This window comes from Haliotis cracherodii, unplaced genomic scaffold (assembly GCF_022045235.1).
Source record: "Haliotis cracherodii isolate W230 unplaced genomic scaffold, xgHalCrac1.p SCAF_10, whole genome shotgun sequence".
Classification (NCBI taxonomy): Eukaryota; Metazoa; Mollusca; class Gastropoda; order Lepetellida; family Haliotidae; genus Haliotis; species Haliotis cracherodii.
Genome location: NW_027266265.1, coordinates 53978680 through 54267037, shown reverse-complemented (window position 1 = coordinate 54267037; position 288358 = coordinate 53978680). Strand labels below are relative to the sequence as shown.

Sequence of the window (288358 nt, the reverse complement as noted above, 5' to 3'; positions counted from 1 at the left end):
ATGTTGTTTGGTGCGGCGTAAAACAGCATCCATTCACACATAAAGTCATCCATTCATTCGTGTATAGAAATCAAGGTCACCCGATCGTGTCAAGAATTAACTTATTTTCTCCCATTCGTTTTTTTTTTATGTCGTCCGATTACATCTGTCTACATCTTCCCGAGGCAAGGGAATTAACTGGTGATAGCTCGCTATAGGATGCTCGCCTGTCTACCATGACCGTTATCGGGTATGCGAGGTATCCGTTTCAAATACAGGGAAAACAAAAGACGCACTTGCATGTAGCACTATCAAAAATTCCTCTACAATACCGTAATAACCGATTGTCCCACATATACTCATGTGTTAATAACGGAACGCTTGTTGCAGACGACAGCTTACAGATGCGTTAGATATACTTTCTTTATATGAATTGAAGTGAAATGACAGCCGTCACATGATATCGGGCACCAGTAGGTATGTGTTTTGTCAAACAAATGCTTCTGCTGGTCTCGTTTTATTTCATCAGCATATGCGTCATTGAAGCACTTGGTAGGCATGAATAAATCTAGATCTACAATGTATCAACAGTTGTCTGAATGTCATTCGAATATCTATACATACATATGGCACATGTTTCCAAGATGGCGACATATGAGAAGGAAGTGTGTTTCTGTTCCAGTGCGCATGTCGCCCCTGCAACAAAAAGCCTTCACCTTCTACAGGAAGAACTGCATGTCAATAGAGGTCGTGAAGGACGATGAGCTACAGAAAGTTAACTTCCGGGTCAAGAACAAGGTGAAGGACGAAACCATGACACACAGAAGACAACACTAAATCATGCAATTCATGATATAATAGGATGTTTGTTTTTACATATATCACCAGGTCAATATCGTGGCCGTGACCGTGTTTATCGGTTACGTAAGTAGGTCCCGAATGGGAAATCGAACTCTGTTCTTCTGCGGGATAAGCAACCGCTTTAACTCACCGTCCAATAGTTTTTATCTCCCCTCTTTCTCTAAATGGTTTTTTATTATGCACAATATGTTTAATCTTACACCACACAACAATACAAAGGCAAGGATAACCCTGTGTCGCCGAAGACCCGGGTTCGATTCCCGATATTGGTACAATATGTGAAGCCCATTTCTGGTGTCCCCGCCGTGATATTGCTGGAATATTGCTAAACGCGGCGTAAAACCACACTCACTCACTCACTTTTTACCACTATCTTTAATGACCGCCTCCGTGGTCTAGCGGATATAGTGTTTGCGCGGAAGGTCAGTGGTTTGATCCCTGGCCGTTAAAGGATTATACTTGTTGTTACCCTGCCTGGCGATCGGAATTAGGGGCTAAAACAAAGTCTGGTCGGCATGGTAGGGTATCCATGTTAAATCTACTCATCTTTGCTTTATTAATCAAATAATCCAATAAATCCAAACTTAATTTCATTTCTCCGACAGAGGGTACTAAGAGAAGAAATTAAGGAGAAACTCAAATGGAGCGTGGACAGATCGTCACCTAGCAACAAGATTAGGGACCTGATGGCGTGGAGTAAGGACATCATGAAGGACATTGCATACCAGCAGCGGATCTTGAGCAACTTCCTCGCTCTCTGCATCACCAAAGGATGGTACGTCAAAGCACATATATCTATTAAGAGTTTTAAAGAAAGCATTGATGTCTCAAGTGTTGTCTAACATGCAATTTTTAGAAACGACGTAATCATTTAGGTGATAAACCTACTAAAGCGCTCGGTTCCAAAGTAAAATAAGAGTTATCTACCATACAGTGGGATAACATCAAATTTCAAAACACAGTAGGTTTTTCTCCGAAACATATCCGTTAAGAGTTTGAAAAGAAAGCATCGATGGAGTATTGTCTCAAGTGCTGTCCAACATGCAGCTTTTAGAAACAACGTAACTATTCATATACTAGTATATGTTATGGAAGCGAAATTTATCCAGCTACATGCAAGTGTAACTGAATACTCGTGTGTGTGTTTTTATTCTATCGTGAAACTAAGAGAGCGGGTTAATGGATGTTAAATATTATGAGGAACAAAACGTTTTGGAGTATATGCTTTCTCCTTCATGCGGTGAATTAATGCCAGGAGAGCGTATATACGTACATGTAAAAAGAACCAATAGTTGTAAGATAACAAAAGGTGGAACTTTAACAAGGAACCAGTTAATTAGCGCTGATTGTTGATTGGCAATAGACAAATTGAAACCAGGACTTAAATTAGCGCTGATTGGTAATATACGTGGGACAAATTGAAGGCGGGGTTACTTAGCGCTGATTGGTAAAAGCAATGGACAAATGAAATACCCCTCAATACCAGCATAACGCCTCTCTATTTCCCCTGTGTTTTGTGCCAGTATAACGCCTTCCCTTGAGTTTTGTACCAGCATAACGCCCTCTATTTCCCCCAATTCAGGCTGATCTGGAATCCCTCAATACCAGCATAACGCCTCTCTATTTCCCCTGTGTTTTGTGCCAGTATAACACCTTCCCTTGAGTTTTGTATTTCAACAATTCAGGCTGATCTGGAACCACGCTGTGACGTTGCTGAGTTTTGGCATCAACATGTTGATGTTGGCCACGTGGAAGGCCAAGGGGTCGATGGAGACGCCGAACATCTTCCCTCCAAACGCCACGGGAATACCGCCGCTCCTTGTAGAGTAAGGACATTCTCTCATGTTAGTCAGGATATAAAACAAGGACTGGTTGGTTCGGAGTCAGGATAATGTTTCTCTGCGTGGGGTGTCCATGTTAAATTGCGGGCTATCACTATAAAACCGGCATCCGTTCGGACTAGTACAGGAGGACACACACACACACACACACAAACAAACAAACAAACACACACACACACACACACACACACACACACACACACACACACACACACACACACAGAAACACACGGCCATTTTATGAATAAGAAGGTAAGAGTATTGCCTTGTTTACCTGCCACCTCCTGGTGGAGTAACAACATTGACTTGATTATATGTCCATATGAATAATAAGTTATAAATTCATCACCTCCTGAACACCATAAACAGTATCAATAGATTTCATAAGCATGAATACACAATGCGTTTTAGAAAATGGTCATATGTAACAAATATTATATTTGGGATAACACTTTCTTAGTCAAGTACAGATTCTATTTCTTATTTGGGTCGAATCCTTGATTGGAGCCCACACTGCCATCAGCATGTTCTTCCACTGCCCGGTGCACTTAATGACCCTGTGGGTATGTCTAATGTCGGGGATGCTGCAATGTCTGTTTCAGCCCCGTGCCCGCCATCATCAACCTCGGTGCGGACACATACGACGTGGTGCTAAAGAGTATGGGCTTCACGCACAACGTCCTCTGCCTCCTCGTGCTCATCAGCTACTTCGTGTGCAACCACCCGCGGCTGCCAAACCCTAAGACCATGTTCCTAAGCCTCAAGCAAGTTCCTCTTCAAATTATTGGTGTAGCTTGGATTGCTCAGGGCCCTGTTCCGCTAAAAACATCTTAGCGCTAAATCAATACAAGTCCCATGCTTTAACATAGATGTGCAAGCGTCGTAGCCCTCAGATTGCTTTGGGAAGGTGTTAGGCTTTCTTCCCGAAAGCGATCACAGTTCTACGACTGTCGTAGTTCCCATGCTTTGAAATATGCAGGAATAGGCTGTTTTTGTTGTAACGCTACTTTCAGTTTGTTACAATTTGTCACATGTAAATGGAATTTAGTTTACACGTTTATTCAGGAACTATCTGGTTCCACAAAATAGAGGTATCATTGTCGAACAGCTCAGACTGCTTTGTAGAAGGTTCAGGGCCCACTCGCATCAAAGCGATCTCAGCGCTAAGATCGTTTTGTGGAAGTGGGCCCAGGTGATTTGGAATGTGCCCATATGCTCTAAATTTGTTTGAATTTATATTTCTTAACATTGAGTATTCCCTTTCAAAAAAATATTATACCGAGTCTCTTATTTAAAAAGTGGAATGTTAACGAAATACCATCACAGTTGATACAATATCGATTTGTTATTGCGCTATACATATTTATTTTGATTGTCCTGACGATTAAGATTTCATGTTAAGAAGAGCAGCATGTGTTATAATCAGTGCCACGTTTTAGGAGCGCGGTGAAGAAGAAGAAGGACGATGAAGAAGAGGATGGGAAGAAGAAGCAGCACGAGTCCAAGCTAGATGCCCGCTTCTTCAGTTTCACCACCTTCTACTACCTGGTGAGTTTCCCGTGAAGACCCGGGTTAGATTAGGTGTTCAGCAACCCATGCTTGCCGTAAGAGGTGACAAGGCTTGTAAGAGGAGCATCGGGATCAGGACATCTTCCCGAGGCAAGAGAGTTAACTGACTTATAAGTCCAGTTTCCACCCTCGCCGAACTTGGCTGGAATTACTGGGCTCGATCGTAGTGCCACCAGTGGCTATTACCAGTTATTTCCCTTCTAAGCCTCCCCTATGGACCAATCAGATTCCACCTCTCGTATCACTTGCGTTTGCTTCACACAAAATGGTGGCGCCCAGTCAGGACGATCTGATCGATAATCAAGATCTGTATTGTGATAAACGGGTCTCACATCACGAAATGCATCAAATCACGTGAGCACCGTGATTAAAAACATGAAAAGATTTGGAAAATAACTGCTGACAACCGAAATCTGCAGGACAGTCTCCGAACCGGATTTCGATTTCGGTGCGCGATTTTGATTGGACTGTGCTTAGACTCGTTAGTCCAGCCAAAATGTAACTCCATAATACCAGCCTAGTTCGGCAAGGGTGGAAACTGGACTTTTATAGTCAGTTAATTCTCATGCCTCGGGAAGAGGGGACCAGGGAGTCAGGCTCGCTGACTTGGTTGGAGCATGTCAACGTATCCCAATTGAGTAGATCGATGTGCATGTGGTCAGTCAGTGTATTGTCTGGTCCAGACTCGATTATTTACAGACCGCCGTCATATAACTGGAATATTGCTGTGTGCGGCGTTAATCAACAAATAAGCCTGGTGCATATGAATCTGCAGACATCAAATGACAATGACCACGACTTTCTACTACGCGCATGCGTGGTGAATTCTTCCTGTATTGAACAACCAGTAGGGAGTTTAAACACCAGGCATTGGAAGTTAGATTTGAATAGGAGCGAGGTGTTGATTCAAGTGATACCTTAGACTATATACCGCCATGATTTGAAAACAGAAACTGAAACAGACAGAAGACAGGGATATAGTTTTGTCCTAACTCTGCTTCTATAAGACAGTCCACCTCACATTTCTTCTATAAGACGGTCCTCATCACTCTGCTTCTATAAGACGGTCCTCCTAACACTGCTTCTATAAGACGGTCCTCCTAACACTGCTTCTTTAAGACGGGCCTCCTCACTCTGCTTCTATAAGACGGCCCTCCTCCCTCTGCTTGTATAAGAAAGTCCTCCACACTCTGCTTCTATAAGACGGTCCTCCTAACACTGCTTCTATAAGACGGTCCTCCTAACACTGCTTCTATAAGACGGTCCACCTCACATTGCTTCTATAAGACGACCCTCCTCACTCTGCTTCTATAAGACGGTCCTCCTAACACTGCTTCTATAAGACGGTCCTCCTAACACTGCTTCTATAAGACGGTCCACCTCACATTGCTTCTATAAGACGGCCCTCCTCACTCTGCTTCTATAAGACGGCCCTCCTCACTCTGCTTCTATAAGACGGTCCTCGTCACTTTGCTTCTATAAGACGGTCCTCCTCAGTCTGTTTCTATAAGACGGCCCTCCTCACACTGAATCCCGGTTCGCCCCGATTATGTTTCTAGGTTTGTCAGCACCATACCCGTGCTCGTGGGTTTCACCGAAGTGGTAAACGTCTGAGACCTGCATCACTTCGGGCTTTCCTCCCACATTAAGATGACACGCCGTGATATAACTTGAATAATGTTAAAAGCGGCGTTAAATCCAAATCACTCACACACCTTCTGAACCACTACATTGTGTTCTACAGGCATTCTTGGCGTTGTCGATAGGAGGGACGTTCTCAAACGGCTACTGCTTCGCCTTCCATCTCCTCAACATCGTCAACAACAACCAGCTGCTGAGCGGAGTCATCAAGGCAGTCACTCATCCAGGTATGCTGAGGCTGTATTGAGACCCACCATTGGATATTCTGACCTACAGCTGCAAAAGAAAACCACCTTTTTTTCTTAATCAAATCAATGAGCCTGAATATATTTTTCACAAAGACGTTACACAACAATGTGGTCTAAAGAATATTTAATATTTTCCAAGCATGTTCTGGGACAACTTATTTTTTTTCCAAAAATCTTCCTAGTCAATCTACAGTCTCTCTGCAGTCACTCACCCTGTAACATACCTAGTCAGCTTTCAGAAGAATTAATACGGAGATAAGTTGATTTCCCTTGAAATGGTGGAATTGATGCATGCAGCTTCTGCTAAGTGTGAAATACTTTTCACACAAACCCTATACTTAGGTGGTGAGAAATATAAGATTACTTTGCTGCCTGTATTTACCTATTTTTAAGCTTTTTAATTGATAAAACTTTGTCACCATCTCCACCTCTCTTATCACCAACTGCAATCTGCGCTGCTTTTTTTAGCGGTAAGCCTTTCGAACACGGTTCAAAACGAGGCTATAGTGGCGATGGGTCCAAGGTATTTATCACAACGTAACGGAGATATAATGCCCTGGATAATCGAGGATAATGTTGATCCAGCTGGTAATTTTGTAGATGTTCTCACTAACTGTCTGTTTTAGCCAAGTCCCTGGTGTGGGTGGCGATCCTGGGTCTGGTGGTGTTTTACCTGTATGGTATAATTGGCTTCGCGCTGATGAGGAGTATGTTCAACCCGGACAGCAACCTATATTGTGACACGCTATGGCAATGTACCATCACCGTCATCCGATACGGCTTGATAGGAGATCTCTTCGAGGTAGGTACCCTGACTGGATGAGCTCAGACATACATGGGGCCGGATGGGTTGTAGGACATGAAACTCGCTGTACAGAGTAACTTCCCTTAACCGCACCAGGATGATGCCGACTGTAATCCTAGGTCGGCCAGCTCCTACTCGTGCTCCCGGGTTTCACTGAAACCTCAATACAAGCAGTTCCACTTTGGGATTACTTCTCACAGTTAGCTGACACTCATTTATAAATAACTTGTAATATTTTTCAAAACTTTCTTAGGGCGGTTGAGAAGCCTAGAGGTTAAAGCGTTAGCTCGTCACGCCGGGTGACCCGGGTTTGATTCCCCTACAATGCGTGAAGCCCATTTATGGTGTCTCCCGCTGTGATAATGCTGGAATATTGCTAAAAGCGGCGTAAAACCACACTCAAAACACTAAAAACATTATTGGCTTCTGGTACGTATTTAAGGAACAAGGAGGCATTGTTGAGAACAAAACTGGGAAGCTAATCATTTCTGCCCCAAATTATCATGTATATGAATATAAGACAATACTGATTATTGTCAAGATTACTCTGGGTGTACACTTGTATTCTGTTCAGTGTTAAATGTGTTATTCAGCGGGTAATGTTCTGTTTGGTTTTCTAGGTGCTCATCCCACACGATAACGAGAAGACATTCCAAAAATTCGGCTTTGTCGTCATCTACCACGTCTCCTTCTTCATCTTCATCACCACCATTGGTCTCAACATCATCTTCGGTATCATCGTGGACACCTTCTCAGAGCTCAGAGATCTCAAGGTATCCGCACACATTTGTTTGTCATGATCAGCTTTGGGTTATATATGACTTCCAGGGGCCCGGCTGGTCGAGTTGTCTCCCTTAGGTGTGCCTTACACATGATCGTGGGTTCGAATCCGATGTTTCTATGTCAGTTAGTAAAATACCCATGCCATTGGGTTTCACCAAATCGGTAAAGGCCTGAGACCTCGAGACCTGCATCACTTCCTCCCTCGATGATATTACTGAAATACAATTCAAACCAATAAATAAGCTCTGATGCACTACTGAAATGGCAGACATTCAGACAAACATACATCAGTGGAAGAAATTAACAGTTTTAGTCCACTAGTCCTTATCATGATAACAAGCAGAAAAAGCCTTATAAAGGGCAAATTTCTACTAGTCCTTGTGATACCTTAACCATTGGGCAGTTTGGCAAGGACTACAGGACCAGTGTCAATTTCTAACGCTGTACATACAGACAGACAGAGAGACAGACAGACAATGTATTCGGTGTAAGGCTACTAGTCCATAATAAAATCATACAAGAGTGTACCTGCATTAGCATATTACAATATTTAGCTCTGAACACTGTATACATACAAGCTTAAATTATGAACAATTTTAAGCTTCTCTGACTGCATTGAGGTTCTAAAAGCGTGATGTGCCGAAGGTAACTTGTGTGTCTACTGCAGTGTGTGCATGCATAAAGCAGGTGCAGGACGGTTATAATGAAACATTCGTTTGATGTGAATTTAGACATGACGTTTTGAATATTGAATGGATAAGCAACGGAATAGTTCCAGTGGTAGCCGTAGCCAAGAGGTTAAGGCGCTTGCTGGTTACGATAGAAACCTAGTTCGATTCTCCATGTTTACTAAAACGCTCAACTTGGTCACATGTATTGTGTATTGACTGTGCACGTCATGTACTGTGTTTTGACTATTCACTTCACATAGATGATGTATTGTGTATTGACAGTGGACTGCCGAGTCAGACATGCGCGATACCTGCTTCATCTGCAGCCGGAACAGCTACGACTTCGAGCATCATGGGAAGGTATGGCTGTAATTGACGCATAGAGGTTCTTTCAATTGCTCTGTTCATATTACGCATCTCTCATCAATCTACCTCTGGGTCAGACATCGAGTAGCATTCATTCAATCTCTAAAAACAATTAGGTTGATATTTTAATGAGTAGACAAATATAAAAATATAAATGTTCCACAAGCTGCGGAATTGCTGTGTAAGGGAAGTAACTCCTCCGCGCCCCAATCAATAGATGACGATTAACCACAAGAAAATGACCACGTTTTGTTGAGCCTAAATTATAGTGGTGAGGTGAAATTAGGTTTAACGTCACGTCCAAGATTATTGCACATATATAATGCTAAGCGCCAGACAGGGTAACAGCGAGTACCATCTTTTAACGTCTTTTGGTATGACGCGGCCGGGAATAGAACCCCAGACCTTCCGCTCTCCGGGCGGACGCTTTATCACAAGACCACGGAGGCGGTGCCTAAATTATAAGTTATGTCGATTATAATCAGCTGGCAGTTATAAACCTTCGTTCCTCTATATAACATGTGATTTATAACCAATTCCCTTTTTGGTCGATTCAAATTCAAAATAGCAGCAAGTTTCATTTTGTTTTCACAATATGCCACGTGGTTACATGGTTCTTGAGTTTGTTTTCAATTTTGAAATGGTCATAGTCTTAAGTACGTGTGAGAACAGTAGCTTAACATATTCATAACTTGTTTCGAGAATAAATATATTTATAGTGAATGTTGTATCAGAGACTGACATCCATGAGGGACTCGGCGTGTTCGTTTCTGGGCACACCCAGCATGGTGGTCCTCCGTCCTTGAACTTGACTTTCTGCAACACAGTCACAAAACTGTCTTACATATCACAACTTGTTTTGTGCACTCCCAGGGATTTGAGCACCATGTCCGCCAAGAACACAACATGTGGGCATACATCTTCTTCTTCATCCACCTGAACGGCACCAAGGTGAACGACTACACTGCCATGGAGATGTACGTCTATAAACTGGTAGGTGCCCCGCTTGAACTTCAAAGCTCAATACTGTGTTTTATGAAGATCAAAGTTGCCTGGAGATTTAACCTCGGTAAATTGAATTTGGAACCGAACGCGCAGTTGTATCAATCAGGGATGGTTAGTGTGATTTGACAAATCAGAATTGCGTCTTTTCCAAATCATGATAGAATGTGAAATAAGAACAGCCTGAACATTACACTAGTATGGCAGTTACGATCACCTAAGCACTACGAATGTCGTACGTCTATATTAAGGTATGGGAGTTACGATCACCTTAGGGCTAAGGTCGCTTTGTGGAACGGGGCCCTGGGTCTGTCACATCAGCAAGCACATGATTTCCAATTAACGTCACTAACATTTCTATAATCGAAACCTTAAGCCCAGATGGGCGTCCCAAGGCAGACAAAGTCCTTTGCATTCTTGTCGACTAAAATGGGAGCTGGATGTATACACAAAAACGCACAAGAATTATTATAATGGTGTCATTTTCCACCAACAATGTACATTTCGCTTATTTCCTAGAACAGACTCACCCCTCTCCCACTACATGGTAATATGCAACCCTGCTTCCTCTGTCTATGGGGTGTGGGGTAGCCTAGGGGTTTAAGCGTTGGTTCGTCACGCCAAAGATCCGGGTTCGATTCCCAGTATGGGTTCAATGTGCGAAGCCAATTTTCCGGTGTCACCTGGCGTGAACTACTGCTAAAAGCGTTGTAAAACCATACTCACTCACTCACTCACCCCTCTTTCTGCAGCTGGGTAAGGAGAACTTCGACTTCTTCCCACTGGACCGCGCCCTGTCACTGGCCTCCATGGGTAAGGACTCCACGGAGACCAAGCTGGACGACCTCCTGTACCAAGTCACCTCCATAGTGGAAAAACAGAGGACGGAGGTAAGGGAGATCACTCTTCACATGGAGATATCAGTTTCAAATGACTCACGCCTGTTACATAATTTCAACATTTTCATCGTTAACAGGTGATGTTTCATTTAGTTTTGGTACACGTGTTGTATGGAATGGTAAATAATTTTCTTTTTCTCTTGTTATTTTCTGTGTTTACAATATCTCTCCTACTATTCAGAAGATGTACTCCGCAAAAAAAGTTAAGGACCACCCAATTGTTTCCCATTACTATAGTTAATCTGTCATCGCATAATCGATTAACTGTAGTAATAAAAATAATCGGGTGGTTCTTAACTTTTTTTAGTAGTGTATTACCATTTGTATTTTGTAATGCGTATGTCGCTCCCAATACATACAGCTTCCGTAGATATAATGGTCAGCCCCCATGGGTTATATATTCAGCACACGATATGTGCTATGCTAGTAGGTTGCATATTCAAGGTATTCTGTATATCAAGGTGTCATTTTAAAATTTTAGATATTAAATATGTTTTTATTATCCGTTTTATGTAACATCCATGGTTTCTGTCTTTCCAAGGAACTGGAAAAGAAGAGACGCGAAGAGAAAATGCGTCAAAAGATCTGGGAGCAGAAACACCGTCTGGGATCATTCCGCCGTCGAGCCCGTCTCCCTGGCCCCACAGAACCAGACCCGCTGATGCAGATCTCCCCCGCCGCCGCCACCGCGCAGCTGACTGACGACAGCCGGATGATGCAGCTTAGCCCACTGCCCGGGCTTGGGCCTCTACACCGCCGACCTAGCATCTCCGAGCATGGCCACGGGTCCGAACTCCAGCTGCGAAGAGCTAGCATCACTGACCATTCGGATCTTCTGAGAAGACCAAGTATCTCCGATCATTCGGATTTTCCAATACGGAGACCCAGCATCTCGGATCATTCGGATATGTACCGGAGGCCAAGCATTTCTGATCATGCAGCATTTATCAGTGGTCACCGCCACCGCCACCATGACCGCCACAGGACGATGAGAAGTGTTAGTCCGCTCCGGCATGAAGCAGACCCGAGGTTCTTCCGAGGGCCAAGTCCATCTCGGTTTGACTCGGAGGAGCCGTATGTGAGGAATTTGAGTCCAGTCCGATATGACGCGGGGACAAGAAGCCCATCTCGGTCCAGACAGGGTAGCGAAACCGATTTGATGGGCCTGAGCCCAGTGCATACACGTCGTGAAGCACCTTCTCGGGATCTTGGGATGCAAGCGATGAGTATGCTGAGTCCTAAATGGATAGACAGCAGGTCTACAAGTCCACGTGGGGCAACTGTTTTCTTCCCTGAAACCGAGTCGCTGCACAGTTTGAGAGAGGGTGCTGAACGCTCCATGCCAGAGCAGTACTCAGACACTCTCGAGGGTCCAGTGTATGGTCTGGACCAGGAAGCGCCCACTAGGGAACGAGAAGGAGACGCCGACAGCACCGCTAGCGGCGACTACGGCAGATATGAGACAAGAATATAAACATTACTGCAAGCGTTTCTCAGGGGTCAATGCTAGCTAATGAACTGTTGCTTACGAAAATGTTATTCATGTATTTAAATGACAATGTCACGTCGTAGTGTAAGGAATAGGTCCATGATATGTCACATCTGTGTCGGAGTCGCTCTGGAACTGACACAAGCCGAAGTCCTTTCAAAGAAACGGTACACAACTGCGGCACAGCGTAGCGCAAGGTGCGCTATACGATGTGGTAATACAAGCCTGTGGTGTGTATCAGCCGAAAGGCGCAACACTAACTTGCAATACCCTTTGTGTTAAACGTGTGCCCAAGCAGATGTACAAGTTGTATACCGGATACAACTATCCCTGTGTAGTGGTACGTCAAGGTTAGATGACCTCTTGCTGAATACAAGCCAAACAGGGAGATATCTGTAACAAGGGCGTATTGGTTTGTATTTAACTCGATAAATGCAAACCTTTGTTTCCATGACGACAATGCTTGCATCCCTATCATCTGTATCAGTGGTACGGAGGAGGATAATCATTTCCCACTATAACAACAATGATAATACCAATACAACTCATTTAGCGCCAGACAATGCCGGCGTGCTTAAGGCACATGACATACTGAACTAAAAAAGTTATTTTAATATACCGTACCCATTTAAAGAAACGCAGTCTTCACTACAAAATAATATTAAAAAATTAATATGTATTATACCTAACTTTTGTGTTCCGTATATTATTACAAGATCAGCGTGTTCAAAATTGCATGTTCAACTCTCTGAGAGTATCTTGGACAATAACGTAGTGTGTAGTTTATAGTAATTTAATTATCCCCCCCCCCCCCCCCCCCCCCCCCCCTTGTTGGTTGTAGTCCCATACGTGTATTCTACTAAATCAGAATAACGTCCGTGTCACTGGTAGCAGTCTTACCCAATTATGAAGCCACACCAACACACAGAGTAAGGATGAGTATAGAGCTTCCATTTTCCCCATACCGGGTATTTCCGAAAGATTTCTGTACCTGAAGCCAATAATACTATACAAGTTGACCCGTGTATACCTTGATCATTCCACGATGTTTGACATGCGCAATGTGTGGTATCTGCCGGAACTTCCTGCGTGACGTCACTTCCTGTTGCTTGAATACCTATGAATAGCGCGAAATACCATCATTCTTTTATTGCTCCCTTGTTAATGATCTCATTATGTTTCGTGTTTCATTTTAACATTGTATTTCCCATAATTTGTGTAAATACTTGTAATGTAAATATTACTGCACATAATTCATGCATTCATCGCAGCCAAACAAATGCCAACATTTCTAGCACATTAGGTCAAAACAAATATAATTCTTGTTTGTCGGAATTGCCTCCTATTGTTTAGCTAAGAAGATCATTTTTTTGGTGCCAGCCGTCTCTATAGTGACTTAACCATATTCACAAAAAATGTGGCATATTACTGTACGTATCTACAAATCTATTTTCATCTCTAACCAATAAGTTAAATAACTTCATCATAATATAATATAATATCGTCATTTCATTTCATAATGAAATATAAGGAAGTCGCGATCGATTCCTGAAAAGGCACTTCAAGTTTTGGGAATAAACAAATATAACAAAATAACTGAACATATATCTGACGAACAAGGGGTTATTTTGTTGTCGCTTAAGTGTGTTTGAATCACCGATGTCAAAATAATTGTCAGGTGATGTGACACCAACATCCGACGCCAGAAAGTAAAAAAGAGTTTTGTACTATAAACAGTACGTTGTTTGATCCATGATGTTTATGATGACGTCATTGAGTTGCAGCATAACGAATAACATATCCCTCCACTCCATCTTTTATTCAAACATTGACCTATGTACTACCGAAGCACACACCCACTTATCATGGCTCACATGTCACTACAGAGTGATGGCCCTTAGCCATGGAAGGATCCGCTGGTCATGGGTAGCCCAGATTCGGATTTTGATCCTTGGTCGGTTTCCACAAGAGGTTAAACGTCTTCGACTCGGGTGGCTATCAGCGTGCCTCCATATTTAGCTGACGAGCCGTTAAAGCTTAGAGACTAAAGGAAGCATTAGACAGCGTATAGCTCCGTCCCCTTCCGTAAAACAGTAGTGAGTATCTAGTCTGATTTTGTAGCAGTGTGATCGGTTTTTAGGACCATAGACAGTGTCAACTCGAATAGCGTCTCGTTGCCACTCTTACGGTTGTGTTTTATTAAAATAGTCACAGTAAAAGTTTATATTATCTGATGACTTCGTTCTTTTACATGTTCCCATTTTTTAATTGTCATTTTGCACTAGGATATATTTCTCTGAAATCCATGCGAGCATGAATTTGTTTATGTAATAATTTGTACATATAATAGAGACGTTTTCAGAGATACTTTTGAAGTCGCCTATTTTTTTCCTTTTTATCAAACATCGTCCCAACCCTTTTCCCTCCCTGTGTGGATAGCTAGTCAATGAAATGACATGGTCGACTTTGGATGATGCGACTGTTGATACAGTAGATGCCATTTCATCACCCAGGAGTCTGGTACTCCTCACCAACCTTGCCTCTGCCCGAACACCGACAACCTTCTTTCAGTCCGGAACAAGCCGATGGTGGGTTACGGAAAGGAACGAGTGCATTCGTGACCAACTCGTGTTTTTCCGGGACAAGCCGAATAGTGACTCGTGCCCCTCTCATGGCCATTTTGCGACCTGGGTTCCGTCTAAGCGGAAACGGGACAAACAATTTGTCAAATCGTTGCGTAATGGTTCACACATTTTCCCCATATATTATATATATTTCAGATGCAATTTAAAGCACATCGGGATTGAACACATTTAACTCTGTCTTTGGTATATTTTTAGATGCAAGACATTCTGACATTTATTTCTGAGGGATTCTTTGACGAAGAACTTGAAATCATACGCTCATTCTGATAGATTTGTCGTATTTTCGCACATAACATTCATCGATAGGGGGACGAGTCTTCTTGCAGGTGATGGAAAGGGGCGAGTGGTGACGAATGGAACGAGTGGTGACAAATGGCGGAATGTTTACGTTATCCAATGGATGACTCGGCTCGTCCCGGAATTGTCCCGAGTAACAGACAGCTCTGGGAGGTCTTGGAGTAGTTTGTAGTGATGTTTTGCTAGGATGTAGATGTCGAATTCCTTGGTTTGTGTTAGTGAGTTCTCTAATTGACAGTCACAGACTCGGGACATTGGAGATTTCACAGTTTTCGTTGTTTGTTTGTTTGTTTGTTTGTTTGTTTGTTGTTTAACGCCGCACTCAGCAATATTCCAGCTATATGACGGCGGTCTGTAAATAATCGAGTCTGGACCAGACAATCCAGTGATTGATAACATGAGCATCGATCCACGCAGTTGGGATCGATGAGATGTATCAACCAAGTCAGCGAGCCTGACCACCCGATCCCGTTAGTCGCCTTTTACGACAAGCATAGTCACCTTTTACGGCAAGCATGGGTTGCTGAAGACCTATTCTACCCCGGAATCTTCACGGGTAGTTTTCGTTGTATATTGTTTTGTATTTAACTCGATAAAATGCAAACCTTTGTTTCCATGACGACAATGCTACAGTACTTGCATCCATATTTCAATAAAGGCATTTTCCTAAGCTGAAAAACATTTTTAGTCAGAAGTTAAGCTAAGGATATTTATGAAGAAAAATATTCTAAGAATATTATTCGTTCATGCGCGATGACATTGCTACTTCAAACCCGTTGACATTTTTATGTAAGGCCATCTTGGGGTTTATCCATGTGGGTATGCATTTGACCTATATACACATGATCTATATACGCTTTTCTGGACAAGCATAAGTTCACGTGGCATATTTTCTCCGGTCACATTTGGTCTACACGGCCGACTAAAACAATCGTACGCATACATGTATATGTTAGTCCGGTATCAGTTCATTTGACATATTCATGTATATGTTAATCTGATATACCCCAAATATGTACATCTGTGTATACTACTGATCCAGTATAAGCACATTTGATATACATGTAAGACGATCTGACGTACGTATGTATAAGTTCCGGTATAAGCCCATGTGGTAAAATATGTGCGCATGTGTCAGACTAGCGTATACATGTATACGTTTCCTAATCTATTCATGTATTTAAACCAGTCTGACAATTACATGTATATGTGATTCCTTAAAACTGATGGCTGTGTTGGTTTACATTAATCATGTCTTACCTATACATGTATATATGACTTAATATATTATGTCTTAATTGTACAAGTCATGTATATACTCCAATATAAGCCCGTCTGCCGTATACTTGATTAAATGGTTACAGTATATGCCAACCCGTCTGGCGTATACTTGAATAATCGCCGTCTCACGTACACATGTATACGTCACTGGTATAAGCCCATCCGACGTATACGTGAATCCTTTACTCAAGTATAAGCCTACCTGAAGCCAGGACTGTCTGTCGTTGTACACTCTTACTGCTGGCCATGGAGTTGTCACTAACGCCCGTGTTGATGTAGATGGGGTTTAGCGGGTAGGTTTGTGTATGAACCGTGCACATGATCTGCATGCGCGCACATCTTTCACGTGATCACCACGCGCACTATGTAAACATCACATTTGTACATCTTGATATTGTCTAATAAATCTTTATTACATCTTCTGATAAGGTCTGTTGTTGCTAGAGTAATGAAGAAGGGCGTCATTATCCAATAGGTACACAAAGTGTATCTACGGTGGGAATAGAACCCCGGACTTTCTGAGAATTCGAACACACTATCCACAAACCAACTCTGACAAAGTGGGTACTTCCTGATCCAATTAACCGATCGCCACATGTCAATCAAACAACATTACTGACCAATCCGAAAGCGACAGTCTGCCATTTTGTCGGACAAGTTCGAAGTTCGAGTTCGAACCTTTATGAACGTGCTTGATTCCATTCAAGTCATTAATATGACGTTTACACGATTTACGGATTTTCCATTGGACGGGAGGTCGGTTACATGACCGCGAAACTGACGTTATAAAGAGTAAGAACGACACATTTTGACGTTCTTACGTTTTTCATGAGGCGTAAACACTGACAGACTACCGACACATCTCTTGGGAAACCCCTGGGAATTTCCCAGCATGAATACATACAGAAGCGTTGTTTCTGGTCATTTGGAACATTTAATCAGGAACTTAGACTAACACAAGTCCCTAAGACAATAATTATTAGTTTATATCATAATTTCTTGATTACATAAATATTAAGAACACGTTGTCCTAAAAAGAGACTGGCGTCCTTAGACTGTCTACTTATCTGCACTTGCCTATTATAAGGATATAATTACTATACACCAATGGATTCACCATTCAGTACAGCCTTGGAGTAAGGCTATCTGGCGTTTTGGCATAGATTGTGAGAGATCGACCCGTTCACGAATATCCTCGCAGCGACCCATCGTTGTGACCAGAACGTAGACATGCACATCGACTCGATCCGTGTCTAGACTGACAGTGACAGGCGCAGACAGCCTATAAATGTACACCAGTATCACATTGACACATCTTTATAATAACCTTTCCGTGGTGACTAACACTTGTAATCATTAACAACTTCGGAAATCTCTCATGTCACGCTTATTGTGTAGGCGATTTTGACGTCCTGTGCTTGAATGTATTACGACGCGCTGTCACTGTGACTGCCTTGCTGAGGTAATTTTTACCAGACGGTTCTCATCTAATGATGACACTATTTAAATATATCTGTCGAGACCCACTGTAGAACAAACTCAGACTTCTAACCTCGTCTCTGATCACTGACACCTCAGATTTTCTTTATGCTGTATAATCCAAACCCTGCCAGTATTAAACCCAATCTACCCGCACCCTGCCATTCTTACACCCAATTTACCCGCACCCTGCCCGTATTAAACCCAATTTACCCGCACCCTGCCCGTATTAAACCCAATTTACCCACACACTGCCAGTATTAAACCCAATTTACCCGCACCCTGCCAGTATTAAACCCAATTTACCCGCACCCTGCAAGTATTAAACCCAATTTACCCGCACCCTGCCCGTATTAAACCCAATTTACCCGCACCCTGCCCGTATTAAACCCAATTTACCCACACACTGCAAGTATTAAACCCAATTTACCCGCACCCTGCCCGTATTAAACCCAATTTACCCGCACCCTGCCCGTATTAAACCCAATTTACCCGCACCCTGCCCGTATTAAACCCAATTTACCCGTACACTGCCAGTATTAAACCCAATTTACCCGCACCCTGCCCGTATTTAACCCAATTTACCCGCACCCTGCCCGTATTAAACCCAATTTACCCGCACACTGCCAGTATTAAACCCAATTTACCCGCACACTGTCTGTATTAAACCCAATTTACCCGCCTCCTGCCCGTATTAAACCCAATTTACCCGCACCCTGCCCGTATTAAACCCAATTTACCCGCACCCTGCCCGTATTAAACCCAATTTACCCACACACTGCAAGTATTAAACCCAATTTACCCGCACCCTGCCCGTATTAAACCCAATTTACCCACACACTGCCAGTATTAAACCCAATTTACCCGCACCCTGCCAGTATTAAACCCAATTTACCCGCACCCTGCAAGTATTAAACCCAATTTACCCGCACCCTGCCCGTATTAAACCCAATTTACCCGCACCCTGCCCGTATTAAACCCAATTTACCCACACACTGCAAGTATTAAACTCAATTTACCCGCACCCTGCCCGTATTAAACCCAATTTACCCGCACCCTGCCCGTATTAAACCCAATTTACCCGCACCCTGCCCGTATTAAACCCAATTTACCCGTACACTGCCAGTATTAAACCCAATTTACCCGCACCCTGCCCGTATTTAACCCAATTTACCCGCACCCTGCCCGTATTAAACCCAATTTACCCGCACACTGCCAGTATTAAACCCAATTTACCCGCACACTGTCTGTATTAAACCCAATTTACCCGCCTCCTGCCCGTATTAAACCCAATTTACCCGCACCCTGCCCGTATTAAACCCAATTTACCCGCACCCTGCCCGTATTAAACCCAATTTACCCGCACCCTGCCCGTATTAAACCCAATTTACCCGCACCCTGCCCGTATTAAACCCAATTTACCCGCACCCTGCCCGTATTAAACCCAATTTACCCGTACACTGCCAGTATTAAACCCAATTTACCCGCACCCTGCCCGTATTTAACCCAATTTACCCGCACCCTGCCCGTATTAAACCCAATTTACCCGCACACTGCCAGTATTAAACCCAATTTACCCGCACACTGTCTGTATTAAACCCAATTTACCCGCCTCCTGCCCGTATTAAACCCAATTTACCCGCACACTGCCAGTATTAAACCCAATTTACCCGCACCCTGCCAGTATTAAACCCAATTTACCAGCACCCTGCCCATATTAAACCCAATTTACCCGCACACTGCCAGTATTAAACCCAATTTACCCGCACCCTGCCAGTATTAAACCCAATTTACCCGCACCCTGCAAGTATTAAACCCAATTTACCCGCACCCTGCCCGTATTAAACCCAATTTACCCGCACACTGCCAGTATTAAACCCAATTTACCCGCACCCTGCCCGTATTAAACCCAATTTACCCGCACCCTGCAAGTATTAAACCCAATTTACCCGCACCCTGCCCGTATTAATTCCAATTTACCCGCACACTGCCAGTATTAAACCCAATTTACCCGCACCCTGCCCGTATTTAACCCAATTTACCCGCACCCTGCCCGTATTAAACCCAATTTACCCGCACACTGCCAGTATTAAACCCAATTTACCCGCACACTGTCTGTATTAAACCCAATTTACCCGCCTTCTGCCCGTATTAAACCCAATTTACCCGCACACTGCCAGTATTAAACCCAATTTACCCGCACACTGCCAGTATTAAACCCAATTTACCCGCACCCTGCCCATATTAAACCCAATTTACCCGCACACTGCCAGTATTAAACCCAATTTACCCGCACACTGCCAGTATTACCACCCAATTTACCCGCACCCTGCCAGTATTAAACCCAATTTACCCGCGCACTGCCATTATTACCACCCAATCTACCCACACGCTGCCAGTATCACCACCCAATTTACCCGCACCCTGCCAGTATTATCATCCACACACTGCCAGTATTACCACCCAATTTACCTGCACACTGCCAGTATTGCCACCTAATTTACCTGCACACTGCCAGTAATAAACCTTATTTACCCGCACACTGCCAGTATTACCCCCCAATTTACCCGCACACTGCCAGTATTACCCCCCAATTTACCCGCACCCTGCCAGTATTATCATCCACACACTGCCAGTATTACCACCCAATTTACCCGCACACTGCCAGTATTGCCACCCAATTTACCCGCACACTGCCAGTATTGCCACCCAATTTACCTGCACACTGCCAGTATTGCCACCCAATTTACCTGCACACTGCCAGTATTACCGTCCAATTTACCTGCACACTGCCAGTATTACCGTCCAATTAACCAACACACTGCCAGTATTACCACCTAATTGTCAAGGCTGTCAACATACACTTCTTCTTTTTTTCAGATTCGCCCTGATTATGTTTCTACGTCTACCAGCACCTCCCTGTGATAAACTAAATCATATTCCGCACAGAGATCGCGATATCGTTTAGTATAAACCGGAAGCTTTAAAACGCAGAAAATGGGTTTTTACTTTGTGGACATCCCAGGTCTGGTCGTATCCCACTTTTAGTCGCTAAACCTGTGATCGTGGTTTCATGAACGTTATTAACATCTAAGACCTGCCTCACTTCGGGCTTTCCTCCCACATCAAACTGACACGCCGTGATGTAACTGGAATACTGTTAAACTCACTCACTCACTCACTCACTCACTCACTCATTGGTTTTAGATTTATTCCCAAGCATGAGTGAGTGAGTGAGTGAGTTTGGTTTAACGCCGCTTTTAACAGTATTCCAGTTATATCGCGGCGTGTCAGCTTAATGTGGGAGGAAAGCCCGAAGTGATGCAGGTCTCAGGCGTTTACCACTTCGGTGAAACCCATAAGTACGGGTATGGTGCTGACAAACCTAGAAACATAATCTGGGCGAACCGGAATTAGAAACCCACAATCATAGATTTCTGGCGTGCCCAAGGGACGCAACTCTGCACAGCGAATCGCGGCGCCTTAGACGACTGGGCCACCATTGCCCCCTCCCAAGCATGATGTCATCAAGCGTCATCACAGTAGATGTTTGCAGGTAAAACAGACATTCTCCGTTTGGTTTGAAGGGGTTTGGGTATGTTGTATTAACACTTTCTAAGATACACAATGTGCATCTTGCACATTAATATATTACCTGATTGTGGGAAGCTAAAGAAACGTAGTTGACATGACTTTGAACAGAAAGAACAATAATAAATTCTTACGGGAATAGTCTCCAATGTTTGTCCTCTTCATGCTGTAGGTAAATTGAAGATGGTTAACAATATTGGTCAGAGGTTGTCACACGTGAAGTTTGTTTATCAAATGATGCTGTTCGGACTGAAAATGCATTCACCAAAATGTCACTGGTTTTCCTCCTGCAAATGTGGAACTGCTAGTATTAAACACCCTGAACTGTACTTCGAAGTATTTTCTAGAGAGAAAAATAATCACGGCAGTGATATATATACATCAGAGTGGCTGTAGAAGTACAGAAGTAGATGTTTGTCAGTTCTACACATGCATCTTTAAATAACAACCTGATAAAGAAGAAGCGTTATAAAAGGATTGTGTTGCCGGTAACTAAGGGAAAGAACTCTGTGATGTCTATGTACAACTGGTTGTGTTACGCATGATGTTACCGCTGTATGATTATCATCTGAAAATACCACAAGTAAATAGTTTTAAAAATTTAACATCTTCCATTCAAAGACTTATGAAGATACCCTTAACATAATTTGGAAGTCATTTCCCCGGAAAGAACGAATGGCCCTCTTTTTCTAAGCAATATGTGCTACCAGGCCAAATTTGCACATTATTCTTGTGATATCTCTGGTAAATTGTTTTGTTTTCCATATCCCGTTGTCTGTATATTCTCCAGCCGCCCGATGATTAAATCTATTTTTTTCATATATTTCTTCAATATCCATCGCACTGTTGTATTTGTGGTCGTGTTAAAAGATTTTTTATCATTTTTTTGTTATAAACACGGTCGAATATATTGACAATCGGCAGCATACAACGAACAGCTGATAAGATAAAACTGAAGATGTCGGAAAGAACCATTAACCTGTATCTTGCAAGAATAAAGTGCTGGGAAATTTTTGTTTAATTCTTATTGATTGTATATTCACGTGAGAGGGGCTTGTCTGAACAGATTCTTGTATTTGTACCTCACAATATTGAATGCCTCTAAATGGAAACATTTACACAAAGGATTTAAGACAGTATACCTCAATATTGAAGACATATCTTCAAGGGAATGTTTCTTTCACAGGTGATGACATGGAGTTGGATGTGAGCATGAATATGTCTTGGGCATGTAAAATATCAGATAATCTGCCTGAACCTAAACCTTTTTTAATTGTATTTTTGCGACTGACCGCCGATTCACGAGGGCGAGGAATATCAGAGAGATACTATTCAATAGCGATGCCCTATTGGTATTATCCGTTTGACCCACTGGCCCCAAGATGAAACTTGATCTTCATAGCCCTTGGGTCAATGTGTACGATACACGATCCAATGTAAATAATCACCGTCAATATAAAGTGACAAACGGGCTTTCATAGCTGAGAGAGTCCCACCCATCGACCTGATCGCTGTCTGGTACGGATGAAATAAATAACAGTGTACTTCAAACACCATTTTATGTAGGGGAGCGAGGATGGGCGCCGGATTTCGCTGTGGGGAGTTAAGCCCCTTTGTCGTGCCAGGATCCGCTGATGGTGTGTACAAATCCCAGATTCGTATCTGCGTCACACTGGCTTCCTTCCAACATTCATTTGACCCGCTGTGATCAAACTGAAAAACTGTTCGCAGCTTGGAAATCGATGCAGTGAATATACGGGGCTCGACGCCGTGGAGAGATTACAACATCAAGTGGATCAGGCAAATCAGTTGTTGTTATCCAGTCTTTGATAGGCGTTTAGAAGTTAGATACATGACTACATGACACCTTCATGGCAACTTCATTCATTCTATGTCACGACGTGTCAGAGCTACTTCTTGCTTCTTCACCAGGTGAATGCTTTATAAGTGCATAGAGATGACATAGTACATACATATATATAAACATATATATATATACTATGTCTGAAACTGATATCAATAAAGAAGATGTTGGACTAACGTGGACTTTATTATTTCATTATATGTATAGTTTTGAAAACCACGAATATCTGGACTCTCTCTCTCTCTCTCTCTCTCTCTCTCTCTCTCTGTGTGTGTGTGCGTGCGTGCGTGCATGCGTGCGTGCGTGTGTGTGTGTGAATGCGCGTGCGTGCGTGCGTGCGTGCGTGCGTGCGTGTGTGTGTGTGTGTGTGTGTTATATGGACATCTTGATTGTCTTGTTGCTTATGTTACAATAGCCAGCAACTTGTGTGTGTCTGTGTGCTATGGACATCTTGATTGTCTTGGTGCTTATGTTACAATAGCCAGCACATTGTCATCACTATACCTCCAGTGTACTTAATTAAATATTTTCCTATTACATGTAATCCCATTGGCTTCGTCATTGTATTGTTATCTGTATACATTCATCACACTTTGTGTTGTGTCATGTCATGATTGGATTTGTGTATATATAAGCATTCACCTGATGAAGGAGCAGGAAGTAGCTCTGAAACGTGACAAAGACTAAAGGTTGCCATCCATACAAAAGTGCCATTGATTCAGTGGCTGGTGTGAGAATAGAGCCACATCGATTGGTGAAGACGTAACTTAAAATGAAGACGATCATTTATTGTGATCTGTTTCATCTACAGCTAATGTGATCACCTGATCCCCACTCTAGCGATCATAATTGTTTGGTCACTATCGGGACTCCTAGTGCGGGGTTATCAACAGGGGCACAGTTACCGTTATCTGGGACTCTGGTAGCACGTGCATTGTGATATGCGGTATGCTCTTAGAAAACTCGTGAAGTCTGCGTCACGTGCCCTTGGATATTTAAGCCACAAGTACTTCTCGTGCGGAGATATGCACTATGACGTATTTACTAAGCTGTACGACAACATTGTTCAACCAGTCTTGATGGTTCTGGAATATGGGGGATATGTAAATATGTAAATATCCACAGGTATATAGTGTGCAACATAGAGCATGTCGTATTTTCCTTGGAGTACAACGTAATACATGTAATCTCGCTGTGCGGGGCGACATGGGATGGACTGACCCACAGTTGAAACTTTACTTAGAAACAGCTCCTCTGTGGTGCAGGCTTGAACGTCTTCCCGTACAGAGTCTTACATATAAGATACACAAATGGTCCTTACAGTGTGGTAATTCATGTAATAAAAGAGTTCAACGAATTTTTGATAAATATGGACTTTTAGATATTTTAAGATGTAATGAAAAGATGTAATGAAAAGAGTGAAAGGTGGGTTTAAAACATTTAAAACAGATTTTTATACAGAGCCTTATGTTCTCCTTCCCCGTTATAAAAGGTCGGTTTTACCATCTTTAAGATGCGGTTCAATGAAGCTCGAGATTGAATTGGGACGTTATTCTAATCCTCCTGTGCCAATTAACCAACGTTTTTGTAAATATTGCCCTGGATGTGTAGAAGATGAAAATCACTTTCTCCTTCACTGCTCACCTTCCACAAGTATTTAACCCCACAAATGGCAACTTAGATAATAATATTGAGCTTGTATATATTTTAAATGATTATAATATTGTTTCAACACTAGGTAGTATGTGCTACAAAATGGCTGTCCGAAGAAAATCTCACTACCAATAACACCAGATATATTTATTTTGCTTTTTATATGTTTTAAGTCAATTTGTTTTACTATGTATTATGTATTATAACCCACATCGTGGGTGGCAGTGATTCTTTATAGTGTACTTTTATAATAATGTATGTGCCTACAACCTGTATCTCCAATGAGACAAAAATAAACAATTTGTCATTGTCATTGTGTCACTAACGGGATTGGGTGGTCAGGCTCGCTGACTTGGTTGATGCATATCATCGTATCTCAATTGCGTGGGTCGGTGACCATGATGTCAATCACTGAATTGCCTGGTCCAGATTCGATTATTTACAGATTGTCTTCATATAGCTGGAATATTGCTGAGTGCGGCGTTAAACAACAAACAAACAACACAAAGCTGACACGCAGTGACAAAAGTAGCCCTGAACCAAACCACTTTGTTGTGGGTAACCCAACCGTCGTCAGTGCTACCATAAAACGGCTTGTCTGAGTGTCATACAATGCGTTTGACCTGTCACGCTGTTTAACCGAGGTGTTGACACATTCAACTATGTTGTTTGTTCACACCCCATTAACACTTCACATTCACCAGGTCACGCTTTGGTACCGAGGCTTTGGGAGCTGCATGAATGTACTATAACATTGTCAATAGAAGGTCCCATACACTCAACTTCCTTTGTCACCCCTATCGATGAATGAGAAATGCGAAACTACGAGAAAAACAATCAGAATGCGCATATGACTTAAAGTACCTCGGTCAAAGAATTCCCCAGGAATTTTTTTTTATTTGACATACGTCTTGCATTTAAAAATATACCAATGACAGTTAAATGTGTTCAATAATACTGTTTAATACTGTTAATCCCGATGTGTTTTCAATAGCATCTGGAATATACATGATACATGGGGGAAATACACGTGAATCATTACGCAACGAGTTGACTGTTCTTTTAGCTATGCCCGTTTGCGCTTAGACGGAACCCAGCCCAAAAACAGCAATGAGAGGGTCCCGGAATAACACGAGTTGATTACGAATGCCCTGAACTTCACCGAAGTGGGGACGTCAGGGTAGCCTTGTTGGTAAAGCGTTCGCTCGCCACGCAGGTCGATCGGATATTATACTGGGTACAATGCGTGAGGCCCATTTCTAGTGTCCACGCCGTGATATTGCCGAGATGTGTCTAAAACTGTCTGAATACCAGCTCACTCACTCACTCCACGCTGCATCTTGCACGTGAGTGAGGTTTAAGTCACGGCGTGTCTGCTTCATGGTGGAGGAGTCAGTGGGTGAGTGAGTATGGTTTTACGCCGCTTTTAGAAATATTCAAGCAATATCACCGCGGGGAGACCCCAGAAATGGGCTCCACACATTGTTCCCATGATTGGAATCGAACCCGGTCTTCGACGTGACGATTGAACGCTTTAACCACTAGGCTATCCCCCGCTCTGTCATATAGGAGGGAGGCTCCCCAAACCAGTGATTGATAGTATGAGCATCGCTCACTTCGGTACTAAATCATACTGTGAGTTGGTCTTAACAAGAAATAAACCACAGTATTAGATATTTGTACTTACTTTTACATATACACAGGTACTGGCATATCATAATCTAACTTGGTATCGGTAATAACATTTTTAAGGCAGGCGGCGTTAGGGTAGCATATAGGGTCACAGCCTTCGCTGGGTCACCTGGGTTCGATTCCCCATATAGGTAGTGGGTTCGCCTTGTTTTATTATATCTAGGCTCCCAATGTACTATGAACTTTATTCTTGATGCCCCTCGCCGTGATATTGCTGGAACAGCTTAAGGGCAGAGCCAATGCATACTCACTCGCCGATGTCGTAGTTTCGAGTTTGCGAAATAGCTGCATGTCATTTTTTAGATTACAGTGAAGTGACACTTAAGAAATTTAAGACTCGACTATACAACATCGCATTTGTTGTTGAACAAGCTGTACAAGCTGCCAACGAGTACACTAACCTGCTTACTCACGACACACACTTACGTAGCTTCTAGATGTAAACAAGTCGGGTTCCAAGGTCGGATATGACCGCCTCCGTGGTCTAGTGGTAGAGCGTCCGCCCGGAGAGCGGAAGGTCCGGCGTTCGATCCCCGGCCGCGTCATACCAAAAGACGTTAAAAGATAGTACTTGTTGTTATCCTGTCTGGCGCTCGGCATTAAGGGGATAAAACAAGGACTGGTCGGCTCAGAGTCAGTATACTTTGTCTGAGTGGGACATTCATGTTAAACTGCGGCATGATATCTCAGTGAGCTAGCACTATAAATCGGCATCAGTCCGGACTAGTACAAGCAGCCACACAAACACACACATGTACATGCACGTCGCTATATAAGTGTAATAATCTTGGACTCGACGTTAAACCCCATTTCATCTCACCTCACCAAGGTCGGATGTAACGCCATCATTTTATATGACGTAAAATACTGTTCAAGGCGGAGATAAACCCAACTCACTGTATGGCTGTATTATATGCTACTCAAAAGAAGTTAAGGATCAGCCGATTCTTTCATATTGGTAAAGTTAATCTGTCATGGCATGAGAGATTAACTATTGTAATATGAAAGAATCAGGTGATCCCTAACTTTTTTTGAGTAGTATAGTTTACATCTATTTCTCCCATATGGGATGTCGAGAGCGAGTCCGTGCTTAATATTTAGCCATCATCAACCAAGGGTGTATGTTTTCTTTATCGCCGCTGTGAACAGAATGTTACGACATAAACATCCGGGCAAAAGAAATTATACACCCATGTTTGGTGGTGGCTAAACATGAATATGGTTATTCAGTGGTGATGCATTTGAATAAAAAGGTATCAAAGGCGATATTATATGCTTCATATCAAGAGAGTGTTTCAAGAGGTTTGTCAGTACCATACCCGTGCTCGTGGGTTTCACCGAAGTGGTAAACGTCAGAGACCTGCATCACTTCTGGCTTTCCTCCCACATTAAGCTGACACGCCGCGATATAACTGGAATACTGTTAAAAGGGGCGTTAAACCCAACTCACTCACTCACTCAAGTGATGACTTGGAGATTCTCAAAATCCTAGATCAGCTTCTGATATGTTATCTGTTGAACAGTCAGCAGGTCTGATGTAATTCAATTACAGTTTGCTGTGGGCATATATTTATTTTCAAGAAACATCCGTGGTCAGACGTCCGTTTTATAGTTGTTACCTCCGGTTACAATAGGCAATGCGTTATAGTATCTGTCATTATCACATGCATAGTTGGCGCGACAACTTTGACCTCGAGTCAGATGAAAGACAAGGGTCCCTTCCCCACACACTTACCCAGGGGTCATACTGTGACACTACCCCGAGGGCCCGGGACCAGGACTCGTCTGTCGATGAGTTCCACGATGACAAGTGTCTGTCCAAGTCCGTCACCTGACCTCGGTTGCAGGTGACTCGTAGATATATCTTACGGTAAAACTGACAAAAGGATTGACCACTGGAGTAGATGTCCTGTAGATTTATCCTTGATATCGTTGACCAGTGGACTGACCCTGGACAGACTTTGCCCGTAGGTACATCCGGTTCACTTTTGACCATTTGGCCGCAGTGACACCGTAGGCACATCCGGGTTACTTTTGTTCAGTGGATAAGCTCTCGGTACATTCAGCCGATAGAGTATGCTTCATATACTTCAGTGTGAAAGACTGAGTTTTCTGAAGTTGAGAAAAGTGATATTTTCATTGCAGTGAACATAACACTTGATATTTTACTGGAGTGAATATAACACTTTGACGGAACTATTGTCATACAAGAGTTACTTCCCCTCAAATTGTCTCCTTTAGCGGAAATGTCAAGCCCGTACACAAACAGTTGACGCCCTTTTTACGTTAGTTCCACATTGACAAAGCAAAATAATGACAGATTGGCTTTACATGTGGAGAGTCGAACCAAGGTCTTCGGCGTGACGAGCAAACCACTGGGCTACCCCACCGCCCCCGCGTCATCACTGCCCAGAGGATTAACCCTGGAAACAGTGAGAGCATAACGGACCCCTATATTCAGACATATTTCATTTGACCAGTGGGTCAACCCTTGGGCCAGGCGACAATAAATTTACCCAACTTACCATTGGCCAGTGTGTTCAAACCTAAGCCCCTCAACCTAGTGGATGACAACATGAGCAACTATCGACAAACAGATACAGACAGACAGACACGAACACAAATACACACACAAATACACACACACAAACACACAGGCAGACAGAGAGACGTCACACAAACACACACAGGCACACACAGACAGACGATATACAAACACACAGGCAGACAGGCAGACAGACAGACGACACACCAACAAACACAAACAGAAACACACACACACACAAACAGACACAAGCACACAGACACACACAAACAAACACACACACACAAACAAACACACACACGGAGAAGACAGATGACACACCAACAAACACAAACAGAAAGACAAACACACAAACAGTCACAAGCATAAAGACACACACACAAACAAACAGACACACACAAACACACAGGCAGACAGAGAGACGACACACAATCACAGGCACACACAGACAGGCGATACACAAATACACAGACAGACAGGCAGAGAGACAGACGACACACCAACAAACAGAAACACACACACACACACACACACACACACACACACACACACCCTCCACGTACAGCTGCAGTGTTGTACCCCCTGTACAGCTGCAAATATGCGTCCCCCTATACAGCTGCAGAGGTGTGTCCCCCTGTACAGCTGAAGAGGTGTGTCCCCCTGTACAGCTGAAGAGGTGTGTCCCCCTGTACAGCTGCAGAGGTGTGTCCCCCTGTACAGCTGCAGAGGTGTGTCCCCCTGTACAGCTGAAGAGGTGTGTCCCCCTGTACAGCTGCAGAGGTGTGTCCCCCTGTACAGCTGCAGAGGTGTGTCCCTCTGTACAGCTGCAGAGGTGTGTCCCACTGTACAGCTGAAGAGGTGTGTCTCCCTGTACAGCTGCAGAGGTGTGTCCCCCTGTACAGCTGCAGAGGTGTGTCCCTCTGTACAGCTGCAGAGGTGTGTCCCCCTGTCTCAACTCTCAGCGTGCATACATGTCTCCATACCGAAGCCACGTTACGATACGTATCCAGTGTTAGACTGACACAAGCACACAGACACACACACAAACAAACAGACACACACACATACAGGCACACAGACAAACGAAACACAAACACAAAGACAGACAGACGAAACACAAACACACACACACACATGTAGCCCTGAAACGTCGTTACAAAGAATATAGAAGTTGCTTTCAAGTGTCATGTATTCACGTCATTCTAAGTGCCTTTTTCAGGCGGGGGCGGGGGCGGGGGTGGGGTAGCCTAGGGGTTAAAGCGTTCGCCCGTCACGCCGAGGACCAAGGTTCGATTCCCCCACATGTGTACAATACATGTATGTGAAGCCCATTTCTGATGTCCCGGCCGTGATATTGCTGGAATAGCGCTAAAAGCGGCGTAAAACCATACTCATTCACTCACTCACTCACTCTAAGGCCCCATCATAGACTTGAAACCTAGTCTGTCTGGAATCTCCACAGAGGGCACAGATAACTAATGTGGAACAGTCAAGCATTCGCAGCTGTATTCTGATTCGATGTGAGTGTGTTAGTGATTGATTTCTCACACCTGTGAGTAGCTACATGATTAATTACAGTTTGATTACATCCGTTAGTCGTTAAAAATCCTTAAACATGCATTTCCTATGACAGGCATTTGTTCTTTTCTTCTATTACATCGTGTGTTCGAAGTAAACAAGCACAGATATAACCACGCTGACTATGCTAAAGGAACATTAACGTCTTAGCCCGTCGTAATGGTTGAACATCTGGGTTTCTCAAGGCCGTTCGGTTTGAATATGGCCAGGCTTTGCCATTGTGAATCAGACAGGTGATTTTATTAGAGTTATGTCGTAACGTTACCGCAGCTCACATTCTGAAGGACATGCATTCAACCAATACATAAAAGACTTGACAATGACAACGCCTTAAGTGAAAACATGTCCACGTTGTCAACAACGGGTTTAAAATAATATGACGTCGGTGTCTGGGAGCGACAACGAGCGAGTACATGTGATCTCACTATCTGATCATGTGTGTGTGCGTGCGTGCGTGCGTGCGTTTGTGTATGTGCGTACGTGCGTGCGTGCGTGCATGTGTGTGTGTGTGTGTGTGTGTGTGTGTGTGTGTGTGTGTGTGTGTGTGTGTGTGTGTGTGTGTGTGTGTGTGTGTGTGTGTGTGTGTGTGTGTGTGTGTGTGTGCCCACCCCACCTTTATTTCTAAATCCTGAACCCGCCTCTGAATATATGATGACCGTCATTCAGCGCTTCGAGTTCGTTAAAAGGAAAACTTGCGAATCTGGAAGAGTTGAATTAGCACAGTACACCCGGAATAACGGGGTGTCACTGTATACCCATGCGTAGTATGTTGACTCTCCACGTCTCAGTGACCGCCTCCGTGGTCTAGTGGTAGAGCGTCCGCCCGGAGAGCGGAAGGTCCGGGGTTCGATCCCCGACCGCGTCATACCAAAAGACGTTAAAAGATGGTATACTTGTTGTTACCCTGTCTGGCGCTCGGCAATAAGGGGCTAAAACAAGGACTGGTCGGCTCGGAGTCAGTATACTGTGTCTGAGTGGGGTATTCATGTTAAACTGCGGCATGGTATCTCAGTGAGCTAGCACTATAAATCGGCATCAGTCCGGACTAGTACAAGCAGCCACACAAACACATACACGTACATGCACGTCGCTATATAAGTGCAATAATCTTGGACGCGACGTTAAAACCCAATTTCACCTCACCTCACCACGTCTCAGTGCACAAGTACCGAACTCGCACACTTGTAGGGCTGTTATCGACAGGCTCCACTGAAGCGTGTCGATACGTCGTTATCAGATATGCTCAACTTTACTCACAATATGCACCTCTTTAGCCTCCTCGAATTACCGAATTTGAAAACTTGAGCTAACGGATCTGTTCATATCAGGAACATCTAGTCATTGTGAACATTTTTGACTGAAAGCACATCCATTCCAAAAAGCAGCCTTCACCTTGACTCCGTGACCTACTTCACTCCACCTTTCTATATGGGCGGAAGGTAGTCGTGTTCAGGTATGTAAAGAATTCTTAAGAGACAAAGAGTGGTCTAATAATATAGAGGTGTACAACGAGTCCGTGCAGCCTTCCATCAGCAACGATCCGAGCCCACACCAAACACCACAGTAGTTGTGTACTTCTGTATGGAACCCCCTCAGGATTCTGGAACCACTCAGGATTCTGGAACCAAGATGGCGGCACATCCTCTGTGACGTCACTTCCGGTCACGTGACCTGCGCAGTGCATGATGGGACTCTGCGCGTGCGCCTCCAAGATGGCGTCGCTTCCGTTTCCGGTGGCGTGCGCCTCCAAGAGGGCGTCGCTTCCGTGTCCGGTGGCGTGCGCCTCCAAGAGGGCGTCGCTTCCGTGTCCGGAGGCGCGCGCCTCCAAGAGGGCGTCGCTTCCGTGTCCGGAGGCGCGCGCCTCCAAGAGGGTGGCGCTTCCGTGTCCGGTGGCGCGCGCCTCCAGGGGTGGCGGTGGTGGAGGGAGGGAGGGAGGGAGGGTGGTGGTGGTGGTGGTGGTGGTGGGAGGGAGGGAGGAGGTGGGAAGGGGAGTCGGGTTCTTTGTTTTGTGGGTGTGTGGCGATTTCATGTGGAGATGATAGCTCACTGAGACGAGCTTATCATACACAGTCGACGACTCTGCCACTTTGTTGCTAGGTTGACGTCATATCGGCGAAGGATCTTGCAACAACATTTCACAAATCATGTCATCGGGTATGGTGATGTGTTTGTCAACTTTGAGGTGTAAGGTTTCGTTCCACAAGGCGACCGTGTATTGTAGCCACTATGAAAGCCGTTCGTCCAAGTTAAAAGTCGGTGAATGGCGAATTTAAAGGTGCTAAAGGTGTTGGCTGAATTCTAAAGGTGAAATGACAGGCACAGACATGAACGTGATGTAAGTATATGCCTACGTACTGTCATTCGTGTCTCCATGCAAACAGGGTGCCACGCGTGACGACAAAAAGACGTTGACGTTGATCCATGGGGTGATTATTACTATGAATTATACCGAGGAGTTGGCTCTCGTGTAGGTTGACATGTGTACTGTCACGCGTGTCTTCATGTACACGTCATGTACTTCGTGTTGCCATGCAAACGCGGTGACACGCGTGACTACAAACACATGTTTATCCTTAGGTTGATGACGTTTTCATTCGTTCATTTATGCCGAGGTGCTGGCACTCGTGTAGGTTGGCATGCGTACTGTCACGCGTGTCTTCATGTACGCGTACTGTCATTCGTGTCTCCATGCAAGCATGGTGCCACGCGTGACGACAAACACACGTTTATCCATAGGGTGATGACGTTGTCACTCGATCGTTCATTTATACCGAGGTGCTAGCACTCGTGTATGTAGACATGCGTACTCTCACGCGTGTCTCCATGCACACGTGATGTACCTCATGTCTTCAAACACACATGGTGTACTACGTCTCTCCATGTAATCGTGATGTACTTCATGTCTTCATGCAGAACGTAGTGTCATGTGTATGTCTTCAAACAGACGTTGATCCACAGGATTATGACGTTGTCACTCGTTTATTTATACCGAGGATCGAGTTGGCTCTCGTGTAGGTCTCCATACGTTCTGTCACGTGTGTCTCCATGCAAACGTCATGAACTTCCTGTTACCATGCAAACGTGGTGTCTCGCGTGACTACAAACATACGTTTATCCTTAGGATGATGACGTTGCCAATCGTTCATCCATGCCGAGGAGTTGGCACTCGTGTATGTCTACATATCTGTTACCATTTGTGTTTCCATGCAAACGTCATGTACTACGTGTTTCCATGCAAACGTGGTGCCATGCGTGACTACAAACAGACGTTTATCCATAGGATTATTATTTATACCGAGGAGTTGGCACTTGTGTATGTTTGCATGTGTACTGTCACGCGTGTCTGCAAACAGACGTGGTGTACTTCGTGTCTTCAAACACACATACTGTACTACGTTACCTCCATGTAAACGTGATGTACTTTATGTCTTCATGCAAAACGTAGTGTCATGTGTGTGTCTTCAAACAGACGTTGATCCATAGGATTATGACGTTGTCACTCGTTTATTTATACCGAGGAGTTGGCTCTCGTGTAGGTCTACATACGTACTGTCACGTGTGTCTCCATGCAAACGTCATGTACTTCATGTTACCATGCAAACGTGGTGCCATGCGTGACTACAAACAGACGTTTATCCATAGGATTATTATTTATACCGAGGAGTTGGCACTTGTGTATGTTTGCATGTGTACTGTCACGCGTGTCTGCATACATACTGTACTACGTGCCTCCATGCAAACGTGATGTACCAAGTCTCTCCATGTAAACGTGGTGCCACGCGTGTCTTCAAACATTTATCCATAGGATGATGACGTTGTCACTCGCTCATCCCTGCTGAGGAGTTGGTACTCGTGTATGTCTACATATGTACTGTCACGCGTGTCTCCATTAAACGTAATGTACGTACTTCGTGTCTCCATGCAAACTTGGTGTCATGCGTGTCTCCATGCAAAACGTTGTGCCACGCGTGACTACAAACACGTTACTAGAAGTGTAGATCGATACACATGCGTGACGTTTGCTAACGTGATGTACTTCGTGTCGCGATGGGAAAGTAGCGTCACGCGAGTCTCCATGCAAACGTGGTGTCAACCATGTCTTCAAACAGACGTTAGTGATCGATAGACATACGTGGTGTTTGATTCCTGTCTCCAGGCAAACGTGATGCCACTCGTGTACACCACCATACATACATACATATTTATTTTATTTTATTTTGAGACGTACCATGGTGGTGTCACGCATAGACGTGTACCTCCTAGAGGACTGGGGAGGGTGTGGGTTCTTTGTTTCGAGTTGTTGTTTGGGTTGACAAAGCAAAGGATGAAAAGCGTTCTTTTGGGTGAGATGGGTGGCCCTGAAAAGGGCCGTTGGAAACAGACTGGAAACAAGCTGGACAAGGATTGTCTCCTTGATTACATTTCTTTCCTTGATCTCGATACTAGATAATAATACGGACCACCCCAACAGTCGGGTACGTCAATTCCGTGTTGAATAGTTCGTTGTAATGCTGCCATAGCCTCAGACTTGGTCTTAAACCAGTGTGGGCTCTGCGATAGGATCGTCTCCGATTCACCCCGTGGGTAGGCCACTATTGTCCACGAATAGACTTTCCTCCTTCGTTGGCATTGTTGACTGTTGGTCTGACACGTCAGACAGTTGCATCGAGGCGACATGGTTGATCTCTCCAGTGCTCGGACTGTGACGGTGTGCGTGGCTTCGCTCTTGTTTTGTAGGAGAGGCACTGAAACCCTGCTTCCTGATTGGTCGAAAACGCAGCATGCTGATTGGTTCGTTCCGGCGCCTGGTCTCGGATCTTTTTTTCCAAACCGGAAATACCCTTGTGATGGATGTACAGTCAGTTTGTCTTACAGTGGTGTACATTCAGTCTTACAGGGTTGCATGGTCAATATTACATGGGGTGTACACTCTGCCTTACAGGGGTGTACACTCAGTCTTACAGTGGTGTACACTCAGTCTTACATGGGTAGACAGTCAATCTTACAGGGGTGTACAGTCACTCTAAAGGGTTGTACAGTTAGTCTTACAGGGTTGTACAATCAGTCTTACAGGGTTGTACAGTCAATATTACAGTGGTGTACATTCAGTCTTACAGGGTTGTACACTTAGCCTGACAGGGTTGTGCACTCAGTCTTACAGGGTTGTACAGTCAGTCTTACGGGGTTGCATGGTCAATATTACATGGGGTGAACAGTCAGTCTTAAGGGTTGTACAGTCAATCTAAAGGAGTTGTACAGTCAGCCTTACTGTGGTGTACAGTTAGTCTTACAGTGATGTACACTCAGCCTTAAAGGGTGTACAGTCAGTCTTACAGGGTTGTAAAGTCAATCTTACAGTGGTGTACACTTAGTCTTACAGGGATGTACACTCAGTCTTACAGGGTTGTACAGTCAATCTTACAGTGGTGTACAGTCAGTCTTACAGGGTTGTACACTTAGCCTGACAGTGGTGTACAGTCACTCTTACAGAGTTGTACAGTCAGTTTTACGGGGTTGTACGGCCAGTCTTACGGTGTTGTAAAATCATTCTTAAGGAAAGTACAGTCAGTCTTACAGAGTTTTACAGTCTGTCTTACAGGGCTGTACAGTCAATCTTAAGAACTTGTATAGTCAGTGTTACAGTGGTGTACAATCAGTGTTACAGTGGTGTACATTTAGTCTTACAGGGTTGTACACTCAGTCTTGCACATGAGTGTACATTCAGTCTTACAGAGTTGTGCAGTGAGTCTTAAGGGGTGTACAGTCAGTTGATGTAAGTTAATTCAATCGTACAAGGTTACCGACAGTAATACCCGAGCGTACTGTCAGTCGTACATCAGTGATCAATCAGTTTTATAATTATGTTGAAATCAATATGGATGTACAGTCAGCCTTACATGGGTGTACAGTCAGCCTTACAGGGATGTACAGTCAGTCTAACATGAGTGTACAGTCAGTCTTGCAGAGTTGCACAGACAGTCTTGCATGGGTGTACAGTCAGTCTTACATGGATGTACAGTCAACCTTGTATGGTGTAAGTCAGTCTTAAGGGGTGTACAGTCAGTCTTACAGAGTTGTACAGTCAGCCATAAGGGATATACGTCTGTCTTACAGGGGTGTACAGTCAGTCTTACAGGGGTGTACACTCAGTCTTACCGACGTTCCGATTGGTCGGGTGAAAGGTCGTTCTGACGTGGCCGTAACTGGGATGTCCAGAGAGTTTTACCAATCAGTAGCGAAAACTAAGATTTGATTTAATGAGAGAGGGGTGCCCTCATTCGACATTGCCATACGTACTTCCTAACTGATAGTATACCAATCGGAACGTCGGTAAGACTGAGTGTACACCCCTGTAAGACTGACTGTACACCCCTGTAAGACAGACGTATATCCCTTATGGCTGACTGTACAACTCTGTAAGACTGACTGTACACCCCTTAAGACTGACTTACACCATACAAGGTTGACTGTACATCCATGTAAGACTGACTGTACACCCATGCAAGACTGTCTGTGCAACTCTGCAAGACTGACTGTACACTCATGTTAGACTGACTGTACATCCCTGTAAGGCTGACTGTACACCCATGTAAGGCTGACTGTACATCCATATTGATTTCAACATAATTATAAAACTGATTGATCACTGATGTACGACTGACAGTACGCTCGGGTATTACTGTCGGTAACCTTGTACGATTGAATTAACTTACATCAACTGACTGTACACCCCTTAAGACTCACTGCACAACTCTGTAAGACTGAATGTACACTCATGTGCAAGACTGAGTGTACAACCCTGTAAGACTAAATGTACACCACTGTAACACTGATTGTACACCACTGTAACACTGACTATACAAGTTCTTAAGATTGACTGTACAGCCCTGTAAGACAGACTGTAAAACTCTGTAAGACTGACTGTACTTTCCTTAAGAATGATTTTACAACACCGTAAGACTGGCCGTACAACCCCGTAAAACTGACTGTACAACTCTGTAAGAGTGACTGTACACCACTGTCAGGCTAAGTGTACAACCCTGTAAGACTGACTGTACACCACTGTAAGATTGACTGTACAACCCTGTAAGACTGAGTGTACATCCCTGTAAGACTAAGTGTACACCACTGTAAGATTGACTTTACAACCCTGTAAGACTGACTGTACACCCTTTAAGGCTGAGTGTACATCACTGTAAGACTAACTGTACACCACAGTAAGGCTGACTGTACAACTCCTTTAGATTGACTGTACAACCCTTAAGACTGACTGTTCACCCCATGTAATATTGACCATGCAACCCCGTAAGACTGACTGTACAACCCTGTAAGACTGAGTGCACAACCCTGTCAGGCTAAGTGTACAACCCTGTAAGACTGAATGTACACCACTGTAATATTGACTGTACAACCCTGTAAGACTGATTGTACAACCCTGTAAGACTAACTGTACAACCCTTTAGAGTGACTGTACACCCCTGTAAGATTGACTGTCTACCCATGTAAGACTGAGTGTACACCACTGTAAGACTGAGTGTACACCCCTGTAAGGCAGAGTGTACACCCCATGTAATATTGACCATGCAACCCTGTAAGACTGAATGTACACCACTGTAAGACAAACTGACTGTACATCCATCACAAGGGTATTTCCGGTTTGGAAAAAAAGATCCGAGACCAGGCGCCGGAACGAACCAATCAGCATGCTGCGTTTTCGACCAATCAGGAAGCAGGGTTTCAGTGCCTCTCCTACAAAACAAGAGCGAAGCCACGCACACCGTCACAGTCCGAGCACTGGAGAGATCAACCATGTCGCCTCGATGCAACTGTCTGACGTGTCAGACCAACAGTCAACAATGCCAACGAAGGAGGAAAGTCTATTCGTGGACAATAGTGGCCTACCCACGGGGTGAATCGGAGACGATCCTATCGCAGAGCCCACACTGGTTTAAGACCAAGTCTGAGGCTATGGCAGCATTACAACGAACTATTCAACACGGAATTGACGTACCCGACTGTTGGGGTGGTCCGTATTATTATCTAGTATCGAGATCAAGGAAAGAAATGTAATCAAGGAGACAATCCTTGTCCAGCTTGTTTCCAGTCTGTTTCCAACGGCCCTTTTCAGGGCCACCCATCTCACCCAAAAGAACGCTTTTCATCCTTTGCTTTGTCAACCCAAACAACAACTCGAAACAAAGAACCCACACCCTCCCCAGTCCTCTAGGAGGTACACGTCTATGCGTGACACCACCATGGTACGTCTCAAAATAAAATAAAATAAATATGTATGTATGTATGGTGGTGTACACGAGTGGCATCACGTTTGCCTGGAGACAGGAATCAAACACCACGTATGTCTATCGATCACTAACGTCTGTTTGAAGACATGGTTGACACCACGTTTGCATGGAGACTCGCGTGACGCTACTTTCCCATCGCGACACGAAGTACATCACGTTAGCAAACGTCACGCATGTGTATCGATCTACACTTCTAGTAACGTGTTTGTAGTCACGCGTGGCACAACGTTTTGCATGGAGACACGCATGACACCAAGTTTGCATGGAGACACGAAGTACGTACATTACGTTTAATGGAGACACGCGTGACAGTACATATGTAGACATACACGAGTACCAACTCCTCAGCAGGGATGAGCGAGTGACAACGTCATCATCCTATGGATAAATGTTTGAAGACACGCGTGGCACCACGTTTACATGGAGAGACTTGGTACATCACGTTTGCATGGAGGCACGTAGTACAGTATGTATGCAGACACGCGTGACAGTACACATGCAAACATACACAAGTGCCAACTCCTCGGTATAAATAATAATCCTATGGATAAACGTCTGTTTGTAGTCACGCATGGCACCACGTTTGCATGGTAACATGAAGTACATGACGTTTGCATGGAGACACACGTGACAGTACGTATGTAGACCTACACGAGAGCCAACTCCTCGGTATAAATAAACGAGTGACAACGTCATAATCCTATGGATCAACGTCTGTTTGAAGACACACACATGACACTACGTTTTGCATGAAGACATAAAGTACATCACGTTTACATGGAGGTAACGTAGTACAGTATGTGTGTTTGAAGACACGAAGTACACCACGTCTGTTTGCAGACACGCGTGACAGTACACATGCAAACATACACAAGTGCCAACTCCTCGGTATAAATAATAATCCTATGGATAAACGTCTGTTTGTAGTCACGCATGGCACCACGTTTGCATGGAAACACGTAGTACATGACGTTTGCATGGAAACACAAATGGTAACAGATATGTAGACATACACGAGTGCCAACTCCTCGGCATGGATGAACGATTGGCAACGTCATCATCCTAAGGATAAACGTATGTTTGTAGTCACGCGAGACACCACGTTTGCATGGTAACAGGAAGTTCATGACGTTTGCATGGAGACACACGTGACAGAACGTATGGAGACCTACACGAGAGCCAACTCGATCCTCGGTATAAATAAACGAGTGACAACGTCATAATCCTGTGGATCAACGTCTGTTTGAAGACATACACATGACACTACGTTCTGCATGAAGACATGAAGTACATCACGTTTACATGGAGAGACGTAGTACACCATGTGTGTTTGAAGACATGAAGTACATCACGTGTGCATGGAGACACGCGTGAGAGTACGCATGTCTACATACACGAGTGCTAGCACCTCGGTATAAATGAACGATCGAGTGACAACGTCATCACCCTATGGATAAACGTGTGTTTGTCGTCACGCGTGGCACCATGCTTGCATGGAGACACGAATGACAGTACGCGTACATGAAGACACGCGTGACAGTACGCATGCCAACCTACACGAGTGCCAGCACCTCGGCATAAATGAACGAATGAAAACGTCATCAACCTAAGGATAAACATGTGTTTGTAGTCACGCGTGTCACCGCGTTTGCATGGCAACACGAAGTACATGACGTGTACATGAAGACACGCGTGACAGTACACATGTCAACCTACACGAGAGCCAACTCCTCGGTATAATTCATAGTAATAATCACCCCATGGATCAACGTCAACGTCTTTTTGTCGTCACGCGTGGCACCCTGTTTGCATGGAGACACGAATGACAGTACGTAGGCATATACTTACATCACGTTCATGTCTGTGCCTGTCATTTCACCTTTAGAATTCAGCCAACACCTTTAGCACCTTTAAATTCGCCATTCACCGACTTTTAACTTGGACGAACGGCTTTCATAGTGGCTACAATACACGGTCGCCTTGTGGAACGAAACCTTACACCTCAAAGTTGACAAACACATCACCATACCCGATGACATGATTTGTGAAATGTTGTTGCAAGATCCTTCGCCGATTTGACGTCAACCTAGCAACAAAGTGGCAGAGTCGTCGACTGTGTATGATAAGCTCGTCTCAGTGAGCTATCATCTCCACATGAAATCGCCACACACCCACAAAACAAAACAAAACAAAGAACCCGACTCCCCTTCCCACCTCCTCCCTCCCTTCACCACCACCACCACCACCACCACCACCCTCCCTCCCTCCCTCCACCACCGCCACCCCTGGAGGCGCGCGCCACCGGACACGGAAGCGCCACCCTCTTGGAGGCGCGCGCCTCCGGACACGGAAGCGACGCCCTCTTGGAGGCGCGCGCCTCCGGACACGGAAGCGACGCCCTCTTGGAGGCGCACGCCACCGGACACGGAAGCGACGCCCTCTTGGAGGCGCACGCCACCGGAAACGGAAGCGACGCCATCTTGGAGGCGCACGCGCAGAGTCCCATCATGCACTGCGCAGGTCACGTGACCGGAAGTGACGTCACAGAGGATGTGCCGCCATCTTGGTTCCAGAATCCTGAGTGGTTCCAGAATCCTGAGGGGGTTCCATACAGAAGTACACAACTACTCACCACTACAGTAAAATACGTTTATAACAAACACGCTTATAACGAAATGACGGCTATGACGAACTTTTTTTTTTTGCCCCGGCCAGTTGCTGTTTATTTGCTGTACATATGCTTATAACGAACTACGGTTATAACGAACAAAAATAAGTAGTCTATTGGAGTTCGTTATAACAGTAGTTAATTGTATTATAATATCATTTGAGTGAGTGATTGGGTATAGCTTTACGCCGCTTTTAGCAATATTCCAGCTATATCACGGCGGGGAACACCAGAAATGGGCTTCACACATTGTACCCGTGTGGGGAATCGAACCCGGGTCTTCAGTGAAAGGAGCGAACACTTGAACCACCCGGCTCACTCACCGCTATTTCATTTGGACATCGACATGATAAATACATGTATTTGCTTGTTTATTCAAGATAAATCAGCTATTTATCAATAATGCAATTGGATGACAATAATCTTTTAAAATGAGGGGGCACGGTCGACCCAGTCGTCTAAGGCACCGCGATTGGCTGTGCAGAGTTGTGTCCCTTGGGCACGCCAGAAACCTATGATATTGGGTTCGAATCCCGGTTCGCCCCGATTATGTTTCTAAGTTTGTCAGCACCATACCCTTGCTCGTGGGTTTCACCGAAGTGGTAAACGTCTGAGACCTGCATCACTTCGGGCTTTCCTCCCACATTAAGCTGATATTCCAGTGATATAACTGGAATACTGTTAAAAGCGGCGTTAAACCCAACTCACTCACTCACTTTTAAAATGAAAAGATCACCTTGCATAGACATTTTGTAAAGTATGCACTTTTGATAACAATGTGTGCATTATGTATCTAGCCTGTCTCACAGTCCCTGAAACATAATATTTTCCCTTTCGCCCAGTCCTTACTGTTATGCTATAGCCCTAGGACTCCTTTTCACTTCCCATTTAGTTGTTTGACTCTATCAAGATTATATATTTTCAGAGACTAAGCGTTATCCTAGCATATCTCATGATACCCCGGGTGGGGGTGACAAATGAGAATAAGTCTAATGCTTGATGTTTACCGTTACATTGCCTGTTTGTTGTTTAACACCGCACTCAGCAATATTCCAGCTACATGACAGTGGTCTGAAAAATAGTCGAGTCTGAAATAGACAATCCTGTGATTGATATCATGAGCATCGATACACGCAATTGGGATCGATGACATGGATCAACCAAGTCAGCGAGCCTGACCACCCGATCCCGTTAATCGCCTAGGCCTCTTACGACAAGCATGGGTTGCTGAAGACCTATTCTAACCAGGATCTTCACGGGATGATGCATGTCATCGTATCCCAATTGAGTAGATTGATGCTCATGATGACAGTCACTTGTTTGTCTGATCCAGACTAGATTATTTACAGACCGTCGTCATATAGCTGAAATATTGCTGAGTGCGGCGATAAAAAACAAACAAACAAACATATCGTATTCGTGGGGCCGAGACCCAAAGTATCTTTTAAAAAACAAGACGCATCAAAAAGGTATTTATACGCTGTGAAACGTCAGAAATAAATTATGGGATCCTTCCTTGTGTAGGCAAGGTTGTTCAACCATCCGACTGCACCACACCGACCCATTCATTATAAAATGTTTATTTGTGGCGATTGGGTTAAAGAAGACCAATCAAAATCCGGTGACGTCATAAGACAGAAGCAACATCAAAATTTTAGTGTCCGTATCCTGCAGTTTCTGCCGTTATCGCCTGCGTGTCCGGGAGATATGATGGCGTCATCCCCAATGTCACCTCGGGGAAATACCTAGGCCGTTCGGTAACGCCACACGGAAATGGCTCCTCGTGCAGATAGAAATAAATCCGATTCCAATCACGACAAATCTCAATACATTACCGTTATCTAGTCTTATTGAGGTGTCCATTACACGTAATATGTGGATGCGGTATCTAATTGGGAGTTGTTTGTTTTCACTTTGGAGTGTGCTTTGCATTTATTTATTTTAAATAACGTTGTTTTAATGGGATTGAATCATCTCGACTTTCCATTGCTTTCAATACTGTTTGTATCATGAACCAAATTTGCAACAAATTGGATTCGTCATAACCGTGTGAATATCTCATCTGTTATATACGGCATTTGACTAATACTTATCAGATCCAAATTGATTGTCGGGACATCGAATACCCAGTAACTCTAAGAATTCTGAAAGCACAAAATTTATCTCCTTCCGCGAACATCCTCGTTATTTACATACAGCAAAGTTATTTCACCTTGGGCGTCGTTCTCGCTCGCTGATTCTCTGACGTCACCGGCGAGATTATCCAGTCAAATATATCGTAACACTGATATCTGTTGAGTCATCATACTGTCCTAAGATTTCCAGTCGGTGAAACCTGCGGCAATTAAGTCAGTTCGTGACTTACATGGTGCCACGAAGTGCCAATATCCATTACCAACATGCCACGCGTAGTGTGTACGTCACAGAGATAAAGATGTATAAGCTGCTATCAATATTAGGCTGGTGGTTTCATTTGAAGTTCTATGAAAACGCGGGACTGTGGTACGTTTCTTGGGAAATGGCAGAGGAACTGGTACAACTCACAGCGATCATATAACATTGTCAACATTTTAAACATTTCTTAATACAAATACGTGAAACAAATATAAATGGCTTTATAAAATATCAATATTTGGGATTTTAATTAGCTATTTCATTGCAATTAGATGGAAAAATATATCTCGCTTATATTCGTACACCGACAAACAAATAAACACTGGAATCCACATCTAGATCCATATCCAACATGTACCAAATGTTATATTTAGGATAACACTTTCTTAGAAAAGTACAAATTCGGGTACTGTTGGGGGACCCAGCCGAAGTTAACTGGTCGCAGCCGACCTAATTGGCAGTCTATGCATCCTGTCAAAGTGTTGATTTAGCTATCGGCTTTGCCTTACTGTTTAGCTAATCAGCTTGTATATTTGTTCTGATTTAATCAGTGTAAATTTGGTTTGTGATTCATTGTCATCTCTGCTTACAACTAGCTGGTAATAATAAACCTGTGAGCCTATTACCACGTTTTCATTATTATTTTATTCTTATTTAATGGCATTGGGGCACGGCTCAATGATAGTGATATACGGCATAGAGACGGAAGATTTCCATCATATAGTTTGATTTAAAAGAGATTTCCTATGATTATGGAATGGAAAGGGTTTTATATAACGGCGAGGCAAACTCCGTTGAAAATATTCAAACCCGTACATTGTGTGTAATTTAAAGTATACGCGAGTGTGGGAATGTGGTGGTGATAGGGGGGGTACATTTCCTCTGGTGGAAATAGTTCCGGGGATTGTGTAAGAGAGTAATCAAGCAACTTGGTTACAGGAGGGAGCATTTATCTTTGACATGTTAAACCAGTGGCCACTAGTTGCACACACACACACACACACACACACACACACACACACACACACACACCCTCCACGTACAGCTGCAGTGTTGTACCCCCTGTACAGCTGCAAATATGCGTCCCCCTATACAGCTGCAGAGGTGTGTCCCCCTGTACAGCTGAAGAGGTGTGTCCCCCTGTACAGCTGAAGAGGTGTGTCCCCCTGTACAGCTGCAGAGGTGTGTCCCCCTGTACAGCTGCAGAGGTGTGTCCCCCTGTACAGCTGCAGAGGTGTGTCCCCCTGTACAGCTGCAGAGGTGTGTCCCTCTGTACAGCTGCAAAGGTGTGTCCCACTGTACAGCTGAAGAGGTGTGTCTCCCTGTACAGCTGCAGAGGTGTGTCCCCCTGTACAGCTGCAGAGGTGTGTCCCTCTGTACAGCTGCAGAGGTGTGTCCCCCTGTCTCAACTCTCAGCGTGCATACATGTCTCCATACCGAAGCCACGTTACGATACGTATCCAGTGTTAGAAATTGGCTTGCACTAGTCCTGTAGTCCTCGCCAAACTGCCCAATAGTTAAGGTATCATCAGAACTAGTAGAAATTTGCCATTTTTAAGGGTTTTGTTATATGCTATCATTATAAGGACTAGCGGACTAAAAATGTTAGTTTATACCGCTGTATCTCGATACTGCATATTCAATATTTTGTGCGGGAAGATGCCGAAAGACGACCAAGAAAGTTATGAGGAATTTAAAAGAATAGTTTGTGGTTGCTTATTGATATCGGTGAGATCTACAAGGACAACCGATATGGTATAAATGTGAATCGCCAAACTAAATGTATCGGGTATCGTATCGCAAAAGGTTTGCCGACGATACACCGGTGTACCGCTGAATCACGACATCACTCAATCTCATTGAAATCTGATATAAGTTCTCGCTGCCGCTTAACTTAGATCTGATTTTAATGAGATTGGACATCACTACATGTCATGTATCTCACAAAGCACCATATCAATTATTTACAGGCTGCCTTCTTAAACATGGAGTATTACTGTTTAAAAAATTCATATCTCACCATTCAATGCGCCAAAGACCCATGAAGATCGGGGGAAGAATATGTCTTCAGCAACCCATGCTTGCTGTAAAAGGCGACTTTACTTGTAATAACGTCGCATCGGCATTATTTCAGCCATATAGCGACAAGAGGCGACTAACGGGATCGGGTGGTCAGGCTCGGTGACTTGGTTGATGCATGTTATCGTATCTCAATTGCGTCGATCGATGCCCATGATGTCAATCACTGGATTGTCTGGTCCAGACTCGATTATTTACAGACCACCGTCATATAGCTTGAATATTGCTGAGTTCGGCGTTAAACAACAAACAAACAAACAATGCGCGAAATCTCAATATTAACCACATATCCCACTGTGCAATGAAGTGAGTGAGTAAGTATGGTTTTACGCCGCCTTTAGCAATATTCCAGCAATATCACGGCGGGGGACACCAGAAATCGGGAATCGAACCCGGGTCTTCGGCGTGACGAGCGAACGCTTTAACCACTAGGCTACCCGACCGCCCCACTGTGCAATCAAGGGTTGGCCATGAGTCGTTGTTTGAACTCAAATTAGTCCAGTGAAACACCAACATCAATGTCACATTTTAAATCTAACACCACATTTATGTAAGTATGGCAATTCGGACCATTGTTGTTCCTTCACCGTGACACATTACAGAATCATTTTATCCCAAAATCAATTTGCGTTGTAAATGAGAATTATGACCCGTACAGATAACCTTAGATCTTTCTAGCCAATCGCTGAAACGTTCTATATTTAGATCTTGAGCTTCACGAAAAGAAAACAGCATCGGACAGTTACTGCGTGGACCAGAAACGGGGAACGATCTTTACAACACACCGTAAGTAAATTACGTTTAACTATGTCATGTTTTTCTGCAACACTGTTTTACTGTCATGTATCGATATGCAGGTCGTTATAACGTTATATTTTCCAGCATGTACTATGAACACTTTCATCAGAATAAGTCCACAGGCAGAGGACATCGCGTAGTATTATTACTGGTATCGGAAGCAGGGGAAATATTCGTCTAGGAAGCATACCGGCTTCAAACTATCTGAATGTTGTCATTGTTGGGGTGAAGGTACAAAGGTTTGCTTTGACTGTTTGGACAAGCCTTGTCATTGTGTTGGGGGGCTTTGATGTCTTTAAACTGTCGCCGAATCACCTGCTTCCGTTATAGCTTACTGTCAATATGGTAAATGGTTAATTATTCGTGCCGGATTCATATAGTTAATGCTACATTCCTGTCAATAAATCACGAAACGACGAATGTCGTTAATTTCCTATCATAAGAACTACGCTGTTTACAGAAAAAAAAAGATAAATAAGTGAAATAGTATCTTGAGTTATTTGTCTCGGGTGTCGTAATTATTTTAATCACTGTGAGTATGTTCATCTTATATTACTCGTTATCTCTGTGTGTGTGTGGTTCTCACTTGCACTGACAACGGAGGAGCCCATACCACACATGGCCACAATACCCTGAAGCATCCCCTCTCTGCAGCATGTTAATATGACACTTGTCCAGGTCCATACACCTGGTGCTATAAATTAGAAAATAATGTAGGACCTTATATGTCAGGTAAATTTGCTTGTTGCTGGTATTAACAGCTATGTCACTCAGCAATATTTCAGCTAATTGACAGGTGATTATATAGCCTAATTATGCATCATGGTCCATAGGGTTAATTACTGTCACACTATATCAGTGTATGAACATAAATATTCATGGCAAATATCGAAAACATGCATATTCCAGACGTTTGAATTAACGTAAGATTTATTAAAAATAGACATTTTATTAACAACAAAAATGTATTATATATGTTATGTGATATTGGGCCATATTTTCATAAAAACACACCAGAATCAAATCCTGCTCATCTCAATATAGAAACATGCACTTAACCAAGGCTGACCACCCGGTCCATTATCGCACCTGTTGAGGCCCGCGTATGTTGCTGGGACTAATTCGAACCCAGATCTCCACGGGTTATTGTCTTCTGACTCAGTGCAATGTGATATGAATCACGCTGTTATGTTGCTGATGTGATAGATATAGGTAAAGTGTGTTTTTCATAACTATATTCTTGTCATCGCGTACCCGAGGCCGTGGATTATTACACATAATATCAGTCAATGGACTGGTCCAGATTGCTTTATTTACAAGCAGCCATCATATGGCTGGAATATTGTTGAGTGTGGCGTTAAACAACAAATATAAATAAACAAGGCAGTGTTTTGGTGATGCTAATAGACACAGAAGTGTTGAACATTTGCACAGATGCATTTGTGACAAGTCGGAGCCCTTCTTCATGTTTAGATAAATCCCAGTATTTTGACAAGTTGCACAAAGTACACATGTACCCATTCCTGGGGGTAACATTAGTGGTCCCGTGACAGATGACAGCGTTACTCAAGCAAGGACTACTCCCGGGCAGGTTGCCTCAGGCCACTGTCATTACTTGCTTATTCATATTTCTTCTCCATATAAAACTTGTTTCGAGCAATTCAACACATACATTAGTACCATGTCAAGGGCGGTCGGGTAGCCTAGTAGTTAAAGTTCCCTCTTCACGCCGAAGACCCGGGTTCGATTCCCGACATTGTTTCAATGTGTGAAGCCCATTTCTGGTGTCCCCCCGCCGTGATATTGCTGGAATATTGCTAAAAGCAGCGTAAAACCATATTCATTCATTCATTTGGTAACTAATATATTTTCACCCATCTATTCATCATACTGTTGGGTTTTTCCCAAAATTAGTGAACATTTTAAGATTTAAAAAAAATGAAATAATGTTTTAAATGTATATAACTATTCTAAATGTATAGGCTTGACTCAGAAAGTAAATTAGCTCGTAATTGTGTTTCAAAAATTAGCTCCTTTGTACGCATGTTGAAAAAGCTTCATTGGGTATTTACGTGTGCTGTTTTTACACATTTGAGTTTTTCATTTAATGCATGCGTTTCTGTACACAAGTTAATTGAAAGTAATTGGGTTTTGAATATTTTGGGGGTTTTTTTTACGCAAATACACTGCTTATCTGTAGCTCTGTTTTGGTTTCAAATCCTAGCCTAATAAGTTTATTGTGATGATTGAAGCCCTTTCATATGTCTTAATAATGCACAGTCAGTCTGTCAAGTATATGGACATATTTGTAAATTGCTTAAGTCAGTCACATTTTCACATTGCCTAATGTTACTCATTGACTGTAATATATATACATCATCTAAATCCCCTCACATTCCAAAGTTTAGCTATAATTAACATCCAGGCAGGAGATGTGTAATTGTCTGACATTACACCATAGAGATATAATGGAAATGTCCTTGTTATTCTCAAAGAGGTTGAGTCAGCTGAGTGTACAGGCTGCCAACTTCATCTGTGTTATTAGATGTAGGAAGCCACACATCACACTCATTGATACATAACGTGACCCGGTGAGTTATGACATTTATACCCCGGCCCATTAGCAATGACCTTGTGGTACCATGAATAATGACCAGTAGTGGACAGAGGAGGGATGATTGTGTCTGACCGTGGACATACCTGGTCAACAGGTATATCATGAGGTGATGTGTCACAGTGTGACAGATCATCAGGGGATGCTGACATATCCAGGATAAGCTGAAGCTACCGGGGTCAGCCAGCCTCATGTGACAGTGCCATCCATCTTCTACACAAGGAGGAGTCTTATGTATGCCACTGGTGACCTTGAACTTGCCATGTGTTTATCAAGCAAGACAGTATTTACTTTGTAATGGATAATGAATTAGGGTATGTTGGAAGGGAAATGTGGTTCTATTAATGGATCTATGGATCATCATAACATGCCTTCATTTTTCTACGAAAATAAAATTGTTGAGTGAGTGTGATTGGTTAGTTGTACTACGCAAGACTACCCCACCATCCACAGATTATATGGGTTAATATTTGACATTTTGAAAATAATATCCTGAACTTTTTGTCTCACTGGACTACCATTAGGAAGTGTGAGTAGTAGGAGGCTTGAGTGTTTGCTCGTCATACAAAGAGCTAGGTTCATCGCTCAAATCAAAACAAGGGGTGGTGGGGTAGCATAGTGGTGAAAGCGTTCGCTCTTCATGGCGAAGTCACAGGTTTGATTCCCTGCACCGTACTATAGTCTGGAAGGTAATTTAAGGTACCGACGTTTACCTGTGACGAACAGGTCTGGTTTTTGATGAAATATAGTGATAGCTAAATAGACAGATTTTTTATTCATGCACCGATTGTCTTTAAATGTAATATCCAGTTATGTATGACTGTTTAATAATCTCATAACAACTTTGACTTGAGAAGGTCCGATAGTTTTTCAGATATTATAGTAAATGTCGGTACCTTAAATTACCTTCCAGACTATATATGGGTACACATGAAGTCCATTTTTTGTGTCCCCGGGTCAGGATATTGCTGGACTATTGCTTAAAGCAGTGTAAAATCACACTCACTCACTCACATGAAGGGGCAGTAGGGTAGCCTTGTGCTTTAAGTGTTCCCTCGTCATGCCGAAGACCCGGGTTCGATTCCCCACATGGGTACAATATGTGAAGCCCATTTATGGTGTCCCTCCCCCCACACCTTGATATTGTGGGAATGTTGCTAAGAGTGGCATAAAGCAATACTCCCACTAGAGCAGTGTATGAATTAATTTCAGCAGTGGCATCTCCCATGTTACTATTGCTGGAATGCTGCTAATATTGGCATAGGACTTCACACACTCAAAATTCATCTCATTGTTCCTCCTTCATACCGGCACAGAAATATTTTTTAGTCTGGTCTAATATTATGAAATGTAAATGTAAACAATGTCTATAGGCATTCTGTTTCTTTATGTGCATGCTGAACTTGAAGCTTAATGTATTGTGGTATGTATACCTTATGTAGCTATCCCACATGATTGTCTAAATCAGCTGTTTGGTAACAGTTGGGTTAACCTAAATATGTAAAGTACTGTAACCATAGTAACAGAGAAAAATATGATGTTAATGTTTTCTTAACATGCTTAGGGTTGTTTGATTTAGGAGCTGCCATGGTTGTCATGTTGCAAAGTCACAGGATGTTTAGCAGGTTCATGTGAGGCAGATTTGGCCATAGGGAATAAAGCCTTTTCAAACAGATCGAAAGCATATAGGTGCTGCAAAATATGTTTGACTGTTACTTGTAGTAGTAGACTTTGCACTCCTGTAAGCAGGGAGCAAGGGTGACGCTCTGGTCATTAAGATATACTATATGCTCATCAAGATATACTATATGCTCATTAAGATATGATATGTGTTCATTAAGATATACTATATGCTCATTCAAATATGCAATATGCTTATTAAGACATACTATATGCTCATCAAGATATACTATATGCTCATTAAGATATGATATCTGCTCATTAAGATATACTATATGCACCTTAAGATATACTATATGCTCATTAAGATATACTGTATGCTCATTAGAATATGCCATATGCTCATTAAGATATGCTACATGCTCTAATTACTTTAGATCCTGGAATGAATCAATGATCATGTCGACAGTGGTCATGATTGATGGATGAAATAACAGTCACCCATAAATGCTCTTGATGCCCGTAGGTACAATGAATATAATTGTGTGTCCCTTGGGACACAGTACTTTTTTTCTGCTTCGATTCTCTACATTTGTGCATCACATGGAACCCAAGTATATACAAGTCGGGACACAGGTGGCCAAGTTGTCATTTAGATTCACATTTTGAATTTGTTAACTTTTGTTTCAAGATCTTGATCAGAAATTCAAAATACAGATGAAACAGGCATGCAAAATATTGGGATATGTATTGCAGTACATGAGTCATTATTGCAATAAATTCCAATACGAAGGTCAGGCCAATGGCATCACCAGCTACAAACAAGCCATGAGTCTACATGAGAATAGACGTTTGTGTGTCATAAAACCATGAGCTATGAATCCAGTTGATCTTGATTCATCATAATCATAAATATTGTATGAACTATTTGCCAGTGTACTTATTGGAAAAGTGTCCCATTAACCCAGTCATAGCAACCACTGTCCCATGAAACATGGATGTCAACAGATTATCTTACCTTGTAGCCATGCTCATACATCTTGTATACTTTAAGACGTAGTTCATTCATATCTGTATCTTATTGACTATTTTCATTTACTGTTTGTTAGCAATATATTTACTATCAAGATTACCATCAAAGTCATTCTTTATTGGGGGGCACAGGTGGCCCAGTCGTCTTAGGCGCCACGATTCGCTGTGCAGAGTTGCGTCCCTTGGGCATGCCAGAAACCTATGATTGTGGGTTCGAATCCCAATTTGCCCAAATTATGTTTCTAGGTTTGTCAGCACCATACCAGTGCTCGTGGGTTTCACCGAAGTGGTAAACGTCTGAGACCTGCATCATTTCGGGCTTTCCTCCCACATTAAGCTGACACGCCGCGATATAACTGGAATACTGTTAAAAGCGGCGTTAAACCCAACTCACTCACTCACTCATTCTTTATTGTTAGGGGGATTAGTGATGATGTTTTGCATGTCATTTGCCTTTGGCTTAAATGTTACCATGGTTACATCTTGGCCTTGGTCCAGAGAGTTGACAGCAGATCAGGTCATGTCCTCATGTCCAAAATAATTTTGAAAACATTTTGAAGGAGGCAATTTTTAATTATTTTTTATAGACAAACTATTAAGGCATTGGTGTACATTTGGTGTCAACTAACAAACTTAAGGCCAGGCTACATTTACGGAGTATTTTATCAAGTAAAGAAATGCCACAACTGCAACTATAAAGAACAAGAAAATATGTTAAGAGATTGGAGGCTCCAGATTACAGTCAATCAGGAAACCCGAAAAACAACATATTTTTCTTGCTGGTTCCTTGTCACCTGGGCTGTGACAGGTTGTAGTTCAAACATGGGCCATGGCTATCATAGCCAGCTACTGGTCATTTGAATTTCTTGGAAGTTTGGCAATGATATGTTCTGCTTGTGTAACCTCATTCCCTGGACTGGTGTATGAATAAGGTGAGAACATAACATTGACGAAAGATCATCTCGGTAAGTGCCTTTAGCAGCACACAAAAATCTCCAGAGTTGCTGCCATAGAACACACACCCTGGCGCCAGGCACTTGCTTTTTTTAGATTGAAGGAATGGACCGGAAATAAGCTGTTGTCCAAATACGTTTTGGTTTTTTTAATTGGTTTTTCTATCTGTTTCTCAAACATCTGGGTACAAAATTTAAAGATACCGGTATTTTGACAGCAAGAAGAAACATGAGTGAAGTGTATGTAACACAGGAAGCTGAATGTTTTTGCCACAAGCCTATGAAGATAGATATGACAGGTCTTTAAACGGAAGGAAGGGGTCACCCTTCACATAAATAAGGCATTTTGCTTCTAGCAGGATGTCCATTAATGTATGTCCAGCAGGATGTATGCGAAAAGATGAGTTCCTGAAGAGTATCTACTAACTTGTCAGTGTGTCTGGTTTGTTGTTATTTGTTATTGTTGTTGTATAATTTCTGTGTAATTTGGGAAGATGACCTATAGTTGCTTCAGTTGTACTTGTTAAAATGTAACAATGCACATTCTGAATGGCTAATGAATGTCTGGCAACAAAAATAGGGTCATGTCGTCATAATTGTTTAATGTCTTCAGCTTCAGCTGGTATTTGAAATGATATGTCTTTGTAACAAACTTTATGTTTTATTGGCACGGGTGGTCCAGTCGTCTAAGGCGGCGTGATTCGCTGTGCAGAGTTGCATCCCTTGGCCACGCCAGAAACCTATGATTGTGGGTTCAAATCCCGGTTCGCCCTGATTATGTTTCTAGGTTTGTCAGCACCATACCCGTGCTTGTGGGTTTCACCATGTGGTAAACGTCTAAGACCTGCATCACTTCGAGCTTTCCTCCCACATTAAACTGACACGCCGTGATATAACTGGAATACTGTTAAAAGCAGCGTTAAACCCAACTCACTCACTCACTTATGTTTTATTGATTTTTGCTGACATGATTGATTAAGCTTTTTCTAGATTACAATCGACGTTAAACAGTGTTGAACTCACAATAGTCAGTTGTAAAGTGATGCCAGTCGTGGCAAATAATGATTCATCCAGTCAATGCCTATTCTCTCTGAACTAATCGTGCAGCTAATGGATTACTAATTTTGTGATAAAAAACATAATCAGAAGGACAGGAAATACACATATTATGATACATTATGTTATGTTAGTGAAATGCTTTTAGCACTTCTCTGTTGACATATCAAATTTGGCCTGTTCATAGCACCTACTGACATCCATGATGTGTAGCTCCAGTTTACATCTCTCTCCAGCAACAGAATAAAGGTGTCAGATCAAATCCACCTGAAGCATACATAGCAGGATCTGGAGGGGAAGTCCAGGCGGTCCGGACCCACCCTTTTGAAAACCATATGTTATATGTTGTAGGCAGTAACATGATCTGAGAGATGCTTTTGATATTTTGGTCCCCAGTCTTTTTAAAATGCTGCATCTGCCCTTGGCATTGTTAGGAAGTGTCAGACCACTGTCATCCAAAGAGTCACTAACCTGATCCCTTATAACGCACTTCCTGTCCACAGCCCATGGCGGACATAATGGCAGAGCAGCCATCTTGAATAATGTTAAAATATATAATTACACCTGCCAGAAGAGCTTTATGATCTATATTTTCCCTTCAAAATGAGGATCATATTTATAATGTATATATACCACTCAAAAGAAGTTAAATAACACCTGATTCTTTCATTTTACTATAGTCAATCTGTTTCATGGCATGACAGATTAACTACTGTAATATGAAAGAAATGTGTATTCTTTAACTTTTTATCCCCCAGGTTTGAAAAACATGCTATATACATGATATAGATCAGTCTTGAGGTGAAATGGTGCCTTTGGATAATTTGGGATTTTTCATGACGACAAGATGGACGTATACTGAAAATGTGGGTTGTGTTCATTTCCGGATCAGAACTCCACAGCCATTGCATTTTTCTAGATGAAACTTGCTATACAGATCATTCTTGTGGTGGACTGGTGCATTTTGATGATTTGGCCTTATGACAAATACTGAAGAGCATTGGGGTGCGGGGTGGGGATCTCCTGATGGCTCTTGTTTTGAGTAGTATATATAGGGGCTGTGATTCAAGCATTTGCTTGTCACGTCGAAAACACTGGTTTCATTCCCTATGAGAGTACAATATGTGAAGCCTGTTTCTTGTGTCCCCCGCCATGATATTGCTGGAATATTGTAAGCGGCCTAAAACTATACTCACTCACTTCTTGTGTCTCCCACCGTGATATCGCTGAAACATTGCTAAAAGCGGCGTAAACCCATACTCACTCACTCGCTCACATACATGTAAGAACCTCACAAAGGGCGATAACTGAATTAGCTCTCAAATATTACCTGACCATGCTGTGTTTCCATGGCAATGCATATGGAGCATTGTGAACAAGTTTTGGGTACTGTGTGGATTATTTGGACGACCTTCGCAGGCAGTTGGGAAAAAATAGTTAATTTGTTAAAAAAAGTGGGATTTTTTAAGTTCTAATGTTCTTTAAAATTTAATTCAGAGGGATTTTAACGTTGTCTTGTAACATTGCATACAATGCAATAATGTAAAACTAAGGATTTAAAGCCTCTTATACAGGTCACCTCCACAAAACCACAACATAATATTAACATGTCATAATTGGACAAGGGGCAGTTGGGTAGCATTGTGGTTAAAGCGTTCGCTCTTCATGCCGAAGACCCGGGTTCGATTTCCGACATGGGTGCAATGTATGAAGCCCATTTCTGGTGTCCCCCGCCGTGATATTGCTGGTATATTGCTAAAAGCGGCATAAAACCATACTCACTCACACACAAATAATTGGACAAACATGAATTTTGAAATATTTTGATTCAAGTTCAGGAATATTTGCAGACCTGGGCCACATATCATCCCCTGAGGGATAAGCCCTGTGATGACCTTGTTCGAGATGACATATTTGTGCTAGCATTTACATATTTTTTACTAGGTGGCTGTGTATTGATCAACCTACTTTCTCGTCCTGGTGCTATGCAGCATTTCACTTACATATTTGTTCAGTATCGTTGACAATCGATTGACAAGTTATTGGAGTCAGCTTGCACTGGTATCTGATTGTTTACATGAACATCTAAATAATTGAGTACTTCGCAGGCCTCAAAATTGCAACTAAAAGTGTCACCAGTGCGACCTAAATCTCAATCTACTGTCTAAAATTCAGAGGTAGCCAAACCTTAAAAATATCTTGTCAACTAAATTCTATTGCTACACATATGTAGACACAAAAATAAACATAAAATGAACGTAATAAGGAGGATTCCAGAAAGTTTTTTTAGCTATTGAGGATTTAAAAGTTAGCAACACATTTACCTTGGGTTTTGACAGTTTTCTTTTTGTAACCAGTATATTTTCACTCCTTGGTCTGTTGGTTATTTTTACACCAAAGGACGTGTTTTTTTTAATAATTCTGCTTAAATGCTGTTTCAGGTGACTTCTACTTTGTATCTGTTCGTGTGCTGCCCCAAGTGTGTAACTGGGCACTTAAACTCACAACAGCGATATAATGTCCCATTAACAATCAGCAAGACGTAGGTCACGGCAGTAGACTAGAGTTTATGTATGTGTGAGGCCTGCATTCAATCAGCGAATATAGATCTGTAAAGAAATATAAAGTATGCAAGTTGAAAAGAATACATTGGGTGAATTACAGAGAGTTGTTATACTAAAGTTCACTATGGTTAGTGCGAACTCAAGGGGACCACGGGGGCACAGGTGGCCCAGTCATCTAAGGTGCCGCGATTCGCTGTGCAGAGTTGCGTCTCCTGGACACGCCAGAAACCTATGATTGTGGGTTCGAATCCCGGTTCGCCCCGATTATGTTTCCAGGTTTGTCAGCACCATACCCGTGCTCGTGGGTTTCACCGAAGTGGTAAACGTCAGAGACCTGCATCACTTCGAGGTTTCCTCCTACATTAAGCTGACACGCCGTGATATTACTGGAATACTGTTAAAAGCGGCGTTAAACCCAACTCACTCAATCACTCACTCACTCAAGGGGACCACTGATTTAAGTTATTGTAACCATAGTTCATTGTAAGCGTAAGCACTGTCAGACATCTTGGATCAAGTCACGAGACCTCATGTTACTCGATAAATAACAAAAGTGTGCACTGTATATATATTATGTTTATTTATCTCATCAATAAAATAAAAGACATAACATAAGTAAATACCGTAATGGACGTAATAAGCGCCCAGGGCGCTCTCAAAATTAGAAATAGGGGGCTCTTATTAGAATATTATTTTGGTGAAAAAGACAGAGTTGAAAGATAGATTTCGTGGTTTATGCTGACAGCTTCAAATGTTTATGTACGAGAGATACATTTTTCCAGAATTTAAATGCCACTAATTAAGGGTGCATATAACACACGGGTACGTATTATACGCGAATAAATATGTGTTGTGTACATTGATCAATTGGAAGGGTTGCTAATTGGTATTGTTCACCAGCCAATATATTAGCAAATACCGCCGTGGGCACTTATTGGAGCTGGGTGCTTATTACGTTGAATGCGGTACATGTTTTAAATGTATTATTGATATAGTGTCATTGCAATGCGGACATAAGGGTCACTTACTGTCAGGAAATCTGTGATGTTGCTTTGAACATTGGTTGAAACTTTATGAATGACCAAGTGTTGTCATCAATGGTTTCAAACAGTTTTGAATGTTACTATTGTTAATTGAGGACAAGGTGTCAGTACTTAATCCAGTTAATCACTTGCCTTCAATTGTTTATTGTCGTTTTGAACAGCCAGGAGATATTTTGATAGGCCGATGGGTGACAATTGAGCAGCTCTGAGATAAACAGTTTGTTATGAACATAAACATTGTCGTTGACTGAGTACACATGGGACAAAAAAATAAGTCCGCTATATCTGTTATTTTGTTTTAAGCGTTTTTGTTATATCATCAGTTTGATACAATGAAATATACAGCAAATAACTGTCATCAAACAAACAGTTCCTTATATCCGTCACTTAGTTATAAGCGTGTTCATTATAAACGTAGTTTACTGTATTGAGTGTTTGAAATTTTTCATGCATATTTGTATGCAAATAACAAAATTGATTGATTAATGGTGATATATTATGTGGATTTTATGCCAATGTCCAGCTGATCGGGAGGTCTGGATTAGATTCATGTGTTTCCAAATAGCACATTTGGTTTAAAAACATTCATCTGAGATGTCAGCAAGCTAAAACTGTCTCAGATGATGCTTTTCTTAAGATGCTATGAAATCCCTGAAACCTCAAAACTGACACAACAAAAAGAAAAGCGTTAAATTTTAGGAGCATCAGCACTGTCCCAGGTAGCTTCGTGTTAGAAGAGGGATTGAGGAGGGCACTGACTAAACAACACATGCAATACAAATGTTTTGAGAATGTCTGCCAGAATAAAACATCTCATGTCAACCTATGCTGGCTGGGCGGGGTTTAGTGTTAAAACACAACCTTCCCAATGCAAGGTGAGACTAAACAAGAGTGTCCTGCCAGGTGCTTGTGTTTCCTGCCAGTTTTACCTGTCTAAGAGTACCGTATTCGACCTAATAAGCACCCAGGGCGCTCTCAAAATTAGGAATGGGGGGCTCGTATTAGAATATTATTTTGGTGAAAACAACAGAGTTGAAAGATAAATTTCGTGGTTTATGCTGACCGCCTGAAATGTTTATGTACGACAGATATATTTTTCCAGAATTAAATTCCCATACTAGCCAATATATTAGCAAATATCGCCATGGGCACTTATTAGAGAGGGGCGCTTATTATGTCGAATACAGTATTCATTATTACACAAACCTTGAAACTCTCATTATTTGCGTTCTGATTGTTCGCTGGTCATTCTGAGCTCTTTATGGTGGGGAGTGACCTTGCCAGGGAGAAGATTGCATCGCCTGAAAGAAAGCCTGCTTCTACATACAACAATGATGTTGGAAGTATGTATGCCAGTATACTATGGTCATGTTGGTACGAGATGAAAATGGCCTTGCTGTTAATGTTTCAGTGTTGTTAATGTTCCATCATGGCTAATTGATATTATAATTAACAGAACAAGTGACTTCTTGTTTGTTGTTTCTTTCCGTCCAACTATTTAGTTCGATAATGTTATCTGTTCAGGAATACATTCTAAAAAAATTCCTTTTTTGTGACTTGCTTTGACTAAAAATGGTTTGAAAAAACTGTGAAGCCAAAATTTCTCTTTGCTAAAACCTCTGGATTACATTCATGAAAAGAAAATATTTGAACGTATGACATCAATATTGGGCTTATTACATTGGTGAGATATTAACAGATTGTATCAAAGTTTTATCCCCTGTAAAAATCTTTAATCAAATCTTGTACACCACACTTTTAGAAAAGATAACAAATAAGAAATTTGTTTCCTAGAAACTATTGTTTGTTCACGGGGCATTATTTTGCTCAAATCAGAGATTTTCAGCCCCATGTCTGCAGCAAATGTCTTTAAGAATTCCTAATTTGGAACCAAAAATTTTTCAATTCATGTTTACTATGTATCAATATATATTACTAATAACTAAATTGTAGTTACCTGTATTAATTTTGACAAAACCAATTAATAGGAACATGTTTTAATGCTTATTTGTATGTTATTGCATTGAAAGCAATCTCAAAATACCTCTGAATTTAAGAAAATATGTACAGTAGAACACGGATATAGCGAACAAACGGATACAATGAAGGAAAAATCCCCAATTTATCTCCTATTTAACATCATATAAAATTTAGTTTATAACAAACTCTCTACAGTGAACTAATGGATACAGCGAACTGATATCCGATCACCGACAAGCCCATCTATCACTTATTAGTGACGTATATAGCGAACAGAGAAATCTCTCTCAGTGTCAAGTGTCACTGACAATTGGCTGTACGCAATCAGCGGCGAATCAACACAATGGCTGCGAATAAATACAATCAACGGGGACGGATCAACCTTGTTAAATTTGCATTGTGTTAAACTTACCTGTACATGTAATCTTGTCTGTAAAAAAGACATTAAACATATAAATTTTACGAGATTGTGTCCAAGTGTTAGTTCACTTGCATATGCAATCATGGCGGGCAATAGTAAGACACGAAATTGAAAATTATTAATGCTGTTGATGCTGGCATAAAAACCAAGAAAGACATTGTAATGGAATTTGACATTCCAAAATCAACATTAAGTACCATTATGAAGAAGAGAGAATCCATTCTTGAATCCTGCGACTCGACTGACTTTGGCCCCACCCAGAAGAGGTTACGAGCTGCCAATCACCAAGACGTAAGAATCCCGCTTTTGAACAAAATACAATTTTCTCAATTTGCCTGCCAGGGGCACTGAGTTAAGAATCCCAGAACAATCCCTGAGGCTCTGGGCCTCTATTCATGCTTTGGGGCTTTCATTTTATTTCATGTAATATGCGGTGGAGTAACCCAGTAGTAAAAGCGTTTGCTCGTCATGCTGAAGACCTGGGTCTGGTTCCCCTCGAGGATATAATATATGAAGCCCACTTCTTGTGTCCCGCCATGATATTGATAATTACTGTAATTAATATTAATAATGTGCACTTATAATGTGCTAGCCTCCATGTAGCAGTTCATGTTCAAAGCGCACATTCAAATGTCACTCCCGAAAGCTTTTTTGAACAAATGTGTCTTTAGTTTTGCTTTGAGTGACTGAAATGTTGAGGAAAGTCTAATCTCAAGTGGAAGATCATTCCATAACTTTGGGCAGCCACACTGAAAGTCTTTAGTCCATAGCTGGAAAGTCTATACTGAGGAACAGATAGCAGGTGCTGATTTGCAGTTCGAAGAGTTCTTGGTGGATTATGAGTGAGTGAGTTGGGTTTAACGCCGCTTTTAACAGTATTCCAGTCATATCGCAGCGTATCAGCTTAATGTGGGAGGAAAGCCCCAAGTGATGCAGGTCTCAGAACCGGGATTCGAACCCCCAATCATAGGTTTCTGGCGTGCCCAAAGGACGCAACTCTGCACAGCGAAACACGGCGCCTTAGACAACTGGGCCACCCGTGGCCCCTGTGGATTTTGAAGCTGGAGCAGAGTAGAGAGATAATAACTAGAAGACTGTGAGCAACATTGCTTTCACTACTGATGTAGGTACCAGTATGCCTTTGTGTGATTGCAAACTGTCAGCATGGCATTGTCCAACTTTCTAAACAATGTGATATAAACGTTGTTATATTTAGTGGACAACTATGTCAGTTCATAAGTGAGGGAGATTGTGCACATTGATTTCGGAGAAATGACCCCTAGATGAACCCACTATCATTTTGTGAAACAACTGTTAAAAACCATACTACCTCCGTTTAATTGTCCATCCTAATAAGCATGTGTGATACACTTCTCGCGTGATGTATCACTGTGTTAAATGGTTCACAGGTTTTGACTCATTATCACATGGTTACAAAACTCCTCATATTAATTGATTGTTTCCAGTATGCTACAATCTTCCAGACCTGTGAAGATCCGTGAAGAATAGGCCTGCAGCAACCCATGCTTGCCGTAAAAGGTGACTATGCTTGTTGTAAGAGGCGACTACCGGGATTGGGTGGTCAGACTTGCTGACTTGGTTGATGCATGTCATCGTATCCCAATTGCGTGGATCGATGCTCATAATGTTAATCACATGATTGTCTGGTACGTACTCGATTATTTAAAGACCATATTCATATAGCTTGAATATTGCTTAGTGGGGGGTAAAACAACAAACAAAAATCTTATCTGTGAGGTTAATGAAGGCGCCATGGAATAGGATCGAGCTTGCATCATAATGTTGTCTTCACACCGATCACTTCGAATGTCAAACTACAGACAAGACCTGTTTCTGTTACAATGCATGTTTTGTTTATGATGCCAGATTCCTTTGAATTGAAAACCACTCCCTGCTTTCAGAAGTAGGTCATCTGTCATCACAATTGCTTTTCTCTAGAATGAACAGGTATTATGATGAAGCTATTGATTGATGACATGACCGTAGGGCACAGCTGTTCCCTGAGTCTGATGATGTTATCTGCTGTACAAAAACAGAGCCACATGGCTTGGAGAACACTTGACAACACATGAACCCCAAGGGCAGATCCAGCAATGTTTTAAAAGGGAAGGATCCAAAATATCAAAATCCTCTCTCAGATAATTTTACTGCCTACAACATACTACATTTGTTTTTCAAATGGGGGATGGGTGGTCCAGACTCCCTGGATCTGCCTATGAAGCGGAAGATGTGACAGGTCTTCTGTGTGAATTAACTATAGATGGGCAAGTGACTTAGTTCAAATGTGCCTCTGTTCACCCAGTGGAGAATGGGTACCCCATATGAGAGGTGGATGTAAAAACCTTCTAGCGCCCCGGGGCAGTTTGGGTTGTATACTCCCCAGGGAGTTGAGAATGATAACAATGCAAACGGATCCACTGGTCGGGGAACAAATAAAACCGAATTTGAGCAGATACTAGTACCTGTATACCTGCGGTATATAAATATATATGTATATACTGCTTAACTTCCATATTTTGTCATAGGGATACCATGGATACGGAGATGTTTCATTGTATTGCATTGTGGTAACCAACAATCGAACAATCAAATCTTGTTCTTCCATTTTGAAATGCATTGTATTAGAGCATGTGCAAGATTTTCAAACTTTTCAGATCCTGACATGACCGCATGAATACCCCTGTTGTGTGGTAGCTGTCTGCTCCTCCTCATTATCATAATCAATTGTTTAAATTTCCCTTAAGCATGTTTGGTGAACTTTCTAAAGAAACCTTCATGTTTACATGACCGGATGATAGAAGAAATCAAATTCAAGCATCTCCCAAAATCTCGCTCGGACACACGATGCACAAATAACATTGAGTAATTGCAGGAAATCTTTAAACAAAATATTCCAACTTCGAGATGTCTGAAGCTTTGGGTGCAACTGCAGGAGTAGGGTCGGTCATTGATAGTGATCCTGACTGACAGTTTATAAACCAGCCTGGGTGTATTTGTTACGGTATATTTTCAAGGTCAGTTTGTTATTCAGTGAGTGTACAGCTCCGCCAAGTTGTGTTAACTTATATCAACTGGTGGGTAAATATGAGGAAAGTGACTAACACATGTATACACTGACGGTTTCTGGCTGTGCGACAATGATTCAGTGATGTGTGATACTGGTTGGGGCTGGGGCTGTTCCTGGGGCTGGGCCTGGGGATGGGCCTGGGGATGGGCCTGGGCCTGGGGCTGCTGAGGTTGTAGTACTTGCTTTGGACATGTTGGATTTCTTTCTTAGGCTCTCAAGCAGCACACTAATGTCATATTGATATGGAATATAACAGGGCTCAATTTAGCTATATAAAACATGCACCGTGCAACCTATTTATAAAAATAGTACCAAGTTAAGTCTACATGCACCAAGGGCTTGTAAAAGAATTTCAAATTTTTATCAGACTAACCCTTTCTTGTCGACCCGACAACATTCTGTGAACACACTCAATACATGTTTATTTGCCTTACTACATCATTGATTACGGTGGATAAATGTGAGGGTTTGTATTTGAGAAGCAGGGTCTAACATCATTCAAGAGAGAAGAATCCCAGTTCGCCCCGATTATGTTTCTAGGTTTGTCAGCACCATACCAGTGCTCATGGGTTTCATCGAAGTGGTAAACATCTAAGACCTGCATCACTTTGGGCTTTCCTCCCACATTAAGCTGACACGCCGTGATAAAACTGGAATACTGTTAAAATGGCGTTAAACCAAACTCACTCACTCACTCACTGATGGGGTCCTGTACTAACCCCAAATCCCATGGTTAACTAATATGGGTTGATTCATGCAAGATAATTGTGTTGGTAAGGGCACACAGTTTTTTAGATATAGTTTACGTTTCCCCCAACTCCAAAAAACTGATATGTAAATAAAAAATTAAAAAGCAGTATTTTTAAATTCTGCCGACCTGAAATAATGAAAATGTTTAAAAACTCTCATTTACAGTCACTATTAATATTAATAAAAAAATTAAAATGCTATAATTAAAACCAGCATGAATAAATTACTTAAAATAGTATAATTTAAACCTGTTGAAAGTTTATCTTAAAAACTCTCTCCCCCACTTTAATTTTTTCCTTTTTTTCTGAACATTTTGAGGAGATGGCATTGAACATTTTCAGAGCGTCACCTGTGGGATGTTTGACAAGGTGATGATGATGTGGACCGCATGTCTATTTTAGTGCTGCTGTAGGTTCAGTCAATACCGGTGTCCTTACTCTGTAATGAAAGTGTTTCAACAATGTCAGCCATCAATATCACAACGGTATAATGTCAGAGTGGCCTGTAAGTAATGGCGCTTGACCATATCATACAGTGGTTTATAGCATATGTATTGATCTACACTCTCTGTCTAGAGCGACAGTCCTGTACTGGGCAGGGCAGGTGTCAGTGAAGATAGCAGAAACATTGATCTTTATCATCAGGCTCAAGTGACAGTCCATCATTTGGGACAGTTGAGACAAGTCATGATGATATGGTCTGTCAGTTTTGACTCTGGGATATCCAACTGCTATATAAGTATAAACCCACCTGAATGTTAAGTCGATATAGTGAGTGTTGGTAAAAGTTGAACAAAACACAAAATCATTTCTAAAACTCACCGAAAGGAGAGATATTTCAGGATTGGTTTGTTGGTTTGTTGTTTGACACCATACTCATCAATATTCAAGCTATATGACGTCAGTCTGTAAAGAATTGATTCTGGACCAGACAATCCAGTGATTAATATCATGAGCATCAATCCACGCAATTGGCATCGATGACATGCATCAACCAAGACAGCGAGCCTGACCACCCGATCCCATTAGTCGCCTCTTACGACAAGCATAGTCGCCATTTACAGCAAGCATGGGTTGCTGAGGACCTTAGTAATTCTACCCCAGATCTTCATTGGTCCGATATTTTAGGGACATCCCGAACATGTTGAGAGTGGTTATCCAAATCTGAGCTGGAAATTATCAATTTCTTTTTATGAAACTTCAGAGAGCTCTTCAAACATGTTCTGTGTCAAAAATACACTGTTGTCCAGACTGTCGCACATAGCAACTGTCTCCTTCGCATTCTAATGCCATGTGCTTATTGTCACGTGATACAACCTTGATCCCTGTCTCTGTGGTCTAGTGGTAGTGCGTCCTCCCGGACAGTGGAAGGTTCGGTGTTCGATTCCCGGCCGCGTCACACCAAAAGATGTTAAAAGATGGTACTTGTTGTTACTCTGTCACTATGTCACTATGTAAATGCAATAAGCCTATATGTGAAGTCAGACCCCATTTCACCTCACCAAGCTTGGTCTTACAATAGCGACCAAACCTATAAGACGTCCTTTACACTGCTCGGCTTTCTGCTCTATTAATCAGTCTCTGATCTGTTGTAAGCTGGCAATGGTATACATTGGGCCGACTCTGGCCAGTAAGTAGGTCGTGCAAACAGGACAGGCAGGGCAAGATCCCATCTCAGCAACACAAGTCAAGTGTTGCTGTTGCAAGTGTCTCCAGCCCCCAGGTAGGGATGCTTTCAATGAACTAGTTACTAATGACACAGATGTCATCTTTCACAGTGTTAGACATGACGTAGTCCTGCGACATGACTGTGGAATATATTTGTTTTATGGAAAAAAAACCTAGATATGTATATTTGTAATATAGTTATTGGAACAGTTATTTAGGACGAAATGCGAAGTTTTATTGTCAAATGCTGGACTGGCTATCGGACGCCGGTTGACATCGCCCAGTGGTAAAAAATGTGAGATCTTCGACTATGTGTATAAGACGACCCCCTTGCTTAACCCCCTCATTTTAGGTACGAAAAACACGCCTTATACACAGCGATATACTGTTCAAAAGCAAGTCTAGCCAGCTCTAGCTAGCTCTATTCCACGGAAATCAGCATCGGGAAAATTATTTGTTGAATTTTAGAGTCGAGAAGGGTATGGTGTAATATTAGATTTCATAGACTAAATGTTAGTCTAGACATGATGATAATTTGATATTATTGTTTGTGCAGCGTGCATCATGTCACTTCTTCAGTACATTATCCTACCCAAATTCTCGCTTAGCATCCATGTATATTATAAATCTTATTCCTTGCCACGTATACCTTGCATGTTTCGGTTATCAAGCATCCTTCTTGAAATTTTTCTACTCCATATCCACTTCATCAAATTTACCTCACCTTTCACCATAATAATTTTACCTCTTCCCAAAGCACTTTAAATATTCATTCATCTTAATTCCCTCCATCAGCCTCGTAGCTCGTAATTTGTATCTTATCCAACTTCCGTTTTTTTAACCAGTCAGTTTCGTATTCTCCTACCAAAAAGTTCCTGCTCAAAATTTATGTCTTTTAGTTTTAAAATATTACCGCTTTTCTTGTACATCTAAATGAGGCTGTTCCATTGTTTTATTAGCAGTAATTACATTAGTATAAATATCATTTCCCAGCAGTGAAAAAGACCCACATGAGGTTTTACTTGCGTAGAAAACCCGGGACTTACTGATGAATACCCGGGGACTTGATTTTCATCGTTATAAAAAGTTACATATTTCAGATCAAGTCCCTGGGTCTTCCACAGTAAGTCCCGGGTTTTCTACGCAAATTTAAACCTCATGTGGGTCTTTCTCAAGTTGGAAGAAACCTAACAGCATGAACAGAAAGAGTTACAGGAAGGATACCCGCGCATGCGCCGGTTATGTAAACAGAAGAATGCTGGGAAATGATATTTATACTAATATAATTATTGCTAATAAAACAACGGAACAGCCTCATTTAGATGTACAAGAAAAGTGGTAATATTTTAAAACTAAAAGACATAAATTAACGACCAGCACGTGCATGACACCTGTAGTCGTCACTCAACATAGCTCACGGATGCTTTTATAGTCTCATTATATCGCATATATAGATCCACGTTATTGCGTATCTCAATTAAAATTAACGTTGTCGGTTTATGATTCAGATCAAACACTTAGGATCTTCGGCCTTTAGGATCTTCCCTCCCAGGCGGGTTTACATTTTCAACCAAAACCTTGGAACGTGTTTTATCCTTCACTTAGAAACCTCTGGGGGTGCTACCCCCATCCGTCCCCTGCCACCCCGAGGGGCTGGCCCTGTTGCTGTTGCGGCCTTCTCACCAACTTTTTCCCCCAACTTATAGGGAACAGCCACATTCACACCACGGGATAGTCTGGGTCGCTGTGACCCCAGGTCCGGATATCCCTAGGCTGGGTCAGGAGCACCCCAGGGATGACCGGGTTGCAGTGACCCCAGGTCTGGATATCCCTAGGCTGGGTCAGGAGCACCCCAGGGATGACCGGGTTGCAGTGACCCCAGGTCTGGATATCCCTAGGCGGGGTCAGGACCACCCCAGGGATGACCGGGTTGCGGTGACCCCAGGTCTGGATATCCTTAGGCTGGGTCAGGAGCACCCCAGGACACCCCAGGACACCGACACCTCTGTGGCTCTCTCTTTCAAAATTCATCATTCTCATTAGCAGCCCCCATTTTGCCAAAATATTAATAAATTTGTATTTTATCATACTACTTGTTTTGTTGTCGTTGCACAAAACGGGTCAGCTTCATTTGATTTGTCAATGATACATTCCTTAGTTTGAACATGGGCTGAAAGTAGCTGTTATGAGGAGCATGTCAGGATTATGCAGGATACACGTTTGAGAGTTGATTTCTATTTCAGATTAAAATACTGTGGGAATGACCATTTGATATTCTGCAGGGATGTGGGGAGAGGATTAAAACTGGATATGTTTTCAGTGCAAAACAGATATTTTATTCGTTAAAGCTATGACCCTAAATAGTATTTTTCAGCAGTCTGAAGCATATTTTTTTCAAGCATTTTCAGGAAGCCCCTTCCCCTTGTGTTCCCTCCCAACCACACACACTTTTTCCTGAATACAATCAGTCCCTGAAGCTCTGTTGATTTGGGTTTCTTTACTTTTATAAGAGAGTGCCTAATATTTCTAATATTACTTTTAATAGTTTCATGTTATCAATGGTTTGTTGTTACGGTAGTCAGGGCTTTTCAAATATTTTGGTCAGCTTACATTACAAGAATAGAAAACATGATTGTTTTTGTATAGTTCTCTACCATATATACTACTCTTAAGAAGTTGAAAAACACCCAATTTTTTCATATTACTATAGTTTATCAGTCATGTCATGTCTTAAATCCTTTTGAGTGGTATATCTTGCTTATCATTGAAATTAGTGGATATGGTTTGGGAGCCAACTCATGGAGGGTGTTCAGCCCACAGGTAGCTTAGTCGTTAAAATAGTGGCTTGCAGAAGACCCTGCCTTGTTGTCAGCCGTTCTGTAGTTGACGCCCAAGGGGTGTCCCCATAACATAGCTGGAAGACTGCACTTCTCTAGCATCATGCATGCATACTGATCCTGCACCCACTGAGATACCATACCGCAGTTTAACATGAATACCTGACTCAGGCACAGTATTATGACTCAGAGCTGACCAATCCTTGTTTTATTCACTTAATACCGAGCACCAGGCAGGGCAACAACAAGTACCATCATTTAGTGTGTTTTGGTATGATGTGGTATGATGTGGCTGGGGTTCGAACCACGATGTGTTTTCTGGGCAGATGCTCTATCCACTAGACCATGAAGGCAGTCCAGGTAAAAGTGTCACACTTCCACTCACTGACACACGGGGGGGCACGGGCGGCCCAGTCGTCTAAGGCGCCGCGATTCGCTGTGCAGAGTTGCGTCCCTTGGGCACACCAGAAACCTATGATTGTGGGTTCGAATCCCGGTTCGCCCCGATTATGTTTCTAGGATTGTCAGCACCATACCCGTGCTCGTGGGTTTCACTGAAGTGGTAAACGTCTGAGACCTGCATCACTTCGGGCTTTCCTCCCACATTAAGCTGACCCGCCGTGATATTACTGGAATACTGTTAAAAGCGGCGTTAAACCCAACTCACTCACTCACTGACACACGGGATAAAGAGCATATGATTGGCCAGTAGACTCATTTCTAGTCTCTGAAATGAACTATTTTACAGAAAAATACAGTTGATAACTTATAGTTATAAAATATAATCAAAAAGAGCCCAGAAACTTCATTTTCAGATACTGTTATCTAAACTGGATTAATATTATAGACTTGTATGGGGGTATTGGATATGTTTGTTTTAGGGTCTGTATGACAGACCTAATGAGCCAGGTTAGATGCCCAGTGTGCATACCTTTTGTGAACCCCTTGCACTCTTGTGGCTGCATGTTTTTGTACCAGTACAGATAAAACTTACAGGTTAATGGAAAGTGCACATGTACTGTGAGACAAATGTGACTGTGTGGTCACAGCTCTGTCTGTGTACCGTGATTGTAGGGCACATTTGGAAATGCCCTTCAACAAATGTCTAATGTGAATCGTGTATTGACCGATGTTTCGGGGAGGACAGCTATTCAACGTGTTGACCAAAGAAGAGCTTGGATTTGCAGGAGATATATTTGCTATACAAATAATGTCATTCAATATATGTCTTCTTGTTGAAATAGTACTGAAAAGGATGAATTGAAAAAAGAAATCTTTAATAATCCTAGCTACGTGGATATTGTCCATAGATTCCATTTGAGATTAAGCATGTTATGCTAATGGCATGTATTTCTTTTGTTGCATATGAAAGATTTGTGATGACATGGCTGACCTTGACCTTCCATGTTATGTTTGACACGTTAATGTTGTGGTGGTGCTTGGTACGAAGAACAACTTTCAAGACCCCATTGTTATTCAGATGGCCATATAGGTTTAGAATTACAGTGCTGTTACCTGACTGATGACAAACAGTAACATTGCTCGGGTTGGGGAATTGCCGACATGCCCTGATACCATTTGTACGAATTGTGCACCGTTTTATGTGTGATAGGTACTCACGTAAAGTGGCTGTTGTTGTCGAAACTGAAGTATTTATGGGGGTTTTTTAAATCAAAGTATAATTGTTGAATGAAGCGTTGTTGCTGAAATCAGAGTTTTTGAAACTGAAGTTTTGGTTGTTGTTAAAGCTGACTTGTTGAAATTAAAGTAGTTGTTAAAACAAAAGTTTATTGTTCAAATTAAAGTACAATTGTTGAAGCCAAAGTTTATTGTTCAAATTAAAGTACAATTGTTAGAGCAAAAGTTTATTGTTCAAATTAAAGTAAAAGTGTTAGAGCAAAAGTTTATTGTTGAAATTAAAGTACAATTGTTAAAGCAAAAGTTTATTGTTGAAATTAAAGTAGTTGTTGAAACAAAAGTTTATTGTTGAAATTAAAGTACAATTGTTGAAGCAAAAGTTTATCGTTGAAATTAAAGTACAATTGTTAGAGCAAATGTTTATTGTTGAAATTAAAGTACAAGTGTTAAAGCAAAAGTTTATTGTTGAAATTAAAGTAGTTGTTGAAACCAAATTTTATTGTTGAATTTAAAGTACAATTGTTGAAGCAAAAGTTTATTGTTGAAATTAAAGTACAAGTGTTAAAGCAAAAGTTATTGTTGAAATTGTGCGTGCGTGCGTGCGTGTTCTCACTGCTTTGCAAGTGAGATGGATTCAGCTCCGTGGTATTTTGGTTACAATAACATCACAAGTCCAAGGAGATCAAAGCCTTCACTAGTCAAGCTTCCACACTACGCAGAAATGTACATCCAGTATGCCCAAATGTGAAGAATGGACACAATATATTGCGTCCCTTGGTATGCACAATAATTATCAAATCTTACAGTACAGTACACCATTTCATAACTTTACAGGATATCGACTCTCATATATTTCCTGTTTGGACCCTTGACACGGGTAATTAGGGGTCCCTGGCCCCCTAGTGTTGTAAGTCAGGGTGAGACCCTGTTCCCGCAGTGTTTGCTAGTTACTAGAGAGACCCGCAGATTTTTCCAAATGGGGGCATTGTGGGACACCCACCGTTGATGCCTCACTGTTGGGAGAATGCTAGAATATTTCTAAAAGTGGTATGAAATAAAATTGGTATGTATACCATTGCAAATGTTTAATTTGACCCCTCTCAGTTTCTGAATCCACCTTTATGCTTCCTGGCATACTAGGTGAGCTTTGTCCTCATTTCGGTGTTAATGTCATATTTATGTTTCTACATCCTCGCAATATCAAAATAACTCTAAAGGGGGCATTTCATATATATGTTTATGTATGCGTGAATGGTTGTTTCTCATAAACTGTAATGGTAGCTGCTACCAAACAAGTTGAACCAGTTTGGTTATATGTAGGTGATGGTTACACATGGCTGGTGAGGCAGTAGAGAGACTTGTTCAGAGGCTTCTTCTAACGGCTGACATAGTGTGAATGTTTTTCGTCTCTTTATGTTCGTTATTTTTTCAATCAGGGGATTGATTGTTTTGTTGGGTTTTGTTATTTTTCTCAAATATACTGTCAAGAGATTTATTTTTGTTACATGTGGCTGCACTATTACTGTTGTAGATAATGCTGTATTCAGTGGGGACTTTTTCACCTTCTTGAAAGTAACCCTGTTGTTATTAAGTTTTTCTTCTTCGTCATGATTTTCAATGCAATATCACTTCAGTAATAAAGTTTACTTTGTCTCTTAAAAAAAAATTAAGTAAACATTTGACATGGTTTGTGGAAAAGCTTTTGAACGGTATATATTTTTCAAATTCCCCATTGTCCCCAAAATACAGATTTTTTTACACATTATCATCCAAGTCAGCAAGGCTTACCAACTAATACTCATAATCACCTCATATGACCAGCAAATTGGACAAATTCAAATCTGAAATCACACGGTACTCCAAAACATTCATTTTGTTATATCCAGTGAATAGCTAGCTACCTGCTAATGTGCAATAAGGGTTATTTCTCTTACTACCAGATATTGTTTGAATAATGTGTGCAGACAATATTTCTGTCAGTGAGAATGGGTTCATATAGCTTGTGTTTTTGATGGGTTTTTTTGTGTTTACAAAGAAAGACTTCATTATGCGTAAACAGTCCATGAAATGTCGTAGTGATTTAGGTTTAATGCCACTGACAAACCTAGAAACTTAATCGTATCATTCCCATGACAAGCCATCAACACTTGCCCATAATAAACAAATCATAAATAAGGCTATGTTATGAAGGTGTACTCATGCCGATACACGTTTCAAGCAAAGAATGTGCATTGTAAACAGTAAACAACATTGAATAGAGTGTTGTAATGGCACATTGATGAATACAGATTCATATATTATTCATGAAGCCATGGTCAAGCCTACAAGTACACAATTGTACCACGACTGTTGTGACTCCTGTGCTTTTGAACAGGGGTCCGGAAAATTTAAAATCCCAATTGGACATTTGCATTTAGGCCACGCCTCCTTCAAATAGCATATGATTTTTCACACGCATTACAAGTTGTTACTTTCCCATTTCAGAAATAGGAGTCAACAAAGAAGAGAAACATGCTACCATCAGGACTTTTCTGCGTCCTTGTAGCGACATTTACTACAGTTGTACAGGGGTAAGTCAACATTCACTACAGTTGTACAGGGTAAGTCAACATTCACTACAGTTTTACAGGGGTAAGTCACCATTCACTGCAGTTGTACAGGGGTAAGTCACCATTCACTACAGTTGTACAGGGGTAAGTCACCATTCACTACAGTTGTACAGGGGTAAGTCGCCATTCACTACAGTTGTACAGGGGTAAGTCGCCATTCACTACAGTTGCACAGGGGTAAGTCAACCTTCACTACAGTTGTACAGGGGTAAGTCGCCATTCACTACAGTTGTACAGGGTAAGTCACCATTCACTACAGTTGTACAGGGGTAAGTCAACAATCACTACAGTTGTACAGGGGTAAGTCGCCATTCACTACAGATGTACAGGGGTAAGTCAACATTCACTACAGTTGTACAGGGTAAGTCAACATTCACTACAGTTGTACAGGGTAAGTCAACATTCACTACAGTTGTACAGGGGTAAGTCGCCATTCACTACAGTTGTACAGGGTAAGTTGCCATTCACTACAGTTGTACAGGGTAAGTCACCATTCACAGTTGTACAGGGGTAAGTCAACAATCACTACAGTTGTACAGGGGTAAGTCGCCATTCACTACAGTTGTGCAGGGTAAGTCAACATTCACTACAGTTGTACAGGGTAAGTCAACATTCACTACAGTTGTACAGGGTAAGTCAACATTCACTACAGTTGTACAGGGGTAAGTCACCATTCATTACAGTTATACAGGGGTAAGTCAACATTTACTACAGTTGTACAGGGGTAAGTCAACATTCACTACAGTTGTACAGGGTAAGTCAACATTCACTACAGTTGTACAGGGTAAGTCGCCATTCACTACAGTTGTACAGGGTAAGTCAACATTCACCACAGTTGTACAGGGGTAAGTCAACATTCACTACAGTTGTACAGGGGTAAGTCGCCATTCACTACAGTTGTACAGGGTAAGTCACCATTCACTACAGTTTTACAGGGGTAAGTCAACATTCAATACAGTTGTACAGGGGTAAGTCAACATTCACTACAGTTGTACAGGGGTAAGTTGCCATTCACTACAGTTGTACAGGGTAAGTCAACATTCACTACAGTTGTACAGGGGTGAGTCGCCATTCACTACAGTTGTACAGGGGTAAGTCAACATTCACTGCAGCTGTACAGGGGTAAGTCAACATTCACTACATTTGTACAGGGGTAAGTTATAACAACATTAACATGTAAGAATTATTGACAGTTATTGTTTTGTTGAAATATTGATACAATGTGTTATCATTTGATTTCATTTTTGACAACATGTGTTGTCCTTTGGGAGGATGAGCTGTGCAATGATGACCAACACAGTTGTAACATTGTTCACAATACTGTTTCTCTTGCCTTGCAGGAACTATTTTGTCGTGAGCCCTAATGTATTCCGACCTAATGCAGACTTCAAAGTTGAAGTCACCTACACTGGATCTGGTGCAGTGTCAGCACAAGCTACCATTGGCATCAAGGGCCAGCCTAGCCTTGCAGCAAGCACCGAACAGTCCCTGACCAATGGTAGGTCTTATAGCATGGCAGGATAGAAGCCCTGACCAATGGTAGGTCTTATAGCACATCAGGGTAGAAGCCCTGACCAGTGGTAGGTGGAGTCTTATAGCATGGCAGGATAGAAGCCCTGACCAATGGTAGGTGGAGTCTTATAGCATGGCAGGATAGAAGCCCTGACCGGTGCTAGGTGGAGTCTTATAGCATGGCAGGATAGAAGCCCTGACCGGTGCTAGGTGGAGTCTTATAGCATGGCAGGATAGAAGCCCTGACCAATGGTAGGTGGAGTCTTATAGCATGGCAGGATAGAAGCCCTGACCAATGGTAGGTGGAGTCTTATAGCATGGCAGGATAGAAGCCCTGACCAATGGTAGGTGGAGTCTTATAGCATGGCAGGATAGAATCCCTGACCAATGGTAGGTGGAGTCTTATAGCATGGCAGGATAGAAGCCCTGACCAATGGTAGGTGGAGTCTTATAGCATGGCAGGATAGAAGCCCTGACCAATGGTAGGTGGAGTCTTATAGCATGGCAGGATAGAAGCCCTGACCAATGGTAGGTGGAGTCTTATAGCATGGCAGGATAGAAGCCCTGACCAATGGTAGGTGGAGTCTTATAGCATGGCAGGATAGAAGCCCTGACCAATGGTAGGTGGAGTCTTATAGCATGGCAGGATAGAAGCCCTGACCAATGGTAGGTGGAGTCTTATAGCATGGCAGGATAGAAGCCCTGACCAATGGTAGGTGGAGTTACTGTTGTGTATTACCCTTTTAGCACATCAGGATAGATCATGTCTAATGATGTTTTATCTTAAATTTCAAATTTATATTGACCAAGTATTATTATTATGATCTGTTCGTTTACCTTAATTCGCTGAAGGGATATAACATAATTTTTTTCTGCAAACACGTTATTATTGCAAATGTAGGGATGGTGGATGCGCTGGTGATGCCCTTCATTCAAATTCGCTTTTAATACGGAGTATATAAATAGGCATTGATGGGCGGGGTCGCTTCATAGATGGTGATATAGGGTACATCATTATCATGATTCTAACAGAATAATTTATGCTTTCAGGTCAAGGTCTTCTGTCTCTGCTGGTGAGTGATATTGTTATGGAACAACAACATACATAAGTTGCCCTGTACACGTACATGTTGTACAGTACAGTAAACGGGGTACATAAACATGCAAAGTGAAGGGAATATTTGCCGGTAAAAGTGAAGGGCTGTTCGTGAAGAATTAAAGACTGCAAGCATTTAGATAGTTGTTGCTGGTATGGCAGCTGCTGATGGAGGGACAACTGTATGTATATGATCCACTGTGGCTGTGGGATATTAAAGTTGATAGTGCACAGTCACTACTTCATGCCACATTGTTATAGTTGTGACTCATTGTTGCAAACTGTGGTAGTGTTAGTTGCAGTCATTATCAGAAAAGTCAATCATATGTTAGTGTCACAATGTTCCTAGGTTGGCTTGTGTGTGGGGAAATTGTGTAGGATGCTCTGCCATGTAATTAATGTGAACATCTACGAAAATATGGATGATAATGAGAATGATGTATACCATGAGGATAAAAAGATGCTGTTCAGAGTAGGACATAAGGTGATATGCCATGTAGGATGGAGGACCATGTTATACACCTTACTGAATACCGCAATGTGCCATGTAGGATGGAAAGATGATTTATTCCCAGGTTGATGTCAAATTCCTGATTACCATGGTTATAATCTCAACTCTCTTTAACAGGCCACCCTTATTGATATATTTGTTCGCCTGTGTTCTCAGAGATGACAACCACTAAGAATTTGGCATGATCATTACGATAGACGAAATCCTACAAAATTAAGTGAAATATATTACGAACTTTGTCCAAAATACATCCCTAGAAATTTTAACTAGATTTTGATAGATTTTGAGGAATTAGGGTGTTAATTGAGACATTTTCAATACATTTTGTAACATTTATTTTCAGTCAGTCATGCTCATGATGATGACTATTGCTGATATCTTGTTAAAATATTCGGTCTTAGATGCCTATTGCCTTAATTTCGGTTGGCACCTGTCAACCTTACCTGGCATTTCAGAACTTGGTGCATTGTCATGATTATACATCAAGGTGATTTTGATAAATTCCTTAATAGTATTCAAACAGTTTGTTTGACCATAACAATTTAAGCAGTGCCATTGACACTGTAAATTACTAATACAAGGCATGTTGAACCCAGCAATTGTTTTATTTTGTGTGTTTTACTTGTGGTTATGTGACCATGCTCCTCCCTGTATCCCCCAGATCCCAGCAGAGGTGGCTAAGGGCACCTACCAGCTGACTGTGGTGGGCAAGATGAATGGAGCGGAGGTGTTCCGGAACTCCACAGGCGTACGCTTGGTGATGGAAAACAACCTTGTCTTTATCCAGACCGACAAGGCTTTATACAAGCCTAGCCAGTCAGGTGAGCCATAGAATACTTAGCTCACCTGGCCAGTGTTTGAAATAACAAAAATTACCAGGTTGCCATCAGGACCCACCAAATTTAGAAGCTGAAGGCCCCGACTACCGTATTTTCTTGAGTATAGTGCGCACTTTTTTTCGAAAAAACACAGCTGTGTAGAAGGGGGTGCGCATTATACACGAATTATGAGTTTGGATGTTTTTTTCCCCCATGGAAAGACATTACCGTGAGCACGAAACACCGGAAATACCATGTCAACAAATCCATACTGAAGTACGCCAAATAATTATGTAATTACACTGTCTGTCTATAAAAAGTGTTCTTTGTATTTCTGGACTTATGTTTGTAACTTACTTTATTAATTTTATTCAAAATTCCTTATAATATTGTTTTTATTAATTTCGGCGAAATCGTGTGTGAAGCGATCGGAAGATCGCACAACTCACCGTTATTAACAGCAACCACGGTCAGAATACCGCTATTGACGCCTTGAAACGAACTTTAGTTGACAGAGAATGGATACATATATCATAAATGACATACTTTGACTCGTTAAAAGTCATATTTGTTTTTGTTTGACGATTCTATGTCAACATGAAATTCTCGCGCTCACGTGATCCCGTGCGCGTGAGCCTTGACGGTGACTGGTCAGACATGTTCCATGTAAAAAATAATACCCGGGAATAGCGATCAGCTGCTTCGCTTAGGGTTATTATTATTTTAAATATGTTTAGTAAAGGCTGCATTTAATTAAGAAAATAATGGAATATATTATTCCTGTTAAATAAAATAGTTTCAGATACAATTGTTGCCGATCCTTGCATTAAGAATCCTATAAAATTATATCATTGGGTGTGTCTTGACCGAATCACCGGTCGATTCCAAGAAACGTGTGTACAGCTGATTGCTGTTTCCGGCTTAGTTTACGAGAAAATACACAAGGTAATCTTAATCCCTAGATATAAAACAATGCCTAGCAGAACAATCAATACTATTTAAACGGTAAATAAACATGTCTGGTGATTTTTTATCTCAAATTTCGAATTTGTACTGACGAAGTTTCTCAGCACCCGTTCGTTTGCCGGACTTCGCTGAAAGGGTACGGTGTAAATTTTTTCTGCGCATAATATTCAAATTTCTTTTTTTCCAAAATATTGAACCCGCTAGAGGGGGGTGCGCATTATACATGGGTGTGCACTATACTCAAGAAAATACGGTAAACTCTTCAAACCCTCATTGAAAAAATGTGTCTCATTGTGATGAGGGAGTGAGTATGGTTTTACACCGCTTTTAGCAATATTTCAGCAATATCACAGCGGGGGACACCAGAAATGGGCTTCACACATTGTACCCATGTCAGGAATCGATCCCAGATTTTCGGCTTGACAAGCGAATGCTTTAACCACGAGGCCACCTGACCGCCCCTTATTGTGATAAATAAATCAGCATGTTGCTTTACTGCCGGCCATAAGGACAGATACAACTTTGAAACTATGGCCTGACACAAAATCTGCCTGCAACAGGCCTACAGGCAGGGGCAGATTTCAAACACTGCACCTGGCCCAGTTGTTACTATGTTAAGGGGCGGTCGGGTAGCCTAGTGGTTAAAGTGTTCGCTCATCACGCCGAAGACCCGGGTTCGATTCCCGACATGGATACAATGTGTGAAGCCTATTTCTGCTGTCCCCCGCCGTGATATTGCTGGAATATTGCTAAAAGTGGCATAAAACCATACTCACTCACTCACTGTTACTATGTTAGCTGAGGGCATAGTTCCCTCGTGTGTCACAGCCATCTGGGTAGAATACCAATCTCATTAAAATCAGATTTTAGTTCTCGCTACCTCTTAACAGAGATCTGAGGACATCCTATTAGAGGTCATGTCAGAACAACCTTGTAGTGAGTCGATAGTGGCCCTGCACATAAACAATGTGCTGTTTCATAGGTAGTGAATCGATAGTGGTCCTGCACATATTGTAAACATTGTTTTGTTGTTTTATTATTGTCATGATCATTGATGTGATCTGTGAACTTTGATTACACTTTCCAGTCAGGTATTATCATCATGCACGTAATGTAGGCTGCAAACATGTAATAATGTAACACTAATCTTCCGTGACTTTTTCCTTTTAAGGGGACACAATCATTCAGACCAGATACATATTTCTGAGTATGCATCCGATCAGTGTTGCATGTCCATGGCTTATAATACTCATCAAATAAAGAAATTCATTCCTTCAGGGTGTATGTCATACTTTAACTTACTTGTGAATTATTTTTCAGTACGCTTTCGTATCGTGTCCTTGGACCAAGAATTGAAGCCAATTGACCAAACTATTAAAACAGACATCTCAGTTGTGGTGAGTATATTGCGATCCGGGCTGCTGGAACCAAAAGAGTTTGTTAGTTGTCATCAAATACAATCCACAGTTGGCTTGACATTTTCATTGCCTGGTAGTGTGACGACTTTTCTGTGTGTTCCAGGATGGCAATAACAACAAGCTGGAGGAGTGGCTTGCAGTGGAGAGTATGTCAGGTAGGAACTTGCTTTATACACATGGTTAAACCTTCATATGTCACACTGAAGGTCCAGGTTTAATTCCCCACATGGGTACATGTGATGAATGTGTCACCCTATCCCCAGATGGGATATTGATAAAAGTGGCATATAACCTACCTACCTACCTACCTACCACACTCACTCACTCACTCACTCACTCACTCACTCACTCACTCACTCACTCACTCACTCACTCACTCACTCACTCACTCACTCACTCACTCACTCAGTAAGACCATGTTAATCAGTGAATTGTCTGGAGTCATGAATCATGTTGCAATGTCCCCTTAACTGTATATTACCGTTCAGAAGACAGGGTCTGTAATGTTGAACCTAGAATTATTGAACATACATAGTTTCATGGGATGGGAGATAGCTGTAGAGGATTGTACAACTAGTAACGATCAGCACAGAAAACACCACATTCGTGCAAGATTTGAATCCAGGCACGCACCATCCTGAGGCTATGCCTTGCCACAAAAGATCTGAAAATGACACTACATCAAACTATTTCAGGTGTTATCGAGAAGTCCTATGAGCTGTCTGACCAGCCCCCTCTTGGGAAATGGAAGATCATGGCCAGGAATGAGGTGCAGTATTTTTAGTTTCTTATGCGCGATATATCATGAATTTATCCTTATCAGAATTTGAGTAGGAATAAATGTTATCCTTTAAAATTATGTGAATACTTTTGCCCAGTCGTCTAAGGTGCAGCGATTCGCTGTGCAGAGTTACATCCCATGGGCACGCCAGAAACCTATAATTGTGGGTTCGAATCCCGGTTCGCCTGATTATGTTTCTAGGTTTGTCAGCACCATACACATGCTTGTGGGTTTCACCAAAGTGGTTAACGTCTGAGACCTGCATCACTTCAGGCTTTCCTCCCACACTAAGCTGACACGCCGTGATATAACTGTAATACTTTTAAAAGCGGCGTTAAACCCAACTCACTCACTTACTCAGCATATATTGTCCAATCTTCATGCTGGCGTGATATCCTACAAGCCCTGCAGGCATCTTGCTGCAGATTGCTGTCACACGATTCATTCTAAACCTGAATGATGTGATAAAGTCATATTTGGTTATGCAGTTTAGCTTATGATTCTTTCAGATAGCCTTATAATAACCTCGATGAGTCTTGTCTTACTGTGTGATTTATTTCTAGTTTGGAGAAAACACAAAGGAATTCACAGTGGAGAAGTATGGTAAGTAATTTACATTTCATAATTTGTCTTGATATCCAAATTGATGAAAAAGAAGAAAGTTTAGTTTCTGTGTTTGTAGGTTTCTGTACTGTATGACATGGATTCCATTTAAACAGATAAATGTTAGGCATTAAATTACAATCTTTGAGGCATGTTTTCACAGAACAGTCATAGAGCTGACATTTGATTCTTATTTGTCCTTCATACTTTGCTTGGATTGGATTCATGAGATCAGTTAACATGCAGTGGCCACAGTGGGTGCCTTTAGTACTCAGCTATTTGGGAAGAAGTTTCTTCCATGCCTGTCTCATCTTGCGATTCCTGGACAGAATAGGTCCCCAGCACTCCATGCCTGTCTCATCTTGATATTCATGGACAGAATAGGTCCCCAGCACTCCATACTTGTTTCATCTTGAGATTCCTGGACAGAATAGGTCCCCAGCACTCCATGCTTGTCTCATCTTGATATTCATGGACAGAATAGGTCCCCAGCACTCCATGCCTGTCTCATCTTGATATTCATGGACAGAATAGATCCCCAGCACTCCATGCTTGTCTCATCTTGATATTCATGGACAGAATAGGTCTCCAGCACTCCATGCTTGTCTCATCGTGATATTCCTGGACAGAATAGGTCCTCAGCACTCCATGCCTGTCTCATCTTGATATTCATGGACAGAATAGGTGCCCAGCACTCCATGCCTGTCTCATCTTGATATTCATGGACAGAATAGGTCCTCAGCACTCCATGCCTGTCTCATCTTGATATTCCTGGACAGAATAGGTCCTCAGCACTCCATGCCTGTCTCATCTTGATATTCCTGGACAGAATAGGCTCTCAGCACTCCATGCCTGTCTCATCTTGATATTCCTGGACAGAATAGGTCCTCAGCACCATGCCTGTCTCATCTTGATATTCCTGGACAGAATAGGTCCCCAGCACTCCATGCCTGTCTCATCTTGATATTCCTGGACAGAATAGGTCCTCAGCACTCCATGCCTGTCTCATCTTGATATTCCTGGACAGAATAGGCTCTCAGCACTCCATGCCTGTCTCATCTTGATATTCCTGGACAGAATAGGTCCTCAGCACCATGCCTGTCTCATCTTGATATTCATGGACAGAATAGGTCCTCAGCACTCCATGCCTGTCTCATCTTGATATTCATGGACAGAATAGGTCCCCAGCACTCCATGCTTGTCTCATCTTGATATTCCTGGACAGAATAGGTCTCCAGCACTCCATGCCTGTCTCATCTTGTGATTCGTGGACAGAATAGGTCCCCAGCATTCCATGTCTATCGTATTTTGAGATTCATGGACAGAATAGGTCCCCAGCACTCCATGCCTTGAGATTTCTAGACCTCATGCACCCACCCGCTCATTCACTCCTTCCCCAACGTGCCTCTTACCCACCCATTCATTTCCCTACACTGAGCACTGTATACTTGATGCTTGCAGTGCTGCCCAAGTTTGAAGTGAGTGTGGAGGCTCTCCCAGACTACATTGTGAATGGGGAAACAACAGAGTTCAACCTCAAGGTCACATCCAAGTGAGTCTTGCCATATCATTTCTACATAACGGATAGAATATATAAAGCTCAATAAATCACTGCATTCTCTTTTTAAAATTTTACAGACATTCCTTTTGTTTTTGTTTGTTTGTTTTTTGTTTAACGCCCCACTCAGCAATATTCAAGCTATATGACAACAGTCTGTAAATAATCGAGTCTGGACCAGACAGTCCAGTGATTGACATCATGAGCATCGATCCACGCAGTTGGGATACAGTGACATGAATCAACCAAGTCAGCAAGCCTGACCACCCGATCCCATTAGTCGCCTCTTACGACAAGCATAGTCACCTCATTCCTTTACTATGTGACATTTAATGTTTAGCTGCATATATTTACCATAGAAATAGAAACGGCTATGTTGATGTTGGCTGGGATGGTACCGTACTTCGTGCTTCACATGCGCAATCATTCACCTTACTTTTCAGGTACACTTATGGCAAGCCTGTGAAAGGCAAGGCCACCTTCATCTTCGGTGATGGACAGGTTGTCAAGGAGACCACAGTAAGTGTTTAAACGTCACAACTTTTGAAAAAAGAAAAGAAAAAAAGGCAGTAGTAAATCTCATTAAAAACAGATAATCCATTACTCTGATACTTTACCGCTGGATGCATTTTTTCTGTATTTAGTCTGGGGACTTATTTGGGATGGCATTTTCAGTCCTATGAAGTTTTTGATAGACATTTAGAAGTTGGAAGAACATGAATACATGACATTTTTTTATGGATAGCAACTTCTTTTATTCTTTGTACGACGTTTCAGAGCTACTTCTTGCTCCTTCATCAGATGAATGGTGAGGATGTTCACCTGATGAAGGTGCAAGATGTAGCTCTGAAACGTCTTCAAAGAATAAATGAAGTTGCTATCCATAAAAACATGTCATGTATTCATATTCAGTCCTAGTATGTACCCACCCGTTAGACCCTTGGCTTACATATGTGCAGACCCAGTTGCTGTTAGACATGGTGAGCTGATATATTGATTCAACTAATGCTAGGAAATCTGTATTTTTGGAGGGTAGGTCTTGTCGGCATACAATAGTACTGCAGTAGTGTTTGATTTTTAATACCATCGCTGTTGTTATTGCTGTTGTCTCAGATAGTCACATAGTAGTCACAATTCCTGTGCATAGTTACATCCCTTAGATGTGCCAGGATGTGTATCTCACATATGCCCTGATTAATATCATTTGTATGTTGGCTCCATACAGGGCTCAAGAGTTTAGCATTAAGGTCTGCATCGCTTGGGTTTTTCTCCTCCATAAATTTCAAAGATAAACCCAACTCACTCACTCACTCACTCATGATCGTCACTCTCTGACATACACTGTGCTGCAGTTGAACACTGGTGAAGACGGGGTGCACACAGAGAAGGTCATGATGAACGAAGTAACGACAGCCAAAACATACCGCAGTCTGAAGGTGGTGGTTAACGTGACGGAGGAACCGGCTATGGTAACGGAGGCCTCCAACCAGCTGGAGATCCCTCTGTACAACCAGCGCATCAAGATGGAGTTCCTTCCCAGCTCCTCCCAGGTCTACCGGTCAGGTCTGCCCGTGCAACTCCAGGTAAGCTCACATGACAGGGGCGGTGGGGTAGCCCAGTGGTTAAAGGATTCGCTCATCACACCGAAGACCCGGGTTCGATTCCCACATGTGTGAACCCCCGCTTTGGTATTGCTGGAATATTGCTAAAAGTGGCGTTAAGCCGTACTGACTCACATGACATTAATGGATTATGTATAGGAAAAAGCATGCCCCTAGGTTTTGGTTGAAAATGTAAAACAGCGAGCGAGGGAACACCAGAAGGCCAAATGGCCGATGGCTTTTCCTGAGATCAAGGTTTTACATTTTCAACCAAACCCTCAGAGGCATACATACATTGGCATACCTTATAGTGAAACAATCACGGTATGAAAGGAATTTGCTCAAAGCGTGCGAGAGTAAAACCATGTGCAAGCTTGGACTAGCTGGAGTCATGGCATGATAAACTGAACAACTTCTCATCACCTGCCCCGGTAGTTCAGTGGGAAAACAGTGGGTTACAAAACTTAGCACGATATGTGAGGTTGCAAGTTCAATGCTCTTCATGGAATTTTCATGTTAAAAACAATTGTGACATTTAACCAATCATCAAACACAATTGTATTCACATCAAGAGTCAAGTTAATGAAACATTAATTGTAAAACCTGGGTATTAGGGTTGGGACGAGTCCAAATTTACTACCCGGGTACCCACCCCCCTATTACCCGATCCTACCCGGGTACTCACCCTAGGTCTCAGAAGATGTCTCAAAATGTCTGATTGGGAACATTTTTAGCATAGCCCTGGCAAAACATATTGATATACACGTATTAAACAATCTGGTCATTCATACACTGATGTTGAATTAAGTTATATCTTTATTCAACCATATGGAAAATCAGAAGGAATGGGTGCATTGTCAGAAAAAAATGCGAACATTAGTGACTTGAAGTGTAGCCATAGAGTTCTAGATAATTTTTGTCATTAAACAAAATATCATGTGACTAACCACGGGTCCGGTTAGTCCTGTGGGTACCCGGGTCCTACTCAGTACCCACTCGACCCAGGTTCCCAAGTTACCCGTCCCAGCCCTACGGGGTATTACAGTTGAAATGTATTCATCAGGTCCCCTGGCTCCACAGGAACACCCCGGGCATTGTTGCCCACCTTGTAAGTTTATCAACGTTTAGATGAACCTTCTGTTCCTGCTGTGTGACGTCATCAGAGGTTTATAAGTAATGGAGAAATCACTCGAAGTCCCGACTTAAGCATGCTAGTTGATGTATAATATTTCTTTGATTTTGAATAATGACCTATGGTTGCATCAGTTTTACTCATGTTTACTAGTATAAAATGCATGTTCAGAATGGCCAGTGAATTCGTGGCTCAGAATCATCTGCATCAACAATAGTGTAATGTCATCTTAATGGCTTAACATTTCTATGTGCCTCTTTTGACACTTTCTCAAAGTTCATACATATATTTTTCAAAAAAACATTTTTTTCACAGGTTCATGCTTGGATTTATCTAGGCAATCTCAGAGACAAATATTCAGCTTCAGGTTATACAAAATATCATGTGTGTTTCACAATAGAAATAATTTTACCTTATCCTGACTCATATAAATTGCTTATCTCATCTCATTCTGAAAAGTAAGTGGAAACTTCCTGTTCTGTGTTCCCGTAGAACAGAAAAAAACATCCCACCAGAATGCTCCCCTGAGCCACGTATGTGACCAAGCCAGTTGACACATCCCTCTCCCATTTTCACTCCAACTGAGTAGTTTAAGTTTTTCGGTGCTCAGTAATCCAAGCCATCCTAACAAAATTAACCATTTTCAATAAAAAAAATCTTTCGGGTAACATTCTTCTAACATTTATGTATCTTATCTGATGATTATTTTTTTAAGCTAGGATCTTATTGAATACTAAAGTACCGTATTTTCTTGAGTATAGTGCGCACCCATGTATAATGCGCACCCCCCCTCCAGCGGGTTCAATATTTTGGAAAAAAAGAAATTTGAATATTATGCGCAGAAAAAATTTACACCGTACCCTTTCAGCGAAGTCCGGCAAACGAACGGGTGCTGAGAAACTTCCGTCAGTACAAATTCGAAATTTGAGATAAAAAATCACCAGACATGTTTATTTACCGTTTAAATAGTATTGATTGTTCTGCTAGGCATTGTTTTATATCTAGGGATTAAGATTACCTTGTGTATTTTCTCGTAAACTAAGCCGGAAACAGCAATCAGCTGTACACACGTTTTCTTGGAATCGACCGGTGATTCGGTCAAGACACACCCAATGATATAACTTTATAGGATTTTTAATGCAAGGATCGGCAACAATTGTATCTGAAACTATTTTATTTATCAGGAATAATATATTCCATTATTTTCTTAATTAAATGCAGCCTTTACTAAACATATTTAAAATAATAATAACCCTAAGCGAAGCAGCTGATCGCTATTATTTTTTACATGGAACATATCTGACCAGTCACCGTCAAGGCTCACGCGCACGGGATCACGTGAGCGCGAGAATTTCATGTTGACATAGAATCGTCAAACAAAAACAAATATGACTTTTAACAAGTCAAAGTATGTCATTTATGATATATGTATCCATTCTCTGTCAACTAAAGTTCGTTTCAAGGCGTCAATAGCGGTATTCTGACCGTGGTTGCTGTTAATAACGGTGAGTTGTGCGATCTTCCGATCGCTTCACACACGATTTCGCCGAAATTAATAAAAACAATATTATAAGGAATTTTGAATAAAATTAATAAAGTAAGTTACAAACATAAGTCCAGAAATACAAAGAACACTTTTTATAGACAGACAGTGTAATTACATAATTATTTTGCGTACTTCAGTATGGATTTGTTGACATGGTATTTCCGGTGTTTCGTGCTCACAGTAATGTCTTTCCATGGGGGAAAAAAACATCAAAACTCATAATTCGTGTATAATGCGCACCCTCTTCTACACAGCTGTGTTTTTGGAAAAAAAGTGCGCACTATACTCAAGAAAATACGGTAGTCACTCAAAACTGTTGAACGCCAAGATGGCCCAGTGCCATAAATCACCTTGATGAGTTATGTCCCTTAGTCATGTCAGGATCTACTGATTGTTGAGTCAAGTGGCCTTTGGTCAGTCAACACCATGCCCTGCTCATGGGTTTCATCAAAGGGAGTGTCTTCCAGTATTAACCTTGATTTTCCTTCGTCACTTCCCTGATAGTGACTGAAGTCCTGCTCAAAGTGAAATTCAGCCCAGTTCTTCCATGAATTTGCAAAATTCTCAATTCTGATTGGTCAATCAGAGGTTTCAAATCACAATAACCACCTCTGATTGAAACAGCAGATGAATCCTCATGCTGTGAGTTCAATTCCAATTTCAATTTGTGAAGTGCACAGGTATGTTTATCTCCTGACTCACTCTCTAAAAGACCTGTGAAGATCCGGGGTAGAATAGGTCTTAAGCAAAACATGCTGGTCGTAAAAGGCTACTAATGGGATTTGCTGGTCAGGCTCGCTGACTTGGTGGATGCATGTCATCATATCCCAAATGTGTGGATTGATGCTCATGAATTCAATAACTGGATTGTCTGGTCCAGACTCGATTATTTAGAGACCGCCAGAATATAGTTCAGTGCGGAGTCAACAAAAACAAAACAAAACATTCTCTGAGAGCTAAAAACTGTTTCCCCACAAAGGTAATGGTCCTGCAGTTGGCACAATAAGGTAATGTAGTATCGACACCAAAGCTCTGTGGGAATGTACCTAACATACTTCAGTAGTTGAGGGGCACGGGTGGCCTAGTCGTCTAAAGCAATACAATTCGCTATACAGAGTTGCATCCCTTGTGCATGCCAGGAACCTATGATTTGGGTGGATTCAAATCACAGTTCACCCAGGTCTTTACCAAAGCTGTAAACGTCTGAGACCTTCATCACTTCAGGCCTTTCTCCCAGTAGGCTCACACATCATGGGATTACTGGAATACTGTTCTTAGCAGCTTTAAACCCAACACTTTCACACTCACTTATGTAGTTGGGTTTCAGAATATATTTGACAAACATGATGACTTCGAAGCCTTAGTGTTCAGTTCCTTCTATCAGACATGTTTCTTTGTTTTTCAAGTCAATTATTGGAATGGATTTTGGTTCCAGCTCAAGGTGACTAATCTTGTGGACAAGACTCCAGCTTATGTTAGAAAACAGCTCGAAGTGTCTACATATTTGACAGAGAACGTGAAGAAAACCCTTACCATTGACACCCAAGGAATGGTCACCACAGATTTCGACATTCCTGCCAAGTTTGATGACGATATTCTTTTCTCGGTATGTAAACCCAACTATGCGTGATCTTTTCCTGGATGTAACCTTTTTTTGTGACTCTAAATATAGCCCACAGAATTCTGGTTGGACATGAAAGTGGCCGCCATATTGATAATGTAAGTTTTGCCACTTGGTGTGAAATTTGATGTGTGTTAAGATGTGGAATGCCTAATAACAAGAGTGCCTCATTGGTGCTCTGGATAGAGAGTCTGCTCGGAGAGTGGAAGGTCGGTGGTTCAATCCCCGGCCGCGTTATACCAAAAGACGTTAAAAGATGGTACTTGTTAGGAGCTAAAATGAGGACTGGTCGGCTCAGAGTCAGTATACTGTGTCTTAGTGGGGTATGTTAAACTGTAGCATGGTATCTCAGTGGCCAAGCACTATAAGACCATCGGGACATGTACAACAGCCACATGCATATATTCATGTCACAATGTAAGGGAAATAAATTTGAAAGCAGCTTTAAACCCAGAAAAACAAATGTTGTGTTTTGTGGTGATATCATTTATATGTGAAATTGGTTTGTACTGCCATGAGAATGTACTACTATAGGGTCAGTAGGATTCTGTCCTTGTTACTCTCTGACACAACAAATGTTGCAAATATTTGAGGCGAGAAAGTAAGGTGAGATAGAAAATCTGGCACTCCATTGTTTCATCAACTACATGTACCTACATCTATTACATGATATCCATAAATACAGGATTTGGCTGTCATCACATTATAAAACAAAGTTCTCATCACTGTAAACTGACCATACCTATAGTCCTTGCAACTTGGAAACAAATCATGAAATATTGTGATGATTAACGAAGATAGCTGCATGTGTGCTAATCAGGAAATACAAGAGCCTGGCACTAATGTAATAGGCAAAATAGGTAGTTTTCTTTGAATTATTAGAATTAACTATTGGTTAATATAGACATGTTGAACACTTTTACCATTTTCTGTTTTTTCTCTCTAGGCTTGGATTGTTGGTGAGAATAGGATGAGCGCCTATCAGTACGTTAAAGCGTACAGAACCAAGCTGAACACGGTCCTGTCTGTAGAAGTGTCAACTGATCAGGTAACCAGATACAATTTCTCTGGTCGGCTGGAGACACGGGGAACACAGTTGTCTGAGGTGCCGCAGTTCCAGATAGTTCTGGGTTCGAATCCCAGATGCCCCGATATTGTTTCTGCTACTTTCAGCACCATATTCATGTCCTTTGTTTCATCAGACTCACTCACTCACTCCTTGTGGTTAAAGCATTCGCTTGCCATGCCAAAGACCCAGGTTCGAATCCCGACATGGGTACAATGTGTAAAGCCCTTTTCTGGTGTCCCCCGCCGTGATATTGCTGGAATAATGCTAAAAGTGGCATAAAATCAAACTCACTCACTCATAATTTGACTTGGTCATGCAGATGCAAAGCACAGGCTTTATTTGTTTTTGTTTTGAGAAAGTTCTGAGTAATGAAAGGTGTAAACAAACGTATAAGAGAAACCTTATTTTTGACTCACACATGTATTATGATATGTGTATACAAAATACATAAATAATTATGAAAATATTTTTTAAACATTCTTAACTGTAAATTATTACACGGAACATATTTGTGTTATTTAGCACAATCATAGAAGGGCGACACTCTCTGTCCTTGTCTTGACACCTTGCCGTAGCGCACTTACGCTCCTCACCTGCAGCCGCTAGAAAGTGAATATTGGGATTCACGTAATAAATCTGGGATTCGCAAATGGAACATTGTAAAAAACCTTCAACTTTATGGAGAACAACTTTGGTTTCTTGTATTTGGTGATGATGCGATATGGATTCTTTCACTGTTATCAAGGAAGTTGGTGTCCTTAAAGTTGTATGTTTTCTTATTTATTCACCAACTTCTAAAATGCCAATCAAACAATTGGAACATTGTATGCTTAACTCAATGAAAAGAAATTACAGATGCTTTTTATTGACCTCATGGAGGGTTTTGGAATACATTCTTGCACACTTCTTAGAAACTTAATATCACAGCTGGAATACTGATTTTGACATAATTGAAATTGTAAACAAGAAAGATGGTTCTGTTGGAGATTAGGAAAGTTCAAAATGATCATTGTTTTGTTTTTTTTCGTCTAAGGCAATCATCACTTAGGGTTTAAATGACATGTGCATTAGAACTGAGATACTATTCACAACTGTTTCAGATTTGGAATATGACCCCACCAACCTATGCTTGTCATACATAGGAGGAGACTCAGTAGATCATGTGGTCAGCTCAGTGACACAATTCCCACTCTTTCTGGGTTTGGACCCGTGAAGATCCAGAGTAGAATAGGTCTTCAGCAACCCATGCTTGCCATAAGAGGCGATATGCTTGCCATAAGAGGCGATATATGGGATCGGGTGGTCTGGCTCACTGACTTGGTTGATGCATGTTCTCATTTCCTAATTGGGTGGATCGATGGTCATGATATCAATAACTGGATTGTCTGGTCCAGATTCGATTATTCACAGACAGACGTCATATAGCTGGGATGTTGTTGAGTGTGACGTTAAACAAAAAAAGCCCCAACTTTCTGGGTTAGAATATGACTCCAACACCCTATTGCTGCTCAGGACCAGTCACTTCCCAATCGAAACCGTAAATGTGTGATTTTGCATCAAAAAAATATATAAAATGTAGATTATGCAATGAATTTAATGAGACTTTCCAACACATTGTCAGTGGATGCCCAGCTTTGGCACAAACACAGTATCTTAAGCGACATGATGGCGTGGCTCGATCCTTTTATTACTGTCTTCGCCATGCTTGTGGTTTTTACACAGAGGTCCATCCATATGGTACAACCCAGAATATGTTGAGGGCGTCACGGAAAATGATCAATACAAAATTCTTTGGAATAGGCCCGTATACAGCTTCAGACGTATCCAGGCCAACATACTGATCTTGTCCTTTTTGATAAATCCAATGAAATCATTGATATTATTGAATTTTCTGTACCTTTTGACACTTTTGTGATTAAAAGATACAGAAAAACATGGCAAATATGCAGACCTCGCTTTTCAAATGTCACTCTTGCATCCCAAGTACTAAGTTGTCCGACTCAAAATTGTTCTCTGTGCCTTAGGTTTATTACGTCGCAATCTGTTACCTGACAATGGGAGAGTACCCGAGTTTGCTGTCAGGAATACAGCCCTTCTGACAATCTGGGTAATGTAGAAGGCTGCAGTGTTGGGGAGTCTTCACATTCTCCGAAAAGTCCTGGGTGGGTTTGACTGGGCAACACTCCCATGCATTGTCTGGGCTGCGTGTAGAGGGGACAAGGGCCCTGAGCTGATGATAAGCCTAACCAGCCTGACTGTGTCATGATCACCCAAACCCCTTTGCAGCATTTTGTATTTTAATCTAATAATAACAATAAAAATAATAATAATAATAATGGTTTCACTGGATCGTCAGTGATCCCTGGAATATTGCTGACAGTGTCAATAAACAACAAACAAATATTTTCTATTCCAGGCAATTGAGGCTGGCGCTGACTTTGACATTTCTATCAAGTCCACAGGCACACTGAGACATGTGGCCTACATGGTGAGTAGATGGATGTTGCAGTGAATCTCGGGTATAATGGGCATGGTATATTTCCCGTATCCCACAATGGTCATTGTAGCAACCAGTATTGGATACAGAACTATTTGTATGGAGGAATGTGGCTATTTAATAAGTTCTTATCTGTGTCTGACAATAGAGGTAGCTCTTGCACAAGTAGCATTATTTCGTAGCATGTGTTAGACATGGGTGTGGTCACATTGCTAGATGTGTTAGATATTGGTGTGGTCACATTGCTAGATGTGTTCATCATGGATGTGGTCACATTGCTAGATGTGTTAGACATGGGTGTGGTCACATTGCTAGATGTGTTAGACATGGGTGTGGTCACATTGCTAGATGTGTTAGACATGGGTGTGGTCACATTGCTAGATGTGTTAGACATGGGTGTGGTCACATTGCTAGATGTGTTAGACATGGGTGTGGTCACATTGCTAGATGTGTTAGACATGGGTGTGGTCACATTGCTAGATGTGTTAGACATGGGTGTGGTCACATAGCTAGATGTGTTAGACAAGGATGTGGTCACATTGCTAGATGTGTTAAACATGGGTGTGGTCACATAGCTAGATGTGTTAGACATGGGTGTGGTCACATTGCTAGATGTGTTAGACATGGGTGTGGTCACATAGCTAGATGTGTTAGACATGGGTGTGGTCATATTGCTAGATGTGTTCGACAAGGGTGTGGTCACATTGCTAGATGTGTTAGACATGGGTGTGGTCACATTGCTAGATGTGTTCGACAAGGGTGTGGTCACATTGCTAGATGTGTTAGACATGGGTGTGGTCACATTACTGGATGTCTTGCAGCGTATGATAAATTTTGTTGTCGAAACAGAAGTGATTAAGCTGGTAATTATATGTATTGAGAGCAATCCTTTTTGTTTTCCACGTTGAATATTCCTAATACTGATGCTATTTAAATACATTTATCCCTGAAATATTGTTTAGTATTGATAAGGTAATTACGTTACTAAATGTTCTCAATCCTCCGATGGTTCGTAAGACCATGTCATTTACACTATATTTATTACTGCCACGGTTTTAATCACAGAATATATGTTCTTTTAATTTGGCTAAATTTGTCACAAATCACCAAGATGTAAATCCGTCTGGGGTCCATGCAGGTAGCAAAAGTACTGTCCCCTTGGTTCCTAGTTTAGTGATCTGTAGCCTGTTGTATCATGTATTGTTACGTATAGTGATGCATTTTCATGGTTCCATGCTAGTTATAAATATCAATCTGTGATAAGTCTAGTTATTTTACTGTCTTGTTGACAGGCTTTTATTTTTTACAAGTATTTATGACATATAACCTTTGAAAGTTAAGACAGGTCTGAAGGGGGCACGGGTGGCCCAGTTGTCTAAGGCGCCGCGATTCGCTGTGCAGAGTTGCGTCCCTTAGGCATGCCAGAAACCTATGATTGTGGGTTCTAATCCCGGTTCGCCTAGGTTTGTCAGCACCATACCTGTGCTCGTGGGTTTCACCGAAGTGGTAAACGTCTGAGACCTGCATCACTTGGGGCTTTCCTCTCACATTTAGCTGACACGCCGTGATATAACTGGAATACTGTTAAAAGTGGCGTTAAACTCCACTCACTCCCTCCCTCAAGACAGGTCTGAAATACTGCTTCCATGACTTTCAATTTTAACTCACTCTTTCACTCTCACTCCACCATGTACATTGTACCTGTCATCTATAAGTTTCAAAATGTTTGCAGGTGCTTGCTCGAGGTGTCATAGTTGATGGCGGCAAGGTAGACATGACTGGGATGACCATTCAACACACCCTCACGGCCACTAGACTCATGGCACCGATGGCCAAGGTCATTGTGTACGGTGTTGTCGACAATGGGACAATGTTAGAGGTCATAGCTGATTCCAAAGACATTGAAGTGTTTAGCGTCTTTGATAATGAGGTGAGCATTTATTGAAAGTATTACAGTTACAAATGATATGTTTAATGGTAATGTATGTGTATTTAACAGAGTTGTATGTGAGAGATACTACTTACAATACGACTAATTCAAACAGAGCCTCAGACTCACAAACACACACTTGTGCAGACAGCATTCACTGATGTGTTGATGTTAAGCAAAGTCACACAGGATGATGACGGCGGTTGGGTAGCCTAGTGGTTAAAGCATTCGCTTGCAACCATGGGTACAATTTGTGAAGCCCATTTCTGGTAACCCCCAGTACTAATAGGGCAAGATTGGCAAAAATTTGACTGAAGACAGTTTAATGGATTAAAAGGCAGATGACATAATTGTTTTTTTCAAATGTTCAGGGCTTACACAGATTCGGGTCAAAACCCAAACTGTCATTCAATACCTGGTGTGACAACCATTAGCATTGATCACTGCCACACATCTCCTGTGCATTGAGTGGATCAGACAATTTGTGAAGGCCCTAGGGATCCTCCTGCACACATCCAGAGCCTCAGTCTCACAAACAAACACTTGTGCAGACAGCATTCACTGATGTGTTGATGTTAAGCAAATTCACACAGGATGATATCGGCGGTCGGGTAGCTTAGTGGTTAATGCATTCGCTCGTCGCGCAAGCAACCATGGATACAATTAGTGAAGCTCATTTCTGGTGTCCCCCCCATCGTGATATTGCTGGAATATTGCTAAAAGCGGCGTAAAAGCATACTCACTCAAACAACTTTCAAGCAAGAGTTGTTGAATTCTTTGTAGAAAGAGCATGTTTGATTGCACCTCAATTTGGGAAATGTAGACAGCAAAGGCTGGATCTACTGTATTGTGATTTATCATTTTAAAATAGCTTCCACAGGAGATATCTCCTAGGTGATCAAATAGCAGGACAATGCACAAAAAATCAACACAAGTAGATAAAGGTTTAAAACTCAAAGGCATGGCTATATATATGTATAATGACCTCTATTTGTGTCATGACCTCTGTTCATATCATCACCTCAATACATATCATAACCTCTATACATATAATGACCTCTGTATTTATCATGACCTCCATATGTATCATGACCTCTATTCATTTAGTGACCTCTATGGGTGTCATGTCTATTTATATTGTAACCTCTATACATATCATGACCTCTATACATATCATAATCTTCATATTTTTCATGACCTCTATTCATGTTCATATCATGACCTCTATTTATATCATGACTTCTATTCATATCATGACTTCTATTCATATCATGACCTCTATACAAATCATGACCTCTATACATATCATGACCTCTATACATATCATGACCTCTATATCATGACTTCCATTCATATCATGACTTCTATACAAATAATGACCTCCATATATATAATGACCTCTCTACATAGCATGACCTCTATATCATGACTTCTATTCATATCATGACCTCTATACAAATCATGACCTCTACACATATCATGACCTCCATATATAGAATGACCTCTCTACATAGCATGACCTCTGTATGTATCATGACCTCTGTATGTATCATGACCTCTACTTACTGTTTCAGGTACAACTGCGGTTCTCTGCTGAAGAGAAGAGAGCTGGTACAACTGTTGATCTGACCATCTCCTCTGCCCCCAACAGTATCTACTACCTTCTGGCAGTGGACAAGAGTGTCCTCCTCCTGGGTACTGGCAATGACATCACGCAGAGTGACGTGAGTAACTGTCTGTAGAACATCAACAAGAGGGACATGGATTTCGGGGAAATTTTTGTTGTCAATTTTAATTAAAATAAGCAATTTAACAGCAGATTGATATTGTGAAGACCATAGGTCCAGTGATTAAATACCTGTGAGTGATTGCCATGTATCAGAAATATAGGGCTGGGAGACTCATTTTGTTCAAATTGAAGGACGTTTGTTTTTTTAAGGCAATCTGAAGCAGTATGAACAGTTTTGTGGTCTGCATGATCTCCATGGTCTTCTCTTTGCAAAAAATGGACTTAAATTCTCCCAAACTGTAAAAAAAATAAAATTAATGTCATTTTTATTTTGCTACATGAGAGTTCACAACTGCTGGAATCTGATGCTGGTATTTTTAAAAAGTTGTCCAACTTCGAACAAATTGCACTTACTTTCATGGCGAGCATTTGGAGTCATACATAAAGACGTAGACTGTTGCTATGAAACTGCTGACAATTTGCTGTGAATGGTTGGTTGAGTTATTCCCTAGAGCAAGCATATTGTTACATTTGCATGAGAATATAATTAGGTAAACAAATGATAGAAATTGAAAATATCAAAATCAAAACAAACTTTTACTGATGTGTGTATTTTGTAAAGACATTTGAAATATATTTTTCAGTTTAGAGGACAGATTAATCCCTTGAAGGACATGCAAATGAATCCATTTATCATTGCTGTGTTGGTATGGGACTGACTATCACAGGTGTGGCATGACATGACTTTCATATTCTCTGAACAGGTGATCGGTGGTATTCGCAAGTTCAGCCTGGAGGAGTCGCCCAGCTTGAACACAGAGGAGCCCCATTTGATGGGTGATGTGATAATGCCCCGGGGGGGAGGGGACTCAGACCTACCCACCAGTGCTGGCGAAGTGCTCAAGGTCAGTGCTGATGTTCTGAGATTAATTAATAGTCTTGTGCTTGAAGACAGCTAGACTCAGGTGAAATTGCAGTCTCAGCAATATTGAATCTAAGACAGTGAAATTGATATCCTGGTGATCAGCAAATATGCATCTGTGGTTTGAGACTAAAAGAGTGATGCGGTGTCATCATGGGGGATTCAGATTGTCAGTATTATAAAATCATCCTATGCTTGTTGAGGCTTAAAAAGATTAATGATTTGGTTCTCAGGCAATGGTTTTGAAAATGTAGTGCGGGTGGGCTTTGCTTTTTCTGAGATGCATCATAAAATTTGAATTGGCAGAAAAGCAAGTGGAGTGATTTGAGTAAGATTTGTTCAGACTGCCAATTGACCTGAGCTTAGTTGCCTTTAACTGTAATTCCTCTTGTGTGACTGTACATGTATGTACAGTTTGTACTTATGCTATTTGAAATGTTCCAGTTGACCACAACCTATTGTTTGCAGACAAAATGCACTGTGGAAATTATCAGGACAAGTAGTTAATCAAATTGACCATATGTGAAACATTGGCTGCTGTTTGTGTTTTCCAGAAATTCAGCCACCACTGCTCTTGCCATGTTTTGTTTTCTCCAACACGAGCTTGGCATACATACCTAATACATTTGGAAAGTGTTTTAAGAAATCTTCTGACAAAATTTTTTAAAAAAGGAATCAAGTTGAATATTAATAGTCGTGACAAGCTTGGAGCTTTTGCTACATGATACTTGGATACTTGTGGCTGTGAGGGATGTTTAACATCTTTCCACAACATTGCAGTTGTGTCAGGGCAGTAAGTTTGATGTGAATGGAATGCCCAAAGCAAATATCTACCACCGTGGTAGAATTGCATGAGTTCAGATACGGTGCAGCAATGACCTTGAAGCACCCTTGCAGCTAAGGGACATAACTGATGAGCCCTTGATCATGTTCTGTGTAACATTTCTTTGTTCGTGGCTCCTGTAGAAGCAAGGACTGATGTACATGACGGACGTAGTGGTAGAAGAGGAGGAGGCTCCAGTCCCCGATGTATATTACTATGATGACATGGATGCGGATGTGTTTGAAGACTATATGAGTCTAGACAGTAAATCCTCTGCTTTTATCTATGAATGATGCAAAGAAGCAGCTGTTGCTGTAGCCACAAGAGTTGTAATGATATGCCATATTTTACCGTATAGCAAACCATCCCTGAAAAGCATCACATGCTGTTCACGTGAAGCTTCAGACAAATGATGAAATAACCTATCTGATTGGTTCCCCCAGGACCTTCAAACCTTGTAAAGATGAAGTACCTCAGCCAGGGGATGCCAATGAAGGGTCCTAACTCTTGTGGTTACATCTGTGTGTCTTATGCCTTGTGATGCTGGTGACGCAGGTGATGCTTTGTGTTACCCTGTGTTGTCCATGTTCTCTTTGTGACTGACCTGAGGAACCCGTTCCTTCAAGGATTTGTGAATGTTTTCTTCAGAAGAGGTGAGGTGAAATGGGGTTTAGTGTCGCGTCCAAGATTATTGCACTTATTAAGCGGCGTGCATGCACATGTGTGTGTGTGTGTGTGTGTGTGTGGCTGCTTGTACTAGTCTGGACTGATGCAAGCATATGCCGATTTATAGTGCTAGCCCACTGAGATACCATGCCGCAGTTTAACATGAATACCCCACAGTATACTGACTCCGAGCCAACCAGTCATTGTTTTGCCAAGCGCCAGACAGGGTAACAAGTACCATCTTATAATGTCTTTTGGTATGACGCAGTCAGGGATCGAACCCCGTCTTCAGAAAAAAACATTTTGTAGTGTGTTTCATTCCTGTTGTCTCTACCACTTTGACAAGTGTTTCTTTTGGGTTTCCTTCGTCTTGTGGATTTCAACTTCAGAATTTATTTTATTGCAAAGTTGACCCACGAAGATCCGGGGTAGAATAGGTCTTCAGCAATTTTTTAACCCATGCTTTTCGTAAAAGGCTACTATGCTTGTTGTAAGAGGCGACTAACGGGATCGAGTGGTCAGCCTCGCTGACTTGGTTGATGCATATCACCAATTGAGTGGATCGATGCTCATAATGTCAATCACTGGACTCGATTATTTACAGACCGCCATCATATAGCTGGAATATTGCTGAGTGTGGCGTTAAACAACAAATAAACAAACTATTGCAAAGTTACAGTACAGGTGGTAGTTCCTTTATTACATTCTTATGAAATAAGTCTCACTGCTGTACCTTTATCAAACTATTTTGGATTCCGGGGTAGAATAGGTCTTCAGCAACCCTTGCTTGCCGTAAAAGGGGACTATGCTTGTCGTAAAAGGCGACTAACGGGATCGGGTGGTCAGGCTCGCTGACTTGGTTGATGCATGTCATCGATCCCAATTGCGTGGATCGATGCTCATGATATCAATCACTTGATTGTCTGGTCCAGACTTGATTATTTACAGACCGCCTTCTTGTAGCTTGAATATTGCTGAGCGCAGCGTTAAACAACAAACCAACCAACCAACCAAACTATTTTGACTGCGAGTACTCACACCCACACAAGAGAATTCATAAAAATTCTAACAGGACTGGAAAACTTTTAAGGACCTCACGGTTCTTTGATATTAATAAAGTAATAGGAAGGAATCTGGTGGTCTTTAACATTTCTGGAGTAGTATATGTAGGTCGATACGGATTACGTTACAAGATGAATCTTTGCCAAACGTGGTAGAGACACCAAAAAGCTCCAACAACTGCTGCACATGGATGATGATGACACACTACTTACCAGTTCACTGTCAGAGCTTCAGGTAAATGGAAGCATCAAGTGTCACTCATTTAATACCAGTGGAAATGATGGGCAAGTCAAGAGGCAAGCATAGGAACCCAGAATTGGAGCATCATCTATGTTTTTGTTGACCCCTTGACCATTGGCTATCTTAATCACCTCAGCCTGAACTTCTGCAAAATCCATCAAGAACAATTTGTCCAGGTGCCTGCAGCAGTATGCCGTTATCAGTCAGTATAGATCATTTCAAATAATTTCTGTTCATTTTATGTTGTCAGCGATTGGGTCTGGTGTTTATGAGTGACATTATTGTGGAGAAAGCTGCACCGAAAATATGGCGCGATGACGTCATGTTCGCAATGGCTGATGCTGATGATAGGAGAGGTAATAGTGGCTTCTTGGACAGAAACATGGTGTTGAATCCTGGAGTCAAGAAATTTCACTGAATGTCAAAAGGGAGAAATTTGAAACAAATCTTTAGGGGGTTGGTTTCATTGCTGCAGTGACTAGTATTTTGTCAGCAACATTGGCACCATGCATGTAGCACATGCTAGAGTCTGTCTCAGAGCTTCAGATCAGTGTGAACGTCAGGTGTCACCCATTACCAGTGAAAATGATGTGCAAGGATTGAGAGAAGCAGGAGGACATGTTGGTGTTCGGGATCAATGACCCAGCTAGGTCCCCTTGCGATCTGATGGAAAGAGATTATTACATGACCATGCATGTCATACTGATGTTATGAAACAAGTGTCAGAATGTTTGTATTTCCCAAACACCAGTGGGGGTAATATATAAATTCTTACACTACTTTCTAAAATCAGTATGACACACATGTGCAATAATTCCTTTATTATGCATCATTTCTTAATCCTTTTGAGGCGAGGTCGGGGAGCCTAGTGGTAAAAGTGTTCGCTCGTCAGGCCGAAGACCTGGGTTCGATTCCCAACATGGGTACAATGTGTGAAGCCCATTTCTGATGTCCCCTGCCGCCATATTGCTGGAATATTGCTAAAAGCAGCGTAAAACCATACTCACTCACTAATCCTTTTGATTTCCTGTTTAGAAAAATGCACAGATTACAACTGCCGTCTTTTGTTGACAACTATTGTTGAATGACGTCAACAATCTTCTATCTTCAGCTATGTCGTTTCTAGTGTGACATCATGCCAACCTTATGCCACAATAAGATTTTGAATGACGTCAACAATACCATCTGCATGATGTGTTTACTACACTGGTGCATGTGAAGTTGTATTTGCACCAGTGTACATCTATACACTTTTTATGGTCTCTGTTATTTCTAACCATATAGGTAAGAAAATCTGGTCTGACCTCAGCCAGAATACCTCAAGAGCAACTGGTTGTGCAATCTTCAGTAGCATGTCCTTAGTCTGATGTCACTATAGATCCTTTCAAGTCATGCCAGGTGTTTTCTGTTGTCTAGAAATTGGGTCTGGTGTTTATGACTGACATTGTTGTGGAAAAAGCAGAAGAAAAACATTTGATCATGTGGGCAATGGCTGCTCCAGCTGATGCCAATATAAGAAGAAAAGGTAATAATGGCTTCATAAACAGAAATCTGGTGTTGAATCCTGGAGTCAAGAAATGATCACTGAATGTCAAAGGGAGAAATTTGTATGTGTACACCTTTTTGTCTGTTTCTGTAGTGACTAGATTTTCGTCATCAATATTAGCACCATGCATTTAACTATTGGAAGGTATTTGGCCTTGATTTTTGTCTGGCCTTGCATTTGGAGATGGAGCCATGAAAATACTTTTAAAAGGCTTGAATCTTATGTACAAAGGTAAAGAGAACTACTATGGAGTCTTGTATGTGTGTTATGTATTTGGCATGATAAAGGGGACCGAGAAGTAGGATGGTGGTGGTGGAGGTGGAGGTGGAGGAAGAAGTGGCAAATTGGCGAGATGTGCTTCCCAGGATAAGTGGTAGTCATGTACCGATCCAGTCAACTGTGATGATCATTACCAGTTACCAGTGAAAATAAAGTGCAAGGATTGAGAGAAGCAGGAGAACCAGAGACTCAGAAATGGAGCATCGTGTATGTTTGTGTTCGGGATCAATGACCCAGGTCCCCTTGTGATCTGATGGCTAGAGATTATTCTACGAGCATGCATGTACTATCGATTTTATGAAACTGGTGAGATGTACTTCCTAGGATAATTGGTACAGTCATGTATCTATCCAGTCAACTGTTACAGTTTTAACAGTTCATTTACATTTGTGAGTAAGAAATGCTGAATGTACACTAATAAAGTCAAGTACTGGGTCACATTGTGAAACTTCATGACCAGGTCTTAATGGTCAAAAAACTCCTTGCTCAGGTCTTGATGGTCAAGAGCCTCAGTGCTCACGTCTTTATGGCCAAGAGCCTCCTTACCCAAGTCTTAATGGTCAATAACCTTCTTGCCTAGGTCTTAGTGGTCAAGGACCTTCTTGCCCAGGGCCACCTTGCACAAAGCCATCTTAGCACTAGGATGATCATAACTCCCATACTTTATCATAGACTCACGATAGTCTTAGCACTAAGATCGCTTCATGCAAGTGCAAGAAGGTCTTTATGGTCAAGAGCCTCCTTGCCCAGGTCCTTATGGTCAAGAGCCTCCTTGCCCAGGTCCTAATGGTCAAGAGCCTCCTTGCCCAGGTCCAAATGGTCAAGAGTCTCCTTGTTCAGGTCCTTAGAATAGGTCTTCAGCAACCCATGCTTGCCGTAAAAGGTGACTATGCTTGTCGTAAAAGGCGACTATCAGGATCGGGTAGTCAGGCTCGCTGACTTGGTTGATACAATTGCATGGATCAATGGTCAAGATATTAATCACTGGATTGTCTGGTCCAGACTCGAGTATTTACAGACCGTCATCATATTGCTGAAATATTGCCGAGTGTGGCGTTAAACAACAAACCAACCAACACTCTTTTTGTCCATGTTTATCTAGTCCAAACACTCTTCAGGTTCTCCGATTTCAGGATAGAATATCTTCTATCCTGTACTGGGTGATTTACATCTAAATGCGACCCGTGAAGATTCCGGGGTAGAATAGGTCTTCAGCATCCCATACATGCCGTAAAAGGCGACTATGCTTGTCGTAAAAGGGTGGTCAGGCTCGCTGACTTGGTTGATGCATGTCATCGTATCCCAATTGTGTGGATCGATGCTCATGATGTCAATCACTGGATTGTCTGGTCCAGACTCAATTATTTTACAGACCGCCGTCATATAGCTGGAATATTGCTGAGTGCGGCATTAAACAACAAACAATACAAACATCTAAATGCTCACTGTTTAAATCTATAATGTCAAAGCAGATGTGCAGATGTCATGTGAGTGTTTGATCTCTAAAAGCATAAGCAACATGGCAGATAGGGGCACCACTTGTAATGTATGTTTTTATCCCCCGCCGCGCGAAAGCGCGAAGCGGGGGATATAGTATTCACGACCGTCCGTACGTCCGTCCGTACGTCCGTACGTCCGTCCGTACGTCCCACCTGTTTGTTGCCGCGATATCTCAAGAACTAAACACTGGATTGTCTTCATATTTGGAACTATGGTGTATATACAGACTCCGCAGACACCAGTCGGTTTTGGTGACCTTGACCCCATTTTCAAGGTCACAGCAGGCATATCTGCTTTTGGAGTTGGAAAACGGTGTTGCCGCAATATCTCAAGAACTAATCTCTGGAATGTCTTCATATTTGGAACTATGGTGTATATACAGACTCCCCAGACACCAGTCGGTTTTGGTGACCTTGACCCCATTTTCAAGGTCACAGCAGGCATATCTGCTTTTGGAGTTGGAAAACGGTGTTGCCGCAATATCTCAAGAACTAATCTCTGGATTGTCTTCATATTTGGAACTATGGTGTATATACAGACTCCGCAGACACCAGTCGGTTTTGGTGACCTTGACCCCATTTTCAAGGTCACAGCAGGCATATCTGCTTTTGGAGTTGGAAAACGGTGTTGCCGCAATATCTCAAGAACTAATCTCTGGAATGTCTTCATATTTGGAACTATGGTGTATATACAGACTCCCCAGACACCAGTCGGTTTTGGTGACCTTGACCCCATTTTCAAGGTCACAGCAGGCATATCTGCTTTTGGAGTTGGAAAACGGTGTTGCCGCAATATCTCAAGAACTAATCTCTGGATTGTCTTCATATTTGGAACTATGGTGTATATACAGACTCCGCAGACACCAGTTGGTTTTAGTGACCTTGACCCCATTTTCAAGGTCACAGCAGGCATATCTGCTTTTGGAGTTGGAAAACGGTGTTGCCGCAATATCTCAAGAACTAATCTCTGGAATGTCTTCATATTTGGAACTATGGTGTATATACAGACTCCCCAGACACCAGTCGGTTTTGGTGACCTTGACCCCATTTTCAAGGTCACAGCAGGCATATCTGCTTTTGGAGTTGGAAAACGGTGTTGCCGCAATATCTCAAGAACTAATCTCTGGATTGTCTTCATATTTGGAACTATGGTGTATATACAGACTCCGCAGACACCAGTTGGTTTTAGTGACCTTGACCCCATTTTCAAGGTCACAGCAGGCATATCTGCTTTTGGAGTTTGAAAACGGTGTTGCCGCAATATCTCAAGAACTAAACACTGGATTGTCTTCATATTTGGAACTATGGTGTATATACAGACTCCGCAGACACCAGTCGGTTTTGGTCACCTTGATCCCATTTTCAAGGTCACAGCAGGCAAATCTGCTTTTGGAGTTAGAAAACAGTGTTGCCGCGATATCTCAAGAACTAATCTCTGGATTGTCTTCATATTTGGAAGTATAGTGTATATACAGACACCGCATACACCTGTCAGATTTGGTGACCTTGACCCCATTTTCAAGGTCACAGCAGGCAAATCTGTTTTTGGAGTTTGAAAACGGTGTTGCCGCAATATCTCAAGAACTAATCTCTGGAATGTCTTCATATTTGGAACTATGGTGTATATACAGACTCCGCAGACACCAGTCGGTTTTGGTGACCTTGACCCCATTTTCAAGGTCACAGCAGGCATATCTGCTTTTGGAGTTGGAAAACGGTGTTGCCACAATATCTCAAGAACTAATCGCTGGATTGTCTTCATATTTGGTACTATGGTGTACAGGCGGGGGATATTTCGTCACTCTGTGACAAATACTTGTTGTGTCCTGACTCCAGAAGAGTGGCTTGGTATATTTAAGTGGGATGATCGTAGAAAAGAGCCGTCCTGACAAACAAGTTATTTTGTTTCGGAATGCAGTGAATAATGGTAAGAAGTTACAAACAAGACATAGTTTACACTCATCTTCAGTACGTATTCACTGTATTTAGATTCCTCTGCAATAGGTGTTCCCCTAGACTGTGTGTTAAGGTAGACGACTGTACAACAGCACTGATTTGTGTCCACCTGCATGTCTACATCAACAGACTCCTGGTCCTAATCATTGCTTTCCCAGAGGCTGCTTCTTTTGCAGCTTGGAAACATTTTACTAAAAATTACTACAAATTTCACAATTGTTGGTTAACAGAAAAATGTCCCAGTGAATGAAACACTAATGATGAATTTCCTTGTACATAACATTTTAAATAGGATTTTTTCAAATTCAGGTCATGTATGTTTTATCAAATAATATTAATCAAGTGAGAATTCCTAGATGAATGAAGACAGTGATTACCGTATTCGACGTAATACTTGCCCAGGGCGCTCTCAAAAATTAGAAATAGGGAAAAACGTAGTTGAATGATTAATTTCGTGGTTTAGGCTGACAGCCTGAAATGTTTATCTATGACAGATATATTTTTCAGAATTTAATTGCCTATGATTAAGGATGGATAGAACACACGAGTGCGTATTATACGTGAATAAATAAGTCTTGTGTACATTGATCAATCAGAAGGGATGCTAATTGGGCTTGTTCACTAGCCAATATATTAGCCAATATATTAGCAAATATTGCCGTGGGCGCTTATTACAGCGAATACGGTAACACTGTTCCTTGTTCAGTTGTTGATGCAATTCAGTGTTATAAACTATGGTGTGTCTCAGAGGAAATCCTTTGGTAACTCTTTTGTTTCAACTCTTTTGTTCAATTTCTTCATCATAAACTTCATCGCAGGATTTGGGACTGTGCACATCTTGTTAAACATCCCAGTGGTTACATTTGGTGAGGACTGAGCCCATAATATATTGACTACGTATTGAAGATGAGTTCAGTCTGCTATTGGCATATGATGGTACTACTGACTGTGCCTGTACGGCCCTGTAACGTACCGCAACAAATAATCTTACTCAAAACACAGCTGCTTTGCTTCTTGCACAAGCTGTATAGTTTATGCTTCTTCATGTATTCATCATAAGCTGTACTATAATCAGAGCTAGTGATTGCAGAACACAGGGGCTGTCTGGTAGACTAGTGGTTAAAGCATTTGTTCATCACGCCAAAGACCCAGGTTCGATTCCAGACATGGGTACAATGTGTGAAGCCCATTTCTGGTGTCCCCCGCCATGATATTGCTGGAATATTGCATAAAACCATACTCACTCATTCACTATTGCAGCACTTTTTTTCTCTGTACCACATCGGCTATCAAGCAGGTTTGGGTCTGCCATGTTATCAAGACATCTTTTGTCTGTCTACCTTAGCCAGCCAGGTCCTCTCTAAAAGCACTAGCTCCAGCAAATATATTTAAGAATTAGTGGAAATATGTTGTTTGATATGAACTTATCTCAATTATTGTAATATTAATGCTTCATGACAAGGTAATCTAAACGGACATCTCCTCTTGTGGTCATAAGATCTGTCTCCTGTTGACAATTTACCCGTGAAGATATGGGGTAGAATTTGTCTTCAGCAACCCATGTTTGCCCTAAAAGGCAACTATCCTTGTTGTAAGAGGCGACTAATGGATTGGGTAGTCAGGCTTGCTGACTTGGTTGATGTATGTCATCGTATCCCAATTGCATGGATCGATGCTCATGATGTCAATCACTGGACTGTCTGGTCCAGATTTTATTATTTAGCTGTTATATTGCTGAGTGTGGCATTAAACAACAAACAAACCAAACAAAAAACAGTGGCATTTGTGAAAATTGAAATATAATTCAGTGGGTTCTTAAAGCTTATGTCTGGTATGATAGACATAGAAAAGAAAGTAGATGACATGAATTGATAGTTCACCTCAAATATTGGCCATGGGATGATTGACAGACAGGTGTGTTTTCAACAATAGACACATCTCCTTGATATTTATGCAGACAGACACATGCTTACAAGGGCAGTCACACGTAATTACATTTACTGTACACAAGACAAGACTGCTCTGTTGATGGTGTTGCATTTCAACATTATTTTTATTTTAAAACCTTTCAGGTTTTGGGTTGTTTGAAGATTCTGTTTTGTTAGACACCCTTATTTCTTGTTGGAGGTGATGTGTGAGGGTATTGGGTGGACACAATGGGTGACCTACCTGATGCTGTGATGATAGCAAGCTGGATGACATGGTGTAGTGCTCAGTTGGTCCACATCTTCTGGACCTGACTGAAACATCTGGGAAGCCATGATGTGGGTATAATGTTTCCGACTTGGATACAATCCCCTCACTCACTCACTGGCTGTGTTTCTATGAAAGAGCCTGCAGCACATAGATGATTAGAGTGATTTTTTAGCTCTGTTGTGTACTGTTTCTCTATCATCAGTTAACATCCTCTCCTCTGGACTGATGACGCTGAAACTTGCTTGTTCCCACTTGATGACATTCTGATTCATTCAAGAAGTTCAAACCCAATTTTCAATATGGCCGCCACTTCTTCTTGTACACAACGTCCAGTATGTTGCTCAATCCAGGCCTTCCCATCTGTCTTTTGAAGAAGGAAACGTGATTCGTTATTAAACCAAATAATACACCATAGTTTGGGAAGCCATGGAGGTTGATTACATTGAATAAAAACACCAATGTAGGTAGTTCTTAGTGCTTACAGACAGCCTGTGCAGTTGTGGTTCATACACCTGGAATTTGCTTTACTGTGAACTTTGCAGAAACTGTGTTCTTTCAAGGTGGAGGATGTAGCGATCCTAGGCTGCTGGGATGCTTCTTGGTCTTCATGTTGTTGGACGATATCTACAGGTGCTATGTTGTCAGTGTCATACCCTTTGTCCAGAATTGTGTTCTGGTCAACATTGAAATGCCTTGTCATCATGAGTTTCAAAATTCACTTCATTTACTGAATGATTTGTGAAAAACACATGTATCCTAACCTGTGACTTGCCTGTGAAAACTGCTTTTCAGCTTCCCAAGAGAATGAATCATGCTAATGTTAGAGGTCATCGATATTGACTCAAGGACAATTAAACAACTTTCTAGTTGTATATAATTTCAAGTAATTTCAGGTCCCTTTTTGTTTGCCTAGAGACTGGGTCTGGCGTTTATGACAGACATCACTGTGGAAAAAGCAGCTCCTCGATTGGAATTTGAAAGGGTTGCCTTTGATGATAGAGTTGACGCAGACATTATGTTTAAAGGTAACAATGGCTTCTTCAACAGAATGCTTTGCTTTCAGTGTTGCTTCTCTTTACCTTGTTTGTTCTGGTCCTACCTGTTCAGGTCTTACATGTTGAGGTCCTCTTTCCTCTTGTCCTTTTTGTTCTGGTCCTACTTGTTCAGGTCTTACATGTTGAGGTCCTCTTTCCTCTTGTCCTTTTTGTTCAGGTCCTGCCTGTGCAGAACGTGCTCGTCAAGGTCCTGCTTCACTTCATCTTGTTGGTTCATGCCCTTCTTGTTACGTCTTTCTTGTGGAGGACCTTGCTTGTCCCAGTTCTCATTGCACACCAGTCTTCCCTGGAATAGTACCCTAGGTACCCTTAATTCTCCCCCTCAAATGCGACCTTCTGATGCTGTGGGTGATGAAGCTTGATGGAATGGAGTCGTGCTCAGTTGTTCCCCATCTGCTAGACCTGGCAGCACAATGAAGTTGATATAGATGTAACAATACAAGCTTGGAATACAATCCACTCACTCTCACTCACTCACTCACTCACTCGCTGTGTTTCTATGACAGAGACAAGGTCTACAGTACATGACTATTTTGATGGTTGAAGTGGATCCACCCATTTTTATGCATCGCAGAAGAATGTTTAAGACTTTTGGTATGATTGTTTTGGGGAACATGGTTGATTGTTTTGTGTGTTGTGGTGGGGTAGTGTATGGTAGTGTTGTGGTGGGATATTGTGTGGTAGTGTTGTGGGATGGTAGTATGTTATAGTCTTGTGGTTGTGTAGTGTGTAGTAGTGTTTTGGTGTTGTGGTATGGCAGTGTGTTGTAGTGTGATAATCTATTGTAGTGTGGTAGTGTGTTGTAATTATTCTTTAGTCTAGATTGGTTTGCATGTGGATGCATCGATGCCTCATACAAAGAGACACCCAAGTCGACAGAGGAAACACCATTACTTACCATCTCCTCCAAAGATTGCTGACTGCAGCGGAGATCTGCTCATTCAGGGAAACATTTTTTTCTCACTATCATGATGGTGGAGGTAGAGAGACCTCGATTCCAGAAGAGTTTCGGTTTATGAATGATGACCTTGGTATGTTATCTGTAGATGGAGATATTGTCACGATGATGTGGTTGTGGCCATGTTGTCGCACTGAAAAGGATTCATGTCTTTTCATGGAAAGGCTTTGTCTGTGGATCAAGTGAGAAGGATAGACAAGCTTTTGGTTGTGTTAATTAGGGCTCCAAGTACTTTGGGTCGGGATCGATTTCAGCAAAACTTGAGTCCGTTATTGATGATGCAAGTACTAATTAAGGGGAGGTAACTCTAATTCAAGTACTTTGTTAATTTCAATACACATTTTGTATGTAATGAAAGAAAGAAGGCTACCGTAGTTGTTTTAGTCAGACAATCTTCTGTCAGTTGTTCAATCACGTACGATCTTATTTTAACAGGCACATTCTTGTAAAATTGCTACAAATAGATTTCAATATTGATTAATATTTTAAACAAATTTCAAACAAAGTTCCAAGACATTTTAACGTCAGTGCGACTGCCTTGTACTAGGTATATAGGTCTACATGGCCCCCACTCGGGGACTTTGTTGATGCATGTCATCGTTTCCCAATTGATTCAATCAATGCTCATGATGTCAATCACATGATTGTCTGAGTCTGATCCAGACTTGATTATTTACTGTTATTTCCAAGTTTGGGGTTAAATACCAAACAAGATAACAAAACATGTCCCACAAAGTTACGATATAAATATTTAACACAGGTGTGTGCATTTATGTTGTATGTTGTACATGTATATATATATTATTTTGTTTTCTTCGCTAGAAGAAGAAAGCGGCATAAGTCTACACACTTAACTCTTATTCACAAAGATAATTACATCCTCAAAATGTTTTTATTACATGTTTGGCCATTACCGTATTTTCTTGAGTATAGTGCACACTTGTTTTTAATGAAACACAGCTGTGTAGAAGGGGGTGCGCATTATACACAAATTTATGAGTTTTGATGTTTTTTCCCCCATGGAAAGACATTACCGCGAGCACGTAACGCCGGAAATACCATGTCAACAAATCCATACTGAAGTACGCAAATTAGTCATGTAAATACACTGTCTGGCTATAAAAAGTGTTCTTTGTATATCTGGACTTATGTTTGTAACTTATTTTATTATTTTATTCAAAATTCCTTTTAATATTGTTTTAATTAATTTCGGCGAAATCGTTATTAACAGCAACCACGGTCAGATTACCGCTATTGACACCTCGAAACGAACTTTAGTTGACAGAGAATGTATACATATATCATAAATGCCATACTGTGACTTGTTAAAAGTCATATTTGTATTTGTTGGATGATTCTATGTCAACATGTAATTCCCGCGATCCCGCGATCCCGCGATCACGTGCATTTTTCAGTCATTTTTATTCAAAATATTATGAAATTGGGTAGATGTGTAGTTAGTATATACAATAGTGTGGCCCAATGCATATGTTCTGTTTTTGTGTGATATTTTTAGTTTTTAACTTGATTTGACCATAGTGAAAGGTGAAACTTCTTATGCCCAATTTTCTTTTTCTTTAAAAAAAGCAATGAAATTTGGTACATGTGTAGTTTGTATAGGGGCTCAACAAATGTCCTGTTTTGAACTTCAATATACATATGCACCTTTCTCTGAAATTCTCTCAAAATGCATTTCCTCACATTGTATACAAAAATCACTTGACCACTGAAGCTGAAACTTCACAAGCCTGTTCCTACCAACAGAAACATCTGAATTATTTCAGGAGGTTAGAATCAGTGGCCGCCATGAAAATGATAGTGCTAATAGCGCTTTTTTTATGCTTTTCTTTTTTGTTGTGTGTTGTCTGCATATCCAGGTGAGCTATCCGTACTACTGCAATATGAGGCATTTTGTTGTTATTTATCTGTTTTTTAAAATGTAATGGCTATTTGTATGGATCCATTGGTCGTAATACTGAATAAAACTCCGGTGTCTCATAATGTCTGTATGATGTCTCACCCACAAGCACCTGTTGGCAATTGGTGCCGAACATGACCATGGACTTCATTCTTTGCTTGACAAGTGGCTGTTGTTTCCTTCCTCCAGGAAAGTGGCTTGGTCTATATGAGTGGCATGACAGTTACCCAATATGAAGCTCCAGATTTTAGGGAAATTTTCATGGAAGATGAGTTACCCATGATGGCCAATGCAGGTAGGCTGACACCTGGTTACCATGGACATAGAAATCTTAATGTTCTGTATGGACAGGAAGTGATTATGTTATAGATTTGATGCTTGGTTTCATTATCAGAAGGAGGTTTGAAATTGAGAGTATTAATCTGACGATATTTGTCGTGCCTTCTACAAGTTTGATTGTGATGTGGTTGATGTGGTGTATTGATGGTGTAGTGGAGAGAGGGAAGCCTACTTTAGTATGTATGATTGAGCAGGCATGATTGTTCTTCATGATTGACCACAGAGGCTGCTGGAGATAACTATGAGATATTTGCATGGTTCACTTCCCTCAGTCAACATGTCATGGGTACTTGTTCCAAATATTAAGGGGCAGTGAGGTAACCTCACCAAACCACACCAAAGGCCTTGGTTCAATGTCCCACATGGGTTCAATGTGTCAAGCCCCTTTCTGGTGTCCCCTCACTGATATTGCTGGAATATTGATTAAAGCAGCATAAAACTCTACTCACTCACTCACTCACTCAACCACTCACTCAACCACTCGCTCACTCAACCACTCACTCACTCAACCACTCACTTAACCACCAACTCACTCACTCACTCACTCACTCACCCAAGACCCACTCAACCACTCACTCACTCACCATCACTCACATGAAGTGTCAGCTTTGTGTGCCAGGTCAATGGTTTGAATCCAGTCCTCTCTATAAGTCATGGTTTGCCTATACCGGATGACATCTCCTGCTATATGCTTCCTGGCCTCTCAACAGTCAGTGTTTCCTTCGCGAGTTGATGTTCTGACGAGATAGTTTCAATCAAGGTGTTCCACTCTTCTCACAAGTGGTCATTGTTTTGTTTTTGCCTCCCTGTAACTAAACCATTATCTACAAGAAGAATATTGGTTCAGAACTTACCGCTTCCTGTCTGCTTTTATGAATCACTCACAGCTAATATTTTCCTCACAACTTCTATATTTCCCTGTCTGGTGATGGTGTTTTCCTCAGCACATTCAATGTGACTTACACATGGGAACTGCATGTGACTAACACTGTTGATGAAACGGATCGTGTTTAATGTAACAGCATGTTCATATCTTGTTGCCATGGTCACTTAAAGGCCAGACAATCACTGATTTTGTTTCACGGGTAAGTATAGCCTAAATTTGGGAATCTGAAGAAAAAGAACAGAAGTTTGCTCAATTAAGTGTGAAAATAGTTCATTTAAAACTGTTTTACTGTTTCAAAGTTTAAAACTACATTATATTGCTTTTCTTCATCTTGGCTTATATTGATCTGTTAAACTTGAAGAAAGATTGGCCTAGTGTGACAGATGATGCATGATTATTGTATAGTGCCATGTGTCTATCTATATTCAATTGTTGCATAGAGGTTGTTAGACACCAAGATTTTGGAAACGTAGTGACCTTGACACATCAGATAGGTATGGTTGAGATGGACAAAAGTTTGAAAGTTGTCAAGAAATAATTAAGGACTTCAGGTTTGGCCATAGCTTCCATTAAAACTGTGTTTGAACCAGAGACATATTTAACATAAAATGATAAATCCCTTCTACGAGTGATGTGTAGGTTTAGAATATCTTTACATTCTTAATAATACAAGTTAATAATCAGAACAAAGACTATTCAAATACTATTTGTACATATTGTAAATCTGGGTCCATTGAAAACAAGTTTCATGTTCTGTTTATATGCGATGCCTTTGCTTCCCAAACAGAGAAATATTTGCCCGATTTATTAAATACATATGTAAATCACCAATTTGTGTAAAATTTACTCAACTCATTTATGTACAAACTATTAAGCCAGTAGCCATCTTTATCAAAAACATTTTCTTTGTTCTTAATTAAGCAAATGTCCTGTCAGTCATGTGACTACCAATTTAATTTTGTTCATTGAAATGTTCTCTGGACTATAAAGCCCAATACTCAATAAACACGTCTGTCTGTCATACTGATTTTATGTTTCAATGTGGACTCTTGTTTTCCTTCAAATACTGTTTAAATAAGCTTGTAAGATTTTCTCCATGAGTCTTCCTGATTGTCATGTTCTCCCACTGTTAACTTCAGAGTATATCTTAACTATGCCTACTTGATCAAACCAATGGCCCTTATTCAAGTTAGAAAAGATTGGGGGTGGGGGGAGATATCTTATGTCTTGATTCCAGGTTTCAAATACCAGAGTGATTATCATTTAATATTTCTTTTGAGCTATGATGGTGTACCTTTTATTTCTTAGTAATTTATACAGCTGCTGATCTTATAAATAAGTATCACTGATATATTTTCTACAGCATATTTTATTTTATCAAACCTGTGTTTAACGGCTGATTCTCGTATCTTGGTGTGCTAAACTCTCTTTGTGATATGTCAAACTGATCTAATCCTGGTTATTCTGATGTGTGTTGAAGTGTAGACCTGGTTACTAGGGCATGTTTGTCTTCTGTCAGGCGGCATTCCAGATATTGCAGAGGCAGCAGGACCTGGAGCTGGAGTTGGAGCTGGAGCTAAACCAAAGTATGCTGAGGTTGGACGCACACGCAAGTTCTTCCCTGAGGCCTGGCTTTGGAAGAATGGGACGTTAAGGTAAGTTTTGCTTACTCATTGTTATTTTATCCCACAGCAGGGTTTCTGGGGCCCACAAGGACATATCTTTTCTCATTGCCCATCCCACTGACAACTTTCCTGATACTGTTGTTTCGCTTAATGGCTTCCATATATTTCACTATTTTCAATGCAAAAACAGAAATATCATATAAACAATTCTGTACTGAATTATTCAAGGTAATCCTGTTATTACACTAATTTTTAAACTTATCCTATCACACACTATACATTTCTTCCTTCTTCTTTCAATCCTTTTGTGGAAACATCCTGAAACATATTTTCCAGCTTCTAAAACATTTCCCCCAAACACCCCTTACATTACTATAGTCATAGGTCACTCACTATTATGCCATACACCATCACCTAAGTGGTTTGATCACCTGACACCCTATGCCACAATGTGGAGACATGTTTGAGTTATAGAGAAGAGATTTTTGTTGGAGTTTCCTCTTAATTACTTCAACTTTTACACCATGAGAACAGAACAGATCAGATTAAGCACCTGGCTTGCAAGGCATGTCGCCAAGTCTTTTCACCTTGCGATCTACATGAACTTGCTGAAAGTCGCGGGGTTTGTAAACCTGGTCACTGCTGTTGCTGTTGTGCTCACCCCATCAGAATTAGCTTTTACTGATATATTTGAGTAAATGCTAGAAATGTTCCATCAATCAAAGGTCTAAATCACAGGATGCTGAACATTGGCTGCCTACTACCACGAAGTCTAATCTTGTCACTGCTTAAGCAACTCTTCCTTTCCCTGTCAAGTCAACTGTCAAAAATGCCGAATCTACCTACACATCTGTCAGTTGAAGACGATGTGGTCTCTAATAGTTTTCTCATGGAAAGTTACCACCAAAACCATATCAAGTAAAAGTGCACTACTATCTCCAGGAAAGTCTCTTTTACCTACAGAGGACAAAGCATTGTATTGGCTGTAGACAACACGTACCCGTCTACATCATTGACTAAGGTTTCTAACCCTTCTGGCATTCATCTACCTTCATCTGAAAGTCACTTATTTTTGCCTCCACCTGACAGAACAGTTCTACCTGAAGACATCTCATATTCTACAACTGCCACCCAGGTTCCACAGGTAATATGAACCCCTGCTGGTATCGACTCTTTACACATGATCTCCTCATTGCCTATAGGAGAAAGGAAAAGTAGAGAATGTTCTTGAACCTCTGAAGGAGACCAACTTTTCCACTCTAGAGATCGACAGGAGAAGAGTCGCATTGAGCGACAATTGTGGGATTGACAGCTCGCAAAGCGACACAAGGGTCAACACTTCAGAGATCCACTTTCTAAGGATTGACATTTCACAGATCAACCTTCATTCCAAGAAGAAGTCAGCGATGATGATTACTCTGAATATACTGATTATCATCACTCAACGGATCAACTGTACAACGGAGATGATGGTCGGTCCAGTTCTGCTGACAATCATAGACATCTGGATCGATCACAATCTTCTGACTCGACCCCCAATGCTCTGATCAACATTCCCCCGGAGGACTATAGTATCTATAGAGATCAAGCCTGGGATTGATACCCCTCTCCCTCACATCAATATCGACACATGCGTTATTGTCCCTATTGTTCGCCCTTACCCGTACTACAGGTCGATGTTAGAATGCTACAGCAATACGCCACCACAAGATCAACAAGGATTGACTTTCGACCCTCTTCTCATCCTCGTTCTACATCCCCGGGTGACAAGCATCTGGACCATCTCCCATAGCAGATCGTCTTCTCCGTCACCTGCCCTTGCACCTTGACAGCCTTCCTCTTAAGGTCCAGCTAGTACAGTTTCAACCCTACCCTTACTGACTTCATGGGATCATTGAGATCAGCCTTCCCTATCGACCTCGGACTTTGAATTGCTTCTAGAGCCCTTGACTGCGGCCTTCCACCAATGCACTGGGCGGTCAACAACACCTCGTGCCGTTGGCCGCCAGACAACCTTTATACCTCTGACAGTGGCAGCAACTACTTGTTCTTCTGAAGGGCCACCAGCTACATCCATTTCAGTGTTTTCTGAAGCCATATCTACAGGAAAAAAATTGAAGGACCCATCCCTAAACATCTCCCGGTGTCACTGCACCATCATCTGCAGTGTCGGAGTTGAATGTCTGCAACGGAATCACCAGTGACAGGAACTGGTCCACAGAAGAAACGTCTCTCCACCTCAACTACCTAGAGTTCAAGACAGTATCCCATTGAGCGGAAGTTCTCCATTCATCGCACCTCATGATCCAGTCGGACAATATCTCAGGGACCTTCTCCAGCCTCCCATCTGCTGCACTTGTCGCCAGAAACCCTCTATCTATTTGTCTGGTTCATCTCCAGAAGTCGGTAGTCAAGAATAGTATCTAAGACCATCACCAAAGCTCATCCCACCTCCACTAAGGTACTATACAATTATAAATGAAAGCTTTTGAGAGATATTGTCATGGCTGAGACATCACCTTGCCAAGCACTGCTTTGCCACAACAGGTTCCTGAATATCCCCTGCATCTCAGGTCTATTAGGAAGCTCAAGGGTTTTACTTTGGCTACAGCTATTAATTGGGTCATCGCTAGCAAGACTGGCACAAAGATCTGTGCTGGACTGAACTCCAGGCCCTCTTACAAGCTTGCTGACTATTTGTCTAGGTATTGCCCACTCTAGCATCAGCTTCTAGGGTCAGTGAGATTCATGCACTGGACATCAATAGAGTTTGTTTCGAGAGGCAGAGTCATGGTAAGGTTCATCGTGGTTTCCGCTCAGATTTCATCACGAGAATCAGCTTCCAGGTCCACCAGAAAAGCTGTTCATTATCCCGTCCCTGGCATCCATTTTAAATCTTGAAGATCGTGAAGTCATTGTGCCCGGTCTGAGCGCTCCATATCCACCTGAAAGCTTCGTCAACAGTCCATCGATCAAGAAAGAGGCTCTTCATTCCATTATCCAAGGCAACCAACTTAGAAGCCTGCCAGTCTCCTTCTGGTTATGATCGACGATCATAAGTGCCTACACTTTTGCCGCCTTGCCTCCCCCTATGACGTTTAATCCTCCTGAGACGAGAGCTGTCACCTCCACGATGGTGCTGCACAGTAACTGCACCCTCAACGCAACCATGGAAGGATGTATGAGATAGAATAAGTATAAAAATTTGAAAGTTTACATTAAATTGTATGTTTCTATGCTTGTCTTATATCAAATTATATGCCCACCTATCCATCCCCCCATCACAGTAACACTATAGTGGACCGCCTCCGTGGTCTAGTGGTAGAGCATCCGCCCTGAGATCGGAAGGTCCGGGGTTCGATCCCCGGCCGCGTCATACCAAAAGACGTTAAAAGATGGTACTTGTTGTTACCCTGTCTGGCGCTCGTCATTAAGGGGCTAAAACAAGGACTGGTCGGCTCGAAGTCAGTATACTGTGTCTGAGTGGGGTATTCATGTTAAACTGCGGTAACTCAGTGAGCTAGCACTCTAAATCGGCATCAGTCCGGACTAGTACAAGCAGCCACACAAACACACACACGTACACACACATCGCTATACAAGTGCAATAATCTTGGACGCGACGTTAAACCCCATTTCACCTCACCTAACACTAGTGTGCCAGCTCTAAGAAGAATGATGTGGTATACGGTGTCAGGTGGTCAAACCGCTTATGTCACAATGCGCAGGATTGTAGTACATGACCCACTTGTTTGGGTGGTGACTATGGTGATACGATGGGTGTCCGGGCGAAATGTATTTAGAAGCTGGAAACTGTGTTTTAAGGCGTTTCTACACAAGGATCAAAAGAAGGAGGAAGAAATCTATAGTGTGAGATAGGATAAATATGTTAATAAACAATTTTCATTACACTACTGATTTTTTTATAATAATTTATGACAGTTTTTGGAAATATATCTGACTCGAAATGCCATGTACACGGAATACAATGGAACCCTCCTTATCCAAACACTTGAATTTCTCAAGGAATTGTCTAAACCCTCCTTATCCAAACACTTGAATTTCTCAAAGAATTGTCCAGATAAACAAATTTCCACACATATGTGAATCACATAGTACACTGACCATGGTTACCTCTCTACATAATTGAAACAAACTATATAACAAAACGCACTCTTCGATATACCATTCTATCATTCCAAATTCATCTTAATCCACTGTCATCTAATGCTACCAGCCCCTATGGTGTTGGCTGCATGTGATGACACACTAAACGAACATCATCATGTATTGACACTGTCCAGTAAGTGGAGCATTATGGTGTGCAATTTTAATTTATTAGTGAAGTCACAGTCCACTTCCAGAAACCAGATTTCCAGAGAAATGAAGCCTTTCAAATAGTCATTGTTCATAAAGTCGTACTGTAGCTGGGACAAATGAGGTTTCTTTGCATATGATTGTTTTTCAATGAGATAAACAAAAACGTGGTTATGTATGACATCTTTTTCAGTGATCCTGGTACAGTAACTATCACTGAGACAGTGCCTGACACAATCACGACATGGGTGGCAACAGCTTTTGCTATCAGTCCTGAGAAGGGGCTCAGTATCACCTCACAAAGCTCCAAGGTAAGCATAGATGCTCAGTATCACCTCACAAAGCTCCAAGGTAAGCATAGATGCTCAGTATCACCTCACAAAGCTCCAAGGTAAGCATAGATGCTCAGTATCACCTCACAAAGCTCCATTGTAAGCATAGATGCTCAGTACCACCTCACAAAGCTCCATTGTAAGCATAGATGCTCTGTCCGATGTGCTGGACTGCATGACTAATGTAACATCACTTGCACTGATAGCCAAACTACTCAGAGAACAGACAAAAACCTTAAGAAATATCAGTAATCTGACATGTATGGTGCATGAACAGCTAGTTTCCCAGAAGAATATCTGGGTTAGAATTGGTCTTCAGCTGCCAATGCTTTTAAACAAGAGGCGACTTTTGGGATCAGAAGATCAAGCTTGCTGACTTGGATGATATATGTCATTGAATCATATTGCATAGATTATGCTCATGGTGTCAATCACTGGATTGTCTGGATATGTTTCAGTGTTATAGTTAATGTACAACATTAGATATTCTGAAACATATTCCCCCTATTGCCAGTATGTGGTAGATTAAACTGGCAATCGGGCATTCTCAGTTGGACTAATCTTTGTGATAAATCTATATTTCAGATAAAAACATTCCAGCCATTCTTTGTGTCTGTGGCTCTGCCATATGCAATGAAGAAAGGTGAGAACTTCCAGATGAGGGTGACCATCTTCAACTACATGAACCAGAGCACTCCAGTAAGTAGGCTGTTCTAGCAGACCTCCCAGTGGTATTTCTTCCATTTGGGAGTCAAAATATTCCTCATTGATGTAACCCTATGTGCTTTAACAGAACTGTAACTGATAATATTGATCAACCCAAATTTTTCTTCCTTAATGGATTTACAAATACTTCCTAATTTTAACTGATCTGGATTGTTATTCAAAAGGAAATAATACTATGTATAATATCATGCTTTAAAGAAATGCTTCCAGAGGGTCTGGTAACACTCCCACAAATAATTCAATTTGGAAATGAATAAGGATTTTATAATGGGAGTTAGTATTCTTTCATCCATGTAATCACAATTTGTTGAAATTCATATAATTTAACTTATGGATGACATTGAAGGTGTACGAGCACGTTCCTCAAGTTTCTCCATTTACCAATGGTCCAAGATGCCTTCTTGTTTTACTGACTTGTCACTTGTCAACAATTTGCTCAATTGACTCATTTATTATGACATCATTTAACATTCATACAAGAAAAATTTATCAATCAACCTTCATATTATTTCTGTGGTATGAGTACTTGAACATTCTTAACATCTTATGTTGACAGGATGTAGACACTCTTGATGAGATGATGTAGACATTCTTGATCAGATGATGTAGACACTCTTGATCAGAGGATGTAGACGCTATTGATCAGGGGATGTAGACACTCTTGATCGGGGGATGTAGACTCTCTTGATCAAGGGATGTAGACACTCTTGATCAGATGATGTAGACACTCTTGATCAGGGGATGTAGACTCTCTTGATCAGATGATATAGACAGTCTTGATCAGATGATGTAGACACTCTTGATCAGATGATGTAGACACTCTTGATCAGGGGATGTAGACACTCTTGATCAGATGATGTACAGACTTTTGATCAGGAACGTCACAACGAAACACTTAAGTCCATACATTTGTAGCTTTTCTCTTGATCATGTATGTACTAAGTTAAATGACAATCTCATCTTATTCAGGTTAAAGTTACCCTGAAGAAATCAGATGAATTTGGAGTGGTTGAGTCCGTTGGAGGAGTAGAATCTGCAGTATCTAAGGAAGTTGTGACAGAAGTTCAGGTAACATGGCCGGGTCTTTTCTGTATGCCAAAGGACATTACATGATTGTACTTGTTCTTACCCTGCCAGATTTTTACAAAAAATAATATACCATCCCCAACAGGTTTTTACAAGAGGCATCACTTGGGTGAGATCCTACAAACTATCGCTACAATGAAATTGTATCACAATACTTTGCAGAACATTTTAACGTCATCGGTTACAATGACATCACAATCAAATTACATGACTGATCTTTCTGTCACTGAGGCAGGTGAGCCCTGTTTTTCACACAAATTGAAAAAGTTGGAAGAATGACTTTGGATGATAAATAGAATCCTACCCATGTGTATTTTAATATCTAATATATAAGCACTCGTCAAGCCTCTTCAGATTTTTCAACTTTTAACTTGTGTTGATATAGTTGATATAAAAAAACACAAGGTATGACATTCTCTTTTTGTCATGGAATTAGTTTTCCTCTGATCTTAAGCTGGGAATTCCTATGCTTCCAGGTGGAAAAGAATGTCCCAAAGGGCGTTGTCTTCTGGATTTCTGCCAAGAAACTTGGTCCAATCAAAATAAGTCTGGTGGCACAGCCCGATGCTTCAACTGGAGAGAAAGGGGACAGCATTGTGAAGGTCGTGGAGGTCAAGGTATTATCACCAGCTTACTTTTGTGTACACCAGGTCCCATACAGATCAGTGTGAGTGAGTTTGGTTTTACGCCATGTTAAGCAATATTCCAGCAATATCACGGCGGGGGACACCAGAAATGGGCTTCATGTTGTACCCATGTCGGGATCGAACCCGGGTCTTTGGTGTGACGAGTGAACACTTTAACCACAAGGCTACTCGGCCTCCCCAATCCAGGCTGGAATTAGCCTTTTTAATAGTAAGAGGCATCTAACAGGATCCTGTGGTGTGGCTCACTGACATAGTTCATAGATGTCATTGGTTGATGAATGCATCAAAATTGCATGGATCGATGCTCATGATGTCAATCACTGGATTGTCTGGTCCAGACTCGCTTGTTTACAGACCACCCTCATATAGCTGGAATATTCCTGTGTGCAGTGATATACAACTAACAAACAAGCAAACAAATTTTTGATTGACATAACAAAAAAGCCAGTCCTTCTCCGAAACATTGATGCGAATATATGCAGTAAGTGACCACTGTCACTGTGGCTAATGGGTAATATGTGACTACCTTCTGAAGGCATTCAGGGTGGGAATAGCCTGGTGGTTAAAGTTCTAGCTTGTCACACTGAAGGTCCAAGTTTGATTTCCCACAATGATTTCTCTCAATATATAATTGTTAACATCTTACAAATCACAATTACTTTGAACACCATATCTCTTTTCCACCATCGTAGCCCTAAAATCCTGTTAGCTGTCAATCACACTATAAAATTTTCGACAGATGTCTTCTTATGATGTAACACAATCTCATTAAAATCAGATCTAAGTTCTCGCTACGGCTAATCAATGATCTGAGGACATCCCATTACGGGTCACGTCAGACCACCGACCTTGTGGGAACTTTCACCAACCATTGGAATGACCAATCAGAAGGCAGCTTTCTTGTGCTTTGCAGCACTAATTTCAAATTTGCGACTACGCTTCGAAACATATTTTGACAAATTCTCGATTACAAATTTGAAACCTGAACAAAAGAACATTCTTGAATGGCTAATAGATAGTCTAGATTGTATGGATTCAGTCGTTAAACCTGTTACTATCGTTTGGAATACCCTGTGTTAACGTTTTCGAGGTTGCATGATTGTAAATCACATTCCAACTGTCACTTTCTTAATCTGGTGAGCGACGCTCTGATTGGTCGGATGAAAGGTCGTTCTGACGTGACCCCTAATGGGATGTCTTCAGATCTTTGTTTAGCGGTAGCGAGAACTAAGATCTGATTTTAATGAGATTAGATGTAACAGAGGTAGTATTCTTAGAATTACACACAACATAACTATTGTTTGATTTCTGATGTCCACATTATGACATATACCTGGAATACTGTAAAAAGTGGCTAAAATACAACTCTCTAAAAGCAATAAGTTTGTTTGTTTGTGTGTTTGCTTATTTGTTTGTTTGTTTGTTTGTTTGTTGTTTAACGCTGCACTCAACAATATTCCAGCTATATGACGGCAGTCTGTAAATAATCGAGTCTGGACCAGACAATCCAGTGATCGACACCATGAGTATTGATCCACGCAATTGGGATACGATGACATGCATCAACCAATTCAGCGAGCCTGACCACCCAATCCTGTGACTCACCTCTAACGACAAGCATATTCGTCTTTTATATCAAGCATGGGTTGCTGAAGACCTATTCTACCCCAGATCTTCACTGGTGGAAAGCAATATGTAGAACCAGTAGATGTAGATCTCTGTTTGGTCGATTACAAGGTGCTATGTGGCCATGATTTATATCAATAAACCATGGAACCTAATCCCCCACGAACAGAAGTGTTGGTGCAACCTGGTGGGTAAAGCATTCACCTCACATCAGTGGCTGTCATTTGATTCTCCTCCCTGGTACAAAGTGCGAAACCTGTTAATTAATGGTGCCCCCCCAACATGGGTGTCTCTTAAACATGGCATCGCATTTATCTTTCTCATCTGTTCTTCGCAGCCTCCCGGTATTGTACATCGAAAGGTCCAAGGCGAGACTGTGGAACTGGATGCTGATACCACGCAATACAACAAAACACTTCTCCTCCCATTCCCAGCAGACGTTGTTGACGGGTCAAAGAGGATAGAGGTCAAGGTCACAGGTGCAGTAGATTTATGTTTGTGATATGCTGATTACTTGGATATTCAGATATACTTACAAACAACAGCTGTGTGATACCGTATATAAAGCGACCCCACGTATAAGACGACCCCCCCTGTACACGCCTTCAAAATCGACCCAAAATCCTATACTCTGTGTATAAAGCGACATGGAATGAAGCATATCACAAGTGCGCCCATAAACCTTATATTTGCAATAATTATATGTTTATCTTGCGTTGTTTTTTTCTATGATGGTTGGTCGCGTGCGTAACTCCAACACACGTCGCAATTTTGTGTTTACACAGTGCGACACCAAATTGGTGCCAGTAAAATAAAATTCATTTATGAAGTAATAGCATAAGAGACAATGGTGAGTAAATTAATCACCAATTTACTATGTTGTAACTAACTAGGCTTATGTTTGCTTCACATTCAGCGTGTTTATTCCACAATCACGTATACACACCGTCTTCAACAGTTGTTATTACAACTGTAAAAACAGCGGGAATTGATTTCAGCTTCACCGGTTATCACATGTCAGGTCACATGGGCAATATGCAAATGCTTACCGATACTTCCGGCTCTCTACTCACACATGTTGATTGTTTTACCGTGTCAGCTGGCTTGACAATCTGGATCGAGGCGAGTGTCATTTCAAATTTATTTGCAGAAAATATTCAACTTTATTCAAGGAAAACCGATACAAATCATGTTTATGTTTGGAAATAGTTATTGGAACAGTTATTTAGGAAGAAATGCGAAGTTCTATTGTCAAATGCTGGGGTGGCTATCGAACGCCGGTTGACATCGCCAGTGGAAGCTGAAAGTGAAACAACTGAAAAAAAACCGTGAGATCTTCGACTCCGTGTCTTAAGCCCCTCATTCTAGGTACTAAAAACTGGTCTTATACCCAGTGATATACGGTACATCCACGATTATCCAAGGGTAAAAAAAATAATAGTCTTGGCTCTCAGGCACCACCCGCATCATCATTAAGTCCGCCGCACGTTTCGTTTTTGTTTCCATTTCTTGAATATTCCGCATCTTGAACACACGACCCTAGCTGTGTAATACTACAATACTTAAACATTGCGATCCAATATAGCACGCAGTTACTTCCCTTTTCATGCACACTGCTTTACTGCGCATCTCATGTTATTGTCATGGCAACAATAGGAGTTTGTGTGCTTGTTTTGCCGTTTGAAAATTTGGTCAACGAAAACATGAAATTTACAATAAAACATCAGTAGTTGTGATGATTTACAAATTCAAAATTACAAAATTTACTGTATGCTTGACAATGTTTCATAAGCAGAGATTATGATTACATGTGTATTTGTCACGTTAAATAAGCTGGAAATAGCAATCAGCTGTTAATACATATATCTGTGTGTGATTTAGTTTAAAAATACTTAATGTCATGGCCAATATCATTACTGAAAGACAATACAGTGATAGGAAAACCAAAGACGTTGTATCTCTAACGACTAATGTTCGTTTCAAGGCGAGTTCATGGTGAATTGAAGTGATTTGCTGATAGGTTCATAAACGATTTTGCCGAAATTAATGTAAACAAATGTGAATTAGATCTTGGAAAAAAGTAATATAATTGATTACAAACCTAAGTCCAGATACACAATGAACACTTTTTATAGCCAGATAGTGTAATGAATAACCGGACTAACTTGTGTACTTCTGTACTCGGGCTGGGACGGGTCACTTGGATACTCGGGTCGGGTTGGTACTCAGTTGGACCCAGGTAACCACAAGACTACCCGGACCGTGGTTAGTGCAGTGTTATATTGTTTAATGATAAAAAATATCTATAACTCTCTGGTTACACTACAAATCACTGATGTTCACATTTCTTTCAGACTAAGCTCCATTGCTTCTGACCTTTGTAGGTTTGAATAAGAATAACACTTCAGTCAACTTCAGGGTGTGCATGACCAGATCGTTTTGTACATATATTTAAATACATTTTACCAGGGCTACGCTCAAACTATTTCCATTCGGACATTTTGTACCAAACTCTTGAGACCTGTAGCGGGTACCCAGGTATGGTCGGGTTATAGTGTGGTGGGTACCCGGGTAGTAAATTTGGACTTGTCCCAGCCCTATTCTGTCCTGATTTGTTGACATGCTGCTTCCGGTGTTGTGTACTCACGATAACGTTGCATTGTGAAATATAATCTGTGGAGATGGTGGACAACCAGACTCGACCCAGACTTTGATATGTGCATACGTAAATGCCTGATAGGGATGTAAATGTTTGACAGGTGATGTGAATGTTTGACAAGTGATGTGAATGTTTGAAAGGGATGTAAATGTTTGACAGGTGATGTGAATGTTTGACAGGTGATGTAAATGTTTGACAAATGATGTAATTATTTGAAATGTGATGTAAATGTTTGACAGGTGATGTAAATGTTTGACAGGAATGTAAATGTTTGACAGGTGATGTAAATGTTTGACAAATGATGTAATTATTTGAAATGTGATGTAAATGTTTGACAGGTGACTAAATGTTTGACAGGTGATGTGAATGTTTGACAGGTGACTAAATGTTTGACAGGTTATATAAATGTTTGACAGGTGATGTGATGGGGCCAACAGTGGAAGGGCTGGAGAAGCTGATCAGGATGCCAACAGGATGTGGAGAACAAAACATGATCACCTTGGTGCCCAATATTGTGGTCTTCAAGTACCTGAATGCTGTCAACAGAATGACCAATGAGATTGAGGATAAGGCTGTCAAGAACATGAAGTATGGTAAGTGATTAGTCTTATTTATCTGGTGCATGAATACCAAGTCTTTGTCACGTACACTGCTGCAGAAATTTCCGTTAATAATATCAGACCTACAAAAAGATCTTTGTAGGTGACAGTGTAGATGTCTATCATCCAGTATTGAGTGAGTGAGCGAGTATGATTTTACGCCGCTTTTAGCTACCCCACCACTCTCCAGTATTGAGAACAACATGAGTCATTAGCAGTGCCTGGATGCCCAGTGGATCTAAGAACAACCCTATACTGGGAAGAGCTGCCTGTTGGTAGATACCAGTGTCAGTATTCACGATTAGGATCCTTGGTTTGTTACTACAAAAGCCCTGTTGTTGACATTGTCAGACTCTCCTCCCACATTATCTGACACAACTGAAATACTTTGCAAATCAGGATTTAAACACATTTCACTGACAGCCTTGTCTCACACTACCTGTCTTTACGTTGTTCAATCTTGTACCAGGTTACCAGCGTGAGCTCACCTACATGAGAGATGATGGTTCCTTCAGCGCCTTTGGACAAAGTGACCCCAGCGGCAGTATCTGGTAAGAACTAGACAGCTGTAGCAGTCAATAACGGGTTAATGCTATTTGTTTGTTTATTGTTATATGCAGACCTTTATAGTGATATTCAGCAGACCTGTAGAAGGATATCTGATGCTTTGTTTTCCAGGCTGACAGCATTTGTGATGAAGTGCTTCTCCCAGGCACGTGGTCAAATCACAGTAGATGGGAAAGTGATGAGTAAAGCATTTGCTTGGATCAAAAAAGGCCAGAACAATGATGGAACGTTCAGAGTTGTGGGCAAAGTCATCCACACAGAGATGCTGGTGAGTGAGGCAGGGTCAAATCAAATGTTATTGGAAGATATGCTGTTGATGGAATGGACTCAACTCATAGTATGGCCATCACTGTTAAATTGCATGTTTCTCTAACTCATCTCTCAGTTTTAATTCCCCTGCAGATTACTGAATAAACTAACACATGGTTGTATTTGTTTGATTCTATGTAGTAATATATATCAAATTTCAAATTTTAAAAATGAAATAACAATTTGAGAAAACACAGCGAAATATTTTGCCAATTTAAGTGTAGTTATTACTTTAACCATCCTCTAATAATTGTCAGTTTTATTCACAACCCTCTCTTTCCCCCTTCTCCGCCCCCAAACCTCCTCCCCTCCCCTCTCTTATTGGTTTCCTCCTATCACCTAGTTCCTCCATTTTGAGACAATATTCTGATCTTGATGAATGAAATGTAACGTTAACAGAATGGTATTTGATGACAGTGTGTTTTGTTGTAGGGCGGGTCATCAGCCGGCAAGTCTCTCACAGCCTTCATCTACATAGCGCTGAAGGAGAGTGAGAGTTTCCTGGCAGAAACGGTAGGTGGTGTTAGTTGAGATGACCCCATAGGGATTAGATCCCCGCCATCCTCGGCTTGTTGTCACAGGTGACCAACTGGATTGGATAGTCAGGTTCAGGGATGTACTTGATGGTGACTCATTGTACCCTGGCAGCATGAGACTTGCGCACAGAATCAATCAGTGGACTCAGTTATTTGCCTGCCGATGTCATATAGCTGGAAAATTGCTGAGTATGGCGTTACACAACAACGATACATAAACAGTTGAGACTGAGGCATAAGCAGGAACTCATTTTTTTTTAACTCTATTTCTGGAATTGGTCACAGTATTGTCATCTGATCTGAGTGTTATAGGACAGGCATCTTTTATTGTTTGGCCCATTATTCAGGGGCAGTTTGAATGGCTCATGGTTAATAAGTACACATCTTGTTGTCCATATTATGTCTGTACATATCTATGATGTCGTATTCCTGTGTTCGTATTCTGGGGCTGTTGTTTGTTTGTTGCTTAACACCGCTCTCAGCAATATTCCAGCTATATGACATCGGTCTGTAAATAATCGAGTCTGGACGAGACAATCCAGTGATCATCATAAGCATCAATCCACGCGATTGGGATCGATGACATGCCTCAACCAAGTCAGCGAGCTTGAACACCCGATCCCGTTAGTCGCCTCTTACGACAAAAATAGTTGCCTTTTACGGCAAGCGTGGGTTGCTGGAGACCTACTCTACCCCAGATCTTCACAGGTCTCTTTTGGTGGTTGGGTGGCTTAGTGTTAATGTGTTTGCCTGTCACACTGTAGGCCTGGGTTCAATTCCCTACATGGGTACAATGGGTGAAACCCAATATAGTCCCCTGCAGTGATATTGCTGGAAGTTGTGTCAAACCATTCTAATTCATCATGCGTACCTGTTGTTCTAGGACAAATCTTCCCTGACCAAGGCTGTCAGCTACCTGGAAGGCCTGGTCAACAAGAACGAGCTGACCACCACGTACGAGATGGCCATTGTAGCGTATGCTCTGAAGCTTGCTGGCAGTAGTCTTGCAGATGGAGTGCTGCAGAAACTGGAAGGTACCGTGTTTCTTCTCAAATATTTAACTCTGGTAGTCATCCTCAGTAGTTGTGACCCACCTTATGGGTGCTGTGCTGTGATGCCATGAAGATGTTTGACGTCCACTTACTTCAGTGTGCTATGTGTGATGGCATGTGTGATGTCAGGTATCTCTGTAATAGAAGCGCCTAAATTGTATTTTTGTGTTCTGAAGATGCTTTAGTTTTAAAATATAATGAAAAGTCAATGTGATTTTACACCCATGAGGTCCGTATCTCATGGTCCCATATTTCTACGAATAATAACATGAGTGAAGCATGTGTTGAGTTTGTGGTTATTCAGCCTGGATATATGATTGACTGCCAACTTGAACATGAAAACAGCATTGAGCCTCATTGATTCACTCGCTCTTGGTGCTTCACAATTTCAGGTCGTACAAAGCCATGGGAGAAGACGGTTGAGCCTGTGAATTCTGGTGATGAAAAGGTAGCCCATCACATGATGTACCGCCCCCCAGACGCCAGTGCCAGTGACATCGAGACCTGGTCATATGTTCTTCTGGCCTATGCTCACGGACAGGATATTGCCCTGGGCAGACCCATCATGAAGTGGCTCCTGACTCAGCAGAATGGACAAGGAGGATTCCGCTCGACTCAGGTGCGAACAGATGGTGTGCCCAGTATGATCGTAACATGGCTGTTTGTGTGCGAGTTGTAACTGATGCAGGTCTATATCTATTTACACAGGTATATCTGTGTGTCAAGTATAATTAATGCAGGACTGTTTATATGCTAAATATCATTGACACAGGTATATCTGTGTGCCAGTTATAACTGATGCAGGTCCATCTGTGTGCCAAATATGAATCATGCAGGGCTATTTGTATGCCCAGTATGATTGGTAGAGATCTATGTGTATGCCCAGTATGATGGTAGAGATCTATGTGTATGCCCAGTATGATTGGTAGAGATCTATGTGTATGCCCCGTATGATTGGTAGAGATCTATTTGTATGCCCAGTATGATAGGTAGAGATCCATTTGCATGCCCAGTATGATTGGTAGAGATCTATTTGTATGCCCAGTATGATTGGTAGAGATCTATTTGCATGCCCAGTATGATTGGTAGAGATCTATTAGTATTCCCAGAATGATTGGTAGAGATCTATTTGTATGCCCAGAATGATTGGTAGAGATCTATTTGTATGCCCAGTATGATTGGTAGAGATCTATTTGCATGCCCAGTATGATTGGTAGAGATCTATGTGTATGCCCAGTATGATTGGTAGAGATCTATGTGTATGCCCAGTATGATTGGTAGAGATCTATTTGTATGCCCAGAATGATTGGTAGAGATCTATTTGCATGCCCAGTATGATAGGTAGAGATCTATTAGTATGCCTCGATGATCGGTAGAGATCTATGTGTATGCCCAGTATGATTGGTAGAGATCTATTTGTATGCCTCGATGATCGGTAGAGATCTATGTGTATGCCCAGTATGATTGGTAGAGATCTATTAGTATTCCCAGAAGGATTGGTAGAGATCTATTTGTATGCCTCGATGATCGGTAGAGATCTATGTGTATGCCCAGTATGATTGGTAGAGATCTATTATTGTGCCCAGTATGTTTGGTAGAGATCTATTTGCATGCCCAGTATGATTGGTAGAGATCTATTAGTATGCCCAGTATGATTGGTAGAGATCTATTTGTATGCCCAGTATGATTGGTAGAGATCTATTTGTGTGCCAATTATGGTTGATGAAAGTCTATCTGAACAGGAAGGCTCTGTTCCATTTGAGAAAGATGACTTTTGCGAGTTTGATACAGATCCACTCAGGTGGGACATTTTGATTTTGGGGAAGGATTGCTGCAGGTCAGGGGGAACTGTTGGGTCGGACACTATTGTTTGTTGTTTAAGGCTGCACTCAGCAATATTCCAGCAATATCTCTAAATAATCAAGTCTGGACCGGACAATCCGGTGATTGACATCAGGAGAATCAATCCACATAACAATAACATGCATCAATTAAGTCAGTGAGCCTGGCCACCCGATCCCGTTAGTCACTTCTTACGACAAACGCAGTTGCTGAAGACCTATTCTGACCTGGATCTTCACGGGTGTCAGGCAAAATATGAGATTGATACAGCTCATTACTGGTGCATGAAATATATATATGATTGCAAGTGATCTACATAATTATTATTGAGTCTTTATTATTTCTATTGTTGCTAAATTATAAATACGATTATTGTGTCCATGGAGCTGCTCAACTGTGATGTTTGAAAACAGTGAAGTCAGTGTCATCATTTTTCTTGATTGCATCACCAGTCAGTGTTATACAGTGCTATGATGCAGCTCAGATGAGGAAATTATCTTATCTTAAAGGACACAGTGCTCGGACTGCAAGCCCTGGCAGAGTATGCAGCCCTGGTGTACACGTCCCCTCAGACTGACATCACACTGACGGTCAAGGCCAACACTCCGTCGGGCATCCAGACCGAAACTCTCCTGGTCAAGAAGAATAAACTGTTGTGGCTGCAGTCCTATGTGGTCAGTGTCACTATCATTATCCGTGAAACAATACAACAACATCACAATATGATACGTATCACAATACATAGGTCACGATATTATTTTTTTTCCTTAATGCATTTAAACATTAATGGCCCTGAATGTAAGCTATTCTACTTGTGTTTACAGGACATTTTCTGAAGATGACTCCTGTGTTATGGCATGTTATGCTTCAGAATGAAACTGCTGACAAAATCAGTGTTGTTTTTCTACTTTAGTTGCTTATTTATGAATATGTGATGAAGTTATTCTGATGAAGGGGCATGAAGCCTGGAAACTCTATAACAAACAATAGGGAAGCTGTTGTGTGTATGGGGGCACAGGTGGCCCAGTTGTCTAAGGCGCCGCAATTCCCAGTGCAGAGTTGCGTCCCTTGGTAACGCTAGAAACCTATGATTGTGTGTTCGAATCCCGGTTTGCCCCAATTTTGTTTCTAGGTTTGTCAGCACCATACCCGTGCTCGTGGGTTTCACCGAAGTGGTAAACGTCTGAGACTTGCATCACTTCGGGCTTTCCTCCCACATTAAGCTGACACGCCGCGATATGACTTGAATACTTTTAAAAGCGGTGTTAAACCCAACTCACTCACTCACTCACTGTTATGTCAATGAGTGAATGAGTAAAACTTTAACGTCGCATCGGCATTATTTCAGCCATATAGTGACGATATGTGTTTGTAATTCCATGTTAGTGCAGTGCAGTGCAGTGCAAATAACATGTTCAAGAAGAAACTTGAATACTGTTTTACCTTTATGTCGGTATAATTGCAAAAGCTGATGTGCACACTTTGTAGACCTGCAGGGTAGATTCACATAAAGATTATACTACAGTTTTTACGTTTATACTGACAAAAACGCAAAAAAGTACTGAAGTTGCAAAAATATATTAGATCGATTCCTAAATATAAAAAAGTCACCAATAATAAATTCACAATTCATTTCATTAGTAATTCACAAAAACTGTAGACAGCAGTTTGAATTGAGTGACATCATTTAGCGCAATAATGCACCACAAGCCACGTCCACTCTAGTTTCATCAGACAGTGGGCTGCTTGTGGTATCGCCTAATTATTTTTCAGTTTATGTAAGCCTTAACACAAAATTAATTGCTTGGTTAGCCAATCAAATGTTATGGAATCACTTGCAATGTTTTTATTTGGTAATGAATTATATATTGACAGTGTCCAGAAGACACCACATCCCTTGAACTGACCGCCACTGGATCGGGCTTGGCTGTTGTCAAGGTAACGCTTACTCAGTATTGCATAATGCAGATATGATATTGATGAAAAAATGCCAACTTGCAATGGGAGTGACCTGTGCATGCCTGCTGATACTATGTAACTAATGTCAGACATAGAATTTATTCCTCGGTACGCATCTTTTATAGAGGGTGCAGGCACTCTGACTCATTGGTCACCTCTTACGATCAGCATTGGTTGCTGGGGACCAGTTCTAACCATGACTCCCTGTGGAGGCAGCTATGCCTGTGTTGAGTCAACATGACGGATACATGTGGAGCACCCCACTGCATCAACTACCCCACTGCATCACAACCATCACACCCCACCCATTACACCCACCACACCCCACCACGTCACACCACACCACATGACACCCCACCACGTCACAACCCACCACATGACACCCCACCACGTCACACCCCACCACGTCACAACCCACCACGTCACAACCCACCACATCACACCCCACCATGTCACACCCCACCATGTCACAACCCACCATGTCACAACCCACCATGTCACAACCCACCATGTCACAACCCACCACGTCACAACCCACCACGTCACAACCCACCACGTCACACCCCACCATGTCACACCCCACCACGTCACCCTCCACCATGTGACACTCCACCATGTCACAACCCACCACGTCACAACCCACCACGTCACAACCCACCACGTCACAACCCACCACGTCACAACCCACCGAGTCACAACCCATCACGTCACACTCAACCATGTCACACCCCACCACATCACAACCCACCACATCACACCCCACCACATCACAACCCATCACCTCACAACCCACCACATCACAACCCACCACATCACAACCCACCACATCACAACCCACCACATCACAACCCACCACGTCACACCCCACCACATCACAACCCACCACGTCACAACCCACCACGTCACACCCCACCACATCACAACCCACCACGTCACAACCCACCACATCACACCCCACCATGTCACAACCCACCATGTCACAACCCACCATATCACAACCCACCACGTCACAACCCACCACGTTGCAACCCACCACATCACAACCCACCACGTCACACCCCACCATGTCACACTCCACCACATCACAACCCACCACATCACACCCCACCACGTCACACCCCACCATGTCACACCCCACCATATCACACTCCACCACATCACAACCCACCACGTCACACTCCACCATGTCACACCCCACCATGTCACACTCCACCACGTCACAACCCACCACGTCACACTCCACCACGTCACACTCCACCATGTCACACCCCACCATGTCACACTCCACCATGTCACACCCCACCATGTCACACTCCACTGTGTCACACTCCACTACTTCACAACCCACCACGTCACACTCCACCATGTCACAACCCACCACGTCACACTCCACCACGTCACACTCCACCACATCACAACCCACCACGTCACACTCCACCACGTCACACTCCACCACGTCACACCCCACCATGTCACACTCCACCACGTCACAACCCACCATGTCACAACCCACCATGTCACACTCCACCACGTCACACTCCACCATGTCACACCCCACCATGTCACACCCCACCATGTCACACTCCACTACTTCACAACCCACCACGTCACAACCCACCACGTCATAACCCACCACATCACACCCCACCACATCACACCCCACCATGTCACACCCCACCACATCACATCACACCCCACCATATCACATCCCACCACATCACATCACACCCCACCATATCACACCCCACCTTATCACACCCCACCTTATCACACCCCACATCACACCCAATCACATCCCACCTCAGTCCTCTGTTCAGTGGACATTGAGTGCTTTATTTCCTGTGGAATGCCTGCTATCTCAAAACGCAGTATTCATGCCAATATTTCTGCAGTTTCTTGAGCAGCAGTGTACACTTGCTGCCTTATTGCTTTCAGATTCTGTGGCAGTACAACACGATGTACAGTGTTGAGAAGACTGATTCCAAACAGATTAATGTGTCCATTGTGACCTACAAGCTCAATGAGGAGGTCTACAACCTGAAGGGATGCTTCAGGTAGAGTAGTCTCTTTTGGTTTTTTCCTGCTTGGTTTACAGAATTACCGACATAATTCTTATTTCTCTGTTCTGCCTTTTGGCATTTTTGTGAAATTTCATAGCATTAAATATTTTTATAGCGTTCTAATGGGAACAAAGTCACTAACTGCTTTGGAGTACCTGTGAATAATATTTGAACAAACAGTTATAGGTCCTCGAACACTTACATATTTGACTGTCATGGCTAGTACATAAATTAATGATGACTCACATTACTAGTACATAAATGGAGGACTTGCATGACTAGTACATGAATGGATGATGACTTACGTGACTAATACATAAATGGATGATGAGTCACATGACTAGTACAAAAATGGGTCATGAGTCACATGACTAGTACATAGATTGGTGATGAGTCACATGACTAGTACATAAATGGATGATGAGTCACATGACTAGTACATGAATGGATGATGAGTCACATGACTAGTACATAGATTGGTGATGAGTCACATGACTAGTTCACAAATGGATGATGAGTCACATGACTACACTAAAGTATGTTTATAACAAACACGCTTATAACGAACTGACGGATATAGCGAACTGATTGTTTTGTCCCGACTAATTGCTATAGTTATGCTGTATATATGCTTATAACGAACTACGGTAATAACAAACTAAAGTTAGTGGTCCCTTTGAGTTTGTTATAACCGTAGTTTACTGTAGTTCATAAATGGATGATGAGTCACATGACTAGTACATAGATGGATGATGAGTCACATGACTAGTACATAAATGGGTGATGAGTCACATGACTAGTACATAAATGGATGATGACCCACATGACTAGTACATAAATGGGTGATGAGTCACATGACTAGTACATAAATGGGTGATGAGTCACATGACTAGTACATAAATGGGTGATGAGTCACATGACTAGTACATAAATGGATGATGACCCACATGACTAGTACATAAATGGGTGATGAGTCACATGACTAGTACATAAATGGATGATGACCCACATGACTAGTACATAAATGGGTGATGAGTCACATGACTAGTACATAAATGGGTGATGAGTCACATGACTAGTACATAAATGGGTGATGAGTCACATGACTAGTACATAAATGGATGATGAGTCACATGACTAGTACATAAATGGGTGATGAGTCACATGACTAGTACATAAATGGATGATGAGTCACATGACTAGTACATAAATGGGTGATGAGTCACATGACTAGTACATAAATGGGTGATGAGTCACATGACTAGTACATAGATGGATGATTACTCACATGACTAGTACATAAATGGGTGATGAGTCACATGACTAGTACATAAATGGATGATGAGTCACATGACTAGTACATAAATGGGTGATGAGTCACATGACTAGTACATAAATGGATGATCTCGTCACATGACTAGTACATAGATGGATGATTACTCACATGACTAGTCCATAAATGGGTGATGAGTCACATGACTAGTACATAAATGGGTGATGAGTCACATGACTAGTACATAAATGGATGATCTCGTCACATGACTAGTACATAGATGGATGATTACTAACATGACTAGTCCATAAATGGAAGATGACATGATATTAGATTTATACGACTTGTTCATATTTCAGCTCAAAAGAGCGTAACCTGGGCATGACAGTGATGTCATTTGAGATGCCAACAATGACCTCACTGGCAAACGAAGACTCATTGCGTGGAAACAAGATAATCAAGCGTGTCGATAATGATGGTGATGAAGTTCATCTCTATTTTGATGAGGTGAGCACTTTAACCAGCATTTCATAAAGTAATCTATGGCAAATCCAAGATTAGAATAGGTCGGCAGCAACCAGTTGTAGCTTGATTGTGGTCAGACTCATAGATAATGGCAGGCATTGCTTATTATAATTTATATCAATCACTGAATTGTCTATTCCAGACATGATTATGTATAAGCCTACATCACATAGCTGGCATGCTGCTGAGTTTGGCATTAAACAACATCAACAAAGTAAGCAAGCACACCTCGAAGTAACTTTATATTATGCAACGCCTCTGAGTGTGTACTCAACATAATAACTAATAATTATCTGGTTCATGTAGAAGTAACAGTTCTTCAGTCCTTGACTACCTGTGTTCTGCTGCTACAAGTGATCTTTCTCCCTTCAGTCCTACCCAGAGGCGCAGTGTGTGGACGTCCATGTCCAGAGAGATGCCCCTGTTGCCAACCTGCAGGCAGCCGCCATGAAGGCAGTCGTGTACTACCAGCCAGGTAGGGTCTTACTTCCTGTCTCAACATACCGCAGGACGTACCATCTGTCAGGACGTACCATCTGTCAGGACGTACTCTCTGTCAGGACATACTCTCTGTCAGGACATACTCTCTGTCAGGATGTACTCTCTGTCAGGACGTACTCTCTGTCAGGACATACACTCTGTCAGGACGTACTCTCTGTGAGGACGTACTCTCTGTCAGGACGTACTCTCTGTCAGGACGTACTCTCTGTCAGGACATACTCTCTGTGAGGACGTACTCTCTGTGAGGACATACTCTCTGTCAGGACGTACTCTCTGTCAGGACGTACTCTCTGTCAGGACATACTCTCTGTGAGGACATACTCTCTGTGAGGACATACTCTCTGTCAGGACGTACTCTCTGTCAGGACGTACTCTCTGTCAGGACATACTCTCTGTGAGGACGTACTCTCTGTCAGGACGTACTCTCTGTCAGGACGTACTCTCTGTCAGGACATACTCTCTGTCAGGACGTACTCTCTGTCAGGACGTACTCTCTGTCAGGACATACTCTCTGTGAGGACGTACTCTCTGTCAGGACGTACTCTCTGTCAGGACGTACTCTTTGTCAGGACATACTCTCTGTCAGGACGTACTCTCTGTCAGGACGTACTGTCTGTAAGGACACAATCTCTGTCAGGACATACTGTCAGGACATACTCTCTGTCAGGACGGTACTCTCTGTCAGGACGTACTCTCTGTCAGGACATACTCTCTGTCAGGACGTACTCTCTGTCAGGACATACTCTCTGTCAGGACGTACTCTCTGTCAGGACATACACTCTGTCAGGACATACTCTCTGTCAGGACGTACTCTCTGTCAGGACATACTCTCTGTCAGGACATACTCTCTGTCAGGACGTACTCTCTGTCAGGACGTACTCTCTGTCAGGACATACTCTCTGTGAGGACATACACTCTGTCAGGACGTACTCTCTGTCAGGACATACACTCTGTCAGGACATACTCTCTGTCAGGACGTACTCTCTGTCAGGACATACTCTCTGTCAGGACGTACTCTTTGTCAGGACGTACTCTCTGTCAGGACGTACTCTCTGTGAGGACATACTCTCTGTCAGGACATACACTCTGTCAGGACATACTCTCTGTCAGGACATACTCTCTGTCAGGACGTACTCTTTGTCAGGACGTACTCTCTGTCAGGACGTACTCTCTGTGAGGACATACTCTCTGTCAGGACATACACTCTGTCAGGACATACTCTCTGTCAGGACATACTCTCTGTCAGGACATATTCTCTGTCAGGACATACTCTCTGTCAGGACGTACTCTCTGTCAGGACATACTCTCTGTCAGGACATACTCTCTGTCAGGACATACTCTCTGTCAGGACGTACACTCTGTGAGGACATACACTCTGTCAGGACATACTCTCTGTCAGGACGTACTCTCTGTCAGGACGTACTCTCTGTCAGGACATACTCTCTGTCAGGACATACTCTCTGTCAGGACGTACACTCTGTGAGGACATACACTCTGTGAGGACATACACTCTGTCAGGACGTACTCTCTGTCAGGACGTACTCTCTGTCAGGACGTACTCTCTGTCAGGACATACACTCTGTCAGGACGTACTCTCTGTCAGGACGTACTCTCTGTCAGGACATACACTCTGTGAGGACATACACTCTGTCAGGACGTACTCTCTGTCAGGACGTACTCTCTGTCAGGACGTACTCTCTGTCAGGACGTACCCTCTGTCAGGACGTACTCTCTGTCAGGACATACTCTCTGTCAGGACATACACTCTGTCAGGACATACTCTCTGTCAGGACATACTCTCTGTCAGGACATACTCTCTGTCAGGACCTACTCTCTGTCAGGACGTACTCTCTGTCAGGACGTACTCTCTGTCAGGACGTACTCTCTGTCAGGACGTACTCTCTGTCAGGACATACTCTCTGTCAGGACGTACTCTCTGTCAGGACATACACTCTGTCAGGACATACTCTCTGTCAGGACGTACTCTCTGTCAGGACATACACTCTGTCAGGACGTACTCTTTGTCAGGACATACTCTCTGTCAGGACGTACTCTCTGTCAGGACGTACTCTCTGTAAGGACGTACTCTCTCTCCGGACATATTCTCTGTAATGCCCCGAATCACCCCGAATCCGAAACCTTCAAAATATATGATTCTTCCAATAATGCAAACTTTCTTGGAGAATCGGTAGGAGGTACAAAGTAGTTATGACAAACGTATGACGGAGTTATGAAAACTCATGGCTGATCAGGTTGAAAAATATGAAGAATGCCAGGAATGGGTTAAAAAACATGTACGAATTACAAGATTCATGCACTGATTATGCACAAATTGTAAGAATCACCTATGACTAAATTACGAATATACCGAATGAATGTACGAATGCAGGACGATCGCAATGAATAAGATACGACTAATATGACATATTTTCGAATAGTTTGCAAAAATCGGTACTTCTCCTGACACTTCGGAAGTTCTTGGGTCCCAAAAGGCTGGCCAACCCATCATTTCCACCATGGAGGTTCAATGGAGAGCATGTGTTGCTCTGGTCCTGGTCCTTGGGGAATCGTGTTGTTCTTACTTAATTCTTACATGTTTCGTAGTGGACATTCATGGCTGTTTCGGGATGTTTTTAGGGTTGAGGACAAGAAATTTTGGGAGCCCCAAGTCGCTGAGAATAGCCAAAAATGCAAAAGTATGGATTACAAAGCTGTTAAGGAACATAAGAATTCATTACGAATGATTACGATACAGCCACGGAAAACTACAATTCGGGGACCCTTCCCCTAAAGTTTTGGACAAACTAAAACTTTCTCACCGATTCGACAAACTCCCGCGAACTGTACAAATGTTTGGGAATCAAATAAGATTCATTTGATAACTTCAAGAAGTGATTGAGATTTATCTACGAACATGAAAAATTTCCTATTCAAGGTGATTCAGGATATTTGAGGTCGTAGTGAAATGGGGGCATTAGGACTTACTCTCTGTCAGGACGGTACTCTCTGTCAGGACATACCATCTGTAAGGACACAATCTCTGTCAGGACGTACTCTCTGTCAGGACATACCATCTGTAAGGACACAATCTCTGTCAGGACGTACTCTCTGTCAGGACATACCATCTGTAAGGACACAATCTCTGTCAGGACGTACTCTCTGTCAGGACATACCATCTGTAAGGACACAATCTCTGTCAGGACGTACTCTCTGTCAGGACATACCATCTGTAAGGACACAATCTCTGTCAGGACGTACTCTCTGTCAGGACATACCATCTGTAAGGACACAATCTCTGTCAGGACGTACTCTCTGTCAGGACATACCATCTGTAAGGACACAATCTCTGTCAGGACGTACTCTCTGTCAGGACATACCATCTGTAAGGACACAATCTCTGTCAGGACGTACTCTCTGTCAGGACATACCATCTGTAAGGACACAATCTCTGTCAGGACGTACTCTCTGTCAGGACATACCATCTGTAAGGACACAATCTCTGTCAGGACGTACTCTCTGTCAGGACATACCATCTGTAAGGACACAATCTCTGTCAGGACGTACTCTCTGTCAGGACATACCATCTGTAAGGACACAATCTCTGTCAGGACGTACTCTCTGTCAGGACATACCATCTGTAAGGACACAATCTCTGTCAGGACGTACTCTCTGTCAGGACATACCATCTGTAAGGACACAATCTCTGTCAGGACGTACTCTCTGTCAGGACATACCATCTGTAAGGACACAATCTCTGTCAGGACATACTCTCTGTCAGGACATACCATCTGTAAGGACACAATCTCTGTCAGGACGTACTCTCTGTCAGGACATACCATCTGTAAGGACACAATCTCTGTCAGGACGTACTCTCTGTCAGGACATACCATCTGTAAGGACACAATCTCTGTCAGGACGTACTCTCTGTCAGGACATACCATCTGTAAGGACACAATCTCTGTCAGGACATACTCTCTGTCAGGACATACCATCTGTAAGGACACAATCTCTGTCAGGACGTACTCTCTGTCAGGACATACCATCTGTAAGGACACAATCTCTGTCAGGACATACTGTCAGGACATACTCTCTGTCAGGACATACCATCTGTAAGGACACAATCTCTGTCAGGACGTACTCTCTGTCAGGACATACCATCTGTAAGGACATACTGTCAGGACATACTCTCTGTCAGGACATACCATCTGTAAGGACACAATCTCTGTCAGGACGTACTCTCTGTCAGGACATACCATCTGTAAGGACACAATCTCTGCCAGGATGTACTCTCTGTCAGGACATACCATCTGTAAGGACACAATCTCTGTCAGGACATACTGTCAGGACATACTCTCTGTCAGGACATACTCTCTGTCAGGACGGTACTCTCTGTCAGGACATACTGTCAGGACATACCATCTGTAAGGACACAATCTCTGTCAGGACATACTGTCAGGACATACCATCTGTAAGGACACAATCTCTGTCAGGACATACTGTCTGTAAGGACACAATCTCTGTCAGGACATACTGTCAGGACATACTCTCTGTCAGGACGGTACTCTCTGTCAGGACGTACTGTCTGTAAGGACACAATCTCTGTCAGAACATACTTTCTGTCAGGACATATTCTCTGTCAGGACGTACTCTCTGTCAGGACACAATCTCTGTCAGAACATACTCTCTGTCAGGACATATTCTCTGGCAGGACATACTCTCTGGCAGGGCATACTCTCTGGCAGGGCATACTCTCTGTCAGAACATACTCTCTGTCAGAACATACTCTGTAAGGACATACTCTGTCAGGAGGTATTCTCTGTCAGGACACAATCTCTGTCAAGACATATTCTCTGGCAGGACATACTCTCTGGCAGGGCATACTCTCTGTCAGAATATACTCTCTGTCAGAACATACTCTGTAAGGACATACTCTGTCAGGAGGTATTCTCTGTCAGGACACAATCTCTGTCAGGACACAATCTCTGTCAGGACACAATCTCTGTCAGGACACAATCTCTGTCAGGACACAATCTCTGTCAAGACATATTCTCTGTCAGAACATACTCTCTGTCAGGACATATTCTCTGTCAGAACATACTCTCTGTCAGGACATATTCTCTGTCAGAACATACTCTCTGTCAGAACTTACTCTGTAAGGACATGCTCTGTCAGGAGGTATTCTCTGTCAGGACATTCTCTCTGTCAGGACATTCTCTCTGTCAGGACGTGTCAGTTTCTATCCTTGCCGAACTAGGCCGGAATTTCTTGGTTCAAGTTATGTCCCTTCGGTGTCCCAGCTATTGACCAATCAGATTCCTCCTGATATCACTTGCACTTGCCTCAAACAAAATGGCTTGATTTTAAAGAGCCAAAATAGAACTCCATAACTCCAGCCTAGTTCGTCAAGGGTGGAAACTGGACTTTTATAGTCAGTTTATTCCCTTGCCTCTGGAAGATGCCCTCTCCACTCGACTACTATCAGTGATCTACATGTGTGGACTTTCCTCAGACATTAAGCTCACACACCTCTGCATAAGTGAAATTCAGTTGAGAACTAACACAATTATCCTGGTTCTTGTCTTCAGAGCTGGAGAAGGAAGTTCTGTACACACTTGAGGAAGGCAAAGATGTCTGCAGCATGTGCGGCACATCCTGTCCTCCCAGCTGCAACACCAACGCCGCAAGCATCAAGGGACTCCACAGTTTCCTCCTCGCAGGCATCATCTGCCTCCTGCTCAGCCTCATTCTGGCCCTGTAACCATGGAAACAACTCAGTGACTCATGATGATGAGACAGCAAAGGATGCACTTGATGATGAACTTGATAAATTCTGAAAATTTTGTGACCACGATTGTTTTTATTCATGTTTGCATTTAGTATGTGCTCCCTATGTTGAGATTCTGACAGGGTAGATGTTGTTGCTATTACTTCTTGGCAGAGGCACTGTAAATATTCCTTTTCTGTCAACTACAATGTAATCTTTTTGCAAAAAAATATATTTCTAACCTTGAAATTGTTATGCCTGCATGCATAAGATAGTTGATATGAGCCAAATATGAAAATGAATTGGTTTTTTTTATTCATTATGTAGGCTAGGTGGCTCTAAATATTGGTCAATATATTGATACATTATTAGGGGGGAAATTCAAATTTGTTTTGTTTTTTTACTTGAACTGCTGTATATTGCTTAAGAGAATTGAAAGTAATCAGAAATTTAACCATGACATTTTTATGTACCACCGGTTTGAATTTGTTTCGGTTTAACAAACAAATTATCTGTTATTGGTTTGGAGATCAAACTTCACTGTGGCTTCTCAACATCAGAGCAGCTGATGTCATCGAAGAAAACATGATGACCTTTGAATTTATACCTCTTCACTTTGCAATGTTATAGATGAATATATGTTCACCATCAAACATACATATTTTATAGTTACAAACCACATATTTTAGCAAGTTTACAAAACTCAGATGTCAGTTTTAGAGTGAGAGTATTGTCAATTCTTACATTGAAAATTTCGCCTTTGAAGACATGCATTCATATCGGACATGAAATTATGTTAATACAGACATACTGTTTGATCAATAGGCAAAGTCTGAAAGGAAGCGTTTTGTTTGCATTTTTTTATCGTAAGCAGTAAGTAATAATATGCAATATTCCACCATTCCATGAAGACTGTGATTCGATATGTTCACTGATGGACATATGTTTTTGATATATATTTGTAAATATTTTTCTCTATATTTTGAATATGGTAATGGACTTTATACAAGGATCCGGGTACGGATGCTATGATCATGTGTACTATGTGTTCAGGCTGCCCTGAAGAGGATGGGGATTACCATGTTATAGTGCAGGTCACAACTCGGGATGGTGCTCCTTGTCTGTCTGAAAATATCAAAGCATAATAATTGCTTACCTTTGTGTCTTCATGGAATGTTACTTGGGTCATTATTAATTAATTATGGCATTATGGTCTCCTATCAATAATTCCAACTCTCCAATAAAAAAATTTGCAAGCAGTGTCAAAGTCACGTAAGAAAACATTGTGATAGGTCATTTCAACGTGCTTGCCCTTGGCTATGGGACAATTTGCAACAAGAAATTCCAGAGAGCCTTTGACTCGATCAATCATGGTCTTAGTGCATTTGAGCAGTTGTTAATTGGAAATACAAATACATAATTTTAAATTTGAATTAAATTTAATTAAATTTAACTTAATTTTTTTAAATTGACTCATTTGATTTAAGTATCATGTCAACCGTCCTTTGTCTTGTTCTCCATCTGATCCGCGAGATTGCTGAACATGGAATTAATTGCAAATATAAATATCTTTCAAAGTAGCTACTACATCAAAATCTAATAATGAATATTTTTGTAGCCATGTAATGAAATATAGATATTAAAACTTGTTCCCATCTCAGAATCCATCTATTAATTTTTGGACATTATCATTAAAATCTAAAGACTGATTTATTGTAGCCCTGTCATAACTATTTTGGTCACATTGTTCAATAACTATTGTGGTCATGGTTGTGTATGTGTATAACAATGTTTTTCTTGAACTGGTTGTGCTTTATTTATTGGTAAACAAACCTCAAACTCCTTTGTCATCAGTGAATTGGCATGTGTTCCCTATGCAGAACGCTTCCCAAACGCTAGCTTACCAGATCATGAAAGTGACTGTCGGAATGTGTTTTCTAATCATGCAACCACGAAATATTTAACACTGGGTATTCCGAACGACAGTTACGGGATTTATGATTATATCCATACAATATAGGCCGTCTTTAAGCCATTCAAAAATGTTCTTCTTATCAGTTTAAATTTTTTAAATTGAGAATACGTCAAAATATGTTTCGAAGAGTAGTCGCCAGTTTGAAACAAGTATCGTAAAGCTGGAGAAAGCTGCCTTCTGATTGGCTAATGTTGATTTCTTGTCAGTCATTTCATTGGTCGGTCAAAATTCGCAAAAGGTCGTCCTGACGTGACCCGTAATGGGGATGTCCTCAGATCTTTGTTTAGCGGTAGCGAAAACTAAGATCTGATTTTAATGAGATTGCTTTTTAACACACAGAGTTTCACAATGCTAATTCTTCTCTGCATGGTTGGTAATTTGTGCACAGGCAGTTGGGAAATAACTGTTTACTTAATTACGTTTACCACTAATCTGATGTTTGACTTTACATTTTTTATACATTTTCTGTTAAAAGAACAATCTTAGTGCTTCATGTTTCCAAGCTGAAAACATCATCAATAACGCTACATGTACTGTACCCCACATTCTTGATGTTTCACACTATGTAGCTGTTTTGTCTGATGGTGGAATAACCACTTGTCATTAAATGACGAATGTCAAATATATTCAAAGACACTTTTCATAAATATTATGAATGTTGTTCTGACAAGATGTGTATATCATATATTACATGACATTTTATACTTTTCTTTTGAAACATGTTTTATGCAAAGCCTGTGTTTCCTGTAAGGGGATAAAATGGAGGTGATTTTTATTTTTAAGTGCAGGTTTCTACAAAATGGATTTAAACATTTTGTTTGTTTCAAGTTGAATTATTGACTTTCAGTAATGGATTATGACATATTTCAATATGAGACTTTTGTAACTCCTGCTCTTGTCTTGATGTTTTATTGTCTGTACAGTACCATGATTTTTGGGTTGTCTTGTTTTAGAAGTGCCTTTTATAAAATATCCTCACAGTGCTTTGAATAAATATTTTTTACTAGAATAAACAGGTAGGACATAAATGTGTGTGTTGTATTGTGGAGGAAGTTAAGCCACAAGGGCATGACAGTCCTGTTAACATATTTCCACACCATTAGGAGTGTATGGTATTGTTTACTACCTCCATAACAGAATATTCATAACATCCCCATAGATATGTCATATTGCAGGCCACTGTGAGATATCTGTCTGTCTGGTGTTCAACGCCGCACTCAGCAATATATCCTGGCCCAGGCAATCCAGTGATTGACATCATGAGCATCGATGTACGCAAATGGATACAATGACATGCATCAACCAAGTCAGTGAGTCTGACTACCCGATCCTGTTAGTTGCCCGTTTTATGAAAAGCATGGGTTGTTGGAGACCAATTCAAACCCGGATCTTAAAGGGGGCACTGTGACATGATATCTGTCATACTGCAGGGTGTCCTGATATCCGTCATATTGCAAGGTGACATTATATCTGTCATATTGCAAGGCGCTGTGATATCTGTCAAACTGCAGGATGTCATGATATCCGTCATATTGCAAGGTGTCATGATATCTGTCATATTGCAGGGTGTCATGATATCTGTCATATTGCAAGGTGGCATGATATCTGTCATATTGCAAGGTGGCAGGATATGTCATATTGCAAGATGGCAGGATATCTGTCATATTGCAGGGTGTCATGATATCTGTCATATTGCAGGCAGGCATGATATCTGTCATATTGCAAGGTGTCCGGATATCTGTCATATTGCAAGGTGCTGTGATATCTGTCATATTGCAGGGTGTCATAATATCTGTGATATTGCAAGGTGCTGTGATATCTGTCATATTGCAGGGTGGCATGATATCTGTCATATTGCAGGGTGGCATGTTATGTCGTATTGCAGGGTGTCATGATATCTGTCATATTGCAAGGTGCTGTGATATGTCATATTGCAAGGTGTCATGATATCTGTCATATTGCAGGGTGTCATGATATCTGTCATATTGCAAGGTGTCATGATATCTGTCATATTGCAGGGTGTCATGATATCTGTCATATTGCAAGGTGTCATGATATCTGTCATATTGCAGGGTGTCACAATATCTGTCATATTGCAAGGTGCCGTGCCATCATTCATACTGCAGGGTGTCGTCATGATATCTGTCATATTGCAAGGTGCCATGATATGTCATACTGCAGGGTGTCATGATATCTGTCATATTGCAAGGTGCTGTGATATCTGTCATATTGCAAGGTGCTGTGATATCTGTCATACTGCAAGGTTGCATTATCTGTCATATTGCAAGGTGCTGTGATATCTGTCATACTGCAGGGTGTCATGATATCTGTCATAATGCAAGGTGCTGTGATATCTGTCATATTGCAAGGTGCTGTGATATCTGTCATACTGCAAGGTGTCATGATATCTGTCATATTGCAAGGTGCTGTGATATCTGTCATATTGCAAGGTGCTGTGATATGTCATATTGCAAGGTGTCATGATATCTGTCATATTGCAGGGTGTCATGATATCTGTCATATTGCAAGGTGTCATGATATCTGTCATATCGCAGGGTGTCACAATATCTGTCATATTGCAAGGTGCCGTGCCATAATTCATACTGCAGGGTGTCGTCATGATATCTGTTATATTGCAAGGTGTCATGATATGTCATACTGCAGGGTGTCATGATATCTGTCATATTGCAAGGTGCTGTGATATCTGTCATATTGCAAGGTGCTGTGATATCTGTCATACTGCAAGGTTGCATGATCTGTCATAATGCAAGGTGATGTAATATCTGTCATATTGCAAGGTGCTGTGATATGTCATATTGCAAGGTGTCATGATATCTGTCATATTGCAGGGTGTCATGATATCTGTCATATTGCAAGGTGCTGTGATATCTGTCATACTGCAAGGTGTCATGATATCTGTCATATTGCAAGGTGCTGTGATATCTGTCATATTGCAAGGTGCTGTGATATCTGTCATACTGCAAGGTGTCATGATATCTGTCACATTGTGCCATGACATAGCTGACATACTGTAGCCGGTGGTTATAAAACTGACAATCTGCAGGCCTGCCATACAACTGATACATATTGCTGACTGTTGTATGATGGGACTAACATAGCCGCACCCCCAACCCACTCTCTCACTCACTACTCCGGCACCACATTGCCCTTGGATGTAACTCCTAAATATAACATAAAGCATCAATGCCAGAGAATCATCAGTCTCGATTAGAACAATTACATTCCATTGGGTGTAAAAGGCAAAATTGGGATTATATCAATGGATCACTGAAAATCACTCATGACACCAGGTGTTCGTGAATAGGGTAAGCATGTCCTGCCCTATTGGTATCACCCGCCATTCACACAATTTGCATCAAATGTATGAATTTGTTGGCTGACACAGCTCAGCAGTACTACAGTCATACGGTGTCATCTGTAAGCAAGCCAGACAATCAAGTGTTAGACCAGAAATCTCATATCACATGTACTGACTTAGAAACTGGACATGATACTAGTATGTTAATTGTGAACTACATCTGTTGTGTACACACAATGCCATTTACAAAGTGGTCAAATGTAACAAATGCTATATTTGGGATAACACTTTCTTAGTAAAGTACAGATTCTCATACTTTCTAAGGTCGAGTCCCGTCCGGGATTCGAACCCGCACTGCCAGAGTAAGGCACCTAATCACCAGCACGCAAAAACAGCGATCTAACTCACTCAGTCACCGAGGCTTTCACAAAAATGAAATTCCGATAACTGTCAGTCTAGATCACATACTCTGTGTACCCTTCTGACGAGTGAATTGGCACTCAACCCCCAAAAATACAAGAATCTGAACTTTACTGAGAAATTGTTATCCCAAATATAACACTTGTTATATCTGTTGTGTACAAGTGCAGAGATTCTGCTACTTATATATCCAAACTACCAACAAACAATAAGGGAAATAATGATTTGAATGGTTTTGTTTGTTTGTTTAACGCTGCACTCATCAATATTCCAGCTATATAACGTCGGTCTGTAAATAATCGAGTCTGGACCAGACAGTCCAGTGATTGACATCATGAACATCGACCTTCGCAATTGGGATACGATGACATGCATCAACCAAGTCAGGAGCCTGACCACCCAATCCTGTTAGTCGCCTATTACGACAAGCATAGTCGCCTTTTACAGGGTTGCTGAAGACCTATTATCATGTAGCTATTTGAATGTAGCTATTGTTGAGGTGTACATTAACAGTACCATGATGTTGCATCTGAACTCAACATCTTATCTCAATGAAATTTCACATCATGCATGAACAGCACGTGATACATAGAAGCCAAAGTGTGTGCGACTACAAGGAACTCACAGTCACTAATACTATTAAGGTGAGGACACTCTGAAACGTGGAGTTGCAATGGGACCTGGGCGTAGCAGACACCTACACAAGATCGTCTCATTACATTGATTGCACTCCGCAATAAATGCAAACCTGCTCCTGTTATCAATAGTAATATCCGTACAATAACAGGAAAGCAAATTTCAACTTCAACCTTTAAAACACGGTTTTATGCAGCCCGCTTGAAGGTATGCGTCCTGGGAAGGACTGTCCCAAACAGCTTACCATAGGCGGCAAAGACGGGTGGGCTGGACAAGGAGAAGATCGGGTTGTGCGCCAATGTGTTACACCACGTTTAGAGACGATTCAAGTTTTTCATGGTAGAAAACGTTGGCGATGCAGCGACGAGCGGTGTGCCAGGGCAACAATTCTTGACCATGATCGGTATTGTTCCATTAGCTTGAATTATCGGCACAAATTTTGAACTGCAAGATGACAGTGCCAGACCACATCGTGCACAGATCGTCACCGTCTCCAACGGGAAGACATACGGAAATTGCACTAGCCTGCTACGTCCCCTTACATGTCCCTAACAGAGCCACTGTGGGATGTTCTCGGGCGGAGTGTGTACGCCACAGAGCCAGCACCCGCCAACGTGGCCTAGCGTGCGGTAACTCTGCAGGCAGAATGGCGGGCAATTCCAAGGGCAACCACACGCAAGTTAATCAACAGTATGCTAACAAGGTGTCGTGCATGTATCACCCAACGTGGTGGACACACCAGATATTGATCTACATGCCCTAAGTTAACTTTACAGACATTTATCGTCAATGCAACTCACTATCGTTTCATCATATATAAGAGAAACGTTTAAGACCTATGTAGATTTTTACAACACAGTTGGGATAGGGGGTGCAGTTTTAATGAGTCGGCCCAAACATTTATTTGGAAGTTGACTCAGTATAGATAAATACTACTGGGTTTATGATGAAACTCGGGGACTTCAGTCTGATGTCAGTAACATCGACCCAGGTCAAGTAAATATAAAACTTCAATACTTATCTGTCTCGGTGATCTGCCGAAACACATCACATTGGGCGTAAAGGGCAAAAAGTGGTGAAAAATATATAAATGGATAACCCATGTGTAACCCATGAATAACCCATGCTTGCAAGTGGGCTAACGGGATCGAGTGGTCAGGCTCACTGACTTGGTTGATGCATGTCATTGTATCCCATTGCGCATATCGATGCTGATGATGTCGTTCACTTGATTGTCTGGTCCAGACTCGATTATTAACAGACCGCCGTCATATGGCTGGAATTTCGCTAAGTGCGGCTTGATTCATAAACACATGCTCATGATACAGTCGGAATCATACATGAGACTCATTAGATTTATTATGAACACAGGAAGGGGTTGGTGGCTTATATTTCTATATGCTTGTTTTTTATAATGAGAATATTGAAGTATGAGGTAACTTAAAAAATGGGGTCCATCGAAGTAATAAGACATACTTTCATTGTTAGAGTCCTTGTCATTTTGGGCGGTGGGGTAGCCTTGTGGTTAAAGCGTTTACTCGTCACGCCAAAGGCCCGGGTTTGATTCCCCACGTGGGTACAATGTTTGAAGCCCATTTCTGGTGCACCCTGCCGTGATTTTGCTGGAATAATGCTAAAAGAGGCGTCTGACCACACTCACTCCTTTTCATGTATGAAAGAACTACTATTTGTCACACAGTATGTGTAGTGCTTCAGGCTGCAGCCTGTGTTACGGAGACTGTTGTCACAAATGTCAATTGTCTTGGTCACCACTGTCCAAACGTTTGGTGTCACCCTGGGCAAGTGACTTAGTTCAAATGTGCCTCTGTTCACCAAGCAGGGAATGGGTACCCGATATGTGAGGTGGATGTTAAAACCTTCTAGCGCCCCTAGGCAACATGGATTGTATACTCCCCAGGGAGTTGAGAATGATAACTTGAATGCAAACGGATCCACTGATTGGGGAACAATGGAACCGCATTTGAGCAATTACTAGTACCTGTGGTATATAAATGTATAATATAATAAAATTAAAATAACTAACTTGGTGTATTTGTACATCTCATTTTAATATTGTACCAAATTTGCCCTAGTGGTATAGATGTATGTGTTATGCTAGTGCCTGTGAATCTGATTTACATATCTAATTTCAATATATTATGTAATATGTATCTTATCGATATTTGACCTAATGTGCAATTATATGCATTTTATTTAAACATGTTTTAATTCTCTTTTAAAACTCTTTTAACTTAAGAATTCCAAACATATTTAGATTATGGGAATGTTATATTTCGGTAGTGTTTAGGCTTTTTTCTTGTGTTTTGATCCTAACGTGTTGTACATTTTCTTACGCAACAAACAAACAAACTAGATATCAAATCACCAGTTTATTAAAGGTCGTACCTCAATCGGTTTTCCCCAAACTAAACGCATGTAAAGACATAATAAATTGAGGAGAAACATTTAACAATGGCCTGATTTCAACGCTTTAAAAAGTTCCATATATAATCTAAATTGCGAAAGTTTAACTCGTTCAACGTTTTCTTTAACGCTTTCAATGTTATAGCTCAAAAGGATAATTGGAAAATGGGTAAACTGTTAATAAACGAGTAATTCTCCAAAACAATATGAAAAACATCTTTAAATTGTAAAACATAATGCAAGTACTTTACCATAGGATACAATAAAATATTGACAGCAAACTCTGAATATCTTCGGTTCACAACATAACTGATCCGTATTTTCAGAAACAGATCACATTGAGCAATGGTAACATTTATCACAGTTTCATAAATCATAATGCATGTCGGAAACAACAATAAAAACAACAATATAATATTCATGTCAACCACATGGCTAGCTGTTCAAAATGAAAAAAATAGAACTTAATCAACAGATTGGTAAAAAGTATATTTTATGATATCAGGACACCTCATTAATCCAACAGTTTGTAATCTCCAAGTTTGATGATTAACGACGTTTCCCTGCCCATGCGATCTTGGGGAAAAGCCGAAAAAACCATTATTATTACGTGTGCAAGTATTGGATCAAAATAAATTATTCCTGAAATTGCCCCCCAAAAATAATTTTAATAATTTTAATAGACTGGATCGTAAAGACAAACATTTCAAATTTGCCTCTACCAAACATCCCAGAACTCCTCTGATATTAATGAGTCCGTTTTTTGTTTAAAAAAAGAAAAAAAATGAATATTGCATTATGTTTTTTCCAAGTTGACTTTAGTGCCGCGAAACCTGGATAATTGTGGCTCTGGTTATCTGGATATATCGTAGTTTAACCATTTACAGTTACAAACGAGGTTAATGACAAGGTCATTAAACAAAAGTTTTTATCCAGACAAAGCAATCTGCGCTGTCTGGATTGAAGAGGGTTCAAGGTATAGTGCCATTCTCGCGATAGACTGAAACATAACAACAATTAACAACATTCGTGAGTGTTTTACAGGTGTCGACTTATATGTATATACACATAATGAGCTGCTCTCTGAATATACAAATCCATATCATCTGGCTACCTGGCTGTATATAGAATATACATGGCGTTATTAAGGGTAAGGGTATGCTATAGAGGCAATATACATCTGGTCACCTGGCTGTACATGTGCAATGGATGTCACTTATGCCATAGGGGTAAATAATCTAGTTACCTGCCCGTTCTTGACGCATGACATGGGTGTTACGTATGTAAATAATCGGGTTACTTAGATTTGTTTGTGTTTTGTTTATTTGTTGTTTAACGCCGCACTCAGCAATATTCCAGCTATATGACGGCGGTCTGTAAATAATCGAGTCTGGACCAGACAATCCAGTCATTAACATCATGAGCATCGATCCACGCAATTGCCATCCGATGACATGCGTCACCCAAGTCAGTGAGCCCGGTAGTCGCCTCTTACGACAAGGCTGCTTCGCACAACATGAAGACACTGCATCGATGTTACTTATATGGTCAATATACAACATATTACCCGAACGCACATGCAGTATATAGCTATGTTACTATGCTATATGGGAAAAATACATCCGGTTACCCCCGTGTAGCATATAAGCGATGTTACTGTTTGGGTTTCCATTTAGAATAAAAGGTCAGTGATTATGGGGAGAATATATGTTATATGGGTTATATGTAGAAACATTCTGTACACAATACATTTATGCAATGTATTCTACGAAAACAAGTTATGATGACGCTAAATTACATTTTACGTAAAATGATTATGAACTAGGAGAAATTCGCTACAGTGGCTAGCAAACAAACTAGCAAGAATTCCAACATTAATTTCAGCTTCAAAACATTTTGATGTTTACTTCGGGAAAAGTGGCTACATGAAATTTATTGTGAAATAATGAGAAATTATGATAATGATTTTGGTATTTTTGGTATTTCATTGTTGGGTTTCAGCAGTGATTTACATATTCACCCAATCCATTTTGACAAAATAATAATAAGTAGTTACAGGTTGTTTTCCCATAACAGAAAAAACTAAATGTGAAAAAAGGATCTTGAGGATTCATTGGTGAGGCAACAACGTGAGGATTCGGTACTTGGTGTTTATGGGATAACTTGGTATTCCGACTGAATCAGCAACGAAGATCCCTTTTCATATCCGTTGGCAGTTGTTCTTCATTAGGTATGCGTACTGATGAATGCGATCAGATTCCATAATCTGTTGAGTGATTGAGTGAGTTGGGTATAACGCCGCTTTTAACAGTATTCCAGTTATATCGCGGCATGTCAGCTTAATGTTGGAGGAAAGCCCGAAGTGATGCAGGTCTCAGACGTTTACCACTTCGGTGAAACCCACGAGCACGGGTATGGTGCTGACAAACCTAGAAACATAATCGGGGCGAACCGGGATTCGAACCCACAATCATAGGTTTCTGGCGTGCCCAAGGGACGCAACTCTGCACAGCGAATTGCGTCGCCTCAGACGACTAGGCCACCCGTACCCCCCATAACCTGTTGACGGGTTTCTAAAGTAAAACCATGAACTGCCGAACTTCTCCACTAAATTAAACCCTGTTGATTTTTCAAACAATGCTCCATGTGGAATCACAATTTGGTGACTTGCATGTAAGGGATATCATCAGATGACGCATCATCATAAACAAGATAGGAGTCCAACTCAGCAAATAGCTCGGCGTCCAGTTCCGAATCTAGGTTGGGGTCGGTGCTGGTGGTGGAACCAGAGCCGTCGAGGTCGTCGTCCGTCATGGACGCTGTCTCGTTCAAGTCCATGGAGGAAGAGCTGACACTGCTTTCACTGGAGCGAGATCGCAGAGAAAACAGCTCGTTCAGCATAACAGGATCAAGGTCTGCAAAAGGATCAACGTATTCCACGTCGCTTGATCCTATGCTGCCGCTGTCTACGGAGCCTTCTGTTCTCGTGACATCGTTCTGTGGTTCTATGTCTACCTGGAAGTTGAACCTTTCGTCCCCGGTCTCCTGATCTGAGCTGAGACCTGAGTCTGGGGGTGTGGTCTCCCGGGGTGTCCTTTCCTCTATAATGCTCAGGGGTCTCTGGATTTCACTGAAGGTGTGGCTCCGGCGGATTATCCCTGCTGGTTTGGTGATGGTTGGCGCAGAGGCACGCCTTACGGCCAAACTGGGGAATACAGAGAGATTATTACCCGAATGTGTTTTGGTATCGTGAATATCATATTTAAGAAACAAAAATTCTTATAACCGTATTTCCTCTAAAAAGCGCGACGGTGATCATTCTTGAACAAGCTTCCAAACCGGCGCTGAAGGTCCGGCGCCCATTAAAAATACTGTGTTTATTAGAGGAAATACGGTATCTATGACGCCGGAGACTCTAAGGCGAAACAGTAGGTGTATTGGAAATGTTCAGGAAAAACTCTTACTTCTCAATGTTGCCCTTCTTCATGATTGAGTGAGTGAGTGAGTTAGGTTTAACGCCGCTTTGAGCAGTATTTCAGCCAAATCACGTCCTGTCAGCTGAATGTCGGAGGAAAGCCCGAAGTGATGCAGGTCTCAGACGTTTACAACTTTGGTGAAACTCACAAGCACGGTATGGTGCTGACACACCTAGAAACATAATCGGAGCGAATCGGGATTTCAACCCACGATCATAGGTTTCTGGCGTGCCCAAGGGACGCAAGTCTGCGCCTTAGATAACTAGGCCACCCGTGTTCCCATTACTTCATGAGCTATTCGATAAAACTATTCAACTCAACAATACATTTAAAAGAGAGCAGGTGTCTGGTGATGTTCCTTATACTTGTGCGATGCTATTCGGACTGCGGGAACCCGGTGGTTGAAGCGTTCACTCGTCACAGCGAAGACCGGTTTAATCCCGAAATTTGTACATGAACCCATTTCTGGTATCCCTTTACTCCTTCTGTAGTTCCTGACTATGCTTGTAGTAAAAGGCGACTAACGGGATCGGGTAGTCAGGCTCGCTGACTTGGTTGATGCATGTCATCGATCCCAATGGCGTGGATCGATGCTCATGATATTAATCACTGGATTGTCTGGTCCAGACTCGGTTATTTACAGACCGCCGTCATATAACTGGAATATTGCTGAGTGCGGCGTAAAACAACAAACCAACCAACCAACCAACCAACCTTCTGTAGCTCCAGTAACAGATTCACTCTTATTATGATTCTAGGTAGGGTAACATGCATACCCCTGCTCGTCTGTTTCCCTAAAGTGGTTAACGCCTCACATCTGCATCACGTTCTTTTCTAAATTAAGCTGGGACGCCGTGATGTAACTGAAATACCTTTCAAAGCGGCGTAAAACACAACTCACTCACTACCTACCTAGTCCTCCTCCGGAGTACTGACTCTTCATCCATCCGCAGCATGGAGTGGCGTCTGGCCAGGGCGAGAGACGCTCTTCTCACTATCGACTTTCGCCGCGCTATCGACATCCGTTTCAAGGCTCTGTCAAAAAAATTAACGCATTAACGCTGCTATAAAACATTAACTTGTACGGCAAGATTAACCACATTTAAGATTGAAAGATCTAAATGCATCAAATAAATGAGTAAGTCAGCTTTTATGATATTTTCCTTTATTGTAGTCTTTCTCACGCTGAAGCCAGGATTCCCACATGGTAACGTGTAGAGTCAAACAATACTCTTGACATCCCACGCCGTGAGATATTGATCTGCATTGAACAATTATAATGCTAAATCACTATATACTGCACTGTTAGTTCACTGTTAGAGATCGCGAGACTATTTGAAGTATTGTGCGGTTCATTAGATTACAAAGACTCTGATTTCCAAAAGATGTTCTCGGGTTTATGACCGATTGCTACATAAACCAATGCCATGACCAAAAAACATATGAGAATATATATAACAAACATCGGTTCAATGCTATTCATGAAGATCCGGGTTTGAATTGGTCTCCAGCAACCAAACGTGATCCGGTGGAAAGGCTCCTGACTTGGTTGATGCTGTCATCGTGTTCCAGCGTAGATCGATGCTCATGATGTCAATCACTGGATTGTCTGGGTCAGACTCGATTATTTACAGACCACCACCATATAGCTGAAATAGTGCTGAAAGGCTTTTAAACAACACACAACGACACTAATGATTAAGGCTGTAGCTCCCGTCTACGACAGACAATGTGATTCAAAATGTGTGTCTAGCCTACTCACCGTCGGGGAGCGATCCGCAAGAAGAGCTGAAGGTATATCTGAAATTTCTCTGAAATGAGGAGATGATGTTTAGGAAACATTGTTAGGTATTGTACTATAAAGTATATTACGTTTAGTTTCTCTGCATGTGACCATTCGGCATAATGTACATGGGTAGATCAGTCGTCTAAGGCACCGCAATTCGCTGTGCAGAGTTGCGTCCCTTTCTTATCCGATGGGTTCGAATCCAGGAATCGCCATGATAATGTTTCTTAGTTTGTCCCCTCCACACCTCTGCTCGTGTCGCACCACAGTGCTAAACGTCTCAGACCTGCACCACTTTAAGCTTTCCTCCACACCGTGATATAAGCATAGGCATAACTGAAGTACTGTTTAAAGCAGCGTTTGACCCAACTCACTCACTACAGTGTTAAATAATAGTCTCCAGCTAATTGGACATTGAAAGGACAAATGACTCATTTTTGAACCCAAGGGTTTCAACGTAGGGAGACATTTCCAGGGAACGATACCAATGACTCACCTTGGTAATCTGTTTTCCGAGATATGAGTGAGTGAGTGAGTTGGGTTTAACGCCGCTTTTAACAGTATTCCAGTTATATCACGGCGTGTCAGCTTAATGTGGGAGGAAAGCCCGAAGTGATGAAGTTTACCACTACGGTGAAACCCACGAGCACGGGTATGGCGCTGACAAACCTAGAAACATAATCGGGGCGAACCGGGATTCGAACCCACAATCATAGGTTTCTGGCGCGACCAAGGGACGCAACTCTGCACAGCGAATCGCGGCGCCTTAGACGACTGGGCCACCCGTGCCCCCCTTCCGAGATATGAACTTATGAATCGCTTTAACGGGATTCAGAGAAGAGACCATTATTACATGTATATGTGTTGACACAATGATATATAATAAAGTCCGACATCTGTATCAGTTTCAGACATATATGTAGTATTTTCACTGTCTCAAAACAGCTCTTCAGTGTGTGTGTGTGTGTGTGTGCGTGCGTGCGTGCGTGCGTGCGTGCGTGCGTGCGTGCGTGCGTGCGTGCGTGTGTTGACGGAGCTTACCTGAAAATTGACCGTTGATTTTGAGGAACTTCTTGGGTATGTAAAGAATCAGAGAGAAGACAACGAGAGCCAGGGACAAGATAAATTCTGTCTTGGGTGCCTCGAGGAACGGCGCGATGGAGAAACAGGCGATGATGGCAACGACGACGATTGGGATGGCGATGTTAACCTGTTGATGACGTAACCGTGTGTTATTAAACGCCTCTGTGAAAAATATTTCACTTACATCAGGGCGCGTCAAAGAAAATCAGCAAGTCAAGTCTGGGCCTGGTAGACCAGTGGTTGAACAACGATGGCCAACATTGGGACATGATGATACACAACCAGGTGACACATTGTAAATACTTGATCGGTTCTAGCAAGCAAGGGCAGTTTTTAACATTTCAACTACCGCGCAAGTACTGTGCATATACACATTGTCGTTAAGATAGGCGTGAAGCATACGCCTCAATCGCCTGAACCGACTAGTTGTCACATTGTGAAGGTTTGTGGATTTGTAAATATGAGAACAAAATAGGAATATGCCATGGATATTTCACAGTTGTCTTAAAATGTTTGTTATTCTTATACGCTTTTTGTACTTTTCATTCAATGTATTTCTGATGTCGTGATACTGCTGGAATATTGCTAAAAGCGGCGTAAAACCGCACTCACTCACACACTCATTCAATGTACATTGTATATCATTTTTATCCAAATGGTAAAATTCCATAAAGGTTTTTAAATGTTTCTATTTTTATACATTTCTTTTCATTCAATGTATTTCTGATGTCGTGATATTGTTGGAATATTGCTAAAAGCGGCGTAAAACCGTACTCGCTCACTCACTCATTCAATATATATTATTTTTACCAAAATATGAAGATTCCATATTTTAAAGTGATTTACATCTGCAATTAAGATATAAAATACGTGACTACAGTGATACATGTACGGGGCGGTCGGGTAGCGAAGTGGTTAAAGCGTTCGCTCGTCACGCCAAAGACCCGGGTTCGATTCCCGACATGGGTACAATGTGTGAAGACCATTTCCGATGTCCCCCGCCGTGATATTGCTGGAATATTGCTAAAAGCGGCGTAAAACCATACTCATTCACTCACTCACTCACTCATTCACTCACTGATACATGTACGCTTGGCCCACCTTATAGGGCCTGGACTTCGCCTTGTTTTTCACCCTGAGGACCAGGAGTGCCAGGATTGCCAGACCGTGGAACAACCAGACAGTGAAGACGAAGAACCGAACCAGGACGTCCAGCGAGCCGAACAGCAGCATCAGGATGGCGATCAACGCCTGCAGCAGACACTACATCATCACCGTCTCATCCAGGTAGTAGTACGCCAAGATCCAAATACACAAAGTGACAAAACCCTCTCCATATCCAAAAGAAATCTCTGCATAAAGCAGTATGAGTCCGTCTATATCATAAGCATGTGTTTATGAATCACTAACAGACAGTGATGGTACCAGTGTTCGCGAGAAGGTGAGCGTATCCTGCCCCACCGGTGGCACCCATCACAAACACATGCAAAGGCAAGTCAATTGTTCACCTGAAAAACAGTTTTTTAAGTAAAGCTTTCGACAGTTTTATGGTAGACATGTGGAGGACATGTCCAAATGTGACACGTCAGAGACCAAAATAATGTCTGGTGAAATTCCATATTTTGACTTCTACCATATCTTTCAGGACTTTTTAGGTGAACTTTTGACTTGCCTTTTCGTGTGTTTGTGTCGGGCTGAGGGTTCCATATATATGTAGTTTATACATGTTTTTGTTGAGAAATGACAATCACTTATTTATCAATCACGTATACAACGTGGAACACACTACTTTGTGTGATGAATACAATTCGGCGTACATTGATGTCACTATATTAAGTGTTACCTATGATTTGTTTTGAATGTTGTTAGCTCACCTTATACGAATATCATGAAAATAACTGTAGAATTCTTTTTACTACATATTCATCATGTATCAAATACTATTCACAGACAGACGTGTTTATTCAGTATTGCGGCCTTGTGACCCAGAGTACAATTGAATAAACAAAATAGAGTTGTAGTCAAGTGACTGACAGGACAATTGCTAAATTATCAGCCCTTAGGAATCTTATAGAAAATGTGTTTGATAAAGATGGCTACTGACTTAATAGTATTTACATCATTTGAGTTAAGTAAATTGTACATTACTTAGAGTATGTATTTTCTAAATGTGCATAGGAAATATTTCTTTCTTTGGGAAGCAAAGGCATCGCAGATTAACAGGACATGATACTCGTCTTCAGTGTATCCAGATTAACAATATGTACAAATAATATTTGAATTGTCTATGTCTTTTATGTTTAGACAATGTAAAGAGATTCTAAACTTACAAAACGCTTGTACACAGGATCATTTAATGTTTCTCAGGTTGAAACACCGATTTACTGGAAACTAAAAGTGAAATAAAATGAGAAGGTCTGATACGTTTTGACGAACCTTGAACGAAAATATCAACGTGTCTTTGTTTAAATGTAGAAACAAACGAAAGCTTATCGCCAACATCTTGGGCAATCCAAACATAGGAGACACTACAAGAAAATAATTATGTTCTGACACTGGACGCCAATGTTTGTTTGCCATCAATATCTAAGATACTAACAATATTCAGAGTCGTGGCAGTCGAACAGCAAATGGCCCTCCCTCCCTCCCTCCCTACACCTCTTACCCTGCTGATGAGGGTGATGATGTTGGTCTTGCTGCGCACGTGTACCCAGGAGGAGAACTCCGGCATGTTGCCGTCTTTCAGAGCGACGCCAGACAGTCTGCGTGGACAAACATGACGGAATGTGTATCGTTTAATGTAAACACAGTTGATGGCTGTTGTCTCAAAAACCTGAGGGGCGGTCGGATAGCCTAGTGGTTAGAGCGTTCGCTCGTCACGCCGAAGACTCGGGTTCGATTCCTGACATGGGTACAATGTGTGATGCCCATGTCTGGTGTCCCCCGCCGTGATATTGCTGGAATATTGCTAAAAGCGGCGTTAAACCATACCCACCCACTCAAAAACTGACACATAAGTAGAAAGGCTGGGATTTTATCGAAATCAAAACATATTTTCCCCGAAAATGCTTAAAACATAATTATGCTTGAGAATGTTGTAAACAGGAAATTGCAAGAAAAAGATCATTGTAAACAAAATAAATATAGGCTCAGTTTTAATAAAAAAATATCTGATTTTCAGTTGCAGCAGAAAAAATACCCAGTCTCCATGCAAAACTTACAAATTCTACATTGTCTGCCATGAAGAGAATTTATGGATGTCAACTTCTTTATCATAAAGAAGAGAAAGTTTCGGAGTATAGACTTACTTCTTCCTAAGTATATACTACAAAACGTTGTGTTCTTCATAAATACTCATCCTTATGTGTATAACTCCTAAATTCTAACTTTCTTCTTTCAAAGACTTGTGTTTCTTTTTGTGTTTTTCACTTCAATATCATCAGTATATTTATTTTCTGAGGCCTATATATCAAATAACGTGTTGTGCTGGGAATAGTGTCACGGCTTTTGTGGGCCAGGTGTACAAGAACAGATAACCACTGCGATATGACACTACACGAAGTAAGGATAGTAAGATCCGACTGTTTGCATAGTGCAGGTAACAAACTTTATGATTTGAATTTAACAATCTACGGAGACGTCTTCCGAGTTTATGCCTTCAATGTCATCATTCAAAACGGGCTCTTTGCCAGAAGTAACTTCAGTGTTAAAACTGTTAAAGTACCCCCTACATCAGAAATATGAGTACCCTGCCAAAAGAACAACCGTTAATTGAAGTCATACATTATTCCCCCACGTACCCCAAGAGTGATAACGACATCATAATGCGATAAAATAAAGGTGTGTACTTTACCAGTTTTGATAAATTTATCTGAAGAATTAGCTTGAAGGCCACGGCCCCCTATCTCTTTTGTTTGATGTGCTCGACTCGTGGCCAACTAGAGGATAATAGAATGAAACGCACCTTAAGCAAATATGCCAAATACCGCCCTCTACTAAACACTATCCTGTCGGGGTCACACTCCTGACCCACATGTCACAATATACAACTTGAGTTGTGTTATCCGGTCTTCATTCATCCCGACTACTAACAGTAAACCCTTAGACAAACAGGGGACTTCAAACTCGTCACGTCCCAGTATCAGAATAATACATGATCAAAAGTCACTAAAACTAGAGGGTTTTTTCTCACATATTCTATAAATCTATTGATTCCCTAACCTATGCTTGTCTCCCTGTGGGGATTATGGGTAGAATATGTCCCGTTTAACCCATGCTTGTCTCCCTGTGGGAATTATGGGTAGAATATGTCCCCTTTAACCCATGCTTGTCTCCCTGTGGGGATTACGGGTAGAATTGACCCTTTAACCTATGCTTGTCTCCCTGGTAGAATTGGCCTTATAACCTATGCTTGTCTCCCTGTGGGGATTACGGGTAGAATTGGCCCTATAACCTATGCTTGTCTCCCTGTGAGTATTACAAGTAGAATTGGCCCAATAACCTATGCTTGTCTCTCTGTGGGGATTATGGTTAGAATTGCCCTTATAACCTATGCTTGTCTTCCTGTGGGGATTACAGTTAGAATTGGAAACAACATTAACTCACTCACTAAAGGTTTACCTAAATATTTAAATAAATAAAAATTTTGATCTTGATAGTGTGTCTTACTCTCGTTTGGGTCCCAGAAACCCTCCTGCAAATATCTATCTGCATTTCTCCCGTGGGTGTGTTCTGGTAGGCTCACTCCCGACATACAGTTTGCTTAGAGTGAGTATTGTTTTACGTCGCGTTGAGCAATATACCAGCAATATCACGGCGAGGGGACCCATGTGGGGAATCGAACACCGGTCTTCGGCGTAACGAGCGAACACTTTAACCACTAGGCTACCCCACCGCCCCAGTTTGCTCAGAGGGTTACAAGGTTCGATAGACCTGGTGGCAGTTGTCTGACATAACAATTTACATTCACACTTCCAGTCATCTCGCGTTCAGAGAAGGAAGTCAACACATTCTTTGATACATCTTTCATATGCATCCGATTCTCAACATACAGGCTGGAATTCAGTCACTCCTGAGCCACACTCCTCGTGTTGGTCCTTGCTTACTAGTTTGGTTATTACGTACTTTTCCGTGTTTACCGTTTATGCCAAACAGTAATCGAGTTACCGTTACTCCTAAATCGATATAAGTAATTTCTACCGTTTTCTAGGTTGTGATCTTTCAATCGATCTGCTAAAACACATCTAACAAGTATCAAACGGCTGCTTATATCGGCTGGTGCCACAACCCTTCCTCGACTTACGACCGCCTCCGTGGTCTAGTGGTAGAGCGTCCGCCCGGAGAGCGGAAGTTCCGGGGTTCGGTCCCCGACCTCGTCATACCAAAAGACGTTTAAAGATGGTACTTGTTGTTACCCTGTCTGACACTCGGCATTTAGGGGCTAAACCAAGGACTGGTCGGCTCGGAGTCAGTATACTGTGTCTGAGTGGGGTATTCATGTTAAACTGCGGCATGGTATCTCAGTGAGCTAGCACTATAAATCGGCATCAATCCGGACTAGTACAAGCAGCCACACACACACACATACGTGCATGCACGTCGCTATATAAGTGCAATAATCTTGGACGCGACGGTATACCTCATTTCACCTCACCTCACCTCACCTCACTCGACTTAACCTCTCACCGTACGTCATCACAGCCAAATACAACTATTTACTTCCGGGTTATCTTGGAACTTTCTGTGTCCATCATTTACCGAATCTGACAGAACAGTCGAAAAAAGGGTCAGAACTTGTTATAACAGTAACTCGTTACTTTCTAGAAGGTATATTTACCCTATAACAAAATGCTTCGATGTGCTTTCCTATAAATTGTTTTCTTTATTAAGATATTTTTTAAGTGAAAGATTTCGAATACTTTGGAAAGAATATCCAGCACTGGTATTTATCCTTCGTCTATCCTAGTCACGATATGGCTGAAATACTGCCGATGGGACTTTAAATGTTAACCCACGCACTCAACCTTATTCTATCAAGACACCTGTCGGTTACCACAAGAACGCTCCCCGAAAACCACTAAAGCCTGCCTTTTGACATATTATAACAAACCGTCTATATTTTGTTTTGTTTTATAAACTCAAAAAATCCCACTGTTGAACAGAACAGTTGAAAAAATAATAGTCATTTATATAAACAGAAAACGTTTTGCTCATGTCTCAATTACGTAGATCTAGAGGACCAAAGTCCTTATCATGACCCGTCCTGTGTATCTCCCTACCTCCCAGCTGTCAGGAATGTACCGTTAGCACTGCCCAGTGCCGTCAGCCCTACCCCAAGGGGGATAATTGCAGAAGCTTTGCCAAGCATCCTTTCACCCCATGTCTGAAACCAAGTTTGGAAAACCATTATCAGTATGAGAAAAGGTTGTACCTTCAGACGTTAATCAGGTACAGGAAGTATTTTTCAAGTGTCCTGTTTCAAAGACATTGCACTTTTCAGCTTACAAGCGTATTCTGACGTGTTTTCTTTTGGTTTGGTTTTGGTTATATGTATTTATTATTCAATCCCGCTTTTTCAGTGGGTTTGTGTTAGTTTGGTTAGTTAAGCACGTTCTTCCATCGTTCTTCCACGTAATGGCACCACCTCTTCACTTCACGCGGAACCTCTCGACACTTTCCGGGAACCTGTCGTAATTTCACGGAATTACCCGAAAGTACCTGAATGCTATCTGGCACACTTACCACGGCTATGGCCTCGGATGAGAGCATCTCGTGTTTCGTCATTACCGTGAAGTATGACGTCACCACGAGCATGTAGATTACCATTACCAGTGGTATGACGAATTTCACAAGTCGTGGTAAATTTCTGAAGAAAAACATTTGGCATTAATCTAAAGCTATGTTTCTATCGTCCTCTGAAGGCTGTTCGGGGTTAGAAGAAGCGCAGGTTAGTGGGCGGCTACCTAAAGTTTGCAGAGTTACCTACCTTGGGGGTTTCTTCACACCTCTAGTCACGTGGTTGACGTTGGACCTGTAAGTATTAGGTACAATGAAAGAGCAGCTATGAGATATCGTGTCAAACAAAAGAAGGAAATACGACAAATCTGATGAAATCAAGACATGTTTCAAATTGATTTATACTGTCATTTTTTCGGTGACAGAAAATCTGCTGTGGTATTTTTTGTGTTTTAACCCATCAAGACACGCACACACTCAAAAGACGAAGATCCCATTATTGACCACTTGTTTTAATCAGGAAATTGTCTATGAGCAGGTTGGTGGCCAAAGATGAGTTGTTACCATATGTGTTCGGTCCTTACCTATATCACGTAGAAAATCAGTTTGTTCAACGATTCGCTCATGTTCATGTATTAGAAGAAGTCATGATGGAAACCTCTGAAGTCATTCTTTTTAACTCATTTTGCACATTTCGTCGCCTGAGAACCATAATATCCTATGTCCACTTTAACAAGTTTTGAGTAAATTATATTTTCAAATTTGAAGTTCTGTATAATATTAGGGGCGGTCGGGTAGCCAAGTGGTTAAAGCGTTCGCTCGTCACGCCGAAGACCCGGGTTCGAATCCCGACATGGGTACAATGTGTGAAGCCCATTCCTGGTGTTCCCCGCCGTGATAATGCTGGAATATTGCTGAAAGCGGCGTAAAACCATACTCACTCACTCACTGTATAATATGAACTTATTAACGATATGCATATATTTCACATTTAACAAACAATTATAACATAATTGATATATTTTTGACGCAAAAGTAAATAACTCTCTTCTCATTTACAGATAAATGTTATTTTTATGTAAGAGTACCAAAGAAGAAAGGACGTTTTGTTTTTAGATCCATACGTTTCTATTTCCATTAGTAAACCCAATCTGCGTATTGTGATTATTCTCGACCACGGTTTTCACCCAACGGAGAGATCACATACTTGAGACAGTAACTGTAATGAAGTCATCACCTTTTAATTCAGTATTTCAGGTGACAGGTCACAAAAATCACTCCCAATGGTCACATTCTACAGTTGATAAATGATAACCAAAATGATTTGGAACTATGTGGTCATATCTCCTTGTCACGTGATCTGTGTCAAGAATTTGACTGGACACATGGACATTGACATGTTTCATAGTAAAGCATGTTTTTTCTTGGACATGGAATCACTGAAAAATACTTTCCAGCAACAGGGTTTCATGAAATGTTAGAAAAGCACCAATTTGGAAAGAAAATGCAAAAACATCATTTTTGGTCAAATGTGGACATAGGACTTTCTGTTTCTCAGGCGATGATTTGGTTCGTAAAAGGCAACTAACGGGATTTGTGGGTCATGGCTTGCTGACTCAGTTGATTCCACGTCATCGTATCCCCACTGTGTAAATCGATGCTCATGATGTCAATCACTTGATTGTTTTTCCCCGACACAATTATTTACAGACATACAGTTGGACTATTGCTCAGTGTGGCATTAAATAACAAACAAAGTACTACATTTGGTGTTGAAAGTGTTGAATGTCTACCAAATTTTCTTTGAAATGACCCGTCATAACGGGATTTCTGAAGGTTATGCTCATTGCCATAACGAAGCGGACCTTGGGTGCCCAAAAGAGTCCTTGTCATACATTGAGATGATTCCAATGAAACATACCAGCCACCGTACGCCCAGAGACCGTTGAATATGGCGAAGGTAATTGATGTCGGGTTGTCCGTGGTGCCCTCAAAGCCCCCTTGCAGGATCGTGTAATGACCTTTAACAAAATGTTGTTGTTAGGCTCAGCATCAGCTCAGGGCCATTGTCCCCTCTACTCGCAGCCCAGACAGCGAATTTGACATCTCACAGTCAGCCATGCCTGGTGGAACCCACCAAGAACGGAGAATATGGAGACTCCCCCAATATGCATTGATACTCAGATTGAAAAAAGGTTGCGCTCCCAATGGAAAAACCAGGCATTCTACTGATCTGCGCTAAGATATCAGGAGGTTTCAAACAGTGGGACGACTGTACATTCTGGATGCAAGCGAGACAATTCAAAAACGAGATCCTCATGTCATGTCTCATGTTTTGATAATCATTAATCTTGCCAATCACGTTGATGTCAAATATTGTTAGTTCTTCTTTGTTGTTTAACGCCTCACTCAGCAATATTCCAGCTATATGACGGCGGTCTGTGAATAATAGAGTCTGGGTCAGACAATCCAGTGATTGACTTTATGAGCATCGATCCACGCAAATGGGAAACGATGACATGAATCAACCGAGTCAGCGAGCCTGACCACCCGATCCCTTACGACAACCGTTGTCGCCTCTTACGGCAAGCATGGGTTGCTGGGGACCTATTGTAACCCAATTCTTTACGGGTAGTAGTAGTAGTAGTCCTTTGTGATGGCGTTTGTGTTGTTACCCTGGAAGAGTCTGGTGATGCCGAGGATGATGACAACAGCCAACGCCGTCACTTTCCCAACAGTCGCCAGAACTTGCACCTGCGAGGCAAGCTTGTTGCTGAAGCCGTTCAGCAGAGCCAGGGAAACTATGTTGACAGAAAGTGATGCAGTTATAGAACACACAAATCTATCGGTATGATCACTGTTGAACTTTAGATCTGAAAACACAAGTCCATCCATCAGAATACTGGGGTTTTACAGATCAGTATTGTTTATTGTGGAGAATCATATTTGGCAGAAACAGACACAAAAATTATGTCTGGTGCAATTCCCTATTTCCCCCTGTTATTACGTGAATAATTGACGTGCCTTTACATGTGTTTGTGACGGGTGCCACCGATGGGGCAGGATACGCCCACCCCTTTCGCGAACATCTGGTATAATCACTATTTGATAGTGATTCATAAACATATGTTCATGGCTATAATTTACTTTTCTTTACAAATTGAACTCGAAATAAAATGGAATTAACAAAAGTTTATATCAAGCCTATTGGGTACTAGCACTGTATAGCAGAAACAACAGCTGTCTCTAAGTCGCAGAAAATTTCAACCTAGAAACATTTCAATTTAAGGTCATGTCATTTGAAGATGAATGCTCTGAGACGTCCTTGGTCATCGTTCCCTTGAACGCTCGGGGATGATGTTACTTACTTGCCCTTGTTATCTGTTCATCGTGCGTGTTTCACAAAACGTCCTCATGTAATCCTAATGTAGGTCAGTTATGTCTTGTAGATACGCGTTTTAGGTGTAGAGGTGTGACACTATCCGTAAGTTTATCAAACTAGATGAAGCTTTGTGGCACTAAAGAAAGTTGCATGCTACTATATCTATGTGTCCAGCTCAAGTATGTAGTTGCAGCCCACTAAAGGTAGTTACGTGACACTAGAAGTAGTTACGTGACACTAGAAGTAGTTACGTGACACTAGAAGTAGTTACGTGACACTAGAAGTAGTTGTAAGACACTGGAGATAGTTGTAGGACAATATGGGTAGCTATGTGACACCAAAAGTAGTTAAGTGACAATAGAGATAGCTACGTGACACTAGAAGTAAGTACGTGACACAAGAAGTAGTTACGTGACACTATAGATAGCTACCTGAAACTAAAAGTAGTTAAGTGACACTATAGATAGGTACCTGAAACTAGAAGTAATTACGGGACACTAAAGGTAGCTACGTGACACTAGAATTACTTACGGGACACTACAGGTAGTTACGGGACACTAGAAGTAGTTACGGGACACTAGAAGTAATTACGGGACACTAGAGGTAGTCACGGGACACTAGAAGTAGTCACGGGACACTAGAGGCAGTTACGGGACAATAGAGGTAGTCACGGGACACTAGATGTAGTAACGGGACACTAGAAGTAGTTACGGGACACTAGAAGTAGTTACGGGACACTAGAGGTAGTTACGGGACACTAGAGGTAGTTACGGGACACTAGAAGTAGTTACGGGACACTAGAAGTAGTCACGGGACATTAGAAGTGGTTACGGGACACTAGAGGTAGTTATGGGACACTAGAGGTAGTTATGGGACACTAGAAGTAGTCACGGGACACTAGAGGTAGTTACGGGACACTAGAAGTAGTTACGGGACACTAGAAGTAGTTACGGGACACTAGAAGTAGTCACGGGACACTAGAAGTAGTTACGGGACAATAGAGGTAGTCACGGGACACTAGAAGTAATTACGGGACACTAAAAGTAGTTACGGGACACTAGAGGTAGTTACGGGACACTAGAAGTAGTTACGGGACACTAGAAGTAATTACGGGACACTAGAGGTAGTCACGGGACACTAGAAGTAGTCACGGGACACTAGAGGTAGTTACGGGACAATAGAGGTAGTCACGGGACACTAGAGGTAGTTACGGGACACTAGAAGTAGTTACGGGACACTAGAAGTAGTTACGGGACACTAGAGGTAGTTACGGGACACTAGAGGTAGTTACGGGACACTAGAAGTAGTTACGGGACACTAGAAGTAGTCACGGGACATTAGAAGTGGTCAAGGGACACTAGAGGTAGTTACGGGACACTAGAGGTAGTTCAGGGCACTAGAGGTAGTTATGGGACACTAGAAGTAGTTACGGGACACTAGAGGTAGTTACGGGACACTAGAGGTAGTTACGGGACACTAGAAGTAGTTACGGGACACTAGAAGTAGTCACGGGACATTAGAAGTGGTCACGGGACAATAGAGGTAGTTACGGGACACTAGAGGTAGTTACGGGGCACTAGAGGTAGTTATGGGACACTAGAGGTAGTTACGGGACACTAGAGGTAGTTACGGGACACTAGAAGTAGTTACGGGACACTAGAAGTAGTCACGGGACACTAGAGGTAGTTACGGGACAATAGAGGTAGTCACGGGACACTAGAGGTAGTTACGGGACACTAAAAGTAGTTACGGGACACTAGAGGTAGTTACGGGACACTAGAAGTAGTTACGGGATACTAGAAGTAATTACGGGACACTAGAGGTAGTCACGGGACACTAGAAGTAGTCACGGGACACTAGAGGTAGTTACGGGAAAATAGAGGTAGTCACGGGACACTAGATGTAGTTACGGGACACTAGAAGTAGTTACGGGACACTAGAAGTAGTTACGGGACACTAGAGGTAGTTACGGGACACTAGAGGTAGTCACGGGACACTAGAAGTAGTTACGGGACACTAGAAGTAGTCACGGGACATTAGAAGTGGTCACGGGACACTAGGGGTAGTTACGGGACACTAGAGGTAGTTACGGGGCACTAGAGGTAGTTATGGGACACTAGAGGTAGTTACGGGACACTAGAGGTAGTAGTGTGAAACTACAACACAACCCACCCCCCACCACTGTGCCTCCTACAGTAGGTATGCGCCTTTAAGTCAATCAATCAAGATAACTAGGTCCGGTTGGAGGTTAACCATTCAGTCCCATTTCATCAGTGACAAACTTGTCTGGGTGTCCAGAGTAAAAAGAAAGAGAGCTTTACACAGGGGCTTTTTCCTGAGTGTGTGGGGGTAGTGAAGAAACACTCGGGCAGGCTGCTGGGCGTATGAGGTCCGTGGTCGTCATGACGAGGCCACAAAAACATATACATTCCTTCTGCGATGGATTCAAACCCTTGACAGGAGTTATAATAGGTCAGTTTACACTTGACTATTATATAAACAACACGAGTAGTAACGAAGATATCTGTATATTTATCATGTTTTTTTCCTAACATTTTTTTTTTTATTAATTCAAGCTCCATCCGGACTCTATTCTTAAAGATTTATTATTATTATTATTTATTGGATATCCCTTAAAGGCTTCCTTTAAGATAAGTTGTACACTACTCATATATGTAGAGTGTTTACCTTCGTCTGCCCAGCAGTGAATGTCCCAATAAAATTCGCCATTTTGCACAAGACACCAGTGTTATACCCTTGTATTAATACTTAGGTGCAGAAACCCTCGGGAAAGCAAAAAAAACAAGATAACGTCAGCCTCAGACTGGGCATCATCCCGAGGCAAGAGAGTTAACTGACTATAAAAGTCCAGTTTCCACCCTTTCCGAACTAGGCTGGTATTATGGAGTTATATTTTGCCTGGACTAACGAATAACGCATAGTCCAATCGAAATCGAAAATCGAAATCGAAAATCGAAATCGACATCCGGTTCGTAAACTGCCGTGCATATTTCGGTCGATTGCACGATTTGCAAAACATGTGTACCGTCAACTGGTCGTCGACAAATTTTTTCATGTTTTTATTCAAGATGCTCAAGTGATTTGATGCACTTCGCGGGATAAGACCCGTTTTATTATAATATAGATCTTAATTATCGATCAGATCGCCTTGACTGGGCGCCGCCATTTTGTTTGAAGCCAAATGCATGTGATATGAGAGATGGAATCTGATTGGTCAATAGGAGGGACATAGAAGGGTTTTAACTCGTAATAGCCACTGGTGGTGCTACGATTGAGCCTGGAAATTCCAGCTTAGTTCGGCAAGACTGGAAACTGGACATTTATAGTGAGTTAACGCACTTGCCTCGGGAAGATACATTCTGGACTTAAGCACCGTTTGGAAAGAGCGCTCGGTGATAGCCTTTCCATGTTGAGCTCGTGTGGCCTAGATCCCGCGGTACATACACAACACGTGTACATGTGTGGGACATTGCTAAAGTTATGTCATGAGATATTGTTCACCTGTTATAAAATTAAGATAAACCCGATGACCCGATTCACATCCACGCAGGGCATAGGGTCTTACGGGGCATAGGGTCTTATCTTGCAGCAATGTACTTGCGGTATAATGTGCGTTGAGGCTACTGTGTTCCCGATGCTGCTTATCGTACCAGATGGTGAACCTCAGGATGAGGACTGGTTTGACTTTCAGCTGCTGTGTAATCTCTATCAGGATTCTTATGTAAGCAGTATACAATGAATTCTGTTTGAACAAAGTCAGATAGGGAGAAATGTTTCCTATAACAAGGCAAAATGTAAAGTATCACAAGGGGCACCCAGTCGTCTAAGGAGCCACAATCCGATGCCCAGAGTTGCGTCCCTCAAGCAAACCAGAAACCTATGGTCGTGGGTTCGAATCATGTTTCGCCACAATTATGTTTCTAGGTTTGTCATCACCATACCCGTGCTCATGGGTTTCACCAAAGCGGTAAAGGTCTGAGACCTGCATCACTTCTTGCTTTCCTCCCAAATCAAGCTTACACATCGTGATGTAACTGGAATACTGTTCCAAGCGGAGTTAGACTCAACTCACTCGCTTACTTACTTTCATAAACGTTGTTCCCTTCTCACGAAGTTCATTATAAGCCGAGTATGTTTGAGTGATAACATACATAAATTTGAAACATCACTGAGTTAGTAATGATTGAGTAAGTTTGGTTTAAACCCGATTTCAGTGATACAGCAGGACATGTCAACTTATTGCGGGAGGAAATTCCAAAGGGACCTGTATCGGCGTTTTCTACTGTTTCTGACTGGGAAGGATCATAATCACTTCATAACTTTCTCACATAAATCTCTATTAAGAGGAACGCGAGGAAGGCCAACTGTCGCTACGTCTTAACGACCGCCTACGGCCAAGAAATGACATTGGAAACATTGATTTTTAAAATAAATATAAAACGTTAACGCCGAAGAATAATCAGTCTCGATTATCCGCCGAAACAGATTCCATGGGGCAAAAAGGCAAAATAGGTTTGAAAGTTGAATGGATATCTGAAAATCACCAGAAAAGGGTGAAAAGGGAAATGTCCTGCCCTACCGGTAGCACCTGTCACTCACACATATGCACACAAAATTGTGAGTGTTTGTTTGTTGCTTGAGGCCGCACAGCAGTACTCCTGCCATACGACGGCGGCTACAAAATCGAGTCTTGACCAGACAGTCAAGTGATGAACCAGACCATCCGATGACACGATATCGTGTTTACTGATGTTTTTGAAACCTGGAACATTAGACTTACATAACGTGTGTGTGTGGGCCTGCTTGTACTAGTCCGGACGAATGCCAGTTTTATCGTGCTAGTCGCAGTTTCACATGGATACCCCATTCAGACAAAGTCTACTGATTTTGAGCCGAACAGTCCCTGTTTAGCCCCTTAATGCCGAGCGCAAGACAGGGTAACAAGCACCACTTAAATGTCTTTGGGTATGACGCTGCCGGCGATCGAACCACCGACCTTCCGCTCTCCGGACGGACCTCTATCCACTACACCACGGTCACATAGTTTTAAGCCTAGTATGCAGACTCCAATTTAGACGTTCTCAACTTTAATGGCATGTACAGTGATGCCTTGTTTTGAAGATGTGCGGCACGATTTCATAGATCCACCAACAACTCATCTTCCCATGACAAGGGCGTTAACTGTTTATAAACTGGAATGGAATTTTATAGTCGGTTAATGCCCTATCCTCGGGAAGATGGACCACTTTCTATTAGGCATTGTGTATTCAATCGTATTTACATATTTACATTGCTTTTAATATGAACTTACCAAGTGCAAGAATTGCCAGACACTTTCGGATCGTGTCAGGGGGCCCACAGCCGTCGTAGATGGCGTCGGCGGTGTAGTCGGCGAATGCGGCACAGAAGACAGCCGTTCCGACTGGTTCTGCAGCTGCGATGCGCATCCAGCAGTAGACGAAGGCTGTGACAGGCCCGAACGCTTCCGAGATGTAGGCATACTCCACGCCCTCTTTCCGGACAGACTCGCGAAGTTCCGTAAAACACAGAGCAGCTGGAAATGTAGAGGAAATACTATGTCCGCTATTTCCGTCATAGTGAAACCACTTTAGGCAGGACCCTGATAACGTTGACATCACTTCATTAACTCATTCCATAGTTTTGGAATTCTGGCGATTTCACCACCCATATATCATAGTGGCTTTGTACTGTGTTGAGAACGTAATGAAAAATATTTGACCACATTTAAAAATTAATTTTCTCCGTAGGCAGAATAATTTCCTGACGTCAACCCCAGGGAATAATCAGTTTCCATTTTCTGCCGAAACAGATTCCATTGCGTGTATGAGGCAAAATATGCTTGTACAAAAAGGCTTTATGCAATTTGTTTAGGTGATAGATTTATATTGAATATATTTGACGTGAAACACGTCAACGTGTCATACTGACCCATCATGCTGAAGACGCCACACGCCGCCCAGATGACCAGGGACATGCCGATGGAGCCCGACCCCACCAGAACGCCCTTGGGGGAGGTGAAAATACCAGGACCTGCAATGTCAATAAATATCATGATTCATCTGGGCGATAGTTTGTCTTCACTTCAGCGATCAGTTAAAAGGTTAATTTTGTGTCCTTTTGTCTCTTCTGACATTTACACTGTCTTACTTCAATATATTTCATTAAGCAGGCACTGACTAAATGTGTTTTACGATTATTGCTGTGAATGTCAAAGGGTATACCTTGAAAACAGATTTAGAAATATAACTGTATGTGTTATGGGTTTAAAGATAATTCCAGGTATATATTTGAAACGTTTTAATAATTGTTATTTTAATATGATGGGGACCTACGTAAATACTTCGAGTTATCCGAGGTTTGACATAACCGAAAAATGCATAAAGAAGGACCACACAGGGACCAAACTTTTACTTCGAGGCAAACGTAAGTTCGACACATCGACACAATGGTTTTATTTGTTTGTTTATTTATTGTTTAACGCCGCACTCAACAATATTCCAGCTATATAACGGCGGTCTGTAAATAATTGAAACAGACAATCCAGTGATTGATATCATGAGCATCGATCCACGAAAATGGGATACGATGACATGCATCAACCAAGTCAGCGAGCCTGACCACCCGATCCCGTTAGTCGCCTCTGACGACAAGCATAGTGGCCTTTTACAGCAAACATGGGTTCCTGAAAACCTATTCTAACCCGGATCTTCACGGGTTTGACACAGTGGTGTGTGACTGTGATATAATATAATACATCTATGTATTTTTAATTTACATAACTTTTCTCGTCGTTATTTTTTATAGTTTGATAAGGAGCCAGTTTAACAAAACAGGTCCATCAAGACAGCGTCACTAGGCGAGAGTTGCACTTCCATAAGTAGCCAGCAGTGAGCATAGTCTTGGATCCAATGTGTAGACAACGCAGTGGGCAAGTTACGTGTTAGTGGCAATGCCACTGCAACATGCACATGAGGACCCACGATAAAGCCACACATTGCTGCAAACACGTGTTTATGTTGCGCATGTCCAACAAATACGCGAAGAGTTGCTTGTTGTTTTAAGCCTCATGTTTCAGCTATATGACGGCGGTTTGTAAATAATCGAGTCTGAACCAGACAACCAAGTGATTGACATGATGAGCATCGATCTACCAAGATCTAGCAAGTCAGCGCGTCTTACCACCCATACCTGAGACACGCATAGGTGGCTGGGGACCTACATTCTTTCCCAGAATTCCCTTAAAATACCCGATGAAAATACTTTGAGTGTCACATTTACATATTTGAAAAAGTTTCACATTTAGTGGAATATTTCACATATTTGGAAGTATTGACAGTTTTTATTTTAACAATTTTGAAATAATGAAACGTTTGAAAGTAAACGTTTAGTTTGCAATGGTTTAAGTTATATTTTCCGAAAGAAAATAGTATAAAACTTGTTTAACTCACTTGTTTCACATTTACACATTTCACAATATTTTCACATTCTCTGAAATATAGCCACGTGTTGCGGGAAACGATTTTTGCCGATTATTAACTAAAGCTACATTTTAACTAAAGGTATATTTTTCATTACTATAGGGAGTTAACTTCATGAAAATATTTGAACAAACTGAAAAATCTAACTTTTCACATTTTCACATTTTCACATTTTAGTGAAGAGCTGTAGACACGTGATATGGGAAATGGTTTTTGCCTTTTTCAAAAAGCTATGCTCAGATTTTAAATAAACTAAATTAAATTCAACGTTTATTTCACATTGGTTTTGGGACTTAGTTTTACAGTTGTTGCACATTTTCCACATGGATAGACATTATGACGAGAAATGATACTTGCTTATTTGAAAAGTATTATAATGTAATGCCGGCATCGTGGCGCAGAAAGGGGCCGTCAGGTAGACAAGTTGTTAAAGCGTTCGCTCGTCACGCCGAAGACCCGGGTTCGATTCCCGACATGGATACAATATGTGAAGCCCATCTCTGGTGTCCTCAGCCGTGAAATTGCTGGAATATTGCTAGAAGCGGGGTAAAACCATACTCACTCACACACTCATGAAATAAGAAATAATCGTCACAATTTTGGTTCTTGAACACTTTCACTGCACTATACAAGATAAACACATTTTTTTATGGATAACAACTTCTTTAATACTGGGAAAAGCGACGTTTCGGTATAGATCCTTATACCGTTGTCAAGAAAGACTGAATGAGGGACATAGTACAAAATATATATAGTAGGTGGAGGACTAACAGTAGAGGATTAACAGTTATCCATAAAAATTGTGTCTATCTTGTCATCCGTCAACTTCTAAGTAATGCCTATCAAACAATGCACTATACAGCTTGGCAAATGTCTTGGACCCCCACGTCAGTTACACGCTCCAAGTATACGTCATGATGACAGAGCACAGATACTCATGACACATGACACGTGTCACATGACGTGTAAATTCTGGAAACACTTGTGATGTCATGTAGAGTTTGCTTTCGAAGGAGGTATCGCCCCGACATAAACACAATGAGTGAGTGTGTGAGTTGGGTTTAACGCCGCTTTTAACAGTATTCCAGTTATATCGTGGCGTGTCAGCTTAATGTGGGAGAAAATCCCGAAGTGATGCAGGTCTCAGACGTTTACCACTTTGGTGAAACCCACGAGGTATGGTGCTGACAAACCTAGAAACATAATCGGGGCGAACCGGGATTCGAACCCACAATCATAGGTTTCTGGCGTGCCCAAGGGACGCAGTTCTGCACAGCGAAAACGAGGCGCCTTAGACGACTGCCCCCAACACACACACACACACACACACACACCAACATCAATACAGCGTAGGATGACCTTGTAGGCGACTAAAGACTCCTTGACATGACGGTTGCTAGTTTTTTAAGGCTAGTGTTTAAGGTTAGTTTAACCTGTTTCATGCATTTTTATGCTTGACTTTGCTCCTAATGTTAAACATCAGTAGTGCCAATATCAGACGTTACTCGGTCTCTAGCACTGTCACTATGTAGCCCCGAGTCGTTAACATTGCATTTATACGACTGCGTTATTTTTAGATTTGCAGCATACGTGAAATAACATTTTCGTAAGTTGACCTCGGATTGTGAAGGACTTGTCAAGCTTTGTAGACTTAAGAAGTAGAAATACTGCGATGCATAAGATAAGACGACTTTGATATTAATACATTTCCCATTTAAGGGATGTCTCATGCATAAAGGCACCATTTGGGTTTTTTTCACTTCGCCTTGGCCAATATTTTTGTTCTGTCAATTTCATACAATTCTCTTTTTCATCCATCAAACGACATTTTTTTGCATACGCATGGATGTTCTTGGTACTTAGCACATTCTGTTTATCAGAGGATATGACATGTATTCCAACATCCAATGCTGTGTTGAACTGAATATGCCAAACAGTCTAATGCTAGTTACGTTGTTCTTGTGCGTTCTGGATGTGACGGGGCGGTGGAGTAGCCTAGTTGTTGAAGCGTTCGCTCGTCACACTGAAGACCTGGGTTCGATTCCCCACATGCGTACGATGCGTGAAGCCTATTTCTGGTATCCACCGCCGTCATATTGCTCGAATTCTTCAAAAGCGGCCTAAAACCATACGTTCGAATCATATATTTGATATTTGTCTCGTGTTTGTTGTAGACGTAGACGATGGATTCTCATTCACCAAAAGGTTGAACTGTGTATTGGGGGGCACGGGTGGCCCAGTCGTCTAAGGCGCCGCGATTCGCTGTGCAGAGTTGCGTCCCTTGGGTACGCCAGAAACCTATGATTGTGGGTTCGAATCCCGGTTCGCCACAATTATGTTTCTAGGTTTGTCAGCACCATACCCGTGCTCGTGGGTTTCACCAAAGTGGTAAACATCTGAGACCTGCATCACTTCGGGCTTTCCTCCCACATTAAGCTGACACGCCGCGATATAACTGGAATACTGTTAAAAGCGGCGTTAAACCAAACTCACTCACTTAACAGTGTATTACAGGACATCTACACAAGCTTTATGGACCTTCACGAGCAGTCCAGTCTGGCTCTGTTGAAGTCAGTAGTGCTTTCATACAACTTCACGAAGGATTGCCTAGTACGGTTCATTTAGTATTCATTAAATAGCAATACATCACCTGAAATCCCTGTCATATCATATGTGGGGTACCCTTATCTCGAGCTAGCTCACGTAACTCCAGTCCTTTTATCAATAAACACGACCTCGGACCAGAGTAATTGATAAAGCCATAGCTTAAAAAACACGTACGATAGAAAGTCATCGTAAAACCTACACACGTTGAAGCGATAAAAGCATGCAGAGCGCCCACACTAGAGATTGCAGTTCCCGTGGAATATAGTCAGCATGGACGATCGTTATTTATTAATATCTGCACAATTATATCTATTTATTCAAACTCACGTCGGCACGACCTCTAATATAGTATTGGGATTGTAACATGTAGCAGACATGCGGAAAGTTATACTTAAGTTTGTAAAGGTCAAGCTCAAAACAAACTTTTCATTCTCTGGAATGAATTGTAAGGTAGGTGGGATTGGGTTTGTGAATTAATAACCTGTGCTTTTATCAGGCAATGTTTGTTATTTATTTTACCGAAAGTGAATAAATGTTGTTTAACGCCGCAATCAGCAATATTCAGACGTTAACACGGCGGCCTCTAAGTAATTTTCAACCGCAAACCACTGACTGAAAGCACGAGCAGCGATCAACGCAATGGAAGTAGGACCACCCGATCCCATCTTCAGACAGCCCTAACGACACGCGTGCTGTGTGGATGGCATGGTCCCCAGAGTGTATTGACTAGGCAGGTTTGAATAAGCGCCAGAGTTATAAATCACAAATTATATAATTTTCAATATGTAAACTTGAAATGATGACGTTATTTGGTCCAAATGTGCTTCTTGTCTGTCACAAAATAGAATCTTTTAGACCTGTAAAGAACAAGGTATCGTGGCGCTACGGAATCCGCTCACCTATAAGAGTCTGCGCTATCAGGGAGCCACCATAGATGAGGCCGATTTCCTTCAGGTCACTACCCCCTCCGTCAGCAGGGGGGTTGGGTTTGAGGGTAAAATCCACGTGCTTGTGCCCTGGGCCACCTTTGCCTACCCCCCCGTCATCCCCAGACTCCGGTGTCACCCACACGTCTGTCAGGCGGTTTGGTTCTCGCCATGACACCCGACGTTTCACGGTGGCTACGTACAAAGGCAAAACACAGATATTGAGTGGAATAGGAGGATTCGTGATTGGATAAGCACACAGAATGCAAATGCATAGAACAGGAAGCGTACATAAGGGAATGCATAGAAAAGGATGCGTACATTAGGAAATGCTTAGAACAGAATGAGCACATAGGGAAATGCATATAACAAGATGAATACACAAGGAAATGCTTAGAACAGGGCGAGCACATAGGGAAAATGAATAGAACAGGATAAACATATGGGGAATTGTATAGAACAGGGTGGGTACATAGGGAAATGCATAGAACAGGATGAATAGATGGGGAAATGTATAGAACAGGATGAGTACATAGGGAAATGCATAGAACAGGATAAACATATGGGGAAATGTATAGAACAGGATGAGTACATAGGGAAATGCATAGAACAGGATAAACATATGGGGAAATGTATAGAACAGGATGAGAACATAGGGAAATGCATAGAACAGGATAAACATATGGGGAAATGTATAGAACAGGATGAGTACATAGGGAAATGCATAGAACAGGATAAACATATGGGGAAATGCATAGAACTGGATGAGTACATAGGGAAATGCATAGAACAGGATGAGTACATAGGGAAATGCATAGAACAGGATGAGAACATAGGAAAATGCATAGAACAGGATGAATAGATGGGGACATGTATAGAACAGGATAAGTTCGTAGGGAAATGCATTGAACAGGATGAGAACATAGGGAAATGCAAAGAACAGGATAAGTACATAGGGAAATGCATTCAACAGGATGAATACATAGGGAAATGCAAAGAACAGGATGAGTACATAGGGAAATGCATAGAACAGGATGAATACACAGGGAAATGCATAGAAGGAGATGGATAAATAGGGGAAATGCATAGAATGGGATGAGTTCATAGGGAAATGCATAGAACAGAATGAGTACACAGGGAAATGCATAGAACGAAATGTTTATATGGGGGAAATGCATAGAACGAAATGGGTACATAGGGAAATGCATTGAACAGGATGAATACATGCGGAAATGTATAGAACAGGATGAGTACATAGGGAAATGCATAGAACGAGATGCATATATGGGAAATGCATAGAACGGGATGAGTTCATAGGGAAATGCATAGAACGAGATGCATATATGGGAAATGCATAGAACAGGATGAGTACATAGGGAAATGCATAGAACGAGATGCATGTATGGGAAATGCATAGAACGGGATGAGTTCATAGGGAAATGCATAGAACAGAGTGAGTACACAGGGAAATGCATAGAACGAAATGTTTATATAGGGGAAATGCATAGAACGAAATGGGTACATAGGGAAATGCATTGAACAGGATGAATACATGGGGAAATGTATAGAACAGGATGAGTACATAGGGAAATGCATAGAACAGGATAAATACATAAGGAAATGCATAGAACGAGATTCATATATAGGGGAAATGCATAGAACAGGATGGTACATAGGGGAATGCATAGCACGAGACGTATATATAGGGGAAATGCATAGAACGAAATGGGTACATAAGGAAATGCATAGAACAGGCTGCGTATATAGAAAAATGCAGAAAACTGGATGAGTGCAAGAAGAGGTTCCGTACAATATAGAATATAGAATATACAATGTAGAATATACAATATAGATGCATCAATATAGAAAGCATGATATTATATTTGATCAATGCACAAAATATGACATTAAACGTACGTGATGCCTAAAACATGATAGACAACCTATTAAACAGAACAATGTACAGTATTTCTTTGCACACCTAACGACGTAGATCATGTCATTGTAGAGAAGGCAACATGTGGTTTCTGTTGGTTTGTTTTGTTGTACTTTTAGATAAAATATGTAGGACGTTGTTTTCTGTCCTCAATCTGAAACTTTTGTAGTGGCTTTAAATTTGATTAAATAGTTTTGTTGTGATGTAGAAATCCCTATAAACATCATGTTGTGCTTATACCGGAGCAGCAACCAGACATGTGACGTAGTATTGAAGGGCCCATGCAATATTCAAAACCGGAATAAATATATCGTCACCTTATCGCCAAAATGTTTATCAGAAATATTGCCATGTGACATGGAATCTACGAGGTCAAACAGTCGAGACACGTGTATCTAATTTTATTGGAAATTCGGCTGGTGTATTCTCACGAAATGACTTAATCAGTTCTAATTCAAGTTTACTAAATGGCGTTGAGACTACAAGAATAACGACGTATCTCCAACTTACCCCCAGAGCTGGTCATGTTAATGAATGTGGCGTGTGAGAGATAGGTTCGCCGTTTATCTCATTGTCCCTTATCATTTATCATACCTTTCTATGTCACTTGTCACCAAATATGTCCTTTTGGGCCTTGGTGGGAAACAAATATGTCCCCTCATTTGGTTGGTTGATGCAACGTGTGCGTGTGCCCACGCGCAGTTATGTTTGGTATCGGTGCTCTGGTTGGTTGATGCAGTTTAAACGCATGCTCACGTGCCGGTGTGGCCTCGGACTTTTTGTGGATGTGATCACGGGATGTGTTCAAAACAGCTTTTAGTTCCTCCGAACCAGCGAGTGAATTCTTCTGTAACCAGTGTCTGATACAACCGTCTCAAGGAGGGGAGGGGACACCTGCGCTACTAGTTGAAGTTAGAGACAGGACTTGTTATCATTGCTTTATTGGATTTGAATTTTTTAACACATTCCTTCATAATGTTCTCGTTAAACATTTTTATTCGATTAAAACTTCATATAAACTCTTTTGATTAGAAATTGTTATTGTTTCATCCGCCCGTCTCCGGCAAGTGGGGATACAGCTTTTGAGGGAATAGGGCGTTGAAAACAAATATCAAAAAGATTTAGTTATATAAGATTTTTATATATATATATATATATATATATATATATATATATGGAACACTCGAAGGGACATTGTCGTGTTGTCACCCTTACAAAAGCACGCAAAAAGTATCAAAATAAACCACAGCGCGACAACGCAACGTTTTGACCAATTGTTGCGTTGCCGTGTTGTCGCATTGTTGCCCTTTGAATAATAGTTTTGGTGTTTATCAAAGAGGGACAACGCGACAGTTCTCAAGGTCAAAATATGCTCCCTCACAAATATAACGAGTAAAAAAGGCGGTACAATGTTCGACATTATTGATAAGCCTATGCTAGTTCAGTGCTATCCAATAGTCGCATGTGTCATTTCAAAATGAAAAGTTAAGCTCACATTAACAAGAAAAAACATTCTGCTTGGATTTGATCAGCGATACAACGATCCTATAAATGTAATTATCTTACTTTGAAAATTCGTAATTTTTAAACATAGATATTCAAAAGGTACCGAACTTCCAGTTTTTTAAAAAAAGATTTACAGATACACAGCTTACAGAATACACAGCTCTCATAAGTAATGGTATCGATAAATTCTACAAATTTTGGTCATCTTGTCATCTTTTGTTTCCCACACAATAATTCTGTTCTCAACTTTTGTTTACTGCCTATGTATTACATTGTATAGCCCATGTGTAAAAATGCAACAGAAATAAAAAGTTTTAAAAAAATATTTTCGAATCTCGAATCTCGAGCTCCACTTCAACTACATATGTTTTATCGACGTCCTCCGAGGCTTGTCTTTTAATGGGAACCAACAATATTGGCATCTGTTGATTGGCCCGGCCACAACATTCCGTTCATTATGTTCTGTATTTTGTCATCGGGCGCCATGTCATCTTGGAAAATGTTATTGTTATCCAGCAAATGCCTCGCTGTATCCCTGTATTCATTAGCAAAGATAACTTTAGATGAGTACAATTTTCCATCGCTGTACATGTCCTTGAGACGTTGACTAACACTTAGTCAATGAAAACGTGTCTTTAATTATTTTTTTCTTCTAAAGAGCCTTTCCTGTTCTGCTGTTTTCATAAGCAAACTAGACTTACCTAGGCTTTTAGTAAAGGGCTTATGGTGCATGACTATGTGTGAATTTCACACAGTAATCAGGAATTCTGATCTTCCTTCTTACAACCTGTCTGTCGATTAGATTTCCATAAAGTCTTCGTTTCATAGGTTTCGTTCCAAATCGTCTCATTTGGACAAAGCTCGACACGGGTAGATGTCTATTTTCTGTTTTCAGTAATAGCTTCCAAATGTGGAGTTGTGACAGACCTGATGGCTAAAAAAAATTAAAGTTGACACGTCGAGTTTTCTCACACGTTTTCAATGGATCCACCCTGTTGATAACGTCGAATAAAAGACTGCTTCTATGCATTCCTCATTCCTGATCTAATTTTGAGCCATTTTGGCCCCCTAAATACTTTTCGAAAATTATGTTTTTGACTTTCGCATTCTTCGGGAAATGGTCTCAAAAAGGAACCAGAAGAGACAGACGTGACATGACAAGCACGCCATGTTAATATGAATTAGTTTTCTGCAAATTATTAGGAACAAGAAACATGTGCATGCACTAGACATTGAAGATAGAGCGGCCGGTGTCCCCATGTAACCTGACATACATACATAATGCCACAATGATACCCCAAAGCTTGGTTCTGATGTCCCCATTTAGAAGCTTTGCAACATTGAGCGCGAACATGAGTATATCTGAAGAAATTTTTCATATATTTCTGATTGCAGTTTCATCACACGGCGCCATGAAGTAACTACGCATTTCCCTGATGTCTGTAGACGGTACGGGTGAAGTAACTACGCATGTCCCTGATGTCTGTAGACGTTACGAGTGAAGTAATTACGCATTTCCCTGATGTCTGCAGGCGTTACCGGCCAAGTATCTACGGATGTTCCTGATATCACTTACGGGTGAAGTATCTTCAGAGGTTCCTGATATCACTTTTCACTTTGGTGCACTCTGCCAGTGCATGGGAAACAGATACTATTCGAAAATCCGTTACGGGTGAAGTATCTTCAGATGTTCCTGATGTCTGTCGACGTTACGGGTGAAGTATCTACGGATGTTCCTGATGTCTGTCGATGTTACGGGTGAAGTATTTACAGATGTTCCCGATGTCTGTTAACCACAATTTCTACATCGATGTGCTGCACTTGTGCTGCATGTTCTGCTAGTGGAAAACAGAAAACACATCATGACAAACAAGAACGTCTCAGAAAGACACTATAACCAATATTGCGACGATTGCAACGTGACGACGTTAGTGTGCAATAAGGATTGCTGCAAATTGGCACTTGACTGGGTGTTGTGGCACAAACGCTGAATGCGTCGTAACCTTGATCAGTAGATTGTGAGCTAGATATCGAAAAATACATGACGTTGATGACAAACGTCGTTCAGGACGTCCAAGACCGATAACGCCAGCCCAGGATCGTTTCATCAGACAAGAGAGTGGTCAGACAATTCGAAAACAGTTGACATGACAGACGAAATCGGGTGTGGTGAGCTCGAAATGAGTGTTTTGTTGACGTTAACAAGAGCATGATCGATATGGGTCAGTGAGTGAGTGAGTGAGTGTTTGGGTTTGAACAGTATTCCAGTTATATCACGGCGTGCCAGCTCAATGTGGGAGGAAAGTGATGAAGGTCTCAGACGTTTACGACTTTGGTGAAACCCATGGGTACGAGTATGAAACCTAGAAACATAATCGGGACGAACCGGGATTCGAACCCACAAACAGTGGTTACTGGCATGACTAAGCGATGCACGTGACCATGGCAAGCACTGAGCCCTCACCTTCACCTTTAGAGCACGTGACCTTTACCTTAAGAGCACGTGTGGAACAGTGTCGGGAGACGTCAACGTTAAAGACCACCGGCCACTTTGAATCAACTGAGCAAATCTGTCAAGATTAGTGCGGTCCTACTAAATAATGCCCGGGAGCGTCCGGGAACATGCGGGAGAATGATAATACATAATAAAGTGTATTCTATATAATTGGGTTCTTGTGTTAATTATAATAAACAGCCATTAATTAGGGTGTCAACACCCTTCTCCCCCGAATCACAAAAAACATCTAATTTTTCAATCTTTACTGCATTATTATTTAACTCCGGGACGTCTGATGAAACCTCCCGGACGCTCCCGGGCGTTAAACAGTCGGACCCGATGAATGGGACAGACTGAACCAAGCCTTCATTCAAACAGCAACTGCTACGAGTAAATTCACCCATGGTGTCATATTCAGTGGGTTCCACGCCATCATTGCTCGCTACTGACATGTTGTGGCCACTAGAAGAGTTTTTGAACTTCTCACACGTCATGATAAAACATATTCTTTATCAAATTGTGTTGACAGAAGAGTGTGTGTCTTGCTGTTTACCAATATCCCCTACTTAACAGTATATATCCGTTGAACACCACCCCCCTACACCGTTCGAAGGGATATATATTATGATATATCCGCTGCACAATATCTCCGTCGATCGTTCGAGGTGAAAACTGTTGACGTTAGTTTTAATTTCACATCAGCCAACTTCTTTTAATACTGGAATAGTTGCTGCTCCAGAACCAGTGTCGATTTCCATACATATTCGTTTTCCATTGACAAAACGTTCACTTTTACAGCTTCGCATTTTGACGAAGTGTTGTGAAACATTCCAGTGACATTTTTACTATCGTCGCAATCTTCATGGCATTCTGCTTCATCAATATGTATCATGCTATTCTGGTTTGGTGATCTACTTTCTGACAATAAATGTCGGGTCTTACCACACAAATGTTTGATAATTGCACCTCTCTCTCTCTCTCTCTCTCTCTCTTCTCTCTCTCTCTCTCTCTCTCTCTCTCTCTCTCTCTCTCACTCTCTCTCTCTCTCTCTCTCTCTCATTGTTCTTCATTATATCTTGTATCAGTTAAACTTCGTGGCCAAATTGATCCGAGAAAAAGATCAGCAAAGAGGGAAGCAACATAAGGATGCCTACTTCTTTCGTAAAAAATGTATTACAAAACAGTTGCGAATAATATTTTGGATTTGAGGGATTATTATGGTTGTACCGTACCGTTTGTCAAATTGCAATCTGAAGCGCACGTAAAATCTCTTACTTTGACCCGACATTCCAGGAAAGAAATCTATGTAGCAACATGCGAAAGACGTTATTCTCTCTTTTCGAAGCTAGAATTGACAGTCCTTAGACCAGTACGATATATTTGTGTTGTTGTCTGCTACACATTGGAATACGGGGAGGTTAGTATTGGTGATCAATCGTTCTTTCATCACCTTTTTTCTATCTGAACATATGGAAAGCATTTCTTTTCTTCCTTTAAAAATCATATGATCTTTTTCACCTTCTCATTGGATGTGTTTCGTATGTTTAAAGAATGACGTCAAATTATGTTGTTGTTTTTATTTTAGTAAGTTACAATGGTACGAAACTAATTCCTTTTTCCAAACTGTAGGGTTGGCCGTCGAATTAAAAAAAACGTGTTTGGAAACATGTTTTTAGGTTGAAAAGAATTGTCGGTCAGGTTGAATGAAAAAAATATATGTTTATGGGAGTGGCAAGTCCCTCGATAGGAAAACAAACTTCACAACGATTAGATTCCATTCCCGAGTTGTTGTGAAATGTAGGGTCAGCGGAACAATGTATAGGCATTGGAACATTGGATTGTGTGGGTGAGGAACAATGTATAGGCATTGGAACATTGGATTGTGTGGGTGAGGTGGTGAAATGGAATTTAACGTCGCCTTCAGCGTTATTGTATGTATATAGCGAGGTGAATGGACGTGTGTGTGTGTGTGTGTGTGTGTGTGTGTGTGCAAGTGTGTGTCTGTGTGTCTGTCTTTGTGTGTGTGGGTGTGTGTCTGTGTTTCTGTAATGCGTGTGTGGTGTGTGTGCATCAATGTGTGTGTGTGTGTGTGTGTGTGTGTGTGTGTGTGTGTGTCTGTGTGTGTGTATGTGTCTGTGTGCGTGATGCGTGTGTGGTGTGTGTGCATCAATGTGTGTGTCTCTGTGTGTGTAAGTGTTTGGGTGTGTGTGTGTATGTGTGTCTCTGTGTCTGTGCGTGTGTGGTGTGTGTGCATCAATGTGTGTGTCTCTGTGTGTGTAAGTGTGTGTGGTGTGTTTGTGTATGTGTGTGTATTGTGTGCGTTCGTGCGTGCGTGCGTGCGTGTGTGTGTGTTTGATAGTACCGGCTGAGATAACATGCCCCATGCCGCAGATTAACATGGATACCTATCTCTGCCACAGTTTACTGACATCGAGTCTACCAGTCCTTCATTACTCCCTTCATGCCGAGCACCAGGCAGGGTATCAACACGCACGACCCGTGAAGATCCGGGGCAGAATAGGTCATGCTTGCCGTAAAAGGCGACTATGCTTGTCGTAAGAGGTGACTGACCGGATCGGGTGGTCAGGCTCGCTGACTTGGTTGATGTATGTCATTGTATACCAATTGCGTGACGACCCATGAAGATCCGGTGTAGAATAGGTCTTCAGCAACCTATGTTTGCCGTAAAAGGCAACTATGCTTGTCGTAAAAACGACTAACGGGATCGGGTTGTCAGGCTTGCTGACTTGGTTGGTGCATGTCGTAACCAAATTGCGTGAATCGATGCTCATTACGTCAATCACTGGGTTGTCTCGTCCAGACTCGATTATCTACAGACCGCCGTCATACAGCTGGAATATTGCTAAGTGCGGCTTTAAACAACAAACAAACAAACAAATCAACACGCGCCATCTTTAAACGTCTCTTGGTATGACGCTCTTTGGCCAAAAGCACTATCCACTACACCACGAAGTCGATCCTTTGTAATTTGTAAGAAGGTCATTCAAGACAGGCACTACTGATTTGCTTGACCATTGTCTGCTCACCTTAGATGTCATTTCAACAAATAACCCGACGAAACCTCACAACGTTGGGGCCAAAGGAACGTTTCAAGCACCTATAATTATGTTTGATTTGAAACAGAAAATCTTTGAAATTGATCTCTTCATTATGTTGTTATGTGTAAACGAGAGTCAATATGTTTCTTATGGCGAAGTTATAAGACTCGGTGGAGCTTAAAGCGTTACCTTTTAACAGATTTATCAGGTTTTATATTTGTCTATATACTAAGAGTTGAATCACTTATGGATCTGTAAGAGCCTGTAATTATTAAATAGGCACAACTACTGGGTAAATAGCAGTTTACCAGACACTTTGAACGTGTGCTCATCTTTCTTGCATCTGCTGTCTACTTGGACGCTTTTACCTTCTAACGGTTAGGTTTTTTTCGGATGCATGTCATCGTATCCCAATTAATGATGTCCTTTCCGTTTATATTATTTTTTACAAACTAAATAAAAAAGACTTCACAGACAAAACCCCGGCATTAGTTCCGACAATCAATAACCTATACTCGGGTGACAACAAGATGGCGACACTGTGTCCGTCAACGTCGTGGTGAGGCTACAATTACACATTTTCTTTCCAAGATCACAAGTCTGAAAAAACTCGGTTGTTTTACATTCTGTTTACATACTAATGACAGATTGCTCTCTCCATCACGACTCCCAAATGCCAAAGACAACCGTCTTATCTCTTCAATGTAAATAGTAGATTGGGGGTCGTTTACCAGAAAGCCAACCCTCAACTCATCTCTGTGGGCAGCCTCGTTGGGCGTTCTTAAGCCGCGTTAAGTACACCCACGACAAATCATGGATGACACTTCCACCTCTGACGGTGTCTGGTGTAAAGGGTATCGATCCGTGGATTAATGATGTCCTCTCCGTGAACCAAGCGTGTGACTCTTCTGAGACAATGTCCTCAGTGAGGTCGACAGGCTGATGACTATTAATCTGGGTACACAGCTGGTATACATGTCTTAAATGGAAGTATTTGTAATGGAAACATTAGTACATGGGTGACTATTATGATAAAAGTTTGTTTGTTGTCAAACGCCGAACTAAGGAATATTCTATCTAGATATTGGTTGATTGATTGGTTGTCGTTAAACGTCGCACTCAGCAATATTCCAGGAATATGACGGCGGTCTGTAAATAATCGAGTCTGGACCACATAAGCATCAATCCACGCAACTGGGATACGATGACATGCATCAACCAAGTCAGCGAGCCTGACCACCGGATCCCGTTAGTCGCCTCTTACGACAAGCATTATCACCTTTTACAGCATGCATGGGTTGCTGAAGACCTATTCTACCTATCTAGATAACGACTACCTAATAGTAATAATCGAGCCTGCACCAGATAAAACAGTGACCAGTGTTATGAGTGAGTTTGGTTTTAGCAATATTCCATCACTATCACGGCTTTGGAGACCAGAAATGGACTTCACACATTGTATCCATGTCGGGAATCGAACCCGGGTCTTCGGCGTGACGAGCGAACGCTTTAACAACTAGGCTACCCGACCGCCCCGACTGGTGTTATGAGCAATATCCAATACTATTGATGTACGATGATACACATTGAGTGACGTCACTAGCCTCACGACCCGATCCAACGAGTGACCTCGTACGTCAGACACAGGATGATGGGGACCTTTAGTCTCGTGTACATACACCAGGGCATATATTCATTATAACATTCACTCCCATTCAACTCTCGTCCCCTTCTCAGTTCCATCAGCCTATACTTATCCTCTTTCAAGAGACTAGAACGTTCCATATTTTTGAAGGGTTTCTTTATGGAATCATGTCATGTAGCCGTATTAACACCGAAATAAACAAATATAAGTTGCCTACATGTTAGCCTGGGAATCTGCTCTAACATAGGATCCCCATGGTGAGGAAGAAGTTAAGGTTGGTCCTCGAGAAAGCATTTGGTAAATAGATCTCTGTAGTAGTCATAATACCACTCACCTTTCGGGAGATTTAAACATGTAATTCTGTTTCAGACCCTTTAGTATAATTCCATGTTGAAAAGTATTCCTATCCGTAGCCTATTTCAAACTGAAATGAACTTCAAGCATCACATCCATGCCAGTGTGTGGTGCTATTTGTACCACAAAATCTCCCAACAATCCAGGCGGACACATGCAATGTGCCCATTACTATTGTGTGAGTGAGTGAGTTGAGTTTTACACCACAGCTTCATGTGGGAAGAAAGCCTAACATGGTGCTGTCTGAGACGTTTCCCACTGTGGTGAAACCCACGAAATCGAGTATTTTATTCACAGACCAACGATAATTTTCAGGGCGAATCTTGGAGTCGATCGTAGGATCATGGCACGCCCAAGGGAAGCAACTCTGCGTTGCGAATAACGGTGCCGTTGACGACTGGGTCACCCGTGTCCTGTTTGTAATTGTCATTCTAAATTGCATTTAGTGACGGTGATGGTTATAATAAAACATTGGAGCTAATTATTGTAACATTTTCTCTATTTTAGGTGGGTACGATGTGTGAAGCCCATTTCTGGTGTCCCCCGCCGTGATATTGCTGGAATATTCCTAAACGCGGTGTAAAACCATACTCACTCACTCACTCACTCACTCTATTTTAGGAAAAGGAAAGACAACGTTTTACATTCGGAGAACATATTGATTAGAGTGCGTGAGTGAAAGCAGCCTAGCGTCACAGTCAGCAACATTCCAGTCTGGACCAGTCCGGACCAGTCAAACCGTGACAGCTTGAGCAACTAGTGACGTCACCGCCAGGGCACAATGCGGTGCAGTTGGCCAAATCACAGAGCCTGACCACGCGACCTTAGACGGCGCTTTCGGTAAGCATGAGGTGTTTGGTCTTATCTGACCTGTGTCCACTTGCACAAAGCGATCGCTTTGTGCAAGTGGGCCCTGGAATCCCCAAGGAACGTTGATCACAATGTCAGTACCTCCTCAATCCTTGAAGGCTGTTTGTTTGTTAAAAGCCGCATTCAGCAATGTTCCAGCTATATCCAGCGTTCTTAAAGGTAAGGAACCAAGACTACAAACTATACACAATTAGAAAGCACAATTTCTACATCACACAACATATAGCATAACTGAAATATGGTCAAAGCGGCATTAATTTCAACCCAAACATACATCTTACAGGTGTTCCCCTTTTACGTTTGAGGTCATTTTAGACTACAACAAATTAATATTAGTATTATTCTTCAGCACCTCAACCTCCGGAATACAGCATTCACTCCATTAATTTTCTAATCTTTTGGCTGTTTAGCTCATGTACGATATGGAATCCTTGGTAACGGATACTCGGGGGTTCTCTGAATGCCCAAGCGACCACCTCAGTCGACATCGTGTCATGTCACTGATCCTTTGTGTTGTTCTCGTCGTTACAACACCCATTTGCCTTTAACATGGTCAATCAGCGGTTTCAAATGACAATAACGACTTTGATTTGAACAGCCGGTGTCCGTAGCATCAGCCAGTATTAGTGTTCGCACACACCCTAGCTTCCAATGTAATCCACTATAATCACAGTCTCATGTGATAATAACTGCAATTAAAGTGCGATTCTTCGGAACATACGGCCCTTAATCTTAATGCGATTGTAATCAGCAAGTCCCTCACTGCGTTGTCTCAATGTATGTATTCAACCCACTTACCGCAGAAGTCTAAACTGTCTCTGTTGTGTGTGGTCAGCCGTTTGTTCAACATTCAAGTGTCAAGGGCGATGGGCTCCGACATCTTTCACACAACTATAGTACATGGGGACACCATGATGAGACATACTGTACAGTATTGGTACATTGTGAGGAGACACACTGTACAGTATTGGTACATTATGAGGAGACACACTGTATAGTATTGGTACATTGTGAGGAGACATACTGTACAGTATTGGTACATTGTGAGGAGACACACTGTACAGTATTGGTACATTGTGAGGAGACACACTGTACAGTATTGGTACATTGTGAGGAGACACTGTACAGTATTTGTACATTATGAGGAGACAAACTGTATAGTATTGGTACATTATGAGGAGACACACTGTACAGTATCGGTACATTGTGAAGAGACACACTGTACAGTATTGGTACATTGTGAGGAGACACACTGTATAGTATTGGTACATTATGGTGTGGATAGTGAAGTGAGTGAGTGAGTGAGTGAGTATGGTTTTATGCCGCTTTTAGCAATTTTCCAGCAATATCACGGCGGGGGACACCAGAAATGGGCTTCACACATTGTACCCATGTCGGGAATCAAAACCGGATCTTCGGCGTGACGAGCGAACGCTTTAACCACTAGGCTACCCGACCGCCCCTGAATAGTGAAGAGCATCCTACTGATCATATTGTTGTCTATAAAACATGGACTGGTAAGCTTCAAAATGGTGAAATTTCCGTCATATTACGTAAAATCTCGGTGATTCTCGGTAATACCTTTGACGAGTCGATAAGTCATCTCAGGATTAACGTTTTAAGTAGTCGTTCAGGATCCATCACACAGTGTGAAGCACATACCCCTGGCCATATATTCAATGTCCTGACGTACCGGCGCTCTGTCAATACTCTGTGAACACATGGCATGCGTAGTTCTCAGTGTAGATACTGACACTCCGGATTACATTCGGAACACCTGTGTCGTGTTACAGCCAGTATCTCGGATTAAGTTGTATGTATAAAGTATTGCTCAAACCGAAACAGACAGTCTGGTAATATTAGTCTGAATAGATCATATCTGGATGACGACTATCAATTTATCTAATTACACAGAAAGTAATTGGACATATAACGTACTATTAACATGGACTCATCACTCGGTAGTTATTACCAAGCCAGATAATAATCTCACACTGAGGCAGTTTGAAACGAGGAAGAACGTCGAGTCTGTGATGTGGCGGTCGTAGAGGTCCCCAGTTCCATCGTTGGTGGCGCTGTACGAAGTAACCCTATATAACAGAGAGGTATTTTGCGATTAGTGGGTTCTAATTTTGCGCAAAGTGCATTAGTGACGGCTATTAAATTGTCATTTCTGGATCCATGTCTAGACACGAGTTACAGCCGTATAGTAAAAACGCAACTTAATATCAAATTATTTACAACACTGACGTCGATGAAGACAACAAACTTCAGTTGTATAATATAAGATCTCAGAGATAGTTGTTCCTGCAGTAGTTTCAACTTATGCAATAATGTAAAGATGTACTTTGTTGTATACAATAAACGCCTTGGCTTCTTTAGTGTTTAACTAACAATCATAAACTAACCGGACTAAAATAACAGAACATAGTTGATTAACGGGTTGCTCTTTTACCAGGGTGTTAAGATACAAGACATGTTAAGATCTAAACATGTTTAGGAATGTTTAAATCCTAAACGGAATACACATTTGGTGTGTTGTCTAAACACGTACGGTCTAAACATATGAAATAAGCTATCGTCTCACAGCATAAACGCCACCTAAAGACAATATTCCATATTTTAAACACGTAGAATTTCAACATGTTTAGAGATTAAACATGTTCAGAGTTTCAACATGTTTAAATAAAGTGCAGGGGTCTTCCCAACATTTAGACCCTGTAGACTTTTAGCTCCTAAATGTTTAGACCTAAAAGTTTCAAAATTATGGGTCAAGGAAAGTGGTAAGATTTGTATTTAGGATCTAAACACATTTTGTACAGTGTAATTTGAAAGCATATTATGTCAGTTTAAAGTTTCAGTTTTGTTTTCATATTTGTTACCTTGGATAACAACCACGCATTTACAATAAACCAATATCCACATGGTCTGGGACTTATGGTTTTTAATGCAATTTTCACATTTAAATAATATCCTTCAAAAAAATTTCATATTTCTATCTTACCTTGTAAGACAATGTATCATCTCTATATAAACAGAGCAAACAGCTATTCCTTCCTTCAACCGTGGTCACTGTTTACAACTTATTCGCTCTCATTAGTCCCAGCTGACCACGGAGTCGGACACAGCTGATCATCACGGGGACAACAGCTGCAACCTTTCGGTCTGAAACACTACTCTACAACAAGCAACCTCTATTCTCATAAGAGTGAGTGAGTGAGTTTATGCTTTACGTCACATCGGCAATATTTCAGCCATATCGTGACGAGAAGTTATACAATATTTAAACATATATGTAAACCAAATAAGAACCTGTCAGCGAAGGACAGTAAAATTACTAGAATATCACAGATTGAATGTTTAAAACTAGCATACAACAATAAAAAGATATCATTAGATAGTCATGAAACAGTACAATATAAAAATGGGCTGTAGATCGCCAGCATCTGAAGGCAGATCACCATGCTAGGGTCCATGGGGACTTACATTACTTTTGCTACCTGCATGGACCCCAGCCGGATTTACATCATCCCTTCAGCTGTTGGCGATTTTGACAAATTGAGCCAAAGGTAAACGAACATATATACTACTATTAAAAATGTGGCCAAAATAAATATACTTTGAAAGACGTGGTCTTACATACCCTCTCAGGGGGACAATAATTTTACACTACTTCAACCCCCGTCGAGGATACAGCCACTAACAATCTCAGTTAACAAATTTATTTTACCAATTATAAAAACTATACTATATACAACACATATCAATCAAAATTTGGTCAACAATTCAATTTCTTTTAAAAAGTTAATAATTAAATGAACACTGATATTAAAAAGATCCTTTAAGGATGAAACTTTGAAATATTTATCCCTTGTGATGGAAAAATCAACACAATCAAGCAGGACATGCTTGACGGTGATTCTTTCATCACAAGGGATACAAAATGGAGGATCCTCACCTTTTAAAAGATATTCGTGTGTATACCTGCTATGGCCAATACGACATCGTCGTATAATGACCTCTTCAAATCTGGACTGACAGCCCAAGTAGGTGTAACCGATATTTGGTTTAATTTCATGTAATTTATTGATACCTACTTGGGCGTCCCACTTCTGTTGCATAAGATCTCGGATGTAAGATCGAATCATGGGTTTAAAATCAGTGTATGGGATCAGAAGTGGTGTCACAGATTTGTTGAGGGCTGCTTTTGCAGCAGCATCGGCCATATTGTTACCAATGATACCAACATGGCTTGGTAACCAACAAAAGACGATGTCATATTGGCCAGTAGCAAGATCATTAAATAATTCGAGAATTTCAATTAAAAGTGGATGTTTTGATGACATATTTTTAATCGCTTGAAGGCATGAAAGAGAATCTGAAAACAGTATGAATTGTTTATGTTTAGCCTGATTACTGATATATTTAAGTGCTTTGAAAATGGCGTTTGCTTCTGCAGTGAATATGGAACTGTTATCGGGTAAACGTGAAGATATTGTTCTGGATCCAATGACGGTGGCACTAGCAACTGCGCCACCATCCTTTGATCCATCTGTAAATATAGATTTATAAGTGTCGTATGTGTTTCTTAATTGACTGTATTCTTGTTGGTAAATTAATTCGTTAGTGTCTGATTTCTTTAGTTTTGTTAATGTAAGATCTACCTCTGGCTTTACCATTTGCCAAGGAGGAGATGAGAAAAGTCTAGTAGGAGCTATATCTTGGAGTTTAATATTCGAAGCTGATATTGCAGATTTTATTCTGATTCCGAGTGGTGGAGTAAGTGTTGATTTATTATTGTAAAGATCCTCGTAGAGAGGATGGAATATGCATTCAAAAGCTGGATTGGACTGATTAGAATATAATTTAGTGATGTATTGTAAAGATAATTTTAAACGGCGTTGTGTAAGAGAAGGCTCATCTGCTTCTATATAGAGACTGTGAATGGGAGACGTTCTAAAAGCTCCAAGGCAAAGCCTCAGGCCTTGATGATGGATGGTATCTAGTTTTTGTAAATTACTTTTGCAGGCTCCACCATAGACGATGGAGCCATAATCAAGTTTTGAACGGATTAGTGACCTGTATAAGTGTAAGAGAGTAGTTTGATCCCCTCCCCACTTTGAATTAGAAACAACTTTCAATAGATCGAGTGCCTTCAGGCATTTAGCTTTGAGGTATTTAATATGCGGGAGAAAAGTTAAGTGATGATCAAAAATAAGTCCCAAGAACTTGGCTTCCTTAACAACTTTGATAGGAGTGCCATTCAGAAATAGTTCAGGGTCCTTATGCGGTTTATATTTTCTGCAGAAATGTATGCAATTAGTTTTTGATTTAGAAAATTTAAACCCGTTTTCTAGACACCACTTGTGAATTTTATTGAGACATAATTGTAATTGCCTTTCTATTGTGTGCATATTTTTACCACGGCAAGATAGATTAAAATCATCCACAAAAAGTGATCCATCAACTGAATCATTTAAAACTTTTGACAAACTGTTAATTTTTATACTGAATAAAGTGACAGACAAAATACTGCCTTGTGGGACACCCTGATCCTGATGATAATGATCAGACAGGGTTGTACCCACGCGGACTTGAAATTGCCTGTCAGTTAAAAACCCGGATATAAATTGAGGCAAACGGCCTCGCAATCCAAAGTCATGTAAATCTTTTAAAATGCCGTGCTTCCATGCAGTGTCATATGCTTTTTCGAGATCGAAAAAGATAGACACTGCATGCTGTTTGTTCACAATGGCATTCTTTACGAATGACTCCAATCTAACTAAATGGTCAATGGTACTGCGATTTTTACGGAATCCACATTGAATATTTGTGATTAAATTATTAGATTCCAAATACCATGTTAATCTATTATTGACCATGCGTTCCATGGTTTTGCAAACGCAGCTAGTCAATGAAATAGGTCTATAATTTGAAGGATCAGTATGATCTCTTCCAGGTTTAGGTATGGGTACAACTATGGCATCACGCCAAGAAGAAGGAAAATGACCTGATGTCCATATATCATCAAAAATTAACAAAAGGGTTTCTAAACATGGTTCTGGTAAGTGCTTCAGGAGTTGATAGTGTATATTATCAACACCTGTAGCGGTATCATGTGCTTGTCCAAGAGCAGTATGAAGTTCATGGATCGAAAATATTTCATTATAGTCTTCCCCATTATCTGATTTAAAATTTATAGTTTTCTTTTCCAGCTGTTTTTGAATTTTTTGGAATTGAGGGACATAATTTGAGGAAGAAGAATGTGTAGCTAACGTTTCACCTAGTTTATTTGCAATATCCGATTTATTAGTTAATAGTTCATCCCCATTCTTAAGATGGTGGACGCTACATTTAGAACCCTTACCTTTAATTTTCTGTATCATGTTCCATACCTTAGACATAGGCGTCCGTGAATTGATTTTGGAAACATAATTTTGCCAAGATTGGCGTTTATTTTGTTTAAAAGTACGCCTGGCTTTAGCATTTAGAATTTTAAATTTATTCAAATTGTGTACCATGGGATGGCGACGGAAGTAGTGTTCAGCCTTTTTCCGTGCCTTCCTAGCTTGTTTGCAGTCATCGTTAAACCATGGCTTACGAATCTGAGGATTCGTAGAGGACTTAGGAATACATTCATCAGCGATTTTGATTAATTCATCAGAAAATAATTGTACAGGATCAGTAGCACCAAGAAACAGATCAGGTATTAGTTTATTGGATGCAAGTATTTGAAATAAAGGCCAGTTAGCTTTAGAAAAGTTCCATCTTGTTGAAGGAGGAACATCGGAAGGTAAGACGGGTTTTAAAATGGTTGGGAAATGATCACTTCCACAGAGGTCTTCATGGACGGACCATTCAAATTCGTTTAATAATTCAGAATCTGTGACTGACAAATCGAGAGCAGAGTAGGTACCTGTACCGGGATGCAGATACGTATTTGAACCATCATTATGGATACACAAGTCGTTGCCGGAAATGAAATCTTCCAAAAGTTTCCCCTTATTATTAATCTGAACACTACCCCAAAGTGGATTGTGTCCATTTAAGTCGCCCATGATAATACAGGGCTTTGGGAGTTGATCATAGAGAGCTTGAAGTTCAGAGTGTCTGAGAGAAGAAGATGGTGGAATATAGAGCGAGCACAATGTAAACACAATGTGCAGAGTCACACGGACTGCAACAGCTTGAAGGGGGGTTGCAAGATGGACGGGGCTATGAATAACACCTTGTTTTATTAAGATTGAAGATCCCCCAGTGGCCTTTGCACCAGGAGGTGAAAAGACATTGTAGGAGGAATAACCTCGTATATCAAATGTGTCAGTTTCTTTGTAGTAAGTTTCTTGTAAACATAACGCTGATGGTTTAAAATCTTGAATTAAGAGTTGTAAATCGTTATAATTATTCCTAAGTCCTCTACAGTTCCACTGTATTAAATGTGATGATTGAGTCACGGTGGCTCAATTGGTGGATGCTCACGAGAATGTGAGGAAGAAGAACTCCTTCTAGTCTCTGGAGATGGGGTTACTTCCATGTCCAGGAGCTCAAAGGAGTTGTGAACAGGTACCTCTGATGGAGAGGGTGTCCTGGCAGTTTTTCGATTCAGTTTTTTCCTTTCTTTCTTTTTCTTGTTTTGATAAATGAACAATTTCAACAGCTGTTTCAGTGACGACAGGGTCAGATGTACGCACAGTTTGAGTTTGGACTGTATTTTGGCTGATTGATGAACAGGGCTGACTTTCAGATGGCTTTGTTGGAGAGATGGATTTGGTGAGGACAGGCTGATCAGAATGAATCCAAGACAAATCTGTCTGACATTTGATAGAAGAAGTAGAGACGGGTTGAGAGACAGCTGCGGAGTAATTCAAGGTTGAGGGAGTTGTGGACTGGTTTTTAACCAGCTTTTTTGCGTCAAGGTAAGACATGTTTTGTTCGCATTTGACTTTCATTATTTTTGATTCTGTCTGCCACACAGGGCAGGACTTCGAAGAAGCAACATGGTCATTCCCACAGTTGGCACACTTGATCTCTTGTACACAACTGGAGCCATCATGATCGCCACCACAGCGATAACAAATCACTGTGTAACGACATGATTTAGATCCGTGGCCAAAGTGTTGACAATTGAAGCATCGGAGTGGATTGGGGACATACACCTCCACTCCGATGTTGTTATAGCCTGCTTTAATAGATTGTGGAAGAGATGCACGTGCAAAGGTCAACAAATAGGTATTTGTGTTTTGCCTGCTGTTCTCTTTCTTAACAGTAAAACGTTTAACAGCCGTGACAGCCTGATTATCCAACTCTGCAGTGATTTCATCTTCTGACATATCAGCCAGACAACGAGCCCTGTCTCGAATAATGCCTCTGCAGGAGTTTAATGTCCTGTGTGCGGACACAGCAACCTCAACATTAGCAAATGTACTGATTGATAAAAGATTAAGAGATTGCTGTCTCCGCAAACATTCCACTAGGAGGGAACCACTACGGAGACGAGTGACATTCTTAACCTCGCCACAAATTCCAGAAACAGCTTTTGAAATAGCAAAAGGATTGAGTTTAATGGGTAGTTGATCCTTAGCCTCAATGACTAGGAATCTAGCCCATGAATCTATATTTTGAGAAACATTGTCTGTTGAATTATCAAATTCAAGTCTCCTCTTTTTTTCATTTCGGTTTGAACCAGGTTGTGGAAGTGTCATGATGACGGAAAATAATTCAGAACTCCTGCTCCCCACCCACCATGGAGCGTCAACAAAGACGGTGTCACATTGCAACGGATATCCAAGATGCAAACACCAGGGATACAGGAGCGCCATACTCCAGCAAATATGACGCGAATAGCTATATTTATCTACCAACTCTATGCCAGACTGGTTCGGCCCATGACAAAAATTGGAGACATACATTATTCGGAGGTCAACATCACCAGATTGGCCCATGAGCCACCGCCTTCTGGCGTAAGACTCTAGGCAATTTATTCCAACCAAAATGGTTAATTCATACAGGTTATGCATGGCCAAGACCAATATATACATGAAAATACAACACAGGTGTGCATATACAATATTACGCACAGGGCCTGGCATGACCAGCCGATTGATAAGACCGGGCCCATCTTACCACCCGTCTAGGCGAAGTAAGGGTCGAAGTAGTGTGTTGGGCAAAGGAACACAGTTCCAGGAACCAGTGCCCTCAACCACCAGAATCCCGTCCTCCGCCGACACAGGGACGCAACCCACGGCAAACAGGTTGCCCATTTTAGTCGCCTCATACGACCAGCAATGGGGGGCTGTGGAAATATTCTGCCCCGGTTCCACACGGGGGAAGAGCTATTAGCGCTACCCAGCACTCACCACGAGGAGGTTGCTCTTCACGAGTGCCTATTCTCATAAGAACAACTCACAGTGGCACAAGAGCATATTTTACATTTCATTGATGTATATATTACATAAAACACATAGAAAGATAGTATGACGGTAAACATGAAGAGACTTTTTTAAGTATCAAGACTATACAGTGACAGGTATTTTTGCAAAATCATTCATTTCTGTGACCATGAAAGTTTTTTTGTATTTATATAAAGGATAATATTTATCTAAATATATTGACCTTTCAATGTCGAGCGAGTTACCTTTAAACAGACTTTGTCACCAATAGCTGTGAAGGTTCTATCCGAGCACGTTCTATCATACTACTACTACTACTACTACTACTACTACTACTACTACTACTACTACTACCACTACTAATACTACTACTAATACTACAACTACTACTACTACTACTACTTCTACGTCTACTTCTACTACCACTACCACTACCACTACTACTACTACTACTTCTACTACTACTTCTACTACTACTACTACTACTACTACTACTACTACTACTACTACCTCTACTACTACTACTACTACTACTACTAATAGTACTACTTCTACTACTACTACTAGTACTACTACTACTACTTCTACTACTACTTCTACTACTACTACTACTACTACTACTTCTACTACTACTACTACTATTAATACTACTACTACTTCTACTTCTACTACTACTACTACTACTTCTACTACAACCACCACTACTACTACTTCTACTACAACCACCACTACTACTACTACTACTTCTACTACTACTACTTCTACTACTACTACTTCTACTTCTACTACAACCACCACTACTACTACTACTACTACTTCTACTACTGCTACTACTACTCCTGACATTAGAATAATATGAGTACTGAGGTTGGTTTGATACCGCTGTGAACACTAAACTTTTGGACATTTGTGTTTGTTGGGTTTTTAAATGTTAAAATTTCAAGATACTAAACTGAAATTTCAAGTTAATCTTCCTTACATTTCAGATAATATGGTGATTTCCTAAGTTACAAAAATACATTTGAAGTTATTAAGATCAAAATTTCAAGGACCTTCACTAGAAATTTCAACTTATATATCTTAAAATTTCAACATAAAATCTTGAAATTTCAATTTAGTTTCTTGATAATTCGAAAAAGAAATGGCCCAAAAAAGCTTTTGTAGTTATCCCCCAGAAGCCAAACAAAAAGCACGAAAAGACGTTGTGGGAGTTGTTATATTGTCTATTTGACCAGTTGAGCTAATAACTAGATTCTCTTATTAATATTACAAATGTCAATATGGCTCGGCGGAACACCAAGACCACGGTGACGGGCGCATCACATTCTCAGAGATAAATTACCCTTAACTTCAAACTACTAACATGGTTTTGATGCAGCTGATATAACTGGTAAATTAGTTTGTGACATTTCTAAAGTCGAAGAACAAAACATAAAAGTTTTTTAACAATCAGTGCTGTTTATAAAGCGTGTTAAGATCTGAAGGAGATACGATTTTTTATAAGTTTTTTAATTTCCTTCCAGTTTAATATTAATACAACATGACTACATTGCATGTCGTAATATATGTTATGTTTTGGATTACACTTCCTTAGGAAAGTACAAATTCTAGTACTTTTGGGGGTTGAGTCCCATCTGCGACTAACAGACATCAGAAATGAGTCTCACATATTGATCCATGTGGAGAATCGAACCCGGCTTTCGGCGTGACGAGCCAACGCTTTAACCACTAGGCCACCCTACCTCCCCATTTCACGTTTCGCATAGTAAGATGATTGGAGTGAATCAATTGGTTGTTGGTTTCACAAGTTCGCTCTTAATCTGAGAAACAGAAACCAGTGCTTAGTTTCACCAAGCTGTCAAAGCGCTATAACAATCGCTCGGTATTGTACTGATATGTTAAGGAATATTAACCATAGGGCTAGAAAGAACGAGGAAAACATTTGATATTCCACACGCTGACTGGTGCATTGAAAGGTATGATAGTAGTTTATTCAAGTAAGTCCTTATTCAGATGGATTGTCAAGTTTGGATTGATAAAGCAGCGTGTTTCATAAAACTATTAAACCACCCTGACCATAAATAGCCCGCAAGGTGGAGATGTTTCAGTTTCGAACAGTGACTGACAATGTAAACACAACCAAGTGACCGGAGAAGCTCTTTGAAATCCGTACGCAAACAAGATCATCATTGACCGTCAAACTTCGTATCAGTTTGAATGGGAAACCTTGTATACCAGAAATGGATCCATATCTAGATATAAATCAATAAATTTTCTATTGTTATTTCATAAAGAATCGAATCGATCGTGTTTGGCGTCGGCATCAACCCAGTGAGGGGAGCTTATTTAGGGTTGCGCTATAAATAGCAAAGCACATGGCGTTTACGGCAGAACAGCAGCCAACAACAGTTTCTGTTGATGTAACAGTAACGATACATAAATATGAAATTGACGTTCGTTAGATAAGTATTAGCGACAAGATTCTTTCAGTTCAATCCGAAAATTGCAGATATTTGTTTAGTTTTGGTTATTTTCATTCAACAGTTAGATCTATACCACACAATCATCAGATTATATTTATAAAACTTAAATTATTACACAGATTATTCCTCTAGTGTTTAGGAAGAGGTATAATTTGAAGCACCAGAAGTTGCGCCAATATTTCTTAGCTTGACTACAAAATATGAATATGTCACGTGTATCAACATAACAATGCACATAAGCAACTGATAAATAAGTAACGAAATATACTAGATGTTTTGACCAACATTAGGCCTATCTAGATAATAATGTACTTACGATAAACGAAAACTCCAATACACATATTCCAAGAAAACTTGAATTATTTTTTCATTAGAATCTGAGAGGGGATGTTTGGTATTTGCACATCCCAGGTAGCTTGTAAAGAGCAAATGAAGACGCAGTATTATCTTGTTTCTGCAGATGTGTCTGTCTGAGAATAACACACCATCAAAGAGAAATTAGATGCCTGTCTTTCAGAATCCACTCAGCTGTTTAATACTGTGATAACACTGTATATATATATATATAAATACATATATTCTGAAACTAGATTTATACTGAAATTAAATAATGCATCTTCATATATATTGCCAAGTTCTAAAAAACATACAATACCAAATTAACTGCCTATCAAGTATAAGTCGTATAGTAGAAGTACACTCATAGCAATGTGATGTACACATGCATATTACAACATGGGTATCGCGGATAGAAACACCTTTTAATTTTATTGACAAATATGATGTCAAAAGAATTCAATGGACTCAAAATATACACAGTTACATGTACGTGTAATAAAGTATGAACATTTGTCAATAAAACTTAGGCAAACAACTTCAAGGCAGGGACAACAGAAATAGAATTCTCGTGGTTCCCGTTTAGGTAATCGGACACGCGTCTTCGATGTGACAGTCGATTGCTTTCACTACAAAGGCACGAACGAACGAACGCACATGCACCATCCATGCGATAGTTAATGGTGTAAGATAATAATTATTCTCCTGTGTATTGCCTCACAAGCACGCGCACGCACACACAAACGCACGCGCACGCGCACGCACATACACAAAAACACTAACGCACACACACATGCACGAACACACGCACGCACACACACACACGCACACACACCACCCATGCGATAGTTAATGGTCTAAGGTTATCATTATTCTTCTGCGTATAGCCTCACAAGGAATTGACCATCTTCAATACACACTCTCTCTCTCTCTCTCTCTCTCTCTCTCTCTCTCTCTCTCTCTCTCTCTCTCACACACACACACACACACACACACACACACACACACACACACACACACACACACACACACACACACCATCATCCCCATCATCCCCATCATCCCCACCATTCCAACCACCATGAAATCCTTGTTCCGTTCCTGGCATTGATAATATCTAGAATAACAATTAGCCTCAGCAGGTGGTTTACGTAAAGTGCGGCGGGGGATGAACATCACGCCCTGGGGAACAGTTTTTCACAGCTTTGCAGCTGCAGCTGCAGATCCAGTAGGTGTTGATGAAGCACGGGAGTATCGTACTGTGTCGTCCTGGAAGGTCACAGTGTTACAAGTACGGCAATGTGAGATTGTATTGACGAAACTCTGCTGGGTCTTAACACCATAAAAGGCTCTGGATATACCAAGATTACGTCATCCTCCGCACAGTATGTTGGTGTAAATATATGGCGATTTGCTTGTGCGTCATTACACGAACCCTGTTTTCCTGGATTGGAAATTAACAACCATTCGTCAAGGTAAATGAGACATCTGTGTGACTAACTCACAGATATAAGCACAATAATAATTTTAATACATGTAACAACAATAACACACACACAAAAACACAATACAAGCGAAAAAAAAACGGGAAGCAGTTAACCCGGATATTCAGAAAGCTCTGCTTTTAGGAGCGATGTCAGGAACGTTTTGTCATATACCGTAAACTGTTATGTGTAGCTTTTTACCGTTATTTCCTCCAGTGAATATAGATTTTAAAAAACTTAAAAGAGAAGAAAACAACAAGAACAAAACATAAGTAGAAGGTTAAAGATTACTATTCATACAATGTCGGACTAATATCGAATAATTGTCTCAGTGGTCTAGTGGTAGAGGTCCGCCCGGAGAGCGGAAGATCCGGGGTTCGATCCCCGGCCGTGTCATACTTAAGCACGTTAAAAGATGGTACATGTTGTTACCCTGCCTGGCGCTCGGCATTAAGGGGCTAAAACTAGGACTGGTCGGCGCGGAGTCAGTATACTGGGTCTGAGTGGGGTATTCATGTTAAACTGTGGCATGGTATCTCAGTGGGCTAGCACAATGATATCGGCATTAGTCTGGACTAGTACAAGCAGCCACGCACGCACGCACGCACGCACGCACACATACACACACGTGAATGCACGTTGCTATATAAATGCAATAATCCTGAACCGCGACGTTAAACCTATTCACGCCACCTAATATCGGTGGTTCAGATGTTGACCCAGTCAAGTCCAGGAAGATTCTATGCATTGCACACACACGCGGAATGACTGTTAGTGAATAATAATTTTTATCCTCTCTGCATAGAAGTTGACTATCTAACTGCCAGCGGTCAAGGTCAGATTTATAGATATATATCTCGATGATTGTTTTAAGCCGCAAAAATTCCAGCTTTTTCACGGCGGTCTATAAATAATCGAATCTGGACAGGGAAACCAGTGACTGATATCATGAGCAAAGTCCGAGGATGTACGATTACACGCATTCAGCAAGTCAAAGAGTCTGCCCATCCCATCCACGTTCATCGCCTGTTACAAGAAACAGGGACTAGTTCTAAACTAGTTCTATTATTTTCAAATTTGTCAATTGCAGTGGGTCAAATCCGGCCGTTATCACACCGCCTCCTTTCATTAATCCAGATAACACCCTCCGTATAATATCTTGTATCATATTTGAGGTAGGACTGGAATAAACTGTCTGTTTGTCTGTCCGGCCCGATTATAAAGCTTGACGGCACCATCTTGATGTGTAATGAAAGCGCCATCGCTAGAGGTCATCACGGTCAGCCCAGGGAGTCACCGGTCAAACTTGATCAGGTAAGTTTAGTCGTGAATTAAGAACACGAATCACCCACCTGCCTCATCACCTTTAACCTTTAAGCGCTACGGGGAGCGGGATAAACCTACTGAGTGATAGGGAGTCTCACTGCAGATTAGATAACTCTTATTTAATGTGGTAGTTTATATATATATATATATATATATATATATATATATATATATATATATATATATATATATATATATATATATATATATATATATATATATATATATATATATATATATATATATATATATATATATATATGTAACTTACCTCAAAATTCAACGCACAGTTGCCCGTTCGGTTTCAATTTCAATTCAAAAGCGCTGTTAAACCTACAGGTAATCTACTTCTACATTGAAAACAGTATGTTTATCTCCTAATTATATACCTTTTTGATGCTGAACCTGCGTTTTATGAAGAACTAAATCATTTTGCCATATCTATAAAATAATCTGTCAAAAATACGTTTAATAGGGTGTGTTATGCTTGTGGTAAACTTCCAGTATGTATGTTCATTATCAGCTCTGTCCGCGGGCATGAAAGTTGTCAATCAGCAAGGCTGACATATGTGTGAACAAAGCCTCTAACAATATTACCTGTAAAACGAAATGATAATTCTTTTCTTTGGAATTTCAGATATCCGTTAAGCCAACATACACTGACTGAAAACCGTTAATTAGCATTGCCTTAATTTGTTATGACAATAGGCCTCGATGGTGATGATTATATCGATCAGTAACGATGTGTAGGTAATGATTTGTTTCTAGCGTTCCTGATGAGGTAGCATTGTATTCATCTGAATCATAACGGATACATGTTACCGGTCTCTGTACCAGTCTTAGAATGTGATACATTAAGTATCATCACCATGCGCTGTTGTACTTGACATGTCAAACAACAACCTTATAGTGACGCACAGTCGCGCGGACGCTGGTCGGGTGGTCAAACTAAATGAGATCGTCTCCGCCCTCACGCTGCCTCTTTCCCCGAACCCAAGGTACGTAGACTCATATACAACTGCTGTGCATTCTCTTGACGTTCCAGAAACATAAGGTCATGGGTTCGAATCCCAGATTCGCCAGGGGGCACGGGTGGCCCAGTCGTCTAAGGCGCCTCAATGAGATGTGCAGAAATGCGTCCCTTGGGCATACGAAAAACCTATGATTGTTTGTTCGAATCCCAGATTCGCCCTGAAAATGTTCCTAGTTTTGCTAGCATCATACCAGTGATCATGGGTTTTACCAAAACGGTACAAGTGTGCATAAATTGAAGCTTTGCTCACATCAAGCCGATACGTCGTGATATAATCATAACTAAAATACAGTCAAAGCGGCGTTAACCAAACTCACTCACTCACTCAACTTCTATGGAATCTGAATATGGTGGGTTCATGGTTGCATTGGGTTAAAATCTACATAATTTGACAAAATTGGCTGTAACATTTTTATTAAGTCATTAAACTATCCAAATTATGTCTTTGATTACAGGTAATATGTTCGGTAATCTGAATTTGACAAACATTTTGTTTCATATAACTTCTCAGTGGAAACATTGGTAAAAATATCTAATAATAATTACTGAGTATAAAATCTGCCCGAACCATTGTACTAGCCTATACAGCAAACAAAATGAAAATATGTTACATAGGGGCTGAGATATTGTAAACAATGTTACCCCACCCCAATTTTGACGTAAATTGCTTATTGAGATATGGTGGTAGATTATGTTGATGTAGTGGATGAGTGGGATAATTGCAAAAATTCTTAAAAACACCCAAAATAGTAAACTCATAAAGTAAAATGATGTTTCAAGTTTTTCTGTGAACATCTCCGGTGGCCATCTTGAATTTCAAGATGGACGCCATTTTGACCTGTTTTCAAAATCAGTATCTAATGTATTCTTCCACATGGTCATGTAATATATCATATGACAGATTTTTACATTGTCTTTTCAATGATGTACGTTATTCACTGACTTCTGTGGTAAACTGATCCCCAACAATAGAACAAATGATGTATTGAAAGCTAATTTCTCTAGCGACACCAACCCACATCCAAAGTCACATAAAATGGACATACTGCACTTTTGTCTAAGCATTTCACTAGTTTATCATTTGAGTGAAAAAAGCATGTGAATACTTGTAGTATTATGAAGTATTAAATATTACATCACAGAGACAAGGACTGTGAAATAATATCACCTCTCGTCACCACCATCTCTTCTGGAAAAGTAGGTCAGTTGTTTCTGTTTAGGTGTGTGTGTGTGTGTGAGAGAGAGAGAGAGAGAGAGAGAGAGAGAGAGAGAGAGAGAGAGAGAGAGAGAGAGAGAGAGAGAGAGTTAATGCCTTACGTCACAACGGCAATATTTCAGCCATATCGTGACGAGCTCTGTTTAGGCATGACATGGCATAACTGCATCCATGGGGACATCTCATGATGTTCTTGGCAAGCCTTTTAAAGCAAGAAAGACTAGCTGTCCTATGTATATACTGTTGCTCTATTCAAGCAAGAACGACTAGCTGTCCAATGTATATACTGTAGCTCTATTCAAGCAAGAGACACAAGCTGTCATATGTATATATTGTTGCTCTATTCAAGCAAGAAAGACTAGCTGTCATATTTATAAACTGTTGCTCTATTCAAGCAAAAAAGGCTAGCTGTAATATCTATATACTGTGTCTCTATTCAAGCAAGAAAGGGCTAGCTGTCCTATGTATATACTGTTGCTCTATTCAAGCAAGAAAGACTAGCTGTCCTATGTATATACTGTGTCTCTATTCAAGCAGGAAAGGGCTAGCTGTCCTATGTATATACTGTTGCTCTACTCTATTCAAGCAAGAAAGACTAGCTGTCTTATTTGTATGATGTGTCTCTATTCAAGCAGGAAAGGGCTAGCTGTCCTATGTATATATTGTTGCTCTATTCAAGCAAGATAGACTAGCTGTCCTATGTATATACTGTAGCTCTATTCAAGCAAGAGACACAAGCTGTCATATGTATATATTGTTGCTCTATTCAAGCAAGAAAGACTAGCTGTCCTATGTACACACTGGTGTTCTATTCAAACAAGAAACACAAGCTGTCATATGTATATATTGTTGCTCTATTCAAGCAAGAAAGACTAGATGTCCTAGTTATTTTCCGTTGCTCTATTCAAGCAAGAAAGGCTAACTGTCCTATGTATATACTGTTGCTCTATTTAAGCAAGAATAGCTGTTCTTATTATATACTTTTGAAGAGTTGCTCAAACGTATCTTTAATGTTGTTCAAACAATATTCTACCATGACATTGATGAATGCTTGATTCTGTTTGGTTTAAAAGAGGTTTCCTTTTTGCTCGGTAACACCTTTCAAATATATTAAGCATTGACACAAAAACGTGCGTATGAATACATACTAGATAGCCTACATATCGATTTATAAAAAATGGCTGCCGATCGATCACCCCCCTATCAACTGTTAAACGTACTCGTATCTATATTTCCTCTATGAGACGCTGGGTCTCTAATACGAGCCAGTTTTCTAAAGCGCTCGGTTCCAAATTATAATATAGAGGTATCTACTCTCCAGTGGGACTATATCAAATTTCAAAACACAGTAGGTTTATCTACTAATTTAATACTAAGATATTATGGTTTATGGTGTAGAAATCTGGGGGGTCGCTTTAAGGGATTCCTATGAAGAGGTGTAAAGAGAATTTTAGAAGGTGTCTAGGTGTTTCTAAACGAAGGTCAAGTCGTGTCCTTGTGGGTGACGTTAGGAGAGGAATAATTAATGTGTCGATTATTAATGTCGTTGATTGAATTAAATGAGAAATTTACAGTTTATAACGAAACATTTTTCAAGAGAATAACAAAAGGCAAGAAGCGATATTAACTCTATAAATGACCATCTGCCATTATGGTGCCTTGTCAATGTGGAACTGACGTAAAAGGAAAGTCAATAGTTTGTTTTACGGCCAAGACACTTACGATAAAGGGAGACAATTTGCGGGGAGGTAACTCTTGTATGACAATAGTTCCGTCAAAGTGTTATGTTCAGAGCAGTAACATATCAATTGTTATGTTCACTGCAATGAAAATATCACTTTTCTCACCTTCAGAAAACTCATTCTTTCGAACTGAAGTGTAGATTATCACTTCATTACTACACTTGTCTCAATTCAGATAAAATGCAGCTTATTTCAATAAAATCCTGTCAAATAAATAAATTCCTATTAAAAGTGTTTCTTTACACCTACCACGACATGTGCCAAACCTAGGAATGTAGAACTCCATGACATGTCCTCAAACTTGCGTTTTTGGGGTAGCATGATTGATATATCAGCGCACTGTGTTAATGTTTAATCATATTTATATTAGGGGAATGTTGTGTTAAGGTGTGTTTAGGCTGTGACGCGATAGCTCATGTCATGTGTTTAGACCCTAAATTTAGTGTGATAGAACACACCAAATGTGTATTGGTTTAAACAAATCTTTATTTCAAAAGAAATCTGGATCGGTAAAAAAGCAAAACTTGCTTATATAAATACCTCTCCGGGTAATAACTTTACAACAGCTGGTTATATATAAGATTATATGTAAGATAGTGCTGAACATAAACATACTAAATGCACAAATGAAAAACATGAAGCCAACACAAGTGGTGTCTGTGAAATAAGATATAGCAGTTTTCCATTACTACATGCATAAAATTAAGCTACTCGAATCCTTTGCTTTTGCACATAAGATAGTGAACTTATTTTAAGAAAAGTCATTTTTGAACTGCTAACTAAACTACTGCCAGGTAATATCTTTTTTATATCATACCCATGTGTTTAGAAATACATAGTGTTTTTGATATTATCATATTTGACAGGTATAGAAAAAGTCAATTGCATCTTTAAAGTGATATCCACAAGTGCAGTGTGGTATGTCTGATACAGGTCGTCTAAACCGCCGTCATATAGCTGGAATATTGTTGAGTGCGGTGTAAAGCAATTAACAAACACACATTTTCTTTTGAGCAATCTTTTAGAAGTGGCAGTTGGTCGTTTGATATATTTCATGTTATAAATCAGTTAGTTTATATTTAATTTGCACTCTTGTTTCAGACGTTTGAGAGACACGTCTTCAAGCCAGGGAGTAGCCTGAGAAACCTTCAGCATTACAAGACTCGTGGACTCGTGTAAGGAAGCCGGCAACCTCTGTCTTGAAGATCGGAGTACTCCAGAACTGTGACCTCACTGAAGCATTCGTGTCCATATCCCTTCTAGACATTGACGTTAGTGCTGTGGGTGAAACTGATACATTGCATCTGTGAAATCGTGGTAATCATTAGCTGTTATAGTGATACACATTGACACAATTTGAGCATACAAACCGTGGTCTTTAAACAAGCTGAATCACATGTTCTAGGTCTGTAACATGATCAGAGCCAGATCGTCACCATAGCCATCATGAACATGTCAACAACGGTTCCCAACAACAACAGAAACATCACATATGCTTGCATCATCTGTCAAAACGGTTCTTATCCGATTTATGTAATGCCGATACAAATTCTGATTGGCGTCTGTGTAATCCTAGAGAATGTCCTAACAATAGTGACGCTGGTAAAATGTCGACGCGTTAAGAACTTCCTTCGTCTCCTCCTCATGAACCAATCTGTGACGGATGCAATGATTGGCATCTTCTTCACGTACCATTCTGCAGTCGTGTACCACCACTTGTACAACACTACTGAATGTCTCATCAGATACAGTGTTGTAGCATTCACGTCAGGTGCGTCGCTTTGCACGATCACCATGCTGTCCATGGAGAGAATTGTCGCAGTGAAGTTACCCTACAGTCACTACAAACTCAACGAAACGCCAGTGATGATCTCAACAGGAGTGACTACGTTGGTAGTTCCTATTTGTGTGGTGTCGTCTGCTTACAGTTTTGCCGACAAGAACATCCCCGAGTGCAACTTCCTTCTTCTCGCAACTTCAACCAGTCTCTTCGTCTTTGCTTTTACAAGCCTTCCCTGCATCATCTTCGTCATTGTCAGCAACGTTTACATGCTCAATGTTGCCAGGCAACAGATCAAAAGAATCGTCCCTAACTTCGTTGGCAGAGAGAAGTACTTAAAGGAGATCAAGATGAACATGAAGGCTACGTTGACAAGTGCAAGCGTCGTTGTCCCATTTCTCATACTAAATACTCCACAATACCTCTTTTTCCTGACCATGGCTATACGCCCGGACCTACGGTACTCGCACTCTGCTATAACTACCCTGAACATACTATTTTCTCTGTTAGTGCTTAACAGTGCACTGAACCCAATAATCTATACATGGCGAGTTGATGGGATTCGAGCAACCTTTATGAGGTATATCTGTCGTAAGAAACCCTCTTTCGAGCCATGAAACAGCATTGATTGTGTAAAAGTGGAATCATTTAAATCCGAAGGGGGGGATTCGAGCAACGTTTATGAATTGTATGTGTTGTAAGATACCCGCAGTCCTACCATGACACAACACAGTGTTGTGTTAAAGAGTAAATATTTGAATTTGATGAGACGATCCGAGCAATATTTATGTAATATTTTTGTCGTAAATAAAAGCGACAAGAACCGTTTCTATATTCACTATTCAATTCTTTATTCATGTACATGTGTAGGCCAGCGGCCCATGGTACAATATTTGGTCCATCATTAACAGTTATATGCTTAGTGTTTGGAGTCCAACATTCATAGCATGGTATATAAAAGTTTCAACATTTCTAATAACAGTTTCATTGTTTACCGCCATAAGCATATTGAAATTAGCAAGATTAGGATGTACAAAATACTTCTGTGGTAAATACTGAAGACGAAGTTCATCATAAGCGTTACAAATTAAGGGAAAATGATATTCATTCTCGACATATCTTTGATTGCAACTATTGCACAGTCTCTGCTCTCGTTGAGTATTAACGTATCTACCAATCTCAATGTGGAGAGTGTGGGAGCTTCAGCGAAATTGGGCTAGTGCAACACGAAATTTGTTTATAGTGATAGCAGACAAATACAACTCTAGACTAAACGAATTTTTGAAAAGTGTATAATGGAACATTTTAGAACTATTTACTGAAGACCAATACCAATCCTGTTCGTAAGCAACTTTTAACCGATCTTCACATTCGGAAATAAATGATTCGGGGCAAATAACATATTGGTTCTCCCATATATATCCAAATCCATGGCTGTATAAAGAGTTTTGACTTTTGTAGCCCAATTAGTTTTACCATGTGTGGCTAGCTGAAATAACATATCATAACTTTTCTTAGGATATCGTGAATTTGGGAGGGACAGAAGTTTACACCAATATTGTATACAGCGTTTATATGCAGAAATGCAGAGTGGGTATCTTCCACACTCTCCTCGCACACAATGATTGGGAGTAGACGTTTTAACACCTAGCAGACGTTTACAAGCAAATACATGGATACTTTCTATTTCTTTACAGTTTTCAAAACTCCACATTTCAGCCCCATATAACATAATTGGAGCAATTTTAGTTTCGAATATTTTAAAAAATAGTTTCAGTGGAATAGGTTTAAGTGATGAAAGCGATTTTAGAACCGAGAACAACACCCGTTTAGCCTGTAATGAAGCATTGTAAGTATGTTTCGACCATGATAAATTCTTTGATACAACTCCCAAATATTTGTACGTGGATATACATTCAAACTGATAACCACTGAAATACCATTTCTCAGATCTAGAAAGTACTCCACCATTCTTAAAAACTACTATTTTCGATTTATCAAGATTTACCTTTAGGAAATAATTCTGGCAATAGAGTACATCGATGCGTTTTCGGAGGCCATATACAGTTTCTAATATAAGAATTACATCATCAGCAAAGAGTAGCAGGAATAGTTGAATTATGTCTGGATGGAGCTGAATTCCGGGTTCACAGTTAGCCTCAATTTCAACAGCTAGATCATTGATAAACAATGAAAACAATCTGTTTATAGATTCGAACGCTTTGTAGAAGTCTACAAATAAAGCATATAGTTTACCTCGCTTCTTCCCCAGAAATCGCTGTATAACTGACTGTAAAATAAACATATTATCAATTGTGGAATAGCCACAACGAAATCCTGCTTACGACTCCACAACTTTATCATAGGCATTACACCAAGACTGCAACCTTCTATTTAGAACAGAAATATATAACTTGCTAAAAATACTTAATACTGTAATCCCTCGGTAGTTATCGGGTGTATTAGTATCCCCTTTCTTGTGTAATGGTACAATTTGGCCAGTCGACCAAGAAATCGGAAATTATGCGGAATCAAACATGACGTTAAACAGACAGGTAATATAGGGAACTAACACATCGTATGCGTATTTGAACATTTCAGCAATAAGCTTATCACTGCCGGCAGCTTTGCCTATTTTCAATCTGTCAATTACCTCCTGCTGTTCAATTGGCGAGTCTAAGATAGATTGGGTTAAGTCATGAAAATTGTTATCTGGTACAGTGTTATCTACATCCCCCATTTCTAAATCGAACAACCCCTTACAATGTGAAAACAATTGCTCAATATTTATATTTGGCTTAGGACGGACAGTGGTAGCAGACAAACGTTTCAAATTTGCCCAAAATATTTTACTCTTATCCAAGTTAGTCAAAATATTACACTGTACATTGTCTTGATATAACTTTGTTTTTCACGGATAACATGTGTATAAGTATTTCTGGCCTTAATACAATTACAAAGTGATGACGAATCTTTTAGTGATCGGAAAACCTTAAGAAACCTATATCTTTCACAGCGGTGGTATTCACACTCCTTATCGAACCATGGCTGTTTACTTCTAAAAATATAAGAAGGGCGTTTCATACATTTCGCAGCGGTACATAAAACATCTGAAAATACCTCAACTTCTTTATCAATTTTACCTGAAGCGATAAAACCGGAACACTTGTCAAGCATTGAAATAGAATTTGTAGACAGTAAACTGTCTCTAAAAGTTTGAGTTTTGTCCTCGTTCCACACAAAGGCGACTTTACTATCAAATAGTGATGATACCTGGTGTTCGCAAAAGGGTGAGAGTATCCTGCTCTGGTTGCACCCGTCACTAACACATGCAAAGGTAAGTCAAATGTTCACTAACAAAAACACGGGATCATATGGTACAAGTCAAAATAGGGAACTGCATCGGGCATCATTTTTGTCAATGATGCTTCAAATTTGGAAATGTCCTCCACGTGTCTTAAAATCTCGAAAGCGGCGTTTAAGAATCTGTAATATCAATGGAGAAGGGTTTGTTTTGTTGTTATTTCCAAAGATTGACATGTGGCGTTAAATATACAATGGATGCTACGTGTACGGGTTTTTTCTTTTCAAATAAAACAGCTTGACATAGACAATCGACATTATAATGAATTGTAATTGCAATAGTTTTTTCGACTTTGCATACAGGCGATAGATACCACATTAAGCCTTCGACAAATGTTTTTTCGCTTTTAATACTAGATGTATAAATATTATTTTTTTGCTAACAGTGATATGTGATTATGTTGTTCCAGTCAAGATGGGGTTGACTTAAAGATTTCCACTTCTGTATTCTTCCAATGCAAAGTTACGTAGATGTGCCAGTTAAAGGCAAGTAACATGAAACACCTGTACCCAAACACCGCATTCACAGTTACTGAATTAGAAATAAGCGATCTCATAAAGTCACTACCATGCAATAAATCAAGCGGACCAGATAATATAAACCCTAGACTTTTAAAACCCTTGGCTGACAGTATTGCCATCCCATTATGTATAATTTTCAATCGACCTTTAAAAGAAGCAATCTTTCCAGGAAACTGGAAACTTGCTCACGTCATGCCATTATACAAGAAAGGTGACAAAGCATTACCCTCAAACTACAGACCAATTAGCTTGTTATCTATTCTTGGAAAACTAAAGGAGAGATTAGTTTTTTAAACGCTTTAACAACTATTTCAATATGAATAGTCTCCTGTACAAATATCAATCCGGCTTTGTACCAGGACATTCTACTACCTCACAATTAATAGAAATTTATAATGATATTGTCTCATCTGTTGACAAGCACGAATACTATTGTTTGGTATTGTGTGGTGTATCGAAAGCATTTGACAGAGCTTGGCACAAAGGATTACTTCATAAATTACAAAAATACGGTGTAACGGGCAAGCTATTACTATGGTTAGAAGACTATATTAGTCAGAGCAGACAAAAGAATTTTGTAAATGGCAGCCTTCATCTTTGAAATTCACCAGAGCCGGTTTCCCCCAGGGCTCGGTATTAGGTCCCATTTTGTTTCTGGTCTACATTAACGATCTCCCTGATAATCTAGTGAATTCCACTCGCCTTTTTGCAGACGATACTTCCATTGGTACATCATCTCTTCACTTACAAATGATAGAACACAGATCAAAAAGTGATCTAGAGCTTCTCAATACCTGGCTGGTTAAGTTTAACTCGGACAAAACAACATTTATTCTCATTGTAAAAACCGCACTGCAGATATTATTCATAACAATACCGCACTTAGCGCATCTATCTCGCACTGACACCTGGGCGTTACACTCTCCCATGATATGAAGTGGAAAACTCACGTTGATAACATTTGCCGCTCAGCTTCCAAAATGATTTGTTCGTCAAGAACCGTTAAATATTTACTTGATAGACAAACCCTGTCCAAAGTCTATCTTGTTTTCATAAGGCCTATATTAGAATATGCTTCAGAGGTATGGGACAACTGAAAACTCGAAGCCGCTCGCATAGTAACAGGTCTCCCTAAATTCTCTTCAAGATCGAGTTTATATTTTGAGACAGGATGGGAATCACTATCTTATAGAAGGTTAAATAAAAAAAACTTTGTACAATCTACAGTTTTGTTAATAACCTATGCCCATCGTATTTACATGACATGTTACCACCCAAAGTATCAACTTTTAGTAGATATGAGTTACGAAATCAGAATAATCTGAATTTGCCGCAAGCACGAACAGTTACATACCAACAATCATTTATACCTTTTTCAATCAAATTATGGAATGAGTTACCACCTGAATACAGAAGTGCAACATCATTATCAAATTTTAAACACATGATTAAAACAACCATTACAGCTCCACCTCCATACTTCTCAATCGGCAACCGTAGAGCTAATATTTTACATACACGCCTAAGGCATTCTTGCAGTTCCTTAAATGCAGACCTCTTTAAAGTAAATTTATCTGATACTTTGTCCTGCTCTTGTGCAAACCCATGTGAAAACAACATACACTTTTTTCTTGATTGTCCCAATTACACTATTCCCAGAAATATCATGTTCGCTAACATTATAAAAGCTGGAACTACATGTACAATACAAAATATTCTCTACGGTGATGTATCCCTATCTGAAAGTCACAATAACCTCATCTTCAACAGCGTTCAAAAATATATACTGTCGACTAATAGATTCGAGTAACCCTTTATCATTAATACAGAATATTGCTCTGCGACCATTTATTATTAATTACGCCATCAGTGAATAAACTTCATGCATGTATATGAATACATGTGTATCTCTACCCCCTTCTGTAAACATAAGTTTACGGGTATATATATGTAGTGTGTGTATGTATGCATATATGTACATGTACATAAGTGTATGTATGATTGTGTAATTATATATGTAGTCTTGCTTGTATTTTGGATTAATGTGTATATACAAGTAAACTGTGTCTATAGGCAATTCTTATGCATGTCTATGTTATTCTTGCAAACATTATGTTTATGTTCTTGTGTAAATATATTTGTCTTTGTTACTATAAATGTAATATGTGCATATATATTTGAGTATGTGTATGTATGTATGATTGTGTGTATATATGATTATGTGTATATGTATGTATTTCTGTATACGTATGTATATATATGTATATATATGTATGTATGTATGTATAATCAATGTCTGTACATATAGAGTAGGGAAAGGGCCCCCTAAGTTGGATAACTTTTGCCAAATCCCGTTGACCATATATGTCAATAAAACATGTTTAAAACAAACAAACAAACACCGCATTGTAAAAATAAAATAGTTGATGTCCATCAATCGTACTAAGCTAAGACCGTCTTAACTCCCATGCACGCCATGGCAGATTAACTATAGTAATAGGGAACGGGGTATGCTTTAACTTCGTTGATTAGTATGACCCAAGTGCAGCTGCAGCTTTGTGGAAAAGGGGAAGTGAGCTTTTTCGAAAGGTTGGGAGGGGGCAATTGAATATTTTTTAAATGTTTAGGTAAAAATTCCGATAAAATTGTTTTTGTGTAGACAAAAATGAACCAATTAAACTTTATGTTTTGTTGAAAACATGTCACCAAATGATTTAGTAATATATTTTTTCAATACGTTAACATGGTTAGTACACTTCCAAAAAGGAGAGATCCTTTTTTTTATATGAACATTGTAATAGGTAACCTGTTGTAACAGCCTTATACACACATTGTTTTTTAGCATTTTAGGATTAATCAAATATTTCAAAATGTTTGATAGTTAATTTCATCCCGTATCGTCATGTATCGCCGTAACTGAGATCGACATATTAGACGTCTTCAAATCACACACGATACGGGTTTGAACCCCGCTGGCGACACATTTCCTGACAAAATTTGAAAACATTCACTTTTCAAAATAAAAAAAAAATATGGATCCATCTATTCCAAGAGTTAGTTATTTAAAACGTTGATTCTGTATTATGTATAATTCACAAACAACTGTCAATTCTTGAATAATAAAGCATTTAAACAATAGAATGATGCTGCAGATGGGTTTTAACTTGTGAACAATGTGCAATTCATGCTTCGTTGTGTCCTGAAACTTCTTGTCATCATATCAGTAATATCTTAAGTTCGGTGTTGTTTGTCCTGTACGCCTCTGATAAAGGTAATATATCCTGCAAACAAAGAAACGCAAAAGTGATTTTAGATGTCAACAGATGGTAATCGATTTTTTATAATTGGCAAACATCATTGTCATTGACCCAGGTTCCATGGAACAGTATATTTTTAAAGTTTAGGTAATTGTTCTCAATATCTTGTATGGCAACCATTAGAGCCCATAACTGACTAGCATAGTCGTCCCATTGATACTGAATTGTGGATTGGGAAATGTTCACCCACTCTGCCTGCAGTGATTGTGCCAACGCTCGGTGGTTCTGTGGTTGCTGATGACGTTCTCGCAGTCGTTTATCCAGTGCATCCCAATGCGGAGTCTAGTTATGGTGCTTGATGCTACATGGTAAAACCTGGTTATGGCTGAAGTTGGTTCTCCTGTTTTCAGTCGGCCAATGGCGTTGTTGCATTGGGGCATGTTTTCACTGTTCAATTGCTGTAAGATTATGATGGCATGCAAATGAAAAGCCAACGTTTTTATAGCCCAGCAAGTGATGTTGCACCTGCATGTCATGTTGGTGTGTTTCGGTGTCATTTTTTGCGATTTTTCTATCTTTTCATCAAACATCTGCAGTACTTCATTCTTTCCACACAAATCAATCCCAATCCATACTGAAATGACCAATTCATTTTTGAGTATTAATTTTGTATGGGTAGCGGTAACACTCTGTCAGATACAGTTAAAGGTGCACATCCTAGCTTTTGATTTGCACCAACGCTGTCTTTTACCAGACTACAAGTATAAACTCGACTTCCTCTGTTTTATCCAGTTGGGTGACATAGAGTAAATAGGGCGCGTCCATATGACATGTGTGTTCATCAGTACAGTCTGATCCATTCGTTAATCGTTTCAGAATAAATTCAAGGAAATTACATGTCAATTGAACCAGAGATTTTAACACCTCAGCAATTTAGCGCTTCGATTCATAAAAAATGGCTGCCGATAGATCACGCCCATATGAAATGTTAAACGTATCTATATTTCCTCTATGAGACGCTGGGTCTCTACCAGAACCAGTTCTAAACGCTCCATTCCAAATTAAAATATAGAGGTATCTACTCTCCAGTGGGACTATATCAAATTTCAAAACACAGTAGGTTTATCTCCTAATTTAATACTAAGATATTATGGTATATGGTGTAGAAATCTGGGGGTTCGCTTTGAGGGATTCCTTTGAAAAGGTGCAAAGAGAATTTTAGAAGGTGTCTAGGTGTTTCAAAACAAAGGTCAAGTCGTGTCCTTGTGGGTGACGTTAGGAGAGGAATAATTAATGTGTCCATTATTATTGTCGTTGATTGAATTAAATGAGAAATTTACAGTTTATTATGAAACTTTTTTCAAGAGAATAACAAAAGGCAAGAAGCGATATTAACTCCATAAATGACCATCTGCAGTTAGGGTGCCTTAACGTAAAAGAAAAGTCAACAGTTTGTTTTACGGCCCAGACACTTTTACGGAAACGGAAACTTCATTCCAGCTACTTTGGCCGTGGGAATTAGTAACAGATGCATGGCGGTCAACTGCCAAAGTAGTTACAGTTGTAGCATGGTGTCTTGTGGTGTTCTGGGACTGGCTTGAACTCGTTGTCAGCACGAGTGAATGATTCGATCCACTCCGATGGTGCACGAGTCAACCATTCGCCCCACACCTCCGATGGTGACAACATCGTCCCTGATTCCACTATATGTATCATAAAACCTTCTGTAGCCTTTCCTCCTCCGAAGGAGGGTGCCGCGGTGCTCTGGCGAACATCCTTGGTGGGTCGCTGATGACGAGGAGCCTTTCCTCCTCTTCCAGTGGATGTAGCCGGGGCACTCCTACTACGAGCCTTTCCTCCGGGGAAATTAGCCGGGATGAATGTAGCCAGGGTGGATTGACGTGTTGTCTGCATTGGCCGAGGCATCTCTGATGATTTTTTCACAAGTGACGACTTACTTACTTACTTACTTTGGAGATTTTCGCACACGGACCCGGACAGGCCATTTAATGTGTTTCCGAAAGAGGCGAAAGTGGTGTGTGCAACTCAAGAGGGGGCTTTAGGGGTTGCTTATATAGAATTTGGGAATTTTGAGATTTGGAATAGATGCCGATGGGGTTGGGGGGAAGAACTAAGGGAGCTGGGTATGGTGGATGTTTGTTTGTTTGTTTATAGTGTTTTTAGATGCGTTTTATTATTTCCGTTTTGATTAAGAATACGCCTAAGGCCTTGAAGTTTTCTAGTTTATTTTGTGGGTTTAGTATTGCTTCTAGAGTGAGAGCCTTGTTTAGATTGAGGGTGGTTTGTAATGCGGTTCGATGTGTTAGGTAGTGTGTGCAGTGGATGAGTTTGTGTTCTGGGGTTTCTAGTTGTTTGCAGTGTGGGCAGTTACCTGTAGTGTGTGTTTTTTATTTTTTGCAGGTGGTTATTTAGGTTGGTGTCTCCTGTTTGGAGTTTAGTGATTACTCTGTCGATTTTTTTTGATGGATGGAGAACTTTTGGTTTGGTTAGTGGTTTGCTGAGTACTTTTTTGATTTGGCTATTTGAGTTTAGATAAAGGTTATGCCATTTTTTGGTGATTTTTTGCTTGTTTACACTTTTAATTTCTGATTTTGAGATGGGTACGTTTAAGCTTATTTCTTGGATTTTGAGGGATAGTTTATCTGCTTTATCGGCGTGTTCATTACCGTATATTCCTACGTGGGCGGGTATCCACAAGAAGGATATTTGTTTGCCTGCCCTAGTTAGGTCGTTGGAGCTTTTAAGTATTTGATTTATTAATTTAGGTCGTTTTTTGGTATTTTTGTTTTGGAAGGCTTGCAGTCCACTTAGGGAGTCGGTAAGTATTAGGATTTTTTTGTGGTTTTCAGATTCTTGATTATGGAGGGCTGAGGCCATGCCCATTAGTTCTGCCGTGAATATTGATTGGTTGTTTGGGAGTCGGAAGGATTGTGTGGTTTAAGTTGGTTGTGTGGTATGGACTCCGAAACCTGTGTGTTTGGAGGTCGGATCTGAAGATCCGTCCGTGTAATTGTGACACCAATTTGGCCAATTTTCGTGTATGTATGCTAGTGTGGTGGTTTTAGCTATGTTTGGGTCGGTTTGTTTATTTATTTGGCTAGCTAGTGTTGTGTCTTTTTTGGGTATTTTAAGTTTAGTTTATATACATATATATATACATATATATATTTATATTAATATGATTAGAGAGAGATTGATAGACATACGTGGTGTTTTACTCGTAGGCGTGTACCTCCAAGAGGACGGGGAGGATATGGGTTCTTTTTGATTGTCGTTTGTGTTGGCAAAGAAATTTTCAAAATGTTTCTCTCAGGGGAGATTGGAGGTCCTGAAAAGGACCGTTTGGTGAAGAGGAAGATAACAAAAACGGAACCGGAACAGGAACGGGAAACAGGAACGGGAAAACAGGAACGGAAACGTCATCCTAGGAATGTGGCCATGCTACTTCATTTGCGTTGCTCTTATTCGCAGGCTTCTGGAAGATCTGATTCCTCCCTCCTTCCCGCCTTCCCGCCTTCCCGCCTTCCCGCCGCCGTCGCCATCTTGGATGGGGGGATGCCCCCACGGAACCGGACGTGCCGCCATCTTGGATGCGCACACTCCCTCTCCAGATCCGGAAGTGCCACCATCTTGCGCATGCGCAGAGTCCACTTCTGTCCCACGGTCCTGCCTACAACTTCTCATGTGTTTAGACCCTAAACGTGTTGTGACAGAACACACCAAATGTATATTCTGTTTAGGATGTAAACATATTCCTAGATCTTATGCAGTTACACATATGTCATCTCCACAGCTGTACATTTGGCGCTATACCAAGACACTCTGTGACGTTTTCACAAGCCTCTGTCACTCCTAGCACACAACGCACTATTTTAAATGCCTTTTTCTTTTATTCCCGATGCAGCTTCCATCCATCAGAACATCTGAGCATGGCATTATGCTAATTACCATAATAGTACCCCAATATCAATTATACTGTAATTGTACGAACTCACTCAAAATATAAATGTATAAATGAAATAGTTGATCGACATTTGTGAAATAACAAAACAAGGAGATCTGCACCTGCTCAATGTAAGATGTCCCTGTCAGCAGTCTGCAATCTGTGTTTTAACTATGATGAAAGCACATTGGGCGTTCTGCCCCAGGACTTTTTTGCACCATCTGACCCCAGGCACATAGGCATGACAATCTAAATGACGTCATGCGAAAAATAGCTCGTATAGTACATTCAAACCGGTCGAGAGCGTGAAATCAGGTCATACAGCCAATCGTCTGTCAGCTGTGTAAACAAAATGCTGTGATGAACTAGGTCACATAGCAACCTTGTCCACTGAAGGCAAACAGTTGTGTAACCAAACCTTTGAGGAAGGCAGTCCTCTGAATCCACGAGTTAACATACACATATAGAAGCGTGTTTTGTCATTGAATGTATCCAAGCTCCTTTAACTCTCTATAAATATGAATGGCTATGTAGTCGATAAATATATAAGCTCTATTTACATCGTTAAGGCATCATTTCACGTGGAACAATGCCGACTGATGGTTGGAAAGTATATTTATCTGGTATTTATTTTAATCCCAAACACCCAGCTTCTATTCTGGGCCCAATAAGCTGTATCTCATTGTCAAAAAAGGAGGGGAAATTTGATATTAGTTTACATCACATAAAGAAGTGGTTGGCATCCCAAGATGCCTATTCGCTTCAGCGACCTTTAAGATACAAGTTCAAGAAGAACAGAGTGGTGGCTTCAGGCCTCAATGCTCGATGGGATATTGACTTGGCTGATGTATCTAATATAGCCTCGGACAATAACGGTGTGAAATACTTATTCATAGCTATAAATGTATTTACACGTTTTCTGTGGGTCGAGACCCTTAAAAATAAAATGCCAGACGCTGTCATTAAGGCCATGAAGAATATATTTTCCCCGGCTACTCTGCCATGAATTATACGACAAACGTTGCGAATTTGATAATAAGAAAGTGAACGCCTTTCTACAAAATAAAGGAATCACTTATTATGTGACACAGAATGAAACCAAAGCTCCTTATGCTGAACGGATGATCAGAACTTCTAAAACAGCTATGTACAGATATTTTAACTATAAACAGAGCTATCATTATTTAATGTTTTGCAAGACTTGGTGAAGGATTATAATCACAAGCCTCACAGATCCCTGACTGAATGATCACCCTCGGATATAAGTAAAGCTAATGAAGCTTTAGGATGGATAGAACAATACGTTGACACTTTAATGAAACGAGTCAAATCGAAAGTTGAAATCATGCGGAAGTCAATGAAGAAACCCTGTAAGTTTTATGTGGGTGATCAAGTGAGACTGTCTCATTTGAGACATACATTTCAAAGAGACTATCAAGAAAAATGGACTAATGAAATCTTTATCATAAGAAGAAGGTACTTTCATGATGGTATACCAATCTATCTGTTGAAAGATATGGCAGAGGATCCTATACAAGGCAGTTTCTATACAAATGAACTACAGAGAGTTTACAAGCTTGCAGACACTGTGTGGCGAGTGGAGAAGGTATTGAAGAAAAGGAAACGAGTTGGCATAAAAGAGGTGTTTGTGAAATGGACGGGCTATCCGAAACAGTTTAAGAGTTGGATCCCAGAGACTGATCTTCAGAGTATATAAGGATCTTCCTCTTGAGAAAATGTTCATTTACTCTCCACTCGTCATGGAGTTCACATCGTGTCCTGATTGTAAGAAACAGTTTTCTAGGAAAGATGCTATGCTGAGACATAGAAGGAATAAGCATTCACCAACACCAACACCATTTACTCCACCACCACTACCACCTAAGGACGCAGAACAGTTCAAGTTCAAGGTCAATATTGATTGAGCTTATAGAGGCATACACGTGAAAACCGTTGTACATACTATTTAAATCCACAGATGTAGAAACGTAAAACCTGGTGTGTATACCTCCATAAACGCAAACTCATATATACTTTGTTACACAGTGGTTTTGCTAAGTAATATGATCTCTGTTATCTGTCTTCATGATCAACTTTCCCCAGCCCTCCCTACATTTCATATCATACATGATGTTGATGGATAAAACAACTAATAATTATGCGGAAGAATTAATGTAATTTTTTAAATCAGAATGCTTTAAAGTTTCATCCAATGGTGTCTGAGGTTATTCGTAGAAAATACTCCCCAATAACATTTAGTTTTTATATGTTATGATGACACATCTCTCTTATCTGTAGCGCTTTGTGCATCACTGAGTGTATGGAGGCAAACGCAATAAAAGTACACATTATTATTATTATTATTATTATTATTATTATTATTATTATTATCATTATTATTATTTCTTATCCCAAATGCACACCACACCACAGCGCACACCCTATTTCCCCCAATGCAGCTCCAATTTCCCCAAACTATTAACACATTCATGCAGTCACTTATTATACCGTGTATAGATGTGTTCAGATGAATTTTCACTATTATTGCAGATGAGACAACATCTCTGGGATACGTTCAAAATTGTTACTAATAACAAAGAATCTAAATGGATAAGCCTAGAAAGCTTCCTTGCTTTTCTGAAAATCCACCACACAGTTCATGTTAAGTTGAGAGACATACGCCAATTCAACATACAGAGGAAAATACAGTCCCATTCATTAAGTGTGCCATCTGTTCACCAAAAGTATTTGGATGATGATTGGTCGATTGTATTCGAGGAACGCCAAATAAGTTTTGTATCATTTTTGAGATTTTGTCTAGAAAACCTTCTGACAAATAATACTCATTTGATTGACATCCCATGTCTGTTTACATCGTATCAAACACATTTCTCCAACGAAGAATGGGAAAAGATCACGATCTTTGAAAACCATTTCTGGAAAACTGTTGAAGACTATACTAGACTGCAGAAAGTTGGCTTTTACAGTGATCGCTCAGTGAGAAGAAGATGAGACATTTTCCACCAATGCCAAAATCTGTACGCATTACAACCACATCTCGTCTATTGTGCTAAAAACACAATGAAATTAAATTTAGACAGGAGGGTAGCTGCAGTCAAAGCAGAAGGCAATTTTTTTTATTGACAGAATCAAGAAATCTTTCCAGACTGGTGGATGAAAACGTTAAAGAAGAATTAGAAAAACTCCTGCCAGGATTCTTCAATAGTGTCATCTGCCTGGATTGTGATCATGAAGGTACCCAAAATCATCCCCGTGGAATCCATGTGTTCCTAGATGCAGACAAAGAACAAAGCTTGTTTAACTGTGATGATGTGTGTGTTCTCATCGAATATATACACTTGCCACTGTACACAAGGACAACTGTGTGGAAATAGCCATGCTTGGCCATTCAGATATTAATGAAGATGTGATCAGCAGACGTTTCCACCTACGAGACAGTATAAGGAAGGGTGAAATATCAAGTACAAGACTATATTTCATTTCTGACTCTGAACACATTCTGGATGTTGAAAGCACATCTTGTCCAACATGTACACCTGTTCTGAGTCATGAGGATCCTTTCAAGACCTTTGATTTGCTGAGAGAATGGAAATTTCACGTCCCACTACCATTCCAAATCCTATTGGAAACATTTCTCAATGGAACCACATTGAGGAAGTCTCAAAACAAAAATAAGTATTTGATGGAGAAACTTGACAAACTTCACCTGCTCTTTGATGCTCTGTTGAACACAAACAATCGGAACTACATTGGCATTCAACAAGACGTAAACACAGATGAACTCTCAGCATCGTATCACAGTGCCACAAAAGTATTAAACTTGACTTCTCAAGGCGGACTGACAAGTTCCTTCAATAAAGCAACGAGTCGTTTGCAGGACTAAGCTGATGCCGATACATGTTATTACAACACATTTCTAAAGAAATATGACTTGGAATATGAGGCGATTGATGGAATCAAGAGACCCGTGTCACTCCAGGACTGCCACTTAATCTTCTGTTTGGACAACTGTTTGGTGCGCCTTTCCTTTCATCGTGATCCAGACAGGGGAGAGTCCAGATCATCACAAATTTGCTCTCTTCCAATGACTCTCATGGGAATTCCGAAGAATGCTGCCATCACTCAGGACTGGCATGATTTGTGATGGATCAAATGCTTGTAAATGCAAAGATACCACCATACTGAAATCATGTGAAAGGCAGTATGTATTTCATGAGCTTACAGTGGCAGAGGATCAACAACGAAAGAGACTCAATTCTGCTTTAACATGGGGCCATTTTAAACTTTGGAGAAACATTGACACATCTCAAGTATTCCCCTTGTTGAAAACCGCACTGGAGAAAAATGAGGATAATGACTCTATCACATTTGATGCATACAATTTGGACACAGATGAGTCTGATGAAGAAATACCAAGCGACTGGAAAACCAGATCATGACAGAGAACTGGATACCATTCTGTTTCAAATTGACAAGCAAGAAGGTCTCATGGACTCATCATTCTCTGAAGCATCATCTGGTGAGGAAATCATCTCTCAGTTATCCTTTTCTGGTGACCATGAATCCCCTAATGAAGACTTAACTGCTCTCAATGAAAGCATTGGCGCCCTGTCACTTGGATGTTGTCCTCTCGACACAATGGTTCCATCTCCATCTGATCAATCGTCAGAAGATCTTGTTGACACTTTTGATCAGGAAACATCTAGAGATCATGAACACCAGTTCTCAACGATGGGATTTGAAACATTCAATCCTCCACCCTTACTGGTGCGCCACCCACCACAAGCCATAGACAGAGATGACGACATAAAGAAGTTGAAGGACATTCTTATGAAAGCTGGAAACTATTCCGATACCTGTCGCATTCTGTTTGCCCCTGATAACAAAATTGGGAGATGCTTGTTTAAGCTGATGGCACAGGATGAAAAGTACAAGAGGTATTTACCTGAATTTCCCCTCCTCCATCTCCGGAAGTCCAAGATTGGAAATCTTCTAACTGCTTACAAAGATGCTGGTCTGTATCACTTATTTGGATATATGTAAGACACAAGCACGGACTGGGAACATCTTGTTAGCACCGAGAACATAGAAGTTGCCACACACAATATCAGGAGGATCTCATATGCACTACATCTTGCATTTGTGATGAAATCTCTTGAGGTACTTCACCCAGATGACTCCAGTGCTCTCTTTGAGTGGCTCAAAGAGGCCAATCGAGTATCCAATGAGAGATGGGAACATGAGTATGAACATTTCATCAAGGATGGGTGCACTCAGAATGCAACGTTTTCACTTCATCATGATATAATGACCCATTGTGATGAAATATTGGCACTGTCTGTGGCTGAGAGGGTTGGAGGTGAGACTGGGTATGACCTATTATTAGGCAAAGTGAAAGCTTCCCTACCATTTGCGTTTTTGAATGGAGCATCCTCATATGGTACTTTCTGTTGTGAGCTTCTGCTAGAGCACTACACTGCTGGCTACTTCCATCAGAAATTCAAGAGGACGTTCTTTAGCTGCCCATGCAAAGGCAGTTCCAGACATTTTGCACTGGACACTCACAGAGAGATGGACCATAGTGATGCACTGAAAGGTTTTCGTCCCAGAGCCACTGTGACATCTGTATTACCAAGAATGTCTCTTGTTGACAGATACCAGGAAATGGAAAGTTACAGAGATGATGATTTGTCGCTACCTCATCCAGCAGGTGTTCACAAAAGCAGAACATGAGGTATATCAGATCAAGACCTGAAGAAGATATACCCAACAGCCCTCCTTATTCTAAGGCAAGGTGGACTTGATCATCAGAAGTGCGACTTACCCATCAATGTGTATTCCAAAGAAAGATCAACTTTGCCTGACGCAGTATTGGATAGAAAAACATTTGATGTGGGAAGATACCTCATTGACAGACATGTACAGAACAAGATCTTTCATGATCTAACATCTGATCCACTAAATCACTTCAAAACCTCACAAAATGCAAAGGAATTGATCAAGAAGGCAAAGGTGACGAAAGGTGTTACAATCAGAAGAATGTCCTGTAAGCCACAGATCATGCTGCAAGATGAAAAGGAAGTCAAGAGGAAGAGAAAGCTCAAGACATTGATTGGGATTGCAGAGGGACTCTCATCAGATATGAACACTTGCCAAGCTATGGTAAAACCAGATGGTTCCAAATCAGCTGTGCACAAATTAAGGGGAATGAAAGGCATTCATAAATGTAATTGCTAACGCATGTGGACAAGAAGAGAGCATGGGGAATGAAGACTGCCTGCGAAAAGATGATCTTGCTGAATTTGAATTGAAAGACCTACCGGTGCATAAACTCCAAATGGTAAGCCATTCTGTTGTGGAACTTGCTGGGGTCAAATTCAAAACCGTAGCAAAGTCAGGATATGAGTATGTGAAAGCTGTTAAGGATAGCATAATAAAATCCATCAAAAAGAAACTACCCAAAGCTAAACACATGGTCCTATGTTAAGAAAAGTACTCATTCACTCCAGATGACTTTAAGGCAGCCACAAGACTCAAGAGAGGCAAGACTCATACCTTAAAAGAGGAACAGAAATAATAAGCAGTTCAACATTTGACAAGACTGCTGTGACCTCTACTGATACTGGGAAGGCTGCTATCAGCTCATTTCTTGCTGGAAATATTGCAATCTTGGGCATTCATCAGGATTTCATCTTGGACATAGACAGTGAGTGGTAGTAGATGGTTGCAGTTTTGGAAATCAAGTTGTCAATGCTCTACAAAATATGCCGTACCAACGAGGACAATATTTTCTCATGACAAGTCACCGATTACAAGTACACTTGATCATATTCAACAGAGGAAAGGTGAAGCAGAGATGGCGCAAATGGATTGGATATTTGAAGTGAAAAATAATGTGAATTCGGGTGATGAAGTTCTTTCAGTGGTGACTTCTGGAGATATAGACGCACTGCTCATACACCTGTTCTCATTGTCACATCATTGGCCAAGAAATGAAGATGGCACCTACAAGCACCATGTACGTGTTGAACTGATGAAGCCAGGATCCATGGATATCTACTCCATTACTAGAATTCTAGAAATCTTGGAAAAAAAACATGGTTCTCAAGCAGGTATGAACATTGCTTTGGCACTCTGCATGGGGGGAAATGATTATATACCCAAGTACTTTGGCAAATCCCATGACAAACTAATGGGGATTTTCATGAACCTGAACTTCTGGCAAAAGTTATTCCTCTTCACACCATCTGAGGAATATGGTGTTGTGTCTCATGATGTGTACAGGGACCTTGTAAAACACATGTACTGCCCAAAAGGTCTTGATGCTAACAGGATGACATATGATGAGATTCGTCAACTCACTGTCAAGCTCCCTCAGAAGGAGGAGATGGCAAAGCCTACCTCATGGATGCCACCAATGCCTGCACTTGAGCAATTGTGTCACCTTATTGAGTACCAAATGGAGTACTTATTCACTGCAGGATTCCACTCAAAGCAAATGCCAGATTTCATGAGCAAAGGCTGTCTGAGGAGAAGAAGTTATGGACGAATAGAATACTACCTTGGACCAGACTCAGTAGTAAGAAAACCTTAAGACCTCTTGGTCATACCAGAAGCCACTCTTTTGAAAAGAGTATTAGAGTGCAAGTGCAAGAAAGGTGATCTCTCGATGAAACGGACACTCAAAGATACCCCACAGAAAGGAGCAAAACGCAAAGAGAGGCAGCTCACATCAACACCAAAGTAAGTATTAAAAATTCTTTAGAAAGTCATGTTCATTTTGAGCAACCATTCCTTAATGAATACAAAATACTGCTCAATCACACGATATGTCTGTTCTGCTTTAAATATTATGTAACTTTTTTATATAATAATTCAACGGAGGAGACGTGCATGTGTGCATATGTGCATGTTTGTAACAAACAATTATATTCTTTGTGACAATCAGTCATTCCCTTTTTCATTTAAACTGAATATTGACACATTTATTAGGTGAGTAAGTGAGTGAATATGGTTTTATGCCGCTTTTAGCAATATTCCAGCTATATCACAAGGAATGGGAAATCGAACCCGGGTCTTCGTCTTGACACAGTTATTAGGGATACAGTGTTATTGTAAAAGAATATGCATAAAAATACTTTTAAAAATCATATGTCAATCATTATTTTTTATTATATACATGTCATGGAAATTCTCTGTAAATACAAATGTTGACAAATAATACAATACACTTATGTTTTCAGGAAGTAGAGACATCTGTCACTAAGAAATGGCTATCTAATGCAGAACCAGAAACCAGAGATTGAAACTGAAGATGCAACAATATCAATGACTATATGACTTCGGACATGGACTATGATTACTCAAGCACACAATCATATTACTATTTGTGATCCTAATGACATTTTAAGAACCTGATGTTTCTTGCATACTTACAACTAACATTTTTGGAAATGTTTTTAGTAACCATGTTAGTTTTGATTCGGTATAATGATCAGATTATGTACATACAGCATTATTCGTATTTATCTTATTGAGACTGAGGGAATTATAGTATTTTATACCTAGATATGCGATAAATAAGATATTTCTTGCGTATCATTCCAACGAGAAACGGTGACAATATTCTACTAATATATATATATATATATATATAAACAATGTTTTGAGTTCTTTACAGTTGATGTTTAAGAATGACATTTGTTGAGTTATGTAAGTTTTATAAGTTAAAAAAATCAGACAAAATTTAGAGAGAAAAAACATTTTGCAGTTACAATTTTGATGTAACATTTTTAACTCATACACATAAATTAATAAAATATGAGTAGATATATTTGTGTTGGTTTTGTTTCTCTCTATTTATAATTGAAAATGCATCGTCTGCTAGAGACATCTGGTGGTAATGAATCATTAGCTGTCACCATGGGGCACGGTCCTGGTAAGGACCAGCACTGAGCCTGTTAATGGGATGTAATGTTGTAACTTGAAACTCCACAATCTCTGCTCAGATCCGAGCAAATTCTGACCACTGGAGGATATAGTATATAGTCAATTCTTAATTCAGTTAAGTCAAAAATATATATATAACAACTTCAAATGTTTTTTTTTTGGGGGGGAAACATTGAAACAAAATACTGTAGACAACCATACCAAATATGTGACAAATAGTCCTTACATCGTCAAAATGAAGGTTTCCAAAGAACAGAGATTGTTCGTTTGTGCAGTTGTCACAAATATGACAAAAGTCGTAAATAGGCAGTATGAAAGACTTGTACGTGATCTCTAGAGTTTTTACATGATAACCGATATTTTAAACTCTATAAGGAGTTGATCATAGGACTTACTTTTTTAACAATATCACCGATATGCATTTTTTAAGCGTAATACCTGCGTGTGGCTTTTACTTCTTATACAGGAGTGTTGTTCCCATATAATTTCGGTCTTTTACCAGGATCGGCTTATGTTAACTGGTGAATGTTCTGCTTTCAGTCTTATCGGGATTGAATCCTTATTTCTATTCGTTTACCCAGTTTAAAATTTTAACCAAATCGTTAATAATACATATGGCTGCCACAACCGGATGATCTATGTCGACGGCGTATATTGATCTTTATGCCTTTGTCAATATCATTGTTTATGATCGATCCACTTAAGCAATCTTACATGTTGACAGATTTAAGTTCGTAACTGCTCTTATGCCAATTGAAACAAATGTCGTAGGCAGTTTGGAAGGGTATAGGTTTTAACAGGGAATTTATGTATGTCTTATATATTCCCTGAGTTAAATAGATATATATATATATAAATTTTCACAGCGCTGCCCAATACAAATTATAACAGAAGCTGGGCTAATATAACAATGGCCAACAGCACGGAGTCATGTGCAGGTCAGTGGCTCCAAATTAGCGCTAGAGAATGTCCGGTTGGCCACTGAAACTTGACAATGAGGTGCGGGATAATGAAGGCTGACCAGAGAGGTGTAGTATTCCATACGTGGCTGCTGGTCAGTGATTTGACTGGTTGAAATAAGAATACTTTCTGTTAGTCAGGACTTGTCCTTCTGACAGCGGCTAGGCAGGTTGGCTCTCTGACGCCTCTGAGATGTCCCTGGCCATGTCTGTCACATTACTGCAATTGGGAAAAGATTGTGTTGTGGACCTACTGATGGACTCCTGTGTTTGAAGAAGGACAGACATCCCAAACATAACAGACCGGGATACAAAGTTCAGAACGTACGCCACCGACGGGAAGGTATTTCAAAATTGGATATTATATAGATCCGTGCATCTTCCCGAGGCAAGTGAGTTAACTGACCATAAAAGTCCAGTTTCCACCCTTGCCGAACTAGGCTGGTATTATGGCGTTACATTTCGGCTGGACAAACGAGTCTATCCATAGTCCAATCAAAATCGCGCTCCGAAATCGAAATCCGGTTCGTAAACAGATATTTTCTAAATCTTTTCATGTTTGTTATCAAGGTGCTCACGTGTTTTGATGCACTCCGCGATGTAAGACTCGTTTTATAATAATATATAGATCTTGATTTTCGATCAGATCGCCTTGACTGGGCGCCGCAGTTTTGTTTGAAGCAAATGCAAGTAATACGAGAGATGGAATCTGATTGGTCCATAGGAGAGGCATAGAAGGGACATAACTCCTAATAGCCAGTGGTGGCGCTACGATCGAACCCAGGGATTCCAACCTAGTTCAGGAAACTAGACTTTTAAAGTCAGTTAACTTTCTTGCCTCGGGAAGATGAGGTCCATGATGGATGTAAACATATCGCAATTGCATAGATGCTTACGATGTCAATCACTGGATTGCCTGGTCCAGACTCGATTACTAACAGACCGCCGTCATATGGTTTAAACATATTTTTATTTCAAAAGAAATCTGGATCGGTAAGCATGCAAAACTTGCTTATGTAAATACCTCTCCAGGTAATAACAACAGCTGGTTATATATAAGATAGTGCTTAACATAAAGATACTAAATGTACAAATAAAATACATAAAGCCAATACATTGAAGCAAGTAGTGTCTGTGAAATATGATAATGAAGTTTTCCATTACTACATGCATAAAATTAAACTACTCAAATCTTTTGCTTTTGACAATGAAATCGTGAACTGATTTAAGAATAGTCATGTTTGTAGAACTGCTGACTGAACTACTGCCATGTAATATCGTTTTAAAATCATACCCATGTGTGTAGAAATACATAGTGTTTCTGATATTATCGTATTTTTGACAGGTATAGAAAAAATGAATTGCATCTTTAAAGTGATATCCACAAGTGCAGTGTGGTATGTCTAATACAGGTCGTCTAAACTGCCGTCATATAGCTGGAATATTGTTGAGTGCGGTGTTAAGCAATAAACAAACAAACATTTTCTTTTGAGCAATCTTTTAGAAGTGGAAACTGGTCGTTTGATATATTTCATGTTTGAAAACAGTGAGTATAATTTTAATTGCATTCTTGTTTCAGACGTTTGAGAGACACGTCTTCAAGCCAGTGAGTAGCTTGAGAAACCTTCAGCATTACAAGAGTCATGGACTCGTGTAAGGAAACCGGCAACGTCTGTCTTGAAGATCGGAGTACTCCAGAACTGTGACCTCACTGAAGCATTCGTGTCCATATCCCTTCTAGACATTGACGTTAGTGCTGTGGGTGAAACTGATACATTCCATCTGTGAAATCGTGGTAATCATGAGCTCTTATAGTGATACACATTGACATAATTTGAGCATACAAACCGTAGTCTTTAAACAAGTTGAATCACATGTTGTAGGTCTGTCACGTGATCAGAGCCAGATCATCACCATAGCCACCATGAAAATGTCAACAACGGTTCCAGACAACAACAGAAACATAACATATGCTTGTATCACCTGTCAAAACGGTTCTTATTCGATTTATGTAATGCCGATACAAATTCTGATTGGCGTCTGTGTAATCCTAGAGAATGTCCTAACAATAGTGACGCTGGCAAAATGTGGACGCGTTAAGAACTTCCTTCGTCTCCTCCTCATGAACCAATCTGTGACGGATGCAATGGTGGGCGTCTTCTTCACGTACCATTCTGCTGTCCTGTACCACCACTTGTACAACACTACTGAATGTCTCATCAGATACAGTGTTGTAGCACTCACGTCATGTGCATCACTTTGCACGATCACCATGCTGTCCATGGAGAGAATTTCCGCAGTAAAGTTCCCCTACAGTCACTACAAACTCAACGAAACGCCAGTGATGATCTCAACAGGAGTGACTACGTTGGTAGTTCCTATTTGTGTGGTGTCGTCTGCTTACAGTTTTGCCGACAAGAACATCCCCGAGTGCAACTTCCTTCTTCTCACAACTTCAACCAGTCTCTTCGTCTTTGCTTTTACAAGCCTTCCCTGCATCATCCTCGTCATTGTCAGCAACGTTTACATGCTCAATGTTGCCAGGCAACAGATCAAAAGAATCGTCCCTAACTTCGTTGGCAGAGAGAAGTACTTAAAGGAGATCAAGATGAACATGAAGGCTACGTTGACAAGTGCAAGCGTCGTTGTCCCATTTCTCATACTAAATACTCCACAATACCTCTTTTTCCTGACCATGGCTATACGCCCGGACCTACGGTACTCGTACTCTGCTATAACTACCCTGAACATACTATTTTCTCTGTTAGTGCTTAACAGTGCACTGAACCCAATAATCTATACATGGCAAGTTGATGGGATTCGAACAACGTTTATGAGGTATATCTGTCGTAAGAAGCCCTCTTTCGAGCCATGAAACGGCAAGGATTGTGTAAAAGTGGAATCATTTAAATCCGAAAGGAAGATTCGAGCAACGTTTATGAATTGTATGTGTTGTAAGATACCCGCAGTCCTACCATGACACAACGCAGTGTTGTGTTAAAGGGCAAATATTTGAATTTGATGAGACGATTCGAGCAATATTTATGTAATATTTTTTCGTAAATAAAAGCGACAAGAACCGTTTCTATATTTACTATTCAATTCTTTATTCATGTACATGTGTAGGCCAGTGGCCCATGCTACAATATTTGGTCCATCATTAACATTTATAGGCTTAGTGTTTGGAGTCTAACATCCATAGGATGGTATATAAAAGTTTCAACATTTCTAATAACAGTTTCATTGCTTACCGCCATAAGCATATTGAATTTAGCAAGAGTAGGATGTACAAAATACTTCTGTGGTAAATACTGAAGACGAAGTTCATCATAAGCGTTACAAATTAATACAAAATGATATTCATTCTCGACATATCTTTGATTGCCACTATTGCACAATCTCTGCTCTCGTGGAGTATTAACGTATCTACCAGTCTCAATGTGGAGAGTGTGGGAGCTACAGCGAAACTGGGCTAGTTTTATATATTAACATTGTAATAGGTAACCTGTTGTAACAGCATTATACACACATTGTTTTTCGCTTTTTAGGATTAATGAAATATTTCAAAATATTTGATAGTTAATTTCATCCCGTACCGTCATGTATCGCCGTAACTGAGATCGACATATTAGACGTCCTCAAATCACACACGATACGGGTTCGAACCCCGCTGGCGACACCTTTCCAGACAAAATTTGAAATCATTCACTTTTCAAAATAAAAACAAAATATGGATCCGTCTATTCCAAGAGTAAGTTATGTAAAATGTTGGTTGTATATAATGTATAATTATGTATAATAACTGTCCATTCCTGAACAATGAAGATTTTAAACAAATGACGTCACAGACGTTTTAACTTGAGAACATTTTACAATTCTTGCTTCGTTGTGTCCTGAAACTTCTTGTCATCATATCACTAATATCTTAAGTTCGGTGTTGCGTGTCCTATACGCCCCTGATGACGGTAATATACTCTGCACAAAAAGAAACGCAAAAGTGATGTTTGATGTATATTTTATATTTCATCTAAATAATCAACAGAAGGTCATCTGTTCTCAATATCTTGTATGGCCACCATAAGAGTCCATAACTGACTAGCATAGTCGTCCCATTGATCCTGAATTGTGGCTTGGGAAATGTTCGCCCACTCTGCCTGCGGTGATTGTGCCAACTCTCGGTGGTTCTGTGGTTGCTGCTGACGTGCTCGCAGTCGTTGATCAAGTGCATCCCAATGCATAGTCTTGTAATGGTGCTTGATGCTACATGGTAAAACCTGGTTATGGCTGAAGTTGATTCTCCTGTTTTCACTCGGGCGATGGCGGTGTTGCGTTGGGCTTCCGTCAGTCGTGGCATGTTTTCGCTGTTCACTTGCTGTAAGATTGTGAAGGCATGCAAATGAAAAGCCATCGTTTTTTATAGCCCAACAAGTGATGTTGCACCTGCATGTCATGTTGGTGTGTTTTGGCGTCAGGCTCTCACGGGATTGTGTTTTTGCGATTTTTCCATCTTTTCATCAAACATCTGCAGTACTTCATTCTTTCCACACAAATCACTCCCAATACATTCGGAAATCACCAATTCATTTTTGAGTATTAATTTTGTATTGATAGCGGCAACACTCTGTCAGATACAGTTACAGATGCACATCCTAGCTTTTGAAAGAAAGTGATTTGCACCAACGCTGCCTTTTACCAGACTACAAGTATAAACTCGACTGCGCCTGTTTCTATCCAGTTTGTCGACATTGGTTAAATATGGCACATCCATCTGATCTGTGTGTTCACCGGTACTGTCTGATCCATTCGTTAATCTTTTCAGAATAAACTGAATGAAATTACTTGTTAATTGTAGCACATACTTTAATACCTCAGCGATTTAGGTGATTAGCTATAGGCACTCCATTTGAGCAAGGACATTCCCTGAACGTTTTGTTACGGTCATGACTTTCTCCTTCAAAGCGTTTTTCTTTCAGACAGAAGAAACCTCAACTTGACAGAGTAGCATAAAAACTACATTCGTTTAAGATGATGAAAGGTTTTTACATCAAAGTGGATGAGTGTGTTTGGTATGAAAAGCGCTTTAATTGTCGTTCGGTTGCGCGACAGAATATCAGTTTAATGAGGAAAGGCCCAAGTGCCGCATCTCCAACCGTTGGCTGCTTTGTTGAAACCCATGAACACGTGCGTGGTGCTAAAAGACTACGGATCATAATCAGCGCAACTGTGGGAGTCACGGCAATGTATTGTTTGCAAATGGCGGCACCTTGAGCCACAATGTCACTCGTACAAGCTTTAGAAGTATGACTAGTATGGACGTTTGGACATCGAAGCAGACGTAATACGAGTTTTAGTTTCAACAAAATAAGTAAACATGCTACCGTATCACTGGATTGTCTGGTCAAGAATCGATTGTTTACAAGTTGCCGTCAGCTGTCAGTGGTGGATGCCATGGTGATAGGCCTTCATCGCGCACGATTCTGCTGCACAACTGCTTGTACATGAGATCTGAGTTGATCATCAGATACAGCGGAGTAGCATAGCCTTCAGCTCCATCTCTCAACCCAATGGCCATGATGTCCTGTTCATAGTCCTGTTCAGTCATTGTAAACCCAGCGAGATTCGATCATCATTAAATCACTGATGGTCTAATGGTTGTTGATGAAGTTGTTGTTGTTGTTGTTGTTGTTGTTTAACGCACCACTCGGCAATATTCAAGCTATATGACGGCGGTCTGTAAATAATCGGGTCTGGACCAGACAATCCAGTTATCGACATCATGACCATCGAAATAGAATAGGATGACACACATCAACCAAGTCAGCAAGTCTGACCACCCGATCCCGTTAGTCGCCTCTTACGACAAGCATGGGTTGCTTGCTGAAGACTAGTTTTAACACGCGGATCTTCAAGGAGACTCGTCCTATGGGTAGACCCTGGGGGCGGTTTAATTTTGGTTTTTAGTTTCAGCCAACCAAAATGTTCCAGAGTGCAAGTATCTGCTACTCGCTTCGTCAGAGACACTCATAATTACCATCTTGGGCACGGGTGGCCAAGTCGGCTTAGGCGCCGCAATTCGCTGTGCAGAGTTGCATCCCTTGGACATACCAGAAACCTATGATTCAGGGTTCGAATCCCGGTTCGCCCTGAATATCTGTCTTAGTTTGTCAGCACTACGCCCGTGCTCGTACGAGGTTTCACGAAAGTGGCAAACGTCTGAAGCCTTCATCAATTAGAGCTTTCCTCAAACAATAAGACGACATGCTCATGAATCAGTCACTGGTTTGTCTGCTCCAGACTCGATTATTTAAAGTCCTCCTAAAATTTGCTTTCCGGATTGAATTGCACGATAAATGTGGTTCCATTGTCATCAGCACAAACATACTTCTCAAAATATATCACAACTTTGTGGATTACGTACGTATCGACGTGGTATTTACAACTTGGTAAACTCAACTATGATCATACACCCAGTCACAATGATGTATGGCAAATTCATATTTACAATAGGCGACTAACGGGATCAGGTGGTCAGACTTGCTGACTTGGTTGATGCGTGTCATCCTATCCTATTTCGATGGTCATGATGTCGATCACTGGATTGTCTGGTCCAGACCCGATTATTTACAGACCGCCGTCATATAGCTTGAATATTGCTGAGTGGGGCGTTAAACAATAAACAACAACAACAACAACTTCATCAACAACCATGAGACCAGCAGTGATGTAATGATGATCGAATCTCGCTGGGTTTGTCGCTTTGTTAACAATCGTCAGACTCGAGGAATTAAAATGCAGCTAAGACGTAACACTGTTGTTTCAACTGTAGATTATCTGTATAGAAATGACACTCTACTGACCTACCGTCTGCAATGCAAATGTTAAGCTCATGCATTAATTCTCAGCACGTTTCATTACCTCCCCTGAATCTGGTTGGCTGGCATTCGTCGGAGCAGATTAAATAATTATGAAATAACTGACCACCAAATTGTTTCCAAAATGCAAAGTTGGTACATGAAGTAGATTAGTATACCAAGAAAGATCGGAGAAGAGAAGATGATCGATCTTGTGACTTACAGAGCCAGGATCGGGCAGTTTTCCCACCCTCCAGGGACACGACAGGTGAGATATATCGCCATGGACGCTGAGTACACACGTCACACGTCGTTTTCTGATACACCGCTGCGAGTATCAGTCTGCATGGTCCTGCTTACATTCCACCTCATGTCGTCAATTCTGCTAGCTAACAAACAAGTTCTCTTTAACGCCGTTGAGGATCTTCAACGTTATTTACCACATGAACACGAAAGTGTATGTGACGTCACTGTGTTTATCCCTGTGACAAGTCATGCATGTCGGCCATGTTTTGCGACTTCATTACTCAATTGTGACGGTTTCGCATCGCAGGATATGTAACGAGGCTCCATATACTACTTTCTGGTGATGTTGAGACCAACCCAGGGCCTGTTACTATGGAAGATTTGAACAATGTAAAGACTGAGATATCCTCGCAGAACTACGGGATTTCCGACAGTCTCTGTTTACCGAGATGAGTGTAATTAAATCACAACTCACCGACCTTAGCAGCAAGTGTTCATCACTTGAAAACTCACTTTCAGAAGTGCGCTCAGAGGTAGAAAGGGTTGGACTTGAACAGGAGACTATCTACAGTGATATAGATGCAGAAAGTTGAACAACTTGAAGACAAGGTATCTAGTCAAGACTCGACTAGAAGCCTTCAGTCGTCGGGAGAACGTAGTATTTTATGGCGTGCCTGAAGAAGCTGATGAGACCTTCGAAATGTGCAAGGATAAAGTTATTACTATGCTCAATGAGCATGTGAAGACAAAGGATTGGCAACGCCCCGATATTATACGGGCGCATCGGATAGGGGTCAAACAGTCGCAACCCAGTAAACCCCGCCCTCTCATTGCTAAGTTTTCTCTGACGGAGGAGAAGATTATAGTACTGAAGCACAGACATACCTTGAGGAGTGTTCCTATAGGCGTTGCTAACGACCTAACCAGACTCTAGCTGATCTGAGAGACAAAGGCCTAGATGCCTACTACAAAAATGGCAGACTGGTCATAAAACCTGGTACCCATGACAACACATCCAGACACGACTTGACACGGAGACATGTATATGCTAGCGGATTCTTACAAAAGTTTGCACATCGGTTTTTCGATTCATACCTCAATGAACCGAAACAAATATACAGTCAATGCTTATAATTAAATTCGACAACGTAAAACATGTTTTATCTATAATAGTTTAACCCAAAATAGTTGCATATATCAAAACAGACAAAAATGACGACATTGATAAACATTCCAGGTGTAGGAATACATACAGTGACGTGACATGAATCAGGTGATCGTTTAATTTATGCACATAACTTGACACGCCTACACAGTCAGTAGCCAATCAACGGAGAGTGGGATTAAAACAATGTTCATTGGACCTGTCAATTAAAGCAAGAGGCGAAAAGAACTGCAACAGTCAGACTGTAACGAACCGGAAGAAATATGTCCGAGAGAAGGCGGCTGTTTCAAATAACATGGTCATTGACTTCGTGATTCAAACATTACTTCCCTGATTACGGTAAAACACAGTTGGATAAATGCTAGTTAGGAATGAAACCCGAAGACATGAAAGTTGAACCGGGGCGAGCGGGAAAAAAACGGGCGAGCGAGCCTGCACGTTTGCGGTTTCATTCAGAGTTAAGGGCAGTGAACTCTTAATCCACAGCGCTCAAACGCACCTACGTTGAAGTCAGTGTGGGATGGATACGCACGAAATGCACGTGCTGCTTATGCCGCAAAAACTGTCCGTGGCGATGTTGTCTTTAAAAGCCACGAAAGTGTCACTGTGAATCATTCACTCATCAACGTCAGTGACAATGCCACGACTGTCACAGATCGATCGAGAGAGAGCTATTGGGCAACTTCAAGCTGGTGAGAGTGTTCAGAGAGTTGTAAACACCTTTAACGTCCACGTTTCCACCATCCACCGTCTGCAGGAAAGATTCCAGACAACCAACAGCACCAGAGACAGGCATCGTACCTGCAGACCAGGTGTGACAACACAACGTCAGGACCGTCACATTCACAGGTCACATCTGCAAGAACGTTTCCTGTCGCCAGTGAAACTGCTAGGAACGTCGTTGGAAACCACGGGAGGGCTGTAAGTTCCAACACAGTAAGACGGCGACTTCGTGACAGAGGGTATCGGTGTATGCGACCATCACAAGGTCCTGTTCTCACTCAACGTCACCGTCTCCTGAGACTACAGTGGGCCCAAGCACGCTTGATTTGGCGTCATCAGCAGTGGAGAAGAGTTCTGTTCTCTGATGAAAGTCGGTATTGTGTTGATCGTGCCGATGGACGTGTTAGAGTATGGCGACGTCGCGGTGAGCGCTATCACGACCAGTGTGTCCTTGAACGGAACTCGTGGGGTGGTCCTAGTGTCATGGTTTGGGGTGGAATAGGGTTAAATCAGAGAACTGACCTTGTAATCTTTCAGAACGTTGGAGCTGGTAGGGGCAATGGTGTCACTGCTCAGCGTTACATCGATCAGGTGTTGTGGCCCCAGGTTGTACCGTTTTTTGCAAGACATGGCAACTTCCAATTTCAACAGGATAACGCTCGACCCCACACCGCCAGGATTACTCAAGCCTTCTTGCAACAGCACAATATCAACACCATGCCCTGGCCGGCTCTTAGTCCTGAGCTCAACCCTATTGAACACTTGTGGGATGAAGTGCAGAGACGTTTGAACATGGCGCGTCCGAGGCCAAGGACAGCTGCACAGCTCGAGGTTACCACCCTGCAGGTGTGGCGTCACATCCCCATGAACACTATCAACCGTCTTATTCACTCCATGCACAGACGGTGTGTCGCGCTTGTGAATGCAAATGGGGGCCATACCAGGTATTGAGGTGTACCCATACTTCAGTTGACTTCAGCATGGTCACGTAGTGTTGTGTTGACGGATACAGAAGATGTCTGATTTCCAGAGAACTCTTTCTTATTGCTAATGAATTGTGTTGTATCCATCATTATTATGTTTATACCAGCTGAAACAAAATACATCATGTTTCCTATACCTTCTTGATTCGCGTTCCTTTTGGTGTTCAGTATATCTTCAACGGCAGGACATCTGGAGACAAAGAGGGTAGTTTCACTTACTTATCTGATCAAGGATGTAGCGTAATCGATTATTTTATAGGTTCAGTTAATGTTCACAATTGTTGTCAATCCATGTTTGTGGATACAAGAGTTGAGTCAAAACATATGCATGTAGGTCTACATTTGGACATATTTCTCCCTAAAGTATCTACAAGTGATGATTATCTTTCCACCAAAACACACAAATATAAATGGAACCCTCGTAAGCGTGATGTGTTTATAGGAGGTATAACAAATCTATGTCCATCCTTCAACGAGCTTATCGATCTTTTAACTTTTGATTTCATTCGTGCCCTCGAAAAATGTGGTAATGCTGTTCTTTGTGCCGCTGACTGTATGAAGGTACCTTGTGTTAAAAGTTCACCCCGAAATTCGGGGTTTTATAATAGTGAATGCAGACGAGCAAAACGGGAAGCAAGGCGATACATGAGGAATTTCAAAGAGAAGAAATCTAACGAAAATAAGTTAATCTTTTGTAAAATGAGAAACAAGTATAAACATGTTTGCAGAACAGCAAAATCAAACTATCAATTTATGACACGAACAAAACTACAGCTATCTCTATCTGATTCAACCACATTTTGGAAAGAGTTACGGAGTATATCAGGGCGTAAGGAAACAAAGAATAACAGAAGTAAAGAGTGCTGGATTGATTATTTTACAGACGTTTTTCAGTGTACAGAATGGCAAATCCCCTGTTGTGAAAATGTAACAACTCCTTTCCTACGAAATTTGTTCAATAAGTTATTTGATTCTGGATTATTGGCTGAGAACTGGACGAAAGCTATCATCCTTCCACTACATAAGAAAGGTAACAAAAATAATCCAGATAACTTTAGAGGGATATCTCTCCTGTGTACAATTAGTAAGGTTTACACAAGTGTCTTAAACTCTAGACTTACAAACTGGGCTAATATAAGAAGTAAACTACCCGAGACACAAGCTTAAGCAGGCTTTAGACAGGGATATTCTCCTGCTGATCACAAATTCACGTTGAATGCAATTGTTAACAAATGTTTTTCGAAAAGAAAAGGGAAATTATACGTTGCTTTTGTGGATTTTAAAAAAGCGTTTGATTCAGTAAAACACCTTAAGCTATGGGAGTGTCTGCACGATGTAGGCTTGGGTGGAAAGATGATGAGAGCACGTAAGGGAATCTATGCCTCCGTGAAAGCGTGTGTGAGATGAGTTAAACAAGGCTGTATATTAACCCCTTTATTATTTTCCTTTTTCATCAATGAACTGTCAAATGATGTTTCATCACATGGGAAACACGGCGTACAATTATTTCCAGACTTGTTTGAAATATTATTATTATTGTTTGCCGATGATGTTATTCTTGTCTCTGACACAGTAACTGGTTTACAGAACCAACTTAATATTCTTGAAAAGTTTGCAGATTCACATGGATTAACGGTAAATTTAGATAAAACGAGTGTTGTTGTATTTTGACGAGGTGGGCGGTTATCTGTTCATGGGAAATGGTTCTATAAAGGCAAACGTGTTTCAACCGCCAACTCCTATAGATATCTTGGGATTGTATTCTCATATACATAAAAGATGAACCAATGTGTTTCAGATCTAGCATCAAGGGGTAAACGAGCTTTAATGGAAATATTTCGCAATCTACGGAAGAGTGCTTTTGTTGACACTTCAGTTTCTTTAAAATATTTGATACTCAGATTCAACCTATTCTTTTATATGGTGCGGAAATATGGGGTGTAGACAGATTTGAAAAATATAACAAGTGCATATTATGGCTTGTAAGAAGTTTCTTAACGTTGGTTTGCAAACCCCAAATGCTATTGTGTATGGGGAATGCGGTCGGTACCCACTACATGTAAATGTTATGTGTCGTTCTGTAAAGTATTGGCTAAAACTGATTGAAATGGACGAAGATAGGATACCAAGAAAATCTTATAATATGCTTGTATATAACGACAAGTGTGGTCATCATAACTATGCTTCTTCGATTCGTTCCATATTATTTTCTCACGGATTTGGAGTAGTTTGGCTCAGTCAAACTGTTGTCGATTAACCATCATTCATTGATAGTTTTGTAAACGTTTTGATAAATATGTTCTACCAATCATGGGATAGTACTATCAAGGCTAGTTCTAGGTACATCCTGTACAAAGAGTTTAAAAGTATCCTGGAACCAGAAAAATACCTTTCCATTATTACTGAAATAAAGTATCGAAATGTTAGGATAAGGCTTAGAGCCGGGCTACGTACGACTCTGCCCCATATGTCAAAGAAGTATAGAGAATGAATATCATTTTACTTTAGAATGTGAATATTAGAACGATATTAGACACCAACAACTAACCACCACTAACATGTATCTACCAACAACTATTTGCCATAATCCAAATATGCATAAATTTAAAACGCTGCTGTCATCTTCTTGTGAACAATTACTTGGAAAACTATGTAAATACCTGTATTACAGCTATGAAAGAAGACGCAGTTATGAAAAGCCTGTAAATCTGTAAATTTGTACCTGACATTACCTTTTTTTCATATACCACACTATTTCAAATGCATGTATTGTATATGGGCCAGTGGCCTTAGTACAAATAAAGACTTCTTCGAGTGAACGAAGGTTCTACCCCGTTTTTCAGACACTCAAGTAGTCAGATAGGTCGCCAAAGAAGGGTTGTGGTAAATTTGAGGTTGTCTTACTGTAGATTAGATAACTCTTATTTAATGTGGATTTTTTTTTTAAAATGTGTATACAAATATACAAAATTCAACGGCTTCATTCTTAATTCAAAAGCGCGGTTAAATCTACAGGTAATCTATCTCTGCACTGAAAACAGTGTGTTATTTCGAATTCTGTGCCTCTTTCATGCTCAGTCTGTGTGTTCAGTAATAGTTTAATGTTGTCAATCAACAAAACAAGGCTGGCATACGTGTCAACAACACCTCTAACAATATTACCTGTAAAACACACAAAAATAACTCTTCGCTTTATTATATACACATAAAAAAGTTAAGCCCCCCACACAAACAACACACAAACCCCCAGTCAGACGTCGGATCATCTCAAGGGGGAAATAGCGCCCATTCATGATGCAAAGCTGCTGCCAATTGATCCAGATTGTGTGGAGGAGGGTCCATTGCCTGCATTCTACGCCCAAGAATGTCCCAAATGTGCTCTATGGGGTTAAGATCAGGACCATATGCAGTCAGAGCTCTTGAACGGTGGTGGTATAGCGTTATCGTCCATGAGAAAGTGAGTATGGTTTTACGCCGCTTTTAGCAATATTCCAGCAATATCACGGCGGGGGACGCCAGAAATGGGCTTCACACATTGTACCCATGTCGGGAATCGAACCCGGTTCTCCGGCGTGACGAGCGAACGCTTTAACCACTAAGCTACCCGACCGCCCCTTATCGTTCATGAACAGGGTTCTTGATGTTGAACAGGGTGGTTGTCAAAATGGGGAACAACAACTGGTTCCAGAACTTCTGTCTATTCCTGAAAATGAAGCATTTAAACAATAGAATGACATCACAAGTGGGTTTACCTTGTGTACAATGTGCAATTCTTACTTCGTTGTGTCCTGAAACCTTTTGCTATCATATCACTAATATCTTAAGTTCAGTGTTGCGTATCTTTTACGCCCCTGATACACTCTGCACATAAAGAAACGTTTATTTTATATATATATATATATATATATATATATATATATATATATATATATATATATATATATATATATATATATATATATATATATATATATATATCATATAAACAATCAACAGATAGTAATCGATTGTTTATATTTGGCAAACATCATTGTCATTGACCGAGGTTCCATATGGCACACATGGAACAGTATATTTTCAATGTGAAAGTAATCTGTTCTCAATATCTTGTATGGCCACCATTAGAGTCCATAACTGACTGGCATAGTCGTCCCGTTGATCCTGAATTGTGGCTTGGGAAATGTTCACCCACTCTGCCTGCAGTGATTGTGCCAACTCTCGGTGGTTCTGTGGTTGCTGCTGACGTGTTCGCAGTCGTTGATTCAGTGCATCCTAATGTTTTCGTGGCATGTTTTCACTGTTCAATTGCTGTAAGACTATGAGGGCACGTTTTTTATAGCCCAAAAAGTAATGTTGCACCTGCATGTCATGTTGGTGTGTTTCGGCGTCAATCTTTGCGATTTTCCATCTTTTCATCAAACATCTTCAGTACTTCATTCTTTCCACACAAATCAATCCCAGTCCATACGGAAATTACCGATTCATTTTTTAGTATTAATTTTGTATGGATGGCGGCAATACTTTGTCAGATAGAGTTACAGGTGCACATCCTATATTTTGGAACAAGAGGCATTTGCACTAACGCTGCCTTTTACCAGACTACAAGTACAAGCATCTGTTTTATCCAGTTGGGTGACAGAGTAAATAGGGCGCGTCCATCTGATCTGTGTGTTCATCAGTACAGTCTGGTCCATTCGTTAATCTTTTCAGAATATAGTCAATAAAATTATTTGTCAGTTGTACCAGAGATTTTACTGGTTACGCAGCAATTTAGCGCTTTAAATGCCATTCGGTTGTACGACAGAATATCAGTTTAATGAGGAAAGGCCCAAGTGCCGCATGTCACGTGCGTGGTTCTAAAAGACTACAGGTCATAATCAGGGCAACTGTGGGAGTCACGGCAATGTATTGTTTGCTAACCATGGCAACTCCACATAGCAAATGGCGGCACATTGAGCCACCATGTCACTCGAACAAGCTTTAGAAGTATGACTAGTATGGACGTTTTGACATCGAAGAAACAGACGTAATTCAAGTTTTAGTATCATCAAAATCTTCTTCACACACGATGCTGCTGCACTACTGCACTACTGCACTACTGCTTGTACAGATACAGCAGAGTAGCATAGCCTTCAGCTCCATCTCTCACCCTAATGGCCATGATGTCTTATGAAAGAATCATAGTCCTGTACAGTCGTTGTAAACCCAGCGAGATTCGGTCATCATTACATCACGGCTGGTCCCATGGTTTTTGTTATTTGTATTTCAGTAATATTCCAGCTATATGACGGCGGTCTGCATATTTAATCGAGACCGGGCCAGACAATCCAGTGATTGACATCATGACCATCGAGCTACGCAAATAGGATACGATGACAAGCATCAACCAAGCCAGCAAGTTTGACCACCCAATCCCTTTTGCCGCCTCTTTCGACAAGCATGGGTTGCTGAAGGCCAATTTAAACCTGCGAATCTTCACGGGACTCGTCCTATGGGTAGACCCTGGGGGCAGTGTAATTCTGGTTTTCAGTTCAAGCCAACCAAAATGTTCCAGAGTGCAAGTGTCTTCTATTTGCTTCGTCACAAACACCTCCGACCGGGGCACGGGTGGCCCAATCGTCTAAGGCGCCGCAATTCGCTGTGCAGAGTTGCGCCCCTTAGGCATACCAGAAACCTATGACTATGACTCCTTGGTTTGTCAGCACTACACCCGTGCTCGTAGGTTTCATGAAAGTGGTAAACGTCTGAGACCTTCATCAAGACAATAAGACGACACGCCGTGATATAAATGGAATACTGCCTGACAGCGTGGGACGTTGCATATGGTGTCAATCAGTGGTTTGTCTGCTCCAGTCTCGATTATTTAAAGTCCTCCGTCATATAACTGAAATATTGCGATGCGTAAAACAACAAACCATCAGTCCAATGATGTAATCTGCGTTGACATTTGGATTTCGTCGAATGAACCGGTATGAGAATGTAGAGAGCGATTTTATGTCCCATCGCACAATATTCAAAACACTCAGACTAGGTTAATAATCAATATTCGTCGGGGAACGGAGCTGTATGCCGCCATATGTCACTGTGCACGACAAACAACTGATCTGTGGCCTTACGATACCATTCATTATCGAGATGTGTGATGTATGGGTGGTCTAAAATTTGGTTTCCGGATTGAATTGCACGATAAATGTGAATCCATTGTCATCAGCACAAACATACTTCTCAAAATATAACACAACTTTGTGGATTACGTACGTCTTGACATGGTATTATTAGTTATGTTTATTCATGAATCGGAGGCCATGGCCCCATGTATATTTCAGTTATATATAGTAACACACAATTGAGGTAATTTACATTGAAAATAATACCAAGGGTATGATATTACGTAATAATTAAGCTTCCTTCACATACTTAGCTACATTTCTGAGTATTCAGTCATTCTGGATATTTAAGAGATTGCTAAAAGTGTTAATACATGGATTGTTATAGAATCTTACAGGAATATACTTTTGTCTTAATAATGCGTAAAACGGGCAGACAAACACAAAATGGACTTCGTCCTCAATACAACCATTGTTACATAGCCGACAAAAGCGTTGTGAATAAACAATATCCTCACTTCTGCCCAGATTACTCCGTATAGGCAATTCACTTAATCTCAACAGGCACAGCATACGTCTATGGTCTCTATTTCTGAAGGCTGTGACATAATATTCCATATCCAATAATATCTTGACGTGTGAATAATACCTTAATTTACAAGACTCATAGATTGTCATCGGTATACTGTTCGTTACAATACCACAAACGCTGTCTTAACAGCTGCTAGAAACAATTAACATCACCAATATTCTGTTCGTGCCACACATAACCAAATCCATAAATGTCGAGCAAATTATTTAACATGAGTTGCCCAAGTAATTGTACCACATCCATCCAGCTTCTTCATTAACAAACAACACTGTCGGGGACATCTTTCATCATTCATTCTTATCAGTTTACACACCTATTTAACACACTTCATATGATAATCCACATGCAAACCATATCTTCCACATTCAGCTAATATTGAGGTGCTTGAGACATATTCACCAACTCCAAAAACAAATTCACAAAACATAGTATGAAATTTGAATTCGGCAATTTGACTAGCTTTGAAAGCCCAGATCTCCGCACCATAAAGAAGAATGGGCTTTATCTTAATATCAAACAATTTAAATAAAAGTTTAACTGGCATATTTCCAAAGTGAAACTGCAATTGTTTAATGGCAAACAAAGCCTTATTGGCTTTGATCTTGAGGATATCAATGCATTTAGTCCAAGATAATGGTATTTACAGCTTGGTAAAACTCAACTATGATCATACACCCTGTCACAAGGATGCATGGTACTGATATTTACAATTCATTGAATACGTGCGGTTTGTCACTTTTATTTACTGTTCAAATCGTACAGTGAAATGAAAGACAAAACCGTACGTGTATGGCGTCATAGTTTTAATGACGTTAAGGGACGTTCTGGCAATACAGAGAAGACTTATGATTGTCTTACACCGTTAACTGTCGGATGGATGGGTAGTGTACGTGTGTGCATGTGCGTTTGCGTGTGATGTGTGCACGTGTGTGTGCGTGCGTGCGTGCGTACGTGCGTGCGTGCGTGCGTGCGTGTGACCAGAGAATCCAGTGATGTTCTGTGTAGCGACCATCTGATCTATTAAGTCGCCTTTAGCAACGAGCACAGGTTGCTGTTTGTAACCAGGAATCCCAGGTGTCGCATTAACGTCACCATACATAACGTTTGCGTCACAAAGATGGAACGGGTGCGTATCTCATTCGTGACCAACTCGTGTTATTCCGGACAAGCCGGTTACGGAAAGGGGCGAGTGGTGACGAATGGGACGCATCTGTAGTCGAACGGGAGGTCCAGTCGTCTACGGCGCCACAATCAATTGTGCAAAGTTGCACCTTTTTGGCGAGCCGCTTGTTTAACGCTTGTGGAGTCTGGAGTCTTACTGTCAGTAGATACATACATATTGGGGAAGAATTATGCGATTACCGGTAGTCGGCAGTGACCCAACTTAAAGCTTGACTAGGCTCCTGTCTGAGCCGCGCTTGCCACACATGGCAAGAGACTAGTCAAGCAGGGAAAGCGATCAAACGTTCACGGAGGGACCGTTTCAAAGAGGCTTCTTTCAATTACCAATACAACTGGTAGTTTAGAAGCAGATGACGTGCTCGTTTACAAGAACAATGTTGTGACCAGAGGATGTAGAAATCGTAGAATGTAGAATCTAGTGTGTATTATAAGTTACATCACTTGTTCACAGTTATTTATTCAGTCCTATCGCTTTTGTCACATCACGTGTGTGCTTATTATAAACATTGAACAGTCCGTGAAGTACCTCCTGTGAAATATGTGTAAGTTAACGTTGTTGTTGATTGGTTTGTTGTTTAACGCCGCACTCAGCAATATTCCACCAATATGACGGCGGTCTGTAAATAATCGAGTGGACCAGACAATCCAGTGATTGATATCATGAGCATCGATCCACACAATTGGGATCGATGACATGCTTCAACCAAGTGAGTGGGCCTGACCACCCAATCCCGTTAGTAGCCTCTGACGACAAGCATAGTCGCCTTTTATGTTAAGCAATCAACACTATTCAAGCTATATGAAATATATTCACATATGTTTGGGGGGGGGGGGGGGGGGGGGGGGGGGGCACGGATGACAAAGTCTAAGGTTGACTAAGGCGACTATGCTTGTCGTAAAAGGCGACTAACGGGTTCGGGTGGTCAGGCTCGCTGACTTGGTTGATGCATGTCATCGATCACAATTGCGTGGATCGATGTTCATGATATTAATCACTGGATTGTCTGGTCCAGACTCGATTATTTACAGACCACCATCATATAGCTGTAATATTGCTGAGTGCGGCGTAAAACAACCATCCAACCAACCAAATCATGAGAAATCCTTGCTAAAAGTAAAGTCCATTGTACCATTGCGACCATAGCATATGCATGTGTTAATGAATTACTATCACAATTTAATGATGGCACCAGGTGATCACAAAATGGTAAGCATGTCCTGCCTCACCGATGGAACCAGTCACAAACACATGCAAAGGCATGGCAAGGCAAGTGCTCACCTGAACAAACCAGGGAACACGTGGTTCATGTAAAAGTCAAACTAAGGAATTTCATCATTTTGGTCACTGGTGCGTCAAAATGGAACTATCCCCCATATAACCTTTTGAAAGCTTCACTAAGCCTTTGAAAGCTGTAACCCTGTTCTTTTGAACATGAGTTGTTTTATTCTCTTTGAAATCTTTGTAAAAAGAGCATGCTTGTTTGAAGTTGTTAAACCAAAGGCTGCATCTGCTGGGTTATTGCTTGACATACAAAGATTACGTCATCCCTCTTGTAATACATTCTTGTGGATACTTTGTTGTCATTCTCATTATTATGCATAGCTCTAAATACGAAGCAGGTGAGGCAGTCATTTCTATTTCAAGTTGAGTTGGACAAATCAGTGCAAGGTGAGGTCAGGTGAAATGGGGTTAAAGTTGCGTCCACGATTACTGCATTTATATAGACATGCATGCACTGTGTGTATGTGTATTGATGCCGACCAGTCCTTGTTTTAGTCCCATAATGCTGAGCACCAGGCAGGGTAACAACAAGTACCATCTTTTGGCATGACGTGGCCGGGGATGGAACCCTGCCCTTCCGCTCTCTGGGCAGAGGCTCTACCACTAGACCATGGGTGCGGTCAAATCAGTGCAAGGGAATTTGCTTTTTGACCATCATTGAACAATATCAGATCATCATTATACCTCAATTATAGATCATCAATATACCTCAATTATAGATCATCAATATACCTCCATTTTCGGGTACACTTCTTGGCCAAATTCCTGTCTTGATTTTGCCAATCCAAGCGGAAAGTTCGATTTATATGGATGAAGACAGCAATGCTCCTGCGCATGTCGATGCCTACTTCCTACTTGGCAGGCAAGGACTGTATCTATGGCCACCAGGTCCTGTGTCAATGTCTCATGGATCAAGGGGGCGGTCGGGTAGCTAAGTGGTTAAAGCATTCGCTCGTCATGCCGAAGACCCGGGTTCGATTCCCGACATGGGAACAATGTGTGAAGCTTATTTCTAGTGTCCCCTGACGTGATATTGCTGGAATATTGTAAAACCATACTCACCCACTCACTCATCGATCAAGGAAATTTTTGTGGCATACATGTTAAAAATCAAATTTTGGGAAAGAATAGAACTTGGTTCTTTTCTGAGATATCAAAACTTCAAGCAAATCCTCTGAGTTTTTGAGAATCTATATGGTTTTAAGTCCACTTGTATCAAATACTTTCTGTGAACATAAAGTCCTTCCTCGGTAGACTCTTAAGTTTTGTTTGTTTTGCCCCAATTGAGCAATATTCCAGCTATATGACAGGGTCTGTAAAATAATCACCTCTTGATCAGACAATCCAGTGATTAACATCATTGGTTTCTTGTTTCCATGTCAAACCAAGTGGACACAATCACATTCACATGAGACCTCGGCACTCGCTACTGCTAAACAAAGATCGGAAGACATCCCTTTAGGGGTCATGTCAGAACAACCTTTCATCTGACCAATCAGAGCGTCGCTTACCTGGTTATGAAAGTGACAGTCGGAATGTGATTTCTAATCATGCAACCTCGAAAACTTTAACAAAGGGTATTCCAAACGATAGTTGCGGGTTTAACGACTGAATCCATACAATCTAGGCCATCTATTAGCCATTCCAGAATGTTCTTTTGTTCAGGTTTCAAATTTGTAATCGAGAATTTGTCAAAATATGTTTCGAAGCTAGTCCGCCATTTGAAATTAGTGACGTAAAACACAAGAAAACTGGTCATTCCACTGGTCGGTAAATGTTCACGCAAGGTTGGCCTGACATGACCGCTAATGGGATGTCCTCAGATCTTTGTTTAGCGGTAGTGAGAACTAAGATCTGATTTTAATGAGATTGAAGTGGACAGGTCTTTCATCTGGAGTTCAGTTCATGTCAAGGGAAGACAACTCTTAACATTCTTAAAGGAATTATGGTCTTCCAGTGACCTTTCTTTCATGGTTTGGCCAGTTCCATCACTGTATATACAGTCTTTATAAAATAACCCATGGTGGAACCAGGGTGTCATGGGGATAATGTGGTCCCAATACATGACCTGGTTGATTGTGTGTCATCATACCTGGACCTTGAACCTTTAGCTTTTGCTATCTTCCACTCGCTCAGACTTGATTATTTACCAGTCATCATGACACAGCTATTATATTATTGACTGTGACATAAACAATGTTGGCTCACTCACTCACCCTGAAGCAGTCCTGAAAGCAAGAGTACATACACTCTAGCCGGATGAATCTTATATGGCCCTCTTTTGTCCAAAACATCATGTCACTCGAAAAACTCACACCACAAGGAGAGGTGACGTGAAATGGACATCGTGTGGGTGATAGGTGCATGCATGCATGGGTGGATGCGTGGGTGCGTGGGTGCGTGCGTGTGTACGTGCGAGCACTAGTCAGGACTAATGAAAAGTTAATAGTGCTAGCCCCCTGAGATACCATGACGCAGTTTAACACAAATGCCCCAGTCAGACACAGTATACTGACTCCAAACCAACCAGTCCTTCTTTTAGCCCCATGCCAGGCAGGGTAACAACAAGTACCATCTTTTAACGTCTTTGGGTATGACGCAGCCAGTGATCGGACCCTGGACCTTCCACTCTCTGGGCGGGAGCTCTACCACAAGACCATGGAGGGACATACTTAGGGCACGACATTATTATCCTAGGTAACCGATCAGTGAGCATTCCTAAGTTCTGATACTGTTTTTTTTAATAGAGTGGGTGTGCAGATTTCGGAAAAAGGGGGTTGCACTTAAAAAAACAAAAAAGAATGGAAATCACTCTGATTTATTCAGGTAACAATTTGCATTTATAAGCCCAAACAGTTAGTCAATAAGTTATTTGTTATGAAAACGTGTCAGCAAATGATTTATTCATGTTTTTCAATATGAATGGTTGGTTGGTTGGTTTGTTGTTTAACGCCGCACTCAGCAATATTCCACCTATATGTAAATACAAGCATAGTCGCCTTTATGGCAAGTATGGGTTGCTGAAGACCCATTCTACCCCGTACCTTCATGGGTCCATGTCAGTGTTAACATTGGCTTGTTACCTGTGTTTATATGCACTGGACCTTGTGGCACCACAAGGAAAACAATACAATTATTTATGTTAATGTCAACTAAAAATATAAAAGTGAAAATGGAAACTTTAAAAATATTTATTTGGATAATTTTTTAACTTTTTATACATTGAGTTATCAGACATACCAGCAGACTTTAACAGAACCAAAATGTATGTTAATGACTAAAATGTTCAAATACATACATTACGTATAATCTGATGTTTCTAAAAGATCTCAAAATAATGTTGAATAAGAATGTAACTTGATATAATTGAACCGTTACAAGTAACACAGTAATATTTTTTACTATATTTTAATAAAGCGTCTTCAACCACCCCCCAAAAAAATTTTAAATAAATTATTTAGTGGTTTGCAATCATGCACTTCACTTAGAACCGGAAGTGCTAGTTTAAAAACGTTCGTTGTACGTTTCTCGGTCACAACAGTGACAATGGTTCCATGAGTTTGCCACATTGGTTTTTAGCATTGCATGCTATATCAGGTCAAACTTCAGTCATCCACAGTCCTCTTACCAAATATATCCATGGACACTGGCATACACCCACACACAGAAGCAATAACGTTTGACTCTGGAATTTCAACTCTGTTGAACACTCTGTCTAACATATTACAAGACTGTGCCTTACTGTGTTGGATCGGTAAACTGATGTCTTCTAGAACCTAAACCACTTTGGGGGAAGAAAGTACAATAATGTAATCCTAGATTTGTGAAGTAGCAGATATCTATATTCTTAGTTCTCTATCTACACGATATTTAGATTCATTGTTATCTGAAGTTATTGCTTTAAGCAATGATCAAAGAGATATCTACAAAATATTTAAATTCATAGTTCTCTGAAAAATTAAATTATGATAGGGATATTTTATAATACAATGAGATGCCGCTAACAGTTCAACCAAATATGAAAAAATTATAATGGAGACAGGAAATTCTTAAAAAACACATGCCAGACATTAAATCAAAGTCTGTCTGAAACTTAAGCTCCACCTTACGGTTACTTCAGTGTCTGTTCATTCATTGCCAGTCAACATATACTGGACATGACAATCCAGCAAAGGCTACCCAATAGCCACTTGCTGTGTACAAGTTCCCTGGTGGATGTTTTGAGACATGTTGCTATTGACGCAAAGAAGACTCCTCCAGAACATCCAATTGCCACTTGCAGTGTACAAGTTCCCTGGTGTATGTTTTGAGACATGTTACTGTTGACGCAAAGAAGACTCCTCCAGAACATCCAATTGCCACTTGCAGTGTTCAAGTTCCCTGGTGTATGTTTTGAGACATGTTACTATTGACGCAAAGAAGACTCCTCCAGAACATCAAATAGCCACTTGCAGTGTACAAGTTCCCTGGTGGATGTTTTGAGACATGTTGCTGTTGATGCGAAGAAGACTCCTCCAGAACATCCAATTGCCACTTGCAGTGTTCAAGTTCCCTGGTGTATGTTTTGAGACATGTTGCTGTTGACGCAAAGAAGACTCCTCCAGAACATCCAATTGCCACTTGCAGTGTACAAGTTCCCTGGTGGATGTTTTGAGACATGTTACTGTTGACGCAAAGAAGACTCCTCCAGAATATCCAATAGCCACTTGTAGTCATCACCTCATCCTGACAAGTTCCCTGGTAGCTGCTTTGAGACACACGTTGAAGTTGACATGCAGATGACTCCTCCAGAACCTTCGGACGCGGCACCAGGTTTCGATGGGGAAACAGGGGCTGCCAATACCATGGAACACACGGGCTATAGATCTCCCTGTGAGGTTGTGCTCCTGTCCATACAAGGTGATGAACTGACGTGCATCCACGATCACCTGATCAAGATCTCGGGGACACAGGATCTGAAGAGACATAGGAATACACTAACCATGTGTTTAGAGAGTGAGTGAGTTGGGTTTAACACCGCTTTTAACAGTATTCCAGTTATATCATGGCGTGTCAGCTTAATGTGGGAGGAAAGCCTGAAGTGATGCAGGTCTCTGACGTTTACCACTTTGGTGAAACCCACAAGCACAGGTATGGTGCTGACAAACCTAGAAACATAATTAGGGCGAACCGGGATTCGAACCCACAATCATAGGTTTCTGGCGTGCACAAAGGACGCAACTCTGCAAAGCGAATCGCGGCGCCTTAGACAATTGGTTAAGAAAGGAGGAAGTATGATGATGGTTTGTTGGGGTCAACAGGAAAGGTCAAATTTTAAAGTTACTGATAACTGCTGTCCGTGCCCCCCGTGTGTTAAGAGAATCTTACTGAGTGTCTTTTGATATCAAATGTATTGAGGCTTAAGAATCTGGAAACTAAATATTCAAATTATGTAAAAATTGAAACCAAACCAAAATTCAGACCTGGCTTAGTTTGATTGAGTCAGCAAATTTTAATACAAAACACAACCCAGAGGCTGGCTTACTCTTTCACATGTAACCAAAAGTTAATGTCAACTGAACAATGACCTGCACCTTCCACAGCAGCATACCTCATCTCCATCACATTCCTTCTCAAGGTAGCCAGTCATCAACTACTTCAAGTGCATCTTATTCCTAAAACAAGGCTTACATTACTGTGCAATTTTTGGCATCACAGGGTTTTTCGACATGTACATCCTCACTGGTAGTCATGACACTTATGCCGTGTAAGGGACTTCCACTACTTAGGTCATGTAATCTTACATCTTACAACCTTGGGGAGGACTTCATGGACTGCTTCTATTCCTGATCCTTCACCTGCCTAATACATTAATTCTTCTGAAAATCTGAACTAAACTTGATCAATATTGCCTTTTTCTCATCATGTTAATTACTGACTTTGCTTTCAACAAGACTAACGTCAGTATTCCTACCTCGTAGAGTCGCGTCCTGACTTCCAACATTTGAACTAGCTATTTGTCAGCATCTCCCTCGAAGTCTGAACTCTGCTGTCAGCATCACTTTTACCAATATTTCATGTCCTTTTGAACTTTTACTCCAACCTTTGACCTTCCTCTAACCTCGCTATCTGACATGCTGCTGATGTCTTACCATCACCCTTTGACCTACCCAAACGTCTGACCTAGAACCTGTAGCCTACCTGGTCAGACTCCTGACCTTTAACCAGTGACCTATCTTGTCTGACTTCTGACCTTCAACCTGTGACCTACTTTGTATGACTTCTGAACTTCAACCTGTAACCTACCCGGTCCGACTTCTCACCTTCAACCAGTGACCTACCTCTTTCAACTTTTGACCTTCAAACTGTGACCTACCTGGTCAGACTCGGATTCCTCTTCCTCCATCCTACTCAGTGCTGACTTCTTATCCTCAAAGAAATTCTCCATCAACTGTCTGAGCTTGTCACTCTTGTTAATGTTGGCCTCGTCCGCACACATCCAGTAGCTCTTGTGGGCACAACTGTACATAACAAGAGAGTAAATCAATTGACGTTGTTTGACGCCGCAATCAGCAATATTCCAACTAGATCAAAATTGCCTGTAAATATCACCATCTGTACCAGACATATCTGTGGATGATACTGTGAGCAATGACCAACGCTGCTGGGTTACGATGACACGCAATCAGCCATGTCACTGAGTACTTCAGTTTGGCCATCCCTATTTTTTTTATGTTTCTCATCACCAGCCTCAACCAGCACAATAGCAGAAGGGTGAAAAAGAATTTAAATTACTAATTATTTCAAAAAAATGTTTTTCAAGAATTGTGTTACTTATTTTATGAAATTTGAAAGTGAAGAACACCTCGTAACAGCCCACAAATTCATTTATGTTGTTGATCGAGTCGCTTTTCTTTGGAAGTGAATTTGTAGTAAATATAGCTGAAAAAAGATCAAACTGACCTGTTTTTTTCAGTGTGCAATTGTACGAAATTTTTCTTATCACATCAGGGCATAAATTTTCACAGTGGCGGTAAAAATGAGATGAGAAATCTTTTTATTATTTCACATCAGAATGAAAATTCAGATGGAAAACATAGAAAAAAATACCAACAACCTTATATCATAGCATGGCATCTTATTATGTGAGGAAACCAAAAGTGACATTTTGATGAAACCTATGTGTGAGTGAGTGAGTGAGTGAGTGAGTGAGTGAGTGAGTGAGTGAGTTGAGTTTAACGCTGCTTTAAACAGTATTCCATTTCATGGCATGTCAGTTTGATGTGGGAGGCTACGCCCAAAGTGATGCAGGTCTTAGATGTCACCTCTTTCATAAAACCCACGAGCATGGGTATGGGTTTGGTGCTGACAAATCTAGAAGCAATTTCAAATGATTTCAGTACCGGTATATGTTTTTACCTTCTGAGTGAGTTGTAAAGCAGATTGAGCTGGTAGAGTTCAGTCCCTTCTTGACGCGTAACTCTCTTGTGTAGAAAATCCACAATGTTATCCATTTCCTCCTGATTCAGATCACCGGGGGAACGCAGGTGGAACGCCAGTTCTGAGAACTCCACCAGCACCCCAGACTTAGATGTTATCTGAGCCCCTGGGAAAAGGAAGAAATATAAAAATTTAAATGAGTGAGTGAGTGAGTGAGTGAGTGAGTGAGTGAGTGCAATGAGTTTAATGCTGCTTTGAACACTCTGTTATATCTAGGCATGTCTGTTTCATGTAGGAGTGAAGTTTAAGGCTTTAAAAAATAATAGAATATATAGGTTCTCAGGCAATGAGTTTTTTTTGCTTGTTCAAACTAGTAACCAAATAAACTGTTGTGTTTCCTCAAGCTTGGAAGAACCTCCCTACATAAACAAGCATCCAAACTCCTATTGCTGTCATTACCATAACTTGATATGCACTTTAAAGTAGAGTGCATGTAAAGGGAAGTAGCTGCGGGCTATACTGAATCACATTGTATATAAGGATTGGGATTTCTATATTTTTTTGAAAATGGAAATAAAAACGAAACATACGCGCAGACTTCATGATGATGTCGGCAGTGCCTGAGAACCAAGAATATTTTTTTAGCCTAATGCTGACAAGCCAAGGGTTATAATCAGAGCACATCTGGGAATCGAACCATGATCACTGGATCCCGACATACCTGAGGGACACAACTCTGCACAGAGAATTGCAACCTCTGAAATAACAGGTCTAAATGTCTAAATTCCTTATAATGCAAATCATAGTGAGCAACATTGTGACTCCACCTATCTGTTCTCTAAATGTAATGATTTGAAAAAATGACTGTGAACATTATTTTATCCGTAACACTCCCTCCTCAAACACCAGTTTTGGGGTCAATAACTCCATCATCACATTCACAAAAAACACATGTGTAGTCAACTGCTATATAGTGATATTGAAAAGGTTTTCATCCTTTGAACGGTATGAAACTAAATCTTGATATCAAAAGGATGATACACTGTCCTTAAACTTTCTGAATACACGTGAAATGGATCACATGAACAAACAAGCAACAAGAACACCACCCAGCTGCCAATTCTGGTTGAATGAACAAATAGACATACTGTTGAATTTCACCAAATGTATGCTGAACAAAAATGATCTTGAAGATATTATGGGATATTTTTATGCAATTGTGTGCTAAGTCTTAACAAGAAGGAAAATATCCTAAACAATCTTCAAGATCCCAAATGTTTCAGTATATCAGTAAGAAACAGTAGCGACTTTTTTAAAGGCTTGAAATGCATGCATGGCATCAAATCACTTTGTGACTGCTGTACAATGAAACATGAAAAGTTATATTTGTGACTTCAAAAGACAACAAAATCCAAGCTAGTGAATGCCAATGATGAATGTGAACACTTGGAGATTAGCTTCTCAATGCAGCTTGAATTTGCTCAGCAATATTCCAGCTATTTGACGGCAGCCTGTAAATAATCAAATCAGGACCAGACAATCCAGTGATTGACATCATGAGCATTGATCCACGCAGTTGGGATACGATGACATGCATCAACCAAGTCAACGGGCCTGACCACCCGATCCAGTTAGTAGCCCGCAGTTTGAAAGTGGTCATTTAGTTCCCATCACCTGGGAGATAAACGTAAGTGTATTTTTCGCAAACATGTTGAGGCCTGTGTCCTCTTGGGAATTTTAGTGTGCTATGAAGAAAAATACTTTTGATCCATTTTTAAACTCACTGTTTGTTTGTTGTTTAACACTGCACTCAGCAATATTCAGTGATATATCTATGCAATAGGGATACAAAAAACCTGCATCAAACCAGTCAGTGAGTCTGACAACCTGATGCCGTTAGTCTCCTCTTACAACAAGCATGTGTTTCAAGAATTTGTACCCTGATAATTAAATTGTAATAGCCACTTTGACAGGTATGTCAGTCATGTCAAGGAATGTCATCGTTAGCGACAAAAAATATTTCCATGATCGTAAGAAACCTGTGCTGAGAGCAGAGTCCATTTGTACAATTCCAAATGTGTTTATGAATCAATATTGTGTAGTGATGATACCACATGTTCGCGAAAAGGTTAGTGTATCTTGCCCCAAAGGCTTCCGGATGTCTGATGCAATTCTGTTTAGATTTGTCCTATGTTTCCATATTTTTTTCTCCAGTGAACATTTGACTTGTGACAGGTGTCACCGGTGGTGCAGGATACCCTCACCCTTTTGCAAACATCTGGTTAACTGATAATGGGATCAATCGCTACACTCCTGACCCCTGAAGATCCGGGTTAGAATAGGTCTTCAGCATGCTTGCCGTAAAAGGTGACTATGCTTGTCGTAAAAGGCGACTAACGGGATCGGGTGGTCAGGCTCGCTGACTTGGTTGATGCATGTCATTGATCCCAATTGTGTGGATCGATGCTCATGATATTAATCACTGGATTGTTTGGTCCAGACTCAATTATTTACAGACCGCCGTCATATAGCTGTAATATTGCTGAGTGCGGCGTTAAACAACCAACCAACCAACATTACACTCCTACCAACAAGTCAATTCAGAGGACAATCCTTAGTTTAGCTCTAAGCTCTGACAGCCCTGACAGGATTTGGCAGGACATATTTCTGACAGGAATTGTAGGGTACAGATTTCCAGTGACCGACCAGTATCCTAAACAACCCTGACACACATTAAAGAAGCAGAACTTCATCTCAGCTCAAACACCATGACAACACAACATAACAATGATTATCAAAAGCTTCATTCTGTCAAAGGCCTTTAGTTTGCTTTTAAGAACCATCTATCAATTCCTCAACTTCTTGGCTTGTCACACCAAAGACAATTACTGTTGGGTCAATTCGAAGGAAGGATACAACAGGCAGGCACCTTTGTAATCTCCATCAAAGATGTCAGAAAGCTACATTACAAATTCAACAATTTTCGGTATTCATATGCAGGTTATTTAAAGTGGGTACAACCTGTCAATGAAGTTGAAATATTTTTCAGGAAATTATATTCCAGTAATTCCATTCTATTTTTCAAGAAAAGACTGATGTAAATACACAAGATGAGAAACAAGGTGTTATCAAGAGTGAGTGAGTCGGGTTTAATGCCGCTTTTAACAATATTCCAGCAATATCACAGCGTGCCAGGTTAATGTTGGAGGAAAGCCAAAAATGATGCAGATCTCAGACGTTTACCACTTCGGTGAAACCCACGAACACGGGTATGGTGCTGACAAACCTAGAAACATTATCGAGGTGAACCGGGATTCGAACCCACAATCATAGGTTAATGGCATATCCAAGGGACGTAGCTCTGCACAGCCAATCACGGCGCCTTAGACGACTGGGCTGGTGCTATCAAGAACAAGTGCATGTCAATAGTGAGTTCAACGCCTCCTTTGAACATCGCCCCATTCATATGGCAGCGTGTCAGCTTGATGTGCGAAGGAGGTTAAAAGTAATGCAGCACTTAGACCTTTACCACATTGCTTCAACTAACATCTAGTCTCTGTTTTTCACAAAAACAACAGTTGTCAAATTATAGTTATAAAACATAATAAAAAGGAGCCCAGAGACTTTCTTCATTTTCAGATGATACTGCAGTAATCTAGACTTGCCGAACATTATAGACTTGCATGGGGTGTTTTGAATATATTTGTTTCTGGATCTGTATGACAGTCTACACGTTGTTAAATATACAGGTCTATTGCTGACAAACCAAGGAGCATAATCCACTTAAACAGAAGTCAAACGAGTTTCCAATATCAAAAGGCAATGGAGATTATATGAATACATGATTTTTGCATGATTTTTGCAGCTGTAGATTTGAATAAAAAAAGGGGATTTAATAATAAATGAACCAAAAATAGATATTGTATATTACAAATCATGGCAGGTCAATATAACTTCCATGCATTGAAATCATCATGGAATAGATTCAAAGTAGCTTTTTAAACAGAGTCCAATGTTCAAGAGCAATAAAGATAACATGAATATTGCATGTGCTTTGTCTGATGTAGGCAGAGAGGGAACAGGTGTTGGCCTGGATCAATATGGAGACTGAATAAACAATATAAAAAAAAAATGAAATAAACATTGTTAGTCACAAATGTTGGCATGTCATATTTGGTATCTAACAATAATGACTGAACATATCTTTGCATTTCATATTATACATTATTAGAACAATAGTTATCATTGTTAATAATTCTAAGAATACTACCTCTATTACATCTCTGCCATAAATCATGTATTTTGGCTTCAGTCACACTGACAAAAACTTTCAGATTGTCTTGAGGATTTGAAAATCAGAAATGTGTCAAGAATCAGTCAAATATGTGAAATCTTCATTTGAATTACCATGACATTTGCTGATCTAGATTGTGATAATGATGTCATTTCTAATCTATTTCTGCTTAATAACTGGTGATGACGTTACTTCAGGTATGTCGCTTCCCCTTTTCCATGTAATGATGTCTCTCTAGGTCTATTTCTACCCAAAGACGTTATTTCCTGATTAGATGGACCCTGTTCGGCTGACGTCACTTACAGTTAGGGTCACGCTTCTGGTGATGACGTCACGTCCGGTCTAAAAGAGACAGTTGATATTCAAGGTGCTACTTATCCATCCTACACCTAATAGACAGAAAAATCAAGGGTGATGCTGCTGGTGTCTGATCCCCTCCCCCTTTTTTTTTATAGAAGAGGTAAAACTATTGCTAGATGATAGTTTGCTCCGCAACAACCAGACCAAGGGAACATATGCCCTGTAAGTCCGGCGACACATCACACAAGTAAAAGATGGAGAAGGTGTTTTGTGAGGCCCATTGACAGCTAGAAACTACTTGCTCTCCTGAGACATGTCCATGAAGCAAGACGCTTGGCTAGGGCTCTCTGATTTCGTGAGCTGAGCTTGATCCGAGACGTGACGTGGAATTCTGAGCCTGTGTGTAACTTGAGGCAACTGTAGCTTTTAGCTAGCCTACTATTGTAGCCTTGGTGATGTCCTTGTTTGAATTAGTCTTACAAGGTAAGAAGAGTCTCCTTCGATGGCGTCTATGTGGGTCTGTTGCCGCAAGATAGAACTTGAGAGCTCTGATGGGACATAAGAGTCTGTCTGGGTGATCCACTGTTGGTCCTAATGCAGGAATTGTATAGTGTCTATGGCCCAACGGTCCCATCGTGGTAGATTGATTCTTGGCTATGAAGTCGGGAGCGATCTTAGAGTGATTGAGGTCAAATGTTGATCATGGGTGAGACTTGATGAGTCTAAGGCGCGAGTGCGTGCGTGGTTAGAGAGATAGTGTACTGAAATACCATGCTGCAGTGTAACATGAAAAACCCACTCAGACACAGTATACAGACTCTGAGCCAACCAGTCCTAGTTTTAGCCCCTTAATGCCGAGTGCTAAACAGGGTAACAACAAGTACCATCGTTTAATGTCTTCAAGTATGATGGTGCCGGGGATCAAACCCCGGATATTCCGCCCTCTGGGCGTATGCTCAACCATTAGACCCTGGAGGCTGTCGATTTGCAAGGGAAGAGATTGAAGTCTCATTGCCACCAAACAGACAGCAATCACCCACAACATAAGCCCACATTGACGATGTCCAAGTGAGCTAAAAGTAAATGTACATTAAAAAAAAACAGGCAGACAATTTTAGTTAACAGAGTGCATAAAAAAATACTCACTCATGTTTAAAATTTGTAATTTGCCACAAAAAGAACTGGATATATTTAAAAAGCTTTTTTTTAAATATTAAATGGAAAAAAATATCTAAAATAATTGATGAAGGTATAAATAGTGTTGCATTAACTATTGTGAAAGAGACTGGTTTTATGGCCGTGAAACTGATGTCCACTAGTGTATGAATGACACGATTTACACTAGAAATGATGTTATCAACTCAGCAATGAATACTATACACAGATACGTTGAAGTCCCACAGAACCAAGTCACGACCATGTTGTGTGGTTTGGTTCAGCATGACGTCTTGCCTTGATTGGTTTGGAAAATTACAATTACAGGGATCTCAGAATCACTTCATCGTGGCTTGATTCGATATGGCTTCAATTCGGTATCCATATATGGTAACAACATGTTTACTGACAAAATGTCTCCTGTTGCATTGTTCATCAGTCGGCCATTTTGACCTTATACACTGCAAGTGAATGTATGACCACCCCCACTCTGAGTGTTTGATATAGGTCACAAAGTCATCTGAAATAGTCAAAATCCTACAAGATAGGAGAGTGATAAAAAAGGGGAATAATTTATTTGCGCTCTATGAAAATTACTGTAGTCAATTTGCTTAAAACAGATTAACCTCATTTTGAAATAGTGGCAGTGAGAACTAAGGTCTGATTTTCATGAGATTGAATTTGCCTGAACCAGAACCCATATTGTTTCCATGTTCTAAAGTTTCATTTCACAAGCTTCCCCTTAAACATAAATCCATTATGTTACGTCCATTTCTCAGTTACGTCCATACTTTCTACTTTAGTGCATGCTCAATCAGATTCTGTGTTAGCATTGGTCCCCAGCAACCTATGCTTGTCATAAGTGGCATCTAAATGAATTGGTAAGTCAGTGTCAGTGATTCTCATTAAAATAAGATCTTTTACTCTGACATGATACCTCTCTGAGGTCGCATCACCTCCATGAGGTCGCATCAGGTGAACTCTCCCATCAGCCAATCAGTGTCCAGGCTTCTAATTCTCATTACAAATGAGCAAAGCATTCACACAACCATATCTTATTTCTGCACCTCAAAAAACGAACATAATCAGAGAGTTCCAAACACAAAAAGTAAAGCTTCACTATTTCAGTGTGGTAGGTATTTAATACATCGTATCGTTTCTGAGCGTCCATGGCTCCTACACCCAAGAGGGTGTACCATCAAGGGATTATTTTGTTCTGTGATGTTTTTCTTTAGCAAACATTGAAATTTCCCAATCGAGATGGTAAAGAAATGAAAAAACATTTTAGAAACTGATTCTCCCGAGAACCCACTATTCCCTTTCTTTAGATAATGTTGTCAATGTAAGCTAAGGATTCACCTGACAACACCTGTTTGAGGTGTCATCAAATGTTCACACAGAGAGTAAATTAATGAGATTACCATACCTCCATGTCAGAATATATCAGAATTAAATTTTTGAGAGTAAGAATAAATCCCTTATACCCTGCCACGAAGAAAACAGGCAGCACATGGACTTCTCAGTGGGATAATAAATCCCTTATACCCCGCTTCAAAGCAAAATGCCCCATGCTTTTTCCGAGTCAATGAAAGTCACATGACATAGCACAAATTAACCTCAGCTCAATCAAACAGCTGTTTTCTATCAATTCTGAAGTTGTTTTAAAAGCAGATTAAAATATGTCGGTAAGATAAATTCCTCTGGCGTCTGGCTCGTGGTAAAAAACGCCTAACGCGGAACGCATTAAACCCCATGTATCCATCATGATCCTGCTACAACTTCTATTGTCCATGACTAAGTAGCATGTTGTTCATAATAGCAACCACTAGTTTGTCTTGTCCTGACTCGATTATTTACTAGTCACTGTCATACACCTGGATTAATCGAGACTCCAGTGTTAAAACATTCTGCTCACTCATGTCACGGAACATACCAACATCTGGTGCAATTATTAAATCATTACTAAAAATTTCAAATATCAAGTACATCTGTTGGCAAAGTCAGTATAATTTCATTTTTGGAAGCTGTATACAAAGCAACAGCTTAGGGCATCCTCATCAGTCATGAGGCCCATCCTCCCTCCACACCCACCCTTCCAAAGTTAGGAATCCTGTCTCGCCTTCTGAACACGTTTTACCCCCATCTTCTCCACCATCTTCATCAGACATGATGTCCATCCTCCCTCCACACCAACCCTTCCCAAGTTAGGAATCCTGCCTCGCCTTCTGAACACGTTTTACCCCCAAATCCCAAAGTGTCACCTTGTCCAGCCCAGTTCCACTGCAGCAGCTTGACCTCTCTCTTGACCGGCCCTGAGTCCCATCCCATGGTGTCGCTGACCTCCACAATAGGGAACTCTACACTGTTGGCATTGGAGAAGGACTTGCCCTCCATCTTCTGTCTGGCAATAGCCACCGCCACAGGGGGGCACTGAAACAGGCCAAATATTCCAATAGTTACAATACAAGGCCATTCCAATAGGATATTGGCGCTATGATGATTGCAATATGTGAAAATGTCAACGCCAGATAATAAGCAGTCTTGATTATCTGCTGAAAAAGATTCCATTGTTCTACTGGGCGTAAATAGTGGCAAAATCACAGTGGAAATTACATGAATGGATCACTACATAACAAGTTTGTTGCATGATGCTGCGCAGCATTAACTCAATACTCACCATAGGAGTTTTATGATCACGCTAAGATAGCATTGTAGAATGGTCCAGGAAGAGAACTCGATGACATTTTGTGGTTCAGGATTCATAGTTTAACATTGACCTACGATGGTAGTTGTGATAAGATATCTTTGTGGAATGGTCGAGGAAGAGAACTCAATGACAGTTTGTGGTTCAGGAGTCATAGTTTAACATTGACCTACGATGGTAGTAGTGATAAGGTATTTTTGTGGAATGGTCCAGGAAGAGAACTCAATGACAGTTTGCAGTTAAGGATTCATAGTTGAACATTGACCTACGATGGTAGTTGTGATAAGATAGCTTTGTGGAATGGACCAGGAAGAGAACTCAATGACATGTTGTGGTTCAGGATTCATAGTTTAACATTGACCAATGATGGTAGTTGTGATAAGATATCTTTGTGGAATGGTCCAGGAAGAGAACTCAATGACAGTTTGCAGTTTAAATTAATTGTATCCATGAACATCTTGAATACACTAAAATCTTTTTACAACATTTGAGTTGCCTTTTATGCCATGACCCATTCAAGTGGGTGATTGAGTTAAGTCTCCACTTTGGGTATAATTTCAATCCCCACAAAGACTTGATCCACATTCAAGAATCATGATCAAGTCTGGGATTCGAACCACAAACAATGAATCCTTGTACTGTAATGGAAAGTATCTCAGTAAGGCAAGTTCCTGTAGTAAATGGTCCACCAATGATCCGGCGAGATAGAGACACATCTGGGATTCGAACCACAAACAATGAATCCTTCAGGGTTTTACAAGCCACACAAGTGTGCCCCCAGTACACAAACATGTAGTGAATGGAAGCAGAAAAAGAATACACATGCATCTCCTGGGACTCACAAAAATATACATTGTATCTACAGCCCATAAAGCGCAGTGATCGATGTCATTTCATTCATCAATCATGGCCCCTGTCCACATGATCTTTGATTCATTCCAGGTTCTGATGAAGTTATCAAAATGTACAGTACATGATACCATTTCATTACTATACAGGACCCTCATATTGCCTGCAAGGACCCATAAAATTAATTATTAAAGTACCTGGACCCGCACCATTGTAAGTCAAGGTAAAACCCTTGGCCCCGTTCCTCAAAGCGATCTTAGCACTATGATGATCATAAACCTATGTTAAAGTAAGGGACTTACGATCAAGTTAGCGCTAAGATCGCTTTGAGTAATGGGACCCTGGATCCTAGTACTGTAATGGAAATAACTCCACTGCATGGTCCACTGCAAGGTCCCTCTGTAAGGTAGGTATCTGCATGTACTCACCTTCTTGGACACAGCCTGCAGCTGTGGTGGGCCTCCGTAACACAGAACCTTACACGTGGCATACACCGGCTGTAGGTTCTCCAGACAGTTCTCGGGGACCAGCTCAAGGTAGCACAGCAGGGTGGCAATTCCTGCACGGCAAGATCAGGGTGAGTGAGTGAATGGAATAGGTTTTATTCCAAACTGAACAAAGTCTTTCGGCCTTCACTACACTTCCGTTAAAATATTTTCCTGTTTGTTTGTTGTTTAATGCCATGATGACATCCTGTAAATCATTGAGTCTGTTTCATTGAAAATATTAATTTAGAAATACATAATGGATCAACACAGACATTGACTCCTCAAGATTATGGCTTATTTGTTGTTTTATCTCTTACTCCGCAATATTCCAGATAAATGAAGACAGCCTGTAATTAATCAGGATCCGATACCCATTGATTGATATCATAATCAGTGCACCACGTAGTCGGCAGGCACAATGTCACACAATCAATCAAGTCACCGAGACTGATAAATCCCCCAGATTATTGGGGACCTATTCCAACCCAAAATTGATAGCAATTAAGGGCACTATGTTCGGACCAAGTTTCATTAAGCTTTTCAAAACTTTCTTTGTCTGTCTGATTTGTCATGATGTATATCAAGCAAGCAACTAATGTCCCTTCACACACAGAGATAATGCCTCAGTTTTACAGATGCCATATAGTCACCTAGATTGTAGACTAACACTTCGTCTTTGAAAACACATATTTTTCAAAGAAGCAAGCAACTACTTTTTAAGTGAAAAGGAGCCCCATTGAGAAGGAAGACTCAGAATCTGAACCTGTGGAAAATCTAGACTTGCTTCAATTTGGACAAAAGCATTATATAGTAAGGGCTGGGCAGAACGGGAAATAATATGGTTCAAGGACTGTGAGATAGACTACCTAGAATGCAAAAAGGATGTGCAGCTAAATTTGATAACAATGTGTGCAAAAATTTCTATGGCTTCAAAAGAAGATCAGGCCCGTGAAGATCCGGGGTAGAATATAGGTCTTCAGCAACCCATGCTTGCCGTAAAAGGTGACAATGGTTGTCGTAAGAGGTAACTAACAGGATCAGGTTGTCAGGCTCGCTGACTTGGTTGCTGCATGTCATCGATCCCAATTGATTGGATTCACTGGATTGTCTGGTCCAGATTTGATTATTTACAGACTGACATCATATAGCTGGAATATTGCTGAGTGCGGCGTAAACCAACAACCAACAACCAACAAACCAACCAACCAATCAAAAGAAGATGAAGTACATGGCCATTGTATTCACATGAAGAAGTAGAGCCATGTTCATATCTCACAATCAACTGTCCATTTTAGCTTTTTCCAAGAACATCTAACAGGTTGTAAACAATTCTTATAGGATGCAGACTTTTTTAAATGTGAGAATGAAGATATGATGATTAATTTATTTAATATGATCACCTATTTTAATGATCTGGTCTTCGGTTCAGAAAATAACCTCATAAAGCATAGGAGTTACTGAAGTCACAGCACAAAGACAAGTTGGTGATAGGCCTGGGCCTTTGGGCCTGTTCTTATGAAAACTGACCAGGAGCAAGGGATGTATGAGGGAATACAAAGTGACTCAGCTGAATCTGGGATTTGAACCTACAGGCAGCTGATCCTTGCATGAATAAGGGGACATAACTCTGATACATATTGTTGTGCCTTAGACCACTGGGCCACCTGTGCCCCAGTAATTACCTGGAATCAGTACTAAACAAGACTAACCTTCCTCTCGAATATCCAGATCACTGACCGTTCTGTCAATCGGCAGTGCCCTCTCGTGGCCGGGACATATTCGAGACGGTAATGTCACATTTTCTTTTTGATTGAGATCCTCATCTGTCTGAATAAGAAAACAAATACAGAAACATCAATATCAAGCACAAAACATTGTTATTTGAAACACAGTCATCTTGCAAAATTTCCATTTTCAAAGCCAACATATGGTCACATCAAAGATGCACAATGCTCCTACATCTCATGCATATTTCAGACCATCCTAATGTACTAATTTGAGCCATCTAGGGGAGTATCAATCGATCAAAACATTGATGCATCGCAATATATCTTTGCAGGATGGCAATATATCAGTGAGAAGTTAAAACATCAACAGTTGAGACTGATGCTATGTGCACTATCCACAGAATGAATAGACTAATAATACAAAAATAGAAGATATTAATACTGTCAATCATTTAGTTTATTATTTCTCTGAATACAAAATACACATTGAATGAAAGGACTCAACACATGGGTATCCATTCAGAAATAGGTCATATTTCATAATCAGACAATAATCGGAAAAAACAACTCTCACTCCCCTACAACCTGAACCTTGAGCTCCTTAGTGATCTGCTTGGGGGAGGCATCGATGGATGGCTTTGTCATCATTTTGAACATCTATGTTGCAGGGCAAGAAACCCTTGACAGTAATCTTCACCATAATCCTCCCACGCATGACATTATTTCTACATAAATAACTTTAAGTGGTTCCATGGCATTTGATTGGCTAAGCATGCAAATCTTTTTATGTTTATGTTTCTATAAACCCAGAAGCAATTAGGCCAGATGCACACTAATGGACTACTAATTCTTGAATGGCTGACAACAGAGGGGGTGGGGCTTGTGTTATATTATTGTTATGATCGTTGTCACTGGTTTCGTATCACTGACAACGTATTTTACGTATCGATGATTCAAAAAGCAGCCTGTGAAGTTATTCTTGTTGACATGTCTAAGAATAAAGTCAAGGTCACGACACTGTGTGCTTTTACATACTTCATAATAACCTGTAAGTTTGCTGAAGTCGGTATTTATAAGCATTATAACAACTTGTGTGCGTGCGTGTGTGTATGCGTACGTGTGTGCATGCGTGCCTGCGTGAGTGAGTGTGCATGTGTGGGTGTGGGAGTGTGGGTGCACTATTCTGGACTAATGCTGATTTTATAGCGCTATTCTACTGAGATACCATGCTGCAGTTTAACATGAATACCCCACTCAGACATGCACAAATCCAATCAAACCCCGACCTTCTGCTCTCCGGGAAGATGCTCTACCACGAGACCAAAAAGGCGGTCAGGTCTTTACAAACCTCTACCAGTAATATAGTACCTGCATTAACCTTATAAAGGTATGAAACCTTCCTGTATACTTCATGGTATTTCATTATCGAGCATGCTCATAACCAATTCAGCCATTGAGGCATTCCGGAATTATATTGAAGTCATACTCAGGAAATGTATATGTGAGGTTTGTTATAAAATACATTTGTTTTTATCATACTGTGCTATCATATTTGAAGGATTTAAAAAGCAAGAAGAAAGAAATCATGAATTTGTTTTAGAGAAATAGCTGCTCGTCTCATTTTGGTTACGAGAAACTGGAGTTGCAAGAGTGACAAGGTGTAGGATGAGTCTACTACTGTCTAGGGGACAAACTATGTAACTTTTGTATTTGATTTTGCTCAGTATATGACACATTTTCTCAATATGTTCTGTCATATTTGATCATGGTAGCGAGCTAAATAAAACATTTTATTTTTCAGTTATCCTTTTGATAATCAAGAATAAAACCTCAAACTTTACATTCAGGTCTTACTTTCCCTTTCCCTGGTATTTACATTCCTGACCCTGACCATCGTCATGTTTTATCCTACACATAAAACAAATAGAATATATAATAAAAATACACATCGCCCAAACCTAATGTCATGGTAAATAGTCTTGCAGAATTGAACCCCAGACAAGAAAACAGAATAATACAAGTACAACAATTCCTGCAAATTAGAACAGATGTTCTACAAGTACCTAGTCACAGACACTGTCTTGTGTGGCATTTATCACTGTCCACTGGCACCACCTAACATTTACCTTTGTGCATGAGATAATTGTCTCCAAGCGGATGTCAAGCGATTGTAATTTGGTCAGCACAGAAATGTCCTTTTTGGATAATAATGAGACTTCAGACTGCTGCCCCCATGTCCTTTACAAGCAAACACCTATTCTGAATCAGCTCATTGACTCTGAAACCTCAAAGAGTTCAATGTGAAAACAGGAAATTACAGAGCAGTGTCCAAGTTCCATGTAGGAAAAGAAATCCAAATTCCTTTTAAGTTTTTAAACATACTCCTCTCATCTTACAAAACTTTGTGAAAATTGTAGACATCCTCAAAAATGAGAACAAAATACTACTACCATTGGATGGTTTTGTTGACAAAAAAGGACACATCAGACGGATAGAGGAGGTACATTATCAGCAGTTGTTTTTAGATGGTGAAACACCCATGATCATGGTTAAGAGCCACAAAGTTCTCTGGAAAGTGAGTGAGTTATAGAGTGAGTTGTAGAGTGAGTGAGTGAGTTATAGAGTGAGTGAGTGAGGTGATGTTGAGTGAGTTAGTGCAGTATATAAATGTATAATATTATTATAAATCATTAATACTGTCAACATGGTCAAACCATGTCAAATAATTTATTTTATTATTGTTTCACTGAATATGATAAACAATACATCAGCTGATGACCTGTCAGTGTATTCAAGAAAAAATATTCATATTCGTTACCCTATATTCGTGATAAATATCGTAGAGTGAGCAACACTCAAACCAGTATTTCAAATATAACACTGTGTGTCAGCAATGGGACATTCACTAAAACATTATCATCACTAAGTGTGTCACAAGTAAATGACACAGAGAAGCCAATCAACCTGTAAAGATTCACAAGAACAGTTCCCCATGTACCAGTCCCAATGCACAGGAGTTCTGGGTCAAACTGAGGCAGGACCACCAGACTGAGACACGGAGACTAATTTACTGAGATAGAGACAAAGAGACTAAGAAATAGAGACACACAAAAAGACTGAAAGAAAGATCCACAGAGATGGACCTGAAACCAACCCTTACACTCTTCAAAAAGAGAAACCGACAGGTAGTATGTAGTTCATTGAACCTGACTACACAAAACATCAGGTATATAAATCGGATATATGTTATTGGAAAATGTTGGTAGCTTGATATTCGACTAACGGTGCATCCAAACGCAGCCATTGTCAATTGTCTTAAACGGCATTGTTTTCACACTTATTCAAAAATGTCATGGAAGAAAACAGTAAATCAAAATGTATGTGCAAGTTATGGCATTCGTAACTCGTGGTAGTGGCTATAAAAAGGCAAGCATAAGCCAATAATTTGTCATTCAAATGTCAACATTTTTCAAGTTCGAAAATGTCAGAACATTGCCATAGGATGTATCCAAAGAGGGGAATTGCACGCCTATTCACTACCACCACAGCACCATTTGCCACCTTTGTGACTGATACACACAGTTCAATTCTACTGCAGACCGTCCAAGAACCGGCTGACCAAGGGTTACCACCCCTGCACAGGATCTCTACATTAGACTGTTCCACCTACGTTATCGCAATGCCACAGCTACGGAAACTGCAGGACACAGTCCTGGTTTGAGGAGGATATCGGACCAGACTATCAGGAACCATCTTCTCAAATTCTTCAACCTCACCTTCTTCCAATCATTGACCACCCAGAGAGAGCTGTTTCAACAGGACAATACTGAACCGCACACAGCTCGTGTCACTGCAGACTACCTTCATAATGCCAACATCAACGACTTGCCCTGGCCGTCAGGGTCTCCAGATTTCAACCCAATCAAAAAGGGGCGGTCGGGTAGCCTAGTGGTTAAAGCGTTCGCTCGTCATGCCGAAGACCTGGGTTCGAATCCCGACATGGGTATAATGTGTGAAGCCCATTTCTGGCCCTGGATATTGCTGGAATATTGCTAAAAGCGGCATTAAACCAAACTCACTCCCTTACTCAGAACACGCCGCAGACACTCCCACGACTGGCCAACGCATTACAAGCAGAATGTTGCAGAATGGCGCAGAATGGTGCAGAATGGCGCAGGACAGGACGGAATTTGCATGCTTATCCAGTCAGTGCCGAGGAGATGCAGAGCCGTGATTGCTGCCCGGGGCGGTCACATGAGATACTGAGTTCAGCGCCACCTTGTGGCCTTATGTGACATGACAATGAACAGTTTTCAATGCCTTCGTACAACGACAACATGTGAATATCGAGCTCCAAAATTTCATATTTGTATCTATGATATTAAATTAAATATATCGATTTGATTAGGTTCAATAAATTTACTAAAAATCTACCTGTGCGTTTCTTTTTTTGAAGAGTGTATATTGTTTTCCTCTCCAAATTTTGCTTCCTTTCTCATATTGACTAAGAAACTTAATAAATACATAAATATGTTTATGTATGAATTCGGCCAACATTCATAACTAATCATCAGAATATTGCCAGAAAATGACGTACCAATGTTCCAATATGAGATATTTAACAAGTATGTGGAGACTTTTTTTTGTCATATTACCTAAACACTGATCACAGTCTCGGAATGAATATTTCCCGCACAGCCTTTAGATCTCAGCTTCAATAGTCACCAGTACAAAAATCTTGTCTAACATCATCCAAAGGCCACTTTGAAAGCCCTATGAATGCAATACATTACTTGCTACACTTAAAACACACTGACTTGGCACCATATCGTTTTTATACCACAGCATCAACAACGGCAATTACATCTACCCCATCACTCTTCAACATCGTCTGCATCCTGGAATTACTGTTGCGTTTGTCGTACCATTTTTTAATATTGACACTGCTTAGGCTGCTACCAATTCCTTAGACTTAATTAAAGAACTGCTGACTTTTGATGCCAAGATCTATTATCCGCCAAGGCTTTTAGCGTAATGTTGCACTGATTTATACTTCTTTCAAAGGAGAGGAACAGGTGCTTTACATGTTATTGGTTCAGTCTGTCGTTATGAAGACAGACTCTCTGATGGGACAATATGAGCCACTAGGACAGCATGGTGAAGACAGTTGGGTGAGGACTTGGGTGTAACAAAGCTTTGAACAGGTGAGTGAGTGAGTGAGTGAGTGAGTGAGTGAATGAGTGAGTGAGTGAGTGAGTGAGTTAGTGAGTGAGTGCAGCATATAAATGTATGATATTATTATAAATCATTAACACTGTCAACATGGTCTAACCATGTCAAATAATTTACATTTGTTAATGTTTCACTGAATATAATAAATAATACAACTGATGACCTGTAAGAATATTCATGAATAAATATTCATATCCGTTACCCTATATTCGTGATACATATCATATTCGCCTCATAGCATATTCGTTGCAGCTCTAGTGTAGATAGATCTAGGATCACCAATGAAAAAGGAAAATAGGTTTTAGCCTTATAAACAAATACAGGAGACTAAATCTCTTGTTGTTTGAAAATGTGTTCTAACTTATCCTCAGGATACAGATTTGCAGTACTAAAGTAAAACTAAAGGTTTGGTGAAGTTTTTGCTGTAAAAACAGCCAACACAACACGTACCATGGTGACACCATGCAGGGTTTATCGATCACTGGGACACTGCAATGATCAAAGTACTGATTGTCTGAAAGTAGGGTCTTCACAAAGGGTTGAATCTATATCAACAAGAAGTGTTTGAGAAGTGTGATCCTTCATGGGTTGTACAAACACCATAAAGAAGCCCAACGGAGATTTGATTGCTCATAGATTGAAGGCCAATCACAGATAACTTGTAACCTTGGCACATGATAGGTGTTCTTGATACCCTGTCTATTACCGTAGCGAGGTGTTGATATGGCAGCATGCTGGCATTTAACACAGGCAGATGAGAGCTCAAGAACTGACTGTTCTAAGTCACGAATACCATTTCTAATCATATCTCCATCACTTCATCTGAATGTTGACTGAATCGGTTGTGACTTGGTATTTGAGTAATTGAATGAACTCTCACGCATCAGCATTATCTGTGCCGTGACGCTGGTGTACAGATGGTATATCAAAGAGTGATCCGTCTTATCAAGCTTTCAGGACAACGTGATGCATCTATTTTAAACACGTGGAATTTGCAGTAGGTTTTACACTGGTATCCCTGAATCACCAAAGGTGACCAACCAGCCAACTGACACATGTTTAGGAAAGGTCAATGTATTTAAGTATTAACTTCAATTTGTTTTGCATTTATGGAGGTAAAAACGAACAAAACACTGCCCAGTCTGAGTAAATACGCACAGTACATTTATCCAAAGTGTGCACACCGGTTTCTATGTTCATAAATTCAGAAACATATTGATGTCAAGTCTTAATATGATAAAGCAGTCTGTGAAGTTATTATTGTTTACAATTATTCATAGGAATGGAACGTAATTATTAAATGCAAAAGTTCTGTTTGTATGAATCCTATGATAGGAAATTTAAAGGCTGGAACTCCTCAGTAAAACATATAAAAATAACACTTCCAACAAATTTCTCACAAAAATTTACTTGGGTCCGAATTATCCAATAAAGTATTTGTGAATTGTTTGATATGACCACATGACTCTAAAGTCTTCATAGCCAGCTACATCAACATTCAAATTTCGGCCATAACGCTTTTGGGGTCACTTACAATTAGAGTAATCTCCCTTTTGAACAGACAAAATTAAAGCTTCGTAAAATCTTTGAACAGCAACACATTCATACACTGTAGGCTGTATTTGGCAGCAATAAAATGCATTTGAATTGGTTTAAACGTTCACTGTCCTAAAACAATATAAACATATGTATGTCACCAAGCAAAACAGTATCATGTCAACGGACAAGTTCCCATTGGGTGACCATCTACGGTTATCCAGTGTATACCGGTAATACATATATCTCCATTCTATCATGATCAATACCCTGTACCCTGTCACCACTATTATTACTGTGATGTCACCATCCTCCAGCTTCTTAATCGCTAACACAAAACAACACAACTAACTTCTCTCACTAATGACCTTGAAATAAACAACCAATCAAATGCCTCTCTTAAACCTGCATCACTTCTTCGTGCTTTCCTCCCACATTAAGCTGACACGCCATGATATAAATGGAATACTCTTAAAAGCGGCGTTAAACCCAACTCACTCACTTACTCTTAAACGTGAGATTGGCATGGACGTACATTCATAACTGCAGCCTCATCGAAGCAAGCCATCGCTACGTTTAAATATATTACAAGACTATTAAAATTATATTTTAGTTGGAAAAAATGTTTCCTGAGTACAAAAATGGAATCCAAATGCAATACGATGCTCAGGGTGTATCTGCAACAACATGCCATAGCAATGACCTGTAACAAAAGTTACATTTTGGATAACACTTTCTGAGCAAAGTACAGATTCTAGTACTTTTTGGGTTGAGTCCCATCCGGAATTTGAACCTTCAATTCCAGAGTGAGTTAGCAAATTGCTAGCACACAAAGTCAGCGATTAATCCCCACTCATCCACCAAGGCTTCCACAAAATGAAAATCTGACAACTGGTTGTCTAGATCACATACTTTGTGTACTCCTCTGACAAGTGTAAACTGGCATTGCTCCCATGGCCAAAAGCTATGAACACAGAAATGCCATTTTGAGAGTGGTCAAATGTCACAAATACTGCTTAAATAAAGAACACTGTAATTTGATTTGATGTCTATTTTTGGTGCTGTCATTCAAACCGGGCTAAAAAACAAACTGAGTTGGAGAACGAGCCCCAGGTGTACGTCATAATCACATGGAAACATTTTGTTTTGGGATCGATGACATGCATCAACCAAGTCAGTGAACCCGACCACCCGATCCCATCAATCGCCTCTTCCGACAAAACTGGATCATGGAAGATGCTGAACGACTAGTTGAAACTCCTCCCTTGACCTGGTGGCAAATCCCCAGACGATGATGAGTGGGAGGATGGAGTGACTGGTGGAGTTTATTAAGATCACACATCTTGTACGTCATATAAAATAACAATGCTTATCAGAACTGACTTCACTTGGTGTGAGTTAACTGAATATGAGAGGAACCTACTGTAGAAACAACAGAGTCACCTGTGTCAGTCATCCTTGCTAATTGGCTCATCCGTGATGACGATGTGTCAAACAGGAGTTGAAGTAAAGTCATAGGCTAAATTCCCCCATGAACATTGAAGTAGTTTATGTTATTTCTGAAATACAGTCTATGTGGTCATGTGACCCCCTCATCCAATATACAAGACACGAGCACCCTCTAACAAAGTCTTTGTTTCTTTGTTTGTTTGTTGTTTATTGACACACTCAGCAATATTCCAGCTATATGAGGGTGGTCTGTAAATAATCAAGTCTGGACCTGACAATCCAGTGATTGACATCATGAGCATCAATCCATGCAAATGGGATACGATGACATGCACCAACCAAGTCAGCAAGCCTGACCAACTGATCCTGTTAGTCGCCTCTTACGAAAAGCATAGTTGCCTTTTACGGCAAGCATGGGTTGCTGTAGACCTACCCTGGATCTTCACAGCATTTTCATCTGAAGTAAAACATACTTGTGTAAGTTTCCACCACTGAGGTTGTTTATACTGTAGTATAAGTATTCATTATTGACAACATCTGGTCAATACCAGTTCAAAGTTTGGCATGTCTGTATATCTACTCTGGGTTTCCTTATCATTGATATTAGATATTGATGAGACCACCCATTCGGACGAGAGGAAAAAGTAAGTTGTGATCTCGACCCATTCGGCTTAACTGCATGTCTAATAACTGGGGTGTCTCACCAATCTGACGTAACCTAACACATGCTAGACATGATTAGCTCTAATTGTAAACAATCTAAAAAAGTTTGGATTTTAAAGACAAATCTAAATATTGCTGTAGATCAATAGGATGAATATATGATTTTTTCCTGAAGACTTCTGTTTCAAGAGTCCATATAAGTTTATTTCATCAATAAAAAAATTATACATCAAATATGCTGGTTCAAGTTTTTTATATAAAAAATACATTGTCCCAGAAAAAGCTTGAAAAAAGTAGTTGGAAACGATGGAAAAGAAGGAGTTTTTCAACCACAAAAAATACATTGGTCTTTCACAAAAACATATTAAGGGTCAATATCTGGTTTTGTAGCTGCAGCTATAGCTGAAAAATATCTAGCCTCCATACATAATCCCAGAATATCCAATGGTCGGTCCCTAAACGATCAAATCTTATTTTGATATTGACAGTACACCAGGGATTCAGAAACCGGCAATATACCCATGGCTTTTATTTTAGGACCTCAAAGCCTTCAAGGAAGAAGCACTTGTATCGCTATGACATGACACTTATAAAAATGTAAGTGTCAAATCCATGAAAACCTTCACACTCCAATACTTTACCATAGAGTACTGACCGACAGTCACAGGGCTGGAATCATTGTGTGTAGCAGGAACCATGGGTGAGCATTTGGGCTGGGACGGGTCCAAATTCACTACCCAGGTACCCACCCCCCTATTACCCGACTCTACCTGGGTACCCACTGTAGGTCTCAAGAGATAGGTACAAAATGTCCGACTGAGAATTATTTTTTTACCACAGCACTTGCAAAATGTATTTAGATACATGTATTAAACGATCTGGTCATGCATACACTGAAGTTGACTTAAGTTATATCTTTATTCAACCATATGAAAAGTCAGGAGAAGGGGTGTATAGTCAGAAAGACTGACTGAGTATGGTTTTACGCCGCTTTTAGCAATATTCCAGCAATATCAAGGTGGGGGACACCAGAAATGGGCTTCACACATCGTACCCATGTCGGGAATCGAACCCGGGTCTGCGGCGTGACGAGCGAACGCTTTAACCACTAGGCTACCCGACCGCCCCTTAGTCAGAAAGAAATGCGAACATTAGTGAATTTAAGTGTAACATTAAGTTCAAGATAACTTTTGTCATTAAACTATATATCACATGACTAACCACGGGTCCGGGTGATGAGTCCTACTCAGTACCCACCCGTACCCGAGTTACCCGTCCCAGCCCTAGTAAGCATGTCCATCTCACACAATCTTAGATGTGTGACTTGAATCCTTGGGCCATTGGTAAAATAAGAAGTTGTACATACATGCTTGTTCCAGCTTAACAGGGAGGTAGGGTAGCCTAGTGGTAAAAGCAAACACCCGGGTTCGATTCCCGACATGGGTACAATGTGTGAAACCCATTTATGGTGTCCCCTGCTGTGATATTGCTGGAATATTGCTAAAAGCAGCAAAACACCACACCCAGCCACTCACCCCTGCCCAACAAATTTCATCTTCTTTAAATTTAATGTTTGTCGTTTAACACTGTACTACTGTCTGACAACTGACTGATGGATGTACAAATGAATTGATGGAGGGAGCAAGTGAGGAGGGAGTGTGAGTGTGTGGGAGGGCAAATTGGTGCTTGATCTGAGGTGATAGACAACTCTATTGAATAATGTGTTAATTATCCATGGATGTCGGCTCAACCTAATACTGTATGTCAACATTCACCAGACAGATTTGAACACCTCCATCAACAAAAACAACATCAAGCACCACTAACATGTTGATTCAAGATGGTCGCTAATCACTGTAAGCTTATTTCCATTTATGTGGACAATGGAGAGGGCTTTAAAGTGACAGCAGATCATCTGGATTGTGGAAACGGCTTACACCAAGCTCAGCGACTGTTGTTTCTAGCCAAACTACTACACCACAAGAGAGTTGGTAAGTTTTAACAGTATTCCAGTTATATCACGGCGGGTCAGCTTAATGTGGGAGGAAAGCCCGAAGTGATGCAGGTCTCAGATGTTTACCACTTCGGTGAAACCGACGAGCACGGGTATGGTGCTGACAAACCTAGAAGCATAATCAGGGCGAACCGGGATTTGAACCCACAATCATAGGTTTCTGGCGTGCCCAAGGGACACAACTCTGCACAGCGAATCGCGGCGCTGTAGATGACCAGGCCACCCGTACCCCTGGGCAGGAGAGCTGGCGAGCAAGAGGTAAGATGAAGAAAGTTGAAATGAATAGTATTTAAGTATTATCCTTATGTAATGTAACTTGGTTGAAACATATTTATTTTCACAAAAGTGTGAAAATGGATTGGTAAACAAGCGAAGCGCTTATGTTAATACCACTTCATTACACATAGGACATATTACAATAAATACATCAATGAAGGTTAGATGTAACAAATAAATTGTACATGCCAGGCTAGATGTGTATATATAATAAATCTATTTGCAGTTTATTTTAAACAATCATTTAACTGAAAATCTGCCAGTTTTTAATATGAAGTGTTGAATAGAATCTAATATTAGCACTTGCTCTTCCTTACTCAAATCCGAATTTCCACATAACACTGTAAAGAATAACCATGTAACTAAACGCAACATGTGGTCTAGTGGCTACAGCATCAGCCTGGAGATTGGAGGATCAGTGGTTCGATCCCCGGCCCCGTCATACCAAAAGACGTATAAAGATGGTATTTGTTGTTACCCTGCCTGGTGCTTGGCACTAAGGGGCTAAAACAAGGACTGGTCAGCTCGGAGTCAGTATACAGTGTCTCAGTGGGGTATTCGTGTTAAACTGCGGCATGGTATCTCAGCGGGCTAGCACTATAAATCGGCATCAGTCCGGACTAGTACAAGCAGCCACTGACACATGTTCCTGCAAGTTGCTATATAAGTACAACAATCTTGAACGTGACGTTAAACCCCATTTCACCTCACCTCACCTCATATCAGAAAATGTTACAAGATAGTACTTGTTACACTGCTTGATACTCGATACTAATACTCGATACCTTGATAAAACAAGGACTTATTGGCTCGAAATCAGCATACTGCATCTGAGCGGGGTATCCATGTTAAAGAGTGGCCTGACATCTCAGAGGGCTAGCACTATAATACGAGTTTGGTTGGTTTTCCCTGTGACTGAGTGAGTATGGTTTTACACCACTTTTCGCAGTATACCAGAAATTGGCCCCACAAATTGTACCCATGTGGGGAATCGACCTCTGGTATGCTTAAACCACAAGGCTACACCCACCCCACCCCCACCCCACCCCCGCCATTTCAGTGAATGAGGTAAACAGTGCATAACATTGTTTAGGTTTAGGGTTGGTTTTGTTTCCTCATTCTACAGACCTGTGAAGTTGTGGGCAGAGAATTGGTCTTCAGCTCCCAATGCTTGCCTTAAGAGGCAACTATGCTTGTCGTAAGAGGTAACTAACGGGATCGGGTGGTCGGGCTCGTATGCCATCGTATCCTAATTGCGTAGATCGATGCACATGATGATAATCACTGGATTGTCTGGTCCAGACTCGATTATTTACAAACCGCTGTCATAAAGCTTGAATATTGATGAGTGCCATGTTAAGCAAACAAACATTTCTACATATCAATATCCCAGACCATTTATCCAAAGACCTGCCAAGTTGTGAATCCTGGTAAAGACAGTCACCAATACAGACAGCTGTACTAGAACTCCCTCACTGGAACTCCCTCATTGGAACTCAGGAGAGTGAGTGTAGTGAGGTTTTACGCCGCTTTTAGCAATATACCAGCAATATCACGGCGGGGGACACCACAAATTGGCTTCACACATTGTACCCATGTTGGGAATAGAACCCGGGTCTTTAACAACTTTAACGCTTTAACAACTAGGCAACCCGCCCGCCCCGTAACTCAGGAGAAGGTGCAGGAACATGTGTAAAGTTCACAGCAGCAGAAAGACAATGCACCATGCCACAGCCTGACTGAACATCTTCAGGAGAGTCCACTACAGCAGTGAGTGTCTTGCAGTGTCCGGCTCACTCCATACGATGAGTTTTCAGATGGATGGTCATTTCAGAGACAGATTAGGCCAGATCTATTCTTGACTGCAAGTATGATGCATGGTATGTTACAATATTACATAAGTGGATGGGCACTGGAAGTTTCCAGGACCATCCTGCAGTGAGTGCACTTGACATCAAAGCTTGGCACTGAGTCTGATAGTGCAATGTCGAATTATAGGCCTTCTCCAAGACCTAATCCTAAGCTGGTGCCACTTGTGTTGAATGGAGACATGATACGGCTGTCAGTGAAATGTGTGTTGACATGTCTGGATGAGGACATCAGGAAGCCATGGCAATGGGAGCAAATGACCTTCACACTGGTACAAAGAGAGAGAGAGAGTTTGTTCAGTATTGAAGGCCTCGTGGCCAAGAGTACAATTTCTTTCATATAACATGAGTAGGATAGAGGCATGTGGATGTATTACGTAATTTCTAAATATAAAAGTGTATATCTCTTGACATAACTATCTTTAATACAGATTAACACTTCTGCTTAACGGTAAACTGGCAAATTTCTCTTTAGATAAAAAGCAAAACCTCTTATAACATTAACATTTTTTTGAGATATCAAGGCGGCAAATTTCTGTCTTGATGGACAATGATGAAAATAACGAGGAATTAAACTATCTCTGCTTTTCTCGTAATATGGGCAAACTAGTGCAAAATGATATTCATCTTCTAATTCTGATAAGTCACAATTATCACAGAACATTAATTCAGGTTGTATTAACTGTTTGCTAAAGCGCTGTTTTTGTACTCTTAAACCATGTGCTAAACATCAAAATTTTGCCAAAACTCTTACAAGATCCTTATCAAAGCATGAGGTTATATAAAGTTCAGTTTCCAATAGTGATTTATATGACGCATAATGGGTCAAGAACTCAGAATTGTTAATCTTTTAAAATCTTTTAATCTGTTAAAACTCCAGTTTTGTACAACAATGTCAATACATCTTCTCTTGAATAATTCCATAACTAAAACCAGTTTCAAACAAAAGCATTCTCACATGAGATGCCAATTAACACTACCATTATCAGCTTGTACTTTCAGCATTTTATAACAAGCATGTGGACGTCGATTTGAATTCATGCGCATCAATCTACACCAACATCTTATACATCGGCTAAAATAAATAACACTTTGATGATAACGTCCAACTTCACCAAGAACCGCATTAGATGATGCTTTATTACTGATTGACAAATATAACTTAAAAAAGAACTTTGGACTTTTTCTATACCTTCTCTTAATGTAAATCCCCAAATTTCACTTCCAAAACAAGCAATCAGAGCTATTTTCCTATCAAATATAGAAACAATTACCTTAAATGACAAGTATGGATAGAGCTTAGTCAACTTAAAAATAGGAAAACATGCTTTCTTGGCCTGTGTCGCTATGGTTTCCCAGGCCTTAAACCATAGACGACGTGATGAAAAGACAATGCCCAAGTATTTATAATATGTTACTATTTTCATTTCTGTATTTTTATAGTACCATTTATCAACTCGTTTAATAACACCACCATGTCTGAATACAATTATATCTGATTTATCCATATTGACTACCAGACCCCAAGTATCACAATAAAGATTCACAATTTATCTTATTTTCTCTGTAACTCAATTACAGAGTCCACTACTAAGACAATGTCATCCACAAACAGCAACAATCTCCTTTTCCTTACATGTCTTTTTAAAATCATGTTTGGACTCTAAAAAAACATCTACGTTTGCTTTCGTTTTTGATTTTCGAAGATTATATAATCGATCATATTTAATTCGTTTTTTGACTAAACATTCCTCATCAAACCACCCAGGTTGTTTATTTGCAGCCTTAAAATTTGTCGGCGTCTTTTCCATGTGCGCACCAATACTCTGAAATAAAGTACACAGTTTGTCAGCAGCCTCGTTTACATTTACGTGGACGCAATCAAGAAAGCTGTCAATGATTACTTTCGCTGGGGGAGTGACTGAGTGAGCGAGTTGGGTTTAACGCCGCTTTTAACAGTATTCCAGTTATATCGCGCCGTGTCAGCTTAATGTGGGAGGAAAGCCCGAAGTGATGCAGGTCTCAGATGTTTACCACTTCGGTGAAACCCACGAGCACGGGTATGGTGCTGACAAACATAGAAATATAATCGGGGCGAACCGGGATTCGAACCCACAATCATAGGTTTCTGGCGTGCCCAAGGGACGCAACTCTGCACAGCGAATCGCTAGGGGAGAAGAGATGTTGTCTATATAGGACTTATATCCATCCTCGGACCACACATATCTGGGAAGTTTCATTGAAATTAATGTTTCCTGGTCACTCGGTGACGGCGGCTGACTAATAGAATGTAACAATTGACAGGAAATGGGCAGGTGGTCAGACTCCGTTCTGCTGTGTACATATAAATCTTTGATAGCATTAAAACTGTTTGTAGATGCATAAGAAAATAATCTATCAAACTAGTCCCATTTGGTCCTATGTATGTAAAACAGCCTTCCAAGTCACCTGGTTTCCGTCCATGCATTCACAATATGAATTCCCCACTGTTTACATATATTTAATAATGACAAACCAAACTTTTTTGTTTTCTCATCTTTTGATTTTCTTCCTTCACAGAACATATCTGTTTTATACATCACTCCTAGATCCAGCAATTCAACATCACTTTCATTCTCTAAAATGAAATCATCCTGGGATGCTGTTCGTGCATTAAGGTCTCCCTATAGAACCATATCAATGTCTGTGCCATACTCAGACTTAATACAAGACATCATAGTCTTCAGTTGATCAATTCTGTCATCTCCCGCCACATCGCGGTATAGCGGGGACACTTCCGGAAGCACATATAGTCCACCCAGGATGACGGGTGTCACGTCAGACTCAAGCCTCACGAACACACAGTTATCCCAGTCAGTGTGGATTATTGTCACATACTGGACATAGGTCTTGTCACATACACAGTAACTCCCCCAGAAAAACGACCAAAGTGCTTAACCCGTTTCCTGGACAAGCAGAACATGTATGGTCTTTAAATAAATTTCTTATTTTTTCAATATCTTGTTGCATTGTTTCAGCAAGAAAGAAAATATCAAATTGTTCTAAAATGAGTGAAAATGACGGAAATTTAGTTTTAGCAGCCTGTTAATGTTCCGGGAACAGATGTTAAACAACTGAGAGTAGGGGATAGATAAGCTTAAATTAGAATCTAACTTCCCTTTAAGGATATAGTCATGTTGGTCACTGCCGAGTCCCTAGCTGTCATACTGCCCGTCACGTGGTGACGTTGGTACAAAGGTCATGTATTATGGAATGGAATTTTACTTTTACAAAAATCCATATTTTATGCTTCCAACTTGTTGAGCTGACAAATGCAATCCCTCTCCAATCCCTATGTTCTTTAACCGTTCATTGTGGTTTTGGTGTGGTACACTGATGTACGAGAGATATGACCACTTCAGAAATTAGGAAGAGAATTTATGGATGTCAACTTCTTTATCATGACGAATTCACCTGATGAAAGCGTAAGCATATTATTCCGAAATGTTGTTCTTCATAATAAAGAAGTTGACATCCATAAATTCTCTTCCTTATGTGTATCACTTCCAAATGCCTTGCAAAGACTTCAGAATTAGTTAATAAAATTAGATCTTATGAGGAGCTGTCACAGGAATTAAACTCCCTCTCCAACGTGCATGTACATGTGTGAGTGGCTGCTTGTTCTAGTCCAGACTGATGCCGATTTATAGTGCTAGCACACAGAGATACCATGCTGCATTTTAACATGAATACCCCACTCAGACACAGTAAACTGACTCCAAGCCGACCAGTCCTTGATTTAGCCCCTAAATGCCGAGAGCCAGTCAGGGCAACAAGTTCCATCTTTTAACGTCTTTGGGTAAGACGCGACCGGGGATTGAACCCCGGACCTTCCGCTCTCCGGGCAGACGCTCTACCATTAGACCACGGAGGCCGTCACACGTTGTAATGAAAATGGGCATTGGGGTAGCCTAGTGGTGAAAGCCTTAAAGCATCATGCCAAAGACCCAAAAGCCCAATTATGGTGTCCACTGCCATGATATTGCTAAAAGCAACTACACTCACTCACTGTAATAAATATGGTAACATAATTAAGATGAGAATTTTTACTACAACACATCTGCAAATTATGTTCTCGGAATGGCATTTGCTATAGAGTTGAATCTTATGGTCCCATGAAGATTCTGGATTTGAACTGATCCCAGAAACCAATGTTGATCATACTTACTGAATCGAGTGGTCCGACTCAATAACTTGATTGATTGCATCATACCCCTATGACATGACATTCTGCTCATAATATCAGTCACTGGTTTGTCTTGGTTAGACTTGATTATTTACAGACTGCTGTCATATTGTTGGATATTGCTGATTGCAACATTAACCAACAAATAAAGAACTGAATGCTTAGCCTTACTCCATATCTGAAGATTATCATGGCACCAGATCGCTTAAATATTCAAGCTTACTCAGATTCAAGGACAGTAACAAAAACATATATGAACATAAAAAACAAACATATTGACAGACTGGTACAAATATTTTGTAAATAATATTCGAGGTTAAGAATGGTAAACATGTATTTTCAACAGAAACCAGACAAACAAGCCACTCCATCAAGACACTGTGCATTCCCATTGACTGGGTCATCCCTATCCAAATACCCATGAAAGCAGTATGTGCAGGCAGTATGATCCTGTAGTTTGGTCAAGTGGCTGAAATGGACTGGACACTCCAGAAATCCAGTCATCCCCAAGGTGTTTATCCAGCAAGAATCCAATTAATTTACAACTGGTATTTGTGTGTGATGATTGGGGGTTGTCTCTCAATGATTGTCATATTGATTCCTTGGTACATAAGCACATCTGGTTATTAGAAGTGTTGGTCTTACTGGGCAATACGCGTGAATTTGTTGGTCTGCATTCTTCTTGAGGAAGTACGGATTAGCTCTCCACTCCCTTGAGGAAATGGCCATTAATGAGGAGTATCCCTGTAGAACATATATACTGCCAGAGATTCCTCAATGGTTGTTCTGCATCCGACCAGGGGAAGACGATGAATGGATAACGAGAGAGCTTTCAGAACAATTGCCACAATGAGATGGGTTGTGGGGTTTTACGTCCATCCGTCTTTATTTCAAATGTGTGGGCGGTCAGCTTGAAACTGCTGCCATTACTGAAGTGAAAACACTTCCACAATGTCTGTCACATGAACCAGATAAATGACAAGACCACTAACTATCCCATCCACCAATTAACACAGGACGTTTACCCTTTCCCTTAAAACACAGCATTGCAATAAAAGTGCAGGAAAATCGATTTGCCTTGTGAAACACAACTTCAAAGTAAATAACTATTGCCTTGTAAAACAAATATTCAAACTTCAAATTAATTATATTAAAATAACCACAAATGTCTATCAGTGTTCTAATCATGCTTGATACATAAGTATCAAACTCTCTGTATTAGTAGACCTGGGAAAGTGAGGGTTAAACCACAGGGAAATGAATAGAAACATACAAGATTTCATTTTGGAATGTTGAAGGTTAAATATGAGGAGACTTGTTCCTTTCCCCTCAAACTAACTTTGGGCTTCAATATTGAAACAAAAAGTCTAACATGAAGAAGTCGAATTAAACAAATTTAAATCAATATCACATTTTT

At 40.9% G+C, this 288358-nt stretch overlaps 6 protein-coding genes across 11 annotated transcripts in view; 3 read left to right on the top strand and 3 right to left on the bottom strand.

Annotated features, from left to right (window-relative positions):
- Window positions 1–12963, top strand: part of LOC139454534 (inositol 1,4,5-trisphosphate-gated calcium channel ITPR3-like) — a 202863-nt gene extending 189900 nt beyond the window's left edge. For all 6 annotated transcript variants that reach the window (XM_071236311.1, XM_071236310.1, XM_071236308.1 and 3 more), the window contains 12 exons: window positions 662–777; window positions 1446–1615; window positions 2526–2666; window positions 3284–3445; window positions 4121–4229; window positions 5995–6118; window positions 6766–6941; window positions 7565–7717; window positions 8681–8758; window positions 9638–9757; window positions 10519–10656; window positions 11207–12963. In XM_071236311.1, coding sequence (XP_071092412.1) covers window positions 662–777; window positions 1446–1615; window positions 2526–2666; window positions 3284–3445; window positions 4121–4229; window positions 5995–6118; window positions 6766–6941; window positions 7565–7717; window positions 8681–8758; window positions 9638–9757; window positions 10519–10656; window positions 11207–12139 — 2420 coding nt within the window. In that variant the 3' untranslated portion in view covers window positions 12140–12963. The remainder of the gene's footprint in view (window positions 1–661; window positions 778–1445; window positions 1616–2525; window positions 2667–3283; window positions 3446–4120; window positions 4230–5994; window positions 6119–6765; window positions 6942–7564; window positions 7718–8680; window positions 8759–9637; window positions 9758–10518; window positions 10657–11206) is intronic.
- A 33965-nt stretch (window positions 12964–46928) lies between these two features.
- Window positions 46929–143526, top strand: LOC139454533 (CD109 antigen-like). Its single transcript, XM_071236305.1, has 37 exons — window positions 46929–47009; window positions 72769–72854; window positions 74234–74391; window positions 75456–75478; window positions 76674–76833; window positions 79117–79193; window positions 79318–79369; window positions 79910–79983; window positions 80559–80598; window positions 82060–82150; window positions 82600–82675; window positions 83509–83739; window positions 87871–88041; window positions 89003–89104; window positions 91542–91613; window positions 93355–93552; window positions 95127–95276; window positions 96046–96186; window positions 97170–97290; window positions 113146–113281; window positions 117762–117879; window positions 118486–118599; window positions 119596–119694; window positions 120189–120329; window positions 122323–122464; window positions 125061–125237; window positions 125713–125794; window positions 125922–126078; window positions 126552–126632; window positions 127539–127689; window positions 128100–128326; window positions 130059–130223; window positions 131425–131487; window positions 133444–133562; window positions 135201–135348; window positions 135739–135841; window positions 141453–143526. The coding sequence occupies exons 2-37, from the start codon at window positions 72796–72798 to the stop codon at window positions 141623–141625; spliced, it is 4392 nt and encodes a 1463-aa protein (XP_071092406.1). The 5' UTR covers window positions 46929–47009; window positions 72769–72795; the 3' UTR covers window positions 141626–143526.
- A 7640-nt stretch (window positions 143527–151166) lies between these two features.
- LOC139452597 (b(0,+)-type amino acid transporter 1-like) lies at window positions 151167–180433 on the bottom strand. The gene is made up of 15 exons (XM_071234126.1): window positions 180367–180433; window positions 177894–178115; window positions 172838–172939; window positions 172200–172442; window positions 166161–166286; window positions 165407–165506; window positions 163736–163780; window positions 163492–163615; window positions 163029–163132; window positions 159416–159512; window positions 157852–158001; window positions 156709–156877; window positions 155644–155692; window positions 154794–154916; window positions 151167–153610 (listed from the first exon to the last, which is right to left on the bottom strand). Exons 1-15 carry the CDS (start codon window positions 180380–180382, stop codon window positions 153058–153060), a joined length of 2223 nt encoding a protein of 740 aa, XP_071090227.1. The 5' UTR covers window positions 180383–180433; the 3' UTR covers window positions 151167–153057.
- A 16898-nt stretch (window positions 180434–197331) lies between these two features.
- Window positions 197332–198489, bottom strand: LOC139453901 (uncharacterized). Its single transcript, XM_071235348.1, has one exon. The coding sequence runs from the start codon at window positions 198487–198489 to the stop codon at window positions 197332–197334; it is 1158 nt and encodes a 385-aa protein (XP_071091449.1).
- Window positions 198490–210332: 11843 nt separating this feature from the next.
- LOC139453900 (melanocortin receptor 5-like) lies at window positions 210333–211193 on the top strand. The gene has a single exon (XM_071235347.1). It carries the CDS (start codon window positions 210333–210335, stop codon window positions 211191–211193), a length of 861 nt encoding a protein of 286 aa, XP_071091448.1.
- A 43944-nt stretch (window positions 211194–255137) lies between these two features.
- LOC139454531 (ATP-dependent DNA helicase Q4-like) overlaps window positions 255138–288358 on the bottom strand; it is a 393084-nt gene continuing 359863 nt past the window's right edge. The window contains exons 16-21 of the mRNA XM_071236303.1: window positions 269661–269778; window positions 267892–268022; window positions 266172–266340; window positions 258141–258327; window positions 257098–257242; window positions 255138–255697 (exon numbers count right to left, since the gene is read on the bottom strand). Coding sequence (XP_071092404.1) covers window positions 255458–255697; window positions 257098–257242; window positions 258141–258327; window positions 266172–266340; window positions 267892–268022; window positions 269661–269778 — 990 coding nt within the window. The 3' untranslated portion in view covers window positions 255138–255457. The remainder of the gene's footprint in view (window positions 255698–257097; window positions 257243–258140; window positions 258328–266171; window positions 266341–267891; window positions 268023–269660; window positions 269779–288358) is intronic.

Bases quoted from the DNA above. Each gene is read 5' to 3' on its own strand.
- LOC139454533 (XM_071236305.1), top strand. From the start codon at position 72,796: ATGCTACCATCAGGACTTTTCTGCGTCCTTGTAGCGACATTTACTACA. The intron at 118,600-119,595 runs GTAAGTAGGCTG...CATCTTATTCAG, and splicing joins ACATGAACCAGAGCACTCCA to GTTAAAGTTACCCTGAAGAA. The intron at 126,079-126,551 runs GTGAGTGAGGCA...GTTTTGTTGTAG, and splicing joins TCATCCACACAGAGATGCTG to GGCGGGTCATCAGCCGGCAA.
- LOC139452597 (XM_071234126.1), bottom strand. The intron at 165,507-166,160 runs GTAACAACACAA...ATTTTGTTAAAG, and splicing joins CATCACCAGACTCTTCCAGG to GTCATTACACGATCCTGCAA. The intron at 159,513-163,028 runs GTAGGGAGATAC...TTGTCCACGCAG, and splicing joins ACATTCCTGACAGCTGGGAG to ACTGTCTGGCGTCGCTCTGA.
- LOC139453901 (XM_071235348.1), bottom strand. From the start codon at position 198,489: ATGACACTTCCACAACCTGGTTCAAACCGAAATGAAAAAAAGAGGAGA.
- LOC139453900 (XM_071235347.1), top strand. From the start codon at position 210,333: ATGCCGATACAAATTCTGATTGGCGTCTGTGTAATCCTAGAGAATGTC.